The sequence below is a fragment of the Phalacrocorax aristotelis genome, chromosome 1, assembly GCF_949628215.1.
Source record: "Phalacrocorax aristotelis chromosome 1, bGulAri2.1, whole genome shotgun sequence".
Classification (NCBI taxonomy): Eukaryota; Metazoa; Chordata; class Aves; order Suliformes; family Phalacrocoracidae; genus Phalacrocorax; species Phalacrocorax aristotelis.
In genome coordinates, this window is record NC_134276.1 from 65,827,365 (window position 1) to 66,115,722 (window position 288,358).

Genomic DNA, 288,358 nt, shown 5'->3' on the forward strand with positions numbered 1-288,358 from the left:
AGGCTGGATCGATGGGCCGAGGCCAATTGTATGAGGTTCAACAAGGCCAAGTGCCGGGTCCTGCACTTGGGTCACAACAACCCCATACAACGCTACAGGCTCGGGGAGGAGTAGCTGGAGAGCTGCCTGGAGGAAAAGGACCTGGGGGTGCTGGTCAACAGCCACGTGAACATGAGCCAGCACCGTGCCCAGGTGGCCAAGAAGGCCAACGGCATCCTGGCTTGTATCAGGAATCGTGTGGCCAGCAGGAGCAGGGCGGTGATCGTGCCCCCGTACTTGGCACAGGTGAGGCCGCACCTCGAGTGCTGTGTGCAGTTTTGGGCCCCTCACTACAAGAAGGACATCGAGGTGCTGCAGTGTGTCCAGAGAAGGGCAATGAAGCTGGTGAAGGGTCTAGAGAACACGTCTTACAAGGAGTGGCTGAGGTAGCTGGGGTTGTTTAGCCTGGAGGAGACTGAGGGGAGACCTTATCGCTCTCTACAACTGCCTGAGAGGAGGTTGTAGCGAGATGGGCGTTGGTCTCTTCTCCCAAGTAACAAGCGACAGGACGAGAGGAAACAGCCTCAAGCTGCATCAGGGGAGGTTTAGATTTGATATTAGGAAAAATGTCTTTACTGCAAGAGTGGTCAGGCATTGGAAGAGGCTGCCCAGAGAGGTGGTGGAGTCGCCATCCCTGGAGGTATTTAAAAGACATGTAGACGTGGCACTTCAGGGCATGGTTAAGGAGACATGGTGGTGTTGGGTTGATAGTTGGACTTGATGATCCTAGAGGCCTTTTGCAACCTTAATGATTCTGTGATTCTTCACCTACTAACTCAGAAACTTGCCCACCAGAATTGCAACTGGATCTGTTCGCTTTGTTACTCTTACACTTCCCTTGCTTGCATGTGTCTGAAATTACAAGACAAACTAAACCCCCAGGATATTCCAATTAAATATAAGAAAACTTTTTTCCTGCTAGGGTGATACAGGTTCATAATGGTTCCATACCCTTGGGTATGTATCCACCAACCTCAGCCATGCTGTGATTTTGTGACTCCCTGTTTCACAGTCTATGGAAGATTTATGGAATAATTTAAAAACAAGACTTTAGAAGGCCTTTGCTGTAAGAATACATATTGTCTTAAAAAGCACCTGCAAAATGGTGATCTCAGAATTCTTGTAATTATTCGATGCTTTAAAAATTATACATCTCAGGTCCTGGCAGAGGCACATGCTGTCACATACTTCTAGCTTTTGCAACATTAGCCATAAAGGAAGCTACCCAGCAAACGCACACAGCGTGTCTACATCACATGGCCTTCATTGGTCTTCTACATTTAATTAAAATTTAATAATTAGCTTCCATGGGGCCTGACAACAGACACAGACCTTGAAATCTGTCTGTTAGCATGTGACTGAACACACACGCATAGAAGTGCGTTTTAAAATAAAGCAGTAAGTTCTCTCTTTGAATTTGAAATAGTGTCTTCCAATGTATTTTTAGGTGAAAAGATGTGAAAAGCAAGTGAATGAAAACCAAATGTACACAAATTTTCAAAAACCTTGCCCTATACACACAGAATAAATCCTGTCATGCTAAAATTACGTACCTAAAATTTTACCATTGGAACAGACACACACAAACTTAGTTGTTACCCAAAGAAAATCCTTTAGAAATCAGTCTATAGCCATGCATGTAAGATGCTTATTACGAGTTGCTTTGATTTATTTGAAGAAGCACAAGAAAGCATATGCAGCAAGCTCAGCAAATACTAAAAAGATCCCCAAACCAAATGCTACAACAAATTAAGTTAATATCTCATGTCAGTATGATGGCAATAGCACACGTGCCTCTGGGCACTACATGAGCAAATTAAATCTTCTAAGAACCTGGTCTGGATGGAGCCGTTCAAGCACAAGCAAGTGGTTACGTGCATGCCAGGAACGGCTTGTCTCAGGTGAGATTCAATTTTCATTAATGGTCTTGTTTGTCTCCAGAAGGCACTGAGGAGCTTTGCTGGTGAGGCCAACTATTTGCAAACAGACCGGCCGATTTCCTATCAGAGCTACTCCCAATTTGAACACACAGCAGGTATCTTGTAGGTAGATAGTGAACCACGTAGAGTGTAAAGTCTACATAAAACACTGACTTCTCTGTAGTCCATAGCATTTTGCCTAAAAACGTTCGAAGGAGACTATAATTCTCATGAAAATCAGCCAGCCAGTATTTTAACCTGTTTTGGAGTTCAAGGCTGATACAGTTGTCATGCACAGAATATCCAGTATGTGTTTCTGTAATTCAATCAAGGACGACTTATTGGGCTGTGCCCATTTGCTTCCATGTACTGACAAAATTGAGAAATTCCACAGTTGCAGAGAAAGATTATGGAGAAATGTGATTTACAAACTATTAAAGACTTGCTCAAATTGCCAATAAAATAATAGTGTCTCAACAAAATATTCAGATACAATGTAAGTTTATTTTTTTTTCAATCCAATTTGTAGAGGTCCCTTTTTGAACAAAACAAGAACAAAAAAATCAACACAATTCCGAGGGCTTATCTCATTTACCATATTCTTCCCCAACCTTCACTTATCATAACACAAAGCAGCAACTTATATTATTAGTGCTCATATAGTGCACTTATATGAATTTTTGAATTGTGTATTAAGCTTTAAATACAATGTATTTTCCATGAGCAGAGCCCAAAGAGTACACAACATTACATTTTCAAAGCATATGTTTAAAAAAAGGACAATAAATGTATATCCAAGACAGTCAAACTCAAATATTTTGACTCGGCAAATTCTATAACAAGTAACAGCGATTTTAAACTGCGTACAAAGCAGAACAGTGCCAACATGCCTCTGGTCTGTGAGATATGGTAAAATATCAAGCGTACATATAAAGGAGAGAAGCCAAAGAAAACCGCCACAAAGTCAGAGCTAACCTGAGGCACACCCAGCCGCGACCGAACAAAGGCAGCCCACTTTCCCACTCCATAATGCAAAGAGCCCGACAACAACGAAAAGCACTTCTACGCTACAGAAAGTGAAACGGTAACTTCTGCCAATCTTGCCTCCGCATTTTTAAACAACTTGTTCCAAAAATTTAAAGATGAACATCTAATTATACCAAACAAACGTACAAACTCTAAAGTCAGAGAAGCTCCAGAAGATTGCCACTTTCAACCTTGCATAGTGATAGCCGGCATCGATATTGCTACCGTAGCTTCAGCAGAAGATATGGAAAAGAAAAACCTTTACTTCCAAGTGATGCACGTACATAACATTTTCTTCACAAAATTCAGTTAAACATTGTTTTAATAAAAGGGAAAACAGCTCTAAAAAGGGAAAGGTAGTGTTCACAAGCCTAGAAATAAAAAAATACAAACCCAGAACATTCCATAATAAAAAAATGAAAATAATAAACATTCCATCTTAACAGCACCTATTTTATCACTAAATAAGCCCCATACATGCAACAAACTACAACTACTGTATAAGGCTGACAAATCAAAGGTTTGCTTTTCATATAAACAAAGTGTAAAAATAGCAATAAGTTGCAATCTTCAAATTTAATGCTATGTGAGGATTTTGTCCCCCCAGTTTCATTTGGTAGCAATTTCAATATGCGTTTGATACAAAGGTCGCTCATCTAGGAACCGTGATACAAATACATTGTGCCTAGGACAGTATTGTCGTATCTCTGTTCGACCTTGACAGAATTGGAATGCTCAACAACACTACTAAGTTCGGGGATGCTCTCGGCAGTATCCCCAAACCCATGATAGTGTCCATAGTGCAAAGTATCTCCAGGGTCTTCCACCCACGAGGGCCGGTTAGAAACACAGCTACTCGGGCTTCCGTTCAGGTGTAGAGACCCACACATATCGGTGGAATTATTCATGGCTTTTTCTGGTTCCTCGGTGCCGTTACTGGTATGAATTCGATGCCTACTGGGAGAAGTGATTCCAGGAATTACTCCGTTAGGTGTTAACGTTAAACACTCCTCACGCCTGGCATCCATCCCACTGAGCTGTTGTGCGGCGGTGAAATCCAAATGTCCATTGATGGCACATCCATTTGTCAGTGCATTCAATATGGAGCTACTGCTATTCATATCTGCATTAAGAAATACACCTGTCACCAACAATTAAGAATAAATCGAAATACATCAACATGTCTCCACTATACTCCACTTACTCAAAAAGATGTTTCCATACACAGCTTTGAAAATAAATCTACCCTTTCTTTATTTATGACAACATAGGTAGTTCGAAGCAATGAGAGCTGACCAGTGAGCTTGTAGCATGGATTCTTGTGTTGGAAATGCAGCTGTCTACCTACATTCAATGTGGAAATATGCCTACATCTATCTTTGCAGACAGTGTGGATTTCCCAGAATCCCTTTCATTTAACTGCAGGAAATAAGCGTAGCAGACAACATTCTGGGCAGTGTTTTGAAAGGTGGAATAAAAGGCATCTTTCCACCTTAACTGTAACGTCCTCTTGGGATGAAAGTTTATGTACATACAAGAACTGAGTACCTGTGAGAGGGTGAAGGGTTGGTACAGTATACACTGAAATAGGTCCAATAAAGAAATGCTGTGTGGGGGTGCTAATATAAAATGTTTCAAAGTTCCTTTATTCAGAAAGTACTTCAATTTATCTAGCAGCTTGCTAGATAGCATACTAGGCAGGTTTGTATTTAGTGGTAAGTTTATAATACCATCTGTACAATCCACATGCAAAATGCCATACAATAGCAACAGCAGAGTGCACAGAAGACTAAAAAAGATTAGTAGTAGGAAACAAAATTCTAAAAATGTGCATGCAAAACCCACCGACAACTGTTTTAAAGCAATTTCTCCTCTGAATGTAGTAATTAGTACAATAGTTTTTATTTCCATAAACAGATTTCATCAGTATGTCTGAAACGTATGTTTTTGCAGTGGTACTCAAAGTACTGGCACAAAAACCGGGCGATATATTCTGCCTTAAAAATGCCTACCGGTAAAGGACTTCTAAAATTTACAGCTATATTGGTAACGATGAGCAAGGCAAACATAGAAACTACAGACCTAGACGGTGACATTTAAAGATTTTACATTCTGTTATTATCCTTGGATACGTGCACATATGTTTATGTATATGTGAATGCATAAACCAATGTGCAAAACAGGACTGCATTTACTGCGTATTTCCAATTCAAGCCAGTAGGTCACATTTGTAAAACACTGGCTTCCTGTGTAAATGACACGTAATGAGTACCACTGTTTGACAAGGAAGAATCTGAAGTTTTGGTTCTCTCTTCGTCCTTCACGCGGGTATTATCTGTATTACGGATTACGATACTGATATTTCACATACAGCAATACATAATGTCAAGAAACGGGTTCGATATGTAACTCACTGGATGTACTAACTAGTTTCCTGCGTAGTCCCTGTATGAGTTAAAATAACCGCATCGGCTGAACTCACTGACCACAAATTCTTATTCAAAGTGGGAGAAAAACCCCAAACCCATCAAGACATCAAAGCTAGCATTTCAGTGATGAAAACGCACAGAAGGAATTTCATATAGTGTTTATTAACTGAAAAGTGCAATATTTTAACTGTTTAAAAATAAATCCTTATAGGCTGGCTTTGCCAAATCAAATTTAATAAAAATGGCACTACTGTTAGTTAATATGCAAAAGTAGGTAGTGAATAGTTCCAGTGATAATTACAGAATGTTGTTATTTGTTAAAAATTAGCACCTATAGTAATAGAGCAATAGAGCACATTTATGAAAGACAATCATTTTTCCATAAATAAGAACACTTAGTAATTATCACTGGAATATATCATAGTCTACTTTTTAAGTACTGATTATATATATATATGTATATATATTTATACCTAATATATTAAAATATTAATTATAATTCTCTTTGGTGAATCTGATCTGTGGTACAAAGTATGAACATATTCATCACAGAACAAATTGAAGTAAGAAATCAATTTCTGAACAGAATAATGCACTATCATAACTCCATGCCTTTACCTACAAAGTGCATGGAAAAAGCTGACCCAAGACAGTCTTAATCAAAACTCTATAAACATCCTGTGGTTACCAAAAGCGTCTTGATTAAGCAGCCCTTAAAAAACTTAGAGCAGTAATATTCACTAATACTAGTAACATTTTGACTGTTTCATGAAGATCTGTACAAAACACAACAGCTGTTTTCCAGGGTATGTTAGTTCCAGTACTAGTTTAAGACCTCTCATGTCCAGTCTTTTATTTACATGAAAAAAGGATCCTGCACTTATATCGTTGTGTCTGAAGACATTCTGAACACATGGTATATGTCTGGACTATTCTTTATAAGGTTTGTTTAGCTATTCTGAAGATAGCTTAGTTGTAACATATGTTATTTTCAAAGCTATATAAGCAGTAGGATCTGTTTCCCTATCAACCCTTCTTATTAGCAATTAAATCTATTTAATGGAAATGAAATGAATAATTTAAATTCATTTAAATTATTTCTGGATTTCCTTTAACCTGAAATTATAGCAACTAAAAGCAAGGCACAACGTAACACAAGCCTCAAGTTAAAAGTGAAACAGCCATTGTCGATTTCTGTTTAATAATAAACTACTAATAAACCTTCTCCTTCACCAGTACAATATATTGCATGAAACAGCTAATTTTAGATATGTACTAAACCCCCAATATAATGGGTGTTACAGCAATACAACAGTTTCCAAGACTTTAGACAACAATGTGCAAAAATAAAGGACTAAATTTTATACTTAAATTAAAAATAAAATGCATATTGATTCTTGCAACGACAAGGAGTTTGCATTGCAGAAACAGTGTATATTTCAATTTCTTTTGGTCCAACAGAAGTAGTCTCCTGTTGTTTGGTGTCTTCAACCATTTGAATGTTGTTGTAGTTAACAGGAAACTGTCCACTCCCACCTGATACAACAGCAAACTCTCTATCAACGTGCATATTGTCGGCATCATCGTCAACTCCTCCGTTCATCATTGGTATTACGCCATCAAAGCTGTAAACTGATTCAAAAAAAGCCACATTTAGTCACTGGTGCACACTCAAAAACTCACCCAACAGATGAGTACTTTGATTATTAAAACAAAAGCTTTTTACAAAGAAAGGTAAATTTTTCACGTCTGAAAGCTTCTGACGTTTGAGATCCCAAACACAGAGTAAGTGCTAAGTACTTGCATATTCATTTTAAACCCTTGAAATGGAAAATTACCAATGTACCTATCAGAATTGGCACCTACTTATCAAATAGTCTGGTGTACTAATAGATTGAATGAAGAGCAATTTAATTTACTCATGTTTAGAGCGTGCCGGATAAATAAAAATGTCTCAAATTGAAAGATCTTAAATGTCTACCGTTAGTCTGGACTGCTCCCCCTTTCACTACCCACCCCCTATTCATATCAGACTGCTCCAGGGATGCTTTCAAGAGCTGAACAAACATCCTTCCCCAAGAAAAGCTGGCAAGGGGTTAGACTGCTGTGAGAAATGCTTTGATAAGCAAGATGGGCTTGATTTCACTACCTCTTATACCTACCACCCAAGGCACTCTCCCAGCAGACCCTGCACTGCTCTCACACCAACATCAACACACCTTTCTGTGTGCACTGCACACACTCTTAACGTGTTGTAAAGGGCTACTTTAGTAGACTGCAAGTCAGCTCTCATTACCTTGGGCACAACAGAAATCTTTGTAAACTACTCGTTTTTGAAGAACCTTAAGCAATGGCTAACGTATTTCAGGGCTAGAGATCACACAGGGATTAAGGGAGCTGAAGGCCCTTGGATCAAACTACCCTAAACCAGGAAAGTCAAGGCATTTTTTTTAGTTGCCTAGAGGAACACAGAAATGCAGTTTCATTCTGGCCAATTCAAGGGTACACCTGGTAGTGCCTCCACCCCCACCTCTCAATGAGCACCTAAAAGCAGCCATGCTGAGGCTTGCGATACAGATAGCCAGTCACTGGTTGGGCACAGCAAGTCAGTACTCTGTGTAGCATGTACAGCACAGTGCAAAAGCCAACCAGCCAGGGGCCATAAACCAGAGGGACCAGGCTTAGGGCAGCCGTGAACACACCCGTGTGACCAGCTGGCCTGGTGTGTGTGCATCATCATTGTATTGACCCTGTGCTCCACCCTCCACCAACCCGCCCAGGAAGCAGAGTGAAATTTCTGGAACTGATTTCAGAAGCATAGACATGAAATCCAGCTAATGTTTCTAAGTCGAAACTATTTGGTGTACATTCTGAAAGTGGCCACTGATTTACTTTTGTTAAGTTCAGCTTCAGCCTTTGGAACTCATTTTTGTATTACATTTGAAGAGAGTAACTAGTTTGTATCACAGTATATTGTGTCTGTGTTGCTTCATTTTGATTTTTTTTTTTAACGCTATGCACCTCATAGCAGATACATGCATGTGCACATAAATAAAATTACCTGCAAGTAACCCCCCCCACACTGCCCAGTTCAGCTATTCCAGGACAAAGGGTGAAGCACAGCTTAAGTATTTCTCTTATTCCAAGTCTACTGCTTACAGGTTCTTGTAAGAGGCATATACTGTGCCTGGTCATGTTTTTTTCAAAGCCGTGATTGTTCTAATTTGGGATATGGCCATCAAAACCTGACTCTTCCCTGCATGTACAGGTTGCCTCCACTCTCTCTGAACATCTGGATTCTCCTGTGTAAATAGTCTTCAAAGGACAGTGTAGTTTTGGTTAGGGCACAATTACCACAAAATACGGCTTGTTTTGTAAAAAGGCTAGCCAAGCACAAAGATGCACTGATGACTTCTCATTACTCATCGCTGTTGTTTAAAAAGTGTTTCAAGAAGTGTGATTCATTCTCACTCCGTTTTATATTGATGCAATAGATATTACTGGTGCTGATGTCTTCGAGGGCAGACTCGTCAGATTAGAAACTTCAGCTTCCGCAGTTGGGACGCATCTTTTCTTTACTACAAAAACCTTCAAGCAAATGCAGCAAAACTTCTGCGTTTGTTTGCAAAGGTCTTAAAAAGTCATACCGGTAAAAATTTCAAACACTACCTGGTCTGACTGCTTCTCTAACATCTCTGTAATTGTTTAGGAGATCTTTTTCATTTAAACACATTGTGTATTTGTTTGCTCGATCTAGCTTACCCACTGGACCAACTGTTTATGCTGAAAGGTAATGCAGATACTGCTGTTTCAGGACAACATACAGAATAAAAATAGCTAGCCCAGTGCTGCTCCCACAGACTGTGGCGAAATGCTACCTATTGACTTGATTGGAGCCATTTTCTGAAACTAAAAGAGATTGCTGGTTATGAACATTCAGAAGGCATAGCTCCTCAAAACAAACAATATCAATCTTTGAGTTCAAGCAGCACCTCCCGGTAACAGAACATGAATGCACTGAAGGCACCTTTTCATAGCTGTTGTGGGCATCTGTATGCTGTGTGAGTTTTCTTGTTCTATGTAGCTACTTAAGGACTATATTCCTGAAAAGCGGTCTTGTATTTAATTGCATAGGCACTCTACTCTGTCAGGAAATTATTTATGGTTTAGACCAACTATACGAAGTAACATATTCCATTTACGATCTGCTGTGGAGGGCCCTGTTAAGGCGTCTGATCCTGGTATAGTTGAAATGGTAGCTGGATAGCAAGTACTAAAGCAAATACTATAGTGTCAATATTGATGTAATTTCTGTTGTCCATGTCATATTTAGAAACATGGTTTTGGTCTCAGTTCTCCTCGTCACCTGGAATTAAGCCTTGTTTGAGCCCGTTTTATTTGGCTCACTGGAAGTCACATCTGTTTGAACAATATAAACTTTAACTGAAGGAAGTGTCTTCAGTGAAGGCCTACGAAGTCCCCTTCCTGATGCTCGACACAGGCAAAAGAAATGAGGTTTGGGTGCAGAATGCTGCATTCTTTAAAAAGAATTTAATGGGATGGCCAACAGAAAGGAAGCAGAGGATATTCTCTATCATGTTATTCAAGGTGCTTATTAGATGTAAAAAAGATTTCTTCATACAGCCACCAAAAAGCATCTTCGAGGTTGTACTATCACATCATCGCTGGCAGAGGAAGAAGCAGCACTATCCTCAATGCACAAGGCTGAATGGGAATCCTTAAGGTTCTTTCTAGTCTGACATCCTCCTCTAAGATATCAGTTCCCCTTGGAACTGGATGATCCTGGAAACTTAAGGTATGTTAACTTCATGCTGAGAAACTTTTTTGCATTGAGTTTCTTTCATCCATCTTACCTAATTAACAGGTTTTGAATTGTGAATGAATCCTGAAACGGAAAATTACCATCAGAACACCCGGCATCTTTGTGAATTAACGCAGCATTACCTGGCTCTCCTGAAGGAGAAGAAACTGAGGAAGGGGTAGAAGCTAATTTCGGCTCCTACTCTTCCACGTATTATTCTTGGCATCACGTAACTTTAGCACTCTCTGGAAACAAATTTCTGAACACACCAAGATGATGACAGGGAGAATCGGGATCTTGTGGCATGGAATAATTGTATTCATCTGCTTCTTGTATTAATATGTAATTCAGATATGTACGTGAGTTTGTCAATAATACTCAACATCCACTCTGAAAGGCTTTAAAATGTTTATTTTCCTTTCTCAGCAACAGTATCACCCCATTCCTTTTACCTCTGGGTTCTCACCTTCCGTTCTAGCCTTCTTTACTCCAGCAGACTCCATCTCTTCAAAGGATCTCTTTCGACTTGTCCCACCACTGAATGGATTGGGACCTGCATTCTGATGAACCCCATTTAAGGTGCCATTGCTATAGAAACGATTCAGGTGACAGTTCTGGAGGTTCAAGAGAAACTGGGCACATTCTTGGAAGCCCTGGGTATGTGCAAGGTCTGCTGCTGTCAGGCCACTGGCATTTCTCAAGCTGTACAATACAAAGAAACTGAATTACACTCATTCATCAAGCTAGCTTGCTGCTGCTGCTGCCCTTACTATCTATCTGCTGGTGATGAGAGAAAACATACACTTAGCAAATTTTCATTAAGAAATTAGTTATCAATCTTAGTTTTATAACTAACTTAACTTCTCGCACATATATCTGGCTTCTAAGCAAAATTTGGGAGACAATACACTTTTAAATAAAATCAATATACTATGTGCCTTAAAAAAACCCATCTTCCTATTTAAACTTCTCAAAATGCTTTGTTCTAAAATAGTCTGAAGTATCTGATCTTTACATAAACTTCAGACTAATTTAAGCCTTGAATTTTACCATCTTCTGCAGATTATTCTGCAATCTATTGCTTTAACTTGAGCAAAGATCAAATACTCAAAACAAACTTAACAAGACTTGGCAATTGTCCATGGCATTCTGGTTTCTAAGGTAACATCATCATTACTGTTCTTCCTAACAATAAAATATATACATAAATAGAAAAGGATAGATAGATAAAGAGGCTATACTTAGTTATGCTTTGCTTATACTTTTTTTTCCTGGTTTGTTTCTAATTTCAAAGTGTGTGACATCATAAGAGCTGGGACTTGCTTTGTTATTTGAACCAAGGCTTTTCCACGCACGAGGCAATGGCACTGGATTTTGAATATTCCAATGAATCAAGGAGATCATAAATTAAATCAGGTAGGACATGGAGAGATGCAGAAGTTTGATTTGAAAGAGTGCATGCATTTGCACAAACATACAGTATGTCTATGCTTAGAAATATAGGGTAATTTCATAAGTAAGTGCATAAAAGTGGACAAAAGAGGACTAGAAATTACAAAAATAGATCCTGAAGCAACAGATGTCAATAAATCATTCCTAAGTTTTTTCCACCTTTTCAGACAGATGTAACTAGTCAGAAAATTGAATTTTTCTTTCTTGGCTTCAGTAGTTTGGACAAGTCCGTTACTTAAAAATCCAGAAACGGACCAACTAACACAGTATGAATTCAGAAGATTGACCCGATTCTGTTGAAACTCATAAAAAATGGAAACCAACTCACTCCAGCTCATGCAGAGAAAACAAAGAACAAAGGCCAGTTTTGCTTCCTAGATCACTGCAACTTATTTGCTATAAACATGAGACTAAAAAATTCTTTGGAAACTGTTACAGAAAGACTAATGCCACAAATGGATACAGCTGGAGTACATAAAATTTGGAAGACTAAGTCAAAATACTATAGAATCAGAAAAATCATTAGACTAGATCAGGGCAATTTCATTCTATACTACAGTTTTCTAAGTCAACATTTACTTGGACTACTAGTGAAAGTCCAAGAGAACAGCAGCCAAGAGTGGTCTAGAGAATAAGACTTTAGAAGACTGAAAAAACTAGTTAGTCAAAAGAAAGGAAACCTCAAGGTAGACGTATTAGTTTTGGATATCTAAAAGATAGATGCAAAGAGAAGAATCTGTTCTGCGCGTCCAGTGCAAGCAATATATGAATGGGATTAACACCAACAAAGGATAGTTGAAGTTGGGCATTAGGAGAAAGTCTCAGAGTATAAAGGTTGCTGAATCTCCAGTGGATTCTCTTCCCCACCTTGTTTTAAGAGCAGATTATGATTTCAGAAATTCTGCAAAATAGTCAATCTTTTCCCATGCTGAACTAGATGAGGTCCCTGCTAATCAACCTTCAATGCTCCTTTTGTAGTCCTCATTTACTTGTGTAGGAGCATACGGATGTAACACAGTGCAACTACAATTTAAGAAATTTCAACATATCTGTTTTGGACAAAAAGAATAGCTCAGTTCTCTGGAAACCGTTTTCAATTCATGAGCCCCAAAAGGACACTAAAGTAAATCTGAACGAACAAGAGCAAATTAAAGTTACGTGAAGATAAAAAAATGACCAAAACAATATGGTGTTGACTGACCACCTAATTTAATAAAACTTCAAGAAGCAATTCTATTACTTAGCAAATGTTATAGAACATCACCTCTGCTTTGAAAAATGGACTGTAAGACAGACTACAGTTAAGTCACTATTTCCCAAAGGGATGTCGATATAAGTTGCAAGAGGCATTTGGAGGTGTACAAAGCAAGATGTGTATGCTATTACATGACCAAACTCTGGGGAAGAAAAGTTACATTTCCCAGAAACAAAATAATCAAACTTGAAGTTAGTGTTTGTCAAATTTTAAAATATAATGACCTTTGGTATTTTTAGACCTGTTCCCTTCCCCTCTGCCCTGGTTTTGGCTCGGATAGTGTTTTTCTCCTTCCTAGTAGCTGGTACAGTGCTGTGTTTTGGATTTAGTATGAGACTACTGTTGGTAACACACTGATGCTTTAGTTGTTGCTAAGTAGTGCTTATACTAAGTCAAGGACTTTTCAGCTTCCCATGCTCTGCCAGCGAGGAGGTGCACAAGAAGCTGGATGGGGACACAGCTGGGACAGCTGACCCAAACTGGTCAAAGGGATATCCCAGACCATATGGTGTCATGACCAGTATACAGACTGAGGGGAGTTGGCCAGGGGGCAGCAATCACTGCTTGGGGACTGCCTGGGTGTCGCTTGGCAGGTGGTGAGCAATTGCATCGTGCATCATTTGCTTTGTATGTTCTTTTACCATTATTATCTTCTCTCCCTTGGCTGTCCTATCTTATCCAACTGTTTTATCTTAAGCAATGGGTTTTACTCCCCCCCCCCCCCCCCCTAATTCTCTCCCCCATCCCACCAGCATCATGGAGAGGGTGAGTGAGCAGCTGTGTAGTGCTTAGTTGCTGACTGGAGCTAAACCATGACACGATCTCTTCCTGAATGGCTTACTCTTAACAGGCAAACAAATATGTACTTGTTCTACAACAGTATTTTGGAAGCACTGCACAGGACTCAAGCACATTGGATAGAACGTTCTTGCTTCTCAGAGTTTAAAAATGTCTCTCAAAAATCTGAGTCTGAATTTAGCCTATCAATTTCAAGAGAACTTCCTGCGTTCAGAAGTTAGTAATGAAAAAAAGAGGGGAAAAAAGTTAAATAAAAGGACATTACAGGATCCATATGACTCCAGAAACTGGCTGGCCAACAGCTATGGAAGAGAACACAGCTGTTAAGTTCTCTGTGCTCCTTCTCACTGGGAACACTAATTTTCTTTAGCTGATTCTTCTAGCCTTCTCTAAGAGGAAAATCTGTCAGTGGGAACACAACAGGCAGCAAGAGCTAGCCATGCTATACTAGCTCATCATAACAAAATACAAGTAATCCAAGAAAAAATGGCTAAGTCAATTAGCCACATGCCCAAAGTAGGAAAGCAAATGCTCTTAACACGTATCAGAGTTTTACCAGACTGGAATAGTTTTATGGATTTCCAAAACGTGTAGAAATACTGCCATTACTCTGAGGATTCTGAGTGCGTAACAGAAGAATAGTGTCTTATACAGTCCTTCTAAAAACCCTAGAGTACTTGAATTAAAAAGCTAGGACATCTACTAGACCATTCCTTAAAAGCACCAATCTGACTTGAGTGGTACTACACTGTTACAGGAGTAGTTACAAGGGACTGGGAATACATCTTTTACTAGATAGATCTGCCATGTATGGTCTACCTCAAGAGCAGCTAACTTCAGTTTAGTCTATGAGCTAAGAATATAAAAGCCATTACTGTAAACAGACTCCATTATAGGAATGAAAACAGAAATGGTTCACTGCTCCAACTGTACATAAGACTAGGAGGAGTTCGATCTCATGTGTAATCCCTATGCCAGTCCCTGATTATGAACTGCAATTACATGTAAACTGACCATTAAGTGAAAAGGAGTAGTTACTGAAGATTTGTTTGGCTATTAAGTAGACTATATATGACATTGAATGCATGGATGAAAAAAAAAAAATCAACCAGCAGGAAACGCAAAGAGGTAATCACTATATTTAAGTAAATTTCCAACTACTTCAGTTATTAGTCCCTTGAAAGGTATTTATCTTCATTTCTCATAGCTGCCTACACAAAGGAGGATTTGACTAGGAAAAAAGATATAACTGAAACAAGACCTGGGCTGTGAAAGAAAAGTAGTGGAAAAAAATATAAACCACTGGACAACATGGACAGAAATAGCTCAGAATTTCATGTCTCTTTTCTACCCATCTTCCATCTTTTTGTAAATTAAAAATCCTTTCAGTACTAGCTTTGATCTGTTACCCTAAACACCTTGAAATAGCAGAAGCTGCAAAGCTCAGAACGGTGTGTTTGATATTAAATCTTCAGGCAAGCTGCCCTTTTGTTACTGCTAATCATACAGCAAATATGACAGCTCTGTTTCTGTAACCGTTACTCAGAATTTAAAAATGAGTAAGGAAATTTCCTGAAGGTTTTGCAGGTGTGGATTGGGTTGGGTTTTGGTTTTTTTTTTTTTCTTCCTTCATCTGAGGTTTTGGTGTCATGTATCATGCCCCCCCCACAAGATGCCAAACTTGAGTACAATCCTATGTTTCTTTTCAGGGTTGTTTTTTTTTTTTAAGCTAGGCTACTTAGCTGAAACAGGACTAGGCAAATAACAAGCTACTTAGACTGGTATTTTTCAAAGGTGATCTTATGAAGGAAGAAGCTGCCGGCAAGGAAGGTGTGGAAGGATGGAAGAAAAGAAAATCAAGCTAAGCCTTGGAAAGTTACATGCATTTTATGAGTAGTCAGTATTCATTGACTTGATGCAGTGTTTTCTAAAGGTTGGCTTAGTTACTGTGAAAACAGACAGCTGAGCTCAAAAAACTTAATTCCCTCTCTCTACAGTAAAAAAAAAAAAAAAAAGGTCAAAACCCAAAGACATCTCTAAAGGAGGTCAGTCCAGCTACAGGAACAGGTAGAAAAACTGAGGAAAGGACACCAAAAACTAAAGCTCTAAAAATGTAATTCCCTTTTTGGCACCTACTCCAGACAGGAACATACATGGAGGCTTGAACTGCCAAATGGGAGAAAAATTCCTTACTTAACCTTGCCCAGGACTAAATGCAGTTTTGGTAAGTTGTCAGAAAGTCAATTCGGTCTATGCTTAGAAAATATATACCTTGTATCACTTCCAAAGCAACTGAAGTATTTGAAAGATGATTGAGTCCTGTTCAGATTCTTCCACTTAGCAGTATTTTTTTGCTTTATAGTTTATTCATTATTTCCATGTAATTCTTACTACTGGAAACAAATTAGAAAAATGAAGCATGATATTATTCAGCCTTCTTGTAGGCTAAAATCCAGGAGCTAGGAATGATAAAGACCTATTGTTTTCCTTGAAGTACAGAAGTATGAGATCTAACTCCAAAGCAAAAGGAAAAAGACAAATGTAATCGGAAAGATACTTTTTTGTATTATGAAGTTATGGTAAATAGAAAAAAATTCATGAGGAAAGTCTGGATACAGATGAGTAGAAATAGGTGATCTTGAAGTTCCTTGATAGATGACATTTAACACTTCAATTGTTCGGTAGTAACAGATGCTTTATCAACAAACTCAAAATGTGTACTGTTGTATTAAGAGTTAAAGCTCTGATTTTTGTATATACGTTTATTCACACACCTTCTACAATGCTTAAAACACTCTTGTACCATTTTCTTCTTCCATCAACTGATGTCCACAGGCAGTCTTCAAAACTGACTAATCTTGGCATGAAGAGGACTTTTTTTAAAAAATAAAATAAAATCTGTTTTTCTCCCTTTGGTTGACATAATCAGAATTCCCATCTTAAAGGCTAAGTTCATCTGAGAGTCCTGTTATAAAATTAAAGCAGCTATAAAGAGGACACTGATGAAGCATAAGTTTATGTTTCCTTCTTCTGAAATACTTTTAAAAATGCTGACTGCTACCGTAATTGAATTGTTTTTCAAAACCAGAAGAGATAAACATGTTATCTGGTCAAACAGGATTGGTGTACAGAAAACATCAAGTTAACTTTCAGTTTAGCTTTATTTTAGGAGGTTGTTTTTATTATTTCAATCTAACCACAATCTGTTGTTTTGAGAAGTTCACTGAAGGAAAGAAAAATCTGAGGCAAGCTCTCAAAAAAGATGCAAGACACTTCCACTATGATTAAGTTATAGAAAGTAAAAAGGCCAAAACAAAGAAACACTTAGAATTCTTTAAATATAACTACTTTCGTGTAGGAAAGATTTACTTCAAGACAACTTACGAAATTTACTCTTAGAAGGATCTGTAGAAAGAAAAGAATTGTGCTTCTTGCTTTGAATTACAGAGTATACTGAATTTAGTTAGAAAGAACTTGATTCTAAGTTGTTCAATTTTTTTGTACTTATTGGAGGAAAAAAGCAAGTATATTTCTGTCTTTAACATAGAAATACATTTGAAACACACTATCTTACACTTATAATGTCACATACCTTGAAAAACAAAACGTTTGCTACAAAAAGTCAACAGCACATCTTTTTGAAAAAAACATTCATATATGTAAAAAAATCCCCTAAACGTTTAATTTTAAATAGTGATTACATCACCTACAGCTTACTGTGTTTTTGTTAATGCCATGCGACAATCTAAGAAAATAAACCACAGTTTTCGTATATCAATGTAATATCTGTTAAAAAATACTGATCTCAACTTATCTATTGTTAGTTTACAAATAAAAATGTAGATAAATGTAAATTAGGGTAAGCAAAGCATGCAAATCTATAGATTCTATATCTGAATTCCTAGATTAGCATTAAAACCAATCACCGCAACAAATACCTCAACAGTATGCCTTGTGTGCAGAAAGGAAGCGATACTGAACATTCAATGCCACAACTGTAAGGTTTTCGGAGAAGCACCTGTGGCAGTTTCAGCAGTTTCTATATGGAATGCTCCCCCTTTCTAGGATTACTTGAAAAAATCAAGTCAATTCGAATTACGTAGCTGTAAAACATTGACATGTGTAGTTTTTACAGTTTCAGAATCTTCTGTTTGATTTAAACGGGCAATGGTGCATAAACAGGAAACTTATATCATAAGGGATCACATATTTGCAGGCAACATTAAGATTAAAAGTTACATTAACATACATAAAGTGCTGTAGCACATTATTCAATATGTAAGCCATTATCATGTGACCACCTTAACAACAAGATACTAAGCCTTTTATGCCTTTAAAGCATTATTACTTTCATCCTGAAACCAAGGTTGTCAGTTCTTCACCGAAATTTATATAGAATGGATTAAAATTACCGGTCAACTCATGGCTTCAATTACTTTAAATTTAGTAGGCCGTATCTTAAAAGAATTAGTAACTATTCCTATACAAAAATTAGCAGATACAAGGATTAAAACAAAACAAAAGAAGAAAGAGAAAAAAAAAGATCAGAACACTAAAACGCCCACAGTGAGAAAAAACGTTTCCTATATAAACATCAGTATACTATTCTAAAATTTCTAAAGCAAAATGATTTTAAAATGCTAAACTTTAAGTGTTTTAACCCTTTGGTGTCCAAATACAGAAGTTGTGTAATAGTTTCAAACCTTATTTTTTTTTCAGATACCAAGAGAAAAATACTCTTAACAAACAGACCTGTGTCACTGCTGGGGTCAACTATAAAAATTCATGCTAGAATTACATACTGGGCATCTACAAAAGCACAAGTTGGTGCCAAGTTTTTATTTCACAACAAAACATGTGGCAGCTGAAATTATTTTAGACTTTTAAAAACAATGGTAGAGTTTCTCAGAACATCCTCCAATATCATAACAAGGTGAATACACTGGAAAGAAGGAAGCTCTTCTTTGTGAAACCACTTTTTCCACATCAAAATCAAGGCTCACTATGAATTATGCAACTATAATCAGCTCCTAGATACTTCAACTCATGACTGAGCAAATGCAGGCAGAAGAAAATCATTAACCATGGTAGGAAACAGCAGGATTACTACAAGCATCACCATCAGGTGGTGATTTATTGCTGTATCTGTATTTCAATATATATGCTTTAAGAAAGACCTCAAACAGTGGACTTTGTTTTTCAATATCTCTCGTAAAAATTATTCACATTTCCGAGTAAGCTTTTGCCTGAACAGTATAGGCCTATCTGACTTTGCCTGGAATCAGCAACCAACAACATTTTTAAATTCGTATTTGATTATGTAAGAAGTGATTCCTAAACACAACTCACAAAAGGAAGGTATGAAAGATTACGGTAACTCTTAGAACAACATTTTGATTGCCATACAGCATAACAGAAAAGACCTTCCCTATTAAAATGAAAATAAATATTTCCTAGATCACCAGCAAAAATAAATTCCAAATAACTCTCTTTTCAGTACTGCAGCCACTTTAGGTCCAAAGACTTAAAGTTACTTAGCCTGCCAACTTTAGGAAAATGAGAACTATCACTACTGCTACTATCATGTTTCTAGGAACAGACCTAGAATTGCAGATGAAGTTGCTCACTATGAAGAAAGCATTATGGAAGGCTATTAAGGGAAGGTTCAGTGCGAACTCTGGCTTGAAACAGCCTTGCAATGCAGATTCTGCCAAGATGCCTCTAGCAGCAAATAAAATCGTGTTATTTATCCTCAACACACCAACTGAAAACCAGTGGTAGACTAGATTTGGAAAAATTAAGAAAGAAAGCTTCTCTCAAATGTGCCAAGCATCAAAGTTCAAGAGATTTAGTACAAAAAAGTATGGGCAGTAAGAGCTTGGGAATAAAACTAAAGAGAAGAGGTAAATTAATTTTAAACTATTTTTGTGCCAGAAGGGGAAAAAAATGAAGAATGAAAGGACTAAAGGTATTAGATGACTGGATTCATTGTCTTGCTGTAATAGGCATGGAGTGGGAGACTATCAAACTACATAAAATTTCATTTTTTGTAACAGAAATAACTCAATGCTCTTACTCAAGCAGACAGATGATCTTGTGGATTAAGAAACCCTTGAAATGCATAAGACCACTTTAAATGAGCTTCACAAAAGAGTTTTTTCAACTTAGATTTTCTTCCATTTACAATGAAAATTTATCTACCATGTATGAGCAATATCAAGCAAAATACAAAGAACAAAACAGAGTATAACATTTCCCCTAAGTTACAGCTGCCAAAGCTCTTCCAAGGTTTGTTAAGCCTCCACACCACAAGATACACCTTGTAACCTGTAGCACGACACACACAGAGAACTTTTCTGACCAACCTGAATATGTTCTGGGCCATGCCACAACTGCCTAATATTTTTTGTCCAGGTTCAAAGGTTCTAGCTGAATTCAAGTTGACTGAAAAGACACAAACTAGAACAGCAAATGAAACCCAAATCAACACAGCAGAAGTTAGAGCAAACACTGCAATTAACAATTCTCTAACTACATACCCAGTCAAAAAGTATCAGCAGATCAAGCACAGCACCCATACAGATCACCACCACCATCAATGTCTGGACTAACCATTAGAACTAATCCGACTATTGTATTTGGGAATATACTGCACCCTTGTTCCACTGTATCTAACTTGCGCTCTGGCTAAGTTCCACTTTCTAACACTTTGGTTTCTCCACCTGACTTAACAACACCCAGGTTTCTGTTGGCACTAATAGCTTATTTTACAGAAAAAAAAAAATCTATATGAAAGGAAGCTGCACAGTGAACATTAGCACAGTATCATATGTGAAGGCAGATCACTGCAAACAAAAAAGAAATCCTAACATTCCTGTCAGAAATCTGAGATAATCTCACTTTAAAGTCTTGGTAACACTTCAGTGCTCTTTATCCAGCTCTTCTGGACTGAAGCAAAGCCAAGAAAGCAGTGCTATAAATCACAAAGGCTCATCACTAATGAATAAGATCCCTTACCAAGCTGACCCATATCCTGTGAATTCCCTTTATGTTCCAGAAAGGTCACAAAATATCATTGCTTTAATGAATGATTTAACTCATGAATAAAAAGTACAACCTCTCACATTCTTCTCTATTTCTGAACGCATGTCAGTAACTACTGTTGTTATTCCAACCCCACTAAGAATATCCACTCTCAAACAGAACAGGAACTCAGTGGTAAGAGTTTGCCTCAGCTTCCCGCAATTATGCAGAACAGCTGTAACTGAAAACTACCATTTTTCATCCTGGCTTACTCTAAGACTGAGCCTCTCTCTTCCACCTTTTGATTCATCAGTTATCCATGCATATATATTCTGCTTCAGTATTTCAAAATCTTTCCTTGAGACTAAATGCAAACGACTATCTTACTTTGTCGTCACAACCTCCTACAAACCACATTAAGTTCTTCTACAACGATGGCAATCAAGCATGAAACCAAACATGGAAGACATTAGGAAGTTTTACTTGTAATTATTTTGCAGGAGAATTAAGAGTTTCACCACTGAAATGTACAATCACTTGGACTTTGCCTGTCCGTAAGAATTTACATGAGGCAGGAAAGGAAGAATGAATTCCGATGCTTGTAGCCTCCATACTGCAGAATGGTTACTATCTTGTAAAGTGCAGTAAGGGCCCCTAAAATGCTTGTTAGAAACAGGATAAAATGCGTGTTATATACAATGAAAGAACAACAGCCACATTTTTTCCTTCACTATACTGCACTGTCTAATAATGCAACAACAGTAGTTAATCCAGCAGTTTAACTGCTATCTGGAGAGCAGACAATCAGGTTTGCAAAAAGGATCGTGTATCAGGTGGTCTGAGTTTGAAAAGCATCAAATATATAACTATTAATATACTAATTAATAGATAAGAACGGCTCTGTTGAAAAAGCACCTAAGTCCTATTCCTAAACAAATAATCAGTAAGAACCTAAAGCATTATGCTCAAGATGAGGTTAATGACCCTAAGAAAGTAGGATGTTGATTCTTCTACACTGAATCAATGTAGCAGTTTCTCAAGTAAAAAGATGACACAGTAATGGCACTTCACAAGCACGTTCACTCCAGAAATGACCTGCAGTTCAATAGTAAAAGTTTGGCAGCTAAGTTAGAAAAATAAGCAAATATTAAAGATCTGCAAGTATCTGCTAAGATTTTAAGAAATCACGAAGAAATTCAGAAACTAATGGGGGAGATCTCTGAACCCTGAGACCCTTCAAGAGAACAGGCCATTTAAGTTTCCCCTCAAGACTGAAAAGGAACTGAGGGTTTATGACACAAAGGAATGGCTGATTTCTGCATTATCATTGTGAAATCACATGTCACTCCTTCTGCCTGTTCACTAAAGGTGACTGAATTTCAAAAAGTCAAGAAGTCTCAGAAGTAAAAATGAAAAGAACAAAAGCTGAGATATCACAGAAGTGGTCATAATTAAAATGTGTAACAGACTTCAAACAGAAATGTATTACAAGACACTCACAAAGGGGTAATCCAGTGGCATTAAAAAAATTCACATTAGACACTTCCGTTACGGAGGATAGAGAGCAATTGTGAAGAAAAAAATAATGATGCTTTTTTTTAAACAACACAATGCAGTTTGTGACACATGAACTTGCAAAGAAGAATTAAAATTAAGTCACTGCCAAAGTATGAGAATGAAGTTTTTGCTGAAAAACTAAATACCAGAGATAGGACATTTCTGGCGTTACAGAAGGAGTAAATTTACACATTCAAATGAATGCAAGACAGCTTTAATGAGGAAGCGGCTGAAGTGTCTGCCTAAACTACATCAACATCACAGCATGAATCTGTCATCTGGTAGAAACAGATGTACTGGTATATTTATCCCAGCATGTCAGTTATTCTCCCCAAACCTGGAGACCAGAGTATAAGAAACCAAAAAGGAAAGTATCTCTTCGGGGTCTTGTAGCATCCCATCATGGTATCCAAATCAGTTTTTCAAAAACCCTTAAGATTCCTGGCAGGGAGATAAAAAGCCTTCCTATGCTACTATTCAAGCACCTTGGTCAACAGAACTCTGAAGCAAGCACGCACTTGTGTTCAATTGGATGGATGGATACCAAGCCACATCGTGTCCCCCAAGCTACACCTCTCTCTATTCCAGGGTAATATAGCTTTTGAAACTGCTCTCCTAGCCCTGAATCACGTCACTAGGGAACTACAACTGTTCAAATGACAGTGGCAGAAGAATTTTTTTTTTCAGAAATAAGTGGACACAACACAAAAGTGAACTGCACGAAAACAAGACATGAAACTGGAAGAAGTTCAAATCACTATAACAGCTGCATCTGCTTATTATTTTTATTTTATTCAGCAGTGTCCTGTGCTTGTAGCTGAATTTTGTATTTATATATATGCTGTGATGCAATCTATGTAACTATATTAATACCCAGCATTTAAAGAAATAGTGTAAAAGAGCAAAACAAAACATGGCACCAAGAAGGCTTTTCCTCCATAAACAGCTGTGGACACTTGTATGTCACCATGATAAATAAAACATAGTTAACCATACATAAATTGCATAATTATGCTTTTTAGTGAAAATCCAGCAGTTACTATGGATACTTTAAAAGGTACTATCCACATTAAAAAGTCAGTTACACAGCAAACCTTTTCACTCATATGAGGACATTGTGACCACCTGCTTCCCCCTCTTCAAGGGTCCATGAATACCATAGTTAGTGGAGCAACCATTTTTATGGCTGTAGGACATACTGTGCACAGAATATGCTTCAGCTAAAATGAGAAGGTAAATACCACAAAAAAAATCAAAATATTTTCACTAGGGTACAATTATTAATTTTTTACTATTATTAAAAATTTACAAAGGAATAGAGACCCAAATTCTCTCTCATCAATTAGGAAAACAATGCAACAACTTCATGAAATTTAGAGACTGCAACATACTGTATTTCTCTGTAAAAGCAATGCACTAACAAGTCTGAAATAAAGTAAACTAGAACAATTCAAGTAAGGCAATTTTATTAAAACTAAAATTCTTTCTTTTACCCTTACTGGACTACCATCAATATTCTTTGGCTTCCAATATACCAAAGGAGTGAATAAAGTAGAATTACAGTAAACACTGATATCAAAGATTACACTAGTCCAAGTCACTTCATTTTAACAGCAGTATTTCAATAATCACTCATTAATAAAAAATACATTTCTTGCAGTATTACACTACTGATTACTAGTATTTGTGTAATAATGAAATCTTAACATCCCTGCTCTACTTTCTGTAAAAAAAAAAAAACTAGGGATGGTGCAATACTTGATTTATACTATAAATACCAGGTATAGGCAGTATAATTGACTATTTGCAGTCACAAGGGATATTCTCTGCATCTTCATATAACTAGATTTTGATACTGTAACTGTATGAATAAAGAAAAAAAAATGGATTAGAAGATCCAATCCCCATAAAAAAGCCATATTCACCATCAGTACAGATCAGCACTTTAGTTCTAGTTAGTACTCAGTTCTGTACTTAATAAAAATAGTCAATAACATTTCAGTTAATACATACAAACTAGAACTCAAATATATGGACAAAACCCCTCTCCTTTTCTTCTAACTGAAGCCATAAAATAAAGGAGTCAAAACTTTCAGAGCATCTACATTTTCAAGATGTTACAAAAGTCAGGAAATCAACATATCCATTAGAGATATGGGGCCAATTTTCAAACCTGGATAACCCAAAATTAATCAATGTCAGAAGCATACACATGGATTTGGCCTAATTTAACATAATAAGCCTGGAAACTAGAATCTATAGAAAAAAAATCCTCACCCCAATCACTCAACAGCTAGCACTCCCAGGTGACAGGGCTAAGTCCTGATCCTCTAAATGACTAAACATGGGTTGCTCCACCAGCCTATTGCATTTGCATTCCTGACTTTACCATCTCCTGGATAGGATCTGATATTTAATTACCTACAGAACTTGTGGCAAGTCTATCCTACTGAAACACAGATGGAATTCTAAGTTAGAAAACTGAGAATTCAAATTATTTCCTGTTCACTAAAACAGCTATAAACCTACGCTACTTCTGCTGCAAATAGCTTTGGTCAAAGGCAAGTATCACTCTCCAGGTTTTACAGAAATGTTTTGCCTATGGCTTGCAAATACGATGTTGAAAAAGCAAAATTTTAGTTCTGTAAGTTAAAGTTGCAGCCACGTCTCTAACCTCAGTTACTCAGCTATTTATTTTGAAAGTCCTACGGATGTAACACATCCTCTTCTTTACATCAGATTCTTAACTCTCTCATTTCAGTTTATGCAGTTCCACAACTACTCTTCTGATTGGATACTTTGTAAAAAAAAAAATCACAAAATTACATACTAATTGATGATGATAATTAAGGTTTGCTCAATTCCACAGTAAATTTAAATGCAAGTTTATCTTAAGATATCTGAAAGTGAGTGCAAAATGGGAATTTATAAATTTAAGACTGATTTCATGAACTTGCCAATAATTGACCGAGACAGCCGCATAAGTTATTTCACTTTCATTTTCCTGTGAAGCAATCTCTTCATATTAAGCAATTTGTTCATTACTATTAACTTAAAAGGTAATCTATTTCCTGAATATGATACCATTGAAAGAGTTAAATTTTATGGTAGATTTATCAGGGCAGCATTACAAAAACAGTAAGATGGAAACCAAAGGGTAAAACAAGAAATTAACTACATGATTCTTATTTCACTTACAACTAAAAGTTTCATATTGCAGGTTAAAATACAGTAACTAGTTACCATTTAAGATAACAAGACTAGTTCTAATTAAAACAAATGGCTAAAGTATTTACATTATTATAAGCCATAGAGCTTATACTCAACATTTCTAGGTGAAAACTGCATCCATTTTGTCCATGCTGTAAGTTGCAAAAGTTTGTGAGATTTTCTGAATGTGTTTGCAGTACATAAACCTTTAAAGAAAAAAGTTAACAGGGCAAATACACAATATACTAACAAACAGTATTAAACTAACTGCAAAGAGTGTGTGAGAAGCTATTTTGCACATGTTGCTTTTGCATTGTTTTCTATATTTATTCACCAGTGCAAGGTGTAAATCTGTTGTAAAAAATAGCTACATGGTAGATAAAGTGTACAATTTGGTGTCATCTGACAGAAGCATGATAAATATTTTAATAGATATAAATGCAATACTAATGTAGCACACTGGTATCACTTAAGTACAATAAACTAGACATGCAAAACATCTTGGGCTTCATTACAGTTGAACATGTCTAGCTTAATCTTTTACGACAAGCTTAAGTCTAGCACGTCTTTCATTAAGGTCTCTGCTGTTTTGACTTTTCTTTCTGACATTAGTATCTATGTTTACTGGTCTAAGTTAGTTAGCTAAACGCACAACAATCAACAACAAAAAAAATACCTCACTTACTCTATTTGCGCACCATGAGCCACAAGGGCACTTATGGAATCCATACTACCAGACCGTGCTGCTTTATGAATAGGAGTTTCACCAACATAATCCTGTAAAGACAAACTACATTTTGTCAAGCATAATATTTCTAAAAAATAAAATCTTATTTTTACATTACTCTAATTAAGAAAGCAGATATATAAAAGAAGCATTTATTAGCTAGCAAATGCATCAGGCACTTCATTATTATTTTAAAGTTTACAGTAGGCTGTCATGTAAATGAGATAGCAAGAAATAATGCTAAGGGCATCTAACTCAAAAGATAAACCTTAACCAATAATTAGGCAATCAACGGTCATACTTGAAGAAACTTTTTTTTAAAACCCCACAACGTATACCACTATGACAAGTTGCTCTAACACCTTTATTTCCCGGTACTTTTGTTTCCCACTATCTTGGGCTGAGCAAGCCATCTTGAATTCAGAAGCAGCATGGCCAACTTTGTGGGACTATATCGCTCTCAGATCCTGCTGACACACTTACGCAGTACTGCATTGCACCATAAGCACTCACCAGGTGAGGAGCATTATGCATAACTCTAATAAAATTATGCCCAGAGCTCACAGGACAGGCCAGCTCTCTCTTGAGACATACACATTGGCTCATGTCTTACACGCTTTTCTTTCTCTCTTTATCTAGTTACATTCCATTATTGTTAACCAGCACATACAATCATTTGATTTTTTTTGTATTATGCACAAACATACTGGAGGTAGTGTATTGCTTTTCAGGTAACTCCTCTCTACAAACTATCTTCACAGGTAACAGGGAGAATCTACACCAATTTTACAAATGCAAATGGCAAGCAGCAGGTAAATTCCATGCATCATGATCTACAGGCTGCGGATGAAAATCAGTACTTGTAACCAACCATCAGTGTTCAGAACCACAGAGAAGAATCTGTAACAAAATATGGCCTTAAAGTAGCGAGTAAATGTTCAGTTACTGTTTTGTTATGTGATTTAATTATCACAATCCTCAACACTTTCAGTGAATAGCAAGATTTTTTCCCCCCTTTCTTCCCCATCCTTTCTTTCTCTCCAAAGTTTTGACATACTTCACTTGTCCACTCCACTGATATTAAACATGTTCTAACTGTATGTGCCTCATTCTCGCTTCCCCATTCCTTTTATTAAAATATCAACACTAGCTAGTAAAGTGACACAGCACCTTCACTGACTTGCCAGTCTTCATACACAGCAGTGTTCACATTTTACTCTACAGTACTGGTAATGCTTTAGCTGTATTTGGCACGTGAATATATTCAAAATATACTCATACTACCATCTTAATAGATAGAAGGTAACAGTGTTTTAAATTGTCTGCCACGCTTCTGAGAAAATCATATGTTTTAGATAATGTAAATATAACTTGAAGATTAATTTTGGATTATGTGTTATATACTCTTGATTTTCTACTTGCCAATTTTATTTCATGGTAAAATATTTTTATAACAAGTTATAAATTCACTGAAAGTAAGCCAGTTTACCAGTGCTTAAGACATATATTCAGGCAAACAGTGAACCACCTAGCACCCCAGCATGGAACAGTAACAGTAACCAAAGTTTACCTTCTTATAAACTAAGGAAAATTACTGAGGCTGACAAAAAGCTTGAAGACAGAAAAGAGCAGAAAACTCGTTGGAGCCCTTTGTGATTAGAAAACAGCTACACATCCCTTCTTCCACAATGGCCGTCTGTAGCTGATGAATAGAAGACTGCTTTCCAATGAAGTTTATATAATTTCTCCTATTTATAACTCTTCTTGAAGTTACAGGAAAACAGAGGTGTTTAACAGAGGACACAATTTTACTATCATACACAGATATTAATTTGGCACTAATTTATCCAGGAAGATTTTCTCCATAGTGTAACGCATTTTCCCATCATGGAGGCCGTCTTCGATTCATCGTTGCTATTGTTTCTTTTCCCCCTCTGCCTTTTGTTAAAGAGGTAAAAGTGTAGAAAAGGAGTGATTTGCTGCTTTCATTCAGCATTAGTATATATAGCCCCAATACTAACTTAAAAGATAATCATTCAATATAAAGTTCAGTTTAGGGAAAGGTAGCTCTACTAGCCATGCATGACAAAAATCTTTACTAGCCCCATAAACCTAGCACATTGCCCACAGTAAGATCTAGAGAACTTAATTTTGAAGTACCGCTGTGGGGAAACACCAGAAGGATAAGAGCAACCCTTTGCAAAAGGACTCCTCAACACTGCATTACAAGCGTAAGGTAGCTCATAGCCGCTAACAATCTTGTCACCAACAATCAGAAAAAGGTTAGTATATGAGAATATATGTCATATGTGACATATATGTCATATGAGAATATATGTCATATGTATAAGAGATGTATGTCTTGAGAAGGGCTTCTTTCAATCACTGGCCCAGAAGAGCACATCTCTTCTCGAAAGCTAAGGAATTGAGAAAATACTTAAGAGAATGACATACTACACAGATTTAGATTTTTTTTTTCTATCATTCGTTTTAAATACGGCACCTAAGTTTCAGTCATCACTAATGTTATTATCTTTTGAAGTTCTCCTATGGGAACAAATCTATTGGCACTGAAACAGTTTCTGAAACAGTCTCCTAGCTCTATGAAGAAGAAATTCTCTCTGGATTATAAGCTAGACTGAATGGGGGGGGGGGAATATCTCCCATTGGAAAATGGCTTTAGTTTACTTATTTTTCAACACATCAAAAATTATGCACACAGAGGAAAATAAAAGTACTCTGTAAGCCTCAGAACAATTCTATTTGATTCAACAATTGGAATAGATGGCACCAAACAGAAAAAGCAATAACAGGTTTTTCCTAGAAGTTTCTGAGAACAGTTTGGGGTCTAGATTTCTAGCACATTTTCATGCTTAAGACACTTCTTTCCTATCTCTTTTTTGGCTATGTGGAGCAAACTAGGTTATTTTATTTTGAGGGGCTTTACAAATTCCTAATTATCCTTGATAATACCTCATAATCCTTCTGATCATCCGCAGTTCCCCTATATGCTTCAATTTGACATAACCCCTTCTGTAATAATCTTCCAGGAAGTGAAACATCAGTAACTTCTACGGGCCTTTCATATCCATAACATAACTTTTCAGGATCCCATTTACCCTTTTGAGGTAACACTGCACCAACAGCCCAAACCTGTCTCTCAGTCCAGAAGTCACATGGTAAATAAACAAGCAGAAAGACCAATTAAGTTTTATTAATTCAGTGTTCAAGATAACACAAGTTTGTTTGCTTCTGTGGAAACTGTTTTTGTCTACAGTGCTCCCAAAGAGGTGACAAAAAGAGTAACAGGCATCACAGACACATTTTTTTGCAACTCACTGAACTCTCACACATCTTCCTCCCTTCCCTTGGAGGAACATGATTATCCTTTGGCAAAGACAAGGGCAGTCTTCTCTAGCTTAGGGTCATGACTAAATTACCTTTGACTTCTATTTTATTTTACTGAGTAAGTATCTAGCTTCCTTCCTTATTCTCTTTTTATTTATGCGCTGAAGAGTCTTCTGCTTTTTTGGCTCAAATTTTCTCAGTAAATCTATCTCAGCTTGATTAATCAGTTTGCATTTCCTCACTATGCTGCTTAACCTCAAAAGACATTTCCTCCACTGACTAAATTTTTTTCCCCAAACTCTCTGCTTATTTCCAGGCCTCTTTTAGATGTGGTTTTCAGTTCAGTCTAAAGCCATTTTTTACTCTATTTTCCCCTCTTTCTGTCTTTTTGGGATCCAAATCTCTGTTGGCTTTAGGATCTCCCAGCTGAACGCGGAACAGATTTCCCATTTTGTTCTCCAGGTTGTAAATCCCTGGCTATGATTCAGTTAATTTCACTCACTAGTACCTTTTTTTTTTTTTTTCCAAGTGATAGGGGTATAAAAGTTACTTACCTGTAAATATTTCTTTTTAAAACAAAAAGCCCCCATGCACATTTACACTGAAAGCTATCAACTATAACTGTATCAGAGCCCAAACCAGTACACAATTTTCTTCATAGTGCCCAGTAAGGTGCTTTGTTTTGGATTTGTGACCAAAGCAGTATTGATAAAACACCAATGTTTTAGCTACCAGTGGACTGGGGGTGCACGAGAAGCTGGGGGGTAACACAACTGGGACCAGTGACCCAAAATGACCAGAGGAATATCCCATACCATATGACATCATATGGGAAAACTGAGAGGGTGGAGTTTACCAGGGCTGCCACTGCCTGAGGACTGGCTGGGCATCAGTCAGCTAGTGCTGAGCAATTGTGGGACTTTTTGGTTGTGGAGTGAGGTTTTAAAATTTTTCTATCATCACTTGATTTTCTTGGTTTTGTTTTTCTTTATTTCCTCATTTACCTATTAAACACTCTTCATCTCAGCCCATGAGTTGTCTCACTTTTCCGTTCCGATTCTCTTCCTCAGTTCACTGCGGGGGGCAGAACTGAGCAAGTGGCTGTATGGTGCTTAGGTGCCTACCAGAGTTAAACCACAACACTACGCACTCGTAAAATACTTATAGTATAGGTATCTGACTAAGACACAGAAACACTATTTTACCTGACAAGAAATATAAACTAACTCCATTCCTTAACTCAGCTGACTGAATTTCAAAAATCTATCAGCTAATAACATTTCCAGAAGCTGTTCAAATTTCTTCAACCCTGAACCCTACCCTTTCTGAAGCAGAGAAGTAGAAGCTGGAGAATACTGAGGAATCTTCCCTTGTTCTTTGCTAAAAATGTTTTGGATTCATGATGGTTTCTCCTTCTGAATTTTGAGTACAGATGAGAACCGATGGAATATTTTTATCTGGATTTAGTCCAAATTGTTGTTTGAAATACAAAACTGTAACATACCAAGGGAATGAGTGTTTTCTTCCTCCCCACCAAATATATCAGCATGTTTACAGTTCTTGCTAGCATGGGTAGTCTAACCCTCCTAAATCTATCTGCCATCACTGCCGCCTGATGGTAACTGGCTGGATGAAAAGTAAGTTAGAATCACCTGTAAGGATTGCAGTATTTCTTATCCCTTCTCTTTAAGATAGGCCACACAAAACTTTCTTGGCCAATCAACACAGGCAACATACAACAGAATGTTTAACAGGCTGAGGCTAGGGAGAAAATATATTTAAATGAAGTAATAGGCTTTTTAATCAAGAAGTACTTTGCACTGTTACAGTGAACTTGAGCAGGCAGGTAGATGAGTGCAGGTCTTGAGACACATTATTATGAACTATTAGCAGGCACTGCCCACTGAAGAAAAAAAAAAAAACTAACAGGACTTTCTCTTGAGTCCACTGCTGGGTAAAAATAGGCAGGTCATTGCTTTGACACTTTGGAATTTTTACAGTGACCCGGGGGGGGGGGGGGGGAAGAATTGCCCACTGATTGTAAAGAGAGATAGATGGTTCTAGCCAGCACATACAGTTATGTAAGAGGGCTGGGCATCACAGGATATACTCACAGAACTTATTTGGGGAGGAAGGTACAGCTGGGACAAGCAGTTTTCAGCATTTGTCCTTCATTGCTGCTGCCTGAGAAACATCCTGGGCAACTGTCACCAGCACAGATATATGCATTTTCAAGTTTTCCTAAACTTCAGGGCAGGCAGCATGGGCTACAATACCATACCTCAGGGCAGATTGAGAAAGCATGCATGCAAATTCTACTGAGTACCGGAGGTTTACGTTTAAAGACTGAGAGACTCGAGTGGATTCCTTTTCAGAAGCTATCCTTTTCTTTTTTCCAGAGGTGATGGGTTAGTCTGTAGCCAATGACCAGGAGTCAGTTTGGAAGGAAAGTTTTACTAGTTAAATATCAAGTATTCCCAGATCTTTCTCAGCATGTGTTTTGTATCCAGTGTCCATGGAACACTTGTCCTCACACAAGCATTAGCCAGTGACTATGTCTGTTTGAAGTACAGCATCAGTCAGCGAGCTGGAAGGAATAAACAAAATACACATCAGGAAATAGTGCTCCAAAAGCTCAAAAGTGTGGGTGGAAGCCCTAGATGATCACCTGAAAGTGCCTGGAAGTTAAAATACGGAACCAAGATAATTCATTAAGCAGTTCAAATCAAACAATAGTAGAATTTGACTGCAATTAAACAAACAGCTGGAAGGAACTGGAGAGAGCAAAGCATGCACTATGCTTTACATAGCCATGTATGAAACATTCCAAGTATCTGTGGGACGAGTTTGCTGCTATAGGTATCACCAAGGTACACTGTCTAGCTTTTGGTGCTTGTACATGTGAAACCAGTGTGACTGACCAATTGCGTCCTAAAAAAGAACTTAGGAGACTTTTGTTTCTACTAGCATTTTGATTAGCCAGAGCTATCTTATTTTAATCATTGAACCAAATCTAAAAATGCCTCTTCTTGTATGTTCAACTAATGTTTTGTGGGGGTAAAAAAAGTTATTACATTCAAGAGTAACTTGAGCCTACCATTAACAAGATACAAGGCTTCCACAATGTCAACTCTCAGTACTATCTATATTAGCATCCTTTGCCTGTCAATACCTGAATCTGCCCTTAGAAGTCTACAGCATACTATCACCACTATCTCATTTGAAAACTTGAGAACCACAGTATTCTTCCTCCTGTGGAGGACCACAGATCTACTATTTGGATTTGCTCTGGTGACAGACCATCAATATATAAAGACTCCTGAGTCACTGGCTAGTCTTGGTGACTTCTTTAAGCTGGAATGAGCTTCCTGTCTACTTTTAATACCATACTACCTTCTGCTTTCTTTTACAGTCATCTGCATGTTGCCCTCAGCCCATGGAGAGGTCTCTCTGCACTCTTCTCCTCTTCTTTTGGGGGCTAGCTGCTACTTTCTTCTTTGCTATAACCTCACTCACTAGATGTGACTTTTTCCCCCAGCACGTTCCCGACAGCACGCTTGTTCTTCAAGTCCATTTCATTTCAACCTCACTGGTCAGCTCTTCTCTTTATCCTCATAGTTGGAAACTTTCATTCTTCTCATTCATTCATTTTCATTCATTCTTCTCTTCTCATTTAGCAGATATTTGTACATCTTTATTCTGTGCATGCCATGTTTCCTCTCTAGTCACCATTTCTTTACATTCTTACCTGGTCTCCAGATGTATTTATAATTCTTGTATTTTCTCTTCTGAAGATTCTAGCACTATGCAGCAATAACTTATTGCATAAGTTACTTTTGTCAGGTATCAAGGAGAAGATGCGATCTATAGCCTCTGCATCCAGTCACCTTCATTGTTTCTACAATTCTCCTGGTGTCTCACAGCTGTTCTCAATGCACCAGCCTTCTTTTCTGAAAACTCAACACAAACTTCCCCATTTCTTATTTTTGCACAGATTTTAAAAAAAAGGAACCAAACTCTAAAAACGCAAATGTTCAAGTTCTTCAGCAGAATTAGCTTAACTCTACTGCATATAACACGGTCTGGCCATTAATTATTCTAAGAAAAGTACAACACAAGATTTTAACAGACCAGACATTTTACGGATGCTCTGTTATACTGCAGCTTTTAGTAAATGCATATGCTGCAGTATTAATCACTCTCACAGACTATTATAAATAATAATTTTGAGTACTGTTATAATAATAGATCCATTCAGTACTGCAAACATTTTCTCCAAAAGCATGACAGTTCTAAGCACTTGATTCTGTTACGGTACCAGAGTACAACAGTGCTTTACAGGAATTTTGCTATATTAATGCACTCTCTGCTACCGAACAAATCATTATCCTTACTCACAGTAGAAGTAATGGAAAATTTTAAATAAATAAGTCACCGTTCAATCTTTGTTAGTAAAGTACATTTCTGATCTATCTGCAAGAAGGTACTAGAAAAACTTTAGAAATAATCTAAAAGGGAAACCGGTATGAAACCAGAAGCACCGGAATATAAACCATGGGAGACCTTACTAGTTAAATGTATGACTAAATCATGATGTACCAAAAAGGTCTCATGGTTCTGTAAGGAATGGTGAATTTCTTAATTCTTCGTATATTTTGTAAGACGTTCCTCACCAGTCTGGTTTCTTTCCCCTAAAGAGGCATTACAATATCAGAGTTACTTGCTAATGCTGCCAAGACCAGAGCAGCATACCATTTTGTTCAAGAAGCAGCAAGATGTTGATTCCTAGAATAAACGTTCTCCAAACCTTTAGGGGCTTAAAGGACATTCCTTAGACCTATCTCTACTATAACAAAAAAGGTCTATAACCAGTAATTAAATCATTTGACTTCCAGTGATGTTAAAAATAACATATCTGTACACACTTCTTCCAAAACTATATGCAGATATAAAATATGTGTGAATCCATACCTGTTTGTTTATGTTGGCCCCCACTTGAATCAACCAATTCAGGCACTGTGGATGTCCTCCAAAAGCAGCAATGTGGGCTGGTGTTTGAGCAAAACGTGTGGTACTGGCATTTACAGAAGCTCCAGCTCTTACTAATTGCATTAGGCACTCCAGCTTTAAAGACATGAGGGAATAGAACCAAGGATGTTACACAGATGCACTATGACAGTTAGCATGTGCTAAATAAATACATACATAAATCCTAGAAAAGCTAAACTTTCTAGTGAGACAACATGAATGCAAAACAAGATAGAACACAAACATTAGGATTTTCCCCCTTCTCCCTATAGTGCCCCCTCCTTCGGCCATAGGACATACCTGAGGAGTACTTAATTCTCACCCCCAAAACCAAATTCCAACTTTTGTTTTCAGGATGGGAGAAAAGAGGGCATAAATACTTCAGAGCTGACTACGAGAGCTATTTGGTTCACCTTCATTAGGGGAGGAAAAAAAAAAATCTGACCCAGGAAAGCTGCAAACATGATACTAAACAGACTTTATTAGATGATGTTTGCCAAAACAAGTGCTGTTAGGAGATATAGATGTATTCTCAGGAGAGCTTAGAGGAATGTAAATCAGAAAAACACAAGACAGATTTTAAATTTCTTTACCATTTTCTTAGAGCAACAGAAGCAGATTACTAATGAAAACTAATACTGTTAATGCTATGCTGAATCTGTAAAAGTAGTAAATTCTTTTCACCATTTGCCTGTTGTTATAGCTGAAGAGCTGTTAAAAATCAGGTAGGTTGCATGTTTGTGACAATACCAAAAAGGAAAAGCTTTCTGTTCTTAAAAATTGCAGTGTTTTGTCACACTATATTCTGACTTTTATTTTCCCATCATACTAACGGGAAGTGTCAGATATCCAGCTACTATTTTTAAATGTTCATAACATCACATTTGTAGAAGCTAGGCAAACCACAGCCACGATGACCTCAACTTTCAAAAATAGTAAAAAAAAATTCCTCCTTTCCTGCACACAGTAGCATTCTTTCTATGACTAAAAACTATCTTTTTGTTGTTAGGAAAAGGAATGCACTATGCTAAACTAAACAGTATAGTCTAGGCTTCCATTTGTTGTGGTTAGAAAACAAACACCACTACCCACACATGTGACAGCAAAACAAAACCCCCCAGGTGGACTCAGGTCATTGGTTCATATAAAACAAAAGTCTGTGGGTCAGTCTCTCACAGTTGACTTGTTAGCCATACCACAGCTATGGAATAATCTGTTCATAAGGGAGCAATTTAAAAGCATCAGAAAGTCAGCTGGCAGCTTGATCACAGATAGAAGCATAAACATCACAATTCCAACATTCTTCTCTACTGCTGTATGTCAGTCTCTCTCTCTTTTTTAAACATGTGAATTCCCAATCTTGATGAATTACACACATGAGATAAAAGAACCAACCACTGCAGTGAAGTATTTTATATTAGTTTTGCAAATAAATTGTGAACTTCAATTGTTTCCTCCCCCCACATAGTCCAAACAAACACATACGAACCCTATCCTTTAGGATATACAAAAGTACTTTCTTGAACTGTAATGGGCTTGACACTAGACACAGATGTACCACTAATTACGTGACGTAAACGTGCAAGGGTGAGGGTAACTGAAATATGGCAGTACTAATCAAGCTAGCCCCATAAAACTCAACATTCCCATAAGACAAAGTACCTTCTCAAAAGCAAACAAGTACATTTACTGAAAAAGTATAGGAAAATTTATAATTCTAAAGCTAGACTACCCAAATACATTTTGTATTTGCTAATCTTAGACTTTCCTTGGTGCTCACATACTAGCACACCTAATATTGCTCTTAATTATTATTAATAATTGTAATTTATTAATAAAGTGATGTGATAGAAAAAATCTCCACCTACACCAAAAGGTTCCTCTACTGTAACTGCAAACAAAAATAAAGTTCAGACAGTTTTTAAAACAATAGACTTTTAACAGAATTAGTTTGAAAACACTTTCAGACAGCCACTACGACTTCAGGAAATAATAGTATTTCCTGCACAGAAACTGGGCTGAAAGAATTTCTGTAACTAGACAGGAATTATAACCCATCAACTGAAAGGCGAAAAACATTGGAACTGGTTGACCAGCATCATCTTGCAGTCTTTAAATCCACTTTATAAATAGCACACGATTCTTTATAAAACTTCATGTTTAAATGTTGGGGGGTTGTGTGTGGGTCATGTCCCCCCCCCATTATCTCTTACAGGGTTTTAACCATGAAGATAACATTTCATCCTGTCCCATTACAAAGTTGAAGTATGGGTCGTCTGCATTGTGGCTTCCACAAAACCCTGCTTCTTCCAACATTACGGTAAAGTGAATTACTTCCATGGACAGGATAAGTCAACATAATGAAAAACAATACTTGATTATTTATGCTCAACATCAGGACACACAAGTCTGCTCTCATTAAACAACCTTTTAGAAGATATTTTCCATGGTACTGTTTGTTATACCTAAAGCAGAGGTTAAACTGCTTTAATGACAAAGACAGGCCTCCACATAGGCCACAACACTGGCAAAATACCAAGGACGAGACAGGCATTTTTATCTGTACTACTTTTATTCCAAAGAAACATAATGTACTTCCTACTATTTTGCTTCCTATAATGTAAGCAGTCAAATGGCAAAAATAAAAGTAGGAGAGTACAAGCAAATAGATGCTGTCAGAGAAAATAATATACATGTGGAAGCAGTTAAAAAGCAAAATTAAATTAAGGTTAGTATAAGACAAAGTGAATTAACAGTGACTTTTTCGTTTATGCGAGCCCTTCATTTCCTACCTCTCTGGTAGCTTTTTAGATTGTTAATAATTTTACATTCTGACCCATCTTCTCAGAAACCTTCAGTATGCTAGTGTTATTTAGGACACTACATAATTAACTCTAATTTGAATACAGCAACTCTAATGGGAATTATTTTACATCTCAGGATATGAGCACTTTTCTGCAGTCAGGGAATATTCTGAAAATGCAAACTCAACCACAGATAAGCAACACAGCAAATAGATTTGGACTTGCTCCTACCTCTAAAAGGAGGTCCAAACTGGCATTAAAACTACCTTTTCAGTTGATTTTGATGGTATTTTATTTATTATTTGCAAGCTGTACATTTCAGAGTAAGCTATTAAAAAACACTCTGCTTTCTCTTAAGATATTCCATTTTTATTGGTACTAGTATTAGATCAGTATATCCACCCCCTACCCCCAAATAAAGCTCTTTCCTCTTCCACGTATTCATTTCTAAGGGAACTCAACTGTTGATGCTATTTCCTCACTGCAGCACACCTACAATTGTGTGCAAGAATGTAGTCCTACATAGCTTTATTCTATAATTATTTTGTACTGTCCTTTGACAGAACAAGGGCTTTCTTCTACGTTGAAATTGCACAATAGGTAGAGGGAAAGATACACCTCTGTACTGCTGAAGTTCACCAACCCTAGGCCGACACTGTGCGTGCATGCACAGGCGTGTGTATATGCACAAACTGTTTCAGATTGCAATGTTTACAACAAGTTGTTCCACAAGGACTTTTTCCAGAAAGGAACTAAATCACTTTTGTCATTTCAGCCTCCTACAGAGCTGCAGTTAGAACCAATACATGTCTGGTGGACTATGCTGCTAAATGACCCTATATCCAAAAGACAGACATGAAGTGTTCTGTCACCATTTAATTTCTTTCAGGGAAAGAAAAACAAGTGAAAATCCCACAACGTCTAGAAAAACAAAGAAGTGAAAAAGGAAAAGATCAATGTTTTAAAACCCTGATACTTTGAGAAATAGAAGAACTCTCCATTTGAAGTTCTGATGAATCTCAACTTGGAAAAAAGCTCCACCCCATGAGTAAGAACAGAAGACATGCATATGAACACCCCCTAAAAGCAGCTATTGTTTCACTGCTGGCAACCATCTATTAACCTGTGAAAGGTAAAAAAAAAAAAAAACAACTATGCCACACAAACAGTCAGTCGAGTTTGGCATCCAATTACATCACTGTAACTTCCTCAAGTGTGCTGTATAGTCTCTGGCTCAGAGAAAGGAACACTACCTAACAAGACTATAAAACATGTAAAATAACTTCCAACAACATGCAACAATACCACACATCAAATTTTGCTGCTACCTAAGACTGAACATGGCAAATATAAACACAGTATCTTGCAGACTTGACTTGTTCTCTTTGTTAGCTGTTTCTGCAAGAGTCGCTTCAACAGAAACTAGAAGGTACGCAAAAAATTCACATAACCTAGGATAGTTAGTAGGAAGCTGAAGATGCTTAAAGGAAAAAAAAAAAAACACCACACACGTGAGGAAGACAAAAACAAGGGTAACACAAGCATGTACAAAAGGGAAAGTGTTATGAGATGGGAAAAGGAAACAGAAGAATGTAATGCCAAATTAGTATCTTCACATTTTCTATGAGCATACTTCATGATAAACTTTAAGGCGCTCCACTTTTTTCCTGAATGTAGGAAATTATTACATTCCTTCTAAACAGATAAAAGGCCGTCTTAGGTTTTGGTTTTTGTGGGTTTGAGGTTTTTTTTGTTGTGGTGGTCTTTTTTTTTTAAAGACTGAAGGACTATTTAGCTATGTTTCTGAAATGTTTCTCAAACAAGCACTGCAGATAAGATCACTTAACATACAGAAAACATCTCAGTGTACTTTCATAAACCATGACAACTGTCTAAGTACATTCCTGTTCTTTTTCCAGCACACGATAAACAAAGAGAAATATCTTGGAAATGGGAGGGAGAACAAGAACAAAAGCTCCTCAAAATTCAAAACAAGACAAATCGATGAGGAAAAAACCCAAACCCCAATGCTCTAGGCTGGAATTCTGCATCAGCTGGAACACTTACCACATTAGAAACAGGAAAGGCCTACATAAAATCAAGAAACTAAAGACACAAATCATCTCAAGACTTCAACTTAGCGGTAAGTCAGAGAATAAAGGTGCTTTATAAGTATTTGTGTGATTTTCTTCCTTTTGCCCATTTCCTAAACCACTGTTAATTCCCATTTTTGAGTTTCTTAATCCAGCATAGGAGATTATAGACACATTTATTTTGAAAACAGTACTAGGAATCTTACATAGCATGGCTTCAAACACTGCCTGTCAGCTCAGAAAGATCACTGTATTTTTTAATACTTAAGGTTCAACAGGAACCGGAGGCAGAGGTTTCAGGAACACACTAATTCAGCTAGAAGGGACCTACAACGACCATCAAGCCCAGCTGCCTGACCAGAAGTTAAAGCACGTCGCTAAGGGCATTGTCCAAATGCCTTTTAAACACTGACAGGCTTGGGGCATCGACCACCTCTCTAGGAAGCCTGTCCGGTGTTTGATCGCCCTCTCGGTAAAAAAATGCTTCCCAATGTCCAGTCTAAACCTCTCCTGGTGCAGCTTTGAACCACAGCGTAGCTACTTATGTTTTGATCTTTCCGGCATTGCAACGCCGCCAACGCAGTTAATTCCATACTCTTATCTATGCGCATATAAACCACAATTTATTTTTCATACTGAAGGCAACAGCGGAGTGCTTTACAAACACAAACATCATCTTCCCAAACTCCTAGCGAGTCGGTTGTCATAACACAGGCACCACAACAGAGTCTCCAGGTGTGGAGCCCGAGGACAAGAAGGACCGTGACTAGACTCTGCAGACAAAGCACTAAGTGCTAGGAGAGGGTGGGTTAGTGGGGAAGCGTGGAAAGGGTCGCCGCCACGACGGTCCCTCCTGGCCCTCCTCCTCCTCCTCCCGGGCTCCCGCCGCCCTGCGCCGGTGACCCGGCCGCGAGACCCGGGGCCGCCTGTCACCAGCCTGACGGGAGGGCGGCAGGGAGAGGGGCCGCTCCCGCCGCCGGCGGGGAGGGGATGAAGGATTCGGGGACAGCAGGTGCCACCAGCCCCGTGACCCGCCCCACCCCCGCCGCGGGGACAAGGAACGCTCCGAGCGCCGCGGCTCCCCCCTCCAGAACGACGAGCGACAAAAAGGCGGACGGCGGGAGCGGCGCGGCGGGCGCCTCCCGCCAGAGCGCGCGCAAGGGGCAAAGATGGCGCCGCGTTGCGCGCGAGCGGGACGGGCGCCCTCCTTCCTCTCCCCCGCCACCCCCCGCCCCGTTCCCGCTCCCGTTCACGCCGCCGCCGCCCTCGCTCCGCTGGCCAAGCCGGGCCGGGCCCCACCTTGCCGAAGTGCGCGGCCCAGTGGATAGGCGTCCAGCCGTAGAAGGAATCCTCGGCGGCCAAGTCGGAGTGGGGCGAGCTCTGGAGCAGCGCGCACAAGGCGGGCAGGTCCCCATCGCGGCAGGCGCGGTGGAGAGGGAAGCGCAGGGTCAGCAGCTCCTCGCTGGAGAAACCCGCCTCGGGGCCGGCTCCCAGCGACATGGCGGGCGGGAGGAGGGGAGGGGGGGGGGAGAGCGGCGGGAGGGGTGGCGGCGGCGGCAGGGGTGTAGGGGAGGGGGAGTAGGAAGGAGAGGGGGAGAGAAGAAGCGGGCGGGCGGGCGGGACAGAGGCGCGCTGCCCAGGCTGTAGAAGCGGCGGCGACTGCGGCTGCCGCCGGCTGCCCGAGCACAAAGGAAGCGGGGCGGGGCGGCGCGCGCCGCTCCGCCCCTCGCGGGCGGGGCGGGCCCGGGCGCCCCTGGGGGCGCCGAGGCGGGGTCTGGCGCGAGGCGGGGCGCGGCGCGGCTGGGCCGTTTTTTCCGTTGCCCGAGGCGGGGCAGCTGTTGCTGTTACGGCCGCTGCTGCCGTCGCCGCCTGAGGAAAGCGGTTTGGTGGAGGCCGCCGGGGCAGGGCGGGAGCGGCCTCTGCGGAGTGGGATGGCGTCTCTGGGCTCCTTAGCGGTGTTTCTTGCTCTCCCCGCGGGGCGAGAGGAGCGGTGCGTGTTGCCTCTCCTCTCCCCGGGCAGGTGGCATCTGTCGGGGGACAGGGCTCTGCGGCGGTGCGCTGCCTAGCCACCTCTGCTAGGGGTAGCGGAGCCGGCCTCTTTCCAGGATGCGCTGCTGGCTTTAGCACAGTGAGTTTATCTGAACGCTATCCAACGGGGTTATTGTATCCCTAGAGCGCCTGTGCGTTTAGCAGCAGTATATAAGGAGGCGGATGTTTGCCTTTGTAAAAGCACACGGAAGCAGATTTGGTGGAAACAAACCATATCCCATCAACCCCTCTTCTAGACCTCAAGTAATCTTGTTCCCCTGAGCAGAACCACCCCCCCTCAACTCAAAGGGACTGTTCACGTGTGTAGTAGATTTCCTTGCTTGGGACCCTGACCTCGTATTTGAACATCCAGTTGTATTGTTTCCATGCTCCCTGTAAGTGTTTTCAAGCTTACCTTTAGTACCCCTCAGAACCCGGAGATCATGCTTTGTGCTGCATAATGGATTGCAAACCAAAGGATAACCTTGCTAGTGTCTGATTAAAATGACTGTGCCAAATTTTTAATCGTACCTAGAAACTAGCCCTTGACTAATGACTCCACAGAAGCTTTAGGAAACTTTTGTTGGTTGCCTCTAACTGTTTTCTGTCCAAAGTATTTGTGAGCTACTTTTCTGACAGTAGTAAAATTAATTGATGGTAATGTGTTTGTAGAACCCAAGTACGTTCACCTGCCCCTGAAAATTGAAGGATATTCTTTTTTCAGTATGCACTATTAAGGGATACAAGCCAGGAATTAAGTTCTGGGGCAAAAAAGATACAAAGTAATTTCAGTTAAAAGTAACAAGAGATGCAGGAAATTTAAAAGCTTTTCTTTAACATCAGGTTAAATTGAGCATTAAGGTATTGTGAAACGTCTTTTACTTAATGTAGGAGTCCAATTTCTCAGAAAGTGTGTTGTTTTTCTCTCTTATGGAAGAAAAAACAGTAGTTAGGAAAAAGAATTGAAACATTCATAACTGGTTTTGGATTAGATTTTGTTTATGAGAGATGTGTGTTTTTTATAGTGGTGGGTAGAAACTAGTATCTCAAATTGTTTGGTTTAAACTGATTTTTTAAATTACTTTTCTGATTGAGCTAGTAGTTAAATGTGTAAAGATGGTAGTTATTTGGTTTGGGGTTTTTTAAATAGCCTTTTTTATTCCATACACTCTTTGAGGGAGAACTCTGGACTGTTGGGCTAACAAATCAATGTTAGTTTACAGCTTTTGCTGAAACTGTCCCGGATCGTGGTTTTATATACTACTCACAGCAAGTATGTATTGTAGTTCCATAGGCATTCCTCGCATTTGTTTGGCTTCTTCGGATTTTGGCACAGCTAAAACTATGAACGTACAGTATGCAATCCTCAGATAAGATTCTGACATAAAGACAAACATCTACCTGCAAGCAGAAAGAGCTGCACCCTGGAATCCAGCCCATCATAAAACGCCCTCTTGGCATATGCTTCCCACAGCAAATAGTCTTTTTATGTACATGTAAAATCCTGGAAAAGGAATTAGAAATATAGCATATAGGGTAGTTTTTCAGTCTTCAGTTAGGTGACTAGGGAATTAATTCACTGTGGAGAGGTGCTGATACTGAGTGGGTGCTTGGTTGGATTGTACTGCTCTCATGTAGAGAAGGTGCTTTCCAGAATGCCTTTGCAACAGCAAACAGAAGATTTGGTTTAAAATATCACAGTGATGACCTGAGCTAGAAACAGTGGATTTAGACTGTAAAAATTATAGCAAAACAAAATACCTTTCTTGTGTTCTCTCAGGTTTTTTTGATCTGGACAGCCAAGTAGTAGCGTACGGCTTCCTGTGCTTAGGACAAGCAGCACGAATCTGGTAACAACCAATTATTGCATTTAACTATGTCTTCCTAAGAATCATTACCTTTAGATGTGGTTTTATTTTTTTAGAAGTATTGAGACAGAGAATATAAAGATAGAAGCTTGCTTTCATAAACTTTTGCTTTGACCGTAGCTGTCTCCTTCATTGTGATTGTATTTAAACTATAGAGACTTATTTCATTAGGTTTTTTAACCTGCAAAATGGGAATAATAAAATAATGTCCTGAGTAGTGGTAGGAAGCTCAATTAATCAAAGTGCTTTGAGGTAAAAATATAACACTATGATATGAATATACAGATGAGGAATTTTAACACTAGGAATTATTGCAGCTAATATTTGTATCCTCTAGCTGTTATTTATCTTCACCAAAATAAAATAGTACTTGTTTTCTACAAGGCTGACAAGTTATAGATCTCAGAATAATGTGTAAAGGCGGATGAATTACAAATAAGCCCTTCTACAGATGGTGACACTAAAGCATAGGAAAGCTAAATGCTTCGGCCAGGGGAGGGAGTACTTCCAGCTAAAGCAACTTTCAGTTCAGTACCTTATCCTTTGCCTTATAAAAACATTCATCTTAGGTTGGATCTGGCCTTTGTTTCCACAAACGCTAAGTGTTTATTGTCCTATATGCACTTCTCTTTCTGGGTTATATGGATTTTTTTTCCATGTATATAGCTAGGCAGATGCTAACGCTATACATCAGTATGCCTTGTTTTGTGATTAAATAATGACGGTCCCACATGATAAAAGCTGAAAGGAAAAAAAGGAAAAAAGCAATCAAAAACCCCCCAAACCCCAACTTATGTTATAAGAATGGTCATTACCAGAATTCCTGGTATTAAATAATACAACTTCTTAGGTTGAAAACAGGCAACCTGTTTCTTACAGTGTTGTGTATGAGCATTGACATAGTCGCTCCTATATTGTTTATAACTATGATAAAAAGCAATAAATACTAAAATCATGTGGGTTATAATGAAGATAAAATAATTTAGCTTGGAAAAGACCTTTAAGATCATCAAGTCTAACCATTAGCCTAGCACTGCCAAGATGAGCAAGCATTAAATATTCCTGAACTTGAGAGGATTAATATTCAAGATTTGCATGTGTTTTTTATTTCTTACTGGGATATAGAAACTGCCATACCAACTAAAGGCAGTGGTCTATCTCATTCCCTTATAGACACTGCCTTTATTTACCTACTAGCACTCCCTGCAAGATTGGCAAGTGCTGTTATTCCTTTTAGAAAGAGGGAAGCGGAATGGGGAGAAGGGAGGAGGCTTTAACAATGCCATGCAGGAATTCTGCAGGTGGAGCTGAACCCTGGTATCTTGAGTTGCTTGACTAGATTCCTCCGTATGAGGTCGACTTTTTAAATTTCCTTGCTAGTGATGTACACCAAAAGTTCCAAAATAGAAAAGCACAGTGCTCTCCATATGAGACTGATTCCTTAATCAGTCTGTAGTAGGCATATGACTAGGGGAGGCACATCTGTCTCTCTCTATTTTTTAAATTGTGAATCATTACCCAGATAAATATAAAAATATGTATTTTTTAATAATCTGCTTTTCCATTGACTTCCTTAATATATTTTAGTAATGGGCTTTATAAGTTAATTAATTTTAACAGAAACTAAATTTTAATTAAAATGTTTTCTTTAGCTGCTGTCATACATTGTGAAACTGGGAACATGGGAATCCTGGTTTTAACTTTTTTAACATTTTATTGCATTATAATTCATTCTTTTGTACTTCTATATTGCTATCATGGTTAGCTTCTATACAGAACAATACAATTCTTAAAAGATATTTTCAACAATCTTTCTGTCCAGAAGATCAGATGCATATAATATAGATCTGTTATGTGGTTCTAATGTCTTTCTAGATTATAGACTTGGTTTTCCTGGCAAACATAGCTGCTATTATCGTCTGTTTGCACACAGCGTTAAGTCAGGAAATTGACAGTCATGGGTTAAACTGTAATTTACAACCTTTTATGAAAAAAGGGAAGCAGTAATACATAACATCTGGGGTTCTTTGCATTTTCTGGTTTGTATAAAGACAGATTTTAGCATTTAATATGTTTTCTAAACTGACATTCTTTAGTGGAATGCAAAAAATAGTATGCTTACACTATTGATTACAAAAAAATATATTCCTGATATTTTAGGACTCAGAAGAGTCTACCTACTAAGTTTAGTAGCCCACATTTTTGTATATTTGAGAAAAAAAAAGTTATTTACAGGCCTATTTGCATTAATTTCATCCTCAGTTCTATTCCTGGTCTTCTGAGAGAAGTAAGAGGCTTTGTTGCCTTTTCTGTCAGATCAAGGAAGTAGACTTCATGTTTTGTTGGGGCATTTAACAGAACTAAATTTCCCCTAAGAAAGAAACAGAAAAAGACATAGAAGGTTTTATAGACAAATTGGGGTGGAAGAAGAGAATGATTTTATTTTAGCTAAGTTTGCTTTTATGTTCTCTTTTGGCTAAAGGCTGAGAAAGAAAATGGTCTGTAAATGAGGACTTCTTGAATATTCAATAGAGTCTAACAAGTATAAATTTAGAAAGTAAAAACATTATTTTAAAACCGCGTTTTGAAAAAGAATTTGCTGGCTTACATAACTGCACTGTACTCAGCTTCTCTGTGCCATTCTGATACAAATAAATTATATTTGCCCATTTTTCTTTTCAGACATGTTGAATATGGAGCATTTCATAACTTGTACAGAACAAAGTCAGGGGTTTTTTTGTTAAAAAAAATACTGTAGAATTTCATTGAATACATAATTCATTCAAATCCTTCCATTCTTGCTGTAGCAAGCTCGTATTGGTTAAGACTTAGGGCTTTATTTAGTTGCCCATACATACGTGTCCAGTGCCATTTGAGATGCCGAAGAGTATTCTTCTTCCCTGTTGCCAGCTGCTGCTGCAGAAAGGTATCAGTTTACTCAGGTCGGGTGCCATGCCCGCACAGAGCTGACGCGTATCTCAGGAGTCTGAAGGCTTCTTAGGCTGCATTGGGCACCTACGCTCTGACACATGAATCCTCCAAAATGCCATTTGCATGGATGTGCCCAGTCACTTAAGGAGTTCCTCGCATTGTGTCTGGTCCTGAATCCCATAAAATCTCCTGTCTTTGGAGGAGGTTGTCACAGAATTGCTGGGTGCCTTCTGTATCATGCCTGAATCCAGCTCTAGGTCCGTGGGACATTATACAAGCTACCTGTGTTTCATTTTGTTTTCCTATCTAGAATCTTTGAGGGGGATTTTGCAAAAGGACAAACTTATTCAAACATTATTCATCATCTTTTTTTTTTTTTCCTGAAACTCTCAGTGAACTGTGATGAAAATAAAACATGCCTGTAGATGCCATGAATTTATTTTAGCAATGGTGGGAACTTTCCACCATTTTCCTACTGTAAATAGGCTCTGACTCAACAAGATTAGGCTTACTTCCTATTTTTGGTTAAATTAAAGCACAAGTGAGTGGTGTACCACTTGAAGTATGTTGTTAAACTGGATTTTTTGCTGCCTTCACCTTTCTTCAGTGAAGACCAAGTGTTCTGTTGTGAGCTCTCCTGAAACAGAATAGGAAATAAACGTTATTCTTTCAGATGGAAATTATTGGCAGAAGCAGCTGAAACGTTTTGTAAAAATTCATTTAATAAACTTAAAAGCATTAGCATTTAGGTGCTAAAACTAAGTTTGCGTAGTATGAGAGGCCTCTGAAGGCACAAGGATCAGAAAATTAATAGCAGCAGTAGCTGCTAACATGGAAAAAAAAGCCGTGAGTGGAAAAACAGTAAACTGAAAGTCCTTTATCCTCCTTTCCAGTCCTCAGTTCTCAGAGTTTTGTCTGGCAAGGAAAGCAGGGAATCTGTCTGACTTTCAAATAATTACTGATGTATTACTCCATTGCAGGCTAGTAGCAAAGAGCAGCTGTGCCCTGTAGCCAGAGCCAACTTCTTCCTTTCCCATCCCCCATTTCTGCCTGCCTTCCCTGGAGAAAGCTATCTCACTATTAAATAAACTAGGGTTGGGTTGCAAGACAAACCAAGATTTCATTAGAAAAATATTTACTCACGCATAAAGAAGACTTTTTAAAAAAACATCACTACTTAGGAAACGATGCGACTTTGTGGGTAATAAATAACAACAGATTTGTTACACTACAGTTGTAAAGCTCTTTTATGAGCCTGGGAAGAGTGACCTTATTCATCATAAGGCTTTGTCAATTCTGCCTCCATGCAACTATTCTCTTCTTGATACATGTGAGTCATCTGGGCCATGCTTAACCGAGAGGTCTAGTGCCTAAAAAGTAAGGGAGTTAATTATAGTTGTGGCTTTTTGACAAACTACCCTTCATTTTCCCACATTCCTTACCAGTTTTAACTCAGTTAAAAAAAAAAAAACATTTATTGAGAGACAAAATACCAGCATTGTGGTAAAAAAACCCATAGTTCTGTAAAAAATCAATACCAAACCATTTGCATTTTCCATTTATATGGAGCCTGAACCACAGCAATAAAAAGGTCCTTCAACGTCCTCATCTTCAAAAGTAGGAGTTCTCGGCAGAGTTATCGGACTGCCAGAAGTTCATGATAGCTCCTCTTATCTTTACGTTTAAGATTAATGTAAACCTGAATTCCTGATGACTTGCATTCAGTAAATAACCTTTATCTGCAGAAGCGCATGAATGTGTGGAGGAGTCGCGCTCAAGCTCCTGTTTAAACAATTGACACAGTAACTCCCTGAATTCCTCCTGAAATTTCATTAGAAGTGCTGTCTTCCTCCGCTGTCATGTGGTGGTAAGTAGCTGTCATGTTGTAGCCCGCTGTTCAGCGGTGGGGGAAGCAACATGTTCAGGTCATTTGTGTGGTGGTCTGAGGTATTTTGAGACTTAAGGAATGCAAAGGATACCAGGAAAACGTCAGCACTCTTGCACCTGTAGCAAGGCTGCCACAGGGCACTGCACATTGCGACTCAGGGAATTCATGGCTGCTGGTATGGAACCTGTGTAACTGAGCGTAACAAACCTTCCACACCAAACCAGAGTTTCTTATGTTAAGAACCACATTACCCATAACTACCCTGTGTACTGTTTTGTTTTGCACTTGGATGGAAGCTTGAAGCAGTACGTTTATGTAATATTTATTCAAACATTAAATGAAACAACAACTAAATCCATAGCTTGATTGCATCTGCATGGATGTGGAGTTAATGAATCATGTAATAACTTTACAGTTCGATAATCTGGAAATCTTTCAATGGAAAAACATTCAATAAAGGGGAAGACACCATATCCTCTTACAAAGAGAACAAACAAAAATCTTGAGAAAGGTGAAGAGTGTGAAATACCTGTGTCTGAGCCTGGCAGGTGTTCTTGAAACCTGCACCCTGTTCAGTGAGATTAGATGCTTGTATTTGAGGGGTTTAGTCCTTACTCATTGAAGAAAGAGCATGCTCCTCCCCAGACTGGGATTTAATAAAGCAACTGTAGCACTGACTTTTTGTCAAAGCGGATGGTGTCTGGTGTTTCAGTTCTTCATGAAAGGGAGTGAAAGACTAAGCAGCCTACGTTACCAGAATAGGTTTCTATTTTAGCTAGCATCATATGAAAGGAGCCATCTTGTGGTTGTCTCTTTTGCAAATAAAATGTTGCTGTAATATTGCCTTGAAAAGCTGAAGTTAAAGAAGCGTCTACACTTCTGTGATAATTTTTCTTCTACTTGTTCGGAAATGTTACCTTTTGAGTAAAACTTGACCTTGTACATGTTTTCACTCAGAGGAATTCTTTCATTCTATCAGATTTCTGATTATACCAAATCTTCAGAATTAAAATACCATATCTTATCTATTCATCCAGGATTAAACTTGATATGCTCAGTCTGTGTCCCCTACTAGTCAATCCACCCTAATATTTGCTAGTCCTCTGAGGTCTTGCTCAGAGCTCTAATCCGCACTCTGAATTTTGCTTTAAACTGCAATCAACAACATATCCTCTGAAATGTGACTCTTAGAAGAACTGCTTTCTAAATGAATGCTGAGTGGTCTTATTTAAAATGGGATCCCCGGGAACTCTGTGCATTCCAGGCACAAAACAGAAGCATTCCCATCCTTTGCTCCTGGACTTCAAGCTTGGCTTGGAAAGACAACGTCTAGATGATACATCAGTCTGATTTCTTCACCTCTTTGCTGATAAACAATGGTACTTACCAGTTTTAGAGTTTGATTAATCCACACAGTCCTGAGTAGATGTCAGCAAATTTATTTTATATAGATTAGCTCACTGATGCTTGTATCAATTTAATTAAGTATATTTTTTTAAAAATAACCCTTAGTTAAATTGAAAGTTGTGTATAAACACGAGCCTCAGTCATAATTTGTAAAGTTCTATTTCCTTAATAGTGCTGAATAAGGTTATGTATGATTCAACTTGGATAGCCATCTATCTACTGCAGTTGTTAATAACTAATTGGAACATCAAGGCCAAGGATCGCCATCATTTGCTGAAAGTATAGAAAAATGTCACAAATTTGATTTGGTTGCTCTTTGTCTAGAGTATTGACTGAAGACAAAAATGTATGAAATCTATAGTTTCTGGTAAATAGGTTCACATATTACAACTAAGAGATAAGTGAAGCCTTACTTTAAAATGTGCCATTTGAGGGGTTTTTTGTTCCTTGGAGTTGAAGAATAAACTGTTCTAGGGAAACGCAAATCTGGAATTGGGGTTTGAGGTGAGACTAATACTTACTTCTGCTGGAATGGGAGGTAGGCTCTGAGAAAAGGAGAGACAGGATTAGTAACAGTTTTTACTACAGCTGGCTTGCGAAGGCAATGTAGAAATTTATTTTGGGAAAGTATTTGAGCCATCAGATTAAAATTAGACCTGATAGCATTTTCAATCAGACAATACCAATTAACTGGGGAAAAAGCCAACTTTTTGACTGAAAATATATGTGTGGGTTCATTCAGAATATGCTTTCTTTGCTTTAAAACTGGAAGTATAACATTTTTAGATGAAAATCTGATTTCTTTAAATTATTAAAATAGTACAAAACATCAAATTCAAAATGAAATGTTTTTAAGTTGTTAAATAAGATGCTGAAGTTGCTTTTCATTTTTTAAGCCTTTACTTGTGCTTTTATTTTTGCTCCGAAATTAAAGAGAAGACTTCAAAAAATGGCATTTTTCTTGAGATAGAAAAATTATTTCCAGTGTCTCTCTAAATAAGATCAAAAAGTCAGATGGCATCTCACTATTTGAGAAAATTACTTCGTTGAACAAAACACCATGGCTGTAGAGAACATAAATAGGGAAATCAAAGGTATCGTACCACATAAGGTTTTGACATAATCTTTCCAAAAGATTATGTTTAAACTGATGTAAGCAACAATAATTCTCAGGCATAATCATAGATCTTCACTGTCTATTTTAATTACTGTTCTCTATCTTGCTTCTAGTGAAGGAGGCACAATCTCTGTAATGAAAGAAACAGGAGAGGATTCCGGCTTACAAAATCAGTTAACAGCAAGTGAATGAAAATATCTTCCCTCCAAAAGTGATGCTGGTACGACAGTGATGATTATCCTGAGCACTGGAATAAGAGAGACAAAATATATACGGGATTCTTTTTGACACAGATAATCTGCTGCTCTATAGGAAAGTAAGTCTTTAAATGTACAGGATTCTGAAATGTAATGGATTAAATATAACAATTAAAATAATAGTGGTTGCGTAGTTAACCTGCCTCATTTTCCTACCTGTTAGGAGGCAAAAAGTCTCCTTTAAAAACTTGAGCCTCTGTGCACCTCTGAAGACTACCACAGCCTGACCTCTGTTGCTACATATTTGAGAGAGACGTGAAGCAAAAGCTTGTTTTCGATACGTTTCCGCAAAAGCATAGATTTACTTTGGTGAAACTGAAATCGGTCATAGATCCCGGACTGATGTAATTGTGCAATTTTTTGCTGTTAAAAAGTGTGAAAGTCAAGAATTTTGGCAACTGTAGTAATTCTGAGGAGAATAAATATGCATTATAAGAAATGTGGAATGTAATGAAGTTAAAAGAGGATCAAATGTGAGAATGGACCGCGTGGAAAAGAGTAGATTTTTAAAGTATTACATTTCCTTTAAGATCTTAAACTCTATGAAAACTGTTGAAAAGTGATGGTGTATCCTCACTTAAGAGAACTGAACTGAGTTTATTAGAATTACCTGGATTCAACTTCCAGAAATTTCTTGTTGCTAGGTGAATTTGTAGTCATAGATACATTTTTTTTTACCTAGGTCAGCACTTCCATATTAATAAACATGAAGTAGGGTAAGGTTTTCCCTAGGTATATATCACTGCCATCCACTGTTTATGGAAGCTTATAGCAGATCAGCCTTAAAAGTACTTTTGTGCTTTCTGGAGATTTTTTTGTTACTTTAATAGCATTACACTGAGTTTGTAGTCAGAAATTGCTTTATTTAAAACAGGAAAGAAAGCGTTTTTAAACTGTATTGTGAAATAGTTAAATGGCAGAATCTGGAAGAGAATATTATAATGCCATCACCTGGAAATTCATCCAAACAAGAAACTATTTGTCTCCCTCCTCCTTTTTCCACTTTGGTATATTGAAAGAATGTCTAATTTACTTGATTGAAACCTTTTGCTTCAATAGTAAACTAGTGATTTGCTAAAAGTAAAATCTTTTTTGTGCAGAGAGACTTTTCATACATCTATGCAGGAATATGAGTTCTGTTTGTACCCTGAAAAGCTTTCAGAGATCGTATGCACGGTACTGAATATACAGTGCGAGAGTCTGGTGGAAGTTGTGAATTCACCTCCAGATGAGTGTTGTCTCTTTTTGTCATTTACTTTGGTATTATATTATAACAAGTGAATATTTGCCTTTTTTTTTTTTAATAAGACTTTATATTTAATCTTGAGAAGCATGGCATATTTTTTTACCATGTCCAGTAGATGCTAGACATCATGTGAACCAGCTAAACAGTGCTAAAATCCTATTGAACACCCTCGGTTCTTGCAGACACCAGCCTGTCCTTCACCAGTGCCATCTCTTCTGCAATAATTAAGTCCAGGTTCTGATCTAATTGGAATGAGGTCAATTTTCACTGACGTCACCAAAATAACAGAACAGCTTTAAACTAGAATACTAACTTTGTTAATTAGATTGGTAATTTTACTAGAAAGATATGTGCCAGTGATAACTAGTTGGCTGGACTGAAGAAATGGTTACGGACAGAATTCAGCTATGTAGTCTGTTACTGTGAAGACCTTGCCTTACATGCAACTTCAGTGCATTTTCCTCTGTCTGCTTGGCATATAAGAATACTTTCTGAAATAACACAGAGCGGAAAGTAGCAAGAGTAAATGCTGGCCTGGAAGCAAAAGCTTTAGGCAGTGCAAACCAGCATGTTAACATGGAAGCAACTCCATGTAGTAGTTTTTATTCTAGCAGATGCTCTCACTCGAGCTGTAGTAGTGACATTCTTGTATCAAAATCTAGTATCCAAACACGCAGATATTCTTTTTATTGACCAGTCTTTCTCTGACAAATACGCAGGCGTTTTAGTGAGAAAAGATGATGTGTTTTATTTAGTTTTGGTGCTGCTATTCTGAAGAAGTTTGTGAAATTAGGCCTAGCGAGCTTTATGGAGCATCTTACAAGGAAGCTTAAACCTCAGCCATTATTTATATCAACATAAAGTAATTGTGTAACCCCAAAGGAATGGCAGTGTGTTATTTTAAGCAATCAGACAGGGCATGAGAGACTGTCTGATATCACATGTTGGCGTGAAAGTTAATGCTGAAATCTTTAGCCATGCCAGGTTTTAAAATGATGGATAGTACTGTGTCTGAAATGTGTTATCTTGTTTGAAACACACATAACTTTTTCCCTGCATGGAGAATAATTGTCTGCTTATCACAGCAATGAAATAGATGACCAAACTTGCAAATCAGCCTTGACTTTCAAGCATTTGAGAAGCTGAGGAATATCCAAGTAGTTACAGTACCAGCCTGCATTATTGTAGAACGGGTTTGGTTCATTCGCTGTTACAGATTTCTTATGTTATCGTGGGTAAGGCATACTGGTCCATATCCACAAAGGCTTCTTGCTCCTATTGATAGCAACTGAAACCCACTTCAAATAGCAGTTACTTGCTTAAAAACTTCTGTGGGTCTGTGGCCTAGGTCCATATTCACTGGGAGAATAAAGTCTGGGAGAACTGCTGGGACTCCATCATTCCCCAAGGTTTGTGAGGCTAAGTATAATTTATGTGAAATTCTCAGCTACTACAAAAGCTGGGGGCATAGAAATACATAAACAAAAGCTTACAAGTTTCTCTAATACCTCAAGCATGAAAAATCTTTGATACTAAAGTTCTAATATATTCATATCATAAGGCATTTTACCACTGCAAAAGAAGAACAAACAAAAGTATAAGTCTGTTGTATGTTTGGGAAATGCTTTGGTTTTTTCTCAGTGAAATGCTAGGAAAATAAAGCCTTGTGTGTGGATAAGAGCCATTTGGCTCAAATAACCCCAAAATTTGGTGCTATGAGCAAACTGGTATTGAAAAAATTCTGGGCAGTTGTGATACATACAGTTAGTTATATAAAACAACAGTTCTTTGCTTTCCACAAGTATAACGTGAAATTTTGGTAATATGAGGTAACTTTTATTAACATATTTTCTTCGTTTAATGCAATTTATGATGTGTGTTCTTAAGTTTCATAAATCATAGCCTAAATAATTACATGTTCATCTGTATGTCAGAATCAAGCAGGAATATTTTTTGCTTTTAAAGATTGTATTTCTAATTTTTTTTTTAATGTTTGTGACCTTTATGTGTGGATTCCTGTTCTATCACCAGATGATAGGTGGGCTCTAAAGGAAAAAGCAGCGCTGTCACATTTTCGCCTCTTCTAGAAGTATCTCTGCTGCCTTTGAAGGGAATGATGTAGGTAACTAATTACTATCACTCACCTCGCTGGAGCTCATGTTAAGGCCCATCAATTTTGGAGGTACGTACGGTGTAAGATGTATGTGATGCTCTTTCCCCCAACATCACTACTGGCTAGTTCAGGCAGTCCAAATTCAGCATACTGGCTGTTTTGAATTCTCATCTGAAAAGATTTACACTGTGGCACTCTTCTGCCCTACATCCAGTTTGCTCTTGTCCAGCTGCCGCTACCATGGATCAAGTGGATCCATACCCACTCTTGAGGGAGGCCAAGGAGGAAATCTGCTACTTAAAACTGCCCACTCTGACTTGGGATCCCCTTACACTCCAAGCTGCACTATAAAGGAGCCAAGGCACCTATTTGGGTTTAAAAACATCCAAGGTTAGATGTTGTGCTCCACCTGATCAGTTTGTAGAACTAGTGTATAGTTTTTGATGGCACTAGACTGAGGAATCAAGTTCATCCCTTGTATAACTACAGAAAGGGCAAAGACAGCAACAAGAATACAGTGTTAAGAATCACTGCCCTGGCAGTCTGGCTCAGCCTTGACCAAAGACTGGAATCTTTACAGTTTGTTGTCAGGGTCAGTTCAACCTTCGGTTTTTACTGGAAATGCCTTTAAAAAAATTAATACAACAGTGCATGCCACTGTTGATGTTTTTAAGGATTCTAGACTACATGTGTTGAGGTGTATGATGTCAGAAGTTAAAGTCATCCACGTACCGTGTGTATTTGGAACCTTATCTGGGAATATGCATGCTTTCCAAAATGTATAGAGGTTGGAATAAAAAGAGAGTATATTTCAACTTTTCAGTTTTGGGAAAAAGCTTAACTAGAACTGCAATATGGATTCAGAAATTCACTGGGGAATTGTAAGGATAATCAGGGATCAGGCCTGTAGTGAATTCAGGAGCAGAGCTTCTGAACAGAGATGTAGCTAGCAAACAGTTTGGGAATGGCCACAGTGCTAGAGTCTCAAATTAGTGGGATGCCTCCTGGAATGAGAATCAGAAAGGAAAATCTTAATGACTGTTTGAGCCTGACTTTCTGTTTCTCACCTCTAACCACCTATCTGGACCATTCTGGCCAAATGCTAAAGAGCTCTGCCAGGGCAGGTCTTGCATAATAAGTTCCATTATTCAACTTTAATTCAGCAGTCTAGATTTGGGACATAGTTATTTCCTAGAAGTGTTAGCTCAGTTTTATTCAGGATTTCCATGGTTTTACTGCCAGGCAGTTTAACTGAGAGTAACTGTTTTCCCGTGTCTTACACTACGGGAAAGAACCCATAACTGTCAAGAGTTTGTATGATGTTTTATGTTTTTCTTGCAATACTGATGTCATCCTTGCACAATATATGTGTTACGGTGTTACCTAGACTTTACAGTTACTATTATAGAGATGACCTACTGCAGGAAATGTATATGGGAAGCCCTATTGCTCAGAACTACATATTTATAAGAGCAGTATGTCAAGAGTCAGAGCAGTGAGGGCACTGACTCACAAGTGGTGATGCTCGCCTAGTGATGGTTGTGACACTTCCTGCTCACAGCTGTCCCTTCCATCCCATAATATGCAGTTTTCCACCCTCAATGCAGAGATGGTTCAGCTGGTCATGTAGCAGCTGCTGAATTTCTATAATTTGCAGCCAAGTATATTAAGGTAACCCCAAATAATTTTCTACTCACCTTAAAACCTTGTTCCACCAACTATAGTACTTCAGCTGCTGTTCTCCAACCAAGACATGGTCGCACCAGAACCAAAAATCTCTGGGGAAAGGGAGACAAGACTTTTTATCAATGGCCAAAAGAGTCAAGATGTTGGATGGGAGAAAAGTTATATTGTATTCTGTGCTGAGAGGCTCAGGAGCATTTCCAGACTCTTTGGTGTGAATACATGCACTAGCTTTAACCCAGCTACAGGTTCGATGAAACACACATGCAGGACAAGACACCTTTGATCGTGGGTCAGAACTCTTAGAGTGGGAGTCAGCTCCAGATTCAGAGCTAAATTTAGATGTCTACAGAGTAGATTTCTACACGTGAGGTATCTGCTTTAACGCACAAAAGATTTGGCAAATACAGTCAATGATGCTTGGAGACCAATTCTGTATCTTTCTGTATTATATCCTCGTCTTTTGTTGACCGTTCCAGGAATAACAGTCAATGAATCACATTCATCTCTTTACTTCTGCAAGTACTAATGACTCCTTGATGATCTCTGCCTCTTTTCTTCCTTTGTCGTCGTTTCTCTTTCTCATTTGTTGCTAATACTTCTTAAGTCTTTCTTTGTGTTCTCTTGCAGGAATCTCATGAATGTTAGTGGATTGAATAGTTTTTGCTCTACGTTATGGACTCAATTTCTAGATATGCTGGTCGGGCTCAACACGAAAGCTACGGGCAGAGGACAGGCAACCTGCCTCATTTGGTGTCTCTCTTCCCACAAGCCATCAAGTGTCTCACTGAATCAAGAAGATTTTTTTAAGGATACATAACAGCTTTATCTTTTTTCTACCTTTCATCCACATGTGCATTGGGTTTGCATGGCAAGGTTTGGTCGTGGGGGGGACCAGAAGCTTCCCCCATGTCCAACAGAACCAGTGCCAAGTGGCTCCAAGACGGACCCTGCAGGGATGAATGTCTCGGACTCCTGACAGATATTCTGCAGAAGACCTGTATTGTCAGCTTTTCACTGCTTATATATCTTTCGACACGTTCCTCACACGATCACGTGCACAAACAATTTCTGTTTTTCGTCAGCTAGCTCTAAGCACGCGCCTTATGCTACATTCTAATAGGCTGTTCTATTTGCGCTACTTCATTTGTTTTTGCTTACTTAAATTCTTCTTGGCATTTCCCATGTTCCTGTCTCTGTTTTTTACTGCCGCGTTGCTTCAGTTCAAGGACGTGTCAAACAGTGCTAAGTTACTTGCAAATTCATCCCCCACATCTCCCCCGTTTTTATTTTGTATTAGCCACACATTTTTTACTGTTCTCTCTACTAATTGCTGCAAGCACTGACAAAGAATGGCAAAATTAAAAGCAAAACTAGTAATATTATTAGAAATGCTATAGCTGTTTTTACTATTTCCTTGAACCATCCTGTGATTCCCCATCCAGTCAACCATGAGTCCCCACAAGATATGTTGTAAAGGGATTATCCACGCTGGCTGAGGACAGGCATATCGACTCCTGTCCAGTTAAGTTTGTGAGGGTAACCCAGACATTTTTTCGTGGTTGGACGGAGACCCATGAATGGCAGAGGCTGATGATGGCGAGGAAGGTGATGAGGCCGCAAGCCATGGTTTCACGCCTTTTGCTGGAATCCATCAGGGACCGCAACCTGTGGAGACACAAGCATACCCTCTCCCCCAAGTTCTTAGTGGATGAGGGCCTCCTACAGTCCCGTGTTCAGATTTTTTATCATTACTAAGGACTGTTCTGAATGTACAATAGACGTTAGGGCTTTGCTCATGGATCTATAGTGTTTTACTATAGGTGGGGTATCATCGTTTTGGAATGGTAGTGACAAATGGTTCATCACTTATAATATTTTTGCTAATTGGTTGTGTGGGGTTTCTTGGCTATCTCCCCCTTTTTGTTTTTGGAGCAGTTGTTTGACTGTGCAGTGTGTTCGTTCTACTATAGCTTGACCGGTAGGGGAGTGGGGAATGCCAGTGACATGGCGAATACCCCATTTGTGAAAAAAGGTTTTAAGTGAGCTACTGCTGTAGGCTGGGCCATTGTCGGTTTTAACTTCACTTGGGATTCCAAGTGCAGCAAAAGCGGCTTGGAAATGGGCCTGTACATGTCTGCTAGTTTTGCCAGTGGTGGCTGTTGCCCATATTGCATGAGAGAACGCATCAACGGATACATGAACATATTTAAGTTGTCCAAACTCAGGAATGTGAGTGACATCTGTTTGCCACAGGTGGAGGGAATGTAAACCTCGAGGGTTCACCGCTAAGGCAGGGGTAGACACACAGGCTTGACGGTCTGGGCAAGCCTGCACAATTAACTTGGCATCAGCAATGGTGATACAGAATTGTTTCACTAAAGCCTTTGCTGGTTGGTCGAAAAAATCATGAGAGAGTCGTGCTTGCACCAATACATTTGGTATGGGAGCAGCAAGGGTTACATTAGTTAAAATGTCAGCACGAGCATTACCATGTGTAAGAAAACCCAGTAATTGTGTGTGACTTCGAATATGAATTATACAATAGGGGTGTTTCTGCTGTTCGATTAAAAAAAGAAGTTCTTTAAATTTTAAAAATAGGGTTTGCTTTGTTATATGTTTAAGATGAGCTCTTTCTATTTGTTGAACCACGCCCACCACATACTGGGAGTCAGAAACAATATTAAGAGGGGCAGTAGGCCAGAATCGAAAGGCCATTATGACTGCGTGCAGCTCCACTATTTGTGGTAAGCTGTGGAGAATCTCGACTTCATGCTTCCAGACTCTGTTCTCTTCCCACGTTACCACTGCTTTGCCTGACTTCCCTGATCCATCGGTAAACACCGTACGGATATCAACCGGCTCTCTTTGGCACAATGATCGATTTTCTATTTTAACATAATAAAAGGTAAACATCTTGTGTGGGGGAAGATGGGTATCTAGCTTTCCACTAAAGCCTGCTAAGGCTAATTGTAACTCTAGGCTATTTTGAATACTCCAAGTCAGATAAGTTTTTACGATAAGTAACACAGTAAGTGTTCGTTCTTCCCCTGCAAGCTCTATTATTCTCTCCTGTCCCTTTTTAATAAGGTCAGCAAACATTTCTATTCGTGTGGCAATGGTCTTGGTAGGTTGGTGGGGTAAAAAGACCCATTCTAGAATAACGAGAGGGTCGTTACTTTGTGGATCCCACTGTCCAATTATAGCAAGAGGCTGCTCTTCTTTGTTACAGACAAATGGTGTGAGTGGGATGTCTTCACTGCAACGATGGCATTGTTGATGCGACAGTTTGTCATTGATTTTCTGTAGTGCTTGTTGTGCCTCTGGTGTCCAACTTCGTGGTGCCTTTATATCGGTGTCTCCTTTTAACAGGTCAAACAGGGGAGTAAGAGTGGTGTTGCCAATGCCACATTGGGTTCGAATCGAATTAGTATTACCTAATAGTTTCTGTACATCATTTAAGGTCCAAATATTGGTGGTTGTTCCCACATTTTGAGGCTGGATGGTTTGTTCCAAAATTTTCCATCCTAAATACCTCCACGGAGGTTCTGTCTGTATCTTTTCAGGGGATATCTGAAGTCCTGCATCCTGCAGTGCTTGCTTTAAGGCCTGAAGGGCCTCTTTGAGCACAGTATGAGTCGGCCCCGCTAACAATAGATCGTCCGTGTAATGGTACATGTAAATATTTGGATAAATAACATTTTCTAATTGGGTGAATTGCCTTTGCAACATATGACTGACACATTGTTGGGTAGTTTTTCATTCCCTGAGGGAGTACAGTCCAGTGATACCGATCCATTGGCTCCCCCTTATTAAGTTTTGGCACTGAAAAAGCAAATTTTGGAGCATCATCTGGGTGCAGCGGGATGGTAAAAAAGCAGTCTTTCAGCTCAACAATGATTGTATTGCAATTGGATGGAATCATTGTAGGTGATGGTAGGCCGGGTTGTAACGAGCCCATATCCTCTATGATTGTGTTTATTTGCTGTAAATCATGCAACAATCTCCATTTTCCACTTTTCCTTTTGATTACAAATACTGGGGAATTCCATGGACTGTTCGTTGGTACTGTGTGTCCTTGCACAAGCTGGTCCTCGACCAGCTCCTGTAGGGCTGCGACCTTTTCCTGGGTAAGCGGCCATTGATCCACCCACACGGGGGTCTGTCTTGTCCATTTGAGGCAGAGTGGCAGTCGTGCCTCAATGGCTGCTACCGAAAATTTTCAGGGGTGGAGATGGTAAATCTGCACCGTCCTGTCACATCACGTCCCAACAGGCTGATGGGAATCGGTGTGATATAAGGACGAACAGTACATGTTGTTCCCTCTTGGGTCTTTATCGTGAGGATTGTAGAACTTTGAAATGTGCTGGACAGGCCTCCGACTCCTACTAATCCACTAGCTGGGGATGTTGTAGGCCATGTGGAAGGCCAATCTTTGGCCGCGATAACTGTAACATCTGTGCCTGAAATCTACTAGCATCGTGCATTGGCTCGTCTGTGGCTGCTTGGTAGGATTCCACAGGGTTACATGTATGGTTGGACGATGTCGCATGATATCTGACGTCCAAAAAACAGCCGGTTTCCCTGTCAATCCAAACCCAGCAAAGCCACGGCTTGTTTCTCTGGCTGTCGGTACTATTGCTCGAAAAAGTATTAATTGCGCAATCCGGGTTCCTTTCAGAACTGGCAGCAGTGGGGCCAGTGTCCAAACCATAGTTTGTATTTGGCCACTATAATCAGCATCAATTACTCCAGGGAGGACAAACAGGCCTGTCATGGTGGTGCTGGAATGACCTAGCAACAGTGCACTACACCCTCCCCCAACTGGCTCCTTCACATTCAATGGAATGCGATGTATGTGTGTGCCCCAGAGAGTTGAATCTTGTACTGTGGTAACATGCAGTCCGGCACTCCCTCGGGTGGTGGCGGAGAGGGCACCCACGGTGGTAACCGGGGTGGTTGCGTTCCAGGTGGAGTTGGAGATTGTGCAACCATCACGTGTGACACTCTTCCCATCTAGGGGCCCTGCCTTGGTCCTTGCGATGAGGGAGCTTGTGTCATTGTGCGACCTCGCCCCACGCTCCGCCTCCCGTTTCCCTGCCGCACTGGCAGGGGCTGTCCATCTGCGTTATATTTGGATCTGCACTGGCTCGCCCAATGGCGTCCTTTACCACATCTTGGGCAAAGCATGGACGGCGCAGCGGGCGCGCTAGGGGCTCCCCCTCCTTGCCTTTGTTGTGGGCGCTCAATAACTAAGCGGTCTGGGCTTCCACAGAGGTAGCACTGCTTCTTCATGTCCCTATTCATTGTTAAAGCTGCTGCAAAAGCTGATGCTAAGGACTTCGTTCGATAAGCAATAGAGCCTACATGGTTGCAAGCCTCTGTCGTTTGCACCAGGTTAGTATTGATTGGCAGCGTTTGTAATATCTTTTTACAGTCAGTATTTGCATTTTCTACCACTAATTTCAACAGCAGTGCTTCTTTTGCTTCTCTGTTGTCTACCTGCTTGTCTAATGCATCCCGCAAGCGATCCACAAACTGCATATAGGGTTCGGTTGGCTGCTGTTGGACTCAAGTAAATGATAGAGACGGCTTTCCGGCTTCCGGAATTTTTAACATAGCTTGAAGAGCAAGAGTGTCAGACTGTTGGAGTATATTCTCATCCAACCACGCCTGTAGGTGTGGGTCCACTATGGGATCTGTGCACATCAACTGTGATATGCCTGCCTCTAAGAGAGGGTCTCCTTGCCGTCATTCTAAATTTTGAAGGGCAGCTTGTTCGCAAAGTTCCCTCCATTTTTGCTCACACAACAACTTCTGCGTTGGGGTTAATATCATAGCCACTATTGTTTGTAAATCATAGGGACACAATAACTGCCCTGTCATCACATTTTCAAGCAGATATTGGGAAAATGGAGCTGCAAGCCCGTATGTAGTTACTGTTTTCCTTAATTCTTTTATTAGATCCCCTTGAAAAGGGCCCCACTCATTAGGTCCTCCATCTCTGATCAATACTGGAAAGACTAGTCCTGCCGCCCCTTTCTCCTTTATTGCATCTCATTGCAGTTGTTTCCATGGGCCTCCGGATCAAAGGATGTTGGCAGCTGTAAAACAGCTGTCATGGGCGGTATGGACGGTGGAGTCATCGGCTTTAACAGGGGCCATGGCAACAGCTCCGTGTCCGAGTCTAAATCTGCTACGTAATTTTCTGGCGGGGACTCCCTACAGGGAGTCCCACCGCCCTTGTCCTCACCTCAGGTCACCGTCTGCGCAGCTATGGTTTGCACCCTTTTCTCCTCTTGCCAGGACTTTAATGCTTCCAACACCAGCCACCAGGTGGTCATCACCTCCTTGGTAGTCTCATCCCTCTGGGAGGTGGCCTCCCATGCTGCTGTCCCTGCTTCTTCCCATGTTTTAACATCGAACACTGCTGAGACTGTTGATGGAGCTCCATGCTTTTGCAGGAATTTCAGTAATGACTTTACTTTAAAAGTATCATATTTAATGCCTCACTTGCTCGATAACTGAATCAGTAATTTAACAATCGCCTCTTCTTCGGCAGACAGATTAGCTCCCATGCTTACTGCCCCAGCTGCTCACCTGTAATATTAAGGTGATGTCCCAGGATTAAAGCTGCGGTCCCGCTGTCAGCTTGATTTGTCCGGCTGGGGTCCCTGCGGACGCTGCCCCTCAGCATTGCTCTCCCATGTCGGGGGTCACCATTTGCAGGGATGAATGTCACGGACTCCTGACAGATGTTCTGCAGAAGACCTGTATTGTCAGCTTTTCACTGTTTATATATCTTTCGACACATTCCTCACACAATCACGTGCACAAACAATTTCTGTTATTCGTCAGCTAGCTCTAAGCACGCGCCTTATGCTACATTCTAATAGGCTGTTCTATTTGCGCTACTTCATTTGTTTTTGCTTACTTAAATTCTTCTTGGCATTTCCCATGTTCCTGTCTCTGTTTTTTACTGCCGCATTGCTTCAGTTCAAGGACGTGTCAAACAGTGCTAAGTTACTTGTAAATTCATCCCCCACAGGACCCGCCACGGGTCCAAGGCCGAGCCCATCAGCGAGGGTGGTAGCACCTCTGGGATAGCATAGTTAAGAAGGGGTGGGGGGGGAAACCTTGCATGACTGCAGTGGGAGAAAGGAGTGAGAATATGTGAGAGGAGCCGCCCTGCAGACACCAAGGTCAGTGAAGAAGGAGGGGCAGGATGTTCTCTAGGAGCCAGAGCAGAGATTCCCCTGCAGCTTATGGTGAAGACCATGGTGAGGCAGGCTGTCCCCCGGCAGCCCGGGAGGCTGTGACCCTGTGGGAAGCCCACGCTGGAGCAGGCTCCTGGCAGGACTTGTGGCCCCATGGAGAGAGGAGCCCACACAGGACCAGGTTTGCTGGCAGGACTTGTGACCCCACAGGGGACCCACACTGGAGCAGTTTGTGATGAACTGCAGCCTGTGGGAAGTACTCACATTTGGAGAAGTTTGTGGAGGACGGTCTCTCATGGGAGGGACCCCACGCTGGAGCAGGGGAAGAGTGTGAGGTCTCCTCCCCCTGAGGAGGAAGGAGCGGCAGAGACAACATGTGATGAACTGACCCCCAACCCCCATTCCTCATCCCCCTGCACCGTTTGGGGGAGGAGGGAGGGAAAATTGGGAGGGAAGTTAAGCCCAGGGAGAAGGGAGGTGTTTTTCAGATTTGGTTTTACTTCTCAGCACCCTACTCTGATTTGATTGGTAATAAATTAAACTGATTTCCCCAAGTCAAGTCTGTTTTGCCCGTGACAGTAATTGGCGAGTGATCTCTCCCTGCCCGTATCTCAACCCACGAGCCTTTCATTATATTTTCTCTCCCCCGTCCAGCTGAGGAGGGGAGTGATAGAGCGGCTTTGGTGGGCACCTGGCATCCAGGGTCAACCCACCACAACATGAAAAGACGTTATCTTATTAATCATTCAGTTGTGCCTTTCCCTCCAGTGTTCTCATTAAGAGCACAGCTGTTGTCCTGGGCTAAGTTATAGGGTCCCTTGTGGTTCAATTTATCCTTTGGTGACTTCATCTGCCGTGAGATTGCCTGTATAGCCAGAGCACCTAAAATTTTCTTCCAATATTCCAGTTATTTTAATACTAACAGGATTCTCCATAGGACTGTGAAATGTACCCTTATGCTGACCATCATTACATTTCCCTTCCCTTCCAATACTTCCCAGAGTTTTTCATTAGTTTGTCTTTTAAATGTTATTCTTAACAAGTGTGGCTGAGATGAAACAGAAACATTGTTCAGAGAGAAAAGGGCTTCTGGTGAAACAGATGTCACTTGCAGGACTGTATATCCCCTTCCCTTGGCAACTGACACAGATTCTGGCTAAGTTATCAGTGGGCATCCTGCCCTCCCAACAGATGGTCAGAAGTGTGGAGAGCCAAAAGCCCATCTATGGATGCGGAATATGTTGAAGAGTGTATGTCTAGACACAAAACGCTGAACGAGCTTTTCAGGCTGAACTTCTGTGCCGCAGTCAATCTAGAAGAAAGGACAGCTTTTTAATAAAAGGAACATTCTGCATCAGCATATGGCTGCTTTGGTGTTTAGAGTGGCTGATAGTTATGGGAGGGGTGGGGAGAGGGACATCATGAAGTAATCAGCATGTTAGAAGAGTCGCTCCATTTTTGGTTTCTTTCTATTGGGTATATCTAGTGAGAGACCAGAACACAGTTCTTGTTCAGCTGAGTTTCACAAAATTAATTCAGGAAGTTGGAGAAATCTGCAGCACAGTTGCTCAGATAAACATATGTAGCCTTAGAACAGAATTTCTCATGTGTTTTAGAAGAAAATTGTACTTGTTTTCTATGGCTTTGTCATATTTACCAACAACTGTAAGAATCAGAGGTGTTTTTATTGTCACAAAACCATCTCACAGAATACAGAAGTTATCACATGGATGAGTGAGAACAGTTTGTGTGGCTTCTTATAGTCGTGCTTACGAACCCGACTAGTTCTTAGTAGGTTTTTAGGGGAAAGGCACTGACCTATGCTACTGTAGCTGCGCAAGGAAATGTGTATTGCAACAGGGATATATATATAATTGGGTCAAAACTTTTGCTCTACTTTTTCCTACAGTTAGAAGTGCTCCCTAATATACAGTCTGTACTTTACACATGATCTGCATTTGCTCCCATCTGTTGAACTCTTACCCATCTGAACTTAAGAATCAAGCAGGTTTAAATCAGTTGTCTGGCATGCTAGATAAAGGCATAGCAAACAGTGATAAACACTTCTAAGAAATATAGTGGATAATATTAAGAAATTGATGGGGGTTTATATGAGACAAGGCAGCTCAGCTGCAGAATTTGTATGGTTTTTGCATGAGTGTAAGGAAGGAGTTGACTTTAGCTTTGAAGGAAAACAGAGGCAGGGATTAATGAACTGAGAGAGGAACAGAGAATTTTTGTGTGAGATGAGAAACTGAGGGAGCTGGCTTGTTGGTCGCCCGTGCCCTGAGAAGAATGTTTCAGGTGCTTGCATGTCCTGGAACACGAGCCAATACAAAACAAGAGGCAACAGTCAGCCTTCACTCCGCATCATCAGCGCATTCAGACAGCTTCTGGAGATCGTCTTTTTTATGGCAAAAGGGGAAGTTCATCTTTAGGTAGTTCATGCTCTGGCAGAAACACTACCAAATGCAACAATAATTTCGTAGTGTATGCACTAAAACTGTTAGGATGTTTCACTTACAAGTCGCAATACTCAGCTATCAGATAATAATTATTTTCTCTCACTACCAAGACTATTCTAGTGACCAAGGGCTGAAAAGTCATATATCATATTGTTATTCACCTATAATTTTTTTATCCAATTCCATCCTGCTTGTCGTGGTTTAGCCCCAGCCAGCAACTCAGCCCCACACAAACGCTAGCTCACTCCCCCCTGGTGGGATGGGGGAGAGAATCTGAAGAGTAAAAGTGAGAAAACTCATGGATTGAGATAAGAACAGTTTAATAATTGAAATAAAGTAGTAATGATAATAATAAACAAGTGATGCACGATACAATTGCTCACCACGCCCAGATAGATGCCCAGCCAGTCCCTGAGCAGCGGCCCCTCGGCCAGCTTTCCCCTAGTTAATATACTGAGCACGACGGCACATGGTATGGAACATCCCTTTGGCCAGTCGGGGTGAGCTGTCCTGGCTGTGCCCCCTCCAGCTTCTTGTGCACCCCCAGCCTTCTCAGTCGGTAGAGCATGAGAAGCTGAAAAGTCCTTCATTTAGTGTAAGCACTACTTAGCAACAACTAAAGCAACAATGTGTTACCAACGTTATTTTCAAACTAAATCCAAAACACAGGACAGTACTAGCTACTAGGAAAAAATGAACTGTATCCCAGCCGAAACCAGGGCACTGCATCACACTGATTCCTCCCAATACTTTTCACTATAATCTCTGAGTATTTTAAATCGTGGCATTTTTTAGAGTAACCAAAATCACATGCCCTGGGTTTTTTTTGTAACTCGATTCTCTATGGATGTGTTATTTGACTGCAAACGTGTGTTTCTGTAGTTGATGATGATTATAAGGTCAAGCACCGAGTGAGCTCGCTAGCAGTGTGCATTCAGTAGCTCTCCTCATTAGCTGGTTCATAAAAGCACATTTTTTTTCGGTTCTTTGTACATTATACCTGTGTGAAGTACCCTGTGAACTCAGTATCAGCTTTCTGTTATTTACCAGCCTGTTTTCTATTGTCTTTTAGCTCAGCTAAAAATTACTTTGACTAAATACTAGATGATGCACAGTCTCATGAGCAACGTGAGATTTGCTTGTGAATAGCATTTTATTTAAATAAAGAAATTCACAATGGTTTTGAATTACGGTGCTTGCTTCAGAAGTGTTTTCAAGCTCCTTGTCTTTCTAATATTTAAAGCACATGCCGCGGGTGTAAGGAAGGGGAGGACATAGCCTAACTCACTGGGTAGAAAAGTATGTCTTTGTGTTAGTGCTGTGAAAAAGGCCTAATCAGGGATGTAATCAAGAGGCTGCAGAAGCTAAAGGCTCTCCAAGATCGACAGCCTTGGTGTGGGGCTATTGTGTGCTGTGTTAGAGCTGAGGCATTGTGTTTGCTATTCTGATAGAGCCCTGCACGGGGTATGAATGGGAAAATGGAAGCCAATGCCAGTTCCTGTTAATTTTTTCTGTATGAGAGTCTGTTAGCGATTTGCCACGCATCCTGAAGTCCTGCTGTCACGTGGGTTTGTTTCCTGCCCGCGTCTCTGCCACGATATTTTTGCCGTCCCTTGCTCATCGTGCTCTCCTGGCCCCTCTGCCGCACCTGTGTGCTTCTGAACTGCTTTATGTATCTGGAACAGTTTGTCAGACTCCGGGCAGTTGTTTTTCTCCCTTGAGAAATCCGTGGTTCCATACTGTATGGGGAAATCTGGCTGCGTTCCAGCCTTCTTGAAAGCATGGCGTGCACAGTAAAGTTGCACACACCAATACTGAAGTGAGTGCTTAAGTAATCTCCAGGACAAATCTATGGGAGTGTTACCTGGGTGAGGGCTGGGTGACTTATACCATATGATCAGGGAGTCATATTTCACAATTCAACAATTACCTGCTACCAGATTTGAGCCTATCTAGTTTCTAGGGGGTGATTGAATTTTTATTCTTTCATATTACACAAGAAAGGAAGGATTTTCATCCTCATTTACTGAACTAAGTCAAATACTGCCTTCATTAATAAAGAAATTAATAGGTTTAAGTGACAGAAAAATTAATCTGATATTCATACTACGTGTACTATATTTCGTACTCTTGCCAGGTCGTTGGAAGGAATGTCACTACATTGATTTTTGGACATTACAGCACCCACATCACAAGCCGCAGATGCAGGTGCACACTGAGAAGTCAGGCGTACATCTACTGCCTACAGGAGTGTTTTAGCCACTGGGCTTGTAGGCCAAGTTGAGGGCAAAAGTATTCATCATTCTTGTTGAAGCTTAGCCACTGTGACATGGGAAGCTTGAAGACAATCTGAAGTGCTATACCTTCAGCTTGGGGACAGTAGGAAAAATGACCATTTTTAAAATGGGTGGGTTCAGATTTATGTGAATTCTGCATAGAAAATAAACTGGCTGTCTTTAAGTCTGAATATGTAGAAGCAGTGTGCACAGGACCCTGCCTCTTTCCGCCACTTTGAAGCTTCTAGTTTATCGAATTATCATATAGTAATTCAGTTAGCAAATATGTCATATGAATTAACAAATATTAATTGAATATATTTACGCATGTTACCATGGTTAATTCTACATACTTATTGCAGAACTGCTGGGTAAAATAAGAGATTAATGGCATGGTTAATTCGTTTTCCACATCTGATGCATAATACAGAATTTTGCTTTCTTATTTGTAAACAGAGCAGTTGGGACTCGGGGTGGACTTGAGGGAGCCAACGGGTGCTGCCGTCTCATGTCACTTTGGTCTCAAGTTAATGCTCAGGTTAGAAGATGCAGGGTTGCTAACCTTTCACGATTCTATTGCAACATTTGGCATTTTCCTTAAAACTTCAGCCTCACGTTGGACTTCAGCAAAGCATTCAACACTGTTTCCCACAGCCTTCTCCTGCACAAACTGGCAAGATACAGATTGGATGGGTGGTTTGTGAGATGGGTAGGAAATTGGCTAACAGGTTTCACTCAGAGGGTGGTGATCAATGGTTTTTACTCACTGTCGCAAGTGGGATTCCCCAGGGATGGATCCTGAGCCCCATGCTGTTCAACATCTTCATAAATGATCTGGATGATGGGACTGAAAGCACCCTTACCAAGTTTGCTGATGACACCCAACCTGGGTGGTGGGGTGGTCACGTCAGAAGGGACAGCTGTCTTACACAGAGACCTGGACAGCCTGGAAGAGTGGGCAAGCAAGAACTGCATGAAGTTTAACACAGTGTGGCTGGGGAGCGGCCTTGCTGAAAGGGACCTGGGAGTCCAGATGGACAACAAGCTGAATGTGAGTCAGCACTGCATCACTGCAGCAACCAAGGCAAATCAGATCCTGGGCTGCATCCACAGGGGCATTAGCAGCAGCCAGGGTTGTAATCATCCCACTCAGCGCTTGTCCGGCTGCACCTGGTGTACTGTGTCCTGTTCTGGTCCCCACAGTTCAAGAAAAACGTGGACAGACTGGAGAGGGCCCAAAGGAGAGCTACGAAGGTGATCAAAGGGCTGGAGAACCTGCCCTCTGAGGAAAGGCTGAAGGAATCAGGTCTCTTCTCCAGGGAGAAGAGAAAGCTGAGGGGGGACCTCACCACAGCATTCCAGCAACCAAAGAGGACAGAGGCGCTCTCTTCCCAAGTTGCCATGTGGAGATGACAAGGGACAATGGGTACAAGTTGCACTGGAAAGGTTTCATCTCAATATAAGAAAGACACATTTTACAATGAGAACAATCATTCACTGGAACAACCTCCCCAGGATCGGAGTAGAGTTGCCCATCACTGGAGGTTTTCGAGATGTGACTAGGCAGGGTGCTAGATAATCTCATCAAGGCTCCCTTTCTCATGAAAGCTTGGACCAGATGATCTTTTGAGGTCATTTCTAAACATGGGCTGTTCTGTGATTCTACGATCGTTTAAAAAATGGGTTTCTTTTAAATAAAAGACTGTAGCCCTAGCTATTGGAGGCCAGTGCCTGGAAATGTTAAAAATAATGTGGAAGCGCCTTGGAGGGCAAATAAAAGGAGCTGAGAATTAATTATTGGAAAGCACATCTGAAACTTTTTGCAAGCCAGCCCTCTTTATGTTTGAGGAATCACTTCAGAACTTGTAAAGGTATAGAGTGTTCAATATCATAAAAAGTCTCTCTTTGCTGCAGTTGGTTGTTATTAATGCTTATTGAGAGGATAGCTGAACTGGTACATTAAGTGGCCTGCTAAGTTACCCACTAAATTTTGGAGTTTATGTTCTTTAGCACACATGAAATTTTTCTTAATCTTTTCAGAAATGCTTATGTGTTTCCAGGCCTTCTGCTGTCAGTTTGGTTATCTTCTCCTCTATTACATGTCTAGTATTCTACTGTATTGTTAATCATGTAATTTTAGGATTTTTTTAAAACCACATTTCTCTGATGGCCTCAACTTCTGAATTACAATTGCATGTCAGCTTTCATTGGAAATTAAGTATCTACACATTTCTGTTTCTAAGAAAATGCTTGAAAATATGACTGGAGCACACTCTAGAGGCTCGAATCTCAATGGCAGATAAATAACTCCAAATTTATTCATATTTCAAATCTTATGATTTTAAAGCTGATCTCCTGATTTTTTTTAAAGTGCATTTCATTTCTGATGAAGATCGGAAGCAAGATTTGTGAATACTATGGATTTCCTTATCTGCTGCTCTTCCAGAGAACTTTTATTACTCTGAATCTGCTGACAGGGAGCCTGGTTTTGTATGTTCTGCTAAGTCTTGTATCTAAGTCAAAGTTGGATGAAACTCTGCCAGATCATGGAGATGCTGATATTATTTCTGGAGTGTTTTGCAAACTAGCAAAATTTGTCTTGATAGGTTTTATAAAAGGATTGTGTCCTGAAAAGGACAAATGCTGCCCTTCATAAATTAATTTGGAGGACCAAGACATACCTGTATGTAAATTTAAAAATTCTAAACAGGTCTGCAGGTGTTGTAAGACTGTATAAAATTTAGTGTGCCCCTTAAAATGGGTCGCTACCCTATACAGTGGCTACATGTTCTCTGCTGTTTTACATCACGTTGCGTGACTGGGAAACCTGCATGGAGAAGTGGAAGAGCAAGCTTGATAAAAATCCTAATTTAGGTGTTGCTTCAAATCATCCAAGTTTGACCATGTGTCTATCCATCTCCACTTTGCAAATATTTTTTATCATCTGTATAATATTTCCAAAAAAATGTGAAGCTCTTCAAGTGTAGCAGAAGGATTAGTGCATTTTTCAGACTGCTGACACTTTAGGATCACGTTTAGTAATGGGTTCACGTTACTCTCTTGAAGGATGGTTCAGATAGAGCTAGATGTCCCACTGAGTGACCTAGACAGCTGAGTGTTGTCACTGTATCTGAGAAGCAATTTGTCAAATCATTCATGCTTTTTCTAAGCTGCCAAATATGCAACTATCAACACTGTCAAATTTTTGTTATTATTTTCAGCTATTTATTAAACATACATGTTGCCTGCTCAGGCTGGTGATCATATATTATTTTATGTTGACACTCTAGAGCCTCAAAGATGAATCGAACTCAGGCATCCCCGTCTGGGTGTGGAGCCCATATCCAGTAATCACAAGACCTTTCTTTTTTTAAACTGCAGTTGCTGTCTCTGTTCCCACTTCTCTGCCGTGTCATCGCTTCATTACACAGAAAAGCTGCAGTCCAGACCTGTGTCCTACATTGGCTATGCTGCCTATTTGAAGACTGTGGGGCAGAGTCAGGCTTAAGCTGGAGCAGCCTTCCTGGGTACGGCTTCCAGGGACGTGCAGCCTAACAGCAGAGGAGCTGGCATGGCACGAAGATGGTTGGCATGCTCTTACTGTCAGGACCCTGCATGTGCTCAGGACCTGGAGATGTGGCCAAGGCAGCCGAGGGATGTGCTGATTCAGTGTGTCTATGCTGGGGAAGGGATTTCCAAACTGTAGCCTGTGAGCTAACATTTACGTTTGGAACAAGTGGGGTTTTTTTTCTTCTTTAGCTGGTAGAGAGCCTTTACATTTTGGAAAGTATTTGAACGACCCTTTAGGCCAGTTGTGATTGTAGTTACCAATCCCTGGCAGAAACCACACAGCTGCAAGTCAGGGATAAAAGAAAAACAGGAAAAAAATCGGGGATAAAACATACCCAGCTGGACCAAACCCAGAAGCATTTACTTCTGTACTGAGGTACAGCCAAGGACATGCCTGAGCCACTACATCAGAATAAGACCTCTAATAATTATTATGGGAAGAGAAGGCCATGGCAACAAAAAACAGTGGGAACAAAAAGCCTGAAGAGTTTTTTGGTTTTTTTTCAAAGGAAGAAATGTTCCATGTATCTCTAGGGTAAACTGGACAATGCATCTGAGCAGATTTGCTTTCCCTAAAAGGTATGGACCACTGTATAAATGTACAAGTTTTGATTGAAAAATGCCCCTGGATTCTGGCTTAGAAGTTGGGAAAACCAAAGTATTTTCATTTAGAAAATCAAGGAAGGTTTTACAAACTTTTAGTATTTGTTTGTAAAAAAGGAGATTTCAAGGGAGATTTGTCCTTGGTCAATGCCACACTTTCCCATCAGACAGTGGTTTTACCATTCTTACTGGGTAGTTTTCAAGAGCAGACCAAATACCAAGTTTTCCTCCCAACCAAAACATCTAATTTCTAGTAAACAACTTTTTAAAAAGTGGCCGAGGTGTTCATTGGCATTTCCATTGGCATTGGTTCTTGCTGGCATTCTGTATCCCTTAAAATCCTGAGCTCGGCCAAACTGGTAACAGAAATGGTTTTGGCAGTGCTAACTACCGATTTCTATGTACTTGTAGTTAAATCCCTCTGGGAAGAAAAACTTACCGCGTTTTTACAGTAGCTACGAGTAACGACAAAAGAAAAAGACAGGTTTAAGGTTAAGTAGAGTAAATATGAAGAAGGGAGAGAGCATCAAGCAAGGGAGAAGGAAATAATGTGCCATATGACTGGAGTCAGAGAGGGAAGGATCATACTCAGGGTCTGATCCTGAGCCTTCCCTTCATTTACTGATTTTGGTGGCTAGCACTGATGCTGGGTAAGACACCTAAGACAGTTTATATATACCATATTACCTTCCAATTAAATAAAATGTAATTAATAGCTATACATAAGACAGGATATTCTTAGGGAAGACATAATTCCTATTTGCTTCTTTCAGTGAGTTTGCTACAACTCTATGGCTTTTATGTTTTCAAAAATTGTTCCTGATTGTGCAAATGCAAATAAAGTCATGGAGTAATTCCTGCTTGCGCCATAGCCTTTGTGTGTGCAAGCAGTACTGCCATACGTACAGCTAAAGGCTAGGGAAAAGTCAACATGAAATGGGCTTGTTTCTTACCTGGTATTTTAAAAATTATATTTGTTCAAATACCACTGACTGTAAGTCTTGAGAAAAGTTATTCTTTTTATTAACCTTATTTTAACTATTACAAAATTAACAGGCTCCTTTAATTGTTAGTTATGTTTGGATATGTTGTAAGACATTTATATAAACTTTTTTTTGATTTCTTACTATTTATTTCCTCCAGGTTAGCCTTCAAATACATTTATTTTTAGCTGTTTGCACAGATGCTTTTGTCCATTGCCAAAATTCAGAAGGACAATTACACTACAACAGAACTAAGAAAATCATGCAGTGGCTGTATTGTTTTGAGCTACTGTTATTGTGTGTAAAATCAGTCCATGTGGACTGATGAAAATCATACTGCCTGAATAAAACTTGTGTGTACATAGCGGCCTGAACTCTGCAGCTGAAGTTGGGGAGAGCCTTTCACCGCCGGGAACATGAGAGGAAGCAGAAGCCGCTTCTGGCGAAGACATATAATGAAGTTAACTCCCATTCATTGAGCTCATCTTACTGGTAACGGGAGGCACTGCAAAAGTAATTATTAAGAGACAGAGCTAAGAACATCACTGAGCTCAGCATACTATGCTTTTCAGCTTTTGTGATTTCATTAGATGCATGGATGAGGTCATCTTATGAAATAGCTAGAGGAAGAGAAAGAAGAAAGGATGGTGGTTGCCTAACATCATGCTGCTAAAGAAATCACGGAGCCTCTTGCTAACACCCAGAGGTTCGTTTTGGGCTGCTGTTCTCTGTATCTTGAAGGATATGCGAACAAATTGGGATTCTCCTGTTCTGTTTTGTTTCCCTGAAAATTCTTGAAGAGTAAATCAGAGCCATTCGTGTGAATGTGACCGCTTGTCCTGGAAAATCATAAGCTTTCACTGTAATTGTTCCGGTCTTTCTGGCTGTGGGTGACCAAAGAGAAATCCTGTTTTATGCCTGCATTTTAAGACCAGAAGTGAGAGTGATGATTATTTAGTCTGACATTCTCCATAACACAGGTCACATCTTAAGTCATAGTCACAGAGGCTCCATTTGATAACTGGCTGCTGTCTCATCTGCTTATTCAGTACTGAGTAATAAAATGCCTTGAGCTTATTCCTCTCTAGGTTTTTTAATGTCAAGGTGATTACTGTGAATTTCTGTTAGCAAATGCCATCACAAGGAAAGATTAGCTATTTTTCTCTAAAACATGTTGATTACTGATCTTTCATGTATAGCTGTAATTCTAGTACAGATTGTATTCTAGACTGTAATTTAGATTTAGTGGTGGTTTTTCATTCCTATGTTTGACATACAGAAGCTTCTGTCTGAAATCATTGGGCTTAAAGGACATCAAAGTTCATCTTGTGCATCTTCTTGTTGCCAGGTGGGAACATGTGTAGATATATCACTTCTGACAGATACTTGTCTTATGTTTTCTTAAAGGTTGCTAACAATGCTAAGGTTACAGCACCTGCCCAGAAAAGCTGTAAAGCCATTTCCCAATGTCCAATCTGAATTTGCCTTGCTGCAGTTTAAACCTGCTCTTTCTCATTTCATGCACCACAGGCATGGAAAACACATTATTTCCATCTGTTTTGCAATAGCCTTTCTATGTATTTGAAGATTTGCTCCATCTTTTCAGGTAGGTCATATATTTTGTGTACTGTGCTGTTGTTCCTGCCTCGCATTCTCACTCTCCCCTTGCTATTATTGGTAGCTTCATTAGCACAGGTATCTGTTGTTAGTCTTATTGTTCTTTCAAGTACTTAAAGTTAGAATCTTCATGGTGAATAACTTCTTGGCAGTGAACCATCAAAACTTGCTTTTATATTTTAGCTGGATTATTTTATTCATACTGGTAAAGACACAAGATTTCTAAGGTCAGTACATCAGGTATTTTTGCTCAGTCATTGGAATTTTGGTATTTTTTAAAATACTGATTTCTGTTTTCAGCTCTCCATTATAAAAATGCCCTCCAGCTGAATGCAAGGTATCCCTCGCATTTGCCTCTGGTTTCAGGATTTCAGACTGGACAATTTTTTGCAGGTGCGTTCCTTCAGGGAAACTGCTTTGGGCAGCAGGGCTATATATCTTCTCCCTCAGAAGGACTTAGCTTCGAACTAGCTAGGCGGCCAGTGCTACAGGCTGGCAGAGAGTTTCACTAGTCTGCCCCTAGAAGGTTGCTCTTGTTGTGCATGGTACGTTCCTTCCGTGCCTGGCTTCCAATAGCAAAACATCTGTGCTCCCTGCAAGGCAGACCTGGATCGTTTCACCTCACATAATCCCAGAGCAGAATCATGGAATAAGTTGGGTCAGAAGGGACCTCTGGAGGTCTCCAGTCCTGCCTCCCGCTCAAAGCAAGGCTTATGCAGGACCTTCTTGAGTTGAGTTTTGAATAACTACAAGCATCTCATCTGGTCTCCTCTATGTGAGATACACGGAGCCAGCTCTTGCCCACGCTGAGCAAGCCCAGCTTTCTCAGCCTCTCTTACATGGTGTGCTTCAGCTTCAGCCCCTGGACCACCTTTGTGGCCCTGCGCTGGGCTGGCTCCACGTTGTCAGCAAGCCTCCAGCACTGGGGTGCCCAGGACAGGATGCACTCCTCCAGATGTAGCCCTTCAAGTGGGAATAACTGCCTTACAAGAAAAAGAGGAAAAATCACTTCCTTTGGCCAGCTGGCTACACTCTAACACTGAGCGCTCAAGGCAGCAGCGGGTTAATGTTTCTGTATGGGTTTAAGTTTTATTCTTTTTTTTTTTTCCCTTTTGCTTCAGGCTGCCCGTATGAGTTTTCTTCAGAACAAGTAATATTTTTGCTTAGTCCCCGTGCGTGTCACTTTTATTTAGAGTTCAGCATCCATTTGAATGCCTCTCTCAAACAGTCTTTTTCGCTTCTTTGTGCTACCAGTGCCACACGCTTCCTGTGTCTTTAAACAGATCATGGTAACTAATGACCATGCTGGACATCAACCCATTTGCAGGCTTGCATCGTCTAAAGTCTTTAAAGGAATAGCTGTCTGCAGATCTCATTTTCTTCTGGAATATGTTTCAATATTATTAACGGAATATTCAGATTATTATTTGCTGCATTCCTGCTGTCAGTGTATTAAAACCTCCCTGCCTGAGTAGAAAGCTGAGCCTCAATCGTGCTGTGGTTGGCAAACTCATCTATACTTTATCTTTGGAGCTCAACTGGCTGTTACGGAGGGGCAGTTTCCGTTTCATCTAAGCACATCCTGTGCTAGTGAAATACCTCAATCATGAACATATGTTACAGGAAATAGAGTTGTAGCTCATAGGGGCTTTTTTATTTTTACTTAGACTTATGACTAAAGGGCAGTGTCAAAGTTCATAGTCTAAAAGTGGGTATTTCTTGACAGTCATCTTATTTTTAGGTCCTTTAACTTGAAACAAGATTTTTCTTGGCTTGAAATGGTGGTCAAAATATATACAGCTGTAATTCACAGTAAACAATTACATGCCTTTGTTGAGGCTAAATTTGCTTATGTGAGATTCTAGTGTTTACAAAACAAGTAAAAGAACAATATTTGACTACAAAAAGCTGAATTATTTCAAAGTTTGTTTGCTTAGTTTTTCTGAGTTTTTCTTTTCCTTTGGGAAGAGGAAGCTAAACTATATCCAGCTTTTCAGTCCCACAGGCATGATGTGCCATCATTTCTTCTCATTTCATTAGGTTATTTTGCTGTAAATTACCTATGTGTGTATTTCAGATAGCCTATAGCGTTTAATAAATACAGCCCTAAAACTTACTTTAAAATACTGCGAATAATCTGTCATGTACTTAGCAAATTTAAAGGTACAGACTCCTAAATAAAAATGTCTTGGGCTCAAATTTTGATCTTCTTATTGTATGAAATAGCAGCTGCTCCTCAAATAGTCCTGCTGGGTCCTTTCCCATGTGAATAAGACTATCCAACTTTATCACCCAATATTTAGTTGTTTCATTACTGCTACAGAAAATCTGCTTTTATAGTTGTTCAGGCAAAGGTCTCACTGTATTTATCAGGGACTGAATAAAAACTGTGGGGTCACTCTGTAGCTACTGTTGCTTAAGCCAAATGCATTACAGACTGTTTTTGTGTAAAGGTTAAATAAATATATATGGTGTCAGACTGCTTGATTCATAATTCTCACTGGTTGGAGGCTTAAGCCTTTGTGGACTATCTGAATGTGAAACTCAGATACTACCTGAAATAGCATAAATAAAGACCCCCAAATAATTGCGGAATTCATTACTTTATTATTTTCATTGCTTATTTTTTATGTATATAAAATTTTTAGCTCTGGTCCAAACACAATGTTGCATTTATTAAGTTAATAATTTGTTGCAACTTCTGTGTAAAGGGCAACCTTTTTTTACTTCAATATTAAAAATCCACAGAGATTCAGAACAATTTTCCCTGGGCTTGAATTATTTTGTCATGCATTAAAATCAAGACAAGAGAATGAGGAAGGAAAACCCCTGTAAAGTTCCACTTGGAATCCTCTCCATTGGCTTTTAATCTGGGAAAAATGAAACTTGGTGTTCAACATAATGAGGGAAGGAGCCTGGAAAACATACAGTCCTCCTGTATCAGTCTTTCTCTCATTGTTTTGCACTTCCTCCATACCCAGTTGAGCCTCTGGATCCATTCTCTACACTGCAGGACAGTGTAATGGTGTATGGTGGTGTATGATCAGTCTTCTATAGCAACAGAGAAACATCCACAAAAGAGGGCCACAAAAATGAAGCACCTCTCCTACAAGGGCAGGCTGAGAGAGTTGGGGTTGTTCAGCCTGGAGAAGAGAAGGCTGTGGGGAGACCTTATTGCGGCCTTTCAGTACTTAAAGGGGGACTATAGGAAGAATGTGGGCAATGTCTTTAGCAAAGCCTGTTGTGACAGGACAAGGGGTAATGGTTTTGAACTAAAGGAGGGTAGATTTAGATGGGATATAAGGAAAAAACTTCTTATGGTGGGGGTGGTGAGGCTCTGGCACAGGTTGCCCAGAGAGGCGGTGGATGCCCCATCCCTGGAAACATTCAAGGTCAGGCTGGACGGGGCTCTGAGCAACCTGGTCTAGCTGAAGCTGTCCCTGCTCACTGCAGCGGGGTTGGACTAGGTGACCTCTAAAGGTCCCTTCCAACCCAAACCGTTCTATGATTCTATGATCCCTCCTGGAAAGATGCTAAGCGCAGGTTAGGGGGGCTGCTCCCTTACCAGAGACAATAAACGGTCCAGTTCCACTTTTAAGGAAATAGCAGCAGTGGATGCTGCCTCTGAATTTTCATTTGCCATTTCAGAATGCTATGAGTCACAGGAAACAGCAATGTTCACCTTTTCTCTTGAAATATCCCATGTCTGTATGGAAGATGTTCAAAAGACTTATTTTTATGTTGGTTTGAGCAAAAGGAGTGCAGCGATACAGGCGTGACAGCAGCTGATTGCATTTTTCTAGCTGGTGTAGAAAACAATGCAAGCCTGAAGTTAACTTTTGAACAGCTGTAACGTCAAGAACAAGAAGATGAGACTGGCATAGGGGAGCCTGTTTGTGAAAGATTTGCTTGCTGGTGGCTCAATCTCATCTGAGCCATATCGGTTATTGGTTGAGTTGTCTGAGCTTGAAATCAAAGATGGTATAGTCCCGGTGAACGGCTGTCCCCTGTGCGTCTGCTCATTCTATACAGGTTTCTGTGATCAAATCTTCAGCCCGGGAAACTGCACCCAAGAAAACAGCGTGTTACCTTTTAAATATTATCCAGCTACAAGTTTGATAGAAGGTTTTATTCTTGGCAACAGAAGTTGCAGGCGGAAGTTGCCACAGTGAAATTTGTCTGCCGCAATGATGTCTTCTGAATAAAAGATAATGTGAGATTACGTACTTTCTGTTTAAACCAATACTTTTCCTCTGTTTTGTATGGAAATTTAGGATAGAAAAAGAGCCAGAAGTGGGCTTTGAATTTTTTCATCACTCCTTTCTCTTGTAAAGCTCCTAGCTACTCTGTGAGAATTTGCTTGGGCATGGACTTTGGTGTTTGACTTTTAAATCAACTTATTAAATAATCCTATTTTTGAGAAGTACTTGACCAGTAGACACAAATGCATATACTGGAATGAAATGACGTTAAACTAATAATTACTGGTCCAGTCAGTCCCGCGAGTTTGGATGGGACAAAATGATGAAAAAATAATGTGTGTTTGAATCGCAAGGACAACACTCAATTTCAGCCTTTTTTTTTTTACCACCACCCCACCTTTTTTTTTTGTTGTCTTTTTTTTTTCTTCAGGCTTTGTCTCATTTCCTAGTATATATTTGGAAGGTTAAATAGCTAGATCAAGTTATTTTGGTGGTGCTATTTCTTCCCAGTGGCATTAAGCTGTGAAATTCAATCCACAGCAGCACAGCCAAGCAGCATGTGAGGATCTCTGTGTACATTAGTTATGTCAGACATCAAAGCGGGAGGCTCACATTTAGGTCTGACCCCACCCATACTATTAAATTTAAAAATTATGTCAATACTGTTGTGAGTTACACATCAAATATAAATTGGTTACAAAACCTATCTGAATGTTAAACTACCTCAGATTGCCTCAATTGGTGCAATTAGATGGTGAATGTAATTTACATGTTGAGCAGTGGAAAAATTCTTCCTTGTACTAACAAGGATACATTAAACAATGTCTCCAGCCAGTTTCCTTCCCTTAATGTCCTTTGCTTCTTAAGTTATTGTTCAATACACTTCCTAATCCTAAATTAGTGCAGGTGGTACTGATTTAGTACTATTTGGCATTGATTTAGCGATTGCACATTTTTTTCTGACCGACATACATCATAAGAAGCTTTTCATTTCTGAACTGAACAATTATAGACTTGTTTTGCTGTTGAACTGAATATGCAAATAATTATGAGGAAAATAGGCAATGCTCCCAGGAAAGCCTCTGGTTTCCAAGTCTAGTCCAATTAATAAAGAAGGAAGCTTTCTTACACAGCTTTTATCATGCCCTGTTTCACTGATCAGATAGACCTTAATAATAGAGATGGGACTGAATACTCTCCAGATTGAAAAGTAACTAGGTATAGGGTCAATCTATTATATCAATTACTGATTAATGTAATACAGGCTTATAAATACCGTCACATCAAGTCATGGCATGTAACATGCTGAAAATATATAGAGATCTGCAGTGCTTTGAAGGTGCCCTAGAAAATCCAAGGTAAACACTGAAAAACCTATTTTGCCTAATTTAAAAAGAGATTTTATCTTACCTATGCAATGTCTTTCTTTTTTTGTTGCTATATCTGATAAGGAGCTGCAATACGCCTTCTGGAAACTGGCTGAAAGATGCAGAAGCAATGACTGCAGAGCTGTCTTTCAAAATTTACTTTACATGAATACAGAAACTCCATTGGGAGCATAGGAAACATGGACAAAGAAAAAGGAGACAAAAATTTCAGACAGTCTTCGGCCCAGGGTTCTTACAATGTTTTATAGTCCAGTTCCTGTGTTTAAAAGCAGGAATATCCCATTGCTTTGTTGGAAACACGAGGCCATTGAGTAATGAAAGCCTGATCCTCTCCTTACAAGGGCATTTTTATATAGAGTAATAACTTCAGTGGGATTACACCTGAAATATGTCAGGAGAATGTGGCATAGGAAAATATGGCATATGGCATATGAGGGCAGACCTTATAGACAGTTCATCTGCTACATGATGATGTCACCTAAGCTTGGGAATTCTAGGAAATCCAGCATGCCAGTGACTCTTATTTCTCATTTCTAATGAGCTGGGATGTGACTCTGTGTGTGCACTTTGGCTTTTATAAAGTTGTAGGTCCTTAGGATTCAAGGCCCCTGGAAGACCTTGTTTGTTAAGCTGCTTGACAAGTGACTACTAATTTATCAGAGCGTGCTTTGTAGTTTTATTTGGACAAAATTAAAAGCACTGGAAGTGATAATCACTGCAAACAAAACTATAAAAGCCAAGGAAAAGTACACAAGGCTGGAGTTCTTAAACACTGGGATCTTAAAAAGAAACAGGCAGACAGCTGAGCCAAGTAACCATCACCATAATCCATCTCCCTTGGGTGGCTGCAGTTTTGATCAGCAAAAAAGAGAGCAGCCAGAGGTGCCCGGAGATTCTGCATCGAAGCCCAGGATTTCAGCTGCTGCTGTCTGCGCAGGTCCTGTCTGTCAGAGCAGGGAGCAGCTTCCCCAGCTGGCCCTTCTGCCCTCCTCTTGGTACCCAGCACCAGTGCAAACCCTTTAATCTAGGGAGGTAAAGCTCCAATAAGCTACGTAAGGCTTCAGCAGGGCTTGTGCTGGAAGAGTTTACTTAGTATTTGGTTTCTTTCAGAAGGAGCACTAGGAGAACACCTTGCTGCTGACCAAGAGCGTCAGAAATAAATCTGAAGTGAACCAGTGATGATATAAAGGTCAATAACCTAAATGGATATAATATAAATATGGGCTGGAAGGGTGCAGATGCTAACTGTAAGGCAGATGGTGACATTTATTGACTCTAACATCTATTGACTGTAACATTTATTGACAGATCATTAGAAGGCTTCTAGTGCCTTGGCACTTCTGTACCTACTGCATAGGAAGCAGACGTAGTCAACAAATCGTACTGTAGGACTAAAAATAAAGGCTCCATCAACTCACGTGGTCTGCTGCAAAAATAGTCTGGAGAGCACATGAAAGCCTGACCGAGCCGATAGACGTTACACTGAGCCTTGCTGCGTGCTGGGCTGGGGCTCTGGCCAGGTGCCAAGGGGAGTAAGTCCCTGAAATCCTCCCCTGAGCATGCCCTGCTGTCAGTACCAGCATGTGTAACCCCTGCACCCAAAAAATAGCAAGGGGTGACCCAGCAGATGGTAACGCTTGCTGCGGCATGGAGAAACAGTGATTTCCCATGTGAATGAGGATCAATACGGTTTTATAGTTTTATCAGATGTACCCAGTATGTTGACCACTCATACAACTGTGGGTAAGAATCCTCTTGCAGATCTCACCAACTAACCAGTGCCATCAAATTACCCCTCTTTACCTGCAGTTTGCACTGACAGCAAAGTGTGTAAATGTTGTCATCAATATGCTGATGGGAGGCTTGTACGTTTTGTTGTTCCTGCTCAATGTCTTGACCAAAAGCCTCCAGCACCTCTGCGTTCTCCTCCCCTCTCCCATCCCATATGCTGCCTTTCAATCCTCCTGTACTTCAGAAACGTCTTGAAAACAGTCTGTCTACTGCTGAGGACTTTGGAGTAAAGTGGAGGACAGGCTATTCACACCAGCAGCAGGATGCTACTTCCTTCTGGTAACAACTGCGTGTTTAAAAACAAAAAGGGCATAGAGTCATGGCAAACTTTTATCAGATTGGAAAATATGAACAGAAAAGGACTCTACAAAATACATGCAAGGGTCACTGTGTGTACCTGCCAACCCAACGGGCCTGTATCTCAGAGAAGAGGACTTTCTTCCACTAACCTAGTTTACTAAGTGAATTTTCCATGCGGCAGTGAACGAGTGTCATTAGCATTCACTCTGAGTGAGAGAACGGCTTTGACTGTGCTTCTGCTTATTTGACTTCTCTCACTAAACATTATCCATCATGATGAATGCTTGGCCCTCTTTGATTCTGGTAGGCACAACACAAAGTCTGCTGAGGAACAGAGCCTGGGTGAAGTCCAGTCCCTGCTGCTGCAGTCAAACCATATAATCACTTTAACCCACTCATTATACTCCCCTCTAAAAGTGGTGGGGTTATTTGCCCTGCTATTTCTTATCAGCATTGAAGGTTTTTATGGCTAGAAGAATCAAACACCTTTTTCTGATTTCCAGCATAATTTTATTCAGGACCTGTCTATATCCATTTGTTCTTGTGCGAGCATTGTCCTTAAGCTTAAATAGCTGCTTGCCTGTCTATCTGTGATATTTACTGACTGATGTATTTATAGACAGCCCTCCTGTCCCCTTTCTCTGGGTTTGTTTCACCAAGGCAAACAAGTCAAGCTCCCATAAGATCACTGTCAGTCTTCTAATGAGCCTGTTGCAGTGTGATTTAATTTTTCTGGAACATGACTGTCCATGTCTCTGTGCTGTACTCCAAATGAGGTTTTACTAATGACTCTGTAACACTTTCTTACCTTTAATCTGCCCAAAATTCATCAGAGACATCCTAGAATCCAGCCTGCCCTTTTTATGGATGGTCATGTCGGTCAGAGCTCTTTGCAAAAGTTTTAGAGTTTGCTGTTTAAAAAATACCAGTTTCATCAACTTCAAGGGAACTGTGACAACTTCCACCAGCTGGTGATCTGCATCTGATATTTCAGCTTGCAGGACACAGCTTTCTCTGTGACTGGCCTGGAACGGTAGAGCTCACTGCCAACTCCCCTCCCCCAAGACGTTCCCCAGGGGAACCACTGATTTGCTTCCGCCTGGCCTGCAATGTTAGAAAAGCACTTATTCCATCTCATGCTAACAAGACACAGGGCAAAATTTGCCAAATACTATTCATTCAGTATGCATGTGTTAGAAAAAAAAAAAAAAAAGGTGAAAATCTCAGCTGCTTTTTTTTAAAAAAATTCAAAAAATTTTCACTCGTTTTAGCCATTTTGATTTCTGGCCATTCAATTCTTGTCCTTCATTTCTTTCTCAGTCCTCATTAAGTGTGAATAAAACTTTCAAAATGGCAATTAAAATAGATTTTGTTCTGTGGAGAGAGCCTACATGTGACTGCACTGCTGCCCATTCTCTGTCTGCCCATATTGCTGTCCTTCTCCATTTCTTCCTTTCTCAGGTCTATCCCTCATCTTCCATCATCTGTGATTTAGACTAAGCCCTGCATGGTAAGGACCTTTGTTTTATATTTGTCTCTGCCTAAAGCAGACACACTTATTATTGGTTTCTGAAAGTATAAAGAATGTAGCGGATCAATGCCATTATCCTGAGCTGCACTTAGAAGACAAAGGCAGTGTAGCGGTTGAATTGATGCTCTCAGGAGCACAGAAGCAGAGCTACATTTTGGGCTACCGCAGACTTGCCCGAGGACTCTGTGGATATTTCCATCTAGAGATCATAGCCAGGGTAAAAGCTACAAAAGCACTGGTGACTGCGATAAAGCTTGCAACACAGAGAATTGTCTCAGTTGCCCTGTCAAATGAAGCAGACGTTAACAAAAATTTTGACTGCTAAGACTAAGATCGCTAAGGATCTGGCAGCAGCCCGGACTCTGAGCTCAATCAGAGCGTGGTGCCAATAGGCTGCATTGATTTAAAATAAAGACATGGTGACATGTATTTCTTCTTTTGAACAGACCCAAAAGGTGCTTGCCCAGAAAGTAGTAAAGCAAGTGGGCTAGAGGCCTGGGAGACCTGAAATCCACGTCCAGGGGGAATAAATCAAGGAACTGAGCTCTGGGTGCATTCAGTACGCTGCCTACTGTGAACCCTGTTTGAGAGCCCAAGCCTGCCTGGCCACCCATCGTGCTGCCCTGCAGCCCCGAGCATCGCACTGCGGTGGCCCTTTATCAAACACCTGCTCCAAGAGTCCTATATTTGTGTTTCTGCATCAGTGCTTTAGCTGCACTCTGTGTGGTACTCACTGATTTATGCTTGATTGACAGGCTTCTCAGGACCAGAAATTTTGCATCTGCCTATTAAAATACTTTGCAGCTGGGAAAGTAAGGAAACAATTTGTTGTCTGTTGTGCTTTTTTCTCCATTGTCACCTGTTCTGGTACCTCGCAGCTCATGGATCTGCCTTCCTGAGTTCACCAACACCATCTTTGGCATATAGATTTTAACTGACACCTTCAGCTGACAGGTAGTCAATCAACAGCAAAGAGAGCTGTGATAGCTGGTTTCAGTAACTGCAAAAGACTAGCTCCCCTACAAGTCTCATGATACTTTTGAAAGGTGGGTTTAACTAGACATGGAAATGTATCTCTGAGTTTAACACAGAAGAGTTCCTTTGTTGGGGTGAGGTTTTCACTCAGAGGGATGTAAACCTCCCTAGGCTAAAACTGCAGATAATTACATATAGGGTGGGAACACCGGCACAGTGATTGATCCAGCATGACCCCTATATAGCTAATTACAGACTGTCAAGACAATTTCTGTTCAAGCCGGACTGATATTTAATTAGTCTCCTCCCCCCATTGAAATTCTGACCTTGGTTTGGCACCAGGAAAGCAGAGAGTTGTGTATGTGGCCAAAGCATCTCATTGCTGCTCCAGGGGCAGGCAGATGAGGTATTAACAGCTGAAAATGAAAAATGGCAAATGAGAATTCAAAACGAAGCCGCAGCTTTCTCTACCTGCTATTTCCTTCCTCTCCCGCTCTCCCTCCCCTAAAACCTGTTGCTCAGGCTAAAAGACTAAAGAAAACCCACAGAAGTACAATTGCCTTTTGGTGACTTGCAGCTAGTTCATAGCGCAGAACAGAGAAGGTACCTCTACTGGTAACTTTTTGGTCAAATTGAAAACTGGCAATTTATTCCTGCTACTTTGTCTTTCAACCACTTTCTAATCTGTGGCAGAAATTTACCTTCTGCCTTGTGCCTACCTGGTTTCCTTAGTAACTTCCTGTAAGAATATGACAAAATCTTGTGAAAGGCCAAATAAATTGTCAACTGCTTAATCTTCATTTACAGAAAATGATGCGCTGTTGAATCTACTAGATCTCTGCCAAAGCTGGATGATGTATTTCATAGAATATTCTTGTTCACAAAAGGGTCCAGATAGTATTAAACCGAAAAAAATAACAACATATGAAAATCCCTTTGCTTGTGTAAAGAGATTTAAGACCTGGAAGTTACCTGAACCTACGTACATGCTCCACATCTATCCTTTATTTACAAGAGTCAGTACCAAAATTACTTTTTCAGCTTTGCCTATATTTAAAATGTTTTGCAGATAAAGGTGGTTAATATCATGCCTCTTGATGCCTTCAGAAAGGGTTTAGATTGCTTAAATATTATCATGAAGGGTGCTTAAATAAAGATATCGTCAGTTTATGATGTAGAAGCAAAAGTGGGGTCAAAGTCAGGACAGAAGAGAATCAGAACCGCTTTAATTGTGAAACAAAGGAGGAGCGCAGATTGGCAGTAATTATATGTTTCATTGTTTGTGTTACTTCGAAACTCCCACCATGGCATGGGTTCCACTTGCTGGATGGTGCAGATGCAAAATAACCGTCTGACCTAAGAGCTTGTGGCATAAACAGTCAGTACTGGGGCTTGCAGGAGGAAAGGCTAGAAGAAGAGTGTTCTGCAGTAAATACCTTGTAGGGGTATGTCTGACAGGGAAGGAGCCAGGAAGGGATTGGCATGCTCCTAAATCTTTCCGGCACTTCTGCTTTTTTCCTTTAAAGATTTGGAAACAGTTTGCCCACCTGTGGCAAGCTTCTTTCAAAGGTCTACAGACAGGCCACTCACACGGCTTTCTGATGCCAAAAACCAGCCACGTTTGTGTTCTTCATAGCTAACCAGCTATCGGGTAGGAAGCTGTTGTTCAAAATATATACGGAAGGGGCAAAAGGGAAGACAAAGTTTCAAATGGATATGCTGACCATTTTTGGAAGAGGTATCTCACCTCAGGCATCAGAGTTGAAGACAATTTGCTTCTATTATGGGTTAGAAGGAGACTGAACGTTGGAGCTGGATTATCTCATCTCAGATCCAAAGGCACCTCTGTCTTTCTGAGAAGCACGTGGCCTGGCCCAGGGTTCGGGGGGGGACTCTGGACCAGAAGAACCCACCAGAGACGCTGCTCTGAGGTCGTGGTGGTGGTGGCTGTGGAGAGCCAGGCTGGAAGCAGAACCAGAGAGATGAGTTCTGAGTTGGCAACGACCCCTCTTAACACTGCCTCAGAGGTGGCTTCGCCCCTTGAGGGGATTGGGTGGGGTGTGAGGGGAAGAGGGGAGAGCACGGGCTGTGGTGGCATCACCTCTCCAGCACATGTGCTGCATCAGGGAGGCTGATGGTGACTGAGGGGCCCTGCAGAGCCTGCGCCAGGTCTTAGCAAAAAAATACTGAGTGCGCGTAGGGTCCTGTCCAAGCAAAGACTTAAGGTATAGGTTTTGCCAGAATAAAAAGCACAGGAACGCTTTCATCACTCTATTTCAGGTTAGCTTTCCCAGTCCTTGACTATTTACGCCGGGGCAAGACAGCAATCCATCCGATGGGCTGAGGCTCCCTAACGGGCTTCCTTGTGCACAGGAACATCGACCAAACACGAAAATCGCCTCGATGGGATCAGTCAGGCCAGGGACCCGCTGCCTGCGCTCCCAGAGGGAAAGAGTGTCAAATCAGTCACCCTTAGCCTAGCGTGAAGGGTTTGTGGGGGCTTGTTGACAGCGCTGACCAAGGAGGAGGTGAGGGGCTGGGGGGGTCCGGCAACTTTTCATAGAGTCATAGAATCATTAAGGTTGGAAAAAAACTCTAGGATCATCAAGTCCAACCATCAACCCAACACCACCATGTCTCCTAAACCATGTCCTGAAGTGCAATGTCTACAGGTTTTTTGAACACCCCCAGGGATGGTGACTCCACCACCTCTCTCGGCAGCCTCTTCCGATGCCTGACCATGCTTGCAGTAAAGAAATTTTTCCTAATATCCAATCTAAACCTTCCCTGACGCAGATTGAGGCCATTTCCTTTTGTCCAATCTCTTGTTACTTGGGAGAAGAGACCAACGCCCATCTCGCTACAACCTCCTCTCAGGCAGTTGTAGAGAGCGATAAGGTCTCCCCTCAGTCTCCTCCAGGCTAAACAACCCCAGCTACCTCAGCCACTCCTTGTAAGACGTGTTCTCTAGACCCTTCACCAGCTTCATTGCCCTTCTCTGGACACACTGCAGCACCTCGATGTCCTTCTTGTAGTGAGGGGCCCAAAACTGCACACAGCACTCGAGATGCGGCCTCACCAGTGCTGAGTACGGGGGCACGATCACTGCCCTGCTCCTGCTGGCCACACGATTCCTGATACAAGCCAGGATGCTGTTGGCCTTCTTGGCCACCTGGGCACGGTGCTGGCTCGTGTTCAGCCGAATGTCAGCCAGCACCCCCAGGTCCTTCTCCACCAGGCAGCCCCCCAGCCACTCCTCCCCGAGCCTGTAGCGTTGCATGGGGTTGTTGTGACCCAAGTGCAGGACCCGGCACTGGGCCCTCCACGCACGGAGGCCACCGCCGCCGCTGACCGCCTGCTCTTTCCCTCCCGCCCGCCGCCGCCGCCGCCGCCGCCGCCGCCGCCGCTCCGCGCCCCGCTGCGCACCCGCGGAGGCGCCGTCCGCCCGCTAGGGGGCAGCCGCCGCCCGCCCCGCCGGGTGCGGGTGCGGTGGGGGGGCGCGGAGCGGTGCGGAGCGGGGAGGGGTACGGAGCGGTGCGGGGCTCCGCGTGGGCGCGCTGCCCCCGCGCGGTGGGGCCGCCGGCCGCCGCGGCCAGTGATGTCATGGGGCGGCGGCGGCGGCGGCGGCGGCGGGGGCGGGGGCGGGGAGGAGGCGGCACTGCAGCTGCATGTGTCTGTAGCGGCGGCGGGGCCGGGGCGTCGTCATCTGCATTCACATATGGGGGCGGCGCCGGCCTCCGCCTGAAGCCCCCGCCCGGGGAGACACAAAACCCACGCGAGGCGCGGGGTGCCGCGACCCCCGCCCCGCCGCCGCCATGAATTCGGCCGAGCAGACCGTTACGTGGCTGATCGCCCTGGGCGTGCTGGAGTCGCCCAAAAAGACCATCTCCGACCCCGAGGGTTTCCTCCAGTCCTCCCTGAAGGACGGGGTGGTGCTCTGCCGCCTGCTCGACCGCCTGCTCCCGGGCACCATAGACAAAGTAAGTGCCCGGTCCCACCGCCCGTCGTCCCCCCCTCCGCCCCCCGCCGCCCTTTGTGCAGCCGGGGCCCGCCGCCCCCGGCCTCGCCCGCCGCCGGGCCCCCCGCTCCGCCCCCGCCCGCGCGGGGGGACGGGACCGCCCCCCCACCCCGGGTCCCGGGGCGGGGGGGTGAAGGGCGCGGGGCGGCGGCGGCGGCGGCGGGAGGGAAAGGGGGGGCATCAGCCCCGGTCGGGCGAGCGCCCGGAGGGGCCGGGGCGAGAGCAGGGAGCGGCAGCGGTCAGCCTGGCTGCAGAGGGCCACGGTTTTGCAAGTGTTTTACATTAAAAAACGCTCCGCTCTCCAAATCGAAGTCCTGGGGGTGCGCGGGAGAAGCATTTCTGTTTGTTTGGGGGGGTGGTGGTGTTATGGACCTTTTCTGGCGCGCCATGAGCCGGCTGCAAAGTTGTCTACGCAACTGCTGGAATAGTCGGTGCCTCACCTCACTTGGGAGGTGATTCAGCTCATCCCTTCCAGCCTCTGAAGGACATCTTACTGTTTGATGCTTAGTCTTCCTGAAGGCTGTTTCAGTGTGATTTGGGTCTTCTAATGTTTGGTAGCCTGTGGAAAAAAAAATCTCATCCTTGTCGGGTTGGGAAAAAAAAAAGCGTTACAGCTCTATTCTGCGTTGCGTTTGAAGAAAATGTACTCTGTCAGGTAACTTTTACGTGTGATGTGCGGGTACATAATTCCCGTCGTAGCTCAGCTAGAGGGGAGGGTTTTGATTTTTGATGCTGTGCCTCAAGACTTGGGACAATGCCGTCGCCTCACCTGCCGCTCGGCCGCGTCGCACACGTTGCGACCCGCGTGTTGGCAGAACTTTCCCTGTGAGCCAGTACGCGGTGGGTGAAGAGAAGATTGACGAAGGTCATCTGCTACGCTGACGGGCGAACTCCTTGCTTGAAAACAACACCACATTCTTCACCTTTTGCAGTTGGCAGACCCCTCTGCGCATTGGAGCCTGCTCAAAATGGGCTTTTGTTTACCTTTTTGTGGCTCCCTTTCCAGCAGTCCGCCGAGCCACAAAGTTGGAAACTGGTGCTTTGAGCTCGGTAGGGCACGGGACTTGGCTATCGCCCTTCAGTTCTTCAGTTCGCCACCGACTTGGGTTGTCACTGTTTTGTGTTGTACTGTAGTGTGGAGGTCCTAGCCCTGGCGGGGGTCCCACTCCGCTGGGTGTAGTAGGTGATTCCTGCCCCCCTACATTCACAAGCAAATTTAGGAGGCAGTGTGGGGATAGGGAAACCCCGCAGGATCCTGTGGTGCTATCGATGGGCAATCAAAGTGACAAGAGCGGCAGCAGCGTGTCGGCAGCAGTGTGGGTAACTCGGGGTTCACCACGGTGACCGGCGGAGCTAGCTGGGACAGCCAAAGCCACTGCTGCCACCACCACCATTTTCCCAGAAGTGGCTGTTTGGGCAATAGAGTTGAAGAGGACACGTGCCTGCTCCTGAGGTGCTGCGGCTTTACGGCCACGGTACGTGAGGTGCAAACTGAGGTCCAGCGTGCTGGGCTGTAAGCTGTGGCTCCAGAGTGGGTAAACGTCCTGTACCGCCATCCCATCCAGGGTGGCACGTGTGACATGGGGCTGAGGGCAGGGAGCCCCTCAGTGTGGGATCCCCTGCCTGGCCGCCCACCTGCTCGGGCAGGCTCTGCCCATGCCTGCTTGCCCCCAGGCTCTGTTGCCTGGTGTCACCAAGCCCGAGGAGAGTCTCAGCAGCCCGTCCCACTGCACGACTCCACGTACCCTCTCTGAGCACCTCTCCAAAATCTTGGTCTTTGGGTTCTGAGCTTCGGGGCAGAAAAGGTCTCTCCCCTTGTGCGAATGTCAAGCCTGGTAAAATGGGGTCCTGAACTCAGTTTGGGAAACAGGCTCTACTGAACGACAAAATAAATAAAAAAGCATGCCAAAAGTAAGTGTTAGAACAGCGTTTCCCAACTGAATGTGCTTTTCTGTGTATGGTATATCAAGGAGCAGCTCAGTTAGTGTGAATGAGAGGCTCTCTTTTCTTTCCGCATCGGAGGAGCGAATGTCTCTGATGTTCGGGCTGGGGGTCCCTTTGTGGCACCCGCGCCCAGAGGAGGGTTTGCAGAGGGGCACTGCTCCCCACAGCCTACCCCACTTCCAGCCTGGGCTGCGAGGAGCTGTCAGGGGGGCTTATCAGGCCCTCGTGGCGCGGAGGCGCGGGGTTTGCAGCGGGTGGTGTGCGGGCTGGGACGGCAGCCAGGGCGGGAGGAAAGCTGGCGCTTCGCAGCCTCCCACCTCCCCGAGCTCGCCCCGCGTCAAGCAGGGCGCTGGGATGGGCGGCTGCCGAGGTCCCTGCCGACCCAGCCCGTCTCCTCCGGCTTTGGCTGAGTTAAAGTCTGGGGAGAAATAACCCTTTTTAAATTTAGTTTTCTTGAGGGGAGCTGTAGTTATTGTGGTGGGCCTTTCACATGGCACTTTCTAATTCATAGATGTGTCTGAGAGACTCCTGAACTCATTTTCCCATCCAGCTTTGTGAATATTCTTTTTCTGTAGACTCATGAGTATATACCACATACTTCTTTCATGCTCTCAGCTGCTGTTATAAGTCTGGGCTATTTCCATAATACCTTGGTTTTTTGTTTTGTTTTTCTGATAAAAACATACAAAATTTACATCATTCCCTGTATTCTGCTGCTTTTTTTCAATGCCTTTTTTGCTACTACTGTTTATTTATGTCACATGTTTTTATACTGAGTACATTTTAAATATGAGCCCTTTTATTCCAGATTTGTCCTGAAAGCCTCCAGTTCAAACTGGACAATTTTGAAGTCTAAAAGATACAAGGCTTGTCCCACAGATGTAGACTGTTTCAGTTCTTAAAATCATTTGAGATCATAACTTTCTATAAATATCTGACATCAGCAGACACTCTGAAGGCTTGCAGAGCTCATTTTTTGGTAAATACAAAGGAGTAACTAAAACTAAAGAGAACATAAAAAATACAAATAATAAATAAGAAGGAATGTTTACTAGGGTTTTTTTTAAGACCTTTTCTAGAAAAGGCTATTAATGCATTTCTTACTTTCAAAAACTGTTTAGAAAAAGGATTCAATACCTGAGGAATGTAATAATATATTTTTTTTACATTTTGGGCTTTTTAAAGCCTCTGGGTACCCAGAGAGTAATTAGTAGAAGATTTTTAATAAATAAAGGTTGTGTGACCATAAAAGGAATCAAGCACTTGAAGGTCAAAGAACAGATTTTTTTCTTAAGTCGATAAAACACATTAGTGGGTTTCAAGGCTGGTTAGTATGTTCTTCCTTTAGATTGCTGTGTATTTGTATACCATCCTTGCACAGAATAACACACAGAGCTTCTTGTCAGGAAGTTTTGGCTAAATCTGTTTACATTACGGTCATCTTCTGTCTTGAACAACAGCAAAGGACAGATATTAAATTCACGAGATTCCATGAACTCTGAATGAAAATACTTTGGAAAGTAATGTTATTACAGACTGTTTCTTTCATTTTTGGGCTCCCTTTTAATGTCATTACGATTCCTTGGCGTTTTGTGAAAGAATATGACAGGGTAAAATAAAATAGTTGGGTTAGGCAGTGTGATGGTTCTGCTCAATAACCTTATCCTGAACGTGGGAAAGGAACAAAAGGGAGAGCAGTTACTTAAAAACAAACAAACAAACAAACAAACACCACCATGAAACCAAAACAAACCCATCCAAAAACACAACAGCTTCCCCTGACCCTGACCAAACCCAGCCATGTCTTAGTTTTTTCTAAAGCACAGAGATCTACTGAAACACGCTGGTCAGTTGATCTCCTCTGAAGGACAGGGGATTGCTGAATTCAAGTCATTTGAATGAAAAGCCGTGGTTTCAAGTTACCAGATTTCAACCCCAGTGCTGTAAAATCGAGTTACTTTGATGGCAGGGGAGAGGATCCCCGTGGAAGCATTGCAGTGCGGATGTCTGCCGCTTAGATGCTTTTCCTCGCAGAGATCATTTTCTAAACAGATTCCTCCATCGCAGACCAGTTTGACCCACTTTTGACGTTGTAAACAGAGATCAGAACTGGAGCGGGAATTTTCCTTGTCATATGAGGCTTCGCGCTCCATTAAGCTTTGTTTGTACTTTCATTTTTGGTCAGCTGTTTGACAGAAAGCATCATTTTGAGGACAGCATTGTTCTGTTCAGGGAAAATAGGGAAGATGCATCAGGGGATGCGATGCAGCAGCCATTTGGCACCTCGTGATCGTGTCTCCCCCCCCGCCCCGCCCGTTAGGGGCTCCTGGAGGGGGTGAGAGCAGCTGGTTCAGCACTTTGAAGCCAGGGGACGGGGAAGCATGCTGGGTCTCGCATGCCTTGGCCCCTCTCTGTCGAACAGACCATCCCCAGCCGTTGCACCGAGTGTAGGATTAAACAACCCAGAAGCTGTTCTGCTGCGCGTGGGAGGCTGATCCAAAACACAGCCGTTTCCTCTCGCTGCTCCCGCGTCGCCGAGGCGTGAGAGGAGCGGCGCGAGGCTGGCCCTGGGAAAATGAATATGGTGCGCTCTTTTGCTGGCTGAGACTTGGTGTGTGGCTGGAAGACAACTTCATTCTCTCTCTGGAGGATTGGGCGCTGGTGTCAACATTAATTTGGTTATTAAGTGGGATAGCATCAGGACTGATGGGAGCAAAGATTAGGATCTTTTTATAAATATCTCATATATTAGAATCATTCCCTTTTAAATGAAGGAGGTCTTTGGCTAAATAAGGCGTACAGGATTGTAATTTAGAAAGAAATTAACTCTTTGTGACTCACAAGGCAAATGAATTGCTGCGTATGAGTGCAAGTGCTGCAGAAGGGTCAGAGTCCCCAAAAGCAGGGTTCAGGCTGCCACATGCGGCAGCCGTCTCGAGCCTTGTCCTCGCCATGGGTGTGAGCACCTGCAGCTCTGGCAAAGAGAGATTTATGTTCCCTTGTCCCTGATTTCACACAGGTGTATCGGGGCCAAGTAGTTCTGTCCTGTTGTGGTAAGGTGTGACCTGGATGTGGCGTTTCAGACATTGCAAAGGAAGAAGGAAGGGAAGGTGTTTGGGAGCCAGAGATAACAACAAGCGGTGGCTTCTATAGCCCGATAACCTTTGCAGAGGGTGCAGCACTGGCTGTGAGCTGTCTGTGGAGCCCAAGCAAAGCTCAGGAACCGTGGTGAGCATCCCATCAGTGGTGCAGAGGTTACTCCTATGGTAGCAGTTGCCATGCGCTGGCTGGTTGCTCCCGAGCAATCTGAATTTGGGAAATTCTTCTGGCAGGACAGCTCAACTCCTGCAGCCCTACTGAGGCTACTGGGGACTGCCTGGCTGGACCGAAGGACTGTCCTGCCTTTGCTCACTGAAATCCATCAGGAAGTTATTGCAGATGCTGATATTAGAACAGCGGCAGCAGGTCATCCTAGGACTAGACCTGGGAGGCAGAAAGCAAAATCTGCATTTTAATATGCATATGTTCGCTCCCCCTCCCCCCCCCCCCCCCCCCCAGCAATAGCTCTTATGTAGAGCCTCCCAAGGAGATTATTTGTGCTTCTGGCAAGAATAATCCGCGCTGGGCAGCTGTGCCTGCCGTGGGTGGCTGCATGCTCAGGGAGCGCCGGCGTGCGTGCGGATGCCGTTGCTTCAGGGTGGAAACACTGCGAGGGCAAGCCGAGTGCCAGGGGAAAGTCATCCTGAGCAAAGTCATTAGAGTGCTGTTTTTCTGAATAGGTGCTATTCTTACAAGTGTTACTGTGAGCTTCTTATGGCATCGTTTGCTTCTGTTAAGGAGTTATCATTGGCCATGTTGTCGTTTGCCATGTTACTCCTATTGTCTTGTGAAAGCAGGGGTGCAGGGATGCACTGAAGGAGAATGCCCTTGCTTCTTCCATCTATGCACTGGCTTTGTAATTCTGGTGACTAGGACGTTATCCAGGGAAGCATGGTCTGTATGTGTGTGCTGAGGGAGCAGAGGACTTTTAGCTGCGTTTGCTGTATTTTTCCTTGAAAATCAGCCCCTGCTAATGCACAAGGGTCTGGGCTGAATTAAATAAGGGCATGCTAGACCCTGAGAAGAGGGGGAAATTAATGAAACTATTGGCAATTAAATTGTTTTTGTGAGAAAATACAGAAAGATAATTTGGTTTTGCTGGTCTTACTCTCATTAATGCCCTTTCCACAGTTTCTAGATATGTTCTTAATGTGTCTGTGCATAATATGGACAACAGAAAAGACAATTCCTTAGCCCTCAGGTGCCTTACTGCTACACAGAGCGTCCTCCAAACGCTGTGTCTGTGTGGGGAAGAGGAAGAGCTGTGGGGATGCCACCAGCATGCTCTCTCTGGTTGCTACCGCGTGGTAGTGGCTGAGGGCACTGTATTGTTCAGCTGAAAATGTTGAAGATAGCAATTCAAGCCTTTGGAAAACTGGAAGTCTGGCTTTAAAATTGAAATTTACAAATTTTATATATACATACACACATATATATATTTAAAATCTGGCTTTGAACCACTGAGGTGAATTTAGTATACATCTTTCTTAAATAGCAATTTTGATTAGTTGGTACCCAGTGGCTGTGATTTGAAGAGCTGGAATCTTAAAACATTTCAAGCATGACAGAGCTTGCAAAAATACTGTGAGCTGGCAGCGTGGAAGTGGCGTCAGTCTTGCACCTTGGCTGGCTGCGCTTTACTCCCCGATCCTCAGCCAGTGTGACACTCCCGTGCTCTCCCCGACTTCGCTCCATGGAGCAAAGCCACCTTCTTCCCACATCTCTGGGTACAACGTGGTTGCCGCCATCGCCCACCACCGGCACTGCAGAGTCGAGGAGGGGCGGCTGGCCTTGCCTGTGGGAAGTTCCCGTTGCCCTGCTCCTCACCACGGACTTTTGGCACCCGGTGGGCAGAGTCCCCCCTCAGCCCGCGAAACGCTGCTCGGGTCTAAGAGCATTTTGTTCAGGTCTCCATTTTCCTGCTCTGCAGCGAGCGCCGTCGGACAATGTTGGCAGCTTGCCCGGGAGAGGGTCTCCACTGTAGGGCTTAGGTAGCCCTATAGAGTATTTTCATGCAGAGGGAATGGGGGAAAAAGAAGTAAAAATCATACATACACACACACTCCCCCCGCGCCGGTGCAGCTGTGCTGACAGAGAAGTGCTTTTGTTGGCTTTGTTAATGTCACTGGGGGAAGTGGTACCGTTAGACTGGCAGAGGAATTCCCTCTCTGGCATATGTTACATCCACACCGAGGAGCGATGCCAGCATATCTAGCAGCAGAGCTCTCCCAGGGTAAACAAACCCTGAGTGATTGGACTCCTGAAGCCCGAGCTTGCGCTGCATCAAAACAGCAACGCTGCAAGGGAAACGCTGCAGGGTTTACGTGAGGAGGAGTGCAAAATCCCTACCCACCAGCCTTCCTTTGCAGGGGGAACCTCTTTAGGTAGGTTCTTGCTGAGCACTGCCCATTCCTGGAGCAGCACTTCATCAGGCTTTTTCCACTCACTGACTTCAGGGAAATACACATCTTCCTGCGGGCACCTAATGCTGGCACCCCTGGAGCTCTGCAGTGTGAGGCTGATGATGCTGCATGGGGTTGGTGACAGTTACATGCTAGCTGATTTCTTCTTTTTCTTAAAAATAACAAGAAAATAAGCAAAACCACAGGGATTAGGAATATTAGTCCTCAGCATTTAGGAAACACTGGAAAGAAGATTACTCCTGCAGCTGCAATTAGACCCTTTTATGCGTATATGTAAAATTCTTCAGGCGTGCTCCTGTGCATGTGTTCCGGTAGGACTCATGCCTAGTTCAGTTCACAAGGTAGGCCTGCAAGTGGATTGTAATTGCAGTCACAAAGGCAGCTGTCAGTCTTGTATTTGCTAAGTTTTACATCCTTGGCATTCTCAGTTTCTTAATGCTGTCTTAATGTAGGGTTTTTTTGTGAGAAATATAAAAATATAATGGAAACTTGAGAAAAAAAAAATAATACCACCTGGAATGTCCTGGTGATCTTAATTTACTGTGTTTGTATCTTAGAGCTTGGTCGAATACCCGCCTCCTGGGAGTCAGTTTATAGACTTTGATGGGAATTTGATCAGGGTCTAAGGGAAGTGACAAAAGTACAGTACTTCCACTGCAAAGAACATACTGTTTTGCTGAATGTTGTTTAATACAGGTGCAGATCTGAATGGATGAGCTCAAAACAGCTGTATCAGTTTCAGAGTATCGCTTTCTCAGGGCAGATTAAAGGAAAAAAGTGGCTGTAGTTGTGTGAGACTCAAAGAACCAGTTTATCAAGGCTGCCACAGACCTGTCTGGCATTTTAACCAAACTGTACATTTCCGTTGCAAACTGAGCTGAACTCTAGTTTTTGAGGGCTACTTTCAGTAAGAGACTGAAGCAGCTAAAGCAGAACATCAGTGTGTTTGAATGTAGGTCGCTGTTAATGAAGGCTGGTCAAGCAGATGAGCATTTCTGAAGTTGTGCCGGGGAAGAACTCAAGGAGCTGGAGGAGTCTTCGGTCAACCAAAGTGCTCCTGGTTCCAGGTGCTGTATCAGGGTGGAAGCTGAGGGAGCATGGAGCTGTGGCTGATGAGTTGGTATGGCTTGTGGGACAGTAAAGGAGGGGTGGTGGGACGAGGTTGTGTGGTGAAAGAGTAGGGCTAAATGTGGGATTGGAGTTGCTGGTTTGGAAGGTGCTGTTGTGTGGTCTGAGGTAGGACAGATGGAAGGATGGAGTATAGGGACTGGTGTGGTGATGTAGGATGTGCAGCAAAGGAGTGTCAGATATGGGGTTAGCTGTGCTGATGGCTATGGAGCAAGGCAGTGGGATCTAAGAGTTGCTGCTGTGGCTGTCACTAATGGTGGTGTCCAAGGGCAAGAGGTTTGGGAACCTCCATGCTAAATTATTTCATAAAAAGTGGGCACCTGCCACTTCTCAGAGAGGCCAGGTATCCTTCTCAGCATGTAAGAATTTTAAGGCATATTTTAAGGCACCTGCCTCCCTCTTTGTGCTGTGTGCAGAGCCTAGGGCAATTCTTGCGTGAACCCTGGAAATTTTAAAATTTGGGCAAAGGTGCATGGCTTATAGGAGCTTCAGTCTTTTACTGGATCTAGCTCTTACTATCTGTGCTGACTGCCTGCTGCCGCATTTTTCAGAGGGTAGGTTTCCTCATGCCAAAATACAGGTGTCTAGCACACTGCAACTGCTGTGTGGCTTATAATCGAAACATTTGAGGGCAGCAGGTTTTAAAGGTTGGGAAAAGTCAGTTCTAAAGAGCTACAGTACCACAGAAACAGTATCGTGGCAAGATCCAGTGCTCCATCAAGACGCCTAATTTTAAAACAAAACTGCACCTTGCTGAGAACCCTGATCTGTGTTTTCAGTTTAATTATATCATCCTGCTACCATCGCCTAGTGCCACCAGCAAGACATGCGATCCATGAAGTGGTTGGGCTCAACTGCAGCGTGTTCCTCGCTTAGAGACATGCAGGATGCGATGCTTTTGGAGTGCAGCTGTGACTCCTGCTCTCCTGGGAGGAGTGTGGGGCTCCATCCACAGTCCTCTGAGCCCAGCTCCATTCACTGACTGTGGGGGGAGCGCTGCACCTGCCATCAGTCCCAAGCAATGGATGATTCCTCAAGAAGTGGATGATGTCGCCCTGTGTAGCTACAGAGGACGTCGCTGTGACACCACTCTTTCTTTTCCATCCTTGCTGGGTGCAGTTTGTGAGGGTGGGTGCTCTGGGACGGAGGACAGAGCAGGAAACCCAAATGCCCCAAGGGATGGGCCCTGCTGGGCATGGGTGCAGGAGGAGAGAGGAGGTAATGGAGGTTGGAGCGGTGGGGAGGGAAGGAACCCGTAGGAGTTGCTGGACAGTGAATCACATGCAGCTTTATAGCCCAGGTTATCATGAGAATAGCCTGGCTTCCTCCTGAAGATTTTGTTTTAATCTCATTTTTATCCCTGAACACAAACCCTGGCAACAAACCCCAGCCCGCAGCACTTGGGCGGGAGGTGGTTGCCTCTGTGCCACCACGCTCCACTGGAAGATCAGTTGCCCCTGATGTGCCTTTGCCACTCAAAGGGGCTGCATGCAAAACAGAGCTGCTGTGGGACCAAATGTGACCAATAGGACCCTTTCATTAACTTTGCTGCATTGTTCATTTGTAGTATTTTTACTGATTAGGTTGCAGTAATGCTCTGTGTGTACAAGGTGTTCTGAAACCTGGAGAGGAAACTCTTTCCTGCTGCGAGGCGGGTACGGTGGAAAAGACTTCAGGCAGGATTAACAGGGTGTGGGGAAAAGTGGGCCGGTATGTTGTGACAGAGGACAGTTCCCTTGCCCACCCTGTCCCTACAACACCTCCCTTTGGGATTGTATTCTTCTGCGACACTCTTTACAGCGCAGGGCTGCCTCTTTATGGGATTTTCCCCGGGTATCCCTACTTGAGGGCCAAGTCTTTGAACTTCAGACTTGGGCAGCTGTACTCCTACAGGACATTTTAAAGTGTCTGCTGGACATGCCTAGTAGTCTGCAGCTACCTGCTCCGTTCTGTATTGGTGTCTGCTTTCTAGTAACTGAGATAGTCTTTTTACATAGTTGTACGTATGCCCCCCTAGATAAATGATTGATTTTTTTTTTTAAATGTGTATGTAGTCACCTTGCTGTCATTCAGTCTTTTGTATTGCCCTCCTGGTAGATTCCAGTTTATATTTAAAGACATCATACATGTCTTCCTTTGACCCATTTTGTCAACTTGTTCAGCAGATGAAAGCAAGTAAAAAGCTAGTTTCCCATACATATAGCTGAAGATGTCTCCTACTTTTTATTAGTTTCTTGTGTTTGCTCATTGCAATCAAATTCTTCTTTTTCTTTTAAACTCATTATTTTACACATTCCTTGCTTATTTTGTTCATATACTTTCCCTGTCCAAATGAACTAATGGTAGCCTTTTTCATTTTTTCTAAGACCACCCATCATACCTTTTCTTGATACTGCCTGTCTCCATATTGCCCTTTTTTATGTGTTTGTTGTTGTTGATTAAAACCATAGATTTAAGCTGATTAAAAGGGATGTAACATTTAGCTAGGTACCATCTATTTCTATTGCATATTGTTCTCCGTCTTTCGTGGGTGGTGGAAAATGCACTCTGCTCCTTGATAGCTGCAGTGCATCACATAAGTGTCCTCACTGAACTAGCCGTGATTTCCAGAACTACTCCCTGAGAGATTAGATCTCAATCAGAACCTGTCCCTGAACCACAATGAAGTGGTTTAAACTGTTGCTACTCTGTGTATTACCTTTCACTTGTCTCTTTGGATTCTACTGTGGAGCCCTGGTCCCTAATTAAGAATCTGTCAGGTCCCTCTGGAATCCCTGTCTTTTCTAATTATTATTAACCTCTTTTATTTGTATTACTAGGACACATAGAGGTTCCAGTTGGACACTGAGGCCTCTTTGTACTAGCAGTCACAGACATATAAGAAGACCGTCCCTATTAATGAACTAACAGTGCTGGTCTATGGAAAGCAAGAAGATGAAGCAAATACTGGAAAAGAAAATATGTAACCTCTTAATTTCATTGGCTTTATGTACATGCAATCTGCTTTTTCATTAAGCTAAGTGATTTTGGAGTATGACCCTACTTTAATTTTATTTTGTTTATCCTTTCTCTCTGCATCTATTTGCCATCTTTCAGGCAGGCTAGGACTTACCTGCCTGTGGTCTGCTTGCATTATGTTCCGTTACATTTTGAATAGTCTGTTAGGGTATAAATGTTATCTATGAGAGAGAGGTCACGCTTCTGAGCTTCCAAGAACTGTATGTAAAGGATGTCGTATACCATAAGTGTGATTTTAACATGGGTTTGGCCCACATAATTGCACTTTGAGATTCTGTCGGGTGGGGGCTGAGTTTGTTACTGGGGTCCCTCACTGTGTTTTTCAGCCATCTGTAGGAGAAGGTTGCCAGAATCACATTAAGATTTCCCAGGTAAATAATTTAACGGGTTTGCTTCTTTTTATGGGATCATTAACACTTTAAACTTCTAGCTGGATACAAATGCTAAGATATTTTTAAACTCTTTACCCATATGCTTCTGTCTCCTGTTGGATAAAAATGCCACTGTAGCCACAGAGCTGAGAAAACATAGCCTGCTTCTTGCATCGCCCCTGAAGTCTTTTCCCTTGTTTTGTAAGAAAAGAAATGGCATTTCTAAAGATGTACTGTAACTTATTTTATACTTTTGAGGGAAGATGATTTTTAACTGGAAACATGCATTAGGGTGCTGGTAGGGCTGAGGTCTCACAGGCCTATTTTGGTATATATGTTAAACTTTCAGACCTGAGCGAGGACAATTTGTAGGGTTTGGGTTTTCTTCGTTGCTTCTTTAATCTTTAGTTGGAAGTTTTTGCCCACCTCTAATTAGATGTCCCTCCTTATCCACCCCCACCCCCTTTTTTTTCTTTTTGGCCTATTTCCAGGTGCTGTGCAGTGTGCGGTCTTTTATGAGGTAGTAGCACACATATCTGGGTTTCTTACAATTACTGAGTTCTGTGCCAAATGTGTTGGGGACTTTGGGAATAAAGAGTGTTAATGTGGATTGCGTTATGAGACATTTGTTTCTTTTAACAGAAAACTAGATTTACTGTGCTTTCTTGTTAGACGTTATTCTTGTTTGGAGAGTAGAAGTAATTTTAAGGCTTCTCAGAATGAAAAGAGGCCTTGATGAATGAAGTAGAAGCAACCAAGAAAATGGTGGGTGCAAAGAAAAAGAGAAGATGTATGGCCTATAAAGGGAGACAAAACCTAGTTACATTCTTGACCCACAGTGGTTTATCATGGTACCGATTTGAGGAGTTTAGTGTGTGCATGCGTGCGTGCTTGAGGAAAGAAAAATACTTCAACTCATATCTTACCAAATTCCTGGTATACAAAATAGTGGCTTTCATTTAAAACTCATCTGCATTTTTTGTTTAGATTGTGACTTGTGTTTTAAATTTCCTTGTACCAGGTTCACCCTGTTGTGCTGTTGCATTTGTTAAGTTTTGGTATCGTAGGGTCAGAGATACCTTTGATACCATATAAACGTATGGAAAGGCGCTTAATTGCTTAATGCAATGTTTGGAATCAACCTTATGTGAAGTTCCTGGTGCTATGGAGGTGGGTTATACTTGTTAGTTTATGTAGCCTTGGCATACATGTGCGTTTAATGAAAGTTCCTTCTGAGGGTAGTGCATGATCAAAGGACAGGATGCCGCACATTGCCACCTTAGCTTCCAGTGACTCACAGTGCACTTCTGCGCTAGACTTTCCCCTTCCAACAGAAGAGGTGTCCGGCTGGGATTGCAGGTCTCCTTACCTCTGGTTTGGGCAATGCTTTGTTTGCTAAACTACTTTGTAGAAATTGGTGAATTTATTGTGAAATGATGCTTGCGTGCACACTGAATTTGAGTTAAGCTGTGGTAAATTAAGCTACGGCCCTGAAGCCCGTGGGGCTGGCTGCTTTTCCGTGGAAGCTCTGTGCTTCACACTCAGGGTAGAGGTTGAACTGGAGGCAGCGTGAATGTGGCTGCAGAGAGCACATGGCTGCCTCGCCAAACGCGCTTGTAAGTTCAGTCAAGGTTTTCCTCTTTGTGAGGCTGCTTTTCTTCTGGGTAGGGAGAGCCTGCAGCTGTTACAGATAAACAAAGCTCGTTAACATCGGACCCTGGAATTGGTACATTTTTAACTCTGGGTGCTGATATTTTTCCACTGAGGTTTTGGGGTATTTCTGCTATATCTCCTTGTTAGAAAACGGACACTTAAGGGTGAACCGAAGCCCGAACAACATGTGCAGTGGCAGCCCCGCAAACGACGGGGGCATTTTACCCCCGCGCACGATCATTTCTTGACCGTGGCCCGGGGCGGGACGAGGGGCTGTTCCCCTGGCCGCGTCTCCGACCGCCCCTCAGCCCCGGGGCCGCCTCGCCTCCTCCTGCAGCCCAAACCCGTAATGGCACCGGGGGCTGTGTGGTGGTATTTTTAAAACAAAAATTAAGAAAAATAATACGACGGGGCGAGGCGCGCGGGGCTCCCCGCCTTCCCTCCACCGGCCGGGCCTGCGGCTGCAGCCGGGGCGGGGCCGGGCCGCCCCTCTCGCCTCTCCTCCCCGCCTCCCCTCGCCTCGCCGCCCGCCCCGCGGCGGGGCAGAGCCGCCCGGGGCCGCGCCTGGCTGGGGCACCCCTGCCCGCCGCCCCTTAGCCCTCGCACGCCATTTCCTGTGCTCCGTGTTTACTTCCCGGTTCAACCCCTTCACTGGGAGCGATCGGCGCCGCCGCCGCCGCCTGCGGAGGGAGCGGGAGGTGAGGGGAACGGCGGGGCGGGGACGGGGGCCGCCGTGCCGCGCCGCGCCGGTGCCCGCGCTCAGCCGTCCGCCTCTTCTCTTGCAGGTGTACCCGGAGCCGCGGACGGAGGGCGAGTGCCTGAGCAACATCCGCGAGTTCCTGCGGGGCTGCGGTGCCTCCCTCCGCCTGGAGGTGAGTCGGGGCGGGAGGTGGTGGCGGCGGCGGCGGCGGTGGTGGTGGTGCGGGAGGGCGGTGCTCGGGCTGGGGGTGCCCGGCTCGATCCCCGGGGGTGGTTTGGGGGTTTTCTGCCTCCCTCTGCCCGCCCGGCGCGGCGGGAGGCGGCGCTGCCCGCCCTTTGTGCCCGGGGACGCGGGGGCGGCGGGCGCTTGACAAGATGGTGGCGGCCGCCCCTCCCCTGGCTGCGGGCCCGGGGGGCGGCGGGGGGGGCCGGGGCTGCCCGTCCGGGGCTGCCTCCCTCCGCTGCCCGGTGGGTCTCCAGCGCCGCGGGATGGCATGGCTTGGCTCGGCTCGGCTTGGCTTTGCCGGTGGCGTGAGTGGTGCAAAATGTGCCGTACCGCATGGTCCGTGGGTACGGCAGGGCCTCGCTTCTCCTCACCGAGCGCTGAGGGAGGGTGCGGCCCCTCTCCCTGTCAGCGTGAGGCGGGGAGATGCTGCCGGGGCTCCGGGTGGTGGTGGTGGTGGTGGGGTTCGCCCAGCTCCATCGCGGGTGAAACCTTTGCCTTTCTCTTCAGGCAGATTCTTGGTAATAAATGTATAAATTATACCCCATTTATTTGTGAAAGTGTTTCTGAAGGGTTGGAGTTGGCTTATGGAAATCGAGCTGGTAACAGCAAAATGAAATGCTAATTAAGGAAAATGGTAGGTGCTGTTTCTTCTCTTTAAATCGACGTTATATAAAAGCCCAGCAAACTGCCATCTTCTCCAAACATGCGTTCGCAGGGTTGCGAATTAGGTAGTCATATATTGCCAGTATATTTAGCTACAGCAAGTACATGCTGCTGTCGAGTTTACTTGATGTGTGTGCGTGGGAAGCAACCGATGCGATTAGAAACAGGTTCCAGCTCCTCTGCGTTGGAAAGCGAGGGGTATTGTAATTTCAGTTCTCAGAGGCGGGTTTTTTGGGTGGAAAAAATGGTTTCTAGCGCTTCTCAACTTAAATTAGCGAAGTGTTACCTTAATTAGTTCTTAGGTTCTTACAGTACCTCTGGTCCTGCCTGGAGTTTTGCCAGGCAGTAACAGAATATTGTAAAAAGACTCTGATTGCTTTCCAGAGACATCAAAACAATGAAGTATCATTAGTGAAATTAATGATACTTACAGGACTTGCATTTAATCTTAGGTTCTGTCATGGTGAAAGATTGAAATTAAGACACCTTTTAGTGCTGTTCCTTGTGAAATAAGACCTTACATTCTTACCTGCCTTTCTTCCCCCCCCTCCAGTAAACAAAGAATCTTCTAGGATTTGTTGGGAGACAAAACCAAATTAAGTTCTAAAATATTCAGAAACCAGGTTCTGGGGTGAACTTTGCATTATCTCAAGCATTCTGTTTTGCCTTAAACCAGCTGGCTCTCCATTTGTCTTTTCTTCTAGGGCTACATCAAGTGTTAATGTTTTGAGCATTCATGTGTGAGAGCTGATCTAAAATTCAAGTAGTAGGCATGCATGAGCTACAGAGAACTGGGGAGGGAGGTGGTTCAAATCTCAATTCGTTTCTCAACTGAGTATTGCAAGCGTTAAAGCAAAAGAGGGGAAGAAGTACCATTAATATTCCCTCCCACCTTTACCGATTTCCCTACATCAGGTCACTCAATAAGCTTGAAGTTTTTGCAGTTGTGACAGTCTGGGAATAATCACAGCATTGCAGTTTGGCATTTTTTTTGTAGTTGCAGCTTTGTAGTTTGTCAGCTTTTTTTCTCAAAGTGACAAGAAAGAGAAGAAAAACGATTAAAAGAAAAGATAATTTTGGTCTTACTCTGAGCCTGAATATTTTTGGGCATAGTCAAATTGTTAACCTGGCCTCAGGGGCTTCTCAGCAAGATTGCCGGAAACTCCTTTCTTACGTGGAGGTAACTGGCTGCAGTAGCTTCCAGCTCAGCATGTTGGAACAGGAATTACTCCCAAGCTACCAGAAGAGTTGAGAGGCTGGCAGGAAGGGGCACAAATGGTTGGGCTTATAGAGCTTCTTGTGTATGTATTTATGGCTTGTACATTGGCCGTTCCCTGTTGTTTTCTCATTAATTTTCCATCCCCCTAGCTGTGGCCAAAGATGAGAGGAATGGCAGCCCGGATTCAACCAGTGAGTAGCTGGCAGGGGCCTCTCGGCCGTCCGCTAGTCCTGGGCTCTTTCTCCTGTCTCCTTCAACAAGGTGTGAGTCAGCCCTCGTGGATCTCTGCCTTCCTCGCTGTGGGAACTGGGGAGATGCCATAGCTGCTCTGCGCAGCATCTATGTAATGCTTCCTTAGTTGCAATCGGGTTTAGAGATTGCATTGTGTGAAGAGTGTGAAGAGTGTCTCTGGAAGCAGTGAAGGGGATATTTTCAGAGAGGGCAGATTACCTAATAAAGAGTTAATGGTGAGTATAAGTATTTGGCAAAGTGGTGGATGTGTATGTGATACCTTAAATAGCAGAAACCTGTGGATAATACAGGTATCGGAGGAAGCTCTGGAGTGCTGTGGGGAGATGTGACCTTATTCTGTGCACTAATGCGGTGCTTTTCCTAACAAGTATTCTGCAATGTGGAGTTCTGCATGGCTCTACAAGGGGTGCGCTTGAGCCTGACATTGAATCTAAGATATATGTAGTTGGATCAGGTGACTTCTCCATGTGTAATTTTGTGAGCATGGTAAAAACACAGTACTGGTTTGGTTAGCCTAGGTTCAGCATTGCACGACTGCTTTTTGCTCCCAGATCTGAAGTCATCGTGGAAGCAGTAGAACGGTATTCTAATGAAAATGGAGCTCCTTACCTTGCTGGAGCTCTGTACGGTTCCAGCTTTGGAGACTTTGTTATGGTATGTTTGAGAACTTGATAAACTGCTGTGGTTAACGGAAAGCTGCACAGCAGTAGACGGCTTCTTTGACATGCTTTCCTCTGTGGTGTCGTTTTATTAGAGGACATGATGGCTGTTGTCTTCCTACCGTAAAAATCAGGGGTAGAAGTGAGAAGCTTTTTTGGTTTGGAAATGCTCCGGTGTCTGAAAGTTGTAGTTCTTATCTTACTTCCCTGTAAGTTTGGGCTGTTAGAAGGATAATAGGGTATTTAGAAAGTATATTTTGGATTCTAATGAGGATTGCTATTACTCAACGGAAACCAGTGGCTCCCTTCCCACACTCCCCAATATTTCTTTTAAGTGTTGCAGACCAAAAAGTGTGCTTAATCTGGACCTTGCAGCAGTCCTGTGTAAGATGGAATCTAGGTTGGTAAAGCAGAGCAAGTTTTAAGAAATAAACAGAAGAATCTAATGCAAAAAAATTTTTTTTAAATTATTTTTTAATACAGGTTTTTTGTATGCAGATACAAAGACCTGAGACCTGTTAATGAAGAAATGTTCCTAAGACCTCAACCAGGGACTGAATTTGCAACTCCATATTGTTTTTCTCTCTGGAAACTGTTAGTGTTTGCTTAGAACAATTGTAGTGTTGAGTAGTTTATTCTACTTTGAAGCTTCACTGTCTATGATGAATGTCTATGTAGAGAGAGGAGTCTGTAGAATAGCTGCCTACATTGTCCATTCACAACTTACTGTGCACTTTTTTTCTTAGGCAGAGGATATTTGCTATATACTGTTCTTGCCATTTTTGCTTTAAAGGCTGTTTCCCCAACAGTTTTACCTTTGGGTGGGAAGACATCTAACTGTACTCACTTCTGAGAAGAATGACCTGCTTTTCGAAACAGGGTCCTAGGCTGCTATTGTACATGATGGGCTCCATTCTAGAATAACGTGGGTCGATATTGTAGTTGATATGGAACTCATTGCAGGTATCAGTATGTTCCATAGAAGTCTGGCAAAAGAGGCAAAAATGAAAAGGTGATGGTCACAGAGCATTTGTTCCTATCTCAGCCCTAATAAGTTTTGCCGTAACAATTATCTTGTACTGTGTCATGTTACTCCAGTTTTGTTCTCTTTCAAAGGAGTTTCAGCTTCCTGAATATAATACAGCCTTTCCTCATTCTTTGATCAGAGCTGCCTGATAGGTTGCAGGGCCAAAAAGAGGCCCTGCAGAAATCACGGTATACTTGAACAGCAAAGAAGTTTGTTTGGGGAGCAGTTAAGTGTAGAATCATAACCAAAATACATGAATAGAAAACCATGTTAATGTCTGTTGTTTGAAGAGCAGAGTGCTTGATGTATCCTGCGAACAATACCAAGCTCTGCATGATCAAATTCCATGAGTAGTGTCTTGCAGCATTGTTCTGCTGGCTTTCATCAAATAAAAGATTAATGCCTGCTTGTCTGCAAGTATCTAATGTTAACAGATTTCTGGAGCTCAAAAATGTTTTGTATTTCTGCCTCTTACACTGATGGGAAAGATGGCAATTGGCTAATGGAAAAAGGTAGGCAAGCCATGGATCTGAGAACCTTTTCCATACCTGCCAAGAGACCTGCTTGCCTCTGGGGTTAGGATGGTCACTTTATTACAGAGGCAGCAATGACAAACCCAGGATTTTATTTCTATGGTAAACTAACCAAAGAAGTAGTAAATCAAACCTGGCAGTCTCATGCAATCTAAGAAGATCCTGTGTTTATTATTAAATCTATTGTATAAGAAGGATTTACCTTTAAGGTTCAGAACACTGCATGCAAAATTCGGATATTAAATCTCGAGAGCTATGCATTATATCAAGATACACAAATGCCTCTAAATGTCTATGTATAATACAGCTCTAGCCTTGGGGGAAAGTTTTTAAGGGGTGCTAGTGTTATTTGGTTAGACCAGCTAATCTTTTGGGACCAAGTTTGCGTGTTTGTAGTCTTCCCTTGCACCCACCCCAACCATAGCAGTTCATATATTAGGTGACGCGCCTTTCCTCTGAGCCTTGCATACTTCTTTAGATCATGATGGCTACAGTCCTACTACCATTGTGCCCTTGGAAAGTTATTCTGCAAGTTGACTTTCAAAGACCTATTTGTATAAGGAAGCTGCTAGCGTGGACGGACTTGATTTCCATCTGTTAGTGAATTAGGACTGACTAGGATTCTAGTACTGAAGAACTTCAGGCCAATCTTAGGATGATGATACAGAAATTCAAATACCCATCTACTCCTTTCAGCCCTTGTTCAGACTATCTTTTTTTTTTTTTTTGTCAGGAACGGTATTTTCTTTAGATTTGATCTTGGTTTTATTCCAACAAAATGTCTTTCTAACCCAGAAGGTGGCTGCCGAATGCAGCGGTCGAATGCCTTCATGGTTCGTTGTTAGGAATATTCCCCAGATTTTTGTTGTTTTAAAGTTGTAATTTTTGCTTACAGGCTGCACATTATAAAGTTTTATTTGGAGGCTGAGATCTTGCTCGTAGATTTTTCAAGAGGGAAAAATTGTACAGAGAAGTGATATTTTTTTATTGAAGATACGTCTACTGGGTTCTTTTCCCTCCCTCCAATTTCTAGTTGTTCGCAAAACTAGTCTGAATAGAGACCTGTACAGATAATATTTATAGCAAAGTGCAGTATGTCGCTGCAACTTGCCTTGTATGTACTGACCTCCAAGACATGACTGCTGCAGCCCCTCCCCCCCCCCCTTATATCCTTTTTCTCATGTGTTTAATCTGACAATTCTGAAAACTAGTGTTTCATGCAGTTCATCCTCAGGTCTTTTCTTCTTGGTCTGTTTGCCTATGACGTATAAGAGAGAAGTATAGCCTGACCTACATGACTAGAAGGCCATGCTAGCACATCTTGGAACCTTTCTAAGATAGGAAGATGCTGTTACCTGACTACTTATGTTACTTTTATAGAATGGCTTCTTTTTCTGATGTGAAGGATTCTTATGATACACAAAGTAGTAATCTAGGAGTGTGACCGTGTTTCATGTGTTTACCAATTACTTGTATCCCCATTGAGAAGGCTTTGAATACTACTTTAAGGGTGTCTTACAAATAGAATGGTAGAAATAGTCTGTCTTTCTTTTTTAAGGTCAGACCAGTTCCTCATCTCGTATACCATTCATGCATGGTGTCATGGTAGCTGAGGAGGAGACACAGAGGCAGGAACATCTGGTGTTGGACAGGGAGGAGTGGTAGTGTCAGAAGATGTTATGGTTTTGTCCAGTAAAATGCAATCTGAAACGTGAATGTGCATGGTAGATTTCAGATCCTCAGGCTGTTCCTTACTCCTTAAACCTTCCTTCTCTTCCCATAAGAATTTATTTCTTGTGGTTCTGCCAAGCTTATTGCATCACCAGTGGTGTTGTGTTGTGATATCACTTCTTGACTAAAGTGACTCCCGTGGCTTTCATTAATTAGGAAGGATGCCTCTTCTTTTTGGGATACGTGTTCAAAAGGACCTGATACTGAAAATTTTTAAGATGACTTTAAAAAAAAACGAACTAGCAAATAAAAATGTAGATTGAAAGTGTGTGCCTTCGAAGGAGCAATGTAACAAGGATGGGGAGTGTGCTAGTATTTGTTTGGCTACTTAAGGGCTGTATTCAGTATTTCCCAAGTGAAAAATAATTCAGAAATTTTGAATTGGACCATAAATATTTTCATTCCTGCCAATTCTTTTGTATTGCATGCTGGCATGATACTTATATTTTAGTGTTCAAAGTGAGTGTGCATGTAGAGAGTCTGTCTGGCACTCTCTACGTGTCGTGAACCTGCCACAGGCACAGATCTGTTTGTCTTTGCTGGGTGGACCATATATGAAGGCGAGTCTGGCATGTCAAAATGCATCCAAAATATTTCAGCTGTGTCTTGGAGGTTAGTGTGTACAAGCTGAATTGCAGTGACATGCTGCACTTTGCTGTATGTGTTATATAGTGTGGATCTGTTCAGAGTAGTTTTGCAACAAGCTGCTGTGCAGTTTGGGAGAGGCCTCTGTGTAACTGCCTCACTTGTGGCATTCATTTGGATCGTAAGAATAAAATGAACCTTCATCTAGCAATTAAAATGTATTGCCCTATTAATCTAGAATGCACAGAAGATTTCAGCATTGTAATCTTATGCTCAAATGTAGCAAACTGTTTCACAAAAGGGTTTCAGTGCTTCTTTCATAGAAGAGGAGTTAATCATCTGAGGGAAAGCATGGAAACTAGGAAAATTGGGAGAAAAGGATGGATAGAGAGGGCTGGAGGGGAGGAGGGTTTTGGGCAGAGCTTTGGAATCCCTGAGGGGAAAAAGCAAGACAAGGCAGAGGCTGTTTGCTGACTTATACTGTTCTCCTTACTTGTCAGAGGAGTTCTTGCTTTCTAATGTCTTTAGCCCTCTCCTGCCCTCCAGCTCTTTGGTGTGAAGCAGTGTGGAAGGGCTCATCTGCTGGCATTATGAAGGGTGAGAGCTGTGGGAGGAGGGACTGTTGATTACCTCTGAGCAAGCTATGGAGGGGTGGTGGGGATGCCAGGTGTAAAGACAGCTCTTAGGAGGAGAGCAGGTGATCTGCTCCATCCTCCCTCACAGGAGAGCGGCAACAGATACGGTAGGTTGGGTGGTGAGAGAAGGGAAGGGAGATGGCATTGGGGCAGTGTTGCACCTGCTGTGAGGCGAGTGCTGAGCAGTGAAGTGTGTTTCAGAAGGCAGGTCTGTGTACCTGTCGGGGCCTGCCTCCCTGTTCCCTTCACAGAGCGTGGCTATGGTCCTATTTGTAAAAACCACAATGGCAACTAACGACTTCTGAAGTTGGAATTCAGAAGTCCTGGATGACCTCACGCACACGCTTCTCTTGTTGTTTTGAAGACTTGTAAGAAATTTTTAACTGGCAAATGTACTGAAAATAGAAATGCAGATAAAGCTTGTACTCTAAAACTACGCTTGTGTACTGAACACAATTAACTCATTATTAGGTGTCAGCTGAATTTCCCAAGCCTCTGTGTGACAGAGGGAGAACGAAAGATCCACCTCTACACAGAATGTGTAGTATTGGTGGTGGTATTCTGTGTGAAGAAAACCTAAGTACCTGCAGGTCTAATGATGTAGCATTGTATGTTTTTAATGTACGCTTTTGGACTAATAAGGTCCTCATAGCTGAAATGTATCCTGCAGTATAGGAGATGGCAGTGCTTGCTCTCCACAGGAACTTGGAAAACTTTCTCCCCTTTTGACAAATGACTATGTTCCATCTCTCTTTTTGCAAGGGAGGAATTCTAGCAGAACAGTTGCTTTGAAGATTACTGAAGATGAGGACCACGCAGAAGAGAGTCCAGCTGTGCAAAACAGGCTGCTGCTTTTGTTTACTGTGATCTCGACAGAATAATATTTGGATTTTGCTTAGGACTTAAGAGTCAGCATAAACTACTTCAGTTACATGAAAGTGGTGCAATATCAAATCTAGGTCTTCTATGACTTGCTCTGATTTCTTAAATGCTTCCAGCTTTACAATTGTTCTTGAGTTCTGCTTGCATGTAAATGTCTTGGCATGTGTGGGAAAGGTGACATGCACTCTGCTGTGGAGAGGAGGTTTCACAGGTTTGATTTTGCAAATTGGTGTTGATGAGAAAAGTGCCTTGCTCACTTCCTCTAATTGAAAAGAAAAGGCATATTAGAATATGGTGATTTTTTGTCTTCCTTAAGGGGAGTTCATCTTACCTTACTGCGTTCAGCTGAATATCCAGATAGCTCTAGCTCTCGAGTTTCAGCTCGAACCCTCTATTTCTCTGTATTTAACTGTGTTTAGATGTTTCTTCAGATGCTGGGCTGGTCCTGTCAGTATTACTAAGAACTGGGGTCTGCTTACGTGGGAAGCATTGACGTTTTTTGACACTGCTAGCTTTCTCCCTGTCTTTACCTCTTTCAGGACATAGTGGAAAATTCTAGGTAATGGAGAAAATTGCAGCACTGAAAACCTTGCATGGTTACTGCTGAAAATAAGCTGTATTGAGTCGTGTTGTCTCAGTCCGTTGCCTACCTGTCTGATGAAGTGAGCAGGATCTTGCTGACTGGGTAACTTGAGGGCAGGTATAGAGAGAAACACGGCTGTGTGGGAAGATGACATGGTATTTCAATAGGTGGCAGTCCTCCTCTGAATCGGTCCAGGGCCAGTGGTGAGCATAGTGTTGGAGGAAGGGAGAGAGAAAAGAAGAGGGAGCAAAGTCTTTCTGTCAGTGCCATCTTGTGGGCCAAGTGCAAATACACGAGTCTGAGCACTGGTGGCTTGGAAAGAAGAGGGGTATCCCTTCTGGTGCAGGGCTCTCTGCCTGCGTGGTGTCCTGAGGTGGCTCTGCCCCGCTGGCAGCCTTTGCTGGGGTGAGTGGGGAGAGCCTGTCTGGGCAGCCCAGCAGCCACCCAGCAGCCTGGATGGGTTAGTGTGGAGAGCTGCAGCGTCCCAGGGAGAAGTGGGCAGGCTGCTGTTGCCCTGTGCTTTGGGGCCGGCAGGGAGGGGGTGAGGTGTTCTCAGAATACCCTGTGCTTCCTGAAGGGCTGGGTCTAGAGGCTCGTATTTAGCAGGTTAAATTCTGATTAATCCTTCTTCCCCCAAGCTTCAGCTGAAGTCAGAAAACTTGCAGTTTTTTTGACTGCTATGTATTTTGTGCAGTGTAAAGTGTTGCTCTGTTTCATCATCCAGTTGGCTGCGCTTCTTTGAATGAAGTAGAGTATTTAGAAACTATTAAGTAGCAGTTGCTTTTGAGTCTGATTTAGAAACAAAACATTACAAACTGAGCCAGGGCCCTCCTCCAGTACAAATCCTCAACGCTACTTGCTTCACCAGTCCTATGAAAGGTAGTGTAGTAGTGCAACTGCCTTAGGTGGTGAAATAATAAAGGGAAAAATAGAGGGGGGGGAAAACCCAACAACAAACGTGCCATTGCTAGCTGGTGTACTTCCTGTTTGTGAAGGACTCCTTCACAGATGCTCTCCTGGTAGTGCTGTGTGATTTTTAAATATTTATTTTTTTAAAAAAATGTTTATTCCCCTGCCACTGTCTTCTTTTCTGTCCCTTACCCCTGACTTGTTTTCCTTAAGGAGGAGGGCATTAGAGTGGTATCAGAGAGAGGATGAGTGGTGGTTAGTGAGAACGTGATGATGACATACTTAATAGTTTTTTTCTAGATATGTACTTGGTAAGTATCTTGTGAAACTCCTGCCTGATCAAGTCGTCTTCCTGTGATGTCCACTTTTGCTTCTCAAGAACTCCTAGGCTGTTTTACATGAGCATTTTAGGGGATTATTAGCTGGAAGTGCCAGCAAAAGCAGTAGCTCTTGTAATCTTAGGCTGGTACTGCTGAAAAACAAACCGTTGCCCTAGCTTTAATGAAATTATCCATCCCTTTCTCCAGAAAGGGACCTTAACTGGCTTGATTCCTTCATGCAGATCACTAAGCAGATGAATGGAAGGGGTGTGTGTGTGAGGGGCATTTTTCTCATAATGGCATTTGCAGTATTGGAACAAAGTAAATAGCCCTCGGTTTTTAGGATGACTTAAGTGTGCTGAGATTTTGTCTAAATAGGACTCTGGTTTCTATGCTGTAAGCACTAACACTCCTTTTTGTTGCATCAAGTTCCCCTCTGAAAAATTTTAAGACTGGAGACTCTGGGTGTCCCAGGGCAGGGTTTGAGTGCTGGTTAAAATGCTTTCCCCTTGCCTGCCTGGCAGCCACTGAGCACAGCAGAGCAGAGCTTCCAGGGGTGTTGAGTGGCTTCATGCATAGCTGTGCCCTAGTCAGCTTCCTCTGAAGCCAGGAAAATGAAGTTGAATTGAAATAGCACAAAAATATTTGATGGTGGGATTATTGGTGGTTCAGTGTAACATTAACTGGTGGTGAATTTACATACAACAAAGGGAACCGATTTAACCGGTCACTGCTACTGAAAGAGGAGGTCTGTTCCCACCTCTGTTCTCCCCTGCCCTCCCTGCCACGGCCACTTCATCTTGTGCTGGTTCTCATCTGCGCCGTCTGGCTGAGTAAATCCACAGAAATCCAACCTCTTCCCTCGTTACCCTCTCTCTCAAATAAAAAAAAAAACAGACGGGGGGAGGGGGAAGGGAAGAAAACCCACTCCACCAACAACAGAAAATTGTGCTTCCTCCAAGCATGGGATGGTGAGCCAGGTTGCCTCAGTCTGAGTGCCAGGGTTGCTGCAAGGGAGGAGTTAAGGACACCTGTTAGGAGCAGGACTGCATATTTCAGCAGATATCTGGATGGAATTTGAAATACTGCTCCAATTTTCAAACAAGAAATTATTTTTGAGAATCCTAGTGATGGGCAATTGCTCAAGCATCTGCCTTTGTAAGGGGCGCGGGGTGGTTTGGTTGGTTGGGGAGCAGGAGGGAGTGCTAGGCTGTGGTAGCACCCTGGTTTAGATTAGGGTGAGCTGCCATGGAAACAGCCCTACCCAGGCATCCACCAGTCTGCGTTTGACTTTTCTTACAACTCTGGCAGCAAGCACATACTGCCTGAGTATTGTTTTTATCTCATCTAGATGAGTTTATGCTGTATTTCATGTTTGTTTCTAATTAAATATGAGCAGAAACATACCTTGCTTTATTTTTAGATGAACTGCCAGATTCCCAGTTAGCTGTTCATTGCTTCCCTGCCAGTCTCTGGTGGGTTAGGTTTTTTTTTTTCTTCAAGTGTAACTGACCCTCTGAACTGGATCAGAGTGGATCAGTTGAGTGACTGTGGCACAAAGGACAAGCAGAGGAGGGAGGGGACCAGGACCACCTCTTTTGGCAGCAGCAAGCCAACCTAAAATAAATAGAGCTCTACTTACTTTTCAGCTGGATCAGTCTATTCAAATGTTTTGAGTTCATTCAGTCAGTACAAAGCAGAGAGACTGGGATAAGGGGTGGAATTTATGACACTCCCCCATGACTTGTTCACTTAATTAATGAATAAAAATGAGGTTTAAGAAAAAGGCAGTTCATAATTCTAAAATCTGTCAGTAGAAAGTGCCTAGAAGCAGTCTGTTCACATCAGTAGGCACAAATACTTCTTCCTATTTGTTAAATCGTTTTTCCATGCAAAATGTTGAAACATTTTTTTCTTGCATGATCTGTATGTTTATTAGCTACACAGAGTGCCTTCAAAACATATGCTTAATTGCTTACCATGTTTTGTTCAAAGCAGCCTCAGTGCAGAAATGATGACGTAGTTCATTTTCTGTCACTTGATCAAACTCGTGGTTCTCATGTATGCTAAAACATTTAAATGTGTGGAGATAGTGTAATCTCCCCCTTTTTCTTCCTAAAGATTGATACCCAATCTTTAGGAAGAAACTTGAACTACAAATATGGAACAGGATGTTAATCTATACTAATACAATCATTATTTGAATAGGCCATTTAAATCCATCCACCCTGCAGACTTACGAGGAATGTAAATTACAAGAAAATGCATTTTCACACCGTTTGCCTGAGGCTAGTTCTTCACCCTGGTGTCACATGAACATTTTGCAAAAGGTAACTTTCATGTATAAATATAGCTGAAGTATATTCTGTACTTGGCAGTTAAACAGAAAGAGCAATTCTTCATTGTTAAGGTACAAAGTTGTTGTAATTAGCCGACTTTGATATTGTAAACTGCTGATAGTTAAATTGACCACATCTAGGTATTATTTATGGCCTAAGTTAATTAGTTGGCTTAGAGGGCTCTGCAGTTCTGAAGATGCCTGTCAGCTCGTTGATGTCTTTCCTGCCTCCACTTGCTTATTATGATGGCTTATCTCTTAATTTTTTGTTAATATTGCTTGATAGAAGTATCTAATTTTCAAATGTCAGTATATCGTTCAGAATTAAGTGAATTATTGTAATTTTACTTACAGCTGTTGTCAGCAAAGGCAGAAGAAAATGTAGATGTGCCTTCAGAGCAGTCCAAAATCTCAGGTCTCAGGGAAGTACTTTGAGATAGAGAGAATATTACAACTTAAAATGATGGAGTTTGTTCTTCATACTTGACACACTCAAGAGTGTGCAATTTGGGCTTGTTTTGCACAGACGTAAAAAACCGTTTTTCTATTAGTTTAGCTGATATGTAGGTAAGTGGGCTACTTATCTTTGTCTGTATTGTAAAAGCATTTCAGGACTTTTGCGCACCATGCTTTCCTCAAATCCATTTTTGTTGTGGATGCTACTAAGGCTTTGACCAAAGAAAAATTGTTATGCTGAAACCAAAAATTCATTGGGCCCCCTCTGTATGTGTATTGTGATAATAGGTAATTGTTTGGTTTTCTGTAGGAACTTTGCCTGTTTTCAGCTGGAAGGCTGTTCAGTGCTCTTTGTTCCTTAGATGGTCTCAGACTTCTCTTGGATATGATTTAAGTCTTAGTTTGGAAGCAGAATTAGTACATTCCACATGGACTTTCTGTGGTGCTTTCTGCAGTAGTGTCAGATATCTACAAACTTTTTTTGGTTTGATTCAAGACTGTTTATGAAGAAGTGGTATTACCCCTATTTCACAGTACTTGAGTTGCAGGCTAAAGTGTCTGTAGTTTGACACAGCTCCTGTGGGCTTCATTTACATTTGTGAGTGCTAAACATGCCGCAGAGCAGACTTAAGCCAGGCTGTGATCCTAGGGTACCTTAAACCCATTGTAGCAGCGCAGCAGCAGCGACTCCGTGCTATTGGTCGCATATTCCGTGCCCTTCCCTCTTCTAGCATGGGTGCTTGGCACACTCCGAGGTGAGGTGGTGCAGGGAGATGGGCTGGTAGAAGTAACCCCACTAACCTGCCCTTTCCCACTGCACTGGGCCACTGTGGGAGTCAGGAGGGAACTGGGGCTGGCACAGAGTGGGGGGACAATTGCAGTGCTGCCTCAAATTAATTTAAACTCTTGTTAACTCAGAGCCTTGGTTTCTAAACAGCTGATAAGACAAGCAATGGATCAACTTCAAATGAAATGAGATGATTTCTTTTTATAGTGATGTGGCAATGTTGTGGCAGGTAGAAGGAATTATTTTCTCTGCTGTAGCTGTCAGCTGGCTTCACCATGAGGCTTGCCATTTGCTGGCTTCTTACTGTGTCTCCTGATTTCTGCAGTAAATGACATGAGCTTCTGAAGGAGTATGTTTTGTGAGCTTCTGGCTCAGTGGCAATACTAGTTTAGCACTGCCCACCGCTGTATGAGCTTCCTTGTTTTGCAAACTCAATTCATTTTGCAGCTAAATTGCAAACCAGGACCTATTTTCTGAAGTTGCTTTTAATCCATGTAAGTGAAATGATTTGCCTGAGTAATGTATAGAATGTGATGGGTAGGAGGACATCCTATATGGGAGAGATTTGGGGCTTGGGAAAATGCCCTTACAGGCAAATCCTTTTTCTTTAAGGCTTCCTGATTGATCCTTTGACGAGCCTTGCCCTATGTACTGAATGGGGACAGAGGTCTTGAGGGAAATGGCAATAGTTCATTATTGTACAGTGAATATACATGTCATCTTTAGGTGATCCTAGATTTAAAAAAAAAGAGGGTGTGAGAAGCTCCCTGTGGCAGCATGCTGATGGGTGGGAGCAGAACTGATGTCTTTCCTGCTTAGCCTCTGCACCTGAACTTTCAGTGTGTCTGCTAGTGGTGGTAAGCTCATGTTGCTTTTTTGTGCCAAGCTGGGAAGAGACGGTGCGCTCTCAACTGCTGCATTTTCTAAGTATTTGTTGATAGCGGAGGGATGACATGACTTGGCTTCTACACCAAGTGCTTGACAACTGTTCCTGTTTCTCCTCTGCCATTCTCCCTTTCTTGTTGGCTTTGTTTTCCCATTTGGGTTTTGAGTCCTGATCTTCCTTTCTGCACATTCTCACAAGTGACTTGCCTCCCTGTTTTCTGTCTCCTGTCATTCCTAGCCTGGCATCAGCTGCCTAGCTCTGATTTCTGAGGTCTCAAAGACAAGTAAGTCAGTGCCATCTCTGCTCAAAGAGAAAGGTGTTTTTCTGTCTGTTCCTGCTACTTACTGTAGACCAGCTCTGGTGCTTGTCAGGCCTCTGAAGCAGCAGAGAACTACCCCAGCAAAAAAATGGATTGCTTTGTAGCTGAGAGTGTGGTTAAGGAGGAGTGGGATTTTCAAAGGCTGCAGTTCTCTAACACTATCCTTCCCTTCCCTTCTCTTGCTTTCAGCTCTGTCTCCTGGACAGCAGCTATAGTTGTGGAGGCTTCCTTTTATAGTCAACTACAGAAGCCTCTCCAGAGGATGACCTATGGTGGATGGGATGCATGTCCCTCTGTGGATACAAAAGGAAACAACATGGATCCAGACATCTGAAAAACAGTTTCCTAAGATTAGGTGAAACTTAGCCTTCGTGATGTCATTCTTCCACTCCCGGCTCTTCAGTTCTGGATCTAGCTTGTGTTTCATGGCATTTGAATTGGGCAGTTGCTTTCCCTTGGAGGCTCCCTCTTTTGGCATTAGCATCTGAACTGTCGAGACCTCCAGGAAATGTTCTGCTCTGTGCTTTGCAAGTGGACTCCTCTGTGAATCTGTGACACGCTCTGTCTGTCCTAAGCGTGCGCATAGACTAGTTTAAAGAAGAAATTAACAAAACAAAGCCAAAGGGTCTAAAACTCCACCCAATTTTGACCAGCTTGTTTTCTTTTTAGAGGACAATTTCTGATACAGTTTGGAAAGAAATTTTGATAGAGAGCATTTAGGAATTCTGCTCCAAAGCGAAGGGAGCTAATTGTTTTGAGGTTTGAATTTCCCAAAGTTGACTTCTGGCAAACATTGTTTTCTCAGTGTCATTTGTAGTAATGACACGATAGGGAAGTTCCGTACAAAATACAGATAATGATAGTGAAGCACAAGGCACATGGGCTACCTGAGAAATACTAGTGCAAACGTTTGACGTCTAGGAAAGCTTAAGAGAAAATAAAAGGTCTGATAATGGAAAGCGTGAGCATTGACAGGGATACCAGGTCGTGGACCTGCAGATTGCTGATCCGCAGTGAAGCCTGTCAGACATCTACTAGTGTCTCTTAAAGATATTTGAACTGTTGGGGTGATGCTGTACTGCAGTGCTTGGCCCTTCAAATAGGGTCTTTGTGGTTTTGCTTCGCTCCTAGGAGTCCTGAAGCTGGATTGAATTCCACCTAGTTGCTGCCTGTAGTGGCTCTGAAGTTTGAATCTGTTCTTGGTATAGTTAAGGCAGGTCTTATTAAGGAGTGCCCTCACTGCCTACTGAATACTAATAATTTCACTAGATAAAGTACCTGAGTGAAATAATTATATTTTCACAGCAGTGTCTACTCTCAAGTAACTGTGGCAATGCTTGAAGTGAGGTACATTGCCATTTGTTTGAAATAATCCTGATACTAATATTAAGACAACTTTTTCATCTTTGTATGTTTCTTTTGCTTCTGTAGAGTATGGAGGCTTTGTAGCCCTAAAGAGGAAGCCTCAGGTGTGCTTTTCTGCAAGTAGTTGAAGGATATGAAATTCCCCTCACAACATGAAGTGCTCTGCTCCTTCGTTTTCTTGCCTTTTAAAAACAGTCTCTCCAAGGGAATTTATGCAAGCAGATGCAGCCTGCCTTTTGAGTTGGTGAGCTGTAGCTTGTTTGACAGTCAGAGAACTTCTTGGTTGAGCAGCTTACAGAGAGCACAGGTGCTCACTTGCTCCCTTGGCTTGAAAGATTTGGACAGAATACCTTGGCCTATAGTTGGGACAGCAGGATGGCACTGGGAAGGAGACAGTCTTGTGTTGGAAGCCGCGACAGCTTTACGTAGGACCATATAGGTGAAATTGTTTGGAAATTACTAGGATCAGGGAGTTTAGGGTGGTGAGTTGCCACAAAGCAGAACTTGCATTACTTTGGTATGATCCAGATGTTACATCATGGCTTAATTTGAAGCATGTTGTAGTAACTCCATTTTAAAATATGTTGTTTAAAAGATGTTTAACAGTTAGAGGTTATGGTCTGAATGTCTCTCTGGAAGGAGCGCTTTTATAGCTGGTAAAAGGTATTGTGGAAGCTACTGCTGCAGGGTATCGAGACAAGTTCAGCTAATTACGGTGCAGGACACTAAATAAAAGGAGTATGAACTGTACACGTACTGCTTTATCAGGTGTGTAGTATTGGGCAACATGCCAATCGTTGTACAAAATAAGGTGGGCTATTCTAGAAACCTTGCAAAGGCTTATGTAAACCAAATTTGGCGTGACAGACTGGTCAAAATAAGCATTTTCAGTGTGTTCTTAAGCAATAAGTGCTTTTTAGTATTTGTTTTATGGGTCAGATTGTCAAAAAACTGTATGCTTGCTTTCAGAGCTATTGTTGTTACTTCTCAGAGCTTAAAAAGTATATTCACTAGGAATTGTTTGCTAGGAGCTGTGATCTGTTGGAAAACTTCAATATTGTCCTAATTTGCTGTTTTAGCTTTGCATTGTTTCTTGCAATGTATCAGAAAGGGTGTCTCACCTCTAGAAGAGCTTAATTTTATTTTATTTATTTTTTGGAACACAAGTCACCTTATTGATGTTGTCTTCCATAAAGATACCACGCTAACAGCAGCAGCTTTTTGAGATGTTACTGGAGATTTTTAAGCAATTTGGCTTTGTTGGAACCGCTTTGTTTTCTAAATGCTTCTGGAGCATCCTATTGGAAAGATTTGCTTAACTTTTCAACCTTCTTCTAGAAAGACACATTTTACTTCAATATATTCTCTTTTAATTTCATTCCTTCCTGCTTGCAGCATCTGGTATCACTTGTTTTTCATATGAGAGGAAACAGCAGGACTTTGGAAGGCGCTCAGAGTTTGCAAACATTCGTTGATTGGGAAAGAGGAGGATACACTTTCCAGGACCTTCCAGGAGAGATTTGAATTAGCCAGAGATGCAAAAGATGCAGTACAGAAAATGAGCGTTATTGTCACTCTTCCAGATACAGGGAACAAACCTGTTATTGCATGTGGAAACCCTTGTGCTTCTGAACAGGTACTGATAGCTTTTTAGGTATTGTATTTGCTGAGAACAAAGTCTTGCTGTAACTGCTTTCTGTGTCACGTTGCTCTGCATTGTTACCGTCCGAGAGCAACCCCAGAGTGCACAAACAGCTGTCAGTGACAGTTTGGTGGCTTCACAGCACTTTCACTGTTTCCTGTTCTCACTCAAGGGAGAAGCCTTTGCTTTTATTTGATCAGTTTAAACCTATCTGCACTAGGTTTTGAAATGCAAGGTAGAGTGCTGTATCTGGTAGCCTCTTATCTTTAGGTCATAGGCTGTATTTTTGGGTGTGATTAACACCCAGGAAAGCTTTCGCCTCTGTTGCAGCTAAGTTAGGTATAAGTAGTCATTATGTGTCTTTGCTTTAAGCAGCAAGGGAAATGAGAGGGTATTACTCAGTGATGCCTGCTCTTGCCACGTACAAAGCACCTTAGTGGGTTTTTTGTGCGTATTGAACTCCTCTGAGGCTGGATCTTCATGATCACTGCCCTAGTTACTGCTTTTAATGCACAACCTCTTATTTTTCTATGTCTTTTATTCAGTTGGGAACTTTACCCTTGGCATTTTCTATGTTAATACAGCAGTATATTTTGCAGACTTTCTCTCTTGCAGAAGTTATGTTTCCAGTGCAGTATAAGTCTGGTAATAACAGAATACCTGCTCTGATTTCACAGCTAAAAGGTTGAGGTCTTAAGACTGGTGTCAGCCCCATCAGTAACCTCAGCAGGAGTTTCACGGTTTTTTCTGCAGGGCTGGGGGGTGTGTTGTAATGGAAATCACAATGTGGAAAGGGTTTACATGCGCTCTGACTTGGCTTGTTCTAAGACTCCTCCTAAATGCTGGAGTATCATAGACCCTTATGCCTTTACAGTGATGTCTATGATGAATTGTGTTTGAGATTGCTGTAGCTCCATGTGATTGGGTTGGTATGCTTTCTTCTTAAAGTGTTATGTAAATGACAGTTTCAGTTTTAAGTGCTTTCCTGTAGGGATGTCAGTTATGCTTGAAGCCCCATCGTTAACTCGGTGTACTTAACTTTGGTGCATCTAGGAAAATCATGAGCCTCCTGCAGAAGTCCCATTAATATCAACCTCACAACATCAACTGTGAAGATGGGTCAGTGTAATAATCCATAACTTTTTCTTCTAGACTGAGGCTGATTTCTCTGCTCTTTAAACAGCAAAGATTAAATGGAGGAAAAAAACCCACATGTTAATATATCACATAGTATTCTTATAACAAAATGTCACTATTCTATGCCACAACTTTAACATATTGGTATAGTGATATATGGAACTGTTTCTTCTTGCTTGTCTCCTTGCTATCATTTAAACCTAGACATAATTACTAGCTAATTTTGAAGTGGTGCAAAGTTTGTGTCAGTGTCTAAGTGGTGCATTAAGTGATATTAGCATCTCTCAATGGTGAATATGGTTTGTTGCGCATCACCTGCTGTAGCTGTGAGCTGCCTTTGTGAAGGAAAATCCCAATAGTCCACAGACTTAAACAAAGTCCTGCTGCTTTCCCAGTGTCAGACCTATAGACTGCAGTTGCAGAGTGAGTTGTTTCAGTGAGTTCATCTTATGGAAAGCTAAGGCTAAATAGCTTTCCGTAGCCAAACTGACTCACCCCTTGATTACCCTGTGGCCAGATCCTATGCTGGGGCAGCATGTGGGGTACATTTGTGGGAGGTGCTGAGTCAGCATTGCCCCTTTGAGTAATGGGGTGCAGTTGCACTGACCTAGGTAAAACGTTTTCTCAAATTTCTGGCAGGTGATTTCGGTCATGATAATATTTCTGCATCATCCAATATGACTGTTCAATTACTTAACTTGGCTTTTTAAATACTGTATTAGTTGTAAAATGAAGTCTGATGCATGGTTTTGAGAATTTGGGGAATAAAGGCTAATTATGGCTGCTCAAGCGGTGTTTTACTGAGAGGTTTTCTGTAGTGACTAAGTTAGCATAATGAACTTTTGTGTAAGTTGGCTTTGGAGATTAAAAACGTAGGAGTAGTTTTACTGCCTTTAATGACTTAAGGATGACTATGCAAGTTCAGATCAAAGGTCCATTTACCCTGTTATTCTGGGAGATAAGGGTCTGTAAAAGATGACTGGAAGAAAAGGTGTAAAAAAAACCCCAGTGGAGATATAGCGTGACACCCTCTGTTAAATCTTCCCAGCTTCTGACAGTCCCTAGCAGAGGAGCTTCTTGAGGAGTCAGGGATGGTATCTGTATCGCTGTATTTAACAGCTCAGTGGACCTCTGTCATGGTTTAACCCCAGCCAGCAACCTGGCCCCACACAGCTGCTCGCTCAGTGGGATGAGGGAAAGAGTTGGAAGGGTAAAAGTGAGAACTCGTGGGTTGAGATAAATACAGTTCAATAAGTAAAGCAAAAGTTGTGCATGCAAGCAAAGCAGAACAATTCAGAATTCATTCACTGCTTCCCAGTACAGTCAGGTGTTCAGCCATCCCCAGGAAAGCAGGGCTCCATCATGTGTAACGGCTACTTGGGGAGACAAACGCCATCACTCCAGATGTCCAACAGGGGGGAAGAAGAAGGAAGAACATCCCGGCTTTATCATGATGTCATACGGTATGGAATATCCCTCTGGTCAGTTGGGGTCAGCTGTCCCAGCTGTGCCCCCTCCCAGCTTCTTGTGCACCTGCAGCCTGCTCGCTGGTGGGGTGGGGTGAGAAGCAGAAAAGGCCTTGGCTCTCTGTAGGCACTGCTCAGCAGCAACGAAAATATCCCTGTGTTATCAACACTGTTTTCAGCACAAATCCAAACGCAGCCCCATAGCAGCTACTATGAAGAAAATTACCTTGATTTCAGCCGAAACCCAGCACAATCTCCTTCTGTGGCTTTTTTTTTTTTTAAAACGCTTTCCAAAGCTATTTTGAGCTCTTTACCTTCACAACTTCCTATGGCAATAAGTTCCAGGGTTAAATTATGCACTTATAAAAACTTCCTTTTGTTTGTTCAGCTGCTGCAGCTGGTGGCAGTGGGTGACTTTGTTCTTATGTTATGGATCTTCTCCATCTTATGTGTAACTTCATACGGTACTAGTATATTTTGCTACATCCCATATTCTCTTTCCAAGATGAACACTTTTAGTTCATTTACTCTTTAATTGTATGGAAACCATTGCCTTAATTTAGTTGGTTTAAACAGCATACACCTCTGTACCCTTTCTTGTTTTGTGGTATCGTGGTGGACTAGAGCTGTATTTAAGCTACAGAGAATCTACGGAAATAATAAAAGCTAACTGTTTGTTTGCCTCTGTCTTTTCTAATTCTCCAGTATTGTTTCTCTTGGACTTCATGACTTGGCTGATCCTTGATCTGAAGTTGTTAGCTGACTGTCATCTTTTATTTGTCAGTGGGAATAGCTGATTTAGAACTCATTTTTATGCAAGTATAATGATGAGGTTTGGGTTTCTTATTATTTTGACTGAGGGTAGTTTTTGCATTTGTTAGCGCTGAATTTCACCTGCTGCTTTAACATTTGGTCATCCACAAGATCGTATGGTAGCTGTTTGCTGTGAGTTCAAGTTTTTACTACCTTGAATAATTTTGTATCCTTGACAAATGAAGTTCACTCTTCATGCCTGTTGTGAAATTGTGTACATTGTGTTTGAGTCGTGGGGGTCCTAAGTCAGATCCCTGTGGGATGCTTTTGACATTCCTTTCATAGTGAAAACCAATAGTTTGTATAGATACAACTCTCTGCTTCTTCTTCAGCACTTCTGAATCTTCAAGAGGAGTCTCCTAGCTCACATTACCTTTGTTTAAAACAAAACCTACCCTTCATGAGGATGAGGTGTTTCTTCAAATGATGTTCAGATATGGTGTGTTAACTGGACTACCCTATGTTTACAGCTAGTTGCTTCAACGAGCATAGGTGCATTTTGGAAAGATTACTTTCTTCTACCAAAGCACTGTTAATTCTTTTCTATCTCCATATTTATGCAAACCCTATCACTTCTGTTCTTTATTATAGCGTTTATCAATTTCCCAGGCTTAGGCATCTGCTTTACTGGTCTGTAGTTCTCTGGATCTCTTCCTTTCTTTCCTTCCTTGATCTTTAAAGGCTCGGTTTGTGTTTGCTGCCTTCCATTTCTCTGCTACTGAGGCTGTGCCAAGCACTGTGTTGCACGCTGTAGTTAGATTTTCAATTTAATATCTGACTTCTTTGAACTGACAGGTATCATGTAGTCCTGGCAAACCACAAAGATATTGTGCTTGGTCACTCTCTCTGAATATTCTATAAGTTGTAGCATTGAGGTAAATTATATTTATAGCAATGCCCAGGAGAAATGCTGTACTTAAAGGAAACAGAATAATCTGCCACTTCAAGGCTTAACAGAAGTTGTTAGAAGAAAAAGAAGGAATGGATCCATGTCAGCTGCAGATAGATATGTTGACTCTTCTGTTGACAGAAGAGATGAGTATCTGAGGTTGATAGGGTCTCAGTAATGGGTGGCATGGAGAAGGTGGGAAGGTTGTTTTCTGTTTTTCCTTGCAGAGGAGCTAAGGGCTACTTAGAAAAAGCAAGAAATTGGCAAGGTCATAACAAATGAAAGGAAGTGATTATTCACACTGTGACTGAGCTGTGCAAATAATTTTTTTGTGTTTTTATAGTAGTTGAAATTACATGGGTTACGGAAGTGCCTAGAGAAGTCTAAACAATCCATTTAAGGCTTTTAAATGTGGATAGTCCCTGAGACACAAACTTCTGGGAGAACATCTTGGTGAAGTATTACTGTGTAATATTTGCCTTTCTGTAGTCTTCCTTATTGGCAGCTCTTAGATACAGGTTTTGGGGCTGGATAGGCTGTCTCTGATTTTTCTTAAGTTCTTGTCCTGATTCTGCAGATGGCATCTCTTGGTGCTGCTAGTAGTACATAGCCCTGTGCTAGAAATTTTTGTTGTCAAGAGGAACAGCTTTAACTCCCGGGTTCTGCTTCATGAGCAGGAGTTACGTTAGCAAAAGAGCTCACAATGCAACAACCTTTGCCAGTCACTGAACTGTTATAACTCGTAAAAGGACATGGTAGGATACCTAAGCGTTCATCAGAAGGTCCCAAGCTCTGGTGCCTGTGGACAGATACATTCCTGACCTTACAGAGCGTCACCTACCACAGGCCTGGATTCCTCGGCAATGGCTGGCTGCATGGAGGTGGCTCCGTATGGGTACTGTTGATCAGATTGTGGTCGAAGCTTCCTCTGTTCAGTGTCTGCTGTGGAAACCCAGGACCTGCCTTCTGGATCAGGGCCCAGGCAGTGCTGGTGAGGTAGTATGTCTTGCAAGTGAGAGGCTGGATTTAAGACTCTGTTTTGTGAAGGCTGGAGTGTGAGCGGTTGTTTTGGAGAGGGCATTGAAGTTAGGGCCTCTGCAGTGGGGAAGGTGATGGCATCAATCATAGAATCATTAAGGTTGGAAGAGACCTCTAGGATCATCAAGTCCAACCATCAACCCAACACCACCATGTCTCCTAAAGTGCCACCATGCCCTGAAGTGCCACGTCTACACGTCTTTTAAATACCTCCAGGGGTGGTGACTCCACCACCTCTCTGGGCAGCCTGTTCTGATGCCTGACCACACTTGCAGTAAAGAAATTTTTCCTAATATCCAATTTAAACCTTCCCTGACGCAGATTGAGGCCATTTCCTTTTGTCCAATCACTTGTTATTTGGGAGAAGAGACCGACCCCCACCTCGCTACAACCTCCTTTCAGGTAGTTGTAGAGAGCGACAAGGTCTCCCCTCAGCCTCCACTTCTCCAGGCTAAACAACCCCAGCTACCTCAGCCTACCCTCACAAGACCTGCTCTCCAGACCCTTCAGCAGTTTCGTTGCCCTTCTCTGGACACGCTCCAGCACCTCAGTGTCCTTCTTGTAGTGAGGGGCCCAAAGCTGAACACAGCACTCGAGGTGCGGCCTCCCCAGTGCCGAGTACAGGGGCATGATCACTGCCCTGCTTCTGCTGGCCACACTGTGAGGCGACAAGAATCCTGGACAATGGAGATGAGAATATTTAGGAGAAAAGGAGGAACTGAGATAGGCTGGGCCTGGCTTCTCACAGTAACATCTCTAGCTGCCCTTGCCAGCTTGGCTACCCAAGCCCATCATATAGCCTCTTAGCTGATGAATCAGAACTACAGCATTCTTACAATAGCTAGTTTCTTGGCAAATTTATCTTTTTTTTCTTTCAGATTGTGTCTCCAGGCTTTACCATGAGTGAGCAGAATTGGTGTGGATTTTGTTTTTGTTGCTGCTTGTCACTTGCTAGAGACCATCTTTTATTAATATTTGGCATGTGGAAATTTTTATAAATATTCCCATAAACCTTAGGTTTTAATTTCTTACAGAAACTTACTACTGAACATCGGCATGATGCTGGATGATTGGGCTGGGGCGGTTTTTAGCTAAGTTGTGTTGAGTTTTTTTTCTTCCCCACCCCCACCCTGTACTGGAAAACATCTAACAACTGTGTTTTCCAGCACCTCAAGTGAATCTTATTCCCTTGAAGGACAAGATGTTTCTCTCCCACACACCGGTGCAGGTGCTGATCTTGTCTGGTACTGAACTGGTTTAGCTTGTGAAACTTGAAGCAAGCTTCCTGCTTCTTGCTGGATTAATTTTCTGCCAGTTCAGCTGCTAGAACTGAATTGACCTCCTGAGCGAAAGGAGTCTGAGGTGGTGTGGAAGAAGGGAGTGTGGGAGATTTCCTTCTTGAAAGCTTGCTCTGATCTGTGGTCTTGTGAATCCTGAGCAGGAATGGTTTGCCTAGAGCTGTGCTGCATGTCTTGACCCTAGGAGTCTGCCTCACCCTTCATAGGGATGACTTTGCTGCTGGCCTGGCAGCTCTTGAATGCCCTCAAGTTATGGGCTGTTGCATTAAATTAGCTTCAGTTTTCTGTCTTATGTGCCTGAAGGTGCTGGGCCCTGCAGGGCTGCCCCGCTGCTCCTTAGGCAGCTCCACCAGCCCTGCAAGAGGAGGAGTGGTTGGTCACCAGAGCAGGTGGTGGTGAGGCTCATCCCTGCTTCTTGGATAACATCCTGCGCCTGCTTGTTCGAAATTGGTTTTATGAATGGTGGAGGATCCTGGATCACATTATTGCAGGTGCCCGAGAGAGACCCAGCCCTAGGCTCATTTTTAACAGTATTTGTACTGGCTGAAATCAAAATGGTAAGGTGTAAATTGAAAAGGGTTTGCTTGGGAGGAGCTGTAGCTCATGGGGCATGCATGCAATTTTGTGCTCTTCAGTGAGTTTTTAAAATGGAAGTATTGAAATTAATTCACTCTGGTGTGAATTCTAGTTGAAACCCAAAAATCTTTATTTCGGGGGCTTGTTGATTTCTGCTAACTATTTTGGAATGACTTTTTTCCAGTTTGGATTCTAAATGAAAGCTTCAGCAGGCTATATGGAAGTTCAGTAACCCTTTATTCTTAATTTTTGGCACTTTCCACAGTATGTTCAGGAAGCAATTGAGATTTCTGATAAATCCCTCCTTTTTCTTTCTTTCTTATATTTCTATGTTATTGTTCCCCCTCCCATTTTTTTCTGTGCATCTAATCATGCTTAGTCAAATTCTGACCCATGCCAGAATTCTCAAAATACCAATTCCCCTTCTCCAGCTACTAAACATATTTAATGCTACAAGCATGTTCCTGTTTCTTCTGGTAATATATGCATGCAACAAAATGAGACTCCTAAGCATGCTGGTAAGCAGTAGGTGAAATAGTGTGTTTGAGGTCAGTAGGGCTGTTTTTGTGGCTCGTGCTTTGTCTGTAGTTTGTCCTCCATTGATGCTGAATCTGTGCATCATCTGATCACTTGGCTGTATGCATTTGTTCCAGATGAAACGTGAGCATGTGATAGCATTTAAGTTGTGGTTAGAGCACGTGGTAGTGTAGTAAAAGAGCCAGCAGGCTATTTTAAGAGGGCAGATGATAACCTCATGCAGTACAAAATCTTTTGCAGTAAGATGACTCCTTCTCCCTGCCCCCAGCTCTTGCTCTCTGACATGCTCTGGGTGTGTCTGTCTCAGCAATCATACTATGTGTCTGTGATAACTGATTTGATGGTAGTGACTTAGACTTAGTTTAGCTACTGTTTCCCTGTTTTGTAAATGGAGAGCTGGATTGCAGGTAACACTACCGATTTTGGACCCAGAGAAGTTGGTTTCCCTAGGTTCACCCCCCCCTCCCCCAACTTTTCATTATATAAATTAAGCTTTTTGTTTCATTATATAGGCCTCCTCTCACTCCGTGCAGCATGGATTTTGAAACTAAGTTCAGAAATCAGTTGAGAAATATTGGCAGAATATGTATCTAGACAGGAGGCATCTGAAATCAGTTATGGCAAGCCATCCTTCCTGTTTTTTAGGTAAGATTATGGAAATGTTCACAGTTTAGCCCTATTCCAAAAGGAGACAACTCCCTTCCTAATGTCTGAAACCTAGTTACAAGCTTCCTGAATTTATCAGCTCCTTCTTCCTTAGGAACTGGTTTATTCTGAGCTTTAAGAAAGTCAGCATGTCAGTGCTGAGTTCAGCCCTTGGCAAACAGCAGTTTGTAACACCTTACACAGAGATGATTCAATTCTGAATGTTTATGTTCAGATCTGCTTTCAGATCCTGGCCAGGCCTGTTTCGGTAGTCTGAAGTGACTGTCATTTTTGCTGTCCTGTCACTTTGATTTTTGCCATGACTATGTGTGATCTGCTTGAGGTCAGCCTTCATTTTTAGTGCTCTTGATAACTTCAGTTAGCATGAAGTGTTGGTCCAGTGTTTGTGCAGAGTAATTATTTTGCATTGTTCTTTTGTTAAGGCTTTTTCCTAACTTGTTTCTTTCTAACTTACTGTTGGGGAAAAAAGAAAAGTCAGGAGGAAATTGTAGATGTATGAAAATGATGGAGCCATAATTGTGTTTATACTTTAAGATGGGAAACAGTTCACGGATTCCATTACAGTAACTTTGCTTGCAAGTACAACACTTATCTGTAAATTATGGAGGAGAAGGTGGATATCTGCCTGTGAACTTTACCTGGTACTTCAGAGGACGTCTGTCATGCCCTGAACTGCAGCTCAAGAAGGCTTGCGTTCTCCATGCTGCTCCATTGCGGCAGTGTTGAATGGGGTTGGTGGAAAGATAGGTGCCTAACAGGGTCTGAAGTAGCAGAAGCTGTGGGATGAAGGAATAGCTTCCCAAAACCACAATTTGCTACTGTGATTTTAAAAAAAAAAAAAAAGTATGGCCGCTCAAGTGACCGGACACTCCCATGACTTGCAGTCGTTCATGTTTTATGGGGACCATAGTCCTGCAAACGGGACCAGTTTATACTGTTACAGACATCGCCTGAATTTTAAGACCAAAATCTGCTTTTTTTTTTGTAATTGCAAGTAAGTTACAAACGAATTCGAAGTAATTATCACCATCTGTGTCATAGAAAGGCCTAAAAACTGACTTCACAAGCTTTATCCTGCTTACATTGATCTGTAATGATCTATTCATGCAAGAAGAAACTGGTTTCATTAAGTATAAGTGTCTACTCAGAGGCACAATCCTGGAGTATATGTTAGCATTGTTCTTGGGCGGGGGGAAAAGTGAGACCTAGAAGCTACTTTTCTTCTCTGCAGCGTGTTTCTTTTGGGAAAGTCTCCTGTTAGTTCTGTGTGTTCTGCTGTTGGTCGTTTGCTTTTGTTTCTAAAATTTGGGTCAGCCTTTTTATTAGCTGTGGCACTGTATCCAATCACCGCGGCAGTTTTGGCTTCTAGTCCACTTACACCCTTTGGTGCTGAGTAAGGTTGTCATCAGTGGTGTCTAAAAGAAACATGAAAGCAGGAGCCTTCTTTTTGGCAAAACATTACTGACACGTTGCAATCTGACACATCTGTAATATCTATGCTGACAAGCACTGCAGAAGTGTGTGTTTTTTCATTACAGTGTGAGATGACACAGTCGCTTTCAGAAAGAAAAATACTTCGTGATACTCTTGAGAAACTTCTTGCAGGTTTCTTGTGAGGCAGCTCTGTCAGTGCAGAGACTTGAGCTTTGACCTCTGGAGCATTGCTAGGGTACATGGCTGGCTTAGTAGAGCACAGAGGATTAAGTAGAACCCATCAGCAAATTTAGGAAATTAATGTAACTTGTAAGTAACTGAGCACATAGACTTTGTCATCTAAATGTACCATTGGTATTCTGTACAGCAGGCCTTTGTCTAAGCAGATGGACATGGTACTTCAAGATGAGTTGAAGTGCTTGGGTCTAATTTTTACTCCTCATTCAAACACCTTTGGTTCTTTCATTCTTAGGAATTGGACTGCTGGGAGAAGGATAAGGTAAGAAAAGCTAGTTGTAGGTTAGTAGGATATCCTTCACCTTTCTTTCACTTGTTCTCCTAGAAGGTATGACTATTTAACTATGCCGTTGTTTGTCAGATGTGCTGTCAGTCTGTGATGGCTTGTGCACTTATTGGCCAAAAATTAGTTTTTACCATTTTTATCACCACGTGCTTACTCTGCTTCATAGCAGGGATGTCTGTATCTATTTCCAAGCATGTATTTTGTTGGTTTTTTTCTGTCCTGTCTGTCGTCTTACTTACATGCAGTATTCCCTGTGCCTTTTGGCCTGGATTTCCACAGCTGTGTTTCCTGATTTGTTTGAGGAGAGTAGCTTACGTAGTTCTTGTCTGTGTATATCAGAAAGAGAGGTGAGTTTTACTGGGCTGAATCTTCCTCGGGGTGTGTTTCTGGCCAAGTTTCCCTGTTGAGGTGCCTCTCATCATTGGCACTCGAAGGTGCTTATGCAATTGCATTGTTTTGGCTAAACCAGTAGGTGTAACCTGTTGTGTTGGCAAGTACTGAGGCATCTCAACTTTAGTGCCCTGATCAAATTTTATCTCGGTAATGTAATTCCAACAATTTTTATTTTTGCCTGTAGTTCCAGGGGTGTGAGCTTCCTTAAGCCTTAATACTCAATTGTGTATTAATGCTTTATGCCACTGAATGTCTTTTTCAGTGGCAGCTGATATTATCACTGTGTGGTATCATCTTTAAGATTCCAAACCTACAAAGGGAGAGATGTAGTTCTTGTTTTGCTGTGCAGGTAGAAATTTGGAACAGGCTCTTGTTTTCTTCGTGCTTATACAAATGTAGGCAGTGCTAACCTTTCTATTTCTATTTTTTAAATTACATCTTGAATTGCTACTGCTAGAAGTTTATGGTTAGAAATAACAAATTCTTGGTTCAGTTGTCTTACTAAAGAATTCATTTGAGGATACTAACTTGCTGTGTCATATTCTAAAACCAGGCAGATTTGGAAAGCTTCAGAAATTACACAGTTCATCACCAAAAATGAACTTAGTATTTCTTTGTGTAGATTTTTATGCCATTTTTGCTGGGGTTGGTGAAAAATAAGTAGTGTATCTTTAGCTTTGGCAATGTTTAGATGTTGACTTTGAAGCAGTGGCTTAGGTAAAATGTTACGTAGTATTTGAAATGAATGCTCTTTAGAATCAGTGCTTTGATGCAGCTGGTTTGGGCAAAAAATTCTTGGAGCTGGAAAGCTTTAGTTCATCTTCAGGAACTGTAAACCAAGGGTTTTTTTTTAACCTGTGTCCTCTTTGGATTTGTGTTGTAAATGTGTATTTGGATATATGCATGGGCACACAGACCTGTACACAGACACTAAAAACTCCCATATGTGTTTTTATTGCTGGTTGTGCCTGCTTTTGTAGATAAGATGTTAGGTCTTAAGTATTACTAGTTGTAGGTATTAAATAAAGCTTTCTAGGTGATGTGGTGTTTTTAGTACAATTAGGTTTTTACTTTTGAGGAAGAGGTTTGTATGAGCAGTAAAATTTATTCCAGATCTCATCTTGAGTTTATATATAGTCTTTATCACTGAGTTTTAATTTTTCCTGTGATCTGGTACCAAATCACACAGAAATCCTGCACTGCAAGTCTGTTCTTCCAGTATTTTCAAACCTTTTCTCCTGTCTTACCCTTTAATTTTTGAAACAGATCTTAACTTTTTTTTTTTAGCTTTCCCTTGCTCTGTGCATACTAGATTTGGGCAACATTATGCTTCATAGAGATTTCCAGAACATTTGTAATCATCTCTTCTTCTCCCCCTTCCCTTCTTCTCTCAGTTGTCATAGTTCCCTGCTTTTCTTATCTCTCCTTTTACTGCTACAGCTTTCAGATGATAATTCACGGCTCGAGGAACAGCTGCTGCATAATAGCTGAATGAGAATCAGCTCCAGTTAGAGCTGACCTAATGTGAGAATAAATGAAGAAATTTGTGCTTTGCATGTAGGCTTACCTACGGGATCTTGAAGTATTAGGTGTCACCATGGGAAGGTGGACTGTGGATGGCCTCTGTGGCTTGCCCTTGTCAGCTGCTCTAGAGGTAGAAATACGCTAGGGGTGGTAGCGCAACGAAGCGAGGTGTGGGAGTTCTTAATGTTTTTCAAGAAGGTCACCCGTTTCTAACAGTGAGTTGCCTTTTTATTTTTTTTTTCCTACCACTTGCTTATTCATGCTCCTGTGGCCAAAAACTCCGCAGCCTGTGCACTAGGAACAGGTGGAGTGACACGTTGTACATGGTCATGCTGCGCTTTGCCAAGCTGCCCTGCTCCTTTCATTTCCTCTGGGTGAGCAAGCCAATGTTCTCGTAATCTTTTGCGCTAGGGGCCTGAGGCCACCAAGCTGAGCTGGGAAGTGTCCTGCCAGTTTAGTACGCACAGCCTAGGGGTTACAGCTTATTTCGGGGCTGGCTAGCAAGGTTAGCAGTGGCAGCCCTATCTGTGCTGCACAGATGTCTGGGCTGCTCATAAGTCAGCTCCTCAGCTGCTGCAGTTTATGGTGCAGTGCTGTAGAGAAAGCTGTCATCTATTTTTGTCAGATAGATGCTTAAAATGTTAATATTCACTGGGAATACTTTACCTGTGTATATTCAAGGCACAAGTCTAGCAAGGAAATACATATTAAGAAAAACCTTTCTATTTTACTCTTAACCAGTATACGAACTTTTCTTACTATGACTGTTGGATACAGTCTTACTGACGTTCTGGTAGTTTAAGGATACAAGCAAGTTAAGACTGGTAGAAGACATATCTGAAGAAAAAGCGTGTGTCTGGCAGCTTGGCTGAACCACCTGTCTCTAGTTATAGACCTTACCTTAACAGGAGAAATACCTTAATTTAAAAATATTTCCTCCATAACTGGCTTCTGACTTCATGGGCTAGAAGAGGGGAATAAAATAGTATAAATGATACCTGAGGCCTTGAAACTGACTGATCTGAAGAAAACAGTGCTGCTGTGGGCTTACGGTATGCGTTAGTCTGTGCTCACCATGTATATTCTCAACCTTATTTTCTAATTTTCTTTCACTGATTCCTCAGTTAATGTTTTTACAGTTTCAGTAGGTACTGGTTGTTGCAGGGATGTGAAGAATGAGCATTGCTATGTTAATTTTTATTTCCTTATTGCTACTGGATCATAAACACTGTTTGAACAGAAGTCTCCATCCACTAAGGGTTAGTGGTTTAGATGACTTAAAATGACCCGAATGTATTACCATAGCCATTTTGGATGTGGTAGAGTTTAAACAGATGCATGCAGAGCTCAGTCTTATTTTAAAATGAGAAGATGGATTTGGTAGTTGAACAACCAGTATGTGGATGAAATGCGTCTCTAAGGCATTTTCTGTGGTGTTTAAGAAATGTCAGTAATGAAAAATCAGTATGGCTTATATGAAAGGAATCTTAAAACTGGCTAACTATCAAGCTTTAATACAACTACAAATGTGGAATGACCATCCAGTGTACACCTTGCTATAGGAGATTTGCTGCCATCGGTACTCAACCATGTTATTTAACATCTCATTAATGACCTGGAAGAGGTCATAAAATTGTTATCAATAAAGCTTGCAGCCAGATGAAATCCTAGGGGCAGAAAATGCAGGCATAGTTATAGAAAGCCAGGTTTGTGTATTAGGAGTTGGTGGGGGTGCGTGGAAAGGGAAGCCAGAATCTGCGTGTCAGTGTAGGCAATCGGCAGGCTTTGGCAGTCAGTGTCCTGTGACCGAAAGGGCCTATGTGCTCTTGAGTGTATGCATAGTGTTACAGATCACATACGGCCCCTTGTTATTCAGCAGTTTGTTCCGGCCTGCTTCTAGAATACTGTAACTGCCTGAGGTATTGATGGTATTGACGCGTTGAAATCCAGGAGAGAACAGAAGAACGTGAGAAAGTCGTTAAAAGAACAGGAAAACGGGCAGATAATAAGAGACGTACAGGATGAGCCTGCTAAGCTAAGCTTGATGTTCATTGATTCCCAGATAACTGTTTACAGATTGCAAAGTGTTTCCAGTGTAAGGCTCCTAATACAGTCCTGGTCTGTCTTCATTTAATAAGCATTTACATAAAGCACACCTATATGAGACATATCTGCAGGTGGTCAATTCTGTGGAATTTAAAACCAGAGGTATTTTATTTAGTTTGTTCAATAGATTTAGCTTGGCTGGGTCCTCATCTGATGTGATTTATGATGGTTTTATACTTGCATTCTGACTAATGCTTTATCTGTCTGTCTTGGTGGAAGATAAAGATTGGATGAACAAGGGTAAACTTCATCACAGGTGAGGTCTCTGCAGAGTTGAAAATGTTGTTTGCCTGGAAAGCAAGGGTGTACTGGAAACATTCTTCCATAAAGCCTTGCTTAACATCTGTATATGCCCGTCACATAATGTTTAAAAGACAAATCTCAATATTTCTAAAGTAATAAAGTAATATTTCTGTTTTTTAGGTTTTAAGAGCTGTTGTAAGCATGTGCGTGTTTGAATTCACGTTGTGCTTCTGATGTGATTTGAAAAGTGGGCTATGCTAGTATTATAGAAGATAATGTAGCATGTAGACCTTGTTATGTGGTAGTGGTTTGCAATATAAAAATGACTTTACATGATACTTGGATCTCAATTCAGCCTTGATTCTTGCAGTCGCAGAATCAAGGGGGAGATTTTTGCCATCCAGTGACATTGAATAGGGAAGTTACTGAATTACTCTTTCTTATGTCAAGATATAATTTAAAGAGTCGGTTCTTGCAGCTGAGTTTTCTGTAAATACCAGAATGAAAATGGCAGTCCACATGCAAATCAGACATCTCGTGAAACCCAGAGCAGACTGTTTTCTCTGGCAATCCCATGGAAGCTCCCCTTAAAGCATCCGGATGCTTTTACTTATGTCAGAGAGAGTTTTCAAATATATTGTGAAATAAGCAAACCTCCACTAAGATGGAAGAAGGGTGTGAGTGTTTGATGGGTTTTGTGTGGGTTTGTGAGGGTTTTTTGATTGGTTTTGGTTCGGTTGTTTTAAACAAGGTTTTTATAACCAAGTAGTTGATTTCATAACAAAGTAGCCTCAAAACTGAAGAGCACCTAAGCTTTTTTCCTCATTTTTTATCTTTCTAGGTTAGTTTATTCTTAAACATTTGATAAGTTAGGAGAAAATACCTCTGGAGGGCGTCCCCCTCCCCCCTCTATCAAGTGTTACTGGTGAACGTTCTGGCCATGAGCGTGCCACGGGTGGCTTCCTGTCAGAATTGCTTTATGTAGAATTGCAAGGAAGCAAACGTTTCTTGTATCCTCCCATTGTGTTGTTTCCTGTGAAGTAGCAGACTGGATGCGTGTCCTGGATACAGGCTTTTTTATGGCACTATACGTGATGGGATGATCCAATCAAATCATTCTTGGTGTCCCCTATAGTCTCAGTGTAGCAGGAAACAAGCCTTCCTCGCATCCTGTTGTTCTCCAGTTAGCCTGGCTTTGGAGAGCTCTTGGCTCTAGCAGAATCCAGAATGAAGGTGAGCTTAAAGTGGATTTAGGATTTTTTCTTTTCTTTTTTTCTTTTTTTTTATTTTGGAAGTTTAAGCTATAGGTTCTAATCTTTTTTTAAAAAACATTCCTTTTTTTAATTAGCGCGCTCTCTCTCCCCCATAGTACCTTTCTGACGCAGTTCTGGTATCTGCATAAACACCCGTGTCCCTTGTATTTCTTTTTTTGGGGGATCAGAGCTATTTCATGATTGTGTTCATACTTTTCATTTCCTTTTTTTAAAAAAGCTACCACAGTAAGCATATAGCTTACACTGAATATTTTACTCTCCTGATGCTTTTCTGTTCCATAACAGCTTAATTCCTCCTCCCCCACTGCCCCCACCATTTGAGCAGTGGTTACGCTATCTCCAGTCTAGTTTGGCTTTTATGCATTCTGCCGTCACCTTATTGGTATCTTTTCTCATGTCTATTACAAATTATGCTATTAATAAAACTTAACATATCTTTAGTCTTTTTGTGTAAAATAAGATAATTTCTTATTTGCTTAATGTCTTTTATTGTGCATATAGTTTTTAAATACTTCCTCACGTTTCAGGAAAAAACCTACAAAATTCACATCTAGGCAATTCTCTGCTGCCTCTCCTTACTCATTACAGCTCAAATAAGAGTTATACTAAAATTTTCTGTAGCCCAGTGAAACTTGGTGAAATAGTTATTTGATTTATTTTATGTGGGTGATAATTACTTGGGAGTATATTAGTGTTTGCCTCTGCTTGATTTTTGCATCTGTGCTGCAGCATTGCTCTTCTGAGCTGTATGCACACTACCTGAGCTTCAGAGATGTCAGCACCTGTACAGCTGAGGTGGAGCTGCTGCTTGCTGGGATCAGAGATGATCCTCAGTCTGAGGGGAAAAAAATGTGCATGTCAACATATGCAAGTACCTCGCATACTGTGAATGCTTTGGGAGATCTTTCTTACTGAATAATACTGTCATTAAATGATTCTCAAATCTGCTCTACCTTTGTTAGTAGATCACATAACCAGTCACAACTGGTTTGGCAGTCCCTTCTGTGGCTACTTCAGGTAGCTTTCACAAAAATGTTCCACTTCTCTTGCGTTTAACCAGCCTCCCTGTTCCTCCTCCCAGCCTTCCTTTGTCCCTTCCTCTCTTCTCCCTGGGAATATGGGTTTTTCCTCTCCTGCCTCTGAAGGCTGCTTTCTGGGCTACAGACTTTCTGATAGTGCCTGTGGGATGGGTCTGTTACCAAGAAAATAAACAGGTTTTTGTTGACTTTTTAAGATAAAAACAGCTAAAAGCTGCAGGAAACTGAATCTCTTTCTGTTTCTTAAATCAGCTGGAACAACTGTAATAGCTGTCTTTTATTGTCCTCTTTCTGGCCTTGCACAAGGGAATACTGTTACTCCTTTCAACCTAAGCAGAATCTATTGTGAGAGCTATTTTCATGAGGCTTTGGATGAGTGTTTGCATTACCTCAGGCAATTATTATGGGTGTCTTTTTAAATCTACTCTTTTCCCCCTGAAAATGCAGATGTTTGATATCATCACGCAGTACTTGAAAGTTACTGGAATGTTTTCTACAAGGTAGTTTGAGATTTGCATCTCTTTCCCACAGTTAAAAAATAAAAATAAAATAACCTCTAGCTTTCATCCCTCCCCTTCCCAAACCTCATTCTTCATCTAACCTATCCAGCAACTTTGCTCTTGGTAAAATTCATTCACTTTCAGGAATGCTGCCTTCCTCCGTGTCTTGTAGAGTAGAGATAGCATATACGTTGTTGTAGTACTTTTAAAGTATTCGTATTACTATAAAAACTATTTTATGAACCATGAGGTACAGTGCCTGTGATCTGCTACAGAAAGAGTATGCCAAGAGTAATGGTACCCAGTAACTTTCTGGCCAAACTGTCTGAGGAAAGCTTCTTTTTTGATAACTACATTTTATTCAACTTTCCTGTAATTTAAATGACACTTGCTATTTTTAGCTTATGTTCTTATTTTTTTTTCAAATGCAGCTGTTTCTATGTTCTCTTGCTATTTAAAAATGAGTGTTTTACTGGTCCATGACAGCCACTGAAAAACTGACACCTTGATCAGGCAATAGCTTCTATGGTCATGGTTTGCATGACAGCGTAGAAATGCTTAGTTTAAAGGCTGGTTTCTATGTCTTACTGTATGTTCTTTTGTTTTCAGACTTTTGATGCAAATGACCTGTATCAGGGACAGAATTTCAGCAAAGTTCTCAGCTCTCTTGTGGCTTTAAATAAGGTGACTGCAGGTAAGTAGATTCTGCTTGGTCCTGGTGCTTGTTTACCTTACCTTCAACTGACATCAGTGTGTATTTATGCCTGTTGCTGTACTCAGGATAAAATGAACATGTTCAGTGTTTTAGAAGAGTTTCTCTGCAGTTTGTTACTACAGCTTTGGCAGTGGCCTCTGTGGATTCTCTCATCTCTCCTGCACAGGGAAGCCTTGCAGTGCAGCTAAGACTGAGCCTTTTAGCTGGCAAGAATTCTTAGAAAAAGGCCTCAACTTCCCCCCCCCCACCCCCCCGCCGTTTGAAATACTAAAAGTTGGCTTTTGCCCCATTCTGTTATTCCCATGTTTGAACACTTTTGTCAATGTTTTTGTTGTGTTGTGTCCATGTGCTCCCGTTGTCCATCCCCCCCATTCCCCAGCACCATCCTTTCTTGACAATAACAAAAGGATAGCCAACATTTCTGATCCCTTAATCCAAACATGTTTCATTTAGGTAGCAGCTAGAAGTTACAAAGCACCTACAAAGTTCTTTGGGGTGAAGAGAACTGTAGAAATAGCACACAGGTGAGAGGTGTCCACGCAGTGTTGTAAGGTGAGGCTGTACTAAATGATGTCAGCTGGACCCTGGGACACTCAAGAATTGAAGCTGAGGGGAGACCTTATCGCTCTCTACAACTACCTGAAAGGAGGTTGTAGCAAGGTGGGGGTTGGTCTCTTCTCCCAAGTAACAAGTGATAGGGTGGGAGGAAATGGCCTCAAGCTGTGTCAGGGAAGGTTTAGACTGGATATTAGGAAATATTACTTTGCTGAAAGGGGGAAGTGGTTGAGTCAGCATTCCTGGAGGTATTTAAAAGGCATTTGGATGTGGTGCTTAGGGACATGGTTTAGTGGTGAACTGGCAGTGTTAGGTTTGTAGTTGGACTTGGTCTTAAAGGTCCTTTCCAACCTATGTGATTCTGTGTGTATTCTGTATTTTAATGTTAACTTTGGCCCTTTTTGCTGCTCTGTGCTGAGGTTTTACATTTTCAGCAGCAAGTTCCAGTAATGGTCATCAGGTTAGAGTCTGGTGAGAGAGATTTAAAAAGGGACCATGCTTGTCTGTTTTTTCGTACATGTGGGGAGGAAAAGGAAGCTGATAGAAAAGTCAGTGGTGGATCAGTGTTGTTTTAATAATAACATGATAAGTATCATGTCACTTTCATAGTACTCCTCTGCACCCACCATTACAACAGAGTTATTTGGGGGGGCTGGTCATGGCTCTTTTTTGGTTTGTTTTTGTTTGTTCCTCCTTCCCCCCCCCCCCCCCCCCCCGCATCAGAAAACAGCCCTTAGGAGTGAGTTTTACAACCAAATTCTTAGTTCTAATGAATGGGCATGGAGTAATACCATTGACAGCTTCGAAGCTACTTACAGCAGTTGAAGATGCTGCCTTTATCTTTAACTGCAAGTGCAAATGTAAACCATTTCAGCACATCTTTAAAGCTGCTGTACACTGACCATAGCTGTCTTTAAAGGGGAGGAAAAGTGCAGCTGTTTGGTCCAGACATCAGTAGATTAAAACCCACATCAAAAAGCCACAACTGCAGCTGGCCTTAGAAAGGACACTGGCTGATCCCTCTCATGGAGGGTGGTGGTGGTGTGGAAACCAGAAATCAAAACCACATGTGAACTGTGGTGTTGCCTCATTCCTAGGGGCAAGCAGAGCTGCATAAATCTTCCTGAACAACTGTTCTTCCAAGCAATTTTCTTTAATTGGGTGACTGTGTAGAAGGCATTTTAAACTATCTCCCTACTCTAGAGCTGGAAGATGGCTTTCAGATCCCCATCTGGATCTGCAAGAATTTCAGGTATACGTATGTTCACACTCCAAATTCTTTACGTTCAGGAGGGGTAGGATCAAGGTACCAGTTGCTGTTCATAGGCAGGTAAGGGAAGAGGAACTGGTGTAGCAAAGCTGAGGTAATGTTAGAGAAGAAGAATGGTGTTACAAACCCTGGAAATCTTTGGATGGATGGGTAGAAGTGTGAAGCATCTGTGAAATCTAGCAAATTAATATTTGTCAAACAGGCACATTCTGTTGCCAGCTGAGATTCTTGACTTTTTAGCAGCAGAGTTGAATTATTTTCTGACAGTATTCCCATTGAGAAATTGATCTGCTGTTGTGAATTAGAAAATTTCAGGAATCAGGCCACACTTGAAAAACACTACCTAGAAATTGTTTAAGATTGCCCGGAGGCTGGAACACACTGCCATGAATAAAGCTGATCCTGTTTTCCTAGGTCAACTATGTCAAGGTATAATGCTGGATTTGGTGGTGTGTCTGTTGTTCTACTTGACTCCAGATAAGAAAAGTAGCAAACTGGACATGGAGATGCTTCAGGTTACTTATAAGCCTTAGGTTCTGTTAGTTACTAATGGTTATGATAACTTTATGGCTAATTCTAATGCTCCCAAAGACTTTAAAGTTATGATTTACAAATGAAGCCCATAATCTAGTCCCATTTCTCTCCTGGCAGTCTGTGAAAACAAATATGTATGTTTTCTGTAATGGACTATAATCACTAGCATTTATATTTATACAGTGGCCTTCAAATGCTTTTAGGAAAGCAGGCTCACAAAGGTCTTTTATACCTTCAATGTGTAACGATACTATCCATACAAAATATGCAACTTAATAGGAGTTATTCTAATATTGTACCACTTGGCTAGCGTGGGTATATTTGTAGGGTTTTTTTTGAAGGATGACAAAGGCTATTTAAGAAGATGCACCTGATAGACACCTGAGGAAGGTGTTCTCTGCTCAGTCACTGCAGACTTGGAGCATCCTTTGTCAACATACTTTTTCTGTGCTCATTGTCGATCTAAAACCCTTTCCCTCATCCAGCACCTTGGCTGCTATTAGATGCTGTGTTGAAGTTGAGAGGTGTTCCAGTTCAGATGAATCAAATTCTCCCTGGAGGTTTGATGTGGAACAGCACGTATGCTTTGCTCAACAGTCTTCTCATGGAACTGCCGCTGTATGTGTATTTCCCTTTGACCAAAAATAAGTAGGATTGCATAATCGTTGTCTGCTTTAGTCTGAAAGTAACTGAGAGATTGTAGTTGTGTGCATGTGCCTCTGATGGAGGTAGAGTGTTGGGGGCAAAGCAAACTATTAGGAAAGAGAGTATCAGAGGGATAAAACCCAGGAGAGCAGCTGGGATGCTTGTGTAGGGACAGAAGATACTGCGTTGCTTTTGGGGCTCCTTGAAGCTCAGGTGCTCACTGAATGATTTCATTGTATGTGGGAAAACGTGAGGAGAAGAATGACTTGCCATACTCGTGCAGAGCAGCAATGTTTGTCTGCTGTAACATATCACCTGTGCAAGGGCCCTGGGAGCATCCTTCTCATGGAGGCTTGGCTCCGGTGGCTGGGGGAGCTGGTGCAACCCCTGCCCCACTGTAAAGCTGGGGAGAGGCTCCCAGCAGTGCTGCAGGAGACCACGGCCAGCACTGACCTTGGCCCTTAGGAGCCGCTTTTGGTGTAGCCAGGCCTGTGTCTGGCTGTGGCCTGCTAATCTGCATGAGGGCACCCCACCCTTGGGTGGGCTGATACCCCATCCCCAGGGAGGTGCCTGATGTCTGGGGCTGGGGCTGCCCCAGTGCCTGGGGTGGTGAGATGAGCCCTGCCCTGCCGTCCGCTTGATGCCTCCCAGCCCACAGGGACCCCAGCGGCACCCTGACAGCACCCAATGCTGCCCTTCAAACGAATGTCTCACAAATGGGTGTGCTTCTTGGAGTAGAGACAAATGGAAGAGGGGAGATGTTTTGGAGGGATGTTGTTTTTCTGAGCAAGCAGCTTTCTTCCTTTCTACTCGTCCTATCTTCCCCCACCCCGCACCCCGAAGGAAGAAGAAATAGCTTAGCTGGCAAAAAAGGGATGAGACAAAGGAACGTAGGAAAAAAGACAGTGGAAGGAATGTTTTAATTGAGGAGATGGCGGGGGGCGGGGAGAGCTAAGAAACAGATGTGGCTGGCTTTACTTCAAGCAAGTTTTATGGATTCAAAATTCTTGGCCACTAGCAAAAATGATGCTGGTTAATTACCTTCAAATAGACTGGTAGTGAGTAGGAATGGAGAAATACAACCCTAACCCTCGTCTTCCTAAACAGCCCAAATTGTTTTCCTGCCTGTGTGGGGAAGAAACTGCCAGAGTCTCAGAATTTCAAATCATTTATTACTATAATTTCTCTTTAATCTTGAATTATTGAGCTACTACAGATATATTGAATCTGCTTTAAGCACATGAGTTTTAGAGAAGTAAGCAGAAGTTATGCAGATTTCTCAAATTCTAATATTTACTTCTTTTTCCCCCTCCTACAGACATAGGGCTGGGCAGTGACTCTGTATGCGCACGTCCCTCATCTCATCGGATAAAATCTTTTGATTCTCTGGGATCCCAGTCTTTACACAGTAGAACTTCAAAACTCTTGCAGGGACAGTATCGGAGTTTGGTAAGTTCTAGAAGAAATAAAACATTCTGTGGTGTGATTTTCTTTTTAAAATTTTTTTCTTTTGACAAGATTTATGAGTAAAAAGTAGCGTAGCAAAGTGTTTCTTCTTCCACCTCTGTATTTCAAGCCAGTCGCATTCTATTTTTGCAGCTTTTCTTATGATGTTCCAAAATACATGCAGCTTTCTGTGACCTTCTAATTTTTATTTTTTTTCCTCACTTACAACTTCATGTTGTATGCATGTGCAGTATCTTACTGGATTTATTTCTTATTTTTCAGTATTAGGACTTGCTTTTTCAAAGCCAAAAATCTAATTTTCTCCATGTCTGTGAGTTTAGGGATGATGATGGAAGGATATTCAGACCTCAGCAAAGGTGGTACTTTTAATGTTGGCAGTATTGGTAGTTATTCCTGTTTTCTTTTACGTTTCAAGGTGAATCCTTCAACTAGCCTCCAGGGAACTGAGTGGTGTGGGTAGTTTTACAGTACAGCTGAAATTAGGATGGAGTATTGAAACTAACTGCAATGAAAGGTGCTTTTAGTGACTAAAAGGATTGCAAGGCAGGTTCAGATCCATACTGTAAGTTGCTTTTTCCATGCTTGAAGGAGGCTGTTTTGTCCTATGTGGTGATTGCTATGTGAAATTTAAACACAGTGCTGCGCTTAAGCTTTCTTAGGTGTGGTTTGTGTTTTCTCTTGTAGCAGAGCCCTTGCAAGCTCTTGCCCTAGGCCACTAATTCCAGCTCCCACTCTGCTGTTCACCACCCACTCAATTTTGCTGATGCAACTGTTTGTGGGACTAGCTGTTAGCTGGATTACTGAAGTAATCAGAGTTTTAAGTATTTCTATCACTTTGGTGATCTGAGCAGCTCTGCAGAAAGTTGCAGAGGCAGAGAGAAGTGGAAGGAGGGAAAGAGAGCTAGTGACCACACCTGGGAAATTCTTAGTTTGGTTTTGCTGCTGTAGATCAGTTTGGAACAGTTCTCACCATGTTTTAACTCAGTTTCTTCTACTGCAGGGCCATCCTGGCAGAGTAAAGGGACTGTAGCTGATGTCACTGTGCAATGTTGCAGCTTATTTTGTGGCTTTTTACTGTTTATTAAGGCAAAACTTTTTCACTTGTTGGGCAGTCATGGTGGATGAAAGCACATGATGTACCAAAAGAGGACTAAGGCAGAGGCACTTTTAATTGTCGAACATTGTGACTTGCAGTATCTTGGACTTTGTGCTTGTTTTTGCAGTTGTGTTTGCCTTCATTTTCCTACAGTTTCTCAGTCACTAAAAGTCTGATTCTTAAATTGAGGTGTGATACGATAACATAATTGCTGTGGATATGAATTAAGCTAACGTGTTACATGATCCCAGTGACATTACGCAGTACTTCTCAGCTATATAGGCAACATGTAGGTGAAATTCAGCTACCTGGATAGCTGGCTAGGGTTGCTTACACAGTCATTTTCTCACTAGGTTACTTTTCTAGTAATACAGGTATTGATCCTTACTTATGAGAGTGTTTTAAGCTGCAAACTCTTCATATCCAGAATTAAATTAAACCCAGCTCAGTTCCACCCTCCTCCCTGCCCAGAAAGCTTTAGAAAAGAACTCTCTGATGTAAAGCTTTTTTCTTTGCAGTTGCCAAAGGCAGTTCTGATTTATACTGTATATAAAAATATAATTTGATTTTTTGGGGGGAGTAAGAATAATTCTTATTTTAGTTCTGTTACCCCATTCTGATTTGAAGGGGCTGTAATAAGATGATATACTCCCTAGATTGATACAAATCCATAGATGATAAATGACAGAAATACTGGAAATGGCAAACTGTCCCTTACAAATGCTTAGAGTAAAAACGTGTGGGGAGTGTTGTGTGTGGAGGACACGCTATTTCCATTTTATGGATACTTCTGTTTTGTTCATGAAATAATTGTTTAAATCTCTAATGTTATCTTTTTGTTCTTTGCATTCTCGCTCACTAGGACATGACAGATAACAGCAACCATCAGTTGGTGGTGAGAGCAAAATTTAATTTTCAACAGACAAATGAAGATGAACTTTCTTTTTCAAAAGGAGATATTATTCACGTTACAAGAGTGGAAGAAGGAGGCTGGTGGGAAGGAACTCTAAATGGCAAAACAGGGTGGTTTCCAAGTAACTATGTACGAGAAATAAAATCAAATGGTGAGTTTTGAAGGAGAGCATATTTGCACAAACGCTTGCTTTGGGTAGAGGTTGATAGTTGGTTGATTCATTAAAAATTGTGGTGCTTTTTGTTCAAGCTTGACTGTATTACTGAACTTCATTCACAGCAGTCATTAATGCTCAGGAACTCATGCCCCTCTACCCCAGTTCGCTATATAGAGTGGTCTAGGACTTTTAAATTAACAGCAAGCATGAAGAAAACTCCTGTGTTCTGTTTGCTTGTCTGCGTGTGTCTGTCACAATTGGGCTGCTCGGACTTCCTCAGTCTGAATTCCTAGAATGCTGGATTTTAGCTCTGATGCTGGCATACTTTGAATTGGTGCTTTGGGTTTGAATGAGAGTTTTCCTGCATATCTCTTTGTAAAAAATAAAACCAAAAACCAAATCAAAACAACCCCCCCAAACCCAACAACAAACTACACCAAAAAATATCTAAATATCTCCTGTTACTTAGAAGCAGACCCAGTTCTACCAAAATCTACTCAATGTTAGTGACAGTTTTTGAAAGAAAATGTATTTGTGACTTTTCTTTATTGTTCCATGTTCCTTCAACTTTTGTTTATACAGGCTTCAGTCTTCCTCTGAAGTTTTATTTTTAACTTCATACAGTGAAAGTGCCTCTGTAAGTGTCATCTTCATGACTGAATATCAGAACTAACATTGCTTTTTAATCCAGCAGGACATTGATGTGGGCGACATTTTAGCCTTTTTTCTTTTTTTTTTTTCTTGTCTCTCTTTTTTTTTTTTTTTTTGTCTCTTTCCTGTCTCTGCTTGTTTTCAGAGATTGGGGATAAACCTGGTAGGAGAATATTACCCAGGGTCTCTGAGAGGCTTTACTACTCTTTCCCTTGTCACAGCTCCAACAAAAACACACATCTTCTAGGCCAAGCTAAAATCATTGGCATGGCTTTTGGTTTTTTTTTTAGGCAGGCACACAGATGCGCGATTGCGAACTGAAGTTGTGAGGGTAAAACGCTATTTTTAAACTTATTCTTTCTCCTCCAGTTGCATTCTCTTATTTTCTTCCTTGTTTTGGTATCTGCAGTCTGTTTTTGCAGAATGCTAGAGTCTTAGATCTGTAACTTTGTTGCAATTTTCAACTAGATCCCCTTAGGCATAGGCTCAATGTAAGACTTAGCTCTGATGTTCTTCAGAGATCTCTCAGATGCGGCTTATCCTGAAAAACAATTCCTGAAGCCTGTTTTTTCTTGTCTGTAGTGTTGTAGCAGTCTCTTTCAGCCATGATGGCTATCTTGTCCTGTCCTTATGCATTTATAAAACATTGCTGCTGGGTCTTGTTTGGATTTCAACAGTTTTGATCTCTTCTGACTCCTGAGACTGGAACCTGGGTCAGCGGTTAGGCTCCAGAATGGAAGTAGCTTTTAACAGTGAACACACAAGAACCAAAAGTTGACAGCAGCTGAAATAAAGGTTGTTGGTTCTTTTAAGAATACTTCACTTGGCTGAAGTACCTCTCCTAAATAGGAAAGCGAGTGAGCTGTGGGGCCAAGCTTAGTACCAAGTGCAGTTTGATTCTTGCCAGTCCTTGCCACACTGTCTGATTCCTGGGGGCTGAGATGAACTGCTTCCAGTCCCAGGTTTAACTTTCACTTCTCACCATCAGAAAAGTTTTCTGCTAAGCTGGTCTTTTCCCTTTGCTGTATAGGTGTGTTCCCTGTGCTACAAGGGCTGTTTCTTCTGGCTTCTGTGAGATTTCATTCTTGAGGTGCTCGCTCATATGCTCAGTTGCTTCTGTGGAAGGAAATACGTGCCTGCGCTTTTCTTTTTCTCAGGAAGTTGAGTGCATTGCTTTTGTTTTCTGTGCATTTATTGAATATTACAAAGTTAAAATGACTGACGTGTAGCTCTCTAGCTTTCTCTGTTCTCCTCCTCCTTTTTAAAGACAATTACTGTGTTTGACCTTTTCCAGTACTTTATGGAACTTCAGTTGTCCTCTGTGGTTTCAAACATGGATGTAGCTAGTTCTGTTACTGCCAAATCAGCACAGCAGGTACTGTTTAATTTATCAAAATAGTAGTTTTAACCTGCTTTTATACCTTTGTAGGTATGTGTTTGAATTGTCTGAAGCTCACCTTTTCATAATGAGGATGGGCGGGTGGTAGAATGAAGCATGACATATTAAAAGCTTCTTCATGTCTGTTGTTAACTGTTCTTCCCTACTGAGTTGCAGATCAGCTTTTCCCCCTTGATGTATGTATGCTATGGAATGTTTTGTTGCTACTACCCTTATGTCCATGTTAGTTGTATTTCAACTGGTGACCTGACTTCTGCTAGTTACTTTTGCTTCTTTTTCTGTGTTTGAGGTCACTGCAGTATTTGTGATATTTGATCATGTCAATTTGCATCTACTTTTCATGTTCTTCCTTTGAGATGCCCCTAATTTTTAAAGGACTTGTCTCTCTTGTGAGCCTTTTCCCTTTACATTGTCACTAGTGGGAATCCTTCTTTTACCCATATTTTTAAGTTTACTAAATTCTTCTTACTTGAAGTTCACTGTTCTCATTTTGCTGCTCTCTTTTTCCTTTTCTTGGTTGTTTCCATGACATTTGTTACAAACATTTCTGTTCTTAACTGGTTTCTGCTTTGTGGGTATTGTTTAAGGTGCCAGAGAGAGAGCTTTTCTATAATTCTCGTCCCTTCTGTGTCAAAGCGCATTGCCACTGCGTCCTGGGCTTGGACTTCATTTGTTCCGCTGTCCTCGTTGAAACAGGAATGTAGTGCCATTTACCACAAAGCTCTGAAGTTACATGAATGGGCTCTGGTGGGTGTTCATGAGAAGTTTCATCTAGGTTATATGTATGGGGTGACAGTCTCTGTTGCACTCCTGTGCCCCTGCTCATTTCTGCTAGTCTTCATTAGACTGGCTGACGTTTCTTGAGTTGATAGCCTTTCACTGTCCATTTTTCTTGACTTTCTGGCAACTATATGTACCTCACTTTACGATTTTCCTAATTCAGAAATGCTTTCAGTGCCTTCATGCTTTGAGCATGAGGTTAAAACACAAAAGTGCATTTTTTTTCCTGATGTATTTTAAAGTTAGTTAGCAGAACTTGCTGTCTTGCGCTGTCAAAAATCAAAATGTGTTTTCTGTTATAATGATTTTAAAAACATCAGGGTAGGAGTGTTGAAATACTTGCTCTTGATTAAGGTCTCTTTGTGAACAAAATGTTCATCCTGAACATCTAATTGGTTTTCAAAACACCCTGTAAAATGTTCTGGTATTGACAGTATTACTCCACCCTTGTTTCTTCTCTCAAATGTGGCTGAAAATACTGCAACTAGTTAGAAATTATGTACAGGCAGCATTGTGCATTATCATTTTTGATGCGTTATTTGGAGAGCTCCTGAGAACTGGTGGGTTTGAACAAATAAATCCCTTCAGTCTGCTGGAACCTGACTTGACAAAGCTGTGTATCAGAAGAAAGGGAAAATGTTCTTTATGCATGTGTAGCTTTGTTCTAATTCTCAGAAAATTCATAGGCATCAGATGTTTAGATGAATGGATTTATGTTCTAAATTAAAATCACAGAATGTCAGGGTTTGGAAGGCACCTCTGGAGATCATCTTGTCCAACCCCCCTGCTTCAGCAGGCACACCCAGAGCAGGGGGCACAGGAACGCATCCAGGTGGGTTTTGAATGTCTCAAGGGAAGGAGACTCCACAGCCTCTGTGGGCAGCCTGTGCCACTGCTCTGGCACCCTCACAGGAGAGAAGTTTTTCCTCATGTTCAGGTGGAACTTCCCATGTTCCAGCTTGAGCCCATTGCCCCTTGGCCTGTCATTGGGCACTATTGAAGAGAGCCTAGTCCCATCGTCCTGACACCACCCTTCAGATATTTATAGGTATTGATGAAATGCCCCCGCAGTCTTCTCTTCTCTAGGCTAAACAAACCCAAGTGTCTCAGCCTCTAATGTCAGATAACCATTTTGTAATTTTACCTTGTATGCTTGCTCTGAAGTTAGACATTGAAGGAAAGGAAGAAAGAGCTGCTTAGTAATGGGAACTGCCTTTACTCATGTTGCTTTCTTAAAGACTTCAGTAAAAAAGTAAACCATATTACATATATTGCACAAGGAGAGCATGTTACATGATAAGGTATCTCAGAGTAGCTAAAACATCACAAAGCTGTTCCTGTGTTTACTGCGTTGTAACTTGTTTGCTTAGCTATGCCACAATGATTACTGTTAGCACAGAATGCTAATACATGTATGAGGTGAGCTATGAGTGGTTGTAGGGCAGACACTGAGATTATTGAGCAGAGCACAGCATTTAGTTTTCTTAGGCTGAACAATGACTTTATTTTTGGGGAAGTAAATTGAAATGGAAAATGTTGAATTTTTTAATTTATTTACTTTATTTTGCTTCTGAGTGTGTGTTTTCTTTGTTCCCCTGCCCCAAGGGGGAAAGGAGGATTTGTTTGAAACGGCAGTACTTAGGATCAAACTTAGAAAGAGAAGGAAAAAATGTAGTAGTAGTTTCTTTTCAGGTATAAGCCTACACTGTAAGGATCAAAAAGATAGTACATTTCTCTCTCCCTCCCTCCCTCCTTCCCTGTGTGCATGTTTTCATTTCCCTTTTTAAACTCTGTAACATCTTGCCTTTTCTTTTTTTAATGTTCTTTGATCACTAGTCAGAAAGTACTTTGAAATGAGAGGACTTCATTTTCATCCTGCCATACTGCTACACATGACAGAGGGTAAAAGACTTATACTGTGTAAACCTGTTAGATATTTGACAGTGTGGCCTTGCTGAGTTGGATGGGTTTATTTTTTTTTCTTACATAAAAAGGAGCAGGGAGGGGTGAAGGTGTAGGTGGAGTCCTGTCGCTTACACTGCTGCTTCTGTCTCGCACAGTAGATTTCAGAGACTTAGTTTTGAGTATTCCCTTGTGATTAAGAGAATAGGGGTTAGCCAGAATGGGATGTGCTTGCTTAGCTACTGTCAGATGTTAATCAGATTTTTAAAAAAGCAAAGAAACCCCCATAGTCACTTGCTGGGTTTTATCAAAGTGTAATCCATTTCAATGGCATGAGATTATGCAGAAGGGAATATAGCTTTGAAGAATGACACCTGATGTGTCACAAACTTTTTATTCTAATTCTTCTCAGAAATAAATGTGTCCCAGCCTCTCTTCCGTTACGCTTTCTTGACAGTTATGTTATCAGGCCCAGTGCAAATTACAGTGTTAATGGTATTTCTGGTTAGGTGTTTTAAAAGAAAAAAAAAATCACAGTATGTCTCATGTTCCCACTCTGTGGTACATGAGGGAAGGACAGATACACTTTTGGGTTTGGGGAACAACAACAAAAACCCCACCAAGAATGCTGGCTTTCCTCTCCTCAACCATGTGTGCTTGGAGGGGTGTATTGTTCTCTTCTCAAGTGTCAACTTTTCAGGTTTCAATAGGATAGAGTCTGGGACAAGTGAACGCTACTAGGGAAGAAGCGTTGGTAGGGTTGATGTTGCAGAGTGGAGTTACAGTGATGCCTGAACCAGCTTGAGAGCCAGGAACAAGTTTAGGTGTGCCATCCTGGTGTTGAACTTGAGCTGCTCAGTCTTGAGACACAGAGCTTGCTTGTAGCGCTTCGCTAATAGGGACCATGTAGCTTTTGGTGTCCCGGTTGGCACATCTCTTCTCCCATATGGGATGAAACAGCCCAGATCCTTGCATCTAGATTACACACAATAGCCTAGTAATAGAAACACATGGTGGTGGTCTTGAAGTAAAGTTGAAATGCTTTAGTAAGGTATACCCTGAAGGAGTGCTTGTGGAGTAGCATGAAACAGACTGTTGCATAAAAATGAATATGACATAAACTGGAGACATGACAGAAGAGATATAGGAGAGAATGTGAGAATGACCAGTAATTTGAAGGTGAGTAAAAGAAATACTTGCCTATTAATGAAATAGAATGAAACAAAACATTGGGGAAGGATTAGGTCCTTTTACAGTCACCTAGGTAGATGTAAAGGATGAGATAATTTCATTGTAGACAGTTCATGGGATCTTATCTACTGCTTAGGGAAAGGTTACAGAAGCAGCTGCTTTAAGTTGTTTTGGTTCTACTGAGGAAAAATTATTTGCTAGAAGAATATGTTAAGAAGCCTTTGCCAACCTCCCTCTCCACCCAGAGATGATCTGTTAAGTGAATTCTGTCTGGTTAATCACTAGCCACTAGACACTTCAAAGCATTATCAAGTGTAGCTGGGTGCAACTGAATGTAATGCTTTGATCAGGAAAGAAACTGGTAGTGGTAACTTGTATCTTGGTTTCAGTCACCAGCTGGATACGGTCTCTTCCAGCACTTGAGCATATGCTTGTTCCCTTTGGATTTGACTGTACGTGTTTTCGTTGTGTTTTCAGTGTTAATGTAACAGACTTACGTTGGGACTGGGAGAAAAGTAGGGAGAAGGGAAGAATCTTCCATATGGGAAAGTTGGTGTCTGGCTCAGGTTGCTCTCTTCCGGTGCTTTGGGGAACAGAGCTCACATGTTGCAGTGGGCAAGGTGCTAGGGCTTTGCTAATGTTTTCAAAACCTACAGACTCCGTAAGCTAATGGACCTATAAGACCTTTTTATGTTCCTTCCCAGCATGATGAATGGGGGTGACACCTGCTTGAAACATTTAATGCATTATGCTGGATGTTTGCAAACAAACTCTAATGTTCTTTCATGAAGGATAGTAAATAACACTTTATGCTAAGAAAGTGGTATCTCATGTGCAAGATCAGGATTTTCTTATGTGTAATGCATTGTGCAATAATCTAATTGCAACAAGACTGTTTCTTATTCCTTCTTATGAAGCCAGGCAGTGCTTGGAGGCAGAATACCAGACGTGACAGACAGCTGGACTGATTTGCTGTGTCTAATTCTGTGTTTCTTCAATAGAAATGGCCTTTGCATTTTAAAAGCTGAATGTTGATTATGGCTGTTCAGGCAAAATGATTTGAACATGTGATTCTTTTTTGTGTTCTGTTTTTAAATCTGAATTTGGTTGTTTCTCTCTGATGGGTAACTGAATCGGCTAAACAGCTGGTAATATAAATGACACTATATATTTCAGCTAAAACCTCCCACTTTCTTCAGCAGCTTAGAAGAAGAAAAAGTTAGGGGAAGAGATGTATTTTTACACTATTTAAGATAACAAAGTAGCTGGAAGAAGAGCCAGATTTCTATGACCAGCCAACTTTATCCAGATTCACAAGGGTCAGACATCTGTATTAAAAGATTCAGTGACAAGTATTTACATTTTTCCTTAAATAACTCTGGTTTCTCCTTTCATGCTTTCTGGCATGTGAATAATAAACCTTTAGGTATTTTGTGAACCTGAAAGTCACTATAAATTTTAGGGTAGGTCAAGAGCTTCCACAGAGAACGAAAGCAAACTACCAAGTTTGTGTAAACTACATAATTTTCATCATTCAGTACAAAGAAACAAATTGCAATTGTCCCATAAATGAATAGCATTACATCCAAATATATCAGTGAGTAGCTGTATATACAACATGACTTCAGGTGCTTCTTTCACATTGACTGTTTAATGACAAATCTGCTTGGGTTTATGGTTTTGTTTTGAGGGGTCGGGAGGAGTCCTGTCATTTAGAATTACTTGGCTGTATAGCAGAGCACGTACGTACTGTAGGGCTGGTGGCTGAGAGCATCAGTGTTCTCGTCTGAATGCTGCTGGGGCTGACAGTTTTAGCGCTGTCTGTCGGCTTAAAGCTGAATTGGGGGGGGGGGTGGGCGGGGGATATTATCCAAAAGGACTGTACTGTCATCTCTGAACACGGTAAGGAGAAATGTTTTGCCCATGTTTGGCAGTTGTAAGACCATATTTTATTTTTAGAATAGCTTCTTTGAGGAGAGTTACAGTGCAAAATGGAGAAAATCCCCTCTCAAAGATGCCACATGCATGCTCTGGGGGCCTGAGCTGCTCCTTATGGGCTGCTGGCTGAAGCCTCAGGTCCAGCCACCCTGTCCAGTGCTCTGGGCAGCGGAGAAAAAAGGGTGGCCTGCATCTGTAGTCAGCTCGCCTGAGATTGCAACATCCATGAGGCTGCAACTGGGCAGCCTGAAGAAGCAGTGAATTACCCAGGATACAGTCCAGCAGAGGCTGGTACCACATGGGCTGTTCTGCTTATGGTGGTGTTTCCCTGGTTAGCTTTACTGTCCATGGGAATTGCCCACAGCTGGCCCTTAGCTTGGCTGACTGGGCTTTTCCTGGAAAGGCAGGTCTGTATTTGAGATTTGCATAATTTATTCTTAGTGGCCTGAGGTATCAGGTAAATTAGGGTTAAATTATTCATATAACTTTATTAAAATGTATTTGAATGAGGAGCTTGCTTTTAAAATAAAGGTAAAACTTCCAGTAGGTATGTTTTGATGATGCTCTTTTTTTTGGTGGTGGTTTTTTTTTTTTTTGACTGACATGTTACTGTTTGGATACAAATTACTCAAATGCTTATTTGAAGCTTGCATATTAGACAAGCCTGCTTATTTAAAAAAAACCAAAACCAAACCAAAACACCATAATGGCCCAGTACATTCAGTCTCACAAGCATTCTCAGTTGGTTGTGTGAAAAGTCAAGTGTGACAGGTCAAAAAGAAATGCTGTAAGTCTTAGTTCTGTTTCTCCAGCATGCAGCATGATGCTTTTGATTGTCTCTCCCCTCATCTTTGCTCCTCTGTGATTGATTTAGAAGAGTGGTAGAGGTGGGGCGGGGGACAGGACTTCGGAGTGCGTTTTCTGTGCCTCTCCATTTTGGCAGTCAGCACTCAGATAACTCTGAGGACTGCTGTTTTGATCTTGCGGACTTATGGTGTCCTTCCAGGAGAAGCATGCATTGCTGAGGGGTAGATTCACTATGGGATTATAGGAAGGACTGCATTTCTTGTTATGATGGACTCTGTTCTCAAGTGCTGCATAAGCATTTTTATTTTTTACTTCCTTAACAATAGAAGATGGGTTGTTGTAAAAGATGATTTTCTGGGGTAGGCATTTGGTAAGTCACTTCACTGCTTGTACAGTGTTTTGATTCTCCATTTCAACCAGACTGAGTGTAATATCCCACCTCTGGTATGTTCAGCCTTTGATTGGTCACTTGCTTTTACCGAGTTCATTAAATTGATATCAAAACTTAATCCCACTTCTGTTTGAAAGTGCGTGTAGTGTTTGGAAATGCCTGTTGTTTTCTTTTTTTTTAATTGCAGTCTGAGATAACTCGTTGTTTTTGAAAATGAGCTTTTCCAAAATTATTTTCATTAACTGATTTTCTGGTTCCAGGAAAAAGAACGGGGATTTTCTTACTTGCCTTCATTGAGGCTAGAGTTTCTTTCATTGTGAACGTATGAACATTTTGATTCTTTACCAATAATTTCAAGCACAAGTATGTATGTTCCTCAGTGTAGCGCTATTTTCACTGTATCTTACAAATATTTTAAAGCAGTTTGTTTGACCTCTAGTGTTGAGCTATGAAATTGCACCCCATTGACACAAAAATATCTTACATTTCAGAAAAACCGGTCTCCCCCAAATCAGGTACATTGAAGAGTCCACCTAAAGGCTTTGATACGTCTGCAATTAACAAAAGCTATTACAATGTGGTGAGTGATCTTTTTTCCTCTGTGTGAGCTGTTATGTATAGTAGAAAGTCATTTGACTAAATGCTCTTATCTGCATGGAAAATTTGGCAGTCTTGTCAGAGCCTCAGTGCCAAAACTAGATAGGGGTTTTAGTGAATTCTCATATAAGCAAGATTATTAGTTTAATAGAATATAATAATATGGATTCTTAAGCATGATGCAAAATAATAGTCTAAAGTGAATAACAGGCATTTCTGTAATTTATTATGCTCATTTTATTTGCTTTGCTAGTTAATTTCCCTTTTCTCCCCATCCCCCAAATATGCAATCAGTTTTCCCCAATGTCTATGAGCTAATGAAATTCTGCTGTGTTAAAATGATTAAAAATATTTTTGTCCTTTTTGTTGAACAAGAGATTGAACATTTTGAATGAATTTGCCTCCTTTGTATTCAGGCTTATAAATCAACTCAAATATTAACTTCAAGAGCTTCTCCCTTATGCTGATGGATAGATTTCACAGCAAAAGCGGTATAGCCAGAGTCTCCGTTTAACACACCCCTAGGAATTCTTAGCCTAGTGCTTAGACCTCTTTAGTAGATGCGTGTAGGAAACATACCAAACTCTGTCTTTTAAAGGTAATGTTGTAACCATTTGGAGAATCCTTTATTTACTAACAGTAGATATATTGGGAAGCAAAAAGCATCTTACTGTTTCGGTTAACCACTGCTCCCTGCTGGTGTAAAACCAAAATACAAGGTTTCTTTTGCTTTTCTTTGAAGCAGCTGTCATTGTTTTTTCATTTTATTTGTTAGTTTTCAACAGGGATGATAAAGCCTCGTTTTATGCTTTAATCTTTTGCGGTTGTGGCATGAAGAACAGAGTAGTTTTTCATATAGTCCCCTGACTGAAAACAACGAAGCAACCTCCTGTTCCTCCCCATGGCTTGCCTGGCGCCTCTGTTGGTAGCGGTAATTCCATGGTAAAGGGAGGGCTGCAATTCTTTGGCCATTGTATCCCACACCTGCTAGTCACAGCAGATTGTACATGTGCAGGTGCACCTTCCTTCGAACTGCAGGAAGTAATGATCTTACTGTGGTATGTCCAGCAAAAAAGTAGTGGATAGCTTTTATTTTTGTTTTTCACGATATCTCTTTATAGTCTTTTTTTTCCAAAGTTGCTGAAGTGTGTAGTAGCAAACATGTATTCTCTATTGTTTTGATGTTAAAACCTATGTTTTTCAAGACAAGTAAACTGAAGTGAATACAACGAAGAGAGGGTTTAGTTTCTTCACTAGGTAGAAAACTGCTCTTACTTAAGTTTAAACTATATCTATGTTGGATTTTTAATTAGAATAAATTGGCAGCTCTCTTGAACACTAGTCCTTTAGCATGGGGGCCTGTTTTTATTGTGTGGGTTTTTGTTGTTTTTTTGGTTGTGGGTGGTGTTTGTTTTTTTTAAGTCAGTGGTGAATACGTGCCTCATCTATAATCTTATATTATTATTTCCCTGATAGATCTTAATGAAAAGTAAGAGTTGCAGCTGTTTAATTTGGGCTTAACTAAAACTCCAGTTTGATTGTGTCTGAAATAAATTGAATCTTATGGTTGCATATTTTACTTGGTAAGAGTAATACAGGCCATTTTGGGGGGTGATAGTGTATTTCAGTGAAAATAATAGGAAGTAAATGTTTGAAATAGCTGCCTTAACTATGGTTTTGTGCAAAGTTATAACAGGCCATAAAATTTTTAATTAAAATTAATTAAAATTTAATTAAAAACCTTTAATTAAAAATAAAAAGGTGGAACTGGTGACCATCATACCTACTCTTGGAATTAGGTTATTTTTCGTCTTGCTCATGTACAACTTCTCGGTGCACTTAATTGATGTAGTAAGATTCCCACTGTTTCGATTGCTAGCTATTTAATAACTGTTGATGATATATTGCGGGGGGGCAGAGGTGATCAATTCATAATGATATATATATTGTAAATTAGAACACTGGCCCTAGAGTGCTGTTTGTAAATATGTCTCCAGTGAATTGCATACTTGCCTTGTTTTCACATTTTTCCACAGTGTGGCAAATACCCCCACTTGGGTGTTTTTTTTTTTTCAGATCACCATTTTATTCTTTCTGTTTAAAGAATGAGAGGCTGTGCTGTAGCATGCACTCTGTTTCAGAGAAGTAAGACTTTACTGCTGTGCTTAAAACCTAGTATTTTTCAAGAAAAGCTAGATGCTAACTAGTCTAATCTAAGTACTTCTGATGGCAATGTAAAACAATTATTACTAATAATTATTAAACATGTAATGATTTTTACATGTAGATAAATGGCAATCCCATTCACTGAAGTGAAAGCAGTTGAACCTGTGAGTTGAGGTTTTTATTCTGTCTTAATACATAAGCTGCAGATAGAGGACTTTCCTGTGCTAGAAGTTGTACCATCAGTCTGCACTGATAACAACATTGAGCCTATACTAAGGTAAAAACAGAACAGCTCCAGATAAACCTTTGGCAACTGGTAGTTAAAAGGATGTAGCCTGAGTTGAAGAGTAAGCATTAAAGTCTGTGTTAAAGGCTCTCTTGACAGCCAAGCGTGATTTGAGGCTAGTACTCTGGGACTGCTTGCTATTTTTGACTTGTGGCTGTCTTCCACTGTACAGGCATGTGCTGAGACCCTGTAAACCTCATGATTATTTATTGCTGTTTTTCCTAGGGCAGGATTTGTGCAGGTGCAGGCAGCACCTGTGGGTACATTCGTCAGACTGAGGACAAAATTAAAAGGCAGCTCAGAGGAAGTTCAGAAAGTGCTCAGTAGGAGAGGCTCTGCTGATCTCCCTTTCTGGGAGAAGGGCTGGGATAGGCTAAGGGAAGTTTGCTTAGTGTGAAGAGGAGACTACTTTCACTGGCCTCACCTGTTCTTTACCCCCTTGTAAATATGTGCTTTATTTTTATGGATTCACAGAGATCCATCTGAAGTTCATAACACAAATCACATACCCTCTAGTCTCAGTGTGCTTTATTAGCTGCACCTTGTACCAGGTGTTGCTGAGAAGTCAGAGCACATTTGGTTTATGCATACGTCTTGCCTGGCTTGGGAATGCAGGTTAGCAGAGAATGACTAGCACTACAAGGTCTTGTCCTCCACAAAATGGTACAAGTCTGCAGCAGTGTGTAATATGAACCAGACCTGTGATCAAGGATGAAGTATTTTTCATGTAGAATTAATTTAGTCAATTGTTACTGAAGAAGTGGGCATATTACTGCAGGTTGTTCCCTGAAGACAGAGCAGGTGTTACTGAGTTCTATTTTTACTTGTTAATCCCCTTAGAATTTAAAACTTTGTATCCAAAAGAAAATTAGGTTATCTCATCTTACAGACAATTGCCTTGAGATTAAGTAGCTGTTCTAAAAGCAGGTAAAGAAATGGACAACTTTCTCTGTAGTATGAGTATTTGGATGACCTCATTTTTCATTTAAGTGTTTGAGTGGTAGAAAATAAGCACTCCTTTTGAAGGCCATACTTTTGAAGTTGGGCCAATAGTTTGTGCTTACTGAAGCTTATAAATTTTGAGGACCCTTGAGATACGGTGTACTTGTGTGGTGCTTTACATTGCCCCTCTTGGGCCTGTTTTAAGGGGTTCATCTCTCAGATTCTCATGATCCAGGAAAATTAGACACTGATCACCATTTTGCTGAAGTGCATGATATTTCAGCTGAGTGCCATACTACTCCCATAAATGAGGAGTGTGCTGCAGGATCATGCCCAAGCGTGGCTGTGAAACCTGCCTTTTCTTCCTCTGATATAGAAGGCTATCAGCTTTATGTAGGTCACTTAAAATCCATTTTTGGGTGGTAGTTTTTGCCTTAGGGAGATGACTGGGGTTTTGTGTGACAGAATTGTTAACCATGTTTGAATTTTCCATGCCGTGTAATTGAGAGAGCTTGTGCTGTGTGAGCTCAGTTGTCTGTGCCTGCTATTCATCAGTGTTACAGATTGCAAAAGCTGCCACTTCAATGCTGCTCTTTTGGTACCCAGTCTTATCTGTGCAAATGTTGTGGTGGAGTTGTGGAAACAAGGTCTTCGAGGTTTCATGGGGTCTTGCAGCAGCCAGAACGCACAGAAAGCAGGAAAGGGAAGAAAGGTGATTATTAGAGCATGCGGGAGAGATGTGGTTATGAGGAATGTAAGGGTGCTCTGGTGCCAAAATACTGACTTGCAATGCTGACTACTTATCACTTCAAAGCACAGTCCAAGCATTTAATCCTCGTAGCTTCTCCGTGAGGTAGGTAAGTCAAGATGGAAGCATACGAGATTTCACAGAACTGATGTTTTAGAGCTATATGAGCAAGACTATTCTTTTAAAAAGATATTGAGAGTAAAAGAATGTTGTATGCAGTTGAAACTGTACCTGTAAAAAAAAAAAAAAAAAAAAGATATAATGTGTTTTGGGAGTTGTTTAAACAATGTATATCTAAAGTACTGTGTAATACAACTACTAGAATAACATAAAGCAGTATAAGTGTATCTAATACTCTGCATAGGTTTTGTAACATAGTTTTATTTATACTTGCATGTATTTTGATTTTTCTGGTAACTTACCAGGTTGCTAATTCTAGTTTTTAAGCTTTCTTACTCTTCTTTTTTCTTCCTTTCAGTCTTTTTTTTTTTTTTTTAATCTTCAATCCCATATTCTCAAAGACAAGAAAATCCTCAAATAAAAATCCAAACCAGAACAGAAAAATAATGGAGTTGAGTTCAACATGAAACTACTTTTACTTCAAGCTTTTCAGGCAGCTGTTTATAGCAAAGAATGGAAATGGAAGCGGTAGTGCAGCCTTTCAAGATCTCTAGCGAATTTGTTTATTTTTATCTTTGAATGTCTTTGCTGTTCAGTGCTTTGTCAGGACCCTGTGTTTTGGTCCTTGGCTTTCAGTCTCCTTTTCCCTACTAATGACTGTCTACTGACTTTGGGCCGGGAGATTTTTGTAGGAAAAGCCATATTGGAAAACATTGGTCTTGCATTTAGTTTTGAACCTCAGGGACCCAAAATACTTGTACATTTCCATTTTAACCATTGACTGACTTTGTTTATACACATATAAGAGAATCTGGAGTTTAATTAGTGCTGTGATCAATGGAAATTTTTTTTCTTTCTTTCTTTTTCTGGTCTAAGTGGTCAAAACAACTTAGCTTTTTTTAAAAATTTGTGTGCCCATGTTGTACTTTATGCTGTAGCTTCCTAGCAGTAACCATAACTTTCCCTGTGACATTCTTCTGTCATAGTGTTTAACAGCGAATGGAGACATTTTAATCTTCAGTTCAGGATTCAGATTTCCAACAAAAGAATGAACGCAAAAGTGGTCTCTCTCTCTCCCCCAAATGAATAGAAGCATTCAAGGAATAAGCAGAATCAATGACACCAAAGAAAAGAACAGTGAATTCTTCATTGACATACTGAACTATTTAAAGTTATTTCATCAGGTTTGCATTTAGGAATGAATGGCTTTTTTTATTTCCTAAGAAAGAGTATTGACTACAACAGTGAATAATGCACTCAGAGTCGTTACTATAAATGCTGAAATGAGATATTACTGTAGGCTTGACAACTATGGGATGTAGCAAAATGAGAAGGTTTGTGGTGTGGCTTGTGACCAGTGAATAGCAGAAAGTTTTCAAAGCTCAGCTGTGTTCATTGAACTACATTTAATTCTGATGATTCTCTTGCTAAATCATTAATTTTTGGAGGCAAAAAATAATATGCCTGCTAGAAGCACAGCAGAACTTGATGTGAATATACTGGAAGATATCCTAGAGCAGACTCTCGGGAGATGGCCCAGTGAAATGCTTTCTTGTATGTATTTGGGAGTATTCCAGTTGTTTGACTTCTATTCAGCCAATAAACAAGTGTGTGCTGTATTTCATGAATTCTTGGCTTTGCATCGGAATCTGTTGTAATTTTGTCACGGTAGTGTGTATTATGGCACTCACAGTGGAAGGTTAGGCAGTCCGTTTAAAAAGAATGCAATAATGTTAATCATATTGCTAGGTAGAGATGTCAATTACTTGATATTTATAAATTTGTTAATATTCAGACCTTCTGGGTAGGATAGCACATCTGAATAAGTAAACACTTCGCTAGCAAGTTTAGTTGTAATATATTGTAATTGAGACTGAGAAAATGACATTAATTGTTCACTTCTCTTACAACATCTGTTGTGCTTTACCAACCTCTGGTGATCTTTGACTGTTCTGAAGTACATAGGAGGACTAATTACCCCTAGCTTTGGAAGAACACTCTGTGTAGCTCTTAAATTTTACAGTAAAAGTTTGTGTAGTGAAATTCCTGTTAGCTTACCACTTTTTTGTATATGGCTAAAGGACGGCTCATCGTCTGTGTGTGGTGTTTTTTTTCCAGTGAATTACATAGATGTATAGTATTCAATGCTTTCTTGCTGGTATTTGAATTTTTAATGTAGGAACACTCATTTAAATTTTCCAAGTGCTAAGTAAATTTTAGTATGCTTCAAAACTGGTATTGATTTGAACATTAAGCATCTCTTTAAAAATACCAATTAGCAATTGTCATTTATTGTAGGTGCTACAAAATATATTAGAAACAGAAAATGAATATGCTAAGGAGCTACAAACAATGCTTTCAAACTACCTGCGACCATTACAAGCCAGTGAAAAGTATGTGAGTTTGCTTTGTTTTGTTTTTAAATTAAGCTTGAGATCTCTTGTGTATTGGGGAGGGTTTACATGGTCAAAAATTCAACTTCAATGTCGTAATGTGTATTTTCTTTTGTGGACTGTGAGATTCTTGAGGCAGGGCTTGCTTTTATTCAGTTTGCTTGCTGACTAAAAGAGTCTGGTCCTTGATCTAAGAATCATTAAGCATTTTCTGTTAAGGTTGTAGGTTTTATTAAAGCACAATTAGTCAATAACTGCAAACCTAAACACCTTTTATTCCTTTGGCTCCAGGTTAAACTCAGCAAATACTTCATACTTAATGGGAAACCTGGAAGAAATAAGTTCATTCCAGCAAATGCTTGTACAGTCTTTAGAAGAATGCACCAAGTAAGTACTGTGCATACCAGATACTGTAAAATTCTAACAAGCAAATATTTTTTATTATTTGTGTATGTTGTTTGTGATAATTTTTGTTTCTTTCACTCTAAGTGTAGTTGCTTCAGCAGTACAGTAATAGATGCTTGGATAATGCATTGATTGCTTGTGCAGATAGATATAGGCCCTAGGATGTACTGGCGGAGGTGGGAATTCTTATGTATTTGGAAACAATTTATGAATTTCCATTTTGTGATTGCATACCAGTGGGGAAGTGTTAGAGGAAGTGGTGGTTTTTGTTTTGGAGGCATGAATTTTAAGTCTCTTCTTAAGAGAAAGAGAAAGAATGAAGGCAGCTTATATTGCGATGGAACAGTGGAGGAGGGGGTGACTTGGATGAAGGACACTATATGAGAACACTTGTGCTTAGTATTCTTCTGCCCTGAACAATGGTGGTCATCAAAATGTGCTGGGAGATGCATGCAGGATAAGCAGAAAGAGCAATCTGAATTAAAAGAAAATAGCCTCAGTGCCTGTACTGTACCATACAGGAAGCATGAACCACAGAAAGAAGGGGGTGAAGAAACCTGTCCTCCTTCTACAGGTTAGGCTGAAGTGGTAGCTAGATATTTTACAGCTTGTACCTCAGCACTTTGGGGTGTAAGAAAGAAGATGACCATGTCCCATTTGAATTCTCCTAACAATTTTCCAGTGTTGAAACTCCACTGAAAGTGGAGTTCCTGTTCCAAACATCAGTTGTGTCCTTTTCCTTGCCTGTGTTCTGGTTTTGTCTGATCATGTGGTGAGCTAAGGCAGCTTGCTAATCCAAATTTGCTTCTTTTCTGCCAAGTTAATAATTTGAATTGATACTGACGGCTTAGACAGGTTTCAGTCTGCTGGGAGTACTTGGCTGTGAGGAGGAGTGAATATCTCGGATGGAGGAGAAAATAACTCTTTTGGCAGCAGTGATCTTTAGATCAGCTCAGCCTGTCTTGTTTTGACCTCTTCCTCCTCTTTTTCTCTGAGCTCTTCTGTGTGAAGAGGAAGCTTTGACAAGGTATAAGTTGCGTCTTCACTAGGCAGTAATGTGCGTATGGGTCTGTTGCTGAATTGGGGTCCCATGTCCTCCTACCACCTGGCTTCTCTCCCTGTCTTCTGCCTCTAGGTGACTTGGACTAGAGAGAATGGGAAGGAGGACAGTGCAGTTTAGATGGCTATTCAGCAGTGGAATGGAAACATTCTTGAAATGGCCTTTCTTCCACGCTGTGTTTGAGAAAGAATGATGTTCTTTCTGGCAAGTTAAACTTGATCAGTTAGGTGTCTAAATCCCTGAGAACGGTCATTTGTCCACATACTTAAATGTTTCCTTTCTTTTTTTGTCACTGTGCTTTTTCTCATTATTTTATTACTGTGATTTTTTTTCTGGGAATTGGAAGTTACAGAAATTAAGTACCTTGCACAAACAGACTGTCATCTTTTAAAACTTTTGATTAAGGTGGTCTTAAAACCAAGAGTGGAAGAATGTATGCCTTTAAATAAACATTAATGCTTTAATGTTTTAACTTGGTATGTGGATTGATATTATATCATAGTGTAGCTTATAGCTCCGAAAGCTTATTTAGAATTTCTTTTAAACTCTATTAGAACACCTTCTCCTAATGTCCTTTATTTCTTCTTCCTGGTAAGTGAAATATTTTTCTGTGATATGTTAGGAACATAACGGATGCTAGTAGGTGGGCAGAGGCAGTGATGCCCCAGGGTTACTGAAGGGTTACTGCAAATGTTTTGTGTTGTTTTCTTTTCATAAATATGCTGGTCATGCCAAGTTGTATTTTCAGTTTAATTTTCATCATAGCATATTGACTTGAGCATCCAGCTTCCTCCTGTTTTGAATCTAATCCATCATAATTCCCATTGTGTAGAAGAATGCTTGCCCTGCTGCCTTGTTTTTGTCGTTTTGCCATGTTTTTTTTGCTGGTGAACCTGTTCTGTAAACTCAGAGTAGCTCCTGAGCTGAAAATAGATTTATCATTTTAGTTTATTTTTGGCAGAGAGCTTATAGTTCTATCATTCAGGCACTTCATACTGCAGCATCCAGTGTTGTGGTTTTTTCTAACTTGACATGTCAGAATGACCAAACGCCAGTTGTAGTGCCGCCAGCCTACGCTGCTTGACAAATTCCTGTTCCTGGGTGCGAGAGTTGAATGGTTTTTTGCATTCCACACCCCGCTCAAGTCAGTTGTCATTTGAGTTTTCTCTTAACAAATCCTGGCATGTACTTCAGTGACAGAAACTTTCTGGTGCTTTTCTTCTTCCTGCCTGCACCACGCTGCCTTGTTTATTTCTCAAGTTGTTAAATATTTTGGGGATTTTTTTCACAGCACATAAAGCTGTAGGAGCTTTTTGTGTGTTTCAGGGGAGAGTTGTTTGGGGATGTGGTTTGGTTTTGACTGTGTGTCACCCTCCCACCCCACCCCCAACCTTAAAACTCTTCTGGTGCATTGCTAAAGGTTAGTTCTCTTTGAACTTGTCCAGGTTGGCCTCTGTTGGGGTATTGCTGTGGTTCTCCTATGGGCGGCTCCATCTGTCACAGGCCCAGGAACACTTCTTGTCTGCCTGCCTGGATGGTGGGCACCATCGGATGGGTTTGTTTGGGGTTAATTCTACCTTTCTGACTTCTCTATTTACCAAACAAAAGTGACATATGAATAGAGTCTAACTAGCACTGAGTGAGAATCTTCTGGCTGATGTGCTTCAAAAGCATGTTTTTTGACTTATCAAGGGCACTTTTTTGATGGATGGAAAAGAGCAGTAACTGACAAGGCAGCAAGATGCTGCCGGAGTCTTCAGTTGCAAAAGGGTGGATTTCTTGACAGTGAACAAAGCAAGAGCGCTCTGTGCTGCGGTCTCTTGAAGACAGAAAGTGGGCTGGTGCTTTAGGTCTCTTTCCAGGTCTGCAATCTGCCAAAGCTCAGTTCTGCAGTGGTTCACACAGCAGAGGAGTCTCTGAACAAAGTCAGTGTCCATCAGGTGATCTCTGGGCTGATTTAAATGATCCCTATTGAAAGTATTGCTCTTTGGGTGTTTTTTTTTTGTAGCAGAAAATTGAACAGAAGTCTCCTGCTCCAATAAAAAATTACTCCACTTACCTGGGAATAGAAGCTGTCAGTCTATGGCTGTACTTGTCAGTAAGGGGAGGGAAACGACACACAGGCTGGCTGGTGACTCCAGTCTGCATGTACTGCTTAGGTACAATCTCTTTCTGTAGCAAATTGAAGGCACTGGCCGTCTTTTTGGTAGTACCACATCACAGACTTATCTCCTTGCACCATAATAGCCATAGCTGGGTTTTGCCCTCTTGCCTTCATGTCCCTGCCCTTGCAGTCGCAGTAACTATGTTGGTTTTCTTTACCTTGTTTTGTGTTTGAGTGCAAGCTGATACTTCATGTTCTGGGATGATCCTGGAGTGGAATGGGAATGAAAAAAAAAAGGGGTGCGGGGGAGGGAAACCAGGGTGAGAGGGGGAGATGGCTTAAATGTAATCCAAAGCTAATCGGTGTTTCAGGTTTGGTTTTGGAGTGCAGATACAAATTAAGTCTGTTAAAGGTTTATCCCAGTATTGTCCCTTGCTTTTGGTTATTGCAAGTATCAACAGAAATAAGGTTATCAACATTAAGTGAATTTGAAGACGGTGACTTCAGATTACCTCAAACAAACATGCATGTTAACTGCTGTCTGAGAGGTAAGGCAAGAAGACAAATAGTGAAAGGTATGGTTGTGAAGAAAGCATTGAAAATTAAACTGATGGATTGTAAGTTGAATAGTGCCTCCATTTGTGCAAACAGTAGTTCAGAAAGTTGCAAAGTGTCCCCCTTATTTAAGTAACCTTGCGAACTGTGAAGCCTCAGGAGATAACATCTAATCTTGTGTTTCTTTCCAAGCTGCATCCCTTGGAGTCATTAATCACAATTATCCCTAAATGTTTGCAGACCTTCCCTTGTCCTGGGTCTTCCGTGCTGTGAGCTTTTGAGGTCAAGACGTTGTCTGTACTGACTTCCTGCAAACATAGCAAACTCATCACTGATGCTCCAGGTCCTTCAAGAGGCTTAGATAGGGGCAGGAAATTCTGCTGTTTATCTTCCTGTGGGAGGAGACTGGGAAAAGCAGAAAATGCCACCCAGATAATGGAAAGTGTCCAGTTTGTGACAGGTTCTGTGGGGAGTGTGTGTGTCTATATGTATATACACAAACACGTGCACGCATATATACAGGGACACAGATTACTGCATGACACTTTTATGGTACCCACAGTCAACTGAAATTTAGGGACATCCGATCTTTTCCTTCCAAAAAGAAAACATACAGTGCTGATTACACTATTACTTACTTTTCTTTTAAAATTGCCTCTGTTAGTCTGTGTTTAATTTGTCTGAACTCATTGCAATTTCCACAGCCTTTGTCAGAACATTGTAATATCTACTGACACCAAAACTAAGGCAGATTTCTTCAGAACTTGCAGGATATCATTAGATATCCTGTAATGTCACTTTCTCTGTCAGTTGCCAGTCAAGCTTTAGTCCAGTTCTGATCCCTGTTTTCGATACAAACCTAAGTGTGTTTGAGCAACTAGGTATTTTCATAGAATCACAGAATCATTAAGGTTGGAAAAGACCTCTAGAATCATCAAGTCCAACTGTCAACCCAACACCACCATGTCTCCTAAACCGTGCCCTGAAGTGCCACGTGTGCACTTTTTTTGAAGACCCCCAGGGATGGTGACTCCACCACCTCTCTGGGCAGCCTCTTCCAATGCCTGATCACGCTTGCAGTGAAGACATTTTTCCTAATATCCAATCCAAACCTCCCCTGACGCAACGTGAGGCCATTTCCTCTTGTCCTATCAGCTGTTACTTGGGAGAAGAGACCAACCCCCACCTCACTACAACCTCCTTTCAGGCAGTTGTAGAGAGCGATAAGGTCTCCCCTCAGCCTCCTCTTTTCCAGGCTAAACAACCCCAGTTCCCCCAACCTGTCCTCACAAGACCTGCTCTCCAGACTCTTCACCAGCTTCATTGCTCTTCTCTGGACAAATTCCAGCACCTCAATGTCCTTCTTGTAGTGAGGAGCCCAAAACTGCACACAGCACTCGAGGTGCGGCCTCACCAGTGCTGAGTACAGGGGCACGATCACCTCCCTACTCCTGCTGGCCACACGATTCCTGATACAAGCCAGGATGCTGTTGGCCTTCTTGGCTACCTGGGCACGGTGCTGGCTCGTGTTCAGCCAAATGTCAGCCAGCACCCCCAGGTCCTTCTCCACCGAGCAGCTTTCCAGCCACTCTTCCCCAAGCCTGTAGTGCTGCATGGGGTTGTTGTGATGCAAGTGCAGGACCCGGCACTGGGCCTTGTTGAACCTCATACAATTGGCCTCGGACCATCGATCCAGGCTGTCCAGGTCCCTCTGTAGGGCCTTCCTACCCTTGAGCAGATCAACACTCCCACCCAGCTTGTTGTCATCTGCAAACTTACTGAGGGTGCACTCGATCCCCTCATCCAGGTCATTGATAAAGATGTTAAACTTGTTTCTTTCTTTTCTCAAATTATCACACAGTGGGACCCTGATTTAAGTCTGGAGAAACAGAAGTGATGTCTATTGGATATATCTCCCAACACGCTGATAATCCATCAAGTAGTTTAGATGTAGTCATATGATGATGCCTCTAGCACATATACAACAGCAGATGCTTTGTTATGATTCTCTAGTTCTGTAAATGAAATCAAAATACGTCTTTGGCATTTTAGTAACGGAAGTTGTAATCATTTACGTATATATATAAGCATAATATTTAAATGTGATTCTCTTAATTGAAGTATCAAATATGAGAATATTGGGATGACAACTTCAGAGTAAATTGTTAACTATGCTCTTTACTGAACACATTAATGGTTAAAAGGTTTATATGATGCGGTGATAGGCTTTACATTTTTTTTTTTTAGCAGTTAAGGGAGAGATGGCTATGTTATTAATTGTTCCTCTAAAAATAGTAGAACACTTGTAACTAATGCATGGATTAGAGAAGTCAAAGGGGGTGAGTTGCCACCCCCTCACAAAGTCTGTTAATTATCTTAATTCAGCAAGGAATGTGCAGTATAAAGTTGCAATGCATGTGCAACATGTAAAAGAGAATAATGCCAGTCTTTCATTCTGGTAAAAGAACAGCAGACTGAGAAGACACAGATGTCTGCTTGGTGCAAACAGCCATAATTCACTTTCCCCCTCCCAGCACTACAGTATAAGAAGATAATTTAACCATTTTCAGCAACTGTTTATTGGAGCCTCTTAGTGTTCAATACTGAGTTATATGCCTTGACTATGTCTTCAGAGTTTGAGACTTTTGCTGCATCTAGTACTTGAGGAATGTATTATTAGCTCATGCTTAGATTTATAAAAGGGGACCAGCTGCTAGGCAGGAAATGCTGCTTGGAAGGCTGTAAGAATAGCATTTGCTCAGTTGGCTGGGGAATGCCCCTGGTTTTTCCTTAAATACCTGCAAAAGCCGGCACTCTGTTGATTTCAGAGTTAAACCTTTCTTGAAAGAGAAAGCAAGATCAGACAACAAAATATGGGCCTTAGACTTCAATGTAAGGAGCATTGATAATGCGACCAGAGTGTATCTGGCATTATGTGCTAGGTGGGCATCCAGCTGTCATTTTCTGGGTGTCTGTAGTGAACACTGCTTTCAACCAAGGAAGAGTGTTTCCTTTGAACTTTGAATTTTAACTACTATGGGCAAACCTAACAAGTGGGACAAGGTGACTATGCCTGAGCAGGATGGGAACATCCCCTGCCTGGAGGAGCAGCTGTCCTGGAAAGCTGAATAATTATTTTCTGTACTTGTTCACTGGATCATCTCTTGCTTTTGCCGAGGGACTATGCTAAATATTGATGTTTACAGACTTTATGCACATGTTCAGGACAACTACAGAAAATCTGGACTTGAATTTTTAATTTTTTTTTTTTAAGAAAACAGTATTCTTCCAGAGAGAGTTGTTGGAAATAATGTTAGCATTAAAACGTTTGATTGTGCTAACAGTATGTCTGTTGAGTACTTACTGAGGACTCACCTAGCTTTACAGCAGTGTGAAATATTGGTTTTAAGAGTAGTTAAATGAATTATAACATCAACAAAATCTGCTGTATGTCTTATCTTGCAGACAGACTGAAACAAAGACTCGGCATATTTATGTTAGGAGATGCTGTCGTTATGCAAGCAGAAGAAATGTATAGAGAAATTGAAACTTCTAATATTCTTGCACATGCTGTACAACGGGTTTAGACAAGGCATCAGGGACAAGCTCGTGATCTAGGACTGGTGGAATCTTGGCATCCCACCTTCTGGTTAACTTTAGCATGGGTTATGTGATCAGCTATTGGTCATACAACATACTGCTGAAAAGGTTTAGTTTTTCAAGTGGGAGTTGCTCTGTAGAAAATAGGGTTTCATCCCTTCTGACACCCTTATGATATTGTTCACTTGTCTAGTTTATTCTTGGCCACATAGGAAGCAATCCAGTATGGATATCTTTGAGTGGTTCTGAGAATGGTGATATGGTAGCAGTAAGGAAGCATGGCTGGTTAGACTTTATGCTTCTTCCATCAGTTTGTGTTTTAACTTGAAAATTATTTTAGATTTTAATAAAAGTACACTCACATACTTTTTTTTTGCATTTGAAGTATGCAGCTTAAGGAGATACTAAGAATAAGACTGGAAGAGTTGCATTTTTCTTTCCCTTTTTTCCCCCTGCTTATACAGATGCAAAATCAGAAGTCAGACTTCTACTTTCTGCTGATTGTACCAGTTCTAAGCTGGTGCCACACAGCCAGTTTCAGATATTTATACTCAAGATATTTTCTTACTGCAATTTGAGATGAGTTTCTGCTAAAACCTTTTGAAAAATACACAGTGTATTTTATTCATATTATCTTTCTTCATATCCTGTTCTCCCTTATTTATGTGAATAAATGTGTGTATATTCCTCTGACAAACCTGATCAAAACTAATCAGGTTCACCAAGACTTGTGTGAGAGTAAGCTTTTCTTCTAAATATTGTTTCTCTTGCTGACTCATCTTTTTTGCCAAAGTCATTGAGGTTGCTGTTATATAAGCACCATTTTATGCTAGACAAAATAAGCTCTTCTGAAGAAAATTGTGACATTTTCCTTCACTGCTTAGCAAATGTGGTGCATTTGAGCGTGAAAGATGAAGAAAGTATGAGTTATAAAAAGAATTTCTGTACTGATGGTGGTAAAGCAGCATTCTTGCCCCGGTTACAAACCAAATGAAAGTGCTGTATGGTCCTTAAAAAGCAAGATTAGTGACAATTGTGCAAAAACAGCCTGTTACTTCACTGTAACTGGCTTCTGTTTGTGCTATCAGAGCTTAATATGGTACTTAGATATTTTAATGAATATTTTAAGCCTGTCATCTCTGCTGGTGTTAGGGTAGAGGGAGAGAAACGTGTTGCTACTCCATGCAGCTTTTGTCTAAGTGCTGAAATACTGGTTTTAAGATTTGGCATGGCATCTGCAAGTGGATAGTAAACTGTTCTAACAGATAAGTATGTTGACTGAAAATTAAACTCCTAAAGAAGGTGCTAATTACTGCTAATTCTTGAAAAAAATCAGCTGAATGGCCATTTTACAGGTATGTACCATATTTTGCCCTGTACTGTGGTGGCATAATAAGGGATGAAAGTTACAGCGTTGAAGCTGTAAAGAAGGAAGAGAAAGGTGTTGGTTGCTGGTCAGTGACCATAGAAATCTACCTGCTGATTTTATAAAAAACCCAAAGCACAACCACAAAATGGAAACAAACAAAAAACCCACCCCAGTATGCACTGCTTTTTTCAGACTTCGATTTCTGTGTCTGGTTGGTAATTTCATCTTTATTACTCTGTTTTTAGGTTGCCTGAAACTCAGCAGAGGGTTGGAGGATGTTTTCTAAATTTGATGCCACAAATGAAAAGCTTATACCTTGCATACTGTGCCAACCATCCATCAGCAGTAAACGTTCTCACAGAACACAGGTATGTTTACTTTGTGGTCTTTTTAAGTCTGATACATAAAAGTGCATAAAATACACCTGCGTTGTAAAGCTGTGATGTCTCTTTTGACATGCAGTTGGTATGGTAGAGCTTGTTTAAGGAAAAAAAAGTATATTTTTTAAAGACCAAAAAAGCCCACAACATAAAGCTGTTCCATCTGATCAAGACGAGCTTGTCACCTTTGGCAATGTTTTATCAACTACTTGAGAGCATTTTCTCATTTGAAGAATGCATGCTGGAGTCTGAGTATGTAAAACAGGGTACTGATTGTCATCTTTGTTTAAAAAATGTCGAGGTCAAAACGAGAGTGTGGAATTATGTCGTGATTGACATGATCGCTAGTAGACAGTTGGTCAGTTGTAACTTAGCTCTGTAAAAGCCTGTACGTTTGTATGTATGTAACTTTATAATGGTACACCTTTAGCTTTACTTTGAGTGCTATGAAAGAAGTGTGACCTTTTCAAGTTTACGAAATTATTTCCTGTGCGTAAGAAGTAGGATGCCAGGTTAACTTGATGGAGGTTGCTCAGCTTTGGGGCTGACCTTGAATTTGCCTAGAAGATGCCTTATATCACCTTGAGGGAAGAGAGTTGAGGCCAGAATTTGATTAAAGGAGTCTGTTTTGACAAACTTGTCCTATGTAGTCTCCTGATGAGCACGTGCTACAGCAGCCGTTAGCTTGTGGTATATATGTTTGCTTGTGGTACAGGACAAAGCCGATGCTTTCTCTTGAAAGTTAGACATAGGACAAATTCTAGCAGGATATCTGTTCTTTTTGCTCCCCCCATTTTTTTTTTGTCTTGTGATGGGCCAAATAATCTTATTTTTTTATTTTAAATAATCTTAACTCTTCCTAAACAAGGAGGAGCAAAACTCAGTTGTTTCTGATAGTGTTACCTTCTTCGAAGAACTCACATTTTATTTTAACAGCAACAATATGTGGCAGACTTGTGAGCTTTACTCATAATAGTATAAATAAAAAACCCTCTGGCTACAAAATACTGTGAACTATCACTTATGTTAGTAAGAGATGCAACTATGTTTGAACTCCACTTTGAAAAATCAAGCTGCAAATTCACATTGCAATTTAGGCAGAAAGAAGGTGTTTGGGTTTTTTTGTCAGAAGCAATGATGAATAAAATTTAAACAAGACAAAATTATGTTTAAAACCCCCTGATGAAATCCTTTAGTGGTTGTTTTCTTTCAAATGGCCTACTTCTAGTACCACTTCCTGTAAATGGTGAAATATTTAGGTGATCCACGCCTGTGGGGTTTTTAATACTCTTAGGCTTAGACTTTTTTTTTATTTGTGCCTTTATGCTCTTTCCATACAGAGGTCTGGGATTTAATCTATAGGTGGACAACGGCAAGTGATAGCAAAGTCATCTACATTTCTGAAGATTTGGAGATATTTGTAAAGGATTATCCTAACTTTCAGAACTCTTGGAAAACAGAGGGGATAGCCATGTCTGAGAAACTGTGGTAGAAATGTGGGGAGGAAAAGCTATTTTTTTTTGCAGATGGAGATGATTTCTTTTCTTTCTCTAGCATTTCTTCTCTTCCATGTTGCTTTGGGCATACGTTGTCCTAGGAAAAACTCAGCTTCTGCTCTGTAAAGTCAGCTTGATATCAAATCTTGGTGGAGTCAGTATAAGTATCATAGAGCAGTTACGTGATTTGGATGTGGAAGTAGGTTCAAAGCAATTGTATTGTTCATAAGAGCTAGCTCAAGGGGAGGTAAGTTGTGATAAATGGCTTTCTGTGTAAAGCTATTGTGTTGCCAGACATGAGTCAACAGAAGTGAATGCTGTTTGGTTGTGTTGCTTTTTTTTTTTTTAATTACCCCTGCTTTATTATTCTAAGCCTTTCATTTTTGTTGAACACCATTGCTGCAGGTAGCAAGTCGCTTGACTAAAAATTCTGCTTGAGACAGCTGCTGTGAAATCAGAAGGTGGCTTTACGCAGTTCTGAACCTTTTCCTCTCAGAATGCCAGTAAGCTTTTAATTACATTGCTTTAAAGGAAGGGGGAAAAAAGACCTTTTCTGCTGAGAATAACAAACTGAAGACATGAAGAAAAGGCAAATACTCAGAACTATCTCCCTATTTAGTTGAGATGTTTTTATGGTGTAAAAGCATCCCTAGTAAACCTTAATGTAAAAATTACTGTGAGGTTTGAGGATAGTCATGATGGTAATAATAATGAAACTACTACACTGCAGTGAATACTAGATTAATGTTGAACTGGAATTTTTCAGAGATGCCAAAGACTGAGGTTTAAGACATTTAAGAAACAGTGATGATCTGTTTGCTGTTTTTGCAGTATAGATTTAGCAGAGGGTCCAAAAGCATTATATGTGTTAATACCGGCAAAAATATGGCAGAGAAATAGATGTTTGATGAATTCTTGGATTTGAATATCATGTTTGTAACAGCTGTGCTATTCAGTAGTATTTTAGAGAGGGAAAAGAACAGTCTGGAGTGGTTTGATTTGAAACAAATTCTTACTGTCTACAGCAGATTGTTTCTTGCCGTGAACTCTGTGCACTTCATAAACTGAACATTTATGCATTATCTGTGCTTCTGAAAGCCTTTCTACAAAAAATCCTAGCAGATAATTTGAAGGCAGATTCTTATAGCACAAAATCAATATTTTCTGCAGTTTATTAAATTTGCTTGCTTTTGGTGGGAACCATACAAACAAAAAAGAAACAAAAGAACCTCCTAGATAGTTTCTCTATGTGAAACTTCAGAAACTTTACCTCTATTTTCTGGTTTGTTTTTTTTAATTCTATAAAATATACTAGTTTTATTGGTTTTACTGTCACTGGCTAAAAACAATTTAAAGGAAATTTGCTATAATTGTGAAGCATTTACTGTATTGTTTCTTTAACCAGCTGGATCAGTAACATTAAAATTGTAAGCAGTCATCTGCTTTGGAATATTACACATATGAGGTTTTTATATGTCATTTTCTCAAGTATCAAGCAAGCTCTTCAAGCAGTGTTATACCTGTTCAAATGCCATTGACACTTGGTAAAGACTATGTGTATGCATATGTATAGATAAAACCGGATTATATTAACTTACTCAACTATTTTGGACTTCCGGTCAAAAGCTTCTTTTTCTGAATAGCATTTTTGTGAAGTTGATTCTAAATAGCAGTACTTGGAATAGGGCTGGAGATTTAAAAAGGGGCATTCAACTGGAATGTGACTGTCTCTTTTTTTTCTTCTTTTTCCTTTTTTAAAAATGCCATTCAGTATGAATGCCAGCCTGTTTCCTCTTTCTCTTCTTTGTCATTCACTTCTTGATCATATGTAATAGCAACATGGGGGATTTTATTCAATTAGTACAAAATAAGGGGGTGTATGCATATATATGTTCACGTATGTGTATGTTTTATATAAATACACAGTCAAGGGTGAAGGGGGTTAATTAGATTACATAACAAATAAGAGGGTTTTTTTCATGTTCAGATCTTCAAAGCTGCAAACATCTTTCATTTCCATAGGTTATTTATTAATAGCCAGACTATTGAAATGAATATTAGACACCTGAATGTATGTGAATATGCAGAAAAATGGAATAAAACCTAATACAACCCATACAGGAGTTCAGGTTCCAGAGCTGCATGTTTCTGAGGCTGTATCTGCCTCTGATCACAACAACCACAACAAAATCTTTCTATTAAGTTTTGAAACAGATTCTCTTGGTTCCAGTTGCGGCACTGTAAGCTTTATCCAAGTGTTAAGAGTTGCTACTCAACGTTATTTCTCCCATTTCATACAGTCTTGAAATTTGGTAGGTACGTTTGTCTCAAGAATTGTTTCAGAGCCATCACATATTTTTTTCCAGAATTAAAATTCTTCCTGTGTAATAAATCAAGAATTTTTAAGAATTAAGTCACTTTTCCTTAGGTCTGTCATTGTGTCTTGTAACTGGGTCTTATGCCACTGGCTAGAGCTGAAGACGTAGAGCTCGCAGGTACAGCGGAGTGACGGCTCTTGCGGAGATCAGGGTTTCTCATGTTTCCGTCACTGCCTCTTAGCTTGTTCTCCTTGTTCCCTTCTCTCGTAGTGGCTATAGTGCCACTGTACGCGATCCCTATTTTATTTACTGTATTCCTATATGCAGTCGAACCTCTTTGGCTGCATTGCATGAGGCTTCAGTTCCTAACATCCCTTAGTTTTTCTTGAGAATCCCAGTTCAAGTCCAAGGGTAGGTGTTATTTTTGGAAGTAATTTTGCTAGCTGCTGAGAGCGGGACTCCCTCAAGGGCATAGTGTTAGTCAAAGTAGCATTGATTGCTGTGTGCGCTTCTGATCATAGGCATATGCTTGACTTCCAGTAAGAGAAGAAACAGGGTGAGCAACCTGAGGCATGAAAGAATTAATTTCCTTCAAATAAAGTAAAAACCCATTTGGATAGAAAGTACAGAAATGGATAAGTGAGTGGAGTAAGAAGTCCCAGGAACATGAGATGTTACTTACCTGGGGAAGATCACAAGCCACAAAGTTCAGTGCAAGGGGAAACTCCAGCAAAGAAAAAGAGGAGGCAGAAGCTAGGACTGGGACTTAGTGGACTGCATCCAAAATGACAAGAGAGAAAGCTATTTGAGTATAGAACTCACTGAAAGGTGGATAACTTAATGGGGGAAAAAAAAAACCTAACAGGCTCCAATGATCACGGGACATAAACTCTTCCGAAGAAATGTGGAGAGTACAGACCCAATGTAATCAGCATTGAGTATGTAATTGTTGGGGGGGGAGGGTTAAGCCTTTTTACTTTGTTTAAACGACACCATGTTTATTTTAAACTAAAATGGAAGATAAATGTTTCCAAAAGAAGATTTAATTTGATGAAAAGGTAGCCAAAAATTAGTAGTATACGCCCGCTTTTTTAGACTTTGCAAAGTGGCAAGCGTTGAGCCAGTTCTCAGCTGGAAGACAGCTATTCACAAATCTTTGCTTGTTCAAACATTAATTTAACTAGATTCTTCTGTTCTCTTAGATAACATGTCCCAGGCATATTCTACACTTGCATCACAGACCTAGCAGTCTGGATAAAATTTATGGAGCTGAAACATCACAATTACTCCGAGTAACTGGAGCGAGGAATACAGATGAGCTTGAGTCAGAAAACTCTTTGTGCCTCCCCCACTTTGGTGCATCCCTGAGCTTGCAAGTGTGCAGGCTGATGTCATATGCCAAGCAACAGTCCCCGGGAGAGGAGCTTGACTGGGAAGTTTAGTGCTAGGAAATTAAAAGCTGCAGTTGAAGGGTTGCTGAGCCAAGCTGTGCCACGGCGCTCTCAAAATGCGGTGCCTGTGTGCAGTCCTCAGACCCCTCAGCAGTGATAGTTCGTGCTCCATCTATTACAAACAGAGACCTGCTTCAGAAGTGTAAGTTCTAATTTTAAACGTATACATTCTAGTTCCTGGATGTGCTTTCCTCCGGTTTAAATGACTTCTTTGTTTATTTTTTCCTTTGGTACTTTAGGCACATCTGAACTTGTTTTCTTCCCTCCCCCCAGTCTGATCCGCAGCTTTTGAGGCAGCTGTGCTAAGGGAGATGTGAATATATTAATAGGGCTTAAAGACACTTTTCATGGTTACCTTTAAAATATCTCAAGCTGTGAACTAACTCTAGTTTGGAGCGGGGAGAACTCTTCAGCGAGAGATTTCAGGATAAATGAAACACAGCGCTCTTGTATGCTTCTTTGCATTTTATTCTGTAAAATGATGTGAGTGGTGAATTCAAATCTCAGCTGCCTCTTTCTGAAAAGCTACTTATTTAGGCAGTTGTGTCTAAGTTGATGATAGTCACAGGAAAGTTTTTCCTGTTCAGATAAATGATACCTTTTTTGAAAACGTGCTGCTTAACAGTGGCCAGAGTTTTATTTAGCATACACTGCCTAGGAAAGTGTGGCGTTTGCAAGCATCAATTGAAATGGTGACATGAAAGAGCTATTGTCTTTGGCAAAGCAGCTGCACTCTTAAGCTAACAAAGCTGACTTTTAAGCTGCTATTAATTAAAAAGCAGTTGTGAATTGTTGTCATATTCAAACGTTTATTTTAACCTACCCATATTAATGAAAGTAAACCTTCCCATTCTGTATTAGATGGTTTTTGTATAATATATATCATATATTGATATGTAATATGTATTTATATTAATGGATAATGAATCTGTTCTGTATTGTATTTGTCCTTTGTGAATAAATGAAGGATGCTCACTTTAAGCTTTGTGCTAAAGTAACATCCATTTTCCTAGGTATTTTATGTCCATGAAGCTTCAGAGGTAGAAGGTCGGTTTAGCATGAGTAGACTGCTGACGGGGTCTGCATGGTGGAACTGCTTAGGCAAAATTTTGGGTGCTATTGTACTAAAACAGTGTGTGTGTGCTCATACTAGAGTTTGAACGAGGGGGCATGTCAAAACCTGTCAGAGGGAAGCATAGAAGTCTATGAAAGAAAACATTGTCCTCTTGGGAACGTTGGGAGGAAAACGACGTCATTCCGTTTTAATTACACCTATTAGCACAGCTCGGTGTAAAAGGCTTCCTGATGATGCCATTGCTAAGCGTGTTTTTCAGGACTTTGTGTACATTTCAAGTGAGCTGAGGTTTAAACTTGCTCTGTAGGTTCCTATGATGTGATTAAGTAAAAAGAGGGTGATAAACAACTAAGTATCTTATGCCAAAGAGCACTGACTGGCTTGGAAACTGCTGCAACATTGCGTAACAACAGAGTGTGTTTAGCTAAAGGAATTGCCGAGTAGACAGCGAAAACAAGATAGTATCAGGTTTTTATTTCAGGTTTCCAAGTAGTCCATTTTAATTCAGGCTACAGTGGTTTTTTTTTTCCCTGTTTTCTGGCACATCTGTTTCATAATGCCGAAGTTGGGAAGAAACAGAACAATGATAATGAAAATTAGAAATGTGAATGTGGGTGAAATGGTAACCAATGTTGCTCCTACTGTAGATGCATTAAATAAAAAGGAAAAAAAAGCATTGTGTTAATGGATAGGTCAGCAAATACCATTTATATAATGCATTTGTCTACACCCAGCAGTGTGGAGATGGCCGCAGTAAATAGGAATGAGGATTTTTGCCTCTTTGCAATCCAAAGGCAAAAATCAGCGCTGTGCAGAACAATGTTAAATTGAACAGCCTGTGGTATTTGAGATTGGCATGTCCTGTAGAGTGTACTGGTATGTATGTTGGGGAGGAAAGAGAAGCTGCGTAGACATGTGTATAGATTGCGCTGCCTGAAATGGGGAAGAGCAGCAGATAATGTGTAAAGGGAATAGTTGATAAAGTTAGGTAGTGGCGGCTGTGCATCTGGCTTAAGCAAACAAAATGCAAAGAATGAGTTTAAACGTTTATTTGAAGATATGTATCAAGTATGAGAGGTAACTAACTGATGCTGACATGGGTGGGGGTGGTTACAGGGAGAATTGATGGAACAAAAAAAAAAAGCATGTATTATTAGTGAATTGAAATTTAAAACCACTGAGTGCCTTGAGACAGATGAGCTTTGGTAAAGCTTTCTGTGAAAACTGAGGGCTGTCCCCTCATTTGTCCACCTTGCTGGAAACAGCTGCTTCCCTTTAGCTGAGTCAGGAGAAGAGGACATGCCACTACACCGTAGCTGTTCAGCTTAGGGTTCCAGCAAATCAGCCTGAACGAGTAGCTGGTAACTCTGTAAAACCAAGTAACCTCATAGTGGCCCACCACAATAACTCATGAGTCAAACTCCTTAGCCGTAGGATGCCGCCAGAATCAGTTGTCAGGTTCTGAAGTTGGTGTGATTTTTATGCTGAGTAAGGGCTGTGACCAAGAAAGCATAAGGCAAAGTAGACCTTCAGGCTCTAGGTATTCAAAGTTGGCCAGCTTTGCTTCTTATATCTGAATTTAAGCTAGAAGAGTACTCAGGTTTATCTGTGGTGCATTATTAAAATTTTTCCATGCAAGGTACTGTAGGAGGTTTTTCAGTGGGTTTTAAGTTTGGCTAAAACCTGATCGTGTCACAAACTGATTTTAGGAGGCCTCAAGTTGCTGATACGTGTTGCTTGAGAGGGGTGTAGCAAAGTCTGCCTGGTGGGGCTGTGGGCATCCTCAAGGGTGCCCAGCCCTTCTCTTTGTATCTTTAAATTGCAAAGCAGGTGCTGGGAAATCCCCTTACCCGTTCTCTCAAAGCTGCAGCTGAGTACAGCAGAAACTGCACAAATACATGTACTGAGGAGTGCTGGGCCTGGTTAGAATGGGGGTGAAGTGCTCTAAAAAGTTGTGTAAGGTTATGTCAGACCTGGCAATTCACAAATGGTGCTGGATGTATTTAAGCAAGGTAGTGTAAGTAAATATCAACTAATCTGAAGACAAGTAAACATTGGAGTAAAATGTGTGAACTGTGAACTTGGGAAGCTTTAGCAGCTGGGAGGAGAGAGATCTGGCTGGGATGGTGGGTAAAGCACTTACACTGGGATGGGAAGATCGTGGTTGATATTAGTGATCTACTCTCTTCATCTATTTGGACAAATGATGTTGCTAAGCAAAGTGCTACTTGTTCTGGAATGGGAAGGAGTTGTGTGTGTTTGTGTCTTGGGGAGGTACGGAGGTCTGTTTTGCCTTAATCTGTGTAACGCTTTTCTGTAGCGTGACTGACTGATAATTGAGTGTGTGTATTATGGCAGTGTCCTATCAGTGTTCTTTTTCCTAAGGAAACTGAGAAGGTCAAAATTTGCCTTCACTTCTGCTTGGAAACACTATGCCCTAGGTTTAGAGATCCTTGCCCTTCCCTTTTTGTTAATGTGGCCATAATGTGCAAGTGTTCCTCCTTTATTGCTGTTTGGTGTTTTTCACTGTTTTGACACTTTCTAAGAGTACGGAATCTGGTAGCTGGATAAGGCTTCCTTTGAAAAATGGGACTATGGCAATAACAAAGGAAAGGAAAAAAACTTTAAGTAGTAATTCTGACTTAAGGGAATGTAATGCTATTAATCAGTAGAAAGTTAAGACTTTCAGGATATCGTAGAGTAGCATTTACACAACCGTCACATGAAAATAGTAGGCTTTGTTGTGGGTTTTTTTTTTTGAGAACTAGTTAATATACTATAACATCCAGCAGACATGTAGAATGACAGAGCTTGAATGCAAGAAGATGTTATATGTTTAATAGGCAGCTTTCTGGATTTCCTTTATTTAGATTGTGTCTTTAGAATCCCATGTTCTTCTGCACCTTCCATTTTCTGAAGCCTGGAAATCAGCCCAAGTGCTGCTGTACCTTTCTTTCCCTATGGAGAGGGCACATTTTGTTCCTGGTCACTTAAACTCTAGAAAAGCTTGTCTTCCACCATAGTCTTCTGAAACTTCTGCTTTATAAGGAAGCAGAAGATGTAGCTGTTTTAAGTTTCCTTGATGGCACAGTGAGCTGAAATTCTCAGGATGTGCTGCTTTTTAAACTGAGTAAATGTAAAAAGTTGAGGGGCTGGACCAGTTCTTGGAAATGATGCAAATATGAAAAACCATCTGGTAGAGGAAGAAGCAGTTCATTATATTTGGAAAGCATGTATTACACAACTTTGCTGTCAAAACAATTGTTTTGTGTATGTACACCCTTGGTGAAACCCTAAGTTGTTCAAGAACAGATTGTGCAGTAATTAGGGTCTACCATTTGTATGGCTGGTGGTTAGTTGGTCTTTTTACAGTAACGCCTTGGATGTGTGCGATGAAGTCATTAAGCGTGTAAGTATGGGAGGAAAAAAAGTTCTGAAATATTCTTTGTTTTCTTACTAGTGCCTGACACCTTAAAAATATTGATGCTTGATTAAATATGGAGCCATTGACTCATTTAAGCTTGTGTATTACCTGTGTAAACCACCTCTAAAGTCAGGTGTCATTTTACTAGAATAAAGAGCTGAGTAATAAAATATAGTGCAAATTATTCTGTAATCGTTGCTCGGATGGGGTAGCATTTAGGAGCTGTCTCTGAGCATCAGTTTCCTAGAACAGTGGGTTTGATCCTATATCTGTTGTTCCCTGGATGGACCCTAAATCTGCAAATGTCTATGTTCCTGTATTTAATGTGGAAACTGATTGTAGCACTTAAGTTGTACTCAAATTGCTTTTTATTTGGCCTCTTGTTTTATTGGCAGAATTCATTGCAGATGAAAGACTGAAGTGAATAATCCAATATAATTTTAATTGTCTTGGTAATTTGATCTTAATTTGCTTAAATATCTTGTGCACACAGTGAGGAGCTAGGAGAATTTATGGAGATGAAAGGTGCCAACAGCCCTGGGATCCTTGTACTGACCACAGGCCTCAGCAAACCTTTTATGCGTCTGGATAAATACCCCACGTTACTCAAAGAACTTGAAAGGCACATGGAGGTATATCTTATCAGCATTTATGTTCCAGCTTAATGATGATTTGACAACAATTATTTTAAAGGTACATGTCAAACATGATGGGACCCAAAATTACATTTGTTTGCTCTTCGTCAGCCTTCTAAAATATGGGCTGCAAAGGTTTAAAACTTAGTGCAGTAAAACCCTGAAAAAGCTAACATTTGAAGTAAAACTAGCCAGAGAAGCTAATCTTCACTCCTAGAACAGTCTTGCAGGGTCTTTGGTTGCCTTGGCATTGAATGTGTCTCCTGCATACTACTTGAGACTACTTTATCTTGTAGAAGGAGAGCTGCTTCTCATCTTAAGACCTCCGTGTGTTGAACACGTCACCAAAATAGTCCCTTTGACTTCTACTGAACAGTGTCCAAAAATGGTCTTTCCAATATGAGATGGTGTTTGAGGAGCTACTGTTTCCACCTTTGCATTTTATAGGTTAGATTTTTGGAGTGTGAAGGAGGGAGAGAAATAGAAAGCGCATGGGTCTTTGTTGTGTCACAAAATTTGGTTTGTTAGTCAGTGACAATGGAAAATACTAGTCTGTAAGGAATCTACTTTGGGAAAAAGCTAATATGCCAAATAAAACTCTTTAAAATGAGCACTTTCCTGTTAGGATTTCAAAATCTCTGTCTGCTAGGTCTTGTAAAACTTCCTTGGCTCTAGTTTAAGCATAAGTAGGAATGTTGTAAGTGGCTCTTCATTTTTTATTACCAGCCACCAGTGTTTGATATAGAACAAGAAGGCTGTGAAAAGAGAGCAGATAGGTCTACAACTTCTATTTTACATAATTGTTTATTTGTTTTTAGTTAAGCCTCTAAAATTTGTTTAGTAATTTTATTAAAACTAAAGTTTTTATTGTATATTTTCTCCATTGTTTTTAGGATTATCATCCGGATCGTCCAGATATTCAAAAATCCATGACTGCCTTCAAAAATCTTTCTGTAAGAGTGATAAAAATAGATTATATATTTTAAGTACAAAGTTTTCTAACTTCATCCCCTTCTATTGCATAAAAATGTGAAGCGTTTTTGTGAATGTATAAGAAATTTTTGAAAGCCTGGAAATTTATACAGTTTGTGGGCAGAGCTAAGGATGGTGATTTACTGGGGAGTTACAGCAAATAGACTATTGATGCAAGAGCCATGCAAGCATTCTGCACCTCTTGGACTGCCCTCTCCCTCGTTCTTTGTCTCCCTTTCTACTAGTACTCGCATAACTAGTATCCTGAACAGCAGCTTCTTTACAACAATTGAGTTATTTTTTCAGAGGTTTTTCTAAAGTGCATTCCTTCTAGGGGAATGGTGTTGGAGTTGCGGGAGAGAAGATGAAGGGAAAAGAGCTAGCGAAGTTCAGAAGATATGAAACTTGTAGTAATAATTAGAGTAGGAAGCCTAATTTGAACAGATGAGCTGTCTGTTATTGTCTTTAAAAAAAAAAGTCAACTGCAATAAGCATGTATTTAATGCAGTCCCAGTTACAATGAACTTAATGTGGTCTGTTTCCTGTTAGGAGTGTGTGCTGGTGGTAACCTGGCATTTTCTATTTTTAATATTTTTATTTTTAAAAGCAGAAATTTAGTGTTGTCTGTGTTCAGAAGAGGTTTGGGGATCCCACTCTGGGTGCTTTACAAACAAAAGGAAACAATTCTTGTGGAGAAAAATTAACATGAGCAGGAGTACAGCTAGTAGAGCAGGTTGGAGGCATTTAATAAAAACAGGAACACAAGGTTGTACACACTCATAGTTTGCACGATTAGCGTGCCTCCTTTTACTGAAGAAAGGTGCTTTTCTGTATAGTCATGTGTACTCGTGACAGCTGTGTTGATCTTTTCCATTCAGCCTAGCTGGTTTTGGTTGGAAGTACAAAAATTTAAAATGTATAGAAAGGAGAAATTTGAGAAACAGTTATGACTCTTGGTAATAGTAATCTAAATGAAAATGCTTCAAGTCAGGTGCTGTCTTCTGTGTACTACAAGCACAACAGTAAATACAGCTGTAATGGTATTTCTGCTGTTAACTTGCCCCAAATTGATAGAGTTGATAGAGGTGGTATTTCTCCCTGTGTTTGTTAGGCACAATGTCAAGAAGTACGAAAACGGAAAGAACTTGAACTACAGATCCTGACGGAAGCTATCCGTTGTTGGGAAGGAGAGGATATTAAAACACTTGGCAACGTGATTTACATGTCCCAGGTCATGATTCAGTGTGCCGGAAGTGAGGTAATGCCCTTCTCATCTTTGCTGTCGGTCTTTCTTTCCATTTTGAAAAAAATTAATTATGCAGCAGAAATAAACAGAATGCTTCAGAGATACTAATTTAGACTAAAATCTTTCTCTGCTGATATAACGTTTTTATTACAAAATGTGAAATAATCTTCCTTGAAGATGGATGGTCTCATCTGTAAAACTTACTGAAATGTAACCAAATATAGCAGTTATAAACATTGTAAGATGATTTTGCAGGACTGTTTTCAAAGTGCATAATTAAACAGGATTTTCCATTTCTAGTTGTGTTACAGAATCATTTTGCACAGCAGTTAGAGTGTGCTTTAAATAACAAAAGTTTTCAAGTTTTGCATTATAAGGTGTCTGAGGCACACATTTTCCTTGCTGTTTTGGGCACTTTGCTCAAGTAGTAAATTTTGAAATAGAAGCTTAAGAATAAAGTGGTTTTGGAGAAATAGAATAAGAAGAGACATTAGGTCGAAGGTGACACTGCAAAGTCTGGGATGATTTTTTTTAAAAAAACAAACCAAACAAACAAAACACACAAAGGAAAGGTTGTCCTACCAGAAATAATGTTAAAATAACCTTAAAAGCAAGTGCTAACAGACAGGAAATATCATACAGATTACTGACGTGTTTTTACTGTCAGTTGTCCCCCTGTAAAATCAATGAAGCTTTGAACTTGGTGGGGGCTTTTGAATTGCAACCTCATTCAGTCAGTTTATTCCCTTAGAACAAAGATGTCCATAAATATGAAGAAAGAGAAGAGTGCTTATGCAAGTGAATATGTCAGAATTCATCACCTGATATTTTTCTCTCAGATATTTTGTTAGGTGTTAAAATAAAAAAGGTTCAATAGAGCTGATAGGGCATCTTCTGCAGTCATGTCTCTTCCTGTAGTCTTAAAACAAAAACACCATCCTACCTCCCACTGTCATCATGAGCTAAAATGTCAAACGTAATGGACTTTTGGAAGTTTCTAAACAGCATTACAGCTTTTTGACTAGATGTAGCACAGTTTCATTTGTGCAAAAGCAACTGGTTTTGCTTTTTTTTTTTAAATAATATTGACGCTTATAAAGGTTTACTGGAAAACAAATATTAAAACTTGGTAAGGACTTGTATTGTTTTTCAAAGATGCTTGAAATTGAGATGGCTTTGTCAATGGATATATCTGTTACATTATACTTTAATGCTTTTCTCTTTCATTGTTTGTCTATAGCAGTAGATTTTGTAAACTTTCTCCTCCTTCCATAAAAATACCCCCAAAGTAAAAACAGGACAACTTAATAGGTGAAACCAGCAAATTAAAACCAGAAGAACGTAATCAGTGTTTTTGTTGTGAATATGAGCATTATTACTTTTCTTTTATCCTCTACTTTGAGACATAATAAAACATCATGCAAAAATCTGATCTCTCCAATTTGAGAGACCACAGTCTTGACATTACTGTAACAGCATCCATCTAAGTTATATTAAGAAATATATCCAATGTGTCATTTTGGATTTGCTGAAATCAGCAGAACAGTTGTTATATTAAACAAGGTCAGTGTTTTACCCGGACTGTACAATTTCTGTTTTAAAATATTAGGCTGTACTCTCCAGGAAGAAGTATAGGCATAGCACTATTACTAGCTATTCTTTCTACTACCACTTTTCAAACAGAAAATCAAATAATTATGACACGCACACACCTTTTTTTTTTTTTTTTTTTTTAATTCTATGGAGAGTTAATTTTGCCAGGAGCGAATATTTGTGGCGTAATTTCTGGAGTTCTAAAATTGATGGTAGTTTTTAATAATATAAAAAAGAAAAAGGGGGGAGGGGGCTTGTGATGTTGTATTTACTTTTTCATTTTCTTTTTTTGATAAGGAAAAGAATGAAAGGTATCTTCTTCTCTTCCCTAACATTTTGCTAATGTTGTCTGCCAGCCCAAGAATGAGTGGGTTTATCTATCAGGTAAAGTAATACATGTACATATGTGTATAAATGTGTTGGGGGAGATGGCTTTTTTCTAAATGGTATTTTGTAGAAAACTTGGAAGGATTACTAAACTTCTGCATTTATAAAGGTAAAAGGTAATTCCTGCAATTAGAACTGGTCATCTGTTTTAAAGAATTCTGAGCTAGAAGCCTGGGTATGATTTTTGCAGCTGTGACTATTAGCAAGGGGTGTTTTACCTTGTTAGTACTAGCTAATGAGAGGGAGTCTTGGTAGCTTTTTAGATCTACATAGGAAAATGATGCTGTTGTACAAGTTTGTTAGTGCTCTTCCAACTGCTGCTCAAGTGTTACTAAAACTATACAACACTCCTAAGCCTGCACCTGGTGTAAGTTAGGCTGTGCTACCATCTGTTTCTTTTAGGTGTGTCTACATTAGTGTTTTATCTTTGCATCAGTAGAGCACTTTTGAAATGAATCATCTAGTTTTCCCTATTTACCGATATTTGAGTCACAGTGTAGACAGTCTCAAGGCTCAGACTGGACTCCCTCTGGATGAAGCTGAACTGGAAAGCATGCTCCAAAAGTGCACTTGATCTGCTACAACTACTGGAGCAGATCAAGTATGTGGACTGGCATTTAGTCCATGGCCCCAGTCTGGAGCTGGCCCAGTGTAACACCACCTGAAATGCATACCGTGTGGCCTCTGGGTCTCTAGCACCAGGTGTTTTCAGTTCAGATCAACCACTCACTCCTGGTAGACATGCTCTTTGAGCTCTCTAGCAAGTTACCCAGCTGAATACTTCTTGTCTGTTTCCCCACTACAGAAACAGAGCAACTCTGCTATAGGGCAGGAGGATCAGTGCTGGTTGATGACCTGTAGCTTTAGGACATGTCTCACAGAAGCAGTTTCATTTTGGTTGTATTGTTCCAGAGACCCCTGAGAGGTGAAGTTAAAGCAAATGCACAGACCATGAGTTTCTGAAATCTTTATAAATGTTGTTCAAGTATGGTTATGTGGTTTCCAGACATCACAGTAAAATGCCAAAAGTTCTAAAAGGAGCCTGAGATTTCACTTTCTGTAAATGCTTCTGTAAATCAGGCTCTCAAGCAGTTTGTTCCTTTCTCCTGAACAGTGATTTGCCTCCTGTGAAGGGATACTGAAGCATAGTTGTTCGGGGTTCCTACGTAATTGGCTATATCCAGTCACAGACTGTGACTTTAAGAGCAATTGAATTCCAAAATTCATGTTTGGATTCATATCTTGGCTGCCATGGTAGTAGCTGGATTTGTCTTGAGACTGTGTTGCATTAGATGGTTCAAATACACAGTCAAGCTTCTCTTAGCTTTGTGTTGCTCTTCAGAATTTTTGGCCAGTGCTTTATCCCAACACAGATGGAAGAAAGATACTAGAAAAAGGCAGGTGAGCTCTATATCTCAAGTGGCACATCCAGAATTCTTGATGAAGAAAGATTCTTGTGTACTAGTTAAAAAGGCAACTGGCTGGAAATTCAGTGTGTTAGCAAAAAACCAGTATGAAATTAAACAGTGAATCTGTCAGGCTTAATTTTTGTCGTCTTTTGTACCTCACATTTCTTCCTCCTCTCTCCCACCTTGTCCCCCAGGTGCACAACATTGTTCAGTAAACAAGCAATTTTCTGTGCATTTGTCTTCAGCTTCTGCTCAGTATGGTCACAGCCCTTTCTTAGTGTTTGCTGTCCAACCTTCTGCTGAATGCAAAACTTAATTTCCTCAGAACCTCTCACATGATATTCCCAACAGTGAGAACTTCTTGAATATTAATGAATACATATTCACAGCAAGGCAAAATTATTTCTTCACTGTTCGTGTCTGTCTGGATAGCACAATGTAGGCCTCACGAACTTTTCTTCTAAGGTTCTTGTCTCAGAACTGGGATGGATAAGGGCAGAAGGCGATGCAGCTCCCTCAGTCGTTCCCAGGGAAACAATGCCACTGGAGTCAGCATCCTACACTACATCCTCCCTGTATTTCTGAATATTCCAGTTATCAGTAGGCTTCGGGTGTTCTGGTTGATAGTGCTGATAATCTGCCACATGAGCTAATTGGGAGAACTTTTAGCAGTGGTAAACTGAAATGACAAGGGGCACAAACCATATTTTACAAGATGGCTTCACAATTTTGTTGAAAGAAGGGGACTATAAATGATTCATGAGTTCAGTTCCATTTTCGCTGTTTTTTGCTGACTTAGTACTTTTTCTCTGCTTGTAGCTCAGGTCATCTTTGTTCTGTCACCAGTCTTTTGGTGCATCCCCATATTGTCTTCACCAACATCAGCAGTTCTTGCACCTCTCTTTCATTGTGGCTGTATGCTGTGTTATTCATGAACCAGCAAACACAGGGGAAACAGAGGATTTTAGGCTGCATTGTAGTGCACAATGCCACCATGTTTCCTTCAGTAGGGAAGCTGTTGCAAAAAACCTCTTCCTTTCTCTTTGGCATCTTGTGCTTGAGCATGCTCTGTGCATACAGAATATCAAGTGATTTTTAGTTTCCAGGCTTCTAAGAAAGCTTTGTTCATTCTGCAGTCATTAGGAAAGAAAAAGGGGAAAAAAGAAAAAGAACTTGTGAGTTTGGGGTGGGGTTTTTTCCCCCTTCATTGGAGCCAAAATTCCACAGTACATAGTATTTGCACTTTTGCCAGCATGTGCTGAATAGTCTTTCTGTGCAGAAGAATACAGGATCTGTCTTAAAGAACTTTATTAAAGTTGCATTTTTGGTAAACCCTTTTATCCTGACAATATTCAGTCTTATTTATTCTTCTGAGTTTCTAAAGGGTCAGAAAGTTATCCTAAAATGACATCTTTTTCCAGCTTGACTGGGTTTAAAATGAGAGGTTATCTTCTGCAAAATGAATACGTTCTTCTGAAACTTTACAAATTAAAGGTGGTTTTACTGCTATTGTTTTCTTTCCCCAAATATTTCTGTGAGTGAATTTCTGGACTCGATGATCCTTGTGGTTCCCTTCCAACTCAGGGCATTCTAGTAGTGGGGTTATTAGACTTAAATCTTCAGTAAATAATTCACGCATTTGGTTAGTGAAATCTTCCTTTCTAAATCTACTTGTACCGCAAACCTTATTTTAAGAGCTAATCAAACAGGTTGCAAATAAATGTGCTTGAAGATGAGTCACCATTGCCTCTAACCATGTAATATGGGGTGACCCTGAAGGTCTCCGTTCCAAGAACCTGAGGCTATCACGAGTGACCACTGTTATATTTGTATGGATTTCATAGCCTGCATAGGTATCAAATAGACTCACTGAAGTGACAGGTGTCACTTGCAGAAGTTCAGCATATTAAAAACTTGCATTATGAGGTGTTTGTATGGATTTTGAAATGTTTCTAAACCCATCAGTGTGTATATGTGTTTGCTGATTTTCTGTGTATGTCTTTGTTCAGAGCTTTAAGTTTATACATTCTTTACTTGGTGTGTTTTGGATTTTTGTGTGTTTTGGATTTAACGTCAGTGTTACTGCTATTTATTTTTTTTTTTAGGGAAAACTGCCAATGACAGGGATGACTATCACAAAGCTAGAAGACAGTGAAAACCATAAAAACGCATTTGAAATATCAGGTATTGACCGTAAATATTTTTATTTGCTACTTACTCCAGGATATGCTATTTCAAACGGAAAAACTGTTTCATTATGAGGGTACCAAGCACAGGCACAGGTTGCCAGGAGAGATGTCCATCCTTGGAGATACTCAAAAGCGGTCTGGCCACGGTCCTGGGCTGCTGGCTCTAGGTGTCTGTGCTTGAGCAAGGAGGGTGGATGACCTACAGAGGTCCCTTCCAGCCTTAACCATCCTGTGATGGTACAAATTTCATAAGGCAGCTACCCAGAGTGTCACTTGAAAGCTGCTTTTTACTGCTTGTCTTAAAACAGTTAACAAACTGTCTTTGCATGGATTTCATCCCAATTTTCTGTATTATAATGCATGGAGGCAGTAACCTGGGAGAAGGTCCTTCATAATGAAGCAGTTCAAAATATGCTATTCACTGGAAAAAAAGAAATTCCAGAGAGTCTGGAAGAATGTTAAGTGAGAGCTTTCCTCCTATAAATGGTCCATCTCTTTCCTGGGGACCTTTAGCATCTTTGCTAATGATGGTTGCTGTTGTGCTTACTTCGGGTAATTTCTGTGTGTTCAAGTCGTTTGTTTCAGCATGTACCTTATTTCCTTGGGGGATTTAAAGGACAGTGGGAGCAGGGTCCATATGGTGGAGCTTCATACCTTCATTTGTTTCCTGGATCAATTCTGCCTCCAAGCAGGTTGCGTTTACGTAAAGTAATCTTGACCCTGTAAGCTTGACTGTGCAGGCAGTATTGCACATCAGTGCTATGAGGCAGAGGGAGAAAGCTGTCGATGGTGTGTGTTCTTCTGAGATAATAGCTATGCAGCTGACCTCAGATGAGGAATGTGATGGGTTAAAATGGAGTTAACTGCAGAAACAGAAGTAATTTTTGGTTAAGACTGCTTTCCCAAGTGGTTTTTTCCTGAGCCTTAGTACTAGATTCAGACCAACTTTTTATGCCTTTTTCTAAGAGAAGATCAGCAAACTGTATTTTATAACTTTTCCCATATTGTAGCTTTTAGACTCAAGTACAACATTTTAGGCTATATTCTGGCTTTACTGGGGAAGATGGAGAAGCGTAAGGCTACTGGATGAGCCTGTCTCCTACATCTATTTCTTATCATTAAAGGTTGTGTTTAATTTTTAGAGGTGGGGAGAGAAGGTAGAACTCCTGTGCTTGGCACAGCAACAAATACATGGAGGAAATGTCTGTTACAACCTAGAAAAGTGAGATGCTGTTGTCCTGAAAATACAGGTTAAAATTTTTGGTCAGTATTTTGGGGACATAATGTTTTAGGAAATTAATGTCTTCATAGTCATGTCAGATTGACTGAGTTTTTCTGTGGTTTCCTACATCTTCTGTTTTCTGTCACCTAGGAAATATGATTGAAAGGATACTAGTGTCTTGTAACAACCAACAAGATTTGCATGAATGGGTGGATCACCTGCAGAAGCAAACCAAAGTCACAACTGTTGGGAATCCCACCATTAAACCTCACTCTGTGCCATCTCATACGGTAATAAATAGCTTCTGGATTGAAGTGAATGAGCAGTGTATGCAGGATTAGGTTATCTGGCAAATATACCACTGTGTAAAGCATTTTTTTAGCCATTAGTAACAAAAACTGAATGTTATGACGGTAGTTGAATAGGTCAAAAGATCATTCTGTTTTTAATTGTGTGAACAAAGAATAAAATTCGTAGATCTTGGTGCAGTAGTTTAATAGAGTAAAAGAAAATTCATTATCATTACTTTTTCTATTTTGACCAAGTAACACACCACCATCTTTTAAGTATCCTCAGAACAGTGGGTTTTAACTGGTTTTAATTGACAGGCTGTGGAGAATTAATTTCCTTAAGTACCTTCTTTTGGGTTCTGCATTTGAGTTGTTGGATATGAATGGATCTAAATTTAGCTCCATCTTCAGTGGTGAGAGAAGTAGGAGCAAGAGTGCTCGTAGCTGTTCTTTCTTAGTGCATGCTCTGTCTGTGGTAGACAAAAATTTCTTTAAGCTCCTTTTTTCCAAATAATAATAATTTAGTGTCAATTTTCAAAGGCCATCTGTAATAAACAGAAGTATTGGATAGCAAGTGAGATTATTTCACCAATCTGTGGTGATACTATGTCTTTATTACAATAACATGCTTTCTTTCCCTTGCCGTCACCTTTGTGTCTTCAACAGCTTCCCTCCCATCCAGTAACACCCTCCAGCAAGCATTCAGACAGCAAGCCAATACCACTGACTCCTGCGTACCACACTCTCCCTCATCCATCACATCATGGGACTCCACATACCACAATAAACTGGGGACCTCTGGAACCTCCGAAAACCCCCAAGCCTTGGAGTCTGAGCTGCTTACGGCCTGCACCTCCATTACGGCCTTCAGCAGCTCTTTGTTATAAAGAGGTGAGATGCAGCAGCCAAGAAATATGACTGTGTAGCAGGCCTAGAATGGGAAGCTAACTTCTGTTTTTACACACAGCCATTTACAGTTCTGTGCATGTGTAAAGATGATTTAACAGCCAGTGCTGAATGAGTGGTAATGGACTAGTGAATGCTGTTTATTTCAAGCAGGGATTTAGTCTTGCGTCTCAGAAAATACCAAGGCTTGTTAGGAGAGTCTTCCCCTGTCTCCTCCAAGTGGTTCCACTTATTTCCACTCCTTATCCAGCTAATAAATAAGATTTTATTACTTTTTTTTTTTCTTCAAACTAGAAATTGCTTTATGTTGATCGTTCAGGCTTATTGCAGAGTAAGTTATTTGCTAAGCACAATGTGAAGTATCTAGGATAAGGGATCTTACAGTGCTTCAAAGTGCTGTATCAAATAATTCTAAACAGCTGCAGTGGTATAAATGACTCTTGGTTCCTTGGTATTTACCACTGTTACTAGGTAACAATAGCATATTTTAAAAAATAAAAGAATGGTAACTGTCAAAATAAATGTAATGTTTTTGTACTCAAAAGAATCTGATGGCTAATGTTAGCAAAAAAACCAAAACCCAAAAACTTAAGATGCTGTTGTAATTCTAATTGCATATGGTATGAAACAAGAATCTGTTCCAAGAGAAATAAAATGTGGTGCTTTTTAACCACAAGAAGATGGTGGCGGTAGGTTAATTTGGTCCTGCCACTACATTTTGTGTGGTTTTGTAAACAGTAAGAAAATGTTAGATTTGGAAGTCTGCATGTATGTAAAGAGGAGAATATTGGATGCTCTGTGGCTTGGTGATACTTCCTGTTTCAATGTCTTTGTCATGCGTTCTCATTATAATAATTAACGTGAAGCAGCTGGGCCCAGAAAGAATAACACAGTTATGCCTAAGAACATTTTATTCTGCAAGCATGCAATCTTGACAGAAAAATTTTATTTTGCAGACATGTAAATTACAGTTTCTTAGAAACTGTAGCCTAAACACTGTGCCCCAATGTGGCCTGGCTGTGCGGTTTTTTGTGATGTCTCTGTGTGTGTGACTTTTTCTTTCTTCTTCTTTCTTTTTCTTTCTCTTTTTTTCTTTTTTTTTTTCTTTTTTCTGTAAATCCCCTAAACAACAGGGAAAAAGTGATAGGTGATCTGCAATTGGAAGGTTAGTATTTAGGCTTAGTTGCTACAAGAGGTTCTTCTGTTTGGCTGACCTATATGCTCATTTTGTAATTTAAGTTATATTCCTTTCATGTTTTCATGTGTAGGGCACTAAATTCTTCAATGTGGTAAAATTTCAATCATCTTTACAGTGTTTAGCATACAGTGACATTCAGAACCTATCTTCATCACCTTTTGTCTGTCCTGCTCATTCACCTTTTTACTTTCTTGTTCTGTATTTTTATAGAGGATGTCTTGTATCCTTAAGGTAAGGGATAGACCAGTATATTCCTTTTGTTCCTGTAACCTAGCATTGTTCCTATAAATTAGCATGACCACATTTTGAGCAGAAATGCTGTATTTGTTGCTGGGTTTGTTGGCTGGGTGTTGGATTTGTTTTGGTTTTGTGTTTTGTGTTTTTTTTTTTTTCTGTAGAGCTTTGTAAGAACAAACATAAAAATTTACAAATTCTAGCTTTGAAGGGTATATGACCTGCCAGGCTTCTTTGTTAGGACCTTTTTTACCTGCTTCTAAGTAGGCAAGTGGAATGGGTTGTCCCTTCAAAAGTTAAGGAAAAAAAAATAAAAACCTGTGTTAATGTATGTCTGCCTCTTCCCGTTGCTCTAGCTCCCAAACAGCCTGCATGCTTTTGCAGCAGCTTTTCTGTATATTTCTGTTAATAGAATAGATAAAATATCTGACTTTACGTATGGTTGGAGGAAGGGTAGAGAGGAAATCAGCCAGTTCAGGCAAATCGGATGTGCCAAAAAGTATTAGTAAACTGAATTTTGGTGCTAAGTTTTTTTAAGTTAGAAACACTTGTGTACGTCTTAAGTTAAACCTTTGAAATATTGTAGAGAAGCTCTACTCTTTTTATTTTTATTTTCCCTGCACAGGATCTCAGTAAAAGTCCTAAAACTATGAAAAAGCTGCTTCCCAAACGCAAGCCAGAACGGAAGCCATCAGATGAAGAGTTTGCACTGAGAAAAAGTAAGAGAGACTTCAACAAATGTCCATGTAATGTATAGGGGTGGAACTAACATCAGTTTAAATTCTGTGAAAGTTAGATGTGCATGTAAACAAGTCATCTGCTTTCCTCTCTCCTGTCAGGAGACATGCTCTCCAGAGCATGGTTTGTTTTATTCACCTTAGGTGCTTACGTCATGGTGGGATTAGTTGCTTTCTAGAGTCTTACCATCGACCACAGTGGATGTATGCTTGTGAAGTGCCTATTTCTATCTGTTCGCTAGAGAGGGAAGTGAGGTTGACTACAGAGCCATGTAAAGTTCAGTAAGGTAAACCTGTCTTTTAATACTGTAATTTGAAGATACTGTCCCACTTCAGCAGAATACTTAGTAGCTATGTTCTTAAATCAATCCTGGTAGGAGCTGCTTCTGAGCTGGATGCTGGAAAGCTGGGTATTGCCGCTGTTTTTGAAGACTAGCTGCTTCCACGGTCACTCTAAGATTCAACAGTCTGCTCTAATCTCCTAGAAATAGGGTCATTTGCTAGTGGCTGTGTCCAGATAAATTGCAGAGCTTTAGATTGGTTGAAGTCTGAAGAACAACACTGAACTGAGATTGATGAACATACAGAAAAACCGAAGGGTCAAAATCTGGATGTTGGGGTAATTTGGGGTGGAGGGAAGGTTAATGTTATCAAGCAAACACAATATTCATTTAGTTGTCAGTGTCACTCTAATTCTTCCTTACAAATTTGTGTGAATAAATAATCCAATTACTTGTATCAGTAGGAGACAGGGTATTTAATAAGATCAGATTCTTTTACTGCAGCTTTTGCTTCTCTGTCTCTGTCCTCTGCTCATGGGCTTCTTAAAACAGGGACTGTGCCTTGAGTGTTCAATGCATGAAGTGCGTTATCGTGAACATTGTCTCTCAATGGTTTATGTAGGGTTGGAGAGAAAAAGCTTTTCCTCAGGGCACTCTTGGTTTGTCTAAGGTAGAGGTCCTTCTGGGTGTGATGTGAATTTTATATGGCAAAGGTTAAGGTAGTGAATAGAACAATCTTGTGTTCATGAATGTGCAAGATGATGTTTTACATCAGGATGTTGTGTCTCCTTACAGGAAGGTATCTGTTTAGGAAAAATGAAAGTACTGCAATACAGGATCATTTCAGATGTTGGGAGAATGGAGATTCAGTGGTTGTAATGACAGCGGTAAAGCTGTCAACTTGCAGATTTAGAAATTATTAAAGAACACTTAGTAAGAGGAGATGAGTTCTGTTTTCTGGGGAAAGGAGAGGCTCTATACTTTTATTCCTGATTAAATTAACACCTTTCAGTATTGTATATGTAGGAGATAACTTTCAATAAAAGGGATTTTTGGTGGCTTTAAGTCAGAGAGTGTTACTTACAGAAATACTTACTGATTCTCAGTATTATTCTCTCTTCCCCCACTCTTTGGGTCAGTAATTAGAAGCTTCTGTTATATGTCAGTCTTCCTTCAGCCTTTTCTAGCTTGTTGAGCTGTAAAAGCTTTCCACGGAGGAACTTCTATTGAACTTCAAGCTTATGGATAAATAAGTTTGGGTTTTATTACTTATCTTCTCTGGAATCCCAGGGATTTATGAGCAATGTTTTGAGAACTGCTGTGTCAAATTAGCATTATAACAGACAAACCAAAATAAGTAACGTATTTCAACTGAGTGTCCTCACAATACTCATTTCAGAAGTGAAATATTTGTCCTGCTACTGTAATAACATAGTGCTGCATTCCAGCCACGATGAAATCCAATTATTTTTCCTGCCTTGAAAGAGAAATAACCCATACTTTGGACTACTCGTGTCTCTTTTCAACTGTAGGGAAACTGTATCGGGTCAAGATAATTTCTGCAACAGTTAGCTTGTCAGCTGATTCTGACGAATGTTTGGACAGTTGGCTTTGTTCTGATGATAATAAATCACAAAAACTAACAGGATGCATTGCCTGGCAGAGAATACTACTACATTTTGATGTTGAAGGCAGTTCAGGTTCCTGCAGCAGGAAGTCTTTGAGACTAGTTTTTTCCTCAAGTTTTGTGGCAGGAAACCAGGAAAAATACTTTTAAAACAAGAAATAGTCTTGCCCTACATTCAGACTCATGGTTCCACCTAAACTAATGGTAGAGGTACCTCTAGATTTCAGTGTGAATGGAATTTCACTTTGTTGCAAGTGAAAAATTTGACAGCATTTTTATTTAATCCCCGAAGGAGATTTGCTGTGGAGCTCTACCTTTAGGAAAATTTTGCCACATTAAGCTTGAATAATTAGGGTGGTTTTTTTTTTTTTTTTTCAGTAGTGCTGTTTCTGCTTTAAAGTCTGGAAAGTTTAATTACTCCCCTTTTCACAAAAATCCTTACACGATAGTGACATCTTTCCAGTTGCACATTGGACTGAAATTGTACCGAAATATTTATTATGATGTTAATTCTGAGTTTAATTTTCGATCGTGTGCTGCTAAAAGGAGTAAATCTGATAAGATAAATGTATACATACAGAACCCAAAAGTTTTCAATATTTCTGTGAATTAATATTCTGTTCCTTGATTTCTTTGATTAAATAATGCAATAATATGTATATAATAACTGGGGTATACAGTTCTTTCGGTTTAATGGCTGTTTGGTTTAGAACCAGAGTGATCATACTTCAGAACATGTTCTGTGCAACTTCAGACGCTCAGAAAATTTCTCGAATGAGTGCGTAATTACTCTGACTTGGGGTTTCTTTTCCAAGCATTTCAAAATAGTATTTTGTCTTTAAACTGTTACTTTTGCTCATTGAAGTTTGAATTTTTTTTTTCTTTTTTTCCTTCCTCCAAATGGGATGATTAAGAGAATCTTAAAGGGTTGATTAGGTTGAACTTTGGTCTCAGCTGAAACGTAGTGATTTACAAAAGCTTTTCTGTGTTAAGAAACATAACCACGTTTAAAATTTTATTTTTCCCATTGGTTCTAGGTACAGCTGCTTTAGAAGAAGATGCTCAGATTCTTAAAGTCATTGAAGCATATTGCACAAGTGCCAAAACACGTCAAACACTAAATTCAAGTAAGTTAGAAAATACTGAAATGGCTAACTAAACAACAAACTAGATAGTTTTCAAAAAAAGGGAGTTGTATGTTTTCAGGCCTTTTCAAGTAGCAAGCTGGACCTAGAAGAAATGAAAACCTGTTTCTGGCTTAATATCAGTGCTGAGTGTTTAAGTATTCGATGCCAAGGTCCATGATTAGAGACTACAATTCTTTCAGTATTAAAAAAAAAAATATCCAACCAACCAAAAAGACCACCAAACCAAAACTGACTACTTGTCAAGTTTTAAAGTTGCACAGAACCTTCACCAGTGAATGAGAGGTGTCTGAACTGAACAGGACAGTTGATCGGTATGCCTTTTGATAAATTTCAAGAAGCTGGTAGGTAGTGAGGAGGAATGAAGAACAAGTCATAATTTTGGAGGAGTGTGTTTTTGTCTTGTTCTGTTCAGAAAAGACTTCGGCTATGGAAAAGTAATGTAGACCTATAAAAATATCTTTTCTTGCCGCTAGCTGTTTTTAGTATTAATTACGAATCGTAACCCCATCTCATAATTTCAGGAGAGTTCTTCTCAGATCTGTGTGTTGCTTAAAGCCGTTTTTAGTTTCTCAGATCAATACCTAGCTTATTGAAAACCTGTAACGTGCCTCTGGGGTCCTACTTCATTTAATCCAAGTCAAGGTTGCCATGCGGAGTTCCTCTGTATTGTAAGTAAGACATTGCACAAAGCAGGGGAGTCCACCAGCATGTGTTCCTTTTACACAAGGAAGGAGAAAATGCTGTTGCATTTGTTCTGATTTGCACAGGTTTTGCACTGCTGAATACGGATTTAATTCAGGGATCCTTGGAACACAGTATAATGATCCTGAAGTACTTGTCTGGTTTTGCTGTTGTTAGGAACTAGAAGAGTGGACATTATACCTTACTCCCTGTTCACTTAAAGCTGTTTAAATTTGCGGTATTGATCACTGTTACTGCTATCCACAGCGTTCTGTGCCTGTCCTGCTTCCAGGCAAAAGCACTTCATGCTGAGAGTTGAAAAGTCTCAAAAGGCAGTTGCAAACTTAGTTCATGGATTTTCGTAATACACGTTCACTTGCTCTTATCACCTTGAAAAAATCCAGCTACTTTGTATTCATATATACTTGAAAATGGGAATATGGCTCTTGTATTAGACTGTAGAAACTTTTGAAGTAACAGCAAAAACCTTCATTTTAATTTTTCTGTCTTGAATGAACTGTAGGTCTCCAAGGTGATAAAATTGTCAATTACATAAATTAGCTACGGTTACGTAATTTATATTAATACTAATCTATTTTATAGCCCTACAGTCATAACAAAAGTGTTTAATTGGATAAAAGGAAATGAATGTGTTCAAAATTCTGAAGATATACTGTTGTTCCAAACAAAATTAAATGAGATGATTGCTGTTTAGATGTTTTGACTGAACTGTTGATAATTTCCAAGTTTAATATGACAAGAAATAGTTGGGGAAACATTTGCACTTGCACAGTAGTGTGTGTGTGTGCACGCAGATATAAAATGGATTTTTTTTGCTTTTTTGCCTATTTTTTTTCCTTTCTATGTATATTTAAGAAATATACATAGTGATGTGGGTATCATTGCATACATCAGAAGTCAGCAGCTTTTATTTGCTCTTAATTGCAGTAAGAAATAATCTTTTTATTGATTAAGCACACAACTGCTTTGTTTGGAAAGAATAGTGTTGTGATCTAAGACTTTAGGTTTCAGAAGGTCCATTTGTAGACTGGATTTGGAAATGGGTGGAAAAACCAATCATGCTGGAATTGCTTCTGTGGGAGCAGTAGTCAGTGTAGAAGAATAGAATGAGAGAATTGCCTGTGATCTGTGAAGTATGCCCTTTTTTTTACATACTCCTTTCTTACTATGTGTTAATATTCTGCCTGTCCCTCACGGCACTCTTTTGGCAATTCTCCTACCTGCACCTTAATCCATAGTCCAAGGGGTGCTGCTTTTGGCAATGTTAATTCAGTAGAACTACAGCACCAGTGCAAACTGGTAGGGAGTGGCATTAGGTGTAGCAGAGCAACTTTTTTCAGTGGTTTGAGTGGGGAAGATGTGGGGTTTAATTTGGGGAGACATGCAAATAAAAAGAGTTTCACTATCTCCTGCTTCTTATATACTGAGTTTATTTTGCATTTCTGCTCCAAACGAAGGCTTAAAATCTCTTGAAATATCGTGTGTGTGGTGGTTTGCAGCGTGGCCACTTACTTACGTGGTTTCAGTCCTCGAATATTGCCAGGCCTTGGGGGTGGGGAAAAAAAAAAAACAAAAAAGTGTCCTTAGCTGTTTGACCACCTACCCTAGACGTCTTACAGTATTTAATTGGGAAGACAGATTCAGATAGAGGCATGTAGGAAGAGGTGTGTGAGGGGTTGGAATGGACCAGACTGTGTTGCTGTTAGGCTCTTGGCCCTGTTATTCTGTGAGTTAATTTACTACATGGTTAAATAAATAACAAGGGGTACTGGCACAGAAAAGCTAGCTGTACTTTGACAGTCCCCTTGAGTGGGTGCAAGATATTGCTGCTGATTTAGAAAGTCAGCAGCCCTGCTCTGCATGAGAACCTTTGCTTTTTCCCCCTGCGTGTTCCTCTTTACAGTGGTGACACAAGCACTTCTGTGGCTGTGTCGTGAGCTGGTGGGGAAATTACCTGCTTGAAAAAGAATCTGCTGTAGGGTTAGTGCTCATTTGAAACTGTTCCCTGACCAGGCTCACCAAGCAGCTGTACAAATGACTGTGTCATTGCAAGGGAGGGAAAGGATGGAGGTACAGATGTGTGGTGGGGACGGGGCCGTTGCTTTTCACATCAGCACTGGATCATGCTGGCTTACTGTGTTTACTGCTCTGTCCCCAGTCAAATCCCCCCAGACTCCATACTTCAAAAGAACCTAACTCCCTCTTCCAAAAAATCCACTTTCAAACACGATCTTGGTTAACCAAAATTTTCAACTGAGGCTGCTTAGAAGCTTAAAAACTACTTCAAAAAATTGTATTGTAACAGTTCAAACGTTATTACATGCTGAGTGTAATTTATACCTAAACCCCAAAAAAAAAGAAAAAGAAAAAAAAAAAAAACTTTGGTGCCTTTTTAACAATATTTTCTCTTTTCCTTCTCTTCCCATCACCTTTTTGCTTTTATTTCATGTGTTTGGTTGTGGCTATTCCTTACGTTCTCCTCCTCATCCCACCTCTGCCTATCCACATCCACCATTTCATTTCACCTATACATCCTTAGCATGGCAAGGCACTGACCTGATGCATAATCACGTCTTGGCTGATGATGACCAATCAAGTCTAGACTCCTTGGGTCGTCGCAGTAGTCTTTCTCGTTTGGAGCCTTCAGACCTCTCAGAAGACTCTGACTATGACAGTATATGGACAGCCCATAGTTACAGAATGGGGTCTACATCTCGTAAGAGCTGTTGCTCATATATCTCTCACCAGAACTAATGCACTTCTGAGCTTTTTCTTAACAAATGCTTGTTGTATCACAGCCTGCTTTTCTTAGATGTTTTCTTGCTGTTCCTTGTCTCTTTAATGTGATATTTTAACAACTTCTGAGGGAGCTTCTGAAACTTCAGTTATACCTGGTGGAAGGCTCTATTGCCAATTCAATACACGTACAAATAAGTCATTCTAAAAAGTGTATATCCTGTTAAGGATGATATTTCTTGAGGTTTTTTTTTAACTGACAGATGTTAATCTGTAGCTCTGAATGTTTTGGTTTTGGGTTTTTTTTGTTGTTTTTTTTTCTTTCTTTCTTTTGACTTGGTCAGTGTAGCAACAGGTCCTTTCCTTTTTTTTTTTCCTTTTTTGTGTTGTTTTGGGTACAGCACATTTTTGTATTTTGTACTGAAACCATACTGGTTTGTGAGCTGAGTGCCAGCAATATGGAAATACCTTAGCGGTAGCAGTTGAAATTTCTACATATTACTAACAAAATACAAAGCTGGCAGAGTAAGAAAAATGCAGCTTAACAATAAGCAGTCCAAGAGCTGTAAAATCATTCAGATATGCACATATCTGGCCCCTTTGTTTGGAAGAGCATTTGCTAATCCATAAAAATTTCTGTTCTTATACTGCTGTCTTTTTTCCTCATTGCTTAGACGTTTATACGAAGGACCGCACTGCTCTCCCCCCACCCCAGTCTGGCAGTTGTCATGAAAACCCGGCAGTCCATGCTCATTACATGCAGTGTTTTGATAATTTCATGTTACCTATGGTCGTACTGTCACTTTACTGTATGCAGTAGCGTGGCAGAAAGCAGGGTCTAGATGTTTACTTGCCTGTTAAAATACACAGCTGACAACTCTCAATTGACCGTTCTCCTTGAAAAGATGAGGTGAAAATGATTCCTCTGATGGAGGCTCAAGTGTTCAGCATCTGAAACTCTAGGTACAACTGCGATCACATTGGCTTGTTTTAAGTTCTGAATAATAGAATGCTTGGCTTTTTGGGTTGTACTGTTTGGAGCATGTCCATGACAGATTTTATTGTCTTGTAACTTCTCTCACGAGCAGGTTTGTTTTCAGCAGCAGCTCTTCACTTACAGTCGTGTTGGCTTTTCAGAGAACTGTGACATGCTGTGCACAGCTGAAGGTCTCGAACCTGCACCTGGGGCACTGCTGGGGTGAAGTGTGTGTGTTCTGTCTTGTGGACAACCTAATTGGCATCAAAACAAAAATGACATTTTTTATAAATCTTCATTAGCATTAGGGAAAAGCATGTGATGAAAGGAGAGAAACAGTTCTCACTTTCATCAGGGTCCACAGATGCAATTGCCTTACCCTTTTTTCAAATAAGCATGTTATGCAGTGTTCAGGTATTACTCTATGAACAAGTTCAGAATAACGATGCAATTAACTGCCACCTGGGAACTTGATCACACTGTTTAAAAGATAATCAATTCTTTTCTGCTGGTTACATGATCAGAAAGTTAGTAATTGCTAGATGTGCATGATTCCAGAAGGTGGTCAGCATGGAGAAGCTATTTCAAAGCAATTCACATCTGCAGATTTGCATTCAGTCTTGTCTGATCACCTGCTTTATCCTCTCTCACTGTTGTTGGCATTCAAAAATGTGACTAACAAAAGCAGCAGTGCTTACCGAGGAGGGTTTTCAGGGGTACGTTTTACTACTAGTCATATATTAACTTAATGACCAGGAACTTGTGTATGTTGAGCTTCTTTTAAAGTGAAGGAGTGTTGCTTAGAGGAATGAGATAAGTATGTGTGCTCCATACCATTCCACAGCACATTTGTAACCCACTTCACTCCCCTCTTCCTTTCAGTCAGCTTTTGTTTTTTTAACATACACGGAAAGTATGAGTTGTTGGTTTTGGTTTGTTGTTTTTTTGTTCCCCCTGCACCCCCCGTTTCTTAAGCTGTGGTGTTCTAGTTGAATAATGTTTTACGCATTGGATAAATGATAATTCCTTTGTGTCTGTTTCATGTTATATAGTGTAAATATGAGTTTGAAATACAGTTGTTGCACTTGAACTTTCCTTATCACACACGATGTTTTGTTATCCAGATCCGAAGATTTTATTGACTTTCTATGCACCAAAGCTTTGACAGTTTACCACCATTAATTAATTATTGTAGCATTTAAGTCATTACTACTGTCGTAATTAGGATCTATCATATTAGCATCACTGCACATTTAAAATCATTCCGTCTCCTCGGTGTTACAGGCCATAAGCTATTGTGAACTGATCAGGAGTATTAATGCACACGCTTTTTTTAAGAAAAAAAAAAAAAAAGGCAAATGTGGAAATGGTGGTATTCAGTCCAAAGGTTCAGTGTTTCTACTTTTGTGGAACTTTAGTCATGGAAATAATAGTACCTTATGTTTATGCAATTCTGTAAATTATATGTGTACAGTTACAAATACACTGGAAGGATGGAGAATCTGAATTAGAAGGTAGGTTCAAGCCATCGTCAGCCCCTCTTCACATGGCTTACGCAGTGTCTCCATAAATTAGTATTTGCCATAAATTGAAACCAACCAATATTAATTGGGTGTTTTGCATAATCTTGCCAAAACACAGTAATGTGTATATAGTGACGTAAAACACAGAAAAAAGTAATATATATTGTGCACTTCATTTGTGAATGGGAGAAGCCATCTTTAGTAGGTGACTGCCTTTTGAAAATACAAAATGGATGTATATCTGAATGTTGCATTGTACTGTACAGTATGCATATTGTTTGTGGTTGCATATATCGATTAAGTGTCTTGTTTTATATAAAAAGGACATCTGTTATGTACAGTTGAAATAAATTTTGCATTTGCTAGACTGTGACTTTAATATTTAATTATTATACAGGGGGAAAGGACAGCATAAATTGTAAGTTAACACTTAATTCCCTCTTCTCCCCATGCCTCCTTTCTCTCCCTCCCTTCTTCCTGAAGGAATCAAATGCTGAAGTGAAAGAGCTTTTTTGACATAAGTGTGTAATCTTTGTTTAATGTAGTTGACAACTACAGGAAATTCAATGTAATGTGAAGAATGTATCCTTCTGTATCCTCTTTTTTTAAAAAAAAAAAACTATTCAGAGCTGTTGCCATCTATAGAATGTTCTTTTGTTGCTTCCCTCTTCCCTTAATTGATTTTATTTTCTTCTTTTTCTTTTTTTGAATTGGTGTATTCTCAGTAAAAGCACAGGCTGAATTATTGGAACAATCTAAAACCTACTTCTCCAGGGCCTGTTACCAGGGAGGAATTTTACGAATGTGATACTGGTTTCTATAACCTTACATATTTTCAAGATTTAATATTACATTTTTCTGTTTAAAACGAGTTGAGTGTTTCTATTTAAAAGATGCTCATATTTGAGTGAATTTAAATAAAATGATAACCTGATATACATACTAAAACATTTACATCAGAATAAATTAAGTGATTGCCTACTTCTATTAAAAGGTCATACAGTTTTTTGCTACGATTGTAGCAACGCTAGTTTTAGCCCTACAGCCCTCTGGTTGGAAGGGTTGTTTTTTTTAATTGATTAGTGAAATATAGAAAGTTTAGCAGGATAGCTCTTTCCAAATGTTGTCTTAGAAATATCCAACTTCTTCAGATAGTGTATCTGTCTTCCAAACTCTTCATTCTGTTCTTATCACTAACGCTTACATCTGGAGTTGTATGTGTTTCAGTCCACTTTAACTGTTTTCATTTTACTTGTCGAGACATTTTGCTGTAGACTGCATAGATCTGTCATTTGAGTCATGTGGGGTTTTTTTTTTTCGTATTTGTGCATCACTATTAGTTAAAAAACAAAACAAAAAGAAAACAAACCACTTTATGCCCAAGCCTTTTTTGGTAGTTCCAAGAATTTGCAAAAAAATGTTAATTTTATACAGTAAACTTAAGTTTGGCCTGATGTTTGGTTTCTGATTTGTTGTCTGTAGAAGACATTAAAGGGCTCCCCTTTGATTTTGGCAGATCTGTAGCGTAAAAGATTTTTTTTCTTTCAGTGCTTTAATCTCTGCACAGAGAGTCTGGGAGCACCATTTTTAGGATTCTTCATAATGGAACTTCATCAAGAATTCATTGAGAAAGAGAAGGTTAATTTGGCAGGTCTGCTCATCCACCATAACATCTTAAATATAACTAATGCAATGAAATACCAAACATTTTAAATGACAGGTAATTCTTATTTTTTTGCCCCACATTTGCTTCTCCAGGAAATTTGCACCTCTGTACATACGGGTAGCTAATGGAAGATCTAAACACTTCTGTATCCATGTATTTGTCTTTCAGTGGCAAGTCAGACTTCTGTCTTTGAAACTCAAGCAAATAATTTCAAAGAGGTGCTTAGCTTGTGAAGAGAGCCTCGTGAAGTTGGTGAAAAACAGAATTGTGTATTTACAAGTGCTGTTTCTAATTTTTGACCCTATTGTGCCTTGTTCCCTTCTTACCTCTCCTAATCACTCTAAAGGTATGAAAAAGTGAAGAACACAGCAATGCTTAAAAACTGAACCTTTGTTAATGGCCTCAGATTATGCCATACACTTTTGAAATTTAACCACCATCACCACATGTCTAACTTCAGTAGCTTAAATTAGGACCCTTGTAGTCCCTGGAAGAAGGCAAACTCTTTGTAAGAGTATCAGTGTGAAAGTACGTGGGTTGAGCCTTCTCCACATGGCCACCTGGAGGAAGGGGCCCCATTCTTGACCGACTGGGGAGAGCTGGCTTTTAACGGAGGCCCTGAGGTTAGCTGCTTAAATTAGGTGATGTGAATACCCACCTCCATTTTACTGTTGGCTCAAATGGTCCCTGGACAGGAAAGGTCTCAGAACATAGGCGTAGACTTAATATCTGGTTAAAGTTAAAAGGTATTTGAATTTCACCCCCCTTCTTTTCTTCCTTCCCTTCTGCCTGATGCCTTAAGATCTGTGCAAACCTTCTGGACACGCTTCCGTGTGTCTCTGCTAAAAGATTCAGAATGAAGGACCAGACTGATTACCAGTACAGCTCCTTCTGAAGAAGCCTGGTTCCTGTCAGGAACTGGCATAGTGCCCTATCAACCATTTTTTAAGATGTCACACACTCCCTTTTGAGGACAGTGGAGAAAAAAGGCTGGGGTTGTGCGGTTATGCTTGCAAACAGACATCACTGAGAACCTGGGTGGCATTCAGTCTGCACTCTAATTTCTTCCCGTTTTCGTGTTAAGACCGTACTCCAGGGCTAAGAGTGATGTTCTTCAGGTTTCAGATGGGTATAAAGGGAACTTCTGTCATGAAGTCTTTCAGCCACATAAATATCCAAATTGGTTTCAGCTTTCTTTTTGTCCAGAAATGCTCAGAACTGCTTGCTGGTGTCTCTGATTAGGCTGGAAAGGGTATCAGACACTGAAAACTAAAAGCAGGGGGGCTGTTACCCACAGGCCTGTTCTTGTATGTTGGATGTTCACTGCATTATGTAGTGGGTATTGTTAAGGTTTCTAGCTCTGGTCTGAATGCCAGGTGGGCTACATTATCACTTGCTTTACTCTGGAGGCTAAATTTGCTAAACCTGTAATTTAGGGCATGGTTTTGGCAAAAAGCATTTTCATTCTTTATTTTCCACTCTAGGGCTGGGAGATACTAATATTGAATAGCTACTTTTGTTTTCTTATTGGAATTTAATTGATGGAAACTTAGTTGAATCTTATCATAGCAGTCAGTTGTTTTGCCTTAAATATGCAATAGACTTCTAAAGAATAGGGTGGTTCATCCAAGACCCTGGATATAGGAGTTCCCCATTGAAAAGTTACGGCAACTTTCTTAGCCTTAACACTTGTTTGCTAATTTTGAATTAATTATCTGGCTTTGCCAAGCAGCCTTTCTTCTCCAATCCACCTTACTTACCTCAATACCTAAAAAAACCACCCTGTTTTGTAAAGGTTTGGTTGGTTGGGGTTTTTTGCATCTTTTAAATTTTTTTTTTTACTAGTACTTTTGGTTGTATTGTCTCAAGGTGATTTAGGGCCAGAGTTGTTGGAGGCCAATTTAAACATTGCCTTTTGACCTGTTTGACTTTGAACGAGACTGAATAGCGTGTCTTAATAAAATTCAGCATGAAACTTGCATGGTTAGGATTGAGGAATGGCAGATATGGCAAACTGAAGTGACTTTTGGCCCTTCTGCCCTACTTCATGAAAACATGAAATACGTCTCAGAGGTGCTTAGGATTATCTAAGTTGCAGCAACTTCCTGGACCGTACTTTTAGTACAACTCTGCATGAAATCCCCACTGTATTGTAACAACCCTTTCTTCATGTCCTAAAGCTGTAACTTGTAAACTTTTCTGAAGAGAAATGGTCACCCAGAGAGTAGACGTAGCGAACCTGGTGGAGGCACAAGCTGCAGTTTAGGGGAATAGTGCTGAATACCAGTAATGAGGCGACTCTGCCTGAAGTCCGTTCTAAGCACTTAATTGCCAGAAAATGTGTCTTGAAGAAAAGCTTCTGGCATAAATGGTGCAGAAAGGCAGGACAGTGAAGTAGCTTTGGTTTTGCCTTCAGAACTTGATGCATCAAGTGTAATGTTACTGTGCACTTACTCATTTGATGACGGGGTCCTATGTTGCAGGATAGATGTGCTGTGTGTTTTTATCTTTAATACCAAGCTAGTGCTTGTGGGGTTTAGCAAGAAAAAAAAATCCACAACAAACAAAAAACCTGCCAAAATTCACAAAAAGCAAACCAAGATAAAGGAGAAAGTGGGTTTTTTGCGTAAGTACAAACCGTAAAGGCAGCAAGGGTTCTGTGGTACAAATAAAGTTGTATGACCAAGGGTATTGGAGCAATGAAGGCGAAAGTGAAACTTGTGATGGCCTGAATCCCATGGTAGTTAATGTTTTGTGGCAGAGGAAGGTCAGTGTTCACAGCAACAGTTTTGCATCGTGTAAGTGTGTATGTGTACTCTGTGGTCTCCTTGTGTGTATAATGTTGGTGAACATTTTGTTCTTAATGAAACTGCATTCTGTGTCGCAGTAGCATTAAGTGTTTACTGTGCTTTGCTGTACGTAAATCAAGATATGCTGGTGTAAACATCTGATTTACATGCATGTGTGTATATAAGTGTATGGCTAGGTCTTTTTTTTAAAGCTGTCTACTCCATGCTATTTCTGCTTTGTGAGGACCAATGTTACTCTGACCAGGCAAAAATAGTTGGATGCAGCTCTACACAGAGATAAATGTGATGTGCCGCTCCATTTGGTTGAAGGGAGTCATGGGCGAGAAACGCGTGGCAGTTCTCTCCTTTCGATCAGTGTCTCCCTCGACGTGTGCTGGGCTGAGGTGCTCCACATTGGTGCAGAGATCCAAAATGTGATCTGGTAGCAGCTGGTGCCAAGTAATTGCTAAAACAACATTTAGCTTCGTGCTCTGTGTTGCCTCCTCAGCTAATAAAGCAGAGCAGCAGCCAATTAACTGAAATAAACGTAAGACAACTCTTTAGAATTAGAGATTGACAGTGCAAACAGGGAATGTCCTTGAGCACCATACAGAGTTTGGATGTGCTTTTTTTATAGGTTGTTTCTTCCCTGGAAGATAAGTGGGAGTGGAAGGGTATTAACCCTTAAAAGATTTCTTTGCTCTGTAAGGTGAAGAACTTAGAGCTTTCAAGGACAAGATTCTGTTCTCAAATCTGCAGTTATCTTAATTCCATAAAATTTTGATCATCACATACTAATACATTAGATTTTTACTGTCAGCTTAAGGAAACTGTTTTCTTCATTAAAGTATGTTTGTCATTGTTTGCTAAAATGATTTAAATAGCTTAACACGTACTGCTAAATTACGGTCCCTATAAGCTCATTGTTCAGAACTGAAGACCGCAGCTGTTGGGGAATTTACTGTTTTTTGATGAGCTTGATTTCTTTCATTTTTTTTGTGTGTTTAGATTATGTATTTTATCATGAACCATGAAAGAGCGCTGTTGCCACAAAGCAGCTGTTCAGCAAGAGCTAGCTAATTTCTCCTGATGGGCATACACCCTGTAGTACCTAGTTATCAGTTCAAACTGTAGTAGACTTAAGATATTCCTGGTTAATGAAAGTACATTACAATTAACTGGTAGGCAACTGTACCTTGTTTGTTAAAACTGATATCTTGGTTAAAATATGCAAGAACTTTAATGCCTTATCTCTTGTGTTTGAATTCTGAACGAGTGCTTAGTCAGCAATTTATCTGCAGACCTTTAAAAAAATGCTTGTAATTTGTTGCAGCCTAATTAAATAACATTTCTAGAATACATACTTTACATATGTATGAATGGATGCCCATTTGAGCTGTAGATTTTCTATTCAGAGCTACTTTTCTAGAATCTATATGTATTATCTTGATGTTATAAATTTTAATGACTGGAAAATGTATTGGAGATGTTGGAATGTTTTGAGATTTTAATTGTCAAACTATTAAGTGCTTTTAAAAACATTTATTAAATACAAAGTATGTATTTCATTTGTTAGGAGTTTGTTATAGGACTAAAAAACTATCTGTAAGTGTATGTGTATGTATTTGTGTGTGTACACAGACACGCAGCTGTGATGTTAATAGTGTTTCAGGGGAAGGGGGTTTTAACTTCTTTTTTCTTCCATTGCTGTATCATTTGATACCACTATTCTGCTCCTCACTGATAAAGTAGTTGGTTTAGAGTGGAATTGTTTCTTGGATTTCTATCAGTGTGAGATCAGAATCTGTCCTTGAGGCTTTAATTGCTGTTACCTAAACAAATGTAGCTTTTTCTGAGTCAGCTATGGTGAATTTGTATAGCTTTTACTGGTAGCTGAACGTGCACTGTTGGTTGAACAGTGTAGCATCCACATCGATGACACAGGAGCTATGTCAGCAGCAGGGTAGGAATGTCAGGCAATTTTTTTGTTGTTGTAGGGCTGTGGTTTCAAATGTAAAAAAAGTGTCAGTAACGTGTGTTTGTGGAGGGATGGGGGAAATGGAAAGTGATACACCTTGGTCATGCAGGTGTATCGTGCAATGAATGAAATAATAATATTGAAAATGCCCCAGCAATATTTGCGAGTTGCTCATTTTGTAATTTATTTTTACAACAGGTTCCCGTAAAGAATCAGCTCCTCAAGTCCTGCTTCCAGAAGAAGAAAAAATTATTGTAGAAGAAACTAAAAGTAATGGTCAGACTGTTATAGAAGAGAAGTAAGAGAACATTTAATGAATAATGGATTAAACCAGTAAACTTTGCGCTCTTCTTCCTCCTCTCATCTCCCATTATAGTAGTGTGTGTATGGTATATTTGTAGTAGGCAACAGAGCTGTTTGGAGTGTGCTGCCAGTCCTTTAAGTGCAGTCGGCCTTCATTTAAATGCTTAGAGTCTGGTTTCTTTGTATATGCTATGCAACCTATTCCTTCCATGCCAAGAAGTTATATGTTTCACTTATAAATAGTTTTTCCAAGTGCTGTAGGATTTCAGTATTAAATTGGTGTCGTGTTTGACATTATTCTATTTTTTTGGTAAGGTGCATGTTGGAAGTGAAATACTGTTCTGTCACAGGAAGCTGTAATACAGAAACCAGTATGGGTTCATATGTGCTTGAGAGGTGCATCCTGTCACAGAAGCTGGTCACAGGTCCTTGCCTTACTGAATATAAACCAGGTTAAGAGACAATTTTTTTAGCATCAGATTGACATTAGCTGTTAGCTGTGGGATTTTTTGCTTGTTTTTAATGCATTTCATTTAACAATTTTGTCTAATAGATTTAGACATATATGTCTGAAAAGCATTGTAATAGATCATCTTTTTTCATTTTAGAAGCCTTGTTGACACAGTCTATGCATTAAAGGATGAAGTGCAGGAGTTAAGACAGGTTGGTGACTTGCTACATTTATAGCAACATGGAGAATGGAAAGATGGAATGCTTATTATAAAAATAAATATGGCTTGTAAGTTGATTCACGTTGACAGGAATGAACTTGAATTTTGGGCTAGATTCCCTTTTAAAAGTAAAACATACTAATCTGACAAAAAAGCACCCTCTTTTGTGGTTGTCATCGGTCCTTGGAGCACCAACCTTTGAGAATAGTGTTAAGTATCCTCTTTCTGAGGTGACTTGCTAAGCTAAGTTTCATTTATTTCTGGATGTTACAACTTGGGAAATGTTGAAAGCATTAAGCAAATTCAGTTCTGCTGTAACACCAGCAAAATAAGTTTATAGAGACTGTGAAATGGTATTTGCTCTAGAATGTACAATTTAAGTAGTAAAAATGTCTGGATCTCTTTAGGCCTTTTAATTAATTATTAAATGGTCTTTCAGTATTTAATTAATTAATTAATGGTCTTTCAGTAACCTGAAATAAATGGTCTTTCAGTAACCTGAGCAGCTCTTACAAATCAGTTCTTAAATCCTCATTTGCAGAGATGAGTCCTTTTCAGTGTCTTACTATGTGGCCTTTTTTTAATGAGGCTTTTGGGTTAGCTCAGGGTGCTGCTTTGTCACGTGGGGGAATTGTGCAAGATCTCACCTGAGTTGCTGATACAGAAGTTGTAGCTGATGTTTTAAGCTTGTTTTAAATATCCAAAACTAGTTGTTTAAAAGTACCTTTTTCTTGTCAGGACAGAGCGTGTTTAAACCATGTTAATGCTTATGCACGTAGTCATTGCTTAACGTGCAGGCAAAAAAGCATTGAATTATCCTCTCTCTCGTGTGTGAATTTGCTAACTGACCTTAACGGTTCTGACTCAGGAAGTCAGATAAAATCTTCTGTGTTAATGTAAAATTGATTTATATTCAAATGCCTTTAGATTTTGGGCTCTTAACGTGAATCCGAATCTTTGTCCATCTGTAAGGATGCTCAGTATTTCTAAGGATGTTGTGCGTGTTCCTTGAAATAGGGCAATTGGTGTCTTAAATACTTAAATTGTGCTGTTTTCAGCATATAAAGCATGTGTATCTGAGTTTTGATGCAAATTTGACAGTCTTTTTAAAAATACAATTCAAGTAATACAAGCAGCAATAATAACCCAGTAATATTTCTGTGGCCTGGCTGCTTTTGTACAAATAATAAATGTGCTGCCTCACTGAGGCCCTACGGATTTCTGTGTGACCCTAAACAAAAAGTGACCTTCTCCTGAGCTTCAAGCAACAGCTTTTCTCTGGTGCCTTTCCACATAGATAGTCTGTTCAGCACCCCACATCTTCCAAAGCCAAGTCCTATTAGAGCCTGAGTTCATATTCTTGTATATCAGGAACCTCAGCTCAGAAGCGTTTATTGGTCTGCCGCTGTGATGTTGGCAACTGGAGAAGTGGCAGAATTAATCTCTGAGCTGGGAATGTCCCAAGTGGTGAAGGGCTTTATGGATAAAGGCTCTCTGGGACTATGTAGTGCACAGGTTGGTGTAGACACCAGGCTGCCTGTTGGTGAGAGTTACCACATGAAGTGGGATCCCTCCTGTAGCAGCTTCCGTACGTTATTCGTAGCTGTTGCTCCACAGGCAGCATGCTTGAATAGTACAGTCCTGAATTGCCAGTAAATAAATGAATAAATGAAAAGAAATTAAGTCTGTACCTACAAGAGAAAAATGAAATTCAGAGTTTCTCAACAGACTTGAGGAAGGAATGAAGTTAATGAGGCAGCAGCTGATGATCCCATCATGTATCTAGAAAAGTCTGTAAATGGCAGCTGATGGGAGTCCAGTGGAACCCCTGGATTGCAGACCTGTGTTTGTTAAACACCTGTAGACTTGTTGTCTTGGGGTCTTAATATAATGTTGTCTTGTCTTCTGGCGCTTCCCCACTGTTGCCAGCATCAGCTTGGCCTGTACAGGATTAAACAATGTAAGCTTTAATGTGGTTTGGTCAGTGACATCCTTAACAGTCCTGTAGTTCATGGTATTTCAGTATTACCTCATGGCGCTAAATATTGAGGACTGACTCACTCGTTAATATACACGCAGAGTGGTGGTGGTCCTTGAAATTCAGACTCCCCTTAGATTCTTGGTAGTCATCTGTCTGGTTTAAAATTTAGTCACAAAACACTTTCCAGATAACACAATGGTTTTCAAGATACTCCTTTCAACTGTTTAACTTGCTTCATTAGGAAAGTAATTTGCATTAAGTTTTAAGAAGCTTTTCTGAGATTGTGGAACTAGTTACAATCACAGGAGGCTCTTAGAGGGGATATTTATTCTACTTACTGCTCCATTTCCCTTCTCCATTAACAACAAATATATTCTACTGTTCATTTATCAGATTTGAGCAGAATTCAAGATTATTGGCCATCTGTTACTAGCACTTGTATTATAAAGGACCCCTAAGTATAAATAGGAAATAGCTCAGTTCCCATGTGGTGGCTTTTGCTGCACTGTGTGAAGTAACTGTGTGTAACTTGTGAGATTTTTAATAGAAGGCTTTGCTTTTGAACAGCTAATAGCAGTCTCACTGAGAAGAGCCTTCAGAATTTGTAACTGACAGTGTATGTGTGGTCAGAAAAGATCTGTTTTGGGGGGGGGGGGAACCCAGACCAAAACCCCGAACACTAATGTATCTGTCTCCATTAAACAGGATAACAAAAAGATGAAGAAATCATTAGAAGAAGAACAAAGAGCTCGCAAGGACTTGGAGAAGCTTGTTAGAAAAGTTCTAAAGAACATGAATGATCCATCTTGGGATGAAACCAACTTATAACTAATTTTTTCCTTTTTTTTTTTTCTCCCCTCCCCTTTTTCTTTCTATTGAAAGACCAGTTGTAAAACTGAGCTGGGAAGCCTTCTGACATTAGTCAGTGTTGCATCAAGAGCACTACAAAACAGGATTTAACTGGATCTAGCGATTTCTTGCTCTGAACATATAGAAAAGTCAAGCCATTTACTGAAGCAATCTGTACTTTAAGTGTGGAGACTGTGGATCCTGAACTCTACTAAACTTAATTTGTTTGCATCTAAATTACCTCATTTTGCAGAAAGTGCAGCACCTGACTAAAAGTCCATGTTTTTCAGTGGCTTTTTAATTAAATATATATTTTTCTTGTAAATATCTGTAATTTTGAATGCATATGTGATTGATGTATCAGGGCTGATATTTTTTTTTCCTCGTTATTATAATGGTCACAAGCATTAGAAACGATGGCAGTACTGTCCTACCTAAGAAGGGTCAGAGTTCTTGGTGGATAATTATGGATTTGTTCCAAATTACCCACTCATCACACATGCAAATTAAAGAAACCTAGTTTTCCTGTTGACCACTGTATTTAAATTCTTCACTGTTATTTATGTCTGTGCATACATTTTCAAACAGTTTACAAGTCTTTAAGAACAGTATTAAAATACAAAAAACTGTTTATTGACAGAAGAAATGATTTCTAACAAAACTAATGCCCATGATTTACATTCACGTGTACTTGTTTGGCAGACTAATCTGTTGTGCTTTGGCCACCAAAAGACTGATGTACTTGCCTGCTTTTTATGACTGTGATTTTTAGGTGTTTATGTACCACATTTTATATTGTTGTGCTTAAACATACAGATGGCTGATAATTTAATAGATCATACAGTTTGTTGAAGCGAAAAATATAATCCAGAATTTTGTGAATAAATTGTTGCTATTTATATTTTATGGTCACAACAATTAAATTTTAGCTAACCTTTGTGCCTAAGACACAGGAGCTAGGCCAAACTTCATTTAAGGCTTTGTTTTTATACCACTATGTAAGACTCTGTTCGGGATTCCCAGACTGTGGAAGCAGAGTCATTCCACTCCCACCATGTTTTCTCAGCGTGTTGCTGGTTTCTGTCCTACTAGGATTTAAATGGAAACAAATCTGGAAATAAGATTTTTTTTTTTAATCATACTGTAATTCATAATTTGCACTGCTGACAGATTTGAAAATACATAAATGAACATTTATTCCCTAGTCTGATAGATGCAATTACTGCAATCCTTTCTTGTATTTAAAATAGGAGATGCTACATCACTGCAAAGGGTGAGCTTCAGTTGGAGCACTTAAAATACTAATTCCATTAAAGCTCATTTGTAAGTGTTTCATTGATTTCAGCAAGTTTTGGATCAAACTCCAGACAGTGCAATTTTCTGAGGGGGGTTTTCTTCAACTGACAGTCAGAAGTGCCAGGTATAGCACAGACCAGAGTCGCACCTTTTGTCACCCTGATTTTCTAGTGCCCTTTACCTCCTGCTAAATGTAATGCTCGGACCTGAGCAAATGTTTCTATGAACACTAATGAGTTGGAGCCAGGATGATTAGGGTGGCAGGAATTGTCATGCACATTCTGAATCTAATGAAAGATCTATTTATGAAGCTATCCACTTTTCTCAGCCAAGAACAGCTTTTTTAAATAGGAAAGAATCTCAATGATTACATACTTGAGGAACAATTCTGTGGGAATGGATACTTAAGATTCTGAATAGACAATTAGTTATCCGATTTAAAAAGCTGAATATATCTGTAGGTATTTTAATTTGTGTTCCTACAATTTAAAAATGTCTTCCTTTAATTCTGAAGGAGCAGACTGGATAAGAAAACTAAAGATGTCTGCAATACCAGAGTTACATATATTCACAGAACTTTAAATTTATGATAATTCTTGATACCAAAATCTTTTCGTGTTGTTTGCAGTTGCACAAAAACATGGACTGACATTTATAGTTATCTTCATGTTTAGAAAATACTCTCTTGCTAAAAGCTAAGTGATACTAAACCCTGCAAATTCATAGTCTCTTGGCTAAATTTAGATTTGGGAATGCCGATATAATTAGAATTTTGCTAACATTTTTACTTTCTGACATTAAGCTGTTTTCAGGGTGAATTTTAACTTTCATTTGAGTATATGTGAAAGGACATTCCAGAGGAAGAAGTATAAAAAGAAAACACGTATCTTAGCAGTATTTAGCAAATTTTAACTCAGGAACAATTTCCATCATAACCATTTGTTTTACGTTATATTGTAAAGAGTGGCGTTGCTGTATAAATTTGCTGGCTCTTAGTACCTGTGATAATTATAATTTCTGACAGTACCCCTACACAGAGATCGAATGAACATGCCTTAAACAATGGGATTAAGCAGTTGTTAAATATGACCAGGATTTAAGGACTTATTTGATTCAAGGTGGATTGGGATGACTAATTTTTTAAAAAAAAAAAAACCACAATAAAAAAACCAACCAAACCAACAAAAAACCACAACAAAGCCCACCTAATACTGTAGGTAGCTTTTGTCTCTAGTGCAGAGAGTGAGCTCCAGGCTTCTGGGAACCAAGGAGTATCTGAACTTTTTTCTTTGACAATTTGTTATACTGTATATAGATTGTAAATTTCACCATGGACCTTCTGAATTGTTGGAAACTTTATATAAGCATGGATAAATGGGGCACTGTTTATTTAACCTATTGAGAGGTTATTTCTTTGCTCTCATCGTTTAGGGATGAGGAGATGAAGCCATTTCTTATCCTATAGATGTGAAGCACTTTCAGTTCTGAACTGTCCAAAATGTAGCATAACATTTCTCTGTACTTACCGATGTGTGCGTGTTTGTCTCACCATGTCATGACATCTTAAAGATTAAACAACTGACCGCCTTTGTATAAACCTTCCTAATGCCAATCATTTAGGGAATTTAGAGTGTCTGTTTACGGTATCTGTGGAGAACTCAAGTTTAGTTTAGATGTCGTAATAATATCCTGGTATCGACTACTAAAGTGTTTATGCTACATTGTTGTAATTAAACCATGATTTTTCCCCTATCCTATGAAGTGTTACATTTCATCCAATACATGGGCTATGAGATTAAGAAGGAAAATGGCTTTAATTTTTTTTTTCCTTTCATAAAAATAACCTATTTAATAGTTGGTATGCCATATTGAAAGGGCCTTTTTGTGGTCTTTTATGATGGCAAATTGATGCCTGGAAAAAAAAAAAACCAACAAAGCAAGGGTTGTTTAGACGGATGAGAAGGAGGATCTTGACTGTCTTGCACTGAGGAATTTTCACTTTGGCAGCCTGACCCGCTGGAGTAATGTAAGAGGTGCAGGAGATCAAAGACAGAAGATAATGAAAGGGAAGGAAGCAAGAAACATTAGAAAATCAAATTGCTGCATAAATAAATACTTGTCTACATGCATGACTTATTTGAATAGACCTGAAGTTTTCTGGTAAGTGTGTATCATAGAAACTTTACTTGGCTGGTGCCACATGAAATTGCGAGGGTGATTTTTATGGTAGGAACATCATCGGTATTGCTTTATGCAGCATGATGGGATGGGTAATGGAAAGTGTAGGGCGTCATTCATTTGAAAAGACGGCTTCAGTCTTTGGACAAGGCATTTGAAGGGATTAATACCAGCTTAGATATATGAAATAATACATATTTGTTTTGGTTTAGGAGGTATATTTAAAAAGAGCAGAGAACATTTTATAATTTTAGTCAGAAGAAATCTCATATTTTTCTGAATTTTGTCTTGATTCATCATTGTAAAGAGAGGTTTTTCCCCACATGTTGAAATCATCATTTACTTTTCACATTAAGAAGTATTTTGGGGATTTTCTTTCTGGATGTGTTTTATTGTGGTGGGTTGACCATGGCTGTCTGCCAGATGCCCACCCAGCTGCTCTCTTACTCTTCCTCCTGAACAGGACCAGGGGAGAGAACAAGATGGAAAAGCTCCTGGGTAGAGACAAAAGACAGGGAGGTGGATTTATGATTTACTGTCACAGGCAAAACAGTCTTGGCTTAGGGAAAATTCATTTCTTGCCAGTTAGAGTTGTAGGTTGAGGACCAAAGACAAAAACTAAACCACTTTCCCCCCACCTCCTTCTTCAGGCACAACTTCACTCCTTCATTCCTGTGCCCCTATCTTCCCCCGCTGCCCTGGGCAGTGCAGTGGGATGGGGAATTTCCATAACAGTTCCTCACTGCTGCTCCTTCCTCCTCCTGCTTTTTTCTGCTCCATTGTGGGTCTTTTCCGTGGGCTGCAGTCCTTCAGAATACACCTGCTCTAATGTGGGTCCTCCATGGGCCGCAGTTCCTGCAACAGGCCTGCTCCAGTGCCGGCTCTCCAAGGGCTGCAGCTTCCTTCAGGGCACCTGCTCCTGCATGGGCGCCTCCGCATGCTCTGCTGTGGATATCTGCCCCGGCGTGGTCCTCTGCAGGCTGCGAGGGAACAACCTGCTTCCCTGTGACCTCCACGGGCTGCTGGTGAGCCTGCTTCAGCACCTGGAGCGCTTCATCTCCCTGCTTCTCTGACCTGGATCTTCACAGGGTTATTTCTCACAGTTTTTCCTCACTGCTGCCCTTTTAAACAGACTTTTCCTGAGACCTCCTCACGGAGGCCACCCTGCAGCCCCCCGCTGCCAGCACCTGGGAACCGAAACCCAGTACATTTATTAATGCTCAGGAGTGAGTGGGTTCATTGCATCCCTGTATATAATACATTGAAACCTTAAATACTTAAAAGCTCTATTACCTTAAATAACGCCATTTGCCGGAGATTGGCAACTCTGCCTGAGAACTTGGGACACAAAGCATAGTGAGAAGGGTTCAGATGTGTGAGAGGGGAGCTGTTAGTCTGATGGGAGAAAAAAATGTTTTCTCCCTCATCTCGTCAGACGACTGGTTTCCAATTTCTTGCTATTTCCTTAAATGACCATCGTTTTTTTTCAATCACCTACAGAATTTCTCCAAATAATAAGCTGTGTCCAGGAGGTGAGACCCATGTTTATTTCATTATTGCTTATGAAAAGCATTTTTACTCTTAATACTCCACCAGCTCCTTTCTAATTATTGCCAGGTAGTTGTCACTTGCCCTCCCAGAAGCACTGGCGGTGCCTTTCAAGGGTGATATTACTGGCAGCACTGGTAGAAGTAACAGATAAAAGATACAGTTTATATCCTGCTACCAGCACATCACAAATTGTTGTTTCTGCTGATAGTGGGATGGATTGCTGAGGAAACAGCCTGAACAGATCTTGAGACGCTTTTCACTATAGGCGACTGCGGCCACAGTGTTTCCTATGTAGGGTTATACCTCTCTGAACTGCTGCTGCTTGTCCAAGGGGTATCTAATTTATACCCTTTGGAGCTGCTACACCTAGTAGGCTGAGAAATCTCTGTGCAGAACCTAATTGCAGTGGACACCTTTTCTTGCTGTGATAGGGCAAGAGATGGGAAAAGAGGGAGTGTGTAAGAACTGTTGATTATGGGAGTGAGAGGCCTAAAACAGTCAGGGGAGCTGTGGGTGAAATGTGTATGTATCTGTATGTACGCCACGAGTCCTACTGTGCTGATGCTGAAGGATCCCAGTAACATGGAATTTGCACTCTGGAGAAATGCTGAGATGAAATTTGAGATCAATTTACTTTGTAAGGCATGCTCATAACCTGGAAAAGGGATATAAGCTTGCCATATTTCACCTTGTGTACTCTGCACTTGAGCTTTCTCTTTTCTTCGTGTGAATCAAATACCATCTTGGAAGGGGAGCTGAGCCTGGATTAACCTCTTGAGATTTTCATTAATTTGAGTGGCTGCCCTCAAGCCACCATTCAGGCCCAAATCTAATTCTTGCATTGTTAGGAATGAGAGCTACAGTTCAGGGAGTTACTGTGAACATTGACAACTGTGTCGCTATTTACATAGTGCAGATCTTAGCAGTCTAAAATTTGCTCAGATGCTCCCATTAATTCCTGAAGATTTTCACTGATACCATTCTCTTTTTTCTGTTGAACATGCACAAGCTTTCCTTTATGCATGGCAGAGCTTACTTCTCTGCTTTTACCCCTAGAACAGTCTCGGGCAGCCGTGAATCGGTCCCGTCTGGCAGTTGCCTGGCTGTGCCGTGCGCACCTGCAGGCATATCTACTGGCTTTCCAATTAACATGGCAGTGCTAACAAGCCTGGGCAGGTAAGGCCCTGTGCTCATCTCACCGTATCCTTCTGACTCAACTCTGCGTAAGCCGTGAGTCTGGTCATGAGAATGGTTTTAAGCTGACATCTGAAAGGTAGTAGAGACTGATACAGTGAGAAAGCTTTTACCTACTGCTACATACCAGTCCCAGAAACGTGGCATGCTCTGTGTGACACCTAGGATATCATAGAATATCTCAAGTTGGAAGGGACCCATAAGGATCATTGAGTCCAACTCCCTGCTCCTCACAGGACTACCTAAAACTAAACCATGTGACTGAGAGCATCATCCAGTCGCTTCTTGAACTGATGGTCTCGATGCCATGACCACTGCCCTGGGGATCCTGTTCCAGTGACCAACCACCCTCTCGGTGAAGAATCTTTTCCTAATGTCCAATCTGATGTTATATGTAGGCCTGGTGAGATTCCCCAAGCAATTTATTTTTTTTTTCTTAGCCAGTGTATTGCTCAGGTTTTGTTAGACATCATTTGCCTGTTAAGCAGCCAATGATAGCTCTGTGTTTGCTGTAGACATAGATGAGCAATACAGAAATAGCATGTTTTTACATTATTTTTCCAGCAGGGGACTGCGTTAGCTTCTGCTTTGTCAGAAACTACTCACAGTTTCCCCAAATTTGTTAATATTTATACTTTTGTATGCTTTTCTAAATGATTGGAGTTAGCTTTTTATATATTTTGGAGCTGCTTTTCAAGGTCCAGGAAATATAGTCTATTAGCCTTTTGTCCTGTTGAACAAAAGTAAGTCAGAGTTGAAAGTACATGCAGCATTTGACCTAGCCATGTATATGGGATTTGTATGTTGTTTTTTTTTTAACACTTCCCCATGGCATGCATGACTTATAGCGCCTGTACATTTGGCATCACAAGGGCCCTTTCAGCACAATGCAGTGTGGAGGTAACAGGATCAGGTTTATTGTGAGACAAAACTAAGCAAGGAATTTGGCTGTAATCACTAGCTTGTTAAATCTTAGGCCTTACTCTAAGGCAGGCAGAATTTCAGAGGAACTAAGAAACATCCACTGCTACAGGACTGGTCTTCCCAGTTCCCACAAGAAGTTTCCATTTTGAGACTGAGTTGAAAAAACACTGGGATGGTGCAATGTATGCTACATCCACCACACTCTCATAACGAAGCGAGATTTCTGCTGCGGATTTAAGATACAGGACTGTTTTACCTGTGCTGGGAAGGGGAGAGAGCAAAGTGCTCTTTCCTGGTGGTAGGGAGGGAGTATGGTGACTACCTTGCACTTGAAGCTAAGCATTTGAAAACACAGGTTCAGGAAAGTGACCCTGCCCTGCCCTGGCCACCAGATCTTCAGAAGGTTATCTGCCTCAGCATTCAGACCTGGTTCCATGTATCTGCTGGCCGCCTCACTGACCATTTTTGTTTTGCTGTAATTATGGAATAAAAAAGCACATCCTCTGGGCTTTCTAGAGCACCATGATGTTTCAAAATTATCCCCTCATCCAGATCATCGTTAAAGTTGTTAAACAGAACTGGCCCCAGTACTGACCCCTGAGAACATCACTCGTGACCGGCCGCTGACTGGATTTAGCTCCTTTCACCACAACTCTCTGGGCTCAGCCATCCAGCCAGTTTTCTACCAAGCAAAGAGTATGCCTGTCCTAGCCATGAGCTGCCAGCTTCTCCAGGAGAATACTGTGGGAAACGGTGTCAAAAGCTTTACTAAAGTCTAGGTAGTCAACATCCACAGCCTTTCCCTCATCTACTGAGTGGGTTAGCTTGTCATAGAAGGAGATCAGATTAGTCAAGCAGGACCTGCCTTTCCTAAACCCGTGCTGACTGACCCTGATCATCTAATTGTCCTGTAGGTGCCGTGTGATGGTACCCAAGATGATCTGCTCCATAACCTTCCCCAGCACTGAGGTCAGACTGACAGGCATGTAGTTCCCTGGATCCTCCTTCTGGCCCTTCTTGAAGATGGGTGTCACATTTGCTAACCTCCAGTCAACTGGGACCTCCTGGTTAGCCAGGACTGCTGGTAAATGATTGAAAGTGGCTTGGTGAGCACTTCCACCAGCTGCCTCAGTAGCCTTGGGTGGATCCCATCTGGCCCCATGGACTTCTCTATGTCTAAGAGGTACAGCAAGTCCACTTGGATTATGGGGGCTTGCTTCTTCTCCCTATCCCTGTCTTCCAGCTTGGGGCACTGGGTAGCCCAAGAACAATTGGTCTTACTGTTAAAGACTGAGGCAAAGAAGGCATTGAGTACCTCAGCCTTTTCCTCATCTTTTGTCCCCCTGCATCCCATAAAGGATGGAGATTCTCCTTAGCCCTCCTTTTGTTGAAGTATTTATAGAAACATTTTTAATTGTCTTTTGCTGCAGTAGCCAAATAAAGTTCTGGTTGGTCTTTGGCCCTTCTAATTTCTTCCCTGCATAACCTCACAACATCCTTGGAGTCTTGAGCTGCCTGCCCCTTCTTCCAAAGGTCATAAACACTCATTTTTTCCCCTGAGTTCCAGCCAAAGCGCTCTGTTCAGCCAGGCCGGTCTTCTTCCCTGCCAGCTTGTCTTTCAGCACGTGGGGATGGCCTGCTCCTGCGCCTTTAAGACTTCTTCCTTGAGGAATACCCAGCCTTCCCAGACCCCTTTGCCCTTCAGCACTGCCTCCCAAGGGACTCTATCAACCAGGCTCCTAAATAGGCCAAAGTCTGCCCTCTGGAAGTCCAGGGTGGCAACTCTGCTGACCTTCTCCTTACTTCTCTGAGAATCAAAAACTCTGTCATTTCATCATCTCTAGCCCAAGACAGCCTCCAACCATTGCATCGCCCACAAGTCCTTCTCTGTTTGTAAACAACAGGTCCAGCGGGGCGCCTTCCCTAGTTGACTCACTCACCGGCTGTGTGTGGAAGTTATCTTCCACACATTCCAGGAACATCCTAGACTGTTTCCTCTCTGCTGTATTGTATTTCCAACAGACATGTGGTAAGTTGAAGAACAAGGTCTAGCAGTCATGAGACTTATTGCAGCTGTTTATAGAATATTTCATCTTCCTCTTCATCCTGGTTGCGTGGTCTATAACAGACTCTCACGATTTTATCTGCCTTTCCTCTGATTCTTACCCATGAACATGCAACACTCTCATCACTGTAGTCAGGCTCTAGACAGTCAAAACACTCCCTAACATACAGGGCTACCTCACTGCCTCTTCTTCCTTGCCTGTCACTTCTGAAGAGTTTATAACCATCCATTGCAGCACTCCAGTTGTGTGAGTCATCCCACCATGTTTCCATGATTGCAATTGCATCATAGTTTTCCAGCTGCACAATGACTTCCAACACCTCTTGTACGTTGCCCATGCTGTGTGCATTGGTGTAGATGCACTTCAGTTGGGCTATTGCTCCTGCTGCTTTTTTGGGGGGAAGAAGCCCTAATTCCTATGTGACGGTTCTCAGGTGCTTCCATGGTTTCTAAAGCATTAACAATTTTTGCATCTTTGCTGCCACATGGATCTCTATCCCCTACCCCCACTGAGATGGCTATGGTGCTGTGCCATTATTAGTATAGAGACATGTGCTCTATACTCAAATGTGCTCTAGTGCACTCAGTGCATCATTGAGCAACCTGAAGGACCTTGCTAGCACACCATCCCTCAAACATTGGCCTGCTGTCCCATGGCTTATCACTAGTGAGCCTGGTTTTATCCCTTTCCCCCTTCAAATCTAGTTTACAGCTCTTTCAAAAGCCCTGCTAACTCTTGCACAAAGATCCTTTTCCCCCTTTGAGAAAGGTGTACCTCATCTATCACCAGCAGGCCTGGTGTCATGTAGCCTGACCCATAATCGAAAAACGCAAAATTCTGCCAGTGACACCAGTCGTGGAGCCAGGTATTGATCTGCTGGGTCTTCTGTTTCTTCCTTCATTGTTCCCTGCAACTGGAAAGATAAAGGAAAACACTACTTGTGCTCCTGATCCCTTAACCAGTGATTCCAAAGTCCTGAAGTCTTTTTTGATCACCCTTGGACTTCTTATTGCAACTTCATTGCTGCCTACATGAAAAAGCAATAATGGGTAATAATCCGAGGGCCATACCAGGGTAGGAGGTTTTCTTGTAACATCTTTAACCTGAGCCCCGGGGAGGCAGCAGCCATCCCTAAGCAGTGGGTCTGGTTGGCATGTTGGGCCTTCTGTTCCCCTCAGAAGAGAGTCTCCTATGACAATAACCCCTCTTTTTTTTTTTCTTAATGGAGGTGGTTTTGATGTGAGGCATAGGCTGACATAACCTTGGCGACACCTCCAACCTAGATGGATGGACCATCATCATCATTGTTTGGTTCCAGTTACAGAGCCTTATACCTATTATACAAGGACATGTGGGAAGGTGAGGTAGTCATGGAGGAGATGCGCCTGCTGTGCATTATCCCGCTGCTCCAGTGAATACTGACACATGGATTACAGGATAGGATACACTCTTGCAAAGTTTAATGCTAGTGTAAAGGATTCCCCAACTCCCATTGATAGCAGTGTTGGTGAGGGACCACTACCTGGAGGAGTAGATAGTTCACCTGAGGAAGGAAAACAAAATGGGCATTATCCAAACATGGAGTTCTCAGATATGGGCTGCCATGCCTCGCTCTTTTACTCGGTCAGACTCTATGCAGGAGTCTTGCTTCTGAGATATGGCAGTTCACACACAACCGGACACAAAGAGCATGGCCCATCTAGCATCTCACCTGCTGAATCAGAGGGAGGGTTGGAGGTGAGTTTTGTCTACAAATGTTGCAAGGGAAGAAGATTCTTCTGTTTTGAGTGGTTGGGTGTGCACACATAGACAACACATCATGAGTTGCCGAGAGTAATTTTTCCTACTCATGGGAAAGGAGAAAAAGACGTGAGACTATAATCACCAGATTTGCATATTATTATTTTGGGAAAGTAATAAAGAAATGGATTCAAGAACCTTGAATTATTCTCATTTAGTAGACTTGCTTTCTAGTTCAATAGAGAACTTCACTTCTGAGGGCCTGCTGCATAGAAATGTTCCCAGGCCTAGTTTTGGGGCTGTAAAACACATTTATAAATGATCAGATTTATGAGTACAGCATACCTGAGTGTCTGCTAGGGATAGCTGCACAAATCAACACTGGATAATTTGCCTGCTGCAAGTAGTAAAATGGGAAAGTTCTTCTGAAAGGACATAGGAAGCACGCATAAGCACCTAGGAAGCATGCAATTTGCAGGGGAAATTCAGTCTAGTTCCTTGAAATGGTTTATCTTCTTGGTGTGTGCCTGTTATTCTGAAGACAATGAAAACTCACAGCATAAAAATTTGTATTCCAGGTATTTTTGCTTCTGTCAGTTTGTGGTTTATTGGAATCCATTTAGAAGTGCTTTTAAAACAATTCAAATAAACTGTGTTTTGTTAGGAAGCAAATTGAACTACCGTTTCAATGCAAGAAATGAAATAACATTTCAACGCAGTTTAATGCATTTCCCGCTAGTAGGGAAGCCTTCGATTAAAAGAAAAAACATACCATTCTTTGGCTATTCTGAATGGCTTCCAGCTCATTAGGAGTGTCAGATTTTATCAGCGTCCACCATGGAATACTTAACATGAAGAGTTATGCTTTCTGCAAGGCTGTGGATAAAGAGCTCAGATGCATCTGTGTAAGGTGAGAAGCACTGGTGCATTGCAGGAGGAAAAGCAATTTCTACCTGAATCATTATACATGCTTGTAAGGCTGGATTCATCTGCACAGCCCTGTGTGATGTGTGCCAGGAGGATTCTTCTTGGTGGAGACTTTCAGAGGCCAGTTCGACCACTCTGTAGTAACGGTCATCCTTTGTGCTGCACTCCAAACCCAAAGGATGGCCAACAGCTGGTTTGCACACAGATAAACTAGGTGGCCTTGTGCAAAGGTGCACTGTGGGGGGACATGGCAAAGGAAACAGGGAGATATGACATGGAACTGAGCTCTGAGGTGAGGAAAACACAGAGAAAATGCCCTTTTCTCATTACCCTGATAGGGGGAGTACTGATGTGATCCTTCAGCAAGGCAGCATGTCCCCTGTGCTATGCACACTGTGAAGAACAGGAGCATGAAATATTGAGTGGTGTAGGGGAATAGACAGGGATCGGCGACCGGAAGATCACGGGATGTGACGGAAAGATAGACTCCTCCCCATAGGAGTGGCAGGAACAGGAAGCGCAAGAGCTATATAAGCGTGTGACGCAGTTAAATAAACGGACATTTTGTATCCATCATATTGATGTCTGTGCATCACTGTCCCCAGGGTGGGTAGAGCCCTGTGTCCCGGAGATATGCGGCCCAAGATAAGTTCTCCCATAGAAGCGTACAGCAACAAGTGGGAATCGGCAGATGGGGAGTACCTTGGAGTCCCTCAAAACCCTGGCTATTGCAAGAGGTTGGAACAACAGGCTTTATTTGAGGAAAAGAGGTAAACTGAAAACACTGTGCAACCTCAGGTGTTGTCATAACTGAGGTGGAAATTTTGGGGTGGCTTTTTGTCCATGGAGCATGAGCTCTCCATTCTGGTGTTTTCTACTCGGTTTCTCCTCTGCGTTACGCCTCCCATGCCTGCTGGTGACTGTGATGCGATGTGGAACATTGTGTGACCTCACCGAGCATCGGCCTGCACCATGGGGGAAGGTGGACGGGAGGCAGCTGGAAAAGCTGCTACCCTAAACTTGAAGCTATGACCGGAGCTTCACTGAATGCTTTGGTTTACTCGTCTGCGTTAGATTCCCCCTTGCCTTTTTCCCCTTAATTTCCAGCTGAACCTGTGGCTTTCTGGACACTCTTCTTCATAGCATTGTGAACAGAAAGAAAGCAGACATGTGCCATGAAGAAGCATTTTCCTTTGGCGTGCTTCCTCACAGCTTTCTTCCAGCCAAGGACTTGGCCTTCCCCTCTAAGTCATGCAGCATCATTGACTGTAAACTTGCTGTCAGTATTCAGGCAAGATCCCTAAGCTGTCCACAGAGAAGCTTTCCTGGTAAGGTTAGAAAGCAGTGAAGTAGTTTACTCTGCGCATTCCTGCGTTTTGCAGGTGGTGACTGTGCACATTGTAATACATTAAACCACTCAGTGACCTATTACGTGGTTCCTAAGCAAAAACGTGCTGTTGCGAGGCTGTTCTGCCTCTTGCCTTGATCATTTGGAAGTGCTCTGTGATTGGCCTTAATGAGGTAGAATTTGTTTTCATCTTGATTTAAGGAGAATGGTTTACAGAGCTTTTTGCGTCTAATGAACGTTGGCTTATAGAAAATTCAAGAACTCAGTCCCTTTGCCAAACATGGTTGAAGTACACCGGGAGGTTCAAAATTGTTCAGGCTGGGAGAGGGTATGGTAAGCAGAGGAGCTGGCCAAGTGATTTTGTTGTTTTTGTAGGTACCTCAGGAAAGTGAAGTAAAAACTGTATATACAGACTTGTAATGAAGCATGTCGTTGCTTATCACTCTTGAAACAACTAAAAATAACATGATGGAGCTGGGTTGCATCAGGCACTGCTATTTTATGGGGTGCCTGGGACATGGGTGTCTGTGTGGCAGTGGCTGCTGCCTGGCACAGCTGAGGCCTGCCAGCTGCGGGAGGTTGCGCCTGTGGGCAGCCATAAGGTCAGGTGGAGGTTTGCGGTTTTGCTAAAAACCCTTCTAGAAAGCCAGTAACACTTTGCTTGTTCAGTTGCCATGCTCTGTTTTTAGAACAGCTGCCCAACACTTTTGGAACGGTGTTGCTGCACTTTTGTCCCCCTATTCAGTTTGAAGTAGTGCCATGAATATTTGAAGAAAAATATAGATATTAAAAAGTTGAGAATTACTAATTAAGGGAAACTCACCAACTTGCAGATATCCTCTGCAACTTGAGCAAAGTTGACTAGAGCAAAACTGAACTTACTCCCCAAAATGCAACTCAGTGAACTTGTCACAGACCTGCATTCTCCGTCTCTTTGGCGTTTTGTCCCTCCTGCTCATGGCTCAGGGTTCTTTGCTGTTCTCAAACCCCTTCTCCCTTTGACCACTAGTTCTCAACTGCACAGAGCTCATGGGTTTTGTGCTGGCTGATGTGGTCCTGGGCAATCTATTTTCTTCAGCTCAGTGGCCCTGCAAGGGCCATTCTTCAGGCAGCCCTGATCAGACCTGATCTTGAACTCAGCTGTTTTTCACCTGTCCATGAAAGCCCCTGGTCTGAACCAAGCACTCCCACTGGCTGTATAGATGCTGTCCTGGAGCAATAACTATGGGGAATTGCTAGGGGATTGTTTGGATGTGCCACTACAGTTGTTTAAAGAAAAATATTTTAAATTAATTTGACTAAATGGATATGAAACTGACATGACTGTCCATATTAAGCTAAGACAGAAATGAAAAGTTGAATGAAACAAAAAACCCTCCAGGATGGCAGTCTCTTCCTCAGCCTCTCTTTTGTGGGGGATTGGTCTCTGGAAGTGCTACCTGTACAGGTGAAAACTGCAAAAAGGGAATACCTGGGGGACACAAGTTGGTAGGCTGAACCTATCAATTTGCTGTAGATGAAACTGTTGGACAGGTATTTGCCTCTCCTCTGCCAGAACTGGGGCAGCGAGGCTGAGGGGAATGAATTAGAGCATAACTGCAATGCAATGACTGACAACCCCGTGCGCTTTATTTCCTGCCAGGCTTTGGAAGATGACTGAAAGTAAGTTATTTCAGAACACTCGCCTTTGAAATAGTGATAGATGGGGCAAGTTGTTATTTCAGAAGTTGCTGTACAGAAAGCAAACCGCTTTGGGTGAAAATATTTACTTTGGATTTACATACTTAGAGTACGAAGAGTAAATGATGTGAGGCCACAGGGGAGAACACAACCTGTCTTCAGGGCTAGAAAAAAGCACGTTTAATGAGAGGTAGTTCTGAAATGTAAACAGTCAATATCGTAGCACTTCACCGCGAAATTGTACATACTGTAAATGAGTCATAACGCTACTTTAAACTGTGGTAAAGCAGTAAACAAGGTTCAGAATTGTGATGGTACAGTTCAGTCCTGTACTTGTCAGAAAAATATAAACTAGGGAAAGAATTTTGGCAAAAGCCGAGTGCTTCTGAAATCTGGTGCAATTTATTAGATTTTGAGACATGGTGAACAAATCAGGTTCACAGAATGCCTCACCAGAATCTAATTTATCTTTAGTTCACTATATGAGACTTTGTATTGTAAGGAGATACTGTGGTTTGATGGATAATCCTATATAATGCGTTTTCAGTACAGGCAAATCTGTAGGAAAAGAAAACTAGATCCAGAGGAGCTTGTCATAAATACTGTATTATGTCTGGAATGAGCACAATCCTAATAAAAGCTGTACACATCCATGACATAGGAGTACAGACTGGGGGAGCTGGAGGTCTGCTAGCCCCTCTTCTCTGATTTATATTTATCCCAACATCATGTTGTTTTTGTCCGAAGCAGACAACGAAATGTGAGTTTTGTACTGGCGCCTGAGAGCGCTGAGCCTGGATGAGCTTTCTAAACAGAGCTGAACTTGTTCTTGGATACCTGCATTCTCTGAAGTGCAATTTACCTATGGCTCTGCAAATGCTTGCAGTTAAGAGGTGACTCCAAGCATGGATGTTCACTAACCAGTGCAGGAATTACTTCGTTTCACTACAGAGCACATGGGAGCAGTGGCAGGAAAAGAAGAAACCCATGAAGAAGGTGTAAATTGAGGACAGCTTACAGAGTAAAAGTAAAATAAAGAAACATCTTAGGAACTTCGATGGGAGACCCCAAGGAATGGAGAACAGGCTGCTGTTAGCAGGGTTTTCTGTACTTGATGTGAAGGAAGTAGATACTTAGAGCAAACAAAACATCAGTCAGGAGTGGCAGAGCAGCACTGCTTGTGGGAAACCCGTGCTGCTGCCTTCAGGTTTAATGCAGAGGGCATCAAGAAACTACAAACTCCAGGGAGGCCCCTCCCCATCCCCCTTCTTCCCCTAAATCTGGTAAAATCCCACTCGCTGTGCTACGATGGAGCGTCTTTAACAGGCTTGCCTGAGAAAACTGTGCGCTCTGCTTTTTACTGCGGCTTCCTAAGGATTTTTACCCCTCCTGGAAAGGAGAGTGAAGCCTGCGGTGTGCCGTGGGACTTCTTGTGGGTGCTTTTTTTTGTGTTTTTCACCTTCTCCTGCGCAGGGTGTCGTGCCGGGGAGCGCCGGGCGGCCACCGGCGGTGGAGGGGCTCCTCCTGCTGGCAGCCGCCTCCCGCACCGCCGCCTCCCGGGGTCCGGGGCGGGGGGGGGGGTGCCTTTTCCCCATGCCTTTTATTCTGCCCTCGAATTCCGTATTTCTTTTTTCCCTCACCTTAAATAAATCATGTGAGACTGCTCAGGGAGGGAGGGACTCTTTTACTGTTTGTTCATACCAGACTGAGACTCCTGGGTCTTGACGCCCGGCCGGTGTTTCAGCGCCACGGTTCATGGCAGAATTCAAAGCAGCAACGTGAGGAGGGGGATATAGCTCAGGGGAGAGCAGGGCAGGTGTTCATTTTGGTGTCGCTAGGTGAATCCTGGCTCCGGCGTGTTGACAGATATGGACATCTATTTGGTACTTGTGTAGTTCATAGAATCATAGAATTGTAGAATACTTTGGGTTGGAAGGGACCCGTAGAGGTCGCCTAGTCCAACCCCCCTGCAGTGAGCAGGGACATCTTCAGCTAGACCAGGTTGCTCAGAGCCCCGTCCAGCCTGACCTTGAATGTTTCCAGGGATGGGGCATCTACCACCTCTCTGGGCAACCTGTGCCAGTGTTTCACCACCCTCATTGTAAAACATTTTTTCCTTATATCCCATCTAAATCTGCCCTCCTTTAGTTCAAAACCATTACCCCTTGTCCTGTCACAACAGGCCTTGCTAAAGAGATTGCCCCCATCTCTTCTATAGTCCCCCTTTAAGTACTGAAAGGCCACAATAAGGTCTCCCCACAGGCTTCTCTTCTCCAGGCTGAACAACCCCAACTCTCTCAGCCTGTCCTTGTAGGAGAGGTGCTCCAGCCCTCTGATAATTTTTTGTGGCCTCCTCTGGACCTGCTCCAGCAGGTCCCTGTCTTTCATGTGCTGGGGACCCCTAAGCTTGACACAGGACTCCAGGTGTGGTCTCTGCAGAGCAGAGTAGAGGGGCACAATGACCTCCCTTGACCTGCTGGCCACGCTGCTTTTGATGCAGCCCAGGATACCATTGGCCGCCTGGTCTGCAAGTGCATGTTGTCAGCTCACATCCAGCTTTTCATCCAGCAGTACCCCCAATTCCTTCTCCTTAGGGCTACTCTCAATCCCTTCATCCCCCAGCCCGTATTGATATGGGGGGTTGCCCTGACCCAGGTGCAGGACCTTGCACTTGGCCTTGTTGAACCCCATGAGGTTCTCACAGGCCCACCTCTCTGGCTTGTTCAGGTCTCTTTGGATGACATCCTGTCCTTCTGGTGTGTCAACTGCACTGCTCAGCTTGGTGTGATCTGCAAGCTTGCTGAGAGTGCACTTGATCCTGCTATGTCACTGATGAAGATATTAAACAGTACTTGTCCCAGTATGGATCCTTGAGGGACACCGCTCATCACTGGTCTCCATCTGGACATGAAGCTATTGACCGCTACCATCTGGATGTGACCATCCAACCAACTCCTCATCCACCAAACAGTCCACCCATCAAATCTGTATCTCTCCAGTTTAGAGAGAAGGATGCTATTGGGGACCATGTCAAAGGCCTTACAGAAGACAAGACAGATGACATCCATAGTTCTTACCTTGTCCACTGCTGTACTCACTTCATCATAGAAGGCCACTAGGTTGGTCAGGCAGGACTTAACCTTGGTGAAGCCATGCTGGCTGCCTCAGATCACCTCCCTGTCCTCCATGTGCCTTAGTGTAACTTCTAGGAGGGTCTGATTCATGTTCTTCCCAGGCACAGAGGTGAGGCTGACAGGATGGTAGTTTCCTGGGTCTTCCCTTCTACCCTTTTTAAAGATGGGCTCAATGTTTCCCTTCTTCCAGTCCCCAGGGACTTCACCTGACTGCCATGACATTTCAAATATCACAGAGAGTGGCTTGGCAACTACATCATCCAGTTCCCTCAGGACTCTGGGATGCATCTCATCAGGTCCCATAGACTTGTGTATGTCCAGGTTCCTCGGGTGGTCATGAACCTGATCTTCCCTTATAGTGGGAGAGGCTTTAACCCCCTGGTCCCCATCCTGCAGTCTGTCGGCTTGGGAGTGGTGAGGAGAGAGGTTACCAGTGAAGACTGTGGGAAAAAAGTTGTTGAATACCTCAGCCTTCTCCTCATCTGTTGATACTAGGCCACCATTCTTGTTCATCAGGGGTGGGGTGGGGGTGGGGGGTGGTACACTTTCTTTAACTTTCCTTTTCTGCTTGATGTACCTGTAGAAGCCTTTCTTGTTAGTCTTTGCATCCCTTGCCAAATTCAGCCCCAACCATGCCTTGGCCCTCCTGACCCCATCCCTACACAACCAGGCAGCGTCCCTGTACTCTTCCCAGGATACCTGTCCCTGCTTCCACTGCCTGTGCGGTTCCCTCTTGCTCTTTAGTTTGACCAGCATGTCTTGACTCAGCCATGCCCGTCTCTTCCCTTCCTTGCTTGATTTCTTACACCTGGGAACTGAGAGCTCTTGCACTGTATGGAACGTGTCTTTAAAGACCTGCCAGCTCTCTTCTGTTCCCTTGTCCCTGAGGACCGTTTCTCAGGTGATCCTGCTGACCAACTCCTTGAAGACCTGGAATTCTGATTTCCTAAAATTTAGGGTCCTGACTATACTCCTTGCTTTTCCTCTATCCCTCAGGAGTGTGAACTCCACCAATTTGTGATCTCTGCAGCTCAGGGTGCCTCCAATTTTGATGAGCTCATTTGCATTGGTGACCATCAGATCTAGTATTGCAACACCTCAGGTAGGGCTGTCTATTACCTGGCTTAAGAAGCTATCCTCCATGCATTCTAGGAATCTCCTGATTGCCTACATCTTGCCATGCTACTTTTCCAGCAGATGTTGGAGTGGTTGAGGTCCTCCAGTAGCACAAGAGCCTGCGAGTGCGAAGCCTCCTGGAGTTGGAGGAAGCAGGGTTCATCGGTAGGCTCCCCTTGATCAGTTGGCCTATAGTAGACCCCAACCACAAGGTTCCCTTTGTTGCCTCTGTCTCTGATTCTTACCCATAAGCTTTTGACCTGCTCACGGTTATTTTTCAGACACAGCTCTTCACACTATCAATTTCTTGATGTGGAGAGCAATGCCTTTGCCCCTCCTTCCTCACCTGTCCCTTCTAAACAGCCTGTAGCCATCAATAGCCACATTCCAGTCATGGGATAGTAGTTACCGTGAGATCTGGGATCCTGTGTGTTCTTTGGTTCCCATGCTAGTTACATACTCACTGAATGCAGTAGCAATCAAAGAAAAGAAGGTTTTAAACAGGATTGTGCCTAAAATCCTCCCAAATAATCCTTTCTCTCAGGACCTCTTCCTGTTGCTCTGGCATTTTCGTAATTTCCCTCTGCTTACCTTCTTGCAGTTTAACCCCAGCAGGCAACTCAGCACCACACAGCTACTTGCTCACTCCCCCACCAGTGAGATGGGGGAGAGAACTGGAAGAGTAAAAGTGAAAAAAACTTGTGGGTTGAGATAAAGACAGTTTAATAGGAAAAGCAAAAGCCATGCGCTGAAGCAAAGCAGAACAATTTGGAATTCATTCACCGCTTCCCATGGGCAGGCAGGTGTTCAGCCATCCCCAGGAAAGCAGGGCTCCATCATGCATAGCAACTACTTGGGAAGACAAATGCCATCACTGCAAACATCCCTCCCTTCTTCTTCCCCCAGCTTTACATGCTGAGCATGATGTCATATGGTACGGAATATCCCTCTGGTCAGTTGGGGTCAGCTGTCCCAGCTGTGCCCCCTCCCAGCTTCTTGTGCACCTGCAGCCTGCTCGCTGGTGGGGTGGGGTGAGAAGCAGAAAAGGCCTTGGCTCTCTCTAGGCACTGCTCAACAGCAACGAAAATATCCCTGTGTTATCACACTGTTTTCAGCACAAATCCAAACGCAGCCCCATAGCAGCTACTATGAAGAAAACTAACTTGATTCCAGCCAAAACCTGTACAGCCTCCAGACACTTCACAGGCTTGCAGACACACTGCATGTTCACAGTCAATTTTCAGTGGAAAATTCTTTTGTTGTTCCTCAGCACTTGGCATGTCTGTGGTTTTGTGTGGTGGCTTCTGTCACCATAGTTGCCATTTTCCCCCAAAGGGGACCCAAATCACTTCCTACAGTGAATCAAGGATAGCTGCAGCGTAACAACTGGTGCTGGACACTACTGGCAGGTTTTGTTCCAAGTTGGAATGGGGTCTTGGAACAACCTTCCAGAGTTACTAGTGAGGGGCAGAACACCTGAACCCATATTAAAAGGAGTAAAAAGCCCTTCCAGGCCATGGGTCCTGTTTCTGTTCAAGGAGGTTTAAGGATCTGGATTCTGTTGGACCTTCTGAAAATTTCCCCACTGGTCATAAGAAAGACTGATATCAAGCAGGCTGGTCTTCTAATCCCTAACTACTTCTTCTTTTTCTTAGCTTGCTTGCTTAGATTTGCCTTTAAACCCATACCAAATATGTCCCACACTTAGGCTACATTGTCAGGTGCTTTTAATTTTTTTTAGAGAGGTGTTATGTGGGCTTTTGCTCAGTTTTACCAAAGTCACTAAATTTCACAGCTTATGGGCCTATATCAGAATTAGAGATATGACTGTAATACAGAGGAACAAGCCTGTACTTGACTACCTTATCATCTCTGCCTGAGCACTGATGGTAGGATTAGCTAAAGCAGTACAGGCTTTGGTAAGGGCTAGGTACATGAATAAAACCATTCAGGCTGCAACGGACCTCAGGAGGTCTCTAGTCCGGCCTCCAGCTCAGAGCAGGGTCACCGCTGAACTCAGACCTGGTTGCTCAGGGCTTTGTCCTGTTGGGTGTTGAAAACCCTCTAGCATGAAAAACTAGCCAGAGAATCCAGTGGGCTTGAACTGCTGATGCTGCTGAAGGAACTTTACCTGAAACAACTACATTAAAGGTAGGCTGTGCAGGTCTCCAAGGCTGCAGTGGAGCTGGTATGGGTCCTAGCTCAAACAATGACATGGTACTGCCTTCATGTGCTTCACGCTGAGCATAAGGGTAGGTGCTCCCGTATCGCAGTCACATTGTGTACTGCAGCATACAAGTACTGATGCAGGATGCAGAGAAGGCAGAATTACTGAATGCTGCCTTTGCTTCAGTCTTTACTGCTAAGGCTGGCCCTCAGGCATCCCAACCCCCAGAGGTGAGGAAGAAAATCTGGAGAAGGGAAGACTTCCCCTTGGTTGAGAAGGATTGGGTTTAGAGATCACTTAGACAAAATGGATCCTCACAAATCCATGGGCCCCGATGGGATGCACCCACGAGTGCTGAGGGAGCTGGCAGATACTGTTGCTAAGCCACTCTCTATCATCTTTGAAAGGTCTTGAAGGACAGGAGAGGTGCCCGAGGGCTGGAGGGTGGCCAATATAATTCCAGTCTTCAAAAAGGGCAAGAAGGAGGACCCAGGAAACTATAGGCCAGTCAGCCTCACCTCCAACCCCAGAAAGGTAATGAAACCTCCAGATGGTTCATTCTGGAGGTCATCTCCTGGCATGTAGAGGAAAGAAGGTTATCAGTTTGTAAGATATAGTCAATATGGTTTCACCAAGGGGACATCATGCTTGACCAACCTGATAGCCTTCTATGATGGCATGACTGGCTGGGTAGATGAAGGGAGACCAGTGGATGAGTTTGCCTCGACTTCAGCAAGGCTTTGACACTGTGTCCCATAACATCCTCGTAGATAAGCTCAGGAAGTGTGAGTTACATGAGTGGGCAGTGAGGTGGATTGAGAACTGGCTGAATGGCAGAGCTCAGAGTGTCATGATCAAGGTGTCCCTGCTCAAGCAGGGGAGTTGGACAAGATGATCTCCAGAGGTCCCTTCCAACCCCTACCGTTCTGTGATTCACTGATACTGTGAGATGGTGGTGCACTACAATGCCTGTACTTCAGTAGTATACACGTGTGTATATATATGTGAAATTTTTTAAACACTGTATGAGACAGGAATAACGGAAACAGTTCACATAGAGTTGTTCTGAAGCTGTCTTTGAGCACTGTGGTACCACTGACTGCTGAAATGGGCAGTGGGCTTTCCCTTTTTCTCAGCCATTAAGGGGAGGCAGATACCATAGGCTCATGCCTATGGTTCTGGACCACAGACACCTCCGAAGTTGCAGCTGCCAAAGGGCTTCTGTTGAGACAAAATGCTTTTTAAATTTTGACTTATTAATGTTTGTGCTCTATTAATATTAGCTCTGCATCTGGGAAGTGTCTCTGCTGTGGGTTCAAAGTGTTCTGTTGCAGGCAGTGTGTTGTGTGAGCCCCTCGATGTGCTTGCACATGGCTTTCTCGCCATTTTGGTTTTTGTTTGTTTTTCCTAGCTGTAATGATTTTGCATTCCTATTTCCACTTTATATTATAAAAATCTTTCTTGATAAAAATGTTGAACTACTTGTAAATATATTGAAAATGGTCAGTCACAGAATTGGTACTTTTCTTTCATCTTTTTCTGTAGTACATATTCATTATCTTCCTTCCTGTCAAAAAGGGAGTAAAAATTTCTATTCCATTACACAGGCTTGAAATCCTAAAATCCCCTGATGTGGATAATTTAAACTTATAATACATTAAAATATGGAATAATTATATGTTACAAATAGAATCTCAAAATTTCTATTGTGTTCAGTCTGTCTTGTGTTCTGCTGGACTATTCAGACTGGCATCAGCACGAGTCTTCCCCTGAGGTGTATTATGACTTGAAGACTATGTTGCTATGAATAGTCAACTCTACCTTTATTTTATTTGCTTCAAACTTTAATTTATTCTAGATATGCATTACAGATTTCACTTTCAGTGATTATGAAGATAATGCAATTTCTTTCAGTGGAATTAAATGAAAAGCTAATGTTAAATTCAATGCCTTTTCTTCCTTTTTTCTGTTTTGTAGTTTGTGAACGTCATGTCTATGAAATATATCACCAAAAAGTGCCAGGAGAGGTATATGTAACCACAGACTGCTTCTTCTATGGGCAAGATAATTATCTGAAACTTACACCATGACAGTATTTAAAAAAATCAGATAGCATTGTTCAGATCTCAGACTTTGCTTCTAATTTTGGAGTTAACGTCTTTTCATGGACTGTGTTTGTGGTGCTCATGTCTCAGGCAGGAAGAGACAGGCCTATGCCTGTGGAAGCCTGCCATAGTCTTCCCATTCTCCTTTTGAGTTGATCAATGCCCTTATGCCCCTGTGTCCTCCTCTGGTGACTGACATCACATTGTTAATACTAAATGAACCAAGAGAGCTTTCTTCAACCATGTGGTTAATGTAGGAGGAGAATATGCAGGAATAATATACAGATTCCAATTAATATTTATTTAAAAGGTCATTATAAAAATGTTCAGAAAAGGCTACCTATGTTAATCTTTAAGAAATATGCTTATTTGGAGACAGCTAAAGACTGACTAGTGTATCAATTCTGTCCAGAACTTAAGCTCACAGTCATCGGTTGACTTGTACTTGTATTTCAGAGGGTTGATTCCAGCTTCCTCTCATAGACCCACAGGACAAGAAGGAGACTTGATGAAGAAGAAAACAAGATCTTTATGAATAAAGGGGCAGAAACAAATATACTCAGAAAAATCATGGAATAGGTTTTTAAAAACATAGAGCAGGATTTCTCCATGAGGGAGAGAGAAATCTGCCAAAGAGCACCTTCAGAGAGAAGCGAGATGGACAGCTTTCCTTTACCTTTTCCATATGGGTCATGCGTATATAAGTTAGATGTGTATTTATGTAATTCTGTGATACTTGAAATATTGTCCTCTTAAAAATCTTGTGGTAGAAAACACCTGGTTTTCATATAAAAATGCTACCTGGGCTGACTGTACAGGAGAAAGTCCAATCAGATTAGTGTGAGAAGTTTGGACAAATAATGAATAATAATAATAATTAAAAGAAAGTGTAATGCCATAGATAGGAAATGATTTTTTTAAAAAAATATATACTATAATGAAGAAAGTATCTGTGTGGATGTGGATAATGCCATAAATGAAGCTCAAAAAAGGGAAAATTACTGACCTATAGCTCTTGAGGCTGAAGAGCCATGCAAGTGAGGAACTCACTTTTGCTCGACAGATTTTAATTCCAGAGTGGAGAAAAAAAGTTTCTGAATTACAGTTTAGGGTAGTCAAGGAAGAGTAGACAAAGTGAACTGCACAGTCATGTTTTCATCTCCGGATTATATCATCCTAAGCTTCCCAGCCCCAACCTGCCCCTCATATTTTAATGTTTCTCCCCCTGATTCTTTTTTCTTTGTGAAACAAGAGCAAAACACACACATATGTGTATGCATGTGCTTCAGTATCTTTTTCTGAGAATTGGGTTATTTTATGTTGTGTAAAATGTAATTCTCTACATTTCCTCACTTACTTTCATCTACTCACTGTCAATGTAGCAGGTTCCTGCTGCGTGCAGAGAAGACGGTGTGTGGTATTGCTTCTTCTGGCATCGGGCACCTTTAACTCTGACTCAGCATGAGGCTTTGCTGAAAGAAATATTGTGCAGAGAAAAGGGTATTGTTTTTCATACAAATCTATTTGCCAAAAAAGTGCCGCTTCATTGGGGCTGCTCAGAGTGTCACATCCCGATTGAATCGGTTGAATAGTTTGGGCCAAAAGAGGGAAAAACACATGACGTTTTGTAATGCTGGATTTAAATGACCCCATAATAAAACATCGCAGTGTTTCAGGGTGGGTTTGTTGAGAAGTGCAGGTGCCGCCCGTGCAGAGGGGATGCGGTGGTCCTTCTCTCCTCTCCTGTGTGATAACGCAGCAACTAGGGAACCTGCCAGGCGGTGGGCACGCAGAGTTCAAGCTGTCCTTGTTCTGATGCAAGTGAGTCTGTAAAGCAGGGATGGGAATTCCATGACCCTTTGCCTTGGCTGTGTAAGTAGATGCAGAACATTGTAATGCTTCATATTTTATTTAAATGCCACTACAAAGATATTCAGGTACTTAATTCCTTTGCGGTAAGTAAAATGGGTTTTAAGGTGCCTTTGTGACCTTGCCAGTGTTGTAGCCTTTTAAGAACTGTTTTTTAAAATGTCATGGCAGTTAAGCTAACAATATTATTACTATTTCTAATGATACATTTGGGGGCTTTTTTTATTTGGCATCCTGCCTTATAGCATAAACTTTTCATTATTTTTTCTTCAACGAGCAAGGCTAAAAAGTGTGACTTTGTGGAGGGTTTGAAAGGTAGAATTACCTTTCAGGTTGCAGGAAAAAAATGAAAAATCTTGTAAGAGCTGAAAGCATGATTTCTCTGGATGTTTGTTCCTGTGTATACCTCAACAGATCAGTCACTTCTTAATTTTCTGCTTAAGATAATTCCTCTGCTGCAAGTTGAAAGTGGAGACCAGGCTCTTCATTTAAGCAAAAATAAAACAAAGTCTCAGCTAAAGGTCTAAACTACCCATATCTGTTCCAACAGTACCCTATGAGTTTCTCTAACTTGTGAAAAGGTGGAACATGATGGTAGAGATACGCTGTTCCTGTGATACCTAATATTAATCACGTCATTAAATGTGTGCTGTCCGTGCCACTCCTGCATGTAATCTACATGGATGGCTGCTGCCATCATTATTTAAAGGAGGAGGAAGAAATAATGTTGAGGAGTTGTAGATGACAAAGTGTAATTGTTTTTTCAGCCTACGTGAAGGTGCTCGCCAGCTTGATAATGCTTGTCCTGCTTGTCTTCATTGTATTTATGTACAGCAGGTGAGTGCTTTTGCTCTATAAAGAAAATGTAATTCTATTGACTTTGGCGAAATTGAATTAATACCATATATAACTTGATTTCAAGTTTATAGGGGCTTTCACAGATATTGAACTTCTTTTTATAAAAAAAAAATCTATCCCCAGAAACGTCTGTGCTGCCTGCCTAGGGAATGCAGAAGGGAATACATGATGAAGGTAGGGGATGAGAATTACCTGTGTGGTGAGCCACAACAAAGCTATTTTGAGTATCCTGCCCTATAAGCTTGGATGGTGATTTGATGTGACTAACTCCTTTCGGCTGTGGAAAAAGGATGACAGGCTGATTATAACTTTAGGCCACTGAAGGGAGGGTTTGAGAAAAATGATTTGTGCCCTTCTGGATGGGCCTGAGCTGCTTAGGCAGCTGGATCCTGCCCTGACTGTGCAGTTCAGCTACAATTAAGATGTCTAAACGTAGACACCTTTGCATGTGCTAGGTAACAAGGCAGTATAGTCTGTGGAGCCTAGAGAGCCATCCAGCCATTTAATGTCTGCTTTAGGGAGTGAGCTGAACCTTGCTCTGGGCTCCCTTTAACTCTGCTAATCAGTGGAACTCTATTCAGTTACCTAAACATAAGCATATCTTGCTGAAGCTGGTGCCCCAGGGTATTAAGACATCTGTCAGCCTCATGCAGATGTCTTATAGGACCAATGGGAAATCTCTGCCCTGCTGGAGGCCAATCATAAAACCCAACTCATCTCAAATGATACTTGATACCCACATTTAAGTGGCTGAACCCAGCCCTATCTCTCTGCTGGCTGTAATGGGAGCTTAGACACATATTCTGGTTTTCTTTATTAATTCATAAAAGGTATTTGTCTATAAGGTACTGGTCACCACTTTAAAGTGACCCTATTAAGTAAAGTTCTCTGGGATTTGTGAGGGAATTGTGTTAGTGATTTTGGACCTATGGTAATACATATCTTTGTTATGGACCTTTAGTACTCATAAATCAGAGAATTTGGTTGGCTTTTTTTTTAATTTATGAAAATACGGAGTGAGATGGATATTTATTTCACCAAAGGTTTTTAAGAATTCCTGGATGGGGGAAGAAGTTGTAAACTTGGTTATAACATCTTCTGTTGGTGTTAGAACTGCCTGGGAGTGTGAGCTGTGGGGCTATGGAGAGACTGGGTGTCCTGCTGCTTGGTTGTGACTTAATGGTGACTAAAGTTATTCTTCCTGCTACACAACTTAAACCAAATATTGGCAACAATACTGGGCTTCTCCACACTGTAATTTTTGCTGCACTGTACTGCTGTTATGGTCTCCGTCTTCCATAGACAATATTTACCTCTTTTTTCCCGCTTTGCCTTAGACTTCTACTTCTGCTAACAGCCTCCCTCTTCTCCATGGGTATCAACTACTTCTAACTATTTAATTAACATATTTAATTTAAAGTCGTGGTTGTTGTGCTCATTCTGTCTTTAGCCTGAAGTGTGCTGCTTTCTCAGACCTGAAGAAGGGTTTATGTGCCTAAAAGCTCTACTCATTCTTTTCCAAATATATCAGATGGTGTTATGAAAGATCTGTTTGTTTCCCCACAAATCTTAGCTTGACAGAATGTCAAAAGAGGACAACCCACATTTGATGGTATCTCTAATGCCTTCAGGTCAGGCACATGATCTCAGTATGGTGTCTCTTTTCTGGATAACATCAGTTCTTCAAGCCTGCTTAGTCTCTTTTGTGTTGATCAAGATTGTGATCTTACAATATTGAATATATTCCAGACTTTGTAAGGGGAAAAGTGCCACAGGTAGAGGGCTTAGTTGCAAGTCAGTCCCCTTTCCTACCCTTCTGAGTTCACTTTTTGAATGCTTACCCAAACACTCTTATTCTGAGGTGGGATTTTGTGGTTCTTGTACACTCAGATGTGGTTCTGAGGTGTGGTGAATTTCTTTTATGCCTCCTGTGTTGGCATTCATTCTTTTTGTCTCCTGAAGGTTCTTCCTGCCTCCTCATTTTCCTTAAACAAATGAACAAAAAAAGCTACCATCTTCTTTCAGGAATTCTCTTTTTGTCTCCTTTTCCAATAAGCCTAAATATGTGCAATAACAATTAATGACACTAGCCTTAGTAAAAAAAAATAAGAGGCTCTCAACCATTCTTTTTTTCTGGTGGGCATTGGAGGCAAACAGAAAATATTTTTCCTCCATGTTTGACAGACAGAGGCTAAATTAAAACCCTGTAAACTAATGACATAACAGGGCTGCTTTCATCTTCCTTTTTATTCATACTCTCATTTTCAACGCCTATTTATTGTACAATTTATACTCTTTAAATATTAGCAGTTCAAGGTGTATCTTTCTCCTGTGTATTTTTTTTCATTCTATGAACCACTGCAGAAACTGACTTTTCACATTTCTGATTTGTAAATCACTTTTCATGTGAGATGCCTCTTCATCCCTGACAAAGCTGTTAAAGAGAGATTAGGTTTAAAAGCCTACTTGAAAGACCAAACTCCTCCTAGAAAAGTAAATTGTGCTGTTTCTGGGGCTCCAGTACAGTCTTTGCCTTGCACATCACATTTACTGCCAACAGTGGTAACTTTTATCATTTGTGACCCCAGACTTCCCACTTTAAGCTGATCCTTTGTCTGTAAATCTGCTGATTCTCTGTTGCAATATATCTGGAATTGACCTCACTCTGTCTCCCCAGTGTTCCTGTTCTTCCTTTAATGTCCTTGCAGTCTAGCATAGGGTGCTCTTTTCCTTCTGATCTTTATAAATATTTGTGCTGTCATTAAGGGGAAAAAAACATCATGTGAGGTTCAGAAAACCCAGTCTGTGGTCCAAAGGGATGTACATTTCCCTCACCTGGAACATCAGCTATTTCTGTGCTTTTGGAGACCGACCATGCATGAGTTGAAGTGGTAAATCTGGAGGATAGCTTTAAGCTTTATTTCCTAAAATTCTGGTCTTACCACATTTCAAACAATGCAAAATTTTCTTGCTTTAGAAAGCTGGAATTTGTCTATCCTGTCATCTTCCCTCTTAAGTATTAACTTGTCACCTGTCCCTTTCTTGCTCCTGTGGCAGCATGGGTCTCTGCAAGCTGCATCTCCTGAGCTCAAAGGCAAGGCTTGCTCCACGTTCAAGCAGATTTCTCCACTTGAACTCATTATCTAAGTTCTCAGTCTAATCACTGAGGCATAACTAACACAAGGCTTAACTCAATTGCCCCCACATCCTTGCTGACCTCCAATTTGGAGTCACGCAGAAGGAAACGAGTCTCCTGCAGGTCATGTCCTATCCACCTGCTCTGTACAGCTGCCTCAGACCTCTCAAATGACACTACATTTCTGTGGTGAACAACTTACTTGAACTCTTTGTATGCCCTAAAAAAGATCTCAAGACACATCCCTAACCCTGCTGCTGTGAAGTCACAAGAGTTGCAGATGTACCAATTCAGCCAATTTTGCTGGGTCACAGCCTGTCACAGTTGCAGGTGACTCTGGACCATCTCTTCCACTATTATTCAGTCAGTATGTTGTCCAAAAAGCAGATTTGTCACCCAGTGTGCAAAGAGTCAATAATCACACACTCAGGAGAGATATCACTAATTTATTTCAGGGTTGCGCAAGCCTGGATGCTCAGTGGTTTTCCACAAATCAAGCACACCAAAGCCAGCTCCTTCGTTATATTTATACAATAAATTCATACATATTCTGCCTATCTAATACACATACATTCTAATCTACGTAGGTTGCATAATGGCATTAAGTCACTCCTTTTGACTCCGCTTCAGATTCTTCTGCACATGCCTTCCCCTCTTTGGGGGTCCTTGGTAGTCTTTATGTATGAAGTACCCTCACCCTTTTTATACATATATATGGTTGCGTGTCACCTAAGGCTATCTTCTCTTGCCAACTCTCCTTTATTTTCTTCCAAAAGGAATGCCTGTCGTTGATTACACGGCCAAGATATCCTGTCCTAAGCTTAGGTTAAATATTAAAACATCAAACAATGTTTGATCAAAAAGGAAAAAAGGAGTCTAGATTCAGGCTAATGAAACATAGACAATACCTCTTCTTTCCAATGCAGGTTGTTCTCTTGAAAGTAGACACCCATGTTCGGTCAGTTCAATGCTGCCTAAGCTCCAGTTTAGGCATCAATCAGTTACCCATACTTTGACAACTACTTTAGCATAAATAGTTAGGATTGTATTGACTAGATGTCAGTCGGCTGCAACAGGATCTTAAGAGGCACAGCTCACGTGGACACCTGAATTTACCCATTTTGGCCTGGAATTGAATCTCCCTCAAACTGTTTCCTCCGAGGCGGCTGCAGTTAAAGCAATGCTGGTAGAAGCTAATATGTTCTGAAGGGCTGTGTGTGTGAACCTGACCTCAGGACTGTGCTGTCTGAGCTGGCCGGGAGTAGTGATGGAGAGACTGTGAAGGTGGAATGACAGGTGATGGTTGATATTGTCCTAAAACTAAACTCTTCTTGGATGTTGCATTACAGGATGGGTAAAAGATAAGATGTTGTAAATGTTGTAAATTCAATCATTACTAGAAAGGGTTTCTTGGCCCTCCAGTACGAGTCTAAAGAAGCTACTTTATCTGCATTAATCGAATTCAACTTTGTCCGTCCTGACAAAAGTTTTACTTTTCAAAATCTTCTTCCTTTTATTTTCTGCCCAAACATGCCTAGGAAGTGTTGCTTGCTATGTCTTATGTGTGAAGATCTACCATGAGATCTTCATGTGGTATTTTGGTTAAAAATAGTTTCTCTTGGAAATAAAAAAAAATTACTGGGACATGTTTTGTGGTTGATCATAAATCTGTAATCGATATTCATTTCATAGAGGCAGACCTTAGCAATCATTCCAATTACATGCTTTCACCAAACATATTTTGACATTGAAATAATCAAATTATCCAGACAAAGTTAGAGCAGTATCAGATCAAAGTCAGCCTAATATGGGAACATTAGCAGCATGATATACTCTCATTATAAACTGGTCATTAGTGCCTGATTAAATAATACATAGAGTCTTTGAACATTTAGCCAAATAAATTGTTGCTTTTAAAATCAGTTAAATGATAGCTGGAAAAGAAAATAATATGATTGCTGTTAAAACACTGACTTGTATTCATGAGTTAATAGCCATGTCAATCACACTGCTTGCCTGCCTGGTGAATTTCAGGGTTTCTTTGTTTTATTTATTTAGGAAACTCATGTTCCTTAAAGAGGTGATGATGTACCAACACAGAGACTCTTGTTAATATGCCCAGAGTCACAGATATTTATTTATTATTAGTGGAAATCAGAGAGGGTTTTTCAATTTCATACATTTGTAAACCAAATGTTGTCCATTATCTGTCTGCCCAGAATGCTTATCTGTAGAGTCACACCACATCTGGATGACATAATTTGTTACCTAGGCAAAAAACCTAAGCAGAAAACATCAAGATGGTAAAGGATGGAATCAGCAATAGTATGCAAAGAAGGAGCATATATTTCTTTTCCATAACATGGGGAGAATCCACAAGAGGAGGAGCTTTGCTAGTAACAGGTCTGAAAGAAAGTTTAGGGGCTGGTTGTTGGGCCTTGTTTCTGTAAAAAAAGGAACCAGCTCAGACCTAGTAATTTCTGAATCTTCCAGTTCTGTGGCTGGTACCTACAATAGAGATTTGGGGTTTATGAGGATCAAGAACTGCTAGGGAGAGAGAGGATCCACCTGATCAAGGAGGGCAAAAGCATCTTAGCCTGTCTGTTAGTCTAGCTAACCTGGTGTGGAGAGCTTTAAACTAGGAAAGGCAGACAGGACGGGGAGGTGACAACCATATTCAAGTAAGGAAGTGGTGGACCAGGTTGGCAAGCTGAAGTTGCAGGGTGATGAGGACAAGAGAGACCTTATAAACAACAAAACAGGACTGAAAGGGCCCCATCCTAAGTGTATGCAGATAAAAAAGGAAATGCCTACTGCATGGTGGGAAAAGCTCTCACCTTTTCCGGGCCATGAGCACACTTGGGTGCCTCTCTGAAGTGCCTATACTTCAAGTGCAAGACCCAGATCTAACCTGCAGGTGTGTGGCCCCCAACAGGGAAAGTAGGATTCTTCTTTTAGGAAACGAGGCTGGATTATGTCAGGGAAATAGGGCCAGATCAAGCAGCCTGGTAGAAGTGGGGCTGTAACAGCTCCACACCTCCAGGTCCAGCTTGTAGCATTCCCAGTAAGAACATGCACAAAGAGCACACGTACACACCACATATGTATATATACGTGGCTGGCCACATGGGTCAACCAGACTGATACACTCACATGAAAGCAGGCAGCACCAACTGCCTCATCCTGCCCCTCTCCCTGGCTGAGCAGGATGGAGGTCCATTAGCGAGAGTATATCTATATATATACACACATACATGGTGGATCCCTCCAGTGGCTGGGCTCAGATACTCAATCTGCCCCATAGGGTCCCAGTCTCCCCAGTTGCTGGCACTGGACGTATGAGCCCCTGAGGCCCAGACCCTCTGTAGTTGCTGGCACAGACCATCTCACTCATCCCCCACGCACACCCCAAGCTGGCTGGGACTCCTCTGGTCCCCCAGCAGCCACCACCCATAGTCTCACACTTAGACACAAACACACGCACACATGGGTCTCACTCCTGGAGACCCCCAGACCCCCACCACCTCTCTGGCAGCTGGTGGGACTCCCCTGGTCCCACCAATAACCTGCTCCTCCCATGGTCTCACCCTTAGAGACAGGCAGACACACACACACACCTGGCTCCCAGACAACTTCACCTACTCACAGGTATCGTCGTTTTGCTCACACACTCACCAGCACACCCACACTTGCTGCAGCTGCTGCCACCACAGACACACGGGCCCCTGTGACGCAAGGTCCCACTCTGGTTGCTGCGCTCAGACCCCATAACACACACGCGCGCAGAAACCAGAAAGCCTGCACCCAGGAAAGAGTTAGAAGGGACTTGAAAAAGGAGGCAGGACAGACTGCACTGATCAGGCAAAGGGCATGGCAGCTAGGTGTCCAACCCAGCTCCCTATTTACATGCATCCCTCCCTTTTTATCTGCTTATCCCTTTGTTTTTCCTCACTTGTTCCTCCCCAAATCACCTAGATGCCTCCTTTCCCCACCTTTGTTTCTTGCCCCCAGCATCCCATAGTTATTCCTGCATAATCCCAAACTGTTCTTCCCCTGCATCCCACAATATATCCCACCCCGAGGCAGCAGTCCCCCTCAGTCCAAAAGGTGCTCAGGCAGTGACCCATTTTGCTCGGTTTCACTCCTGGGCAATGGGGATGAGGGACTTCTGGGGTAGCCCTGAGAGGGTTCTGGACAGGGTTTTCCTTTTCCTGAGTCCCTAATTTTGTTCTTCCTACCGACTGTTGTGCCTCTGTGCTTGTGGAGGTGGGGCTTTGATGGGCTGATGCTTCCAGAGTTGGGCCTCTGAGTAGCCAGGGAAGGTACTATTTAGGTGCCTCCAACTGCCATTGTCTCTCTGTGCTCCTTTGTGGGTGTGCAGGGAAGCTTTATAACCTAACTGACTATCTCAGACAAATTTTAGTCAGGTAAACTGCTCTGTGTACATGCTTGTCTTTCTTGGTTATAAAGGAGGCTGGTGGTGTCCAACAGAGATTTGGGCATGGCATTTCCAGGTGTTCCAGATCAAGTGAGAAGAACCTCTCTCTAGGCTGCCCATCATCTGATGGTGTGTCAGGAGGAGACCCAGACCAAAGATTAGCCCAAGGAACGCCTACACCTGAACACAGGGAAGAGCTGAATTGACTTCCAAGGTGAGCCTTGGCCCTACCCTTTTGCGGTGGGACATCCCAGCTGAGAACTAGCCCCATGCCTGTCCATGAGGGTGAGCTGCTATGTTGTGTTTATTGTTCTGTGCTGTTTTGTTAACAGTTAGAAGATCTCTCTTTTGTTTTTATTCTTTGGTTAAAGATACTTTAAAACAAAGCAAAAAGTCACTTAATATTTGGCACTGCTGAGCTGGGGTTTGTTAGACATGTCCCAAGCATTGAAGGTAATGAAGTGGGGAATATCTGGTTTGGGGCATTATCATAGAATGAATCATAGAATGGTCTGGGTTGGAAGGGACCTTTAGAGGTCATCTAGTCCAACCCCCATACAGTGACCGGGTACATCTTCAACTAGATGAGGTTGCTCAGAGCCCTGTCCAACCACACTTTGAATTTTGCCAGGGATGGGGCATCTACCACCTCTCTGGGCAACCTGTGCCAGTGTTTCACCACCCTCATTGCAAAAATTTTTTCCTTATATCCAGTCATTACATGGTTTCAGGCTGCAGCATCTTGCCATGGCAAGGGCTTCTCTGAGCAAGGGCAGGCTTGCCATATTAGGCTTCCAGGGAACTTTATAATGGAAAATGGGATGTCATGGTGTTTGCCCAAGTCACGCAGCACTGAAGAGAATTAGGAAGGTTGATGAAGTTTTAAAATTCTAATTTTGGTTTTAAATGTAAAGTTATATGTTCTGTAATGGGTGATTTGAAGTTCCTCTCCTTAAATACTCTGTGGTTATCACCAACCTTACCTAGGCAGTTAGGCTGAAACATTTGCAGTGTTAGTTTGTAAGTCTAGTAGCAGAAATGTCTAAAACCATAACGCTTCTTTTAACTGCTTGTTTTCCAGATACGCTCTGGGAAAGGCAAGAGACAGTGAGTGGGGGCAGGAGAGGTTCTTATTTGCCATCCCCAGGTGCTTGCTGAGCTCTTTTTCTGAATGACTCAGTACAGTACCGGTGATGAAGTAGTTTCTAAGAAAAAAATTGATCCATTGTGCACTAATGTATTTTTGAAGGAAAATCCCTTCTGAGTCATCACAAATGTTCTGTAATAGTTACTAGAGGACCTATTTTCTACCCATAAATAGTTTCTTTTATACTTAACTTCAAAAGCCAGTATCTTTCCGGCTTGGAATTAAACTCAAAATGTTGCTTTATCAGACCATTTGTTGTTGCAGTAGCTGGTTGATTACAGATGTACATCTTTTTTTTTCCATGGTCTTTTTAGAGGGCCAATCACTATGGTAACCACATTACAGAAAATTGCTTGGTCTCCTTAAAATACCCTTCAGAAAAAGGTCATTTGTTATTAACATTTTCTGACTAAACCCGAAATGTTAGCATCAAGGATATCGTCACTGTTTCTATACTTACATGGGTTTTTTCTTTACCATGCACCTTTCAGTTAACTATCAAAACAGGACAAAATATTGAGACTCCAAAACAATTGTAAAGCTGCAGACTTTTGAGTACGTTTTGAAATACCAAGATTTGCTCACGCTGCTCTGTTTCGGCTGCTGGCGTGCACAGCTTTGTTTCATTGTTTTCGTTTCTCTGATTCTGAGAAAAATCCAGGCTGAAGTTACTCTTTCAACCTCTGCACGCTACGACTGAAAGGACGGGGCAGGCATATGACTATTATAGACAGTCATCTGTTGTTGAATTATGAAATAGCTGTTCTGGATAGTCATTTAAAACCCTGGAAATGGCTGGCTAAAGGTTTCCACTCTAGGGCAAAACGCATCCAAGGGGTGTTAGATGGGAAAAAGCAGGTCTGATTGTAATAATAGGGTCCTAGCCTGTGAAGTGAGAACATACAAAGTTGTTCTCTTTCTGGCATATGCCACTTGTGTTCTGCTTGATTGGACACGTTGTTTCTTTGCCATTTTACATTATCTGCATTGGTGGCAAAGGATTCTCACATTTGTATAGTTTTCTTGCTCTGCAGATAGCTGTTTGCAGCTTTTATCCAAACCCAGTAAACAATTAAAAAAAAAAATCCCCTTTCTTGGAGTTCCATCATTTTGGAATTGACGAACAAGTTAAAAAGGCTGCCAAAAGAAAGCATGGGTTGGAGGAAGTTAATTCGCATTGATGTGTGCATGCCACTGATAGCAAGTTATGCCTATGACATTCTGACATAGCCTCTCAAAAAAGAGAAAGAGTGGAGTGGAGTGAAAGACTAAGAGGATGTTCATTTAATTGGAAAGCCTACTGAGATCTAAGGCAGCTGAGGCAAAGGATGCACCCTTTTTCTGCACAATGGCATTGGTTGAAGGTTGTATATAAGGTGGCCTTATTAAAGTGACAAGGCAATTTAATTCTTTTGTGCACAATGATTCTACTTCATTGATTTACAATGGGAAGGATATAATTTTGCTAGTGTTGGCAAAAAGCTCAAATGTCAGGCTTTTCAAATTGCCATACTTGCCTTGTTCAGGATGAATAATGAATAAGTCACCTTTTGTCTACAGTTAAATATTCTTGAATAAATACAAAGAACATAAAAGACATAAATGATTGCCTGATTTATATTTAAAATAAAGATCAACATTGTGATAAATGGTTGAAAATGCTTAGTGTGAAGTAATATGACTATGCTGATAATTACATTATCAATTAAGGGGCAGCCCAGGTGTGGAGTGTTATAGAATGGATGGCAGAAAGAAACCCCCAGTGTGGAACATGCCAAACTTGACTGTCTGGAAGGGGTGTGGGGGGGAAGTGAAGAGACCCTTAGCTATGCAGGGGATCTCATGTTTAAAATTGGTCCATTTAATGTAGTGAAACATCGTTCTCTCAGGAAGCCATAGCTGTTGCTTATTGCTTTGTCACTAGCAGGATGCATCGGTCTCATGTCTGGAAACAGATTTTGCTCCATTTATTCCTGATGTTTGGGTAGGCAGAGGAGGTTGCTCATAATTTCTCAGGGTCTGTCTTTATTCAGAGAGGAACAGATCTTATAGACCTGCTAAGTCCAACATTCATAGCTGGCAATGTTTTCAAGGCCTCAGTAAAAGAATTGGAACAACTCAGAAGAAGATGAGATGCAAAAATATACTGAATACTCCTCAAGATCTGATTCCTAGACCATGAGCAACAGGCCTTGCCTCCATATGCACAAGTACACAGCCTCCAGTTTGGCTAAAAGAATTGTGTTAAAACCATGCCTACTTGTAATCTGTTGTTCTTCCTCTTTTAGAAAGCTGTGTTTGTCCTTATTAAATTTCTCAGTGTCTTAAACTAGATGATGAGAAAGCAGGTGGATTAGCTGCTTAGGCACTTCTGCTAGATGAAACATATGCTTTGACGTTGTAGTAGGGCAGCAGGCAGTCTCAGAAGCAGCTGGCTGGCATGAGAGTGTGATATGGTGAAGATTTCAGGATGCTTGTACGTGGAAATGTGAGACAGAGTGTAATGGAGTAGATGCAACATATGCCTGGGTCCTACAGTACTGAGATCATGATGATGGAAGGATCAGAGTGCTTATATGCAAGGAGGCCTTACAAAGGTACCACATGCAAATTCAGCACCACCATAGTATAACACATGCTAATCATATACTTAAATTCTATATGTGTATGTCTGAGAGAGGGGGATTTCTGGGACTCCTAAAAAACACACAAACCAGCGACCCCAAAAAAGACTTCCAGAAATACACAGTGTGACACTAAGTTGCCATCAATAAGAGATCATCATCAGGAGCGATTACATCCGCCATGCAAACATCTACCATTGAATGAACCAAGTATTACACAATAGTAGCAGACTGTAGCTCTGTAAATGAACCAGGTCAGGGCGTGGGGATTGCAGGAGGGTTTTACATACATTGCTGACACTAAAGATATGGTGAGATTCCTCAGCTTTGGGCAGGGGTAGCATACGCTTTTCTGTCTACTCTCTTCTGTGACATCTTTAATATCTCCTTCTACCAGTCTTCCCTCTGTCCTGCCCCAGGCTCTCCTCTTCTCTTCTTCTCATTGTCCCACACATTTCCTTGTTCAGTGAGTCCAAATGTTCTTTTGATCTCTTGTCCCAGGTCCATAATCTCCAGAACTATTCTTGCTTTCCACGTGTATAAGCTCCCATTTCTCCATACATTTTTTTTCCAATCTCATTTCTCAATTCTATAGGGTGTGTTGTAATGCAAATTGAGAAGGAGTTGTTTCACCTTCTTTCCTTCCCATTTGTTCAAAAAGACCAACAAAGAACAGTAGCTCAAAGAAAAAATGCCCTTGCCTTATCTGCTAGCAGTGTGCTGCTTGCTTATCTCTGCACAGGATGATGGTAATGGCCAGTAATGTTGCCCAGGAGCAGAAACTAGCTTGGTCGTGCACCTGGGTCAGGCAACCCCCTCTATCACTACAGGCTGGGGGAATGAAGGGATTGAGAGTAGCCCTGCGGAGAAGGAATTAGGGGTACTGCTGGATGAAAAGCTGGACATGAGCCAGCAATGTTCAATCCTAGCCCAGAAGGCCAACGGTATCCTGGGCTGCATCAAAAGCAGCATGGCCAGCAGGTCAAGGGAGGTGGTTCTGCCCCTCTACTCTGCTCTGGTGAGACCCCAACTGCAGTGCTGCACCCAGCTCTGGAGTCCTCAGCACAGGGAAGACATGGACCTGCTGGAGCAGGTCCAGAGGAGACCACAAAAATATCAGAGGGCTGGAGCACCTCTCCTACAAGGACAGGCTGAGAGAGTTGGGGTTGTTCAGCCTGGAGAAGAGAAGCCTGGGGGAGACCTTATTGTGGCCTTTCAGTACTTAAAGGGGGACTATAGGAGAATGAAGGTCAAAGATTATGACAAATCTGTTTCACTGATATTTTGGGGGGCTCCAGCTTCACAATATGACCATGAGACACAGGAGCGAGGTGTGTCATTAATATAATAAAATAATCAGACTACTTATGGAAAACTTGCAAGAGACTGAAATAATGTGTCCTTGTTTATGCACATCAGCTATGGTTAATGAGAACTCCCTGGCATTTGGCCTTCATTCTTTTTCTGGTTTTTGGGCCACTTGCTATCATGAAAAGGAAATGTAAAAGATTGTCATGAACCTAACCGGTAACACAATCAGAAGAATACACCTAGTCTGAACACCACCCCTTTGCAGAGGGAGAACTGGTGAATGAGACATGCAACTGCTGTTCCAGTGAGGACCAAATGGGTACCAAATTTTCATTTCCACCCAAAAGGAAACTTACAGGGGACAACAATTTCTGAATTAATATCCATTATGCAAAAGGAATCAGTATACAATGACCATTTCATAGAACAGCTCAGGTTGGAAGGGACCTCAAAAGATCACCTGGTCCAACCTTTTGTTCTAGTGCAAAGGCTGACAGGGGAAAAAAAACATAATGGAAATTCTTTGTTAACTCCCAGTATCTGTCCTGTATCCAGAGGATGTTGAAAGAATGGATGATTTCAAAGATTCACACAGCTGGCAATACATTCCAGAACTTCTTCGCTAGGTTTGTTTTTACAAGAACATACATAAAAGAATATCTTTTAGTACTGGGGACTGTTAGTGTTAAGAGCCCAAACCTGAGCAATGGAGTTTGCCAATTGTATCAGTTTCTGCCATTCTCACCTCTCCCAGCCCCATTCTTTCACCATGAGAAATGTCCTGTTAGGTGTTTTTTTTTTTAAATACAAGCATTTATTATGGTGGTATATTTTTCAAAACTAAAGACTGAGGAAACTGGAAATATGAAGATGAATACTGCTTTTTACTCACTTATGTAATTGTAGCATCTCTTTTTGTTTTGACATTAAAACAAGTCTCCTGGGTAGAAACTGAATGTTATACTAGCAAGATGTCATTTTTAGGAAGGATCTATAAAGCATTGTTCAGATAGCCGGGTCTCCGAACCCACTTTATGCAAGCATTGTGTGAGAGAGCATTGGAATAGCAAGCAGAAAGTAACGTAAATCTTCTCCATCTTTCTTTAAGAAAAATTCTGAGAATGGTGCAAACCCCTGGACTTATGTGAACTGCATTTTGCAGGTTATTCAATTGCTTTGACCTGTGAGCATAGTTTAAGTATAATTTGAGATCTGGGAAGAGATCGGCGCTTGCTGTTCAGGAACTGCCTTGTGTGTGAAAGAGGATTTCTTCATATCTGGAAACCTTATGCAAAAATTAAAATTAATTCAGTTAAAAATAAAAATTCAATGGAATTTTGTTCTAGATAGAAGTATGTTGTTTTCTTTGTGTTTTGAGGGCAGGTTGAACTAAAGCAATGTGTGATGAATTCTACACAAAGACATTTCTCAGCAATTGAGCTAGGCTTTTTCCTAGGTGTATCGTGGACCACTACGTACTTGTCGGCAAATCTTGTACTTCCTCATGCTAAGCTTTTCCTAGAAAGTATTTTAAAGTCAGCAAGCTTCTTTTTCTCTCCTTTCTATCCCTGTGGCTGACTTGTGATAAATCTTTCCAAATTTCTTTTAGAGCAGGAGAGATCTAAAATGTGCAAATATGTCAGGACAGCACACCCTCAGGAAGAAAACCCTGAACCGTCACTGCAGAATGTGGTTTTGGCTGGTGTGAGACAGTACTGTTTGTGGGTGCAAGAGATGGGCTAGCACAGAGTGGCTGGGAGGGGAGGTATCTGCAAATCTAGTCCCCTCATTGTCTTGTGTGCTTCAGTTCTGGCCCCACAGGGACACAGGCAGGAGGACAGATAGAAGCAGAAAAGGGGTGACAGGTCTTTGCTGGGACTTGAATTTCAGCACCTGTGTTGCTGCTGAGCTCATGGGAAAAGAGGAATTGATGGGAAAGATGTTTGCCAAGCACTTCAACTCAATGGCTGTGGGAAGGAGAACGGCTGTGGCTGTCGGCCGCTTCTTGTGTGAACACCAGGTGATATGAAGCTGTACTTTGGGTGAGAGACTTAGACTTAGCTTACTTCCCTAGAGAAATTGTGAATCGCTAGGACCAGCAATCAGTGATGGTGGTTTGAGATGCCTGGAGGAGCACAGCTCAAGTTCTGAATTCACCTTCTAAGTGAGATAGAGAATTTTGCATGTGGAGAAAAGTAATTTTGAAGTGCTGTTTAAAGTTGCCCTTGGCTTACATGGTACAATACACTAACGTACACATCGGCTCCCTGACATGTAAGACATGTTTGTTCTAATTTTGTTTGGTTTTAGGAAGTGCATGCAAGATTTAATCAACACAGGCCTGTCTTACCAGTAAAATAAAGACCAATGGGAGCAGATATACAATAGGCAGAAAGAAAAGGAATGAGCAGTTGCTCCTTCTTTACCCAAGAGGCATTTGTAAATTCTGTCCCAGACGAAATTTTCCACTTGCTTCTTTTAAAACCTTGAAGTACAGATTAAAAAACCCGATACTTCTACCCTTTGATTCCTCAAGAACTGGCGTGATATCTTACTATTGACTAGAAATTAATTGTAGCTTTTCCTTCCAGCTTGGACTACAAAGTTGAGCTGTGATTCTCTTTTCTGAGACTGGTTGCTAGATCAGACCATCAATAGGCTAGCCTAAAAGATGATCATTTAGCAGTGAATTCTCTTCCCTCTTTTTCACGACTTTCCTTGGCTTCTTCCTTTTGTTTGATTTAAATGTTTGTGATTTTCACCTCTTTATCCATCATAGCACACCATTGACTGAATAGTACACTTTTACTAAGCTGCCCTCTTTCTGTGAAATAAATGCCAGTAATAATCAGTCAATCATTCAATCCATATGAATGTGGAATTTAGATGTGGCTGTTTGAATCGGGTTTATAATATACCATTTCTTGGTACAGCATGTTCTTTGATAGTATTCTTTCAAATGACTGTTTCCAACTGCACTTGAAAGCACCTATGAAAGAAATTGTTTGTGACACTATACTTAGTTTAAATCCACTTCTCTTTTCTTCAGCATTTTTGTCTGTGTTTCATTTCTATGCAAATTATATCTTTGTGAGTTAGTAAAATTTTACAAACCGGTTGAAATGCAGCTATGGAATGAATTATCAGAGAAAATTTGGAAAATACGGTCATGAAAGGAAAACTGAAGAAAACATTTAAATCTAATTGTGTATTATTCAAAGAGAATTTCAGAGCAACTCTTAGGCAAATATTACATTAATATATACCTATATTAAATGATTAATTTACCACAGGTAATACACTTGAAGGCTCAGGGATTATTTTCCCATTAGCCTGTGCATGTAGCAGTTCTCATCTGAAATATAGCCTAGGTACACAAATGCACGTAACTTGCTCATGGGGAATTGCAGAGAAGGAGCTGTGAATGTAATGCTTGTAAACAGCTAGAGAGCAATGGCAGCTGCTACCAACTGTCCCAGTGCTTCGTTTCCATTAGAGTGACAGTGACTGAGCTGAACCTTCAGGGAGTCAATCCTTGATGACCAAGAATAGTTTTGTATCCTTCCAAGTATAAAACATCCAATCCCTCTAAATTCATTAACAGCAGCTGGCAGATCTACTGTGAATGCTCTGAATAACTACCAGATTCTCAGCAATCGATCTCCAAAATGGGAGACTCGATAACTGCGTATTTGTCAGTCAAGAATAGTTTCTGTGATTTGTGCTTTCTTGAGATATCTGCTTCCCCTCAAGAGACAGGCTGGCTTTGTGAGTAGTTTCATCTCTCGTTTCAACTTTTACCTGGGAAGGATGTGGGCTGAAATGCAGAGGCAAGGGGACGAAAGGACCTTCAGTATTTTCAGAGCTGCCATGGGAGAGAGGAGCTGGAGTCCAATCCAAAGGTTGTGCTGGTGTCTCCAGGGTCCAGGTGATATTGTAGCAAAGCTCAATGCTACAATTTTTTTTTTTTAATATATGAGAAAAACCCCAATTTGACTCATGCTTCCCTATTCACAAGTACTGAGCTGCACGTCCAGAGTGTCTGGCTAAGGCAGAGGACAAGGGGTGCCAAGTATCTCCCCCTCCCCATATCTCCCGGGTTCTTCAGCATATGGTCAACAAGTTGAGGTCACCAAGATGTGTCTTTTAAAAGCTGGCAGTGATTGTGGTCTTTTGGCACATCCTGACCCACTTGTATGGGTAATTAGGATTTATTCCCTTTTAGCTCCTTATCTGTGTATGTCTCAAAACTCCAGTACTGTCCATTATCCTTCTGTCATCATCTCATAATGCAGACTGTTTTTTATTTAAGTCTGGGTGCTTTCTCCATCTGGGTGTCCTGGGAAGCTGTGTGTCTGGGTGCTGGGAATTTGCAGATCTGCTAACCTGGCTGCTATCAACACCTGCTGTTCTTACAGCCCTACTTCTGGTTTTCCTCTAGTGCTTCCACACCCAGACATTCATAGCAGTTCAGTCTCCATTCATACCAATCATTATTTTTATTACAAATCTCTGTTTTCATGGGTGGGTTTAATCAGGTTGGGTTTCGGCACCTGGCACAATATCTCCTCACTCCTTATAGATCGGCAGTGACAGCCCTTTGCTTCTGTGGAGCAAATACACTCAAACAAACAATATTTTCTGAAGTACCCATGCAACTAAGGGCAAGATACAGCAGAGCACGTAGGGACATATAAACTGAAATGCGGCAGATCTAAGGCATTGAAGTCTAATGTTGCAACACAAGCTCCCTCTTGCTAGTTGCCTGCTCAACCTGGAGGTTTATCTGGTGCCTCCCAGTTTGAATCCCAAGTTCTTTGTGAGGTTCCCCAGTTCAAGCAGACAGGTGATTAGCTGGTGCCTAATATTGCTGAAGGTCTATCAGCTACTGTACATGTCCTTGAAGGACCCAGTCTTCAAAAAAACAAGCCTGTGCAATGCACACTGGGAGAATCCAGCCCCCTGTGAAAACCCACAGCACGAAATTCTGCCTTGATGGGCTGGTTTGGGGGTGTTTACATTGCTGCTTGGAGGCTCCCAGCTCAGTCCATGTCTTCCAGAGGGAACTGTGGTGCCGAGCAAGGCATTCTGGTTCACACTTCAGTGGCCAGGTAACCTATGCTGGGCATCCTTGTGAAGCAGTAATGATGCTTGCAATGCACCCTCCCCCTGCAAAACCGTCTGCCTCTTTTCTGCAGTAAAGTCTATTTATGAATTGTTGTTGACTGTAGGAATGCTTATATTGAGTAAAGATGACATGAACTTTACGCATTCCTCTTATTTAATCAGGCATATTAGTGCTTGTCAGCTGTTGATCTAACATGGTATTTTACATATTTCTAAATGGATGACAAATGAAATATAATTTTTAATTTGAATCTCCATCAAGGATATCTTACATTATAAACTAGCAACAAGGTTTTTGTAATGCAGAATAGAGGGTTACATTTGTGTGTGTGTTTGGTTTTTCTCTATAGTACTTTCTGCTATTATAGATATGAAAAAAAGCTCATGTTTCTGTGCTGAATTTGTACATACAGTATAGTAGTTATGTGATAAATACAATGCATAGCAGCTTGTAGGGACCACACCCTGGGTTAATCTCCAGTGCTCTCAAAAAGCTAAGGGGATTCATTGGTTGGATGCAATTCAACAAAATTATGAAAATTAATGGAGTGTTCAAATAGTACTAGTAACCAAATTTGGACAATTTTTTTTAGGACAGTAAAAGGTAGGACTAATCCTCTTTAATTTTAGTAATCTTAAATTAGATGTCAAAGTCCAGCTAGCCTTCCAGGTTTCATGTACAATGTGTTTAGAGATAGGCATCTCTAACTGAATTGGGATGCAAGACTATAAAATTACAGATGGTCCAGAAAGATGACAAGGCGATTATTATTCACTATTTTTCACAAAAGGAGAGCTATGGAGCACATAGCTAAGTCAACATCATGTCTTTAAAATAAACATGGTGTATAATTAAGTCATGTAACACATGGTCACAGGATGCAGTAAAGTAAAAAATATGAATTTGTTTAAAAAGAGGTAGAGAAGTTCAAGGGTAGGTCTGTCACTGGGTTACTGAAAGTAGTTATTTGACTGTGCCCCTTGCCTTGGAAAACCCCTGTGCTTCTCAGTGAGAGTGGGAGTATATACTGGGGACAAATATTTCCAGCTACTGGATAATATCAGAAACAGGATATTATTCTGAATGGACTTTTGCCCTCATCAGTTTCCGGGGTTTGTCTTCCTTTTGTCTCCTTCGGACTAAAGAACATCACCGAAGTAACACTACAGTAATACTGGGCAACCTCAGCATGCTGTACCTCTGTCAAGATTTTTGAAAGCATTGTGTTGCAAGAACAATTTATCAGCATAGTTTTAAAGGGCACAGTAAGACAGTTCTGAGTTTGTTTTTCCAAGGGAGCTCACGACAGAAAAAGCGAAAGCTTACCTCTTCAGACAGACACAATGGCACTCATACTCAGAATTTAAAGGAAGTTTTGTGAGTTAAGTTGGAAAACATAAAAATTAGTCTCAATTTTAAGAGCACATGCATAAAAATCTAATTTTAGTATTAGGAATGTTTCAGGTAGTGAGTTTGGATTTATTGGTGTAGTAAGAACAGCAGAGAAGGGGAAAATGCTGTGGTTTTGTTTGCGTTTCTTGAAGGAGGGAGAGCTCTCCTGTACTTTTCAGTGGGAACTTCTAATGAAGTGTGCTTCCAAGGGGACTGAACTCCTTCAAGGATGAGAAAAGCCTTGAAGCTGCACTTCTTATTTCTTGGCAAGAGCCGTAAGTATAGGGTTTCTAACCAGAATAAAGTAATTTCTTCCTCTTGCACAAAGTTTAAGTAAATACACTTGGAAGAGCTTGGCAATTCAAAATCAGGTTGTGACTAGCTGGTGGTCTTACTCTGGCTACATGCTTGTTGCCAGGGATTCTGTATTCATGTGTAGCCAAGACCGAAGCATCTGTTCCTATTGTCTTATGCTTTCCATCCTTCATGTTCTTCCATGTTACCTTTCTGCACAGAATATCTTCCATTTGGTGTAGGTTGAGCTAGGACCTCCCAGACTTGTGGGTTGTACGCTGCGATGCAATTTGTATTTCCCAGCTTGGTCTGTCCTCTCTGAGTCTCTGTGCTCTTCGCCTGGCAATTTAATAAAGCAGAAGCACTTCTGCCTTGATGTTCTCCTGCAAGCAGAGGCAAGGGATGGAACTGGGCCAGGAGCTGTTTCAGCCATCAGTGTTGGTGCGAATGAATATGTAGCCCAGAAAGGGTCATTCTACAGGTCTCTGTGGAACAGAAAAGGAAGATTTTGGAGGGGGTCAACTGGCATGCAAAGCATGGTGCATTACGCTAGGCATTTTGGGAAGCTCTGATTTTCATATTTGCACAAAAGCAGTCTTTGTTTCTCACCTAGGAATACACATGACAGTGTGTCTGCTGTTAATTTGGGAGACCCAGCTTTTTTTTGGCCTGCCTTAACTTATGAAGTGAATGTATGTGGCAGAAAAATATGTAATTGTACTTTGGGCATGTGACTGTAACTTCAGTTTGGCTGACTGAAAGAGAGATGATGTAGGTTGAGCTGTTTTGAAACCACTGTGGTATTTCCATTCACACGGTTGATTCTTGAACAAGATATGCAGGTGAGTCAGGAAAAGTCTCATGGAGCTTATGAGCTAAAAGAAGAGCCTTTGAGAGGAATATCTTGTGTGCATAGTCTTTCTTTGGAATGCAAAGTGTTGAAAAGGAGCAAAGCCACCCAAATCCCATCCTGCACATGCCAAGGTATGAACTGAAGATGATGCTTCTTTTTCTTTTTTGCTCCTAAATATTTACACAGAAATGGATGGAATAGCAGAATAACAGGCTAAAAGTCTGCTGAACTTTGGCTACTACAGTCTGAGTAGTTGTCTCTGTGATTGCCAGCCTCTGGTCTAATCTGCTGACAGAGTTTATGCCTTCAGTTTTCCCTTCCATTCTGAGAACTTTGACTTTAGGGGAGAGCGCTCCCCTCTACATACTTTACATTTGTATGAGGGAAAATATAGAATGGGTTGATGATCTATACTCATAGAGGAAATTATACCATGCCAACTCCCACAGCCTGAGAGAGGCAAGGCTGCTGCAGCTCTGTGCCCCCAGGTCTAACCAGTAGCAAGGCTGGAAATGTACTCCCAGTAGGCAGATACACACATTGCACACATATACACCACATCTATGTATACATGGCTGGCCACACAGACCACAAACAGACACACAGTGCACTTGCATGAAGACAGGCAGCAACAACTGCCTCATCCTGCCCCTCTCCCTGGCTGAGCAGGATGGAGGTCCATTAGCAAGAGTATATCTATACATATGTACAAGGCGGATCCCTCCAGTGGCTGGGCTCAGATACTCAATCTGCCCCATAGCTGGTCCCTGGATCCCAGTCTCCCCAGTTGCTGGCACTGGACGTATGAGCCCCTGAGGCCCAGACCCTCTGTAGTTGCTGGCACAGACCATCTCACTCATCCCCCACGCACACCCCAAGCTGGCTGGGACTCCTCTGGTCCCCCAGCAGCCACCACCCATAGTCTCACACTTAGACACAAACACACGCACACATGGGTCTCACTCCTGGAGACCCCCAGACCCCCACCACCTCTCTGGCAGCTGGTGGGACTCCCCTGGTCCCACCAATAACCTGTTCCTCCCATGGTCTCACCCTTAGAGACAGGCAGACACACACACACACACCTGGCTCCCAGACAACTTCACCTACTCACAGGTATCGTCGTTTTGCTCACACACTCACCAGCACACCCACACTTGCTGCAGCTGCTGCCACCACAGACACACGGGCCCCTGTGACGCAAGGTCCCACTCTGGTTGCTGCGCTCAGACCCCATAACACACACGCGCGCAGAAACCAGAAAGCCTGCACCCAGGAAAGAGTTAGAAGGGACTTGAAAAAGGAGGCAGGACAGACTGCACTGATCAGGCAAAGGGCATGGCAGCTAAGTGTCCAACCCAGCTCCCTGTTTACATGCATCCCTCCCTTTTTATCTGCTTATCCCTTTGTTTTTCCTCACTTGTTCCTCCCCAAATCACCTAGATGCCTCCCTTCCCCACCTTTGTTTCCTGCCCTCAGCATCCCATAGTTATTCCTGCATAATCCCAAACTGTTCTTCCCCTGCATCCCACAATATGTCCCACCCCGAGGCAGCAACTCCCTTAGTCGGAAAGGTGATGTGGAGAGCTGCTCCTGATGACTCATTATGGTGGGCTCCATGCCTGGACACCAGGGCTGGTGGCTCTGCTGGGACAACCCTGGGAGGGGCCCAGATGGGTTGTCTGTTCTTGGGAGTGCTTAGTTGGGATTGCTGCCTGCTATTGCTCTCTGTTCTCCTTTGTGGGAGCTTTTATCACATAATGTAACATATAAAACTTTTCTGCAAAGCAGAAAAAAAAAGAAAGGGTTTTTATTTAGCTTTCTGCATTGCAGGAAGGGAAGTTGCAACTTCAGGTCTATGTAGCAGTCTAGCTGGTCTGTTCTGCAGCTGCCATGTTCCTGTTTCTCCTCATGCAACCATTGCACAGACTCTAGGTCATGCTCTTTATGCAGAGTGGGACAGGTCAAAGACATTTTTGCTAGTAATATAATTACAAAAAGCATTGACACTGAAGTATGTGAACAACTCAGAATGGAAATGAAAACTTTTGCTCCATGCCCCCAGCAGAGTGCTGGAGGTCGATAACTTGATTTAAGATTCTTAGGAAAACATTCAAACTTTGTTCTTCTTAGAAGCATCATGGTCAGTTTAGAGTTCCTGGAACGTGGACATGTAGGATTTCTTATATTGCTCCACAGAAGAGGATTAACAGGCTGGCTAAGGTTGCTTGGGGAATCCTATCCTGTGCCACCTTCATGGAGGTAACTTTGCAAAAGTGAAAATTCCAGTTACCTCTTCTCAAAGCTGGGTCTTGCTGATATCACACCATGCTTCTACCAGACTACTTCAGGCCTACATCTGTCCCCCTGGCAGCATGCTAGGAGGACAAGTGATTGATTCAAGTGTGCTGAGGATGTGTGTAGTATGGAAAAAAAGAGTGAGGGCAGCACTGCTGTTTCAGGTGGATTTGTCCCCAGAATGAGACCAAAACAGGGCATGTTCTGGCTGCAGAGGCTTGTATAAAACCTCTCTCTTTGCAATGACTGAAAGACAAATTCAGACTAAAAGTAAGGGCACAATAAAGGAAACTCCAACAGCATAGAAAATTAACCATTGTTATAATTTATCAAGGGCAGCAATGCCCTTCATTGCACAAATTTCAGCTCAAGAAGAATTCAGGCCGATCTTCCAGTTCAAGAAAGATTTTTGAGCTTGAAATAACAAACACAGGGACAACCTTACAGAGTGCATAATGCACAAGGTTAGACTAGATTATTATTTTGTCCTTCAAGTCTGTGGGTTTCGTGTAGTTCCCATCTGCAAGAAAAGGAGTCTTTTTAACGTGTGCTAAAGGTGTAGGGTATCTAAAGTGAGCACATGTGCAAATGGGAAGGTTGTGATGCAAAATAGGAAGACTGTTTTCTATAATGGTTATGGGGTGGTAAACCAGCAGCTGGTCTTTTCTGTGCTAGCACCTTAGGACACATTAAAAATACACCTTTCTCTATTAGCAAAGATAAAACTCCACAAGTTGCATAAAGAGAAAGCTAATGCAGTGTTGCAATGAACAAATGCCAAGTGAAGGGAGAGAGAGAAAAGCAATAGAAAAGAGGTCTATAGACCAGAGGGGATTTAGGAAAGTGGAAAGGGGTAGAAAGGAAGAAGCAGTGATTGTGCCTTCAAAAGATGAACCTCTCTGATACAGTGTGGGACTTGTTTGTGCACAGTCTCAATCACTAAGGGCGACTGGATCACCTTTTTTTTTTTTTTTTTTTGGTACATCAGAGCATCGTTTAAGATTCACATGCCTGGTATATTGCACATACCTGCCCAAGTGCCTTTCTCCATGAGAAAAATTGTATCTTTCATCAAGGTAATGTATTTTTTTTAAACTGTCAGAATCATTCCGATGAAATGCATGAAGAAATCAATAGCAGAATTGTATTAAAGAAAAACCACAGCTTTGCTCACAGTTAAAGGTTTCAAGTTCAATAACGTTGGACTTTAAAGAGAAGGAAAGAAATCTCCTTCATTTTTGCTATAATGCACTTAATGCACCATACAGAGAAGAATAGGAGTGCTGTCCAATAGACCCTTTGTGTTTTCCTCAACCTTTGCTATCAGCTTCCTTTTCCATTTCTTTTTAATTCTCCTTGTTCATTTTCAAAAAAGACCTTTCCACTGCAAACAAAGCTAATTCCTTCCAGTGGCCCTGCACCAGATGTCTCTGCATCCTGTCACAAACAATATCCATGACGCTTAGAGAACTATCTGTTATTTTGAAATATTGGTAGAAAAGGTACTCCGGGTTCTGTTCTTTCTGCGATAATGCAAAGAAAGACAAAAGAGTGGGCTAGTGTCATAATGAGTACATTTTTTTCAAACATACCTGTTAATACAGAGTGAGGAGAAGAACCGGGTAAGCAAGACAAAACTGCCTGCCTTGTGTCACAAATGAGACTAGTCTTTGAGAATTATTTTCTTCGGGGATCCTTTTTCTGCCAGAAATGCAGAACTGACCCAGAAGTGCTGCTGTCATTTGGAACTATTCTTAACTACCTAGCTACTGTTCATGGCTAGTGCTTAGGTGTGTTGCCCTCAGTATTAGCCTCTTTTGGTGACTCTAAGTCATCTCCTTCCATTTAAATCTACTTCAGGCCATCATTTATCACAACCTTCCTTTGAAATGAGCTTGCTTTTTTCCTTGCTGTCTTCGAATATTCCTCCCACCGACAGCTAGTCTTTCTTTACATTCTTTTTACATTACTTTGCGTGGGTTTTTCTGCCAGCTAACTCTCACAGAATTTTGCTTTCTGATTTTAAACAGCATTTCTAATAAATAGTATTTACTCCTCTAAAGTAAAGACAAAGACTTAAAGTGGGTTTTAAGCTCATGTGATCTGGCTTTGTGATAACAAAAGTGCATGGTGGGTTATGTACACTTCCCTGTCCCACTCTAATTGAAAAGCTGATTACTTTCTACCAGTAACAAACTGTGATCTGGTTTCCACCCGAAAATCAGAGTCTCTGGGAATGCTTACAACAACATGAGTATGATTAAGGCCCTGATGTCCTTAGTCACATATCATGACATGATATGATGTCCAATTGGCATGGGAGACCATGGCCAGTATAACCTTGTCTCCTCCTGCTCCCATTTCTATTGATGTTTGCTTTGGGCTGTTCACTCTCTATGCCAGGGAATGCTTTCTGTTTGATATAATGGGCTCCAAGGCCATCAGCAGCTTTCCTACTTCTTGCAGTTGTGCAAACAGCAATGACAAGGTACTTCTTAGCTCTTTTTTAAAGGTCCCATTAAAATGGCCATCCTCTTGGGGCTGGGGGGAAGGGTACTGGTGAACATTTATTTACCCCCTCACATGCACAATGCTAGTGCTTGTACCCAGTCTGTACCAAACTTCTTAGTGTTTCCTCTTTGTTCTCATGGACTTAGACTGGATAGAGGTGCCTGAGATTCCCACACTGGTGTGCAAGGCAGCAGTTGTGCTGGCTGAAAGGCTGCTGGACGGCTTAGCTGTGGGAGGAATAAAAAATTTGAGAGGTTGTTTGTTTTAGGTTAGGGGTAAATCTAAGGCCTTTCTAAGGGAGCAGACAAAAAAAAACCAGGTGAGAATAATAATAAGTCAGTACCTTAAATAATTGATTTAAATTTATCTGATCCTAGGTGAAATGGGGACGGTATAAAAAGAGTAAATGAACTTCTAGTTTGAAGTTCTGCAGTGCCTATCCCTCTGCCTTTACCTCTGGGAGGCCTCTGTGGTCTCTTGTATGTAACTTTCTTCTCTTCTCCAAGGCTTTTCTTACCTTGTGGCTGCTGAAGTGCAAGGTGACCTGTGATCTGGGAAAGCAGAAGGATGGACTGACAGTGCTTTGGCCCACACTTGTAAAGCAATGATAGAACAGCAAGCCCATGTTTAAAATGACAGGAGTTGCCTAGTAGTGGCCGGTTCAAACAGTTTAAAATGGACTGTGTCACCTCCTTTTGAAAAAGGACACAGTTTTTCCATATTGGCCAGATAGTGATTTTACTAGTCAAGTTCTGACAGGTCAGGCACTTTAGCCTTTTTTTTCCAAGGTAAGGGCAGCTTTCACATCCCCAGTTTGCACCCAGAGGTGCTTATTCCCCCTCTCTCCTGTGTTACGGCACTCCACTCTCACTGCAGTCGCTTAAGTGAGGGGAGGTGAAGGGAAAATGAGGGTCACGACCTGCAAGGACAGTCAGAGCACGGCCTTTGCTTGGAGGGGAGCATGTGATGGGAGAGGGTTCAAGGCTGCTCCTGAGGTTAGACCTGATGAGGAGGGAAACACTGAAAGGGTCTATGGCAAAGGCCTGTGGAGAGATGAAATGGGAAGAGGAAGAGGCCTGGGGCAGGGTAGTGTCTGCTAGAAACCCTCTGCTGGCATTGCTCTTCTGTGTGCTTGAGGACATCCTGATCATATTTTGTCAAAGGGTGAAGGCATGGGAGGGATGACTTTATATCAATCTTGTGGAAAGATTAATGAGGGAGACCTGGCAGAGGCAAGTCCATTTGCTTTAAACATCTCTCATACTTAACTGGTGGCTTGGCAGCTTCCCTTGCTTTCCCTTTGCAATGCTCTAACGAAACAGTGTGGACAAGTCCTGGGGCTACATCCCCACTTACTGTTGTTCTGGCAGAGCACTTAATGCACATCCATGACCATTGCATTCAAAGGCATCTCCCTGCTCCATGACATCAGGCTCCTGATTATGTTGAGGGACTGAAGCCATCATGGGTTTCCACCTCCACTCACTCTTTTACACAAGTAAATGTCTGCCAAACATTGCCACATCTCTGCCATATGGGCTTCACAACAGGCGGCGGCAGGCTGTTTGCTGCTGGTTTGCATGGTGCCTTGTGTGAAGGAGCTTTTCATACCTGTCCTGAATGCTACCTGTCCCAAATGATGATAGCAAATGTTATCAAGTGGGAGAAGGGGCAGGGTGCAGCCGTTACGAGGAGGGTGCTGTGTCAGCTCAGCCTGGTGTGGTAACATTAAAATACTGTCTATCTGTAAGACTTCTCTAGTCTGTCAGATCCTCTAAGTTTAAAAAATGTGGGATTAGAGACAAAAGATATTTTCAGAAAGCATCTGCTGTAAACAAAATTGTGCACATGTGCGTAACTGCATATAACAGATAAGCACAAAAAATTCTGAGTACTGCAGAACTGGATAGATTTTGTGTGTGGATATATATGGAGACAACTTTCATAGTCTGCATGTGCACACATACACACATTTAAATACTTTATGCAACAGTATGAGATCTCTTTTGATGCTCAGTACTTTTCTGATCTTCAGTAGCTTTTTCACATGGAAATGGTGCCAAGAACATAAGAATTTATGGTAAAAATTGTGTCCCTGGGTAGTCGTATTGTACAAGTGCTCTTAATGCCTTGATGTGCCAACAGGTCTTGTGAATAGGAACTGGAACCGCTGTATCTAGACAAATATTTTTCACTAGTTACAGTATATTTCCTTAAATACTACTATTCTTCAGAACCTAAGTGGTTATATCCTTCCTCTCTCTACTCAGGCATACCTATGCAAGCATACAATATTCTCAATGTTTTATGGATATTAAAGCACTATGGAATTAGAACTCTCTGAATTTGAAAACTATTTGAGTAATTGTTCGTGGTCTGTGCCATTTTTCCTTTCTTTTTTTTTTTTTTTCTGGTCCAGACAGAAAATTCTCCTGGGTTCCCCACATCAATTTGCCAGTGTTTGGTTGTGTCTCAAGGGAATGCATAGCCATTGACACCAACTCTTCAGAGAAGTTTCAGGCACAGTAAAAAATAAAATGAAATAATGAAAACACTTGAACGTGTGAGTAGGATGAGACTGTATAGCAAGTATAGCCGTATTCTGGAATTTTAAAATACCTCTTTTAAAAGTATTTTAAAATACTTTAAAATACAGTTTCTGTGAGTTGACAGTGGTCTGTGCATACATTGAATTTTGTAGGTAGCTATGTGACTCTTAGAAATAGCTGTGACAAAACCAATATTTTACTCAAAATTAGTTCTTTTGATGTAAACACTCTTTCTCTCTGGTGCTGAAGCAGGGTTTTTCTTTTGCTTTTATAAGCTTTCTAGATATTTTCCAGTGAAAGTACTCCACACCAAAATTTACAGGAACATCTTCATTTTTTTTTCTTAGTTGCATTTCACAAAGGGCTTTTGCAGTCTCATCATCCCAGTACAGAAACTCTGACTCACTGAAGTGAGCACCAAGAGCCAAACCCCTTTAACCTTTAATGGATTTGGACCTACATATGAACCTCAGGAGTAGCATCTGTCTTTAGCAAGAGCTGAACTCTCTCATGTCTTCAGCATGAGCTGTGCCTGTCCTGCAAGAGAACCAGAAAGGAAGTTCCGATTATTCTGCAATTCCAGGTTTGGGCTCCACTATAGTTATGAGTGACCAACACCCAAAGACAGTCTTTTTCCCCTGAAATCTATATAAGATTGAGAGGAATGCCTTAAACGTGAATCTCTGCCCAGGCCAGGTAATGCTAAAAAATGCACAATAAATTGAAAGTTAGGAATATAGCATGAGCCGAGTATTGTTGGTTTACTTGTAAAATTAATTCAGCTTTCAAAGTTTCTGGGTTAGTCAAAGAGCTCCAAATGGGACTTATGGTAGCAACTAGAGTTTATTTTCCATTTTTGCTTTTCAAGTGTTGATGTCAAACCACTGAAAGATGAAAATTAATGAATCACATTTTTACCATACCCGTGTAAAGAGAGAGAAATTGTCTGAGAATCAGTAATCTTAAATGTGCTACATTTGAGTCATTCTGATCTTCTGTATGTGAATTTTTTGGGAGACTTCTTAATTTAGTGACTGAGCCAATTCAAGTCATAGTGGTACCGAGGCTGCTTTCATAATGCAGCATCCAGGTGTCTTTGGCAAAGTCCATGTACTAACAGTTCGGTTCGACTCCTCTGTCATACATGTTTTATTAACCATTTTAAAAAAATCAACAATTTAGAAATCTTTTTGTATGATACAGCCAAACCGATTTGTGCCCTTTATGGTCTGACAGCTTAATGTTTATTTCTTAAGGAAAGAAAACATTCAAATCCTAAACCCAATCTTGAGTTATACAATTGTTAAAAAGCCTCAGAAATTAGCAAGCAGCTTTTAGAAATGTTTAACTTAAAAACAGCCAGCAAGGATTTTTTTTTCTTTTACATTTGTTTAAAAAAATTATATTCCCTCAAAATGAGACCTTTGTGCCAAGTTTTATTCTGGAGCACAGCTTTACAGCTGAGCTAAAACCCCCTATAATAGGAGAAAAGTGACAGACCCTTAACTATAGTAGCATGAACAGCACTGCTATAATTCCTGGGTGAACTTTGTCCCTGGATGTGTGTTTTTGGAGTGTGCTGGGGTGACATTCAGCCTCTACATTCATTTTTATGATAATTCAGAGTAAATTGTGGTGCAATAAACTCTTCAAGCCTGTCTTTCTTGTGAAAGCCATGAATCAATCAGCTGCAGGCTTTTTTGGGTCTTTTCAATGTATAGTGATCATTTAGATTTGACATGCATTGTGAGACCTTGGCTTAGCTCCTCTCTATGGTCTGTCATTAATTCCAGCCTTTACTGTTCTGAAGTACAGTGAAGGATGACTGAGAAATCATTGCCCCTCTTCAGCTCTGTTATTGCACAAAATAGCAGCGCAATAATTTTTTGTCAATGTTTTACTCTAAAAGCTTTCTACATCAGTTTTGAAAAGGAAGCAATAAAGCCCATTCAATGGTATGAATAAAAATCCTTTGAGGTTTAGGCGCAGGGCTGCTTTTCTTCAGCTGGTAATCAAATTGGAGCTAAAATGAAATTGAGTTTTCTTATGAAAATAGCCTTTGTTGCTGGGAAGGCTGGTAATTCATAAACAATAACCTGCTCTTTTGTGTGGATAATAATATATTCATGTTCTTTCAATAGGGTAAAAGCCAGACCTAGTGCATTATGGTACAGTAAAAATAGCAGAAGGAGCTTGCTGGAATAATCTTGAAGACGAAATGTAGCATTCGGTGACTTAAGCTTTCAGCTCCCATCTGAAATTGTACTTTGCTTTTATTTGCGAGCTGGGTTTTAGTTGTTGATTTGTTGCTGCTATACAATATTTGGTTAATTGTGGAAGATCTCAAGCTGTGCTCATCACTGCTCCTGCGAAGGCTGCTGCCAGCTGCTAGAAACAGAGCCTGCTGCTACAGGATGTACACTATTCACAGGAGCAGCCTCTCAGCGCTGATTATCACTGAAGAGTTCCCCGCTCTCCATCACTCTGCGCCCTGCACGCAACCGGACTGCCGAGCACGGGGAGGTAGGCTGCCTGCCCTCTCTTCAGGGTAAGGTTAAAGGCGTGCAGCGGGGCTGCAGAAAGCGCGGTGGGCGAACTTGGCTAGGGATTTTCCAAGCACCGTTGGGGAAACAGGCTCCCAGCCCCCGGGAGGACGGTGTGGGCTCAGTTACTTTGGAGCTGAGCAGGGGCTGGAGGAGGACATGAGGGGTAAAGTGTGAGCATTTCCAAGCACACCATGAGGTGCTCTTGGAAATGTTGCCTCGGGGTTCGGTGTTTTTTTCTGACTAGCTGGGCAATCTTTTGGAGGCTTGATCCGGCACTGGTGCTTGTTGGCGTTTTGGGGCACACCTTGTCATCACATCTGTGCTTTGTGACTTGATGCTAAATGTCTCGGTATGGCTGGGAGACGCTCCCCAGAAACACTGTGTGAGCAAAGGCAAGAGGCTGGCAGAAAACTCTGGGACCACGTCCTGTCTATAGTGACTCTTTGCCACAGCTCATGGGGAGTGGAGGTAAACTTCAGTCTAAGTACCTGAAATTACCTCCCTCCCCCTCCTCTCCATCAGTGTATGCTTTTAAATTGTTGATAGCTGTGATGGCCTTCAGCTCTGAGTGGTGATTAAAAAAATTGCATGCAGACACAGGCATGCAAAAACGCTGATTTGGGGTCTGTTTATGTGTAAGATGCAGACTTGAGCAGTCTCACCAACACTGAGGTGAGGCATTGCTTCAGATTTTCTTTAATTTCGACTAGTCTCCCTGCCTGGGTGATGGGAGTAATGCTGAAACCACTCACCAGAGTGCCGGGGGACATGCAGCATGAGACATGATAGCAGGTCAAAACTGTGCCATTACTTGTGGATTTCAGTTGCAGGGGAGGACTAGAGGACAGACCACGTCTTGGTGGCAAATCGGAAGTAGCTTCGCACAGGGCTGTCTTACAGTGAAAGGGTTTGTAATCCAGACTCTGCAAACCCCACTCTTTTTAAGCAAAATAAGGAATGGATTAATACCAGGGGTATCGTTCTCCTTATAAACTTTCCCAAGGCTTCAGAAAAGTTTTAATAAAACCAAGCTGGAACATACCCTAGCCTGATATAAAGTAAAGGAGAATGTAAAGTGCGAAGACTTATAATGAGGATTATTTTCTAAGTAACATTGAAGTTAGATCTGTATTATATGCAAGGCGGTCTCGAGGCAGTTACAGAGGTCTTTATTCATTTTTAACAGTAAAATTACATGCTTAACAAAAGGAACTTTTAAAGGCACAGTGGTAACTGACAGTCAAAGCAATATATGTCATTATCCAATTAGTACACACAAGTGTGTTTTTATTATTCACTTAACGTACCTCTGTGTTTGGCTCTCAGAAATATGATGTTTTATTTCTCAAAGTGTTTTAAGACTGGTATGTGTTTTACTGCTATAATTGGAGTAATATTTTTGCACATTACATGTATTTATATCTTTGTTGCTCATTGGATTAGCTCTGTTTAGAAGGAAATTTCTAAAATGAAAAATTTTCTTTCTGGGTAAATGCTGGTTAGACAAAATGTAGCATGCACTCAATTCCAGTTCTCTTCACAACTGGAAAATCTGCTTTATATTGCAGCCAAAGTTGAATTGAGAGAAATAATATTGCTTGTGCTTATAAGAATAATAATACAATGAAATTTTCGGTGCATTTGAATGGAAAGTATGTTAGCATATAATAGAGCATTTGTTGGTACTTGCTGATATGAGAACAGAGTGTCTATTCAATAGAATGACCCTTTTTGTTTTGTTGAAAAATAAACTATCTAGCAATGTGTTGTGGGCATTGTTTCATCGGGAGACTAGTTAACTGACAGATGTGGTGGTGATTTTAGCTTTTTAATTACAGGCTTAGCAGAGTTGTGGTACATTGTATTACCAGAGCTCTTTAGGAGCAAGGATTTCGGTTGTAGTTGGACACTGCTGTTACCCTAGCACCAAACAGGTCAAAAGGAATAACAAGTTTTCCAAAGAATCCATGTTGTCTACAGCTTTAGAAAGAGGAGTTATGCTTCTCCTGCTATATTTAAATAAGATTTAATGAACGTGTTTGAAGTGGAGTATGTTTCTTCTGCTGGATTCACCTTTGTCATGGAAATGCATGCTTTGTTCTGGGATTCATGCAGAAGGGATGCTTCACTTAGGTATACGGTGCACTAATGAAGCTCTGGTATGTGCACAAACCTCTATGAAAGCAAACTCAGTCTTTAAATTTCACTGATGTTAGATATTTCCCATACTACTAGCACCAGAGTGGGACAGCTGTATACTAAGGAAAGCCTAAGCTTTCCATGACAGAACTGCAAGCGTATCTCATGCCCAAGTACTATTCTATTATTTGGCAGTGTTATGAATTATGAATACTTACCCAGCAGTGAATCACTCTAAGACCTCCAAACTCATTTCTTAGTGCCTATATCAGACTATAATGTAAGTAAATACGATGTTTACCAATGTTAACTTTATGTATCACAATATCTACCAAAAGCAGATATTTTCAATTGCAATTAGCATTTGTAAGTTCACAAAGGAACACATTTCCAGTCTATGCAGCCATAATTTACATGCTACTTATTACAACACACACATTAAAGTTGCCCACTGTTGACAAAGTTGGTTGAATGATGCACTGTACATTTGCCTTGAAATTTTAAGTATCTGCTGATGCTGGAGCATAAATTCTTTACTAAGTATGGATTTCCTTACAGATGTAAGGTAAACAAGTTGATTGTAATTATTTTGCAATAAAAAGCTAGTTCCAGTCATTGCAGACAATGAAGTAACTGAAAACTCTCAAACCTTGTAGTCAAAAAACCATAGATATATTGAGCTTTGGCATACTTTACCTAATGAATGCATCCTAACACTGAAAAAAAAAGCTGTCCTTTAAGATAAGAAGGTAAACAAGGTGAATTAAGATTCAAGAGTAGTGTAGATAGGAGAACTTTTTAATGCATTTTTGCACATCTACTTTCTCTGTACTAACTGTAATTAAAATTTTCAGCCTTGCTTTTCAGGCAGTTTGTGGACACCCTCGCTGGGTTTGCATCTAGTGTTTTTTTAAAGAGGAGTAAAGGCATATGTGGATAATTTATTCATATTGGGATTCGGGTGTTAGAACAGATCTGATGGCTTTTTAGTGTGTAAAAATAATATTTAAGAAGAAAAATATATTACAGGATCCTTATCAATAATGATTATAATGGAGGTCGCAAACTGCAACCCACATCGTGTGGATGAATGCCTGTAGAGTGCTGTTTCATGGATCTTCTTGCTTTTACTCTTCTGATTCTTATGTTTGCTTAAACTTTGTAGATTTTAGTTAAATGCTGTACTACTCTATGTAAATTGCATAGATAAAAGTTCAGAGCAGCACAAAGCTTTAATACTTTCATCTCTGTCTCTACTTCAATTCTTGAAAACTAAGAGCTTCTTTACAGGTTACTTTTTGTTTTCTACTAAAATATAAGGTTAGCAGATTTCAATTTTTATTGCCTTCTCAGCTTTCAAGGCACTCTGCCTTATCAGTGTACTTGAATCCACATGGTGCATATAAAATGAAAAGCTTCAAGTATTTTTATTAAGACATCCAGGAAGAGCTCTGTAAACAAGACTTGCTTTCCAGAGCTCAAGCTTTGAATTGTCAGCTGTTATAAACACATTCTCACCTTCTCATTCTGAAATGTGGCCAATAAAAAGAGCAGGTCCCTAATGTGTGTGGTGCTTCCTTCTTAATGTAGCTATTTGAATACCAACATTTTGCTTTGAAATAGGAGTCTTCCACTTTAGGAGGAGAGTTGGTCCCTCAAGTTGTCTCAGTGCGTGTGGTGCCCTGAAGGTAACATAATTTTACAGTGTAATTCAGCTTATTTCACCAAGACTGTTCTTAAAGACAGTTGAAACAGCGTCTTTATGCTTTGAGGATCTCAAGTACAGCACAAGTAAGTCAATAAAAGTAAAATATTTTGATGGTAGTTGGGTTACTTAAGGGGCTTCAGGAGCTGAAAGCAAGCAGGGGTCCCACTTTAGTAACCTTCAGGGGTTCAAAATGGGCTGGAAATAAGCAGAGGAAAATCAACTAAACAGTGAGCTGAAGCAAAATTCCTCCGATTTGCTGTTACAAATGGGAGACCAAGGTCCTAACTCACCACTGCCTTGTACTTTGCACTTTCTCTGGTGATTTCAGAAAGTAGGTAAAAAAATGGAGGCTGACACGGCACCTGCATTGCAGTTCAAAGGCCAGGGCATCCTCCAGGTTAGATTATAAAACTGGGGTGGGGGTGGAGGAAATGGTGGCTGGGCACAGCAGGTTTCTGGGGCCACTGGCAACCCCGCAACACTAGTGGTGTAAATGTGAAAAAAAGTGCCCACTGCAACTGTAGCGAGTTTTAAGTCACTTTGCACAGCTGTGAAGAAGTGAGCTCAGATATTTAAGGAAGTAAATTCTTGATCAAATGATCTCTCAAAATATTTCCGGCATCATCTCTGATGCTACCAGCCAGGGAGAATACATGTTGCAAAATCAGACCAATAGTTATTTGGTATATTGAGTATGAATGTACAGGAGGAAATAGAAATTGGCAGTTCATTGGAATCTGGAGAAGACTCCCACACACTGTGAAACAGTCAATTTTTTTACTAAATTTACTTGTGCCTTTGTGATAGACAGTATTTTTTTCTTTTTTTTTTTCCATCCATGGAATTTTTTTTCTTCACTGCTTTTCTTATCTCACTGCAAAATAATTTAATCTTCTCTTAATTTTAGCTTATCATTGCTAAAAGCACTGGTCCTGATTGATTTCCCCAGAGCATTCTGTCACTTATAAATCTCAGCAACTAATTTGAAATCAGATCTATGCCAGTGTGAAAGTGATGGGAAACGCTGGGAAATCAGGTCTGCTCTCAGAGTAAAATGCTATCTTTGTAAAAGTTTTTCAGATCACCTTTTCTATTGTCAAATGTAAAGACATTGAAGTTGAACAACTTTTCTGTTTTGCTCCCTAAGCCAGCCATGTTTGTTAGCTTTAAGGTAATCTATAAAAAATTATGTTCCTGCCGACACACTGAAGCCAATGAAATAGCAGCCATCTCAAAATAATTGGAGCAGGAAGTAACTGATCCATCCACTACATAGTACCATAGCAAAAGGAAAACTCAAGATCAATCACTATTCAAAGTGTTATAGGTAATCACCTTCATGTTCCAGGCTTGACAGCACATCTGACGTATTAAACAGCCATCCACAGACACATAAATAGCCTTTTTCTACACACTGCTTACACTGAAGAAAGAGCACAGCTTATACTTCTACCAACCAACCAAGACACAAAACTTAGAGAGAGTTACAAAAATGTGATTTCAGTCTCCCTGGGAAATGGTACATCCAGCTGCAAAACATTTATGAAGTATGTCAAATACTTCATATCACATAACAGCTAGGAAAACATGTCTTGATTTATCTGTTTGAGAGCTGATCGCCAATGCCTCTCTGAAGCTGGTCTTAATCTTTCATCAAGGCCTTTCGTAGGAGTTTCTAACCGTACTGGGAATGTGAAAATGTTGCTTTTGAATCATATTGTAAATGTAACATTATGTTGCTTTAATTGAGAATTTTTAACAAAATCAATGCAAACATGCCCATAAATGTTAAAGAACAAAAAGGCAATGGACTCTACACTGGCAGTATTAGGCTGTGTTGCAAATACATAAAATGGATAACAGACTACTGATTAACACTTCATAAGCTGACAAAACTGTACAGAAACTATTAAAATAATTTGAAAGTTTGTAAGAAGACTCATTGTGGTGATTTTTTAAAACAAATTGAATAGATTTAATGGGTCTTCAAACCACAACAGTAATTTGAACGAGTCTCTATCACCTGTAATCTTAAACAAAACATCGCAGTACTTAAAATCAACCAATACTCTAATTCGTCTATCGTAATGAGAACATGAGAGTTGAGTTACTTTGCCATTGCTGGCTTCCTTGTCTATGAAGTTTGAGCACAGATGTCCTGGGTTGACTGGCTATACAAAAAAGTCCAGTTGATACAGATCTCCAACCTAGTGAGAACATTGTCATCTAAGGTCAAATTTGAGGGACAAATTTTTGTCTTGTATTTGCTATGAAAGCACATTTTGCAGAAGATTCTGCCTCAATATTTTAACACTAACCTACTCCAGAACACACCAGCACTTTTGTGGTACTAAGTGGAAAAAAACCCAACTTTGTAAGTGTCTGAATTTTTATCCTCCTGAAAAACTGTTCTTGAGTCAACTTTTTGATGTCAACCCACTCCAGAGTAGCACCAGTACATCACCTTATAGAAATTCTGTCTGGCTGGGTATTTGTAGTGAGACTTGTATGAGTAGAAGAAAGAGGGCATTGATCCTCTTTCAGTATGCTCTCAACATTGAATGCAGAGCTTAGAAAGATGAACTTTGCAGTTATTTTTAAAGCTAAAAACAAAGTATTTTATTTAGTAAGGGAGCTTACTATTTGGAACACTGAATTAAAGTTGTCCCTAGAGATCAAGCTTTTGTGTGTGTAAAGACTGCCTTGGATGGCAGCACAGCAAAAAGAAAATTATTGTTCAAAGAAGCAAGGGTCTTTAAACTGCAAGAGTCTGTGGTTTCAAAATAATGGCCTGTCTGAAAGTAGGGGTGTAGCTGTGTGCAGAGAACCTGAACCAAAGGATACATATGGTGATGAAAGGCTGCTGACAGTTCTATCCAGAAGCCACTGTAGAAACTGGTAATGCTGCACGCTCTGTGAACTTTTGCAAACATCCTGTCATATTTCCAGAGAACATGCCCTTTCGTAGGCATTGCAACTCACTCTGTGGACGTGCTGTGTGTTTCTAATGGCTGACTCTACCTGGTGGGGTCAGATGTGTCCAGGCAGAGTACTTTTCATTATGTTATTCATCATATCAAAAATGTGCGGTAGGTAGTCCAGACTTGGGCAGGTAGTCAGTGACATCTTATCACTGAGCGTTTTGTGACTTGGATCTGGCACTGGAAGGGGCAAGGAAATTCCAAAATACCACTGAACAGAGCTTGAAAGACTGTTAGGGCTTTATAACACAGGGAGGGGATGTGTCAATTCTGTTTGTGAAAGATTAGCTGTATTCATTTTCCACATAACTGGGAGAGGGTGCTAGCTGCTGTACAAAACTGACAGAGAATTAAATCCTTGCATTAGTGGATTTATCTCTGAAGAGAGCATTAGGCTTGTTGTTTGGAATGATAGATCTAACTATCTTTTGTGTTGTAAAAATATATGTGAATCTAAAGCCTATGAGCTCTTTTCCTTCTTCAGCTTGGGGAAGTCACCAGTGACTATTTTCCTGGGTAATGTTGACAAACAGAAATGTTTTGAGACTAACTGTTCATAAGGGATAGCCCATGGCACAATCATACATAGTAATAATTTACAGCTGCTCTCATTCCAGTCTGGATATGACTTAGAAACCTAAAGATAAGATATTTGTTCAGTTACTAAGCTCTAGCACTGGTCACGTGCTGTAGTGACTCTGTTATCTGGAAACTACATTTCTATTCTGAATGTCCAGGGGACATTATGTTTCCCATCATTTTCATTCTCTGAGAGGGAGAAATATCTGCTAGCTTTATACAATAATGTTTCTCTCAGTAGATGAAAGGCTAATGTCCCACACCCCATTGAAGCTGATTGTCAAAAGCAGTAACGAGGTCTTGCCAGCCCTTTTTGGTATTGTGTCATGTGGATACTGACCTTGTGTGGCCGTGGCATTGCATCGTCTTTTATGTTAGGGGTGGGTAGAGGAGACTGGCTGGCTGCGTGGGAATTAGCGTTCCCTAGGAGGCCAATGCATGTGTGGGTTGTGCAGAACACTACAGCGTGCTCCCCTCTTCACTAACACCCTCCCCACACAGGCCCTGCCTTGTGGCATATGGAGGGAAACTACTGCTCATTTACTTTGTGATGGATCCTTAAATGAAGAAAAGAAAATGCTCTCAAGGCTTACTTCTTTTAAAGATTGAGGAAGAAGAGAGGAAAGCACTGAGTCTCTCTCTTTTCCTGCCTGACTTTGACTCTGGGGGAAGGAAAATCCAGCATGCATACAAAAATTGGTCAAAAAGGAAGCAATCACCTCTTTAAGTCAGGGCGATCTCCTCCTTTTCCCTTCCTCTCTTCTGTTGCTGACTTTGCTATCTGCTGGCAAGGAAGATTAGGGATCCTTTAAACTCCACAGAGATTAGCTTCTTTTTATGCTCTATCTTCTTGCTTCTAGCAAAGGAAGAGGACAAATCTCCGCATTGTTTTTCTCTCTAAATCCTGTTAAATCATCCTAGGCCCCTAGGCTGTTGATAATCTTGTGCAGTTCTGAACTCATGCTGTGTCATCTCTAACTTGCTAGGAAAATGCTGTGACACGGGGCTCTGCAGTCACACTGGCAGAGCATCTTTAGATTCTTTGATGTATTTGTGGGCATGAGCTTCTGGAGTATCTTCAGCTGCTCGTTGATAGCAAGAAGAGAGCTTTTCCATGTTACTGACTCATACCCTCACAAAGGATGGAGCTCTACAAAGGCTGGTTCCTGGCTTGTACAGGGCCATGCATCTGTGAGGTACCAGCTTCAGGATGTTTATCTTACTGACCTGACACAAAGGCCTTTGCTTCAATGCAAGTTATAAGTTAAGGACGCCTACTTTAGCTCATGTTAAGATGCTGTTAAGGCCAAAGCACAATTTAGTACTTCAAGCAAACACTAAGCATGTTTCAGCTGATGCATCTGCTAGATCTTCTCACACACAGGGTTTTGAAGTAAATTCAAGTGAGAAAGGTGATATATTAAATCAGCTAATACTCCTTTGAACAAACAAAGCAACTGAAAGGATTATCTACAGAAAGTTTAACAGAGAAATTATTTGTGGCGTCGTATCTGTCAGAAATTGAGCACTTGGGGAAAATCTCTAATTCACTAGACCTGCAATACTTTCTTTAAGCATGCTTTCCGCAGAAGATATGTCTAAGCATCCGAAGCATCTTTGGATTTCTGTCAAGCTGCCCAGCAGGCATGCTACGTGGCCCATAGAAGCAACGGGAAAGTTATGTTTTCCCCATATGCCTATTTTCACTTTTTAGTAGGAGGTTCCTGTTATTCCTTAAACACTATGAAGAATTGAATCAGGTGATGATGAAGTTAGTGTCAAGGGAGTAACCTGCCGATAATGCCAGTAAAAATGCGCTCATCTGAAGCTCACAAGCATAGGAGGGGTTATGATCGAGTGTATGGGCATTACTGGGTTCTGGCACCTATGTATGTGACATGCTCGAGGTACAGGCATGGTCTCCAGTATCTTGCTGCCTGTCAGAGAGCCTTCTTGCTCATTACTGATTGCTAGTAGACATTTCTTCCTCTCTTGACCCTGCTTTACCACGTGGTTTGTCAAGCATCTGTGGATACTTTGTAACTAATGTGAAGAATGTGCTGGGAGCTGAGAAACTTATTTAAGATACTTATCTAAGAAAGACAAAATTAAATCTTTAAAATTGCTTTTCAGGCGGTAGTCTTGCCATACGTCTTAACTGAAGCATGTAAATGAAGTATCCTAACGTCCTTAAGTACCACATCCTTAGAGATGTTTCATGCTATGCCAGTAACTTCATTTTGCTGTATTGAGGAGTAAAACCTGCCTATGTCTCTTCATTGATTAGTATGCATTTATCAATGAAAAATGTTTTCTCTAATTAACCTTGTGTGTTTCTGTAATCAAGAATACCTGATGCAAACAGCTAAAGGGCCTAAACATACGTATCTCCTAGCTTGCTTTTGATTGAGACTGGATACTCTGATGACCCTCAACTCGGGAGGAAAATGGATTTGGGCAAATGACTCCTATCAGCTTTATTCTGAGAATACTTTCACAAGGTGTAGCTACCTATTGTTTTCCTGCATACATTGAATCTAAGTGGTATTGCCATGTTTTCACGTATATTAGTCTAATGAGGCTAACTTTTCCATCACTTCTCTATGAAATACACATGATGAAACCCAGGAGCAGTTAGAAACAATTACCTGTGGCCTGTGAATGGAAGTGTGTTACAACTGACGATAGGAATATTCCTGAAATACTCTTACTTTCATCAAGCCAGTGTAATATTAAACAAAATAAACCATAAGATCCAGAAATGATAATTTAATAGATGTTCTAATGAGTGAGACACTACTTTGGGAAGTATAGGTATCCCATACTCTGTTGTAATTATCAGAGAAAGATAATATCCACACTATGTGACAGATGGCTCTATATAAAAAAAAGAGGAATATGTGAAACTCTCTACTTGGGGTCTTAGTTTCTTTTGGTCTATGTTTATAAACCCTTCGATCTGATTACAACAGGACCTGCCATTCCAAAATAAAAAACAACACGGAATTTCATTTCTTATTTCTTAGTGTTTCAACAGACATTTTCATGGGCATTTGGACAATGTTCTGGACACGGTCAGGAAATGGATATTTGACAGTATTGCCTCAACAGTTTGAGTACTTGTGTAGTGTGCTGTTACTTTGCTGTTCTGGAATTGTTAGAAAACTCGTGTTTATGGTTGTAGGCAAATTTTTAAATCTTTTCATACATACAGTAGAGTTTCTGTACAAGCTATCTTTGCTTATAAATAAGGTTTTACTCTGATTTTGATAACAAAGGAAAATTACTACTTGTAACATCTGCTCTACCTTTGCATGGTAGCTTGTTTATATTTAGGTTTGACTTATATGAACAGCAGTTGTTAAAATTTAGAAAATGACACATGAAAACCATCCACTTACATAGTCGGTATTAATTTTAAAATGGAAATGGCTTAATTGTTTGTCTTAATTATTTTTTCAGTAGCAAAGGGAATTAATTCATTAGGCGCATTAGACTTCATTCCTGCAAACACTTTGCTTGGTTTTCAGCCCGTGAAGAGTCATGAGGAGTGATTTCTCCTTGTTCAGCACAGCAACCTGTTTGCAAGCCTGAGGCCTGATTGCCCACTCTAATGTCGCAGCTGAAGGCAGCAGAAAGTTTGCTCACTGAGGACTACTGAAAAGGAGCTTTCTTTTCCATCATAAGTTTTTAATTTTTTTCTGCATATGCACTGTGTTGTAAAGACTAATAAGCCCTTCATGGTTTTCTCTGAGGTACCAGTCACTCTTACAAGAAAGATTTCTCTCAGTCATTCTTACGGGGAAGTCTCCTTGCCATTACAAGGTAGCACATCTGCTGTTTGAATGACGCACAAAGCAGAGTTCACCTAGAGCAAAATAATTCTTTCCAGATGCAAAGGATTTTCAAAACGTAGCATTGCAGACAAAATCCCCTGTGCCCATGCGCCCTCATCCATCGCTGGGGCTAATGCAAGTGGAAGTTTTATGCAGAACCCCAAGACTTTTCAGTAACGAGTGGCAATTGCCAGGCATTCAAAATCAGGGTGTCACATACTCCTATCTTGGGGCTAATCCTGGAAATTGGGACTCAAACCGATGAATGCAAATTATAATAAATTTTTTCATCGAAATACTGTAGAAGTTAACTGAAATACTTAAAAGTAATATAGTAAAAATAATAATCATAATCAAGACCTGTCTTGTTTATTGGGTGATGACCATATTCTTATGTTCTTCATTTTGTATTTAAAAAAGCAAGTTTGAAAGTTTGAACAGGGAATTTTGCATCCAGTACAGAACCTCTGGGCAACTCCATGAATTAAAGTTTTAATAAAATTTATATTAAGAGTTAGTAGAACCATTACCACCATGCTGCCGAGGCCATCCAGTCAGTTGCTGATGTGTGTGGGAAGACAGAGCTCAGTAGGCCCCCCTGCAGTCTCCAACTGCTTGTAGCAAGGCAGGTACTGTTTTTGCTTGTGGTTTGAGGACTGTTTTTAGGGCTTATGAAGGGTCTTAGGGTGGTTTTAGTAAGAAAAGAAGATTGAAACCACTGTGTAGTGATGAAGGAGGAGGTTTGATAGACCATACTGTATTGTAAAGCTGTTCCCCAGTGTTCATCTCTGTTAACTACTGCTCCTTTAACTTTTCACAGCTTTTTATAGTGTTGAAAGACTGTTTCGCCTGCTTTCAGATTAAAGTAAGGCTCTACTCTATTAGATGGTCTATCCTCTCATGAAGTGTTAAAAGTACTCTCCATCCCTGAGTTTTCAAGCTTCACTCTTCAGAGGCGTCTAGGACCTTACTTTTCATTTTTCTACTTTGTTCTTTCCTCCCTAGTCAACTTGCCAGAAGTAGGGTAATTGACAAGGATTCAGTTTTGGCGGGTATTGATTGCACAGGAGTATGTATGCAGTGTATGGGAAGAGAGATAAAAAATAACATGCAAGCAGAGATTCTGAGGCATCAAAGATAAAGCTGAAAATGGAGGCCTATGCTGAGATACCATCCTTGTTCCCAGAACTGGAAGAGCTTGGAGAATATATTATTTAATGCACTAAATTCTATATGCTTTCAAGGCTTGACCCAATGAGTCCCTCTGTGCACTTCGGTAACATCTGAGTTGAATGTTTGTTGTTGAGGGTTGTCTAAAAGTCAGTTTTGTTAGCAAGTCACTGTGCAGGGGCCTCAGGCAGATGGTAGGCAGGTGGTGTGATGGGAATCCAAGATGAGAGAAGGCCAGAACAGTACCTAAGTGTGTAGCTATGCAAAAAGTCCTCATGTGAGAGTGTGTTGGACTTACCTGTGTGAGCATGAGGCCAACATATTTATTGTCCAGGTAGGCTTGGGGAGCCAAGCAAAATAGGAATAAAGTCCAATCTGGTGGAAGGTGAAATATAGTAGAAAGGCAACTTGACACTGTAATGCTTAAACCTTTATGGCTCACTTTTGAACCATGCCCAACCTCACAGTGGAAAACTGAAGTTTGCAAGGATTGTTTAGAACTTTAGAGGTTAGCGAGGTCCTGTCTCCTTTTTATTTCTGGTGTTTTCTGTGTTTTTTGAGACAAGTTTGTTTAGCAATGGAATGCTAAGGTTAGTCCAAGGTCAGATACCTTAGAAATCTTTCAATCACTGAAATGCTGTGAATTGCGTCTGAGGAAATGCCTCATACACTGCTGTGCTCAGACTCTCCTCGCATGGCAGGTGCTCTAAGCCCTTCATCATCTTTGTGGCTCTTTTCTGTACTCACTCCAGTAAGTCCATGTCCTTCCTGTACTGGGGAGCCCAGCACTGGACCCAGAACTCCAGATGTGTCTCACGAATAGCGAGGTAGATGGGGAGGATTACATCCCATTGCCTGCTGACAACACGTCCCCTAACGCAGCCCAGAATGTGAATATTTTCCAGAAGTAACAACAATCCTGAACCATTGGTCCATTACCTGTCAGTGGCTGAAATATTTTTATCACTACAGTGAAGTAATGTTTTAAAACCTCTTGTCCTCTGCTGCTGCTCCATGTGCTTACAGCTACACAAGCCTGTGTACAGATGCTTATTAGTATTAAATGGAAGTATTGCAATGAAGTGAATGGAGTGAGCTTGTACTGGAAAGTGAGCTAAAAGTAGAAAGCTGGTTATCTTTCTCTGTTTATACACAGTATGGCATGAATATAGGCCATGCCAATGTGTAGCAGCTGCATCTTGTGTGTTAATTCAGACTCCTCTGTGTGGTAGAGAAGCCAATGATTTTGATTTTCACTTTCCTGTGCTGATTATATGCTAGTAAAACTTCCAGGAAATCAGTGAATTTACCTGGCTGTGAATTACAGTATAACAGATTGCTCAGTTGGCCCCTTAGTTCCCACTGAAAGCATCCTCCAGGACTTAGTGCTGTCAGCATTGCAGGACTGAGGGGCTGGGGTTAGTCTACCTTAATTTCTTAAATTAAGTCTAAGTACTTGTAATTAAATGTAAAGCTGTCTCCAATAGAGGGACATGAAAGCCAGTTTTGGATTCAAGAGAACATAGATAGCAGTCCAGCTGCAATAATGAGGCCAGATGTCTGAAAGGAAATTACCTCCAAGTAGATGTATACTAGGACTGCCCTGCTGGGAAACTGGGATACAAGTCCAGTATTTATATGTGAAAAAGGTCTTGACTCTGTTGATGATGTTTTGCCACTTCTGGTGCAAAACTGGAATGTGCAGCTAACATAGTTTACAATCATATGATGAAGAGCAATATTTTGAAAGCAGGTTTGCAGTGCTTTGAACTCTGAAAGCATATAGAACAAAGCAACTTTTGAAAAAAAATAGGCAGGACTCTTCTGCTGTTGCCATTGTTAGGGTGTGTTTGAATCAATTCCAGCCTTGCTTCTCAAACATTACAGGCTTTTACATCTACTTACAGATCTGAAGGTTTTTGAAAGGCTTTGTGTTTTATCAAAATAAAATATACACAGCAGCCATCGGCATATAGCAGTATCCATGTGACACTGAGGAGTAACCTGCTGATGCTCCTCAGTGTCTATAAAATATTGAGCCCTGAGATTGCTGGATGGTAGAATTTCCTCAAAGCACAGCACAGGTAGCTGCTGTCTTCCTGGGAGCGTCCACCAAGAGGATGCTCACTTGGGGAATAATAGAGGGGACGAGCATGTGGTTTGGACCCAACAAATTGGTGTTGACTTTTCACAGACCTTTAGAAAGGCTAATTGCAGTTTGGAGATCCACTGCAGATGTTGCTGTAGTCATGAGCAACCAAGAAGACAGATCTTACACCACAAAACAAGTGAACTGCACATAGGGGAAAGACATGAAGAAATAGGAAAATTAAGTTGGAGTGAATGAGAGCTTAGGATAACAATGAATTTTACAGAAAAGCAAAGTTTTCAGCTCATATTTCGCTTAGTCAATGTCAGAAGGGAGAGGGTGGTTTTAAGGAGGGATTTGTCAGAGGTAGTGAGATATTAAAAAGCCAATAAACATAATTAGGCCTGAGAAAGTGGGGAAGTACTTCAGAAAGAAGCAAAAAGCCTGTGTTGACATTGGTATTGCTGGCAGGGGTGAAGCCAGGATCAGAGGTGTACTGGGGTACTCTGTGTGATGCTAGCCTAAAGTAAAAGCCTGTTACTGACGTGATGGAAGCGAGGGAGCTGGAGGGGTGGGTCACAGCAGTTGGGATAATGATTTTGAAGGATGGTCTTAGTAACAGGGATGTGAATAAATTGAAAGAGGCCTGCGGTAACTGATGTCAAGAGCAGGAAGGAGGATATTCCTGGAACTGGGACAAAAGCTAGTACAAAGCAGGAGGGAAAGACTTGAAGATGCAGATAGTCACCAGATGCAAAGCTGTAGGGACACAGCAAAGGCACACTTGGTCCAACTTTAAAATAATGCTGTGTCTGCATAGACAGGCAACCCCTCAGAACCTCAGGAGGAGGTCAGCAATGGTGTGTACAAAGCAGCAGAGGGACTATTGCAGAGTTCTCTGAACACTGGTAGGGTGGGAGGGGAATTCAGTTGCACTCTTGTAATAATAACTCCAGTATCGCTAATGTGAAAGAGAAGCAGAGGTGCTCAGCATTGCCTAAGAACAGGAGACATTATGTTAGTAAAACGGAGTTTATGTTAAAAAAATTAAACATATTAAATACTGTGTTCCATGGTGTTAGGGCTGTACCAGTTCATCAGAAATACAGATGAGGAACCTCACAGCTCCACTGTGACACAGTTAAGCATTCCTCCCATTATAAGTGAAAAAAATGATGGAAAAGGGCTTAGCACCTCGGTTGAGCAGAGGAGTTGGAAAATGCATGAATGGTGAAGTAGACTCATTGGCTTACACAACATTGTTTTTCCTTAAAGTTACATAGGGACATAAGTGCCTTGCTGAACTGAGAGCCCAAGGGCAGGGATTAGAACTTGTGTTTTCTTGGCTTTCCGCCTGAGCAAAATTGGTTATGCCACACCGAACCTGAAACGCAAGTTCTGTTTATATTATTTGCAGAGTGCTGTGGGGAAATGAAAGCTGGTAAGGCATAATTTTATTTGTGTGCTTTGAAATGTTATATTATTATGTATTTCTTGTTGCACTGTAACGAAGCTCTGATTTCCATATTAAAATTAATAAAATGAAAATAACATGAATGCAATATTCCTGCTGAATACACATTGACTAGAGAGTGTTTTCATATTATTCTACAAGCGTATTTATTACAGCCTATTTCTCCGTGTCTTGAGGCAGCTGCAGGTCCAAAGGAACTTTAATCATTCATATTTTGCTTACTCAGTTACAACAGAATTCACACACAATCCACATTTGGATACCACTATTAAACTAAGTAGTAATAGAATAAGTTCCATTGTAAGGTTGTATAAGAATTTTTAGACTTTTGCCATCCTGTAACGGTGTGTTTATGAAAGCAACAGCACTTACTGGAGAAAAATAATCTGCTAAAATAGAGCTTATATGTCACAACAGTCCTTTGTTTTATCATAGATACTAGGCAGAGAACAAGAGTGTCGCAGCTTCGATCTGAGTTCATGTAAGTATATCATCAAATTCATTTGGAAGTGCCTGTATTACTTGGACCTCTCAACTTAGCAAAGACTGAATAGTTTGCAACAAACAGTATCAGTGCTCTGTAGGACTTGGCAAACATGCATAATGCATTCAGAAGGGTGGTGGGCTTGAAAGTTATGGTGGTCTATAATCAGTGGTTATTCCTGGTGAATGCACGGCTCATGGGTTGTTCCTTACTTCCATGCAAAGGTATCATAACCTACATTACACTAGCAATGCAGGATATTAGAGAACACTCCCCTCAATGTCCAACTACGTAGGAAACAGACCAGCAGGAAGAAGGTACCTGTGTAGTACATGGACAGCGCGCCCCCTGTGCCCAGCCTTTGTGCAGGGTCTCCTCATTCCTCATCTCCCCCTAAAATGTTCATGGAGTTGCCAGCAGGGAGAGCATTTCACGGCGGGGGAGGGAGAGATGGAGGTTGGATGAAATTTTTCTGGGGCTACTTGCTTGTAGCCAGCCCACTCTCTCAGGACATGCACCTTATGTCACCCTGATAAATGTATTTTAGGATAGGGAAGTGACCTAGCAGGCCCATATATGAGAGGCATATTCTAAGACATCACGTTGACAATTCTCCGTGCCATGTTTGTGAAATTTCTACCTATGGGATGGGGAAATAGGCATCAGATGTGCAAAGGTGTTTAGTAGAAGCATTTTCCCTTGTCACTCTCGCCTGGCTACCTCCGATGGGATTTATGACTTTAGAAGCATTATGACAAATGAATCATTGTTTCAGTAGATTTAATTTCAGGGTGCCAAAAGGCCATCATTTACGTCAACATTTGGTTTTGTTTGGTAGCTCTCTCTTCTACCGGACATGAAAAAAGCAAGCATCAATGGCAACAATTTGAATATTTTATTAAATCGTACAGCAGTCTTCACAGAAAGCTGTTATCACTGACATTCACAGTATGGACAGTGTGACAGTATGTGGTGACATTTGCTGCCCAAGGTGTTTGGAATACTTTTAATGAAGAAATATAGTTGGAAAATGCTATTCCTGCTCTGCTTCCACAAATCCAGAAAGTATGAGATGAGAAAAGGAATTGTTTGCTCTCTGTGTCGTCAAATAAAACCCCTTCACTTGTCTTCAACATGTCTACAGCCTTTAATCTGGTCTTTCATGTCAGAGAGGGAGCAGTTCTTATTGGAAACACTTTTTCCAGCAAATTTTCTGGAGAATAAACTATATTCTGGAGTATATTGCCTAAAATAGAACACCATAGGCTCTTACACAAGTGTATGCATATTATTTATAATACAAAAAATCATACTGTAATGCTATGATATAACACCTGTTCATGATTTTCAGTGTTTTAGTAGTAACACAACTTTTTGATGAAGTTGCTTCTGTACCTGGTCCATAATACTTGCAAAAGTATAAAAATAAATACCCTTCTAGACTCTCTCCCCCATGCAGTCTTACTGATCAGAAAATAATAGTGCCTCTATTTGTGTTCCTTTACCTTTTAGCTGATCGTATTTCATGGTCAGTAGTATTTTCAGTAATTAATTCTTTTC

General features: G+C 41.1%; 2 protein-coding genes and 1 long non-coding RNA gene across 8 annotated transcripts; 2 read left to right on the top strand and 1 right to left on the bottom strand.

Moving 5' to 3' along the window:
• Positions 1-2,459: 2,459 nt before the first annotated feature.
• ANKRD10 (ankyrin repeat domain 10) lies at positions 2,460-41,221 on the bottom strand. The gene is made up of 6 exons (XM_075091059.1): positions 40,830-41,221; positions 34,577-34,729; positions 26,216-26,307; positions 10,702-10,937; positions 6,950-7,045; positions 2,460-4,107 (listed from the first exon to the last, which is right to left on the bottom strand). The coding sequence occupies exons 1-6, from the start codon at positions 41,028-41,030 to the stop codon at positions 3,641-3,643; spliced, it is 1,245 nt and encodes a 414-aa protein (XP_074947160.1). The 5' UTR covers positions 41,031-41,221; the 3' UTR covers positions 2,460-3,640.
• A 2,117-nt stretch (positions 41,222-43,338) lies between these two features.
• LOC142056385 (uncharacterized) lies at positions 43,339-57,463 on the top strand. Its single transcript, XR_012660313.1, has 5 exons — positions 43,339-43,408; positions 48,103-48,224; positions 50,883-51,085; positions 54,304-54,454; positions 56,699-57,463. It is a non-coding gene; the product is annotated as an uncharacterized LOC142056385 (long non-coding RNA).
• A 31,166-nt stretch (positions 57,464-88,629) lies between these two features.
• ARHGEF7 (Rho guanine nucleotide exchange factor 7) lies at positions 88,630-216,134 on the top strand. 6 transcript variants are annotated; one of them, XM_075091117.1, is made up of 22 exons: positions 88,630-88,966; positions 103,426-103,512; positions 139,420-139,504; positions 143,848-143,978; positions 145,955-146,156; positions 155,713-155,801; positions 162,379-162,473; positions 162,765-162,860; positions 171,812-171,934; positions 182,204-182,342; positions 183,239-183,298; positions 184,429-184,575; positions 186,454-186,540; positions 190,058-190,136; positions 191,514-191,653; positions 192,320-192,544; positions 194,617-194,710; positions 197,674-197,763; positions 201,026-201,202; positions 210,353-210,452; positions 211,066-211,120; positions 213,815-216,134. In XM_075091117.1, exons 1-22 carry the CDS (start codon positions 88,802-88,804, stop codon positions 213,935-213,937), a joined length of 2,589 nt encoding a protein of 862 aa, XP_074947218.1. In that variant the 5' UTR covers positions 88,630-88,801; the 3' UTR covers positions 213,938-216,134. The 6 variants fall into 6 exon arrangements, with proteins under 6 accessions (XP_074947218.1, XP_074947179.1, XP_074947208.1 ...); XM_075091078.1 differs by lacking the exon at positions 201,026-201,202; XM_075091107.1 differs by lacking the exons at positions 88,630-88,966; positions 201,026-201,202 and adding an exon at positions 103,272-103,338.
• The last annotated feature ends 72,224 nt before the right edge of the window (positions 216,135-288,358 follow it).

Coding starts and splice junctions, on each gene's coding strand:
- ANKRD10 (XM_075091059.1), bottom strand. CDS start 41,030: ATGTCGCTGGGAGCCGGCCCCGAGGCGGGTTTCTCCAGCGAGGAGCTG. Junction 26,308..34,576: donor GGGCCAACATAAACAAACAG/GTATGGATTCAC, acceptor TTGTCTTTACAG/GATTATGTTGGTGAAACTCC. Junction 4,108..6,949: donor AGAGTTTGCTGTTGTATCAG/GTGGGAGTGGAC, acceptor TTCTTAATGCAG/ATATGAATAGCAGTAGCTCC.
- ARHGEF7 (XM_075091117.1), top strand. CDS start 88,802: ATGAATTCGGCCGAGCAGACCGTTACGTGGCTGATCGCCCTGGGCGTG. Junction 88,967..103,425: donor TCCCGGGCACCATAGACAAA/GTAAGTGCCCGG, acceptor CTTCTCTTGCAG/GTGTACCCGGAGCCGCGGAC. Junction 183,299..184,428: donor CTGCCTTCAAAAATCTTTCT/GTAAGAGTGATA, acceptor TGTGTTTGTTAG/GCACAATGTCAAGAAGTACG.